The sequence below is a fragment of the Camarhynchus parvulus genome, chromosome 17 (genome assembly GCF_901933205.1).
Source record: "Camarhynchus parvulus chromosome 17, STF_HiC, whole genome shotgun sequence".
Taxonomy (NCBI): Eukaryota; Metazoa; Chordata; class Aves; order Passeriformes; family Thraupidae; genus Camarhynchus; species Camarhynchus parvulus.
The window spans coordinates 3,314,736-3,541,306 of record NC_044587.1 but is presented as its reverse complement, the minus strand read 5'-3'; the positions used below and the strand labels follow the sequence as shown (position 1 = coordinate 3,541,306).

Below are 226,571 nucleotides of genomic sequence, written 5' to 3'. Positions count from 1 at the left end.
GGCAGCACCTCCCACCCCTGTAGAGCTCTGAGCAGCCATGGGATGGGTTTCTGGGAGGAGTTTTAAGCATCCAGATCGAGTGGAAATGCCTCTTTTCTGCTCCTCAGTGCCCAATCCCTCTGCTCTTGCCTGCTGGACACCCTGTGGTACCCAAACTGCCCCAGTTTGGGAAGGGTTTGAGCAGGAGCCGAGGGGTTCCCTTATTCCAGCTTTATCCCCTGTCTCCAGCAGCATTTCCCCTCCTTTTCCCAGAGACAAAACCAGCTTCTCAGTTCTACAGAGAGAGCCCCAGAAGTTCCTGCAGGCTTCTGCGCGGACTAAATTGCTCAGAACAACCACAGAGCTGCAAACAAGTCTAAACTCCTGTTTGCAGTGGGGTGTTTCTGTTTGGCAGGCCAGAACCATTTCATCAGCCTGTCCCAATTACCAATATGACCTTTGGGTTAGAGCACACCTAGAACAATACAAGCCCAAGCCTGAGCCCTTCACCAAGCTCAGGATGGGCAGTGGGGACAGTGGCAGCTCCCACAGCCCCTGTGAGCCCTGATGGGACTCCAGAGCAGGAATGAGGGGGTTAATTTTTGGGGTGATCAGTGCAGTGTACAGGGAGCCCGCACAGTTCAACCTCCCCCTGCAATTTTTAGGTTAATTCTAAAATAAAGCAGCGCAGCGGCTCAGGCGCCAGCTGGAGCTTTCTAGGTCACAGCAAACGTGGTTAGTGCAGGGCTGAGCCAGCCAGGCGTGCTGCAGACTGTCAGCATCGCCTCTGCCACCCCAATCCTCACGCCATCCTCATCCTCATCGCAGCTGTGGGCTCAGCCCTGCCCCACAACCCCACCTTGGGCTTGGGAAGCACCAGCAGCACCTGCCCCTGAACCAAAAGCACCCCAATCCCACCGAGTCGTCCTGGGCAGAGCTGTGCTGAGTTTCTCCTGCCTCAGTTTCCCCACGCTGGTGGCACAGCAGTTTGGCCCCTGGTTTTGGGGTGCTCTGGGCTGGGCTGGGTGAGCTCAGCCCCAGAGGGGCAGAGGGAGGTGGCCACGCTCTGGCTGGGGGCCAGGGCAGGTGGCTGTCACACAGTGACAGGGGCAGCCAGCAAACACAGCCACCCCCACGCTGTGTTTGCTCAGAGCCCTGCTCATGGGGGGGGGGGATTTTCATCAGCAGCTGCTTTTGTTGGGGGAGAAAAATCAGGATAATAAATAAAACCCCATGCCCAGTGTGTCCCCCTCCTCCTGGGACAGGCCAGGGGCTGTGCAGGAAAAAAATCAGGATAATAAATAAAACCCTGTGCCCGGTGTGTCCCCCTCCTCCTGGGACAGGCCAGGGGCTGTGCACGATGGAACCAGCTGGGCTGGCTGGAGTTTATTCTGCTGTTAATGGCCCTGGAACGCTGCTCCTGCTCTGGTTACTGCACCTGGCCCTGGCTGGGCACGCTGGATCAATGCCCCATTCATTGCTGAGCTGTCAGACCCTGCACTGCAGCAACCCCCAGGAGCAGATTTTGGCACAAAGCTGAGCAAAGCCACCGTGGGGGCACCCACCTGCCAGCTCCAGCCACTCCCCAAGGGCTCAGTGGCCCCAGCCCCGGGCTGGCAGGGATGTCCCCAGAGGCAGGACAGAATGGGAACAGATTTTTGCACTGCCCAGCTCTTGGTTGCAGGCTCCAGGGCTGCATTTGGCAGCCTGACTGTGCCATCCCACCCACCCAGGGGCTAAACCTGGTATTTCATCCATGGTGAATGCTGGAGAGATGCCCTGAGACCAAACAGACACAAGGAAAGGGCTCATCCCAGGCAGGGTCAGCACCTGAACCAAGGCTTAACACCTGGCTGGGCAGCTCCTTCCCAAACCAGCATCCAAAATTCAGTGCCCAGCTCTCTGAGTAAAACCCCTCTGCTCACTGTACATCCCCTTCCAGCTGAACCTGGGAAAAGTGAAGCACTGGGGCCTCCAAGGGTGGGAAAAATTAATGTTGTTAATTAAACGACATGGCAGCTCACAGGGACATCACATCCCTGCTCAAGGTGAGGCCTCCCGAACACCTCAGGTTTTTATAAGCAACTGTGCAGCTCATTTATTGCTCTGGAACACGCTGCTGCCTGCAGGGCCAGGTGGGATTGTGGAATATGATATCCAGGAGTGACTAAAGCCATGGAAAATCAGCCTCTTTCCTTCACCCTGCAGGGGCTCAGCTCAGCAAAGGAGGAGCCACAGGAAAGCTCCTGGATGGGACAACTGCACGAGCGGCAGCTGCTGCAGGAATGAGAAGGAGCCTGACAGGAACAGGAGGGATCTACTCCAAATTTTAGAGGGGTAAAAACACTTACTGTTCATGCCAGGAATGAGGGAGGATCCATCCCTGGGAGCGCCCATCTTCCCTGGATGGGCCAAGCCACCCCTGAGCCCCAGTGCAGCCAAAGGGGTTTTAGTGACCATGACCCTGACACCCCTGGCACATTAAAAACCATGGCTGGAAAAAAAAAAACCTATCAGCAAAATTACACTTTATTTTTGTTTTTTTTTTTTTTCCGTTGGGGAATTTACTTTGATGAATTGTAACTTAAAAAGGCCTGGAAAAACCACATGCAAAAGGGTTTCTAAGTAGCAGCTAAAGTTTCTATTCCAGCATTACAAGCTATTCCAAATGATTTCCAAATTCCCAGCTATAAACTATTCCATTAAACAAACAGTTTTATCTTTAAGCCCCCCTCCACCCTACCCCAGTTAGTGCAGTGCAAAGGAAAAACCCAAGGAATTTACATATTATTTTCCAACTTATCCCATTGCAATCCCGAATGATCTTGCGACGACCTAAAATAATACATCCAATTTTCTCGCCATCATAAAAAAAAAAAAAATTTCCCTTTCTTATTCACAGATATATTTGTGGCAAATGGCTGAATAATTACTTACAAACAGAACAATCTCTTTTTTTAACAAGTTTCTTACACCAGTAAACACAAAGAGGGAGAGCTCTCTGGGGGAGGGGGTTTGGCAGGGCGGGCAGAGGGTGGGGGTCCCTTTGGGGTCCCTGGGACAGGGCTGTGCTCTCCCAGGGTGATGCCCTTGCCACCTTACAAAATTGGCCACGTTAAAAAGGAAGGGCTCTAAGGCTTTGGGATGTGAGGAAGAACAGGAGCCATCAGGACTTTGTGTGTCCCACCCACCCAAAACGCCCCCTCAGCTCCAGCACAGCCTCTGCAATGGCAACGGGACCCTCTGCCCCACACAGGGGCAGGGAATTGTCAGCTCCCTGCTGGCTGCTGCCCTCAAACTGAGCATGGAGGGGCTGGCTGGGAGGGGTTAGCACCAAACAGTACCTTGGGAATGCCCTGAGCCCCCCATGTCCCTGTCACCTCCTCCCTGCCCTGGCCAGAGCCTGCTGCACCCACCTCACACCCCACGAGTGGGGGCACTCCCAGAGCTCCAGAACGAACAGGGAGCAAAGCAGGGTGGCTCTGGGCTTGTCACTGAGCAGCAGCATGTAATTCCCAAGTTAGCATCATTTCCTCATCCTTGAGAAATCCAAACTCTTCCATTTCTTATCCCAAGCACAATTCTGCTGCTCTGTTTGCAAACCCCCCCATGCCAGGGGCTGAGGGCAGCAGCACTGCTCACCCAGCCAGCACTGGCATCTCCCAGACTGGCAGCAGGATCCCACAGCAGGAACCATCCCAAATGCCAGGGGAACAGCAGCAGGGCATGGAAGCACCAGCTCAAAACTCCAGGTATTCAGAGAGGCAGCTCCTGGGGCTCAGATACAGGGAAGCTGTTCCCTGCCACGCTCCCATACATGTGTTTTGTTTCTATTTGCACTTTGGGAAGGACACAGGGTGCTCAGGACACAGTGGGGATGTCACAACACACGGACCTTTACTTGACAGCAGCAGCAGGAACAGCCTGGGGGAGGAAGAGGAAGAGTGGGGGGCAACGCTGCTAGCCCCCAAAAGTGCACACAGCTGGGAAGAGGAGATGCTTTCACAGCTCAGAGACAGGATTCAGGACTTGATACCGTAGCCCTTGTTCAGGTGAGTTCACCCTGAGCTCATGAGGTGGGAATTGTCACAGCTGCAAGGAAAATCAGCCTGGCTTGGGGAGGACAGACCCACGGACACATCCTCTGCATGTACCTGGCGCCTTGGTGGCCTCTGAAACCCTTGTGTGGAGCACATCTCCAGTCCTGCAATGCATTGGGACCTCCTGCTCACCAGTGGGACCAGTCTGCTCCCTGGGCACCCCCCTGCCTGCAGCAAGGCTGCTGGGACTGAGGTGACTGTGAACAAAATGGGCTCGGGGGTGCCAAAACGGCTCTTTCCCCTCCTGGCTGACCTGGAGGTCCACTTCCAATGGTCACAGCCCTCTCCTCCTCCCAGGCCAGGCGTCCCCACCCTGGGCACAGCACAGTGCTGCCCATGGCTGCCAGGGCCACTGCCAAAATCCCGACCTGGGCAACGCCCCGAGCACTGTGGCAGGGGGTCTGCGTTGCCTCCTTGGGGCTCCCTGCCCTGGAACTCCCCAAACTCTCACCCAGGCACAAAACCTCCAGCCTCAGCCTCCCTCCAGCATCCCCAGGGTGGCTTTTAGAGCCCCCTGCCACAGGAGGGGTGCAGTGCCCACACCCTGCTGGGCACCCAGAGTCTCTGAGCTCTGTCCATGCGGAGAGCGCGGCTCTCCCGGGGCTCTCCAGCGGCGCCGTCCCACAGCCCAGCAATCTTCTGTACACGGAACAGGGGGCCAGGCTGGGGCAGCCTGCACGCAGGGGGGGTCCTGAGGGGCTGCAGGGACAGTCCTGGGAGGTGTCCAGCATGGGGACAGTGTGCTCAGGCTGCAGCTGCTGGCTCCGGGCGCTCGACGACTTCCAGCGGCCACAGCCGCGGTCACTGCACGCCCTCCTCCTCCACGTAGGTCGAGGGAAACCAGCCCACCTGTGGGGAGACAGGACAGGTGAGATGGCTGGGAAGCTCCAGGGGAGCAGCACAAAGCTTGCTGGAGCTCAAGGATTTGGAGAATTCAGGGTGGGGTTGTTGGGGTGTACTGTGCAGGGCGAGCTTTTCTCTTCACAGAGAAAAGCGAGGCACAATTCTTCCCAAGAATATTTCTGAGATTCACATTCTCTGAACCTCAGAGAAAGGAAAAACAATTCTTATCTCATTTGCTGTTGTGCCAAAGTAGAATGCAACATGGAGACTGTTTACCCAGAGTGATGGTGTTTTGTTTCCTTGGCCCATCAGGGCCAAGTGTGTGCGTGGGGACTGTTGGGTGACAGTCACGAGATTCTGTGCAGTTGTGAGCAGTTGAGTGCTTGGCAGATGCAGTTCAGATGTAATGTAATATAGATGTAATATCATATAGAATAATATAGTATAATAAAGTAATTAATTAGCTATCTGAAAAGATGGGAGTCCTCCTTGTCATTCCTCTCCTTCATCGGGGCTATAGTTGGACACCATGATCCTTATGAGGCCCTTCCAACTCTGTTTTTTTATAAGGGAGCTCCTGTCCTGCCACTGGGATTACTGCCCTGCCATTAAATGCTGTTGCCAGTCCTGGATGTGCCAGATCCTCATGGTGTGAGCCCTAATTAGCCTAATTTGGGATGGACTAATCACCTTGGACACACTGCCTGCAAGGCACCAGGCAGGAAGGATCTGTCTCCAGTGCTACAGAATATGTGAGATTCCAGGCCAAGCCAGCAAGCTGCTGGTTTTCCCAGGCTGCTGAGCCTTCCTCCTCCAGGGCCTGCAGACATCCTCCATAGGTTTAGGGAAGATCAGACCATTCCACCACATGCTCCCACCCACCTGTGTGCCCTGGATATCACAAAGCACCAAATGGCCACACAGAGGTGGCTCTCAGGAGGTGACAACCCACCCAGAACCCAGCAAAGAGTGAGAGGATGTGGGACACACCCGCTCCTGTCACCATCACATTTTCTGGAGAAATCCCCTTGCCCAGGATTCTTCTCCTGGGAAGCTGAGAAGCCTCAGAGAAAAAGGCAAACAATATTATCTCATTTGCTTCTCCTGTGTTTTGCTCCTTTGGAATGTGTTTGGACATGGTTTACCCACAGGCGGTTGTTTCATTGGTTTCTGGTGTGAATTGTTTTTAATTATTGTCCAATCAGTGCCAAGCTGTGTCGAGATTCTGGAAGGAGTCAGGAGTTTTCATTATTATCTTTTTAGCTTCCTGTAAGTATCCTTTCTGTATAGTTTAGTAGAGTATTCTTTTATATAATATAGTATCTTAAAATAAGATATAATAATATCTTAGAAGGCTAAATTAGCCTTCTAAGAGTCTGAGTTAGAAGGCTAAATTAACTTCTAACAACGTGGAGTCAGATTCATCATTCTTCCCTCGTCTGGGGAACCCCACGAATACAAGACCCTTCCCTTTGCCATCCTGGCAGCAGGAAGGACATCCCACTGCAGGAACAGGGCAGGAATTCCCCTGGAGGCACTCACTCACCCTTCCGTTGGTCTCCCCCTTCCACCATCCCTGGTCCCCTCCAATCCTGCTGTAGATCTTCACCACGTCCCCCTCGCGCAGCGACAGCTCCCGCATGTCCCGCGCCGCGAAGTTGTACCGTGCCACGGCCGTGCCTATGACCCGGGGGGTGAACACTGCCAGGGGACAAAGCACGGCCTCAGCAGCAGCCCCCACGCTGGCTGAAGCCTGGGGAAAGCTTGCAGAGGTTCAACCTGGGTTTTCCACCATGGCACTGAGAGCTGGAGCTGCTCAGAGGGAGGGGCGGCGTCACCCGAGCTGCTTGGGTTGGCGTGGTCAGGGTTAAACGGGGTTCCTGATGGGTTTGAAGGGTTCTGTGGGCTTGGGAAGCTCCTCTCTGGTGGTCAGGGGTTTGGTGGGGGTCACTGGGGTGAAGGGCATTTTTGGGAGGTGGTAAAAGGCAGGATTTCATAGGAATACAGAACCATTTACAAAGAAAGCATGGGGAAATCCTGTTCAGCTCAGTGTGGAGCCTTGTGGAGCTGCCACCCAGCTCCCAGCACCTGATGGAACCACTTTGTGAATCAACTTGGATTTAAGCTATCTCAAAACCAGAGTTACTGGGAATGGGTTCTCCTAGAGGTGTTGAGTGAATCCTGTGTGCTTTGCCATGAGGAGGAACCAGCTCCTAACCTGGAACCTCCCTGCTCCTGTCCCTGCCAGGGAGAAACCAGAGGGAAACCTTGGCAACTTGGTCCCATTCGAGACCAAATGGTGCCAAACACTGAGCAGCACCCTGGGATGAGGAGATGACCCCAGGAGCCATCCCAGGAGCTGAGCTGCACCAGCAGCCCCAGGGATCTCCAACACTTCAGGCAGGGGATGCTCAGGGGAAGCACAAGGAGGGGGAAGGCAGGGGCAGCACTCAGCATTCCTGCCCCAAGGTCTGGGCACAGGGAAAAAAAGGCTGGAGAAGCACAGTGGAGGGATGGGATGGGCAGAAGAGGAAAAAAATGCACGTCCTCTGAAGTTCACAAAAAAGAAATAAACACCCTGAGGGGATGCTGTGCTTCACTCCCCTCTTTCTCCCAGGATTTCCAAGGGTTAATTTCAAGTGTAAAAGTGTGCAAACCAAGGTTGAACAAAGTTTGAGGGAAAGCTTTGCCCAGGTTTTCAGCTCTTGGCGTGGAAGGAGATGAGGATGATGATGGTGTTGGACACACAATGTGCAACCACTGGAGGGTTTGTCCATCCTGGCCAGGCAGCCAGGCTGGAGGATGGTCAGAAATCACGGCAGCTTTGAGCTCTGTCATCAGGAGCTTGCTCAGAGCCCCTTGCTACACAGAAAACTTTCAATGCAGTTAGAGAATCTCAAGATCCCAGATTTGTGCTTGAAAAGTTCTGTGCTCTTCCCAACCACAGCCCCAAGGGAGGCACATGTGGCTTTGCTGGTGATTATTGAAATTGAAAGATAAAAACTTCAATGGGAAGAAACTCTGGCAGGATTTTGCTCTGATCCCATCAGGAGGAAGGATTGACAGCCTGGAAAGGATGACACTGCACTCCCTGTGGGGACACTGAGCCCCAAAACACAACTGAGAGCACAGCTGTGTCCCTGTCCCCTCAGCAAGGGGCTCCTGGGCAGCCCCAGACAGCAGAGCTCAAACCCTGGGATGTTCTCCTGGAGGACAAGGAGGGGCAGGCTGGCACAGGGTGAGATGCTGATGCTCAGGGTGAGACACATGGGATAAGCAGGTGGAGCTTGAAGTACATCATGAGATCCCAAAGTGCTACATCCACTTTTTTTTTTTTTGTTAATTTTAGCCCCTTTTCTCAAACAGCAACAAGTCCATCTCCTCCCTGCCTTGATTTTGGGGAGTGCATTTTGCTGCCAACCAAGCCACGGTTAATTAAGCTAATTAACTGATTTGCCAGGGCAGCACTGGGGACCCCCTGAACTGCCTGTGGGGATGGAGGGACAGGGGGGGACCCCACAGGTCCCACTGGTGATGGCTTTCAAGCTGGGGATGGTGGCAGGTCTCTCCAGCAGGGAGAGGCACTGGTACCTGACCAGAAGGGACTGGAGGAGCTCTGAGAAGAAAAGTTGAGGCCCTGAGGACTGAGAAAAGAAAAGTTGTAGGAAGCGCAGGAGGCTGCAAAGAGGTCAGAGAGAAACAGAAAGAGGCAGAACACACATTAAAAAGGAAAATAAAATAAAATATTACAAGGTGCAATGCTTTAAAAGCTGATGGAGGGATACAGGGCAAAGCATGCAGAGGGTCTTGTGCAGGGGCTCCAAGCTGGGACAGCTGAGGAAAGGTCTGGCCACAGCCCCAGAGCCATTGGGGGCTCAAAATTCATCCTAGGGTTGTATTTAATGCAAAAAGGTATTTAACCAACTTCTAAAACCTGTCTTCCTTTGATATTCTTTTCTAAATATACCATGGAGAAAAATATTTAGAAGTTATTTTTCCCCACAAAGCAGGCAGTTCTGCACTCGGGCCTTTGGACAAAACAACATCCTGCATTATTGCACTTTTTTCTTCCCATTTATTTTGATTTTTCCTTTCTTTTAGACACAGACTTACCCTTTCACCTATCATCTCCATTAAAGGAGTCCCACTGGGATTCAAACCACCACAAGTGACACTGGAACCAGATCCATTAAAACACAAAAATCTCACGTGGGTGGGAGAGCCAGGATAAATCCCACAAAGTGAACATCACATCCCTGCTCCCAACCAGAGGGTGGGCAAACCACAGGGTGGAAAACCACAGGAGGGGAACCAGCCTGTCCCAGCAAAAACTGTCCCTTCAGAGAGCCCCAGCTTGGCCAGACCCCCCTGACCACCTCTGGTGAGACCCATCCTGAAAACGCCACCAGCCCTGAAGGACTTATCTGCAAACTGAGCAGCTCAAACCCTAGAGAGAAGCTGTCAATTCCTTCATCCACTGCTCCTAGAGCTGGCAGGAAGGGGCAGGCTTTCCACGAGAGCCAAGCTGGGTGTTACCTGGGGAGCGGGTGAAGGTCCTGGAGGTAGAGCGCTCCCGGGATTTGTAGGGGTATTTCAGAGTCGTGTCCAGCTGCTTGAAGCTCTCCTTCAGAGAGTGGCTCTGGTAGTACTCAACCAGCTCCTGGGAAGGAAGGAGAGGCACCTGGCTGTCTCTGCCACCCCCTGCATGACTTGCAGAGCCAGTGCTACAAGGGGGAACAAAAACCCACCAGCAAGCTCTCGAACTTCTTGGCCTCCGTGATGTGGATCCAGTTGTCCTTCTCCACCACCTTGATGTGCTTCACCTCCTCGTTGAACCTGCCAACGACAGCAAAGGCACTCAAAAACAACACAGCCACGTGCTCCAGCCCTGGCCCGTCCTCTGTGGGTGAGAAATGTTGAATTATTGAGTTCCTAAAGGGGGAACTACTCACTTAATACTGATGGCAAAGCGCTCGGCCTCGGCCGGCCGCTCCCGGATCAGGTAGGTGCCACTGACGTGGGACTTGAGCAGGTTGTCTGTCTGGTGCCTCTCCATGTTCCCTGCAAACCTGAGCCCAGAGGTTAATTAGTCCATTTCATTCATTAAAATGAACTTGTATCTTTGAACGGGCATGTTCTGGATAAAAAGAGACATCTTTTTTAAAGGCATGAAGGACGGAAGGCAAGTGGAGCAACATCTGAAATATCCTGAGCAGGAAGGGAAGTGCCCTGAGATACACAAGAAGCTGCTGAGCCACTGAAGCATGCACAGAGAGTGGCCTCTTCCCTTTGAAGTACCTGACACCTGGAAAAACCCACTAATTGGGAATCAGCCTCCAGGTTAATGAGGCCTCAGCAAGAGCTGGAGAGCAGGGCTAATTTATATCCATGAATTCATAAACCTGGCTGCAGCTGGAGAGAAGGAGCAGCAGGCAAGCCAAGCACAGCCTCTCCTGCCAAGGCAGGCGCTGCCACCTCCCTCCCACAATCACTTTCTGGGCACAGAAGATGGGAAGAGAAACCAACATCTCTCTTTTTGCCTCTGACCCTCTCCAGCAGTGAAGAAATCCCCACAGCTGCTGCCAGGGCTTTCAACACCTCCCAGCCACCACGGGGGCAGCTCCATGGCCACAGAGAAAGCTGGATGCAGAGCTCTGCATGAGGAATCCCTTGCTGGGGTGGATTCCTGAGCCAGCAGCACCCAAAAGGCCAGGCTGGTGTGTGTCTGTGCCCACTCACCAGGGGTAGGCTGTGTAGTCGATCTCCCGCGAGGCCGGCCGGCTGTTGGGGGGCTGCAAATGGAGAATTGCTCATTAGTCCAGAGCCAGCAGCTCCTCAGGCTGTGCTGTGTGGGATGCTCCTCTCCACGGGAGGCTTCCCTCTGCCAAGCCATCCCCAGATTCTGGGCTTGGGCAGAGGAGGGCAGTGTTGTAGCTGAGCATTTCCCTCCCCGCTCCCGGCTGTGTTTGTTCATTTACCTGAGTGGTTTTTAATTGGGAAGCAGCTGACAACATTACAGCAAGCAGCGAAAAGCAATTAAAAGAAACCAAATGCAGTTTTCCTGCACTGGGTCTGCTCTGCAGCACTCTGCTCCTGGGTCAGAGAAGGAACAGAGCTGGAAGTGATGATGCCAAGCCCAGCCTTGGGAACAGGGCTGGGACCACCTGCACCATGGCAGGAGGGATCCACCTCCCCTGTGAGGCACAGGCCTCGCTGAAGGTCCAGGGAAGGACTGAGGTCTCGAGGAGAAGGCTGAGAACAGTGACAGGGACAGTCCCACCCAGCTGGCAGTGCCAGCTCCATCCCTGTGTGGCACTTACCCTGGCATCCACGGGGCAGGGTTTCACTGAGGAGCTGGGGAAATAACCCGACTTCTTCGTCTGCAGCAGCCTCCCCTGCAAGGCCAAGCTGGGCATCACACTGGGGCGGGCACTGGTGGCACTGGGCAGGGGTGGGGACAGGCCCCGAGCTGCCTCCCAACCCCCAGCACCAGGAAAGCCCCAAAATCAAAGGGATAATGCAGAAGTCCCTGGTTTAGGAGCTTCCCAAGAGGAATCACCCTCACCTCCCACCACGGCGAGTCGGGGTCCCCCCTCAGCAGCTCCATCACGTCCCCAATCTGAAAGGTCAGCACTGGCTTCCCAGGAGGGGCTGGGTTCCCGTGGTAATTCTGAACAGCCACCATTTTAGGACCTGGCAGAGAAGAAAAACAGTTTCACAACCTTGTCCCAGCTGAAGAAAACCCAAAGAGAACCACCCCTCCTGGACTGCTCTCCCCATCCCCTGACAGGGCACAGCAGGCAGGATTCAGGGGCAGCAAACATGAAAGCAGAAAGGAATGGTGTCCGCAGTGAATGTTCTTGGCTCCTGCAGTTACATGCATGATTGAGTTCCCTGAGCAAAAACAAACCCAGGCGGGACCCAGCCAAGCTGCAGCTCCAGCTCCCAGCCCTGCACCTGGATTTGAGCCTCACCAAGGAGCTCAAATGCAGGAGAGGAGAGGGAAATCAAGGAGAGGAGCCTGGTCAGCAGCAAGCCCTGCCAGGCCCAGCAGTGACCCCACAATTGCAAAAGGGAGCAGTGAACACTCAGCCACCACTGAAAATCAGCCGGACCTGGGACTCAAAACGCCCCTGAAGCTCCCAGGCAAAGTCCACTTGTCTCGCCAACAACTGCACATTAAATAAACTTCCCCCAGTGCACCAAACCCACAGTGTTTATCCTCAAAATGCCTCCCCACCTCTGCCTCTCCCCTCCCAGCAAGAGCACTCTGTGCCTGTTTTGTTGGTTTTTGTTGTTTTTTTTATCCTAACCACAAATTTGATTCAGGTTTCTTTTTGCCAGGCTTGGCTTTCCTTCCATCAGAAACAGCACAAAAACAAATTGTTCTTCTCCTTTGAGCCACAGCAGGGGCAGGGCAGGCCCAGAGCTCTGTCCAGGCAAGTTTTAAACACAGGAAGACAAAAAGTTCTTGCAGTAACCTTTGTGACTGGTGGCCCATCAGAGCCCTGAGCACACTGGACATGCCAGCAGGAAGATGCTGCCCATCAGCAACAAATCTCCCTGCCAGGACATGCCCGCTCTGCCCTGGAGCTTGGTTTGGCACCAGGGTGTTGTGCCAGGCTCTCCTGGGTGTGATGGGCAGCAGCTTTGCTGGCCCAGGGGCACCAGGGGCAGGAGAGTCCCCAGTGCCCCATGGCTGGCCATGAAGGAGCACAGGACCCTTCTGCAGGCACTAAAGCTCTTTCCTGGCTTTGGAAGGAGCCTCCCCCTCCCACACACACCCAGGGCTGGGGATTCCTGCAGCCACAACCTGTCCCTGCCCTCTGTCCCACAGCAATGCCCTTACCAGGTCCTGCACCCAGTGAATCCTGCAAAGAAAGAGGAAAAAAACTCAGTGAGGACACATCAGCCTCAGCTCTCCCCATGAGCACCCACCTGATGCCTTTGGGATGAGAAAAACCCTCCCCAGATCTCCCTTGGTACCCCCCAGCCCATGGTGCTCACCCCAGCTGGGTGCTGGCACCTCCTGAGGGTTCTGGGGCTGCTTAAACTGGGCCAGTTCTAGGCTGGAGAGGAGGCCACTGGTCCCAGTCCTGTCCCAGCTGTCCCCAGTCCTGTCCCAGCCATCCCCAGCCCTGTCCCACTGGTCCCAGTCCTGTCCCAGCTGTCCCCAGTCCTGTCCCAGCCATCCCCAGCCCTGTCCCAGCTGTCCCCAGCCCTGTCCCAGCTGTCCCCAGTCCTGTCCCAGCTGTCCCCAGCCCTGTCCCACTGTCCCCAGTCCTGTCCCACTGGTCCCAGTCCTGTCCCACTGGTCTCAGTCCTGTCCCAGTATTCCCCAGCCCTGTCCCAGCCGTCCCCAGTCCTGTCCCACTGTCCCCAGTCCTGTCCCACTGGTCCCAGTCCTGTCCCACTGGTCTCAGTCCTGTCCCAGTATTCCCAGTCCTGTCCCAGTCGTCCCCAGTCCTGTCCCAGTTGTCCCCAGCCCTGTCCCACAGGTGAGACCCCTCTGAGGCCAGGGTTGGCTCTTCCCATGAGCTGGACAGGACACAGGGGGTGAGGGAAAGGCCAAAGCACGCACCTGGTCTGCTGAAGAACCTGCAAGAGAAACGGTGGGGTAAGGGGTTAATTTACCAGGCACCAAACCCCATTTTCTGGTTCTCTGATGCCCTGAGTGCCAGCAGAGCAGCACCAGGCTGTGCAGCTGGAGCAGGAAGGCCAAAGCAGAGGTGGGGACACTTTGGTCACTGCTCTGCTCTGGGAGGGACTGAGCCACACAGGGCCATTCCCTCGCTGCCACCAAGTTCTGCAATTCTGTTCCTCCCTCCCTCCATTGCTCACCCAACATCTTTCCAAAGCCCCCCTGTGACCCCTCCTGGAGCATCACCAGGGTTCTGCCCTGGGTGGGCACAGGGGAGTCCCAGCTTGGCCCGCTTTAGACCAAGGACACAAATTTTGGCTGTACTTTGGGACATTTGGGGTCCAGAGAGGAGCTCTCTGCTGATCAGAAATGTTCTGCCTGCTGCAGACCCTCCTGCTTTCACTGGTAAATGATGAAGAACTGATCAAGATGAGCTTCATCAGTTCATCTTCATCAGCTGGTGAAGAATTTCTCTCTTCAATTCTCCCCCACAAGAGCTGGAGATCCCAACCCTGCACAGAGCTGCTGTGATTCCCTGCCATCCATGGGATTAACTCTTTGTTTTGGAGAATTTTGGCTGCTTTGTTTGTATTTTAAACCATCAACCAATGTGAATTACAGCCCTGGCAGGTGGGGTGGGAGCATACTTGTATTTTTTGATGCATTAACAAACACCAGTGCTTGATAAAGTGAATTTCTCAGATCATTCAATGAGCTGCTCATCAAATTACTCACCCATCTTGCAGGGAGGAATAATCTCCAAGCACTCCTTGTGAGCACCTGCTCCACATTTGGGACAAAGATAGCCCTGGTAGAAGGTTCCTCTGTGCCACCAAAAAAAAAAGAGGTCAGAAAATCCTAATCCAGCCTCAGCTTTGAGATTTTTCTTTCCGTGTTTTACTGCAGAAGGTTGTTGCTCACCTCAGGAACATCCTGCAGGCTTTGCAGTTGGTTGTCTTTTCAAACGTGTACATCTGGAAGCTGTGGTGATTTGCATTGGCTTTCTCTGGCTTGATGTTGGACCTGAGGGAAAGGAGCTGGGGGTTATCAGCCTGTGGCACTTCAGTGACAGCCTGGACACCACAGACACCAAATCCAGTGTGGGAGGAGATCAGGGATCTCCTTGTGGAGAGAGGATTTTGCCCATTACCTTCCCCTGGGACAGGAGTCATGGGTTTGGCCTGAGACAACCATCAGCCCAAGCGCTGCTGTGCCCAGGAGCAGGTGCTGCAGCACCACCCTCCCTCCTCACCCTGCTCCTGCTGCAGGGTGAGCTGTCCTTCCAGAGAACCACAGAAACCTCTGGGTTGGACATTTAAAATCGTCCCATCCCATTGCACACCTCCCACTGTCCCAGGCTGCTCAAACCCCATCCAGCCTGGCCTTGGGCACTGCCAGGGATCCAGGGGCACCCACAGCTGCTCTGGGCACCCTGTGCCAGGGCCTGCCCACCCTTTGGGGAAGGGAAGGAAGGAATTGGGAAGGATTCCTGCCCAATATCCCATCTCAGTGCCAGAGATGCTTTGCTGGGGATGCTCAGAGAACAGTTCCAAGCTCCATCCAGCCCCCACGAGCTTCCCCAGCCAGAGCTGCTCTGCAGTGCCCTGATGGCCCAAAACACTTTCCCCCCCTCTCCTGGCTACTGCACCCGGGGCTAGAGCAGCCACCCATGCTCACATGGCCATTTCAAACTGCTCCATCCACTTCCTCTTCATCTCCTCAGTCTTGCAGAAGAACTGGAAGCCCTGTTTTCCCTGCAGGTGGATCAGGTAGAAGCCGTAGGACCACTGCAAGGGGAAAGAGAGCTGAACTCCCAGCAGAACACACCACAGCTCCACTCACACAGCTCAGGCCCTGCCCTGAGTGCCTGTCCCTGCCCCCTGAGCTGAGCCATGGCCAGGGACAGCAGGAGGAGGAAGCAGAGCTCCCTGTTTCTCCAGCACATCCCAGTTAATGATGCCTGCAGCGCCTGGGCGCTGTGCACTTGGAGCAGGCAGGGTTTCATGGTGGCAGATGAGAGAACCCAGATTCTTCTGCTCCACTGGATCCTGCCCAGCCATTCTGTCCGGGGCTGACAGCAAGTGACAGCCCAGGAGGAGCATCTGAGCTGCCCAGCGCACATATGCCCAGCCTGTCTCACACAAACACACCACAGCCACAGGGGTGCTCTGCTTACCATTTTTCCATGGGACTAGGAAGCATAGGAGAGCAAAGTGGAGAGAGATTTCATTAAAACACAAAGCCAGCAGCATTCCCTCAGCAGCCCTTGGCTGTTCTCACCCTCAGTGTCCCTTATCCCACCTGCTCTCCCCATGGCATGGGAGTGGATTCAGCTAAAGGGGCTCCCTCAAAGCAAGAGCTGGGAGGGTTTTCCTCCATGGCTGCAGAGGGAGCATCAAAGCACAGGGAAATGATGTTCCTTCAGTGCTTTGAGTGCCAATTCTGGCAGCCTGGTGTGCAAAGCTGCCTTTCCAGGCTCCTCCACCCTGCAGCTTGTGGGAGAAAGAACATCCTGGACCTTCCCTCCCTCCTCCCTGCCCTCCCCTCCTGCCCAGCTGATGTTTGCTCCCTGACACTGGGCCAGAAAGCAGAGAGCAGCTTCCTCCCTCCTAACTCCAACCACCCCAGCCTCCTCTGGGCTGTTCTGCCAGGACACAGGTCAAGGATCCAGCCCAGCCCCACATTAGAAAACATTTCCCAACGCTATTTAAGGCTGCCTTGAAAGTTGAGCATTTATTTTCCAGCTTTTTTTCCTATTTTAAAAGGCTAATGGGAACATACTACCCTGAAACAGCTCCAAAACGGTCTCCAGAGCTAATCCTTAGTCCACCTACCTTCTTAATGTCCTTGTTATTCATGGGGTCATCAGTCATCTTGTGGAAGAGCAGCTCAATAATCTCCTTCAGCTCATAATTGTATCCTTTCCTCTTGCAGACGATCACCACTTTATCAAATAAAAATAAATACCTGCCCAAAGCAAGCAAATAAACCAGCAAGCCAGTCAAACACATCATTAAAAAATCCAAGGGGAAAGATTTGTAAAGTTCTGAGGAGCTCCCCAGCTCAGCGCTCAGCGCTTGTGTCCTGCTGTGATTTCACACTGATGCTGGGTTATGGCAGTGAAATTCCAGGCAGTAATTAAAGAAATGAGCTCAAGGGGAGTCATTAGATGAGGGCATGTTTGGGGACACTGGGACAGGGGTCACTCACTCACCTGTCCTGCTTGGTGTGGTTCACTATGGAGCGCACCTTGAGCTCCCCGTCGATCTTCGGCCTCCCAAACTCCTCCAGCTTCACTTGCTGCAGGAGCAAAGCAGGGCTCAGAGCCACAGCCCGGCCTGGAACGCTGCCCTGGGCAGGTGGGAGCCCAGAGCTGGCTGGATTCAGCCCCCAGCCCTCCCCAAGCTCCTGGGAGCAGCAGCACCCCCAGCCAGGGGAGGGAGGATGCTCCAAGGGGAGCCCGACCGTGAGCACAGCACCCGGGAACCCCAGAGCTCCAGCACTGGCACCCAGGCTCAGCAGCCAAAACATTTTTCTAAACCCCTCCCCACCTGCAATAAGGTGTTTTTCAGAGTTTTCCATAATAATTAAGGATTTTGTCTCTGTTAAACAGCCATCAATTAAAAATTTCTAATGAAGTCAAGGCTTAAAGCCCCCAAACCCAGCACCCCTCCAGGTCTGCTGAGGCACCACAACACGGCTGAGTGTTTGACACCTCTGCAGTTTGGAGGATGAGTTCTCCTTAAAATACCTGGTTGAAATTTTTGGGGATTAAGTGCCTCTTTACATGAGCCCTTCTCCTCCCCTTTCAGTTAACCTCTGTCCTCTTAAAATCAAAAGAAAACCTCTTTTTAAATAAAGCCAGATAGGCATCTTGAGGAACTTCTGTGTCCTCCCTACACTAATAATGTGAGAAAAAGCTGAAGAAACATTCTTAGTGTAACACCAGCAGGAGAAGCCACCCTCCATCCCAGCCAAAGCAGTTTTGTGATGGAGCATCCACTTCCGGACCATCAGCAAATTGTGAGAGAGTCTGAATGCAAGGGGATCTTTCAGCACATCAGAATAAGTATTAATTGGCCAGAAAACCCAAATTATTATTATTATAATAATAATAAATAAATAATAATAATAAATTATCAAACTAAACTGGGTTCAAGAGGATTTTCCACCTTACCAGGTTTTCTATAGAGCTCTGAAATTCACTTATTTTCTTCAAAGTCTCTTTGTCCCTCTTGACTTCATTGATGTACATGGCCAAGTCCTTTAAAAAAACCAGGGTGAATAGTGATTTTTACTTTACCTAGGAGATCAAACATGAGCCTGGCTCCCTGAATCCCTCAAGAATCTGAGCAGGACCCCACTGCAGCCTGGGACAGAGCCGGGCAAGTGCTGCAATGTTTTCCATTTCCCAGAAGATGGCAATGCATGAATCCATGGCAATGCAGGAATCCACGGCAGCACAGCGACCCCAAACCCCAAATTTTCATCCATCAAAGAGAAGGAACCACCCCTTCCACTGGAACAACTTCTTGCACCTTTCAGAGTGTATTTGCTGTGCCTGTTTGCTTCTTATCTGCTCCCTCCTTGACCTCAACAACAGCTCTTGTCAACTTGGATTAAATCTGAGCAGGGGATTTTTTAAGACATCCCCCCGGGTCAGACCTGGCTCAGCTCCCCAACACAAGGAGGGTTAATCACATCCCATAATCACAGATCTACGTGACAATACTTGTAACATCACCAGGCCAGGGCTGGCAGGGATGGTGATGAGAAATGACACAACCAAAAGGATTCTGAAGCAGGGAAACACAAGCCCAGCATCGACCAGGACTTGAAACAAGAGCCTGCAAATGTTGGTTGTGGAATTGCACTGGGAGCTGCCTCTCCCCCACCACCACTGGGCACTCAGTCCTGCATTTTCAAGGCAGAGGATTGGTACCTGCACCAAAAAATCCCACTACAATTTTTTTTTTTTGGTGCAAATCCTGCCCTTGCCTTGCAGAACCAACTATTCCAGCAAAATAAAAGGGAGCTGAATCCCTTTGGGAATGTCACTGCATCCACCCCAGGCAGCAGCAATGTCTGCTGCCTGCCAGCACAGCAGACAGAAAGGCTGGACTTGTGATGAAAGCCATCATTTGGAAGTTAAGCCTTGGTTTGCAGATCAATTAAAACCAAACTGAATGGCTCCCAAACCCCCCGAGCCCAGCGCGGTCGGAACTGCTCCCACACTCTCCTGGTGATGGGGAGGAGGAGAGAGAAACCTCCCTGATGCTTATCACCATCTTCCTGCAGCAGATGCTGAGTGTGCAGCAGAGCCAGAGCAAACACACATTTATTTTTCAGCAGTGGTGCTGGGTGAGGAGGCCAGCAGCGGGGTTTAGCTGCTGTCACCAGGCCCAGCGTTCATCTGAGGCCACAGCAGCAGGCTGGGAATGCAGCGTCCTTGAAAGCACCTCAGCTCCACTGAGAGCCCCACAGCAGCCCTGCACCCCTGGGCTGGCAGCAGAACGGCTGCAAAGGTCACCCAGCTTATGTAAGGGCCGGGAAATGCTGCCCTGTTACTAAAGCTGCAGGCCAGAGGTGGAAAACAAAGCGACCACGAGCACAGGGATGGACCCTGAGGTGCCCCCCAGAGCATCTCCAGCCAGCTCCTGCTGACAATGCATCTGTGTGGGGAGATATAACCCAGCCACAAAACATTTGCATGATTCTACAATTTGATTTTTTTTTTGGTTGCTGATGGTTTTTTCTGAGATTTTGGAGGCTTCAGCTAAAAGCTGAAAAAAAAACCAACTCGAAGCAAAGCAAACTGCTGGTGCCAAAAGTCATCAAATGTTGAAAACACAACAAGGGTTTAAAATAAAATAAAATAAAATAAAATATAAAATAAAATAAAATAAAATAAAATAAAATAAAATAAAATAAAATAAAATAAAATAAACAAAATAAAAACAAAATAAACAAAAATAAAACCAAAATAAAATAAAATATAAAAAAATTTAAAACAAAATAAAAGCAAAATAAACAAAAATAAAACCGAAATAAAATAAAATAAAATAAAATATAAAATAAAAAAATTTAAACAAAATAAAAACAAAATAAAAATAAAACCAAAATAAAATAAAATATAAAAAATTTTAAAACAAACTAAAAACAAAATAAACAAAAATAAAACCAAAATAAAATAAAATAAAATATAAAATAAAAAATATTAAAACAAAATAAAAACAAAATAGACAAAAATAAAACCAAAATAAAATAAAATATAAAATATTTTAAAACAAAATAAAAGCAAAGTAAACAAAAATAAAACCAAAATAAAATAAAATAAAATAAAACAAAACAAAACAAAATAAAATAAAATAAAATAAAATAAAATAAAATAAAATAAAATAAAATAAAATAAAATAAAATAAAATAAATAAAATAAATGTCCCTCTAACAAAATAAAATTTACAAAAGGTGGATTAAAGGATTCCCACCCAGCCCCTGGCTAACAGCACCCAGGGAAGGCTCCCATGGCTGCCACACTCCCTGCCTTGCTGATTCCTCTGGAGCTCCTCCAAATCCCTCCCAGCAGAAACAAAAGCCGGATCTGGCACAGCCTCTGCACACACAACAGCGACCAGGGAAAAGTCCTGACTTGTCAACAAACCCCAGCTCCCCCTCTGCCCCAGGGGGGCCAAGGGATCTGCTGTGAGGCCACCCCACCAAGTGACAACCAACACACACAGGTGTGGCCAGAAGGAGCAGACCCTGCCTTCCCTTCAGCTGCTCCTGGATGGAATTTCCACCCAAATTTTTGTTCCCCAGAGCAGAGGGATGCTGAGCTCTGCTGCAGCCCACAGCCAGCACAGCCCCCTCCTCACTCTCACCCTCCTGTACCTGCATTGCCTCCAGAGCCTCCTTCAGCTGCTGCTTCTCTGGCCTGTCTGAGGAATGGCTGAGCAGCTCCTGAAATAAAAATAAAATAATAAAAATAAATAACAAAAAAGAATAAAAATAATAAAAACCAAAAATAATAAGAATAATAAAATAAATAAAAACCAACAATAATAAAAAATAATAAAAGAAAAATATAACTAAAAATCATATAAAACATATAAAAATATAAAATAATATATAAAATGTATAATGTAAAAATAATAAAAATATTAAAAATAAATAAAATAATATAAAATATAAAAATATAATAATATATAAACATTATATAAAATAATAAAAATATTAAAAATAAATAAAATAATATAAAATATATAAAATATAATAGTATATAAAACATTATATAAAAATAATAAAAATAAAATAAAACTAAAAATAATAAGAAATAAATAATAAGATAATAAATAATAAAAAGTGAATATAAATTAATAAAAATGAAATAATAAAAGTAAATGTAAATTAATAAAAAGAAAGAGTTTGGATGTGCAAGGAAAGGTGCCCAGACCCTGCTAGCACCAGACAGGGTTTGCTTGAGTGTTGGCAGGGTGGTGACAGGGATGCCTGGGTGGCTGCAGGCATTCCAAGGGTGACAGCAGGGATGCCAGGGAGGTGGCAGGGATGCCAGGGATGCCTGGGTGACAGCAGGGATGCCAGGGAGGTGGCAGGGATGCAGGGATGCCTGGGTGACAGCAGGGATGCCAGGGAGGTGGCAGGGATGCCTGGGTGACAGCAGGGATGCCAGGGAGGTGGCAGGGATGCAGGGATGCCCGGGCAGGCAGCTGTGGCTGCAGGACAGGGAACACACCAAGGGCTGGTGCTTGAGAGATCTGTTACATGGAGCTGAGTGGAGGAATTTCACACATAATCAGATTATATGCAAGCTTATTTTATATTCATTAAGTGCCTCTCGCGGGTAGCAAGTGCAGAATTACCCTGGGTCACTGTACTTTAGGAGACAGCACAAATATTATGTCGTGTTAAGTAGCTCTAGTAATTATTTTATTTGAAGGGGCATAAAGATCCCAACCCTTGCTGTGCTTTTGGCAGTGATTCACCCTCCACTGACAGAGGTGAAAGATGCTACAGCAGAGAGAGAAGTGCCAGTGCTGAAAAACTTACTTTTAACAGGAGGTGATACTTCAAAACTCTCTGCATTGGAACCACCAGCAGATCTTGCAATTTGAATTTCCCATCCTGGACCTTCAGTGTGCATTCCTAGGAAGGGGATCAAGAAATCAACAGTGAGAAAACAACAGCTTCACACCTAAAATAATGTTTTCAGAGACTAAAGGAAGTCTGTGAAGTCTTGAGAATGTTTGTTTGGCCCCTGTAAACTCAGTTCTGATGCCCACAGACCTGTGGTCCTTGCAGCCACCCAGCCAGGGCTGGGCTCCCACCACAGAGGACATCAAGGGATTAACCCAGGGGCTGGACCTTCAATTCCAGCCACTGCCATGCAAATGAGCCACTCCAGCCTAATGAGATGCTGCTCATTAGGGCACTGATGAATGCTCCCAGACCTGGGGAAATGTCACATGAAACCCATGTGCCTCAGCCACCTCCTCACTACTGCAGCTGATCTGTGAGGGGCTGGCACTGAGCATGCAGCCTGTGCCTCTGGAGTCACTGATGAGCATTAAGTCATTAAGATGAACTAATTGTGGTTGCAGGAAGTTTTGTCACCATTACCTTTGCCCAGACTCATTTTCAGCCCCACTGTGTGACCAGACAGAGCTGCCACGAGGGAGGGAGGCACAGCAAAATCAGGGAGCAGCTGGATGCTCCAGCCTTGGTGTGAGACACAGAGAGCACATTTTACACAATTCCTAACTGCAGTTTTACCCCTGGATTGGGTTCACACAGGGAATCAAAGCACATTTGCAGAAGGTGAGGTAACGTGGACAGACAGCCTGGCAAATTCTGATTAGCATCAGGAGCAAAGCAGGAATCAGAGCTGGGTAAAAACAGCAGCTCAAACAATGCAGCCCTTCTGGGGCTCCTTTGATTCCCTTAATGTCTGGATCAGCCCCTATTCACACTGAGGGGGCCAGGCCAGGAATTCTGGTGTTTGCTTGGGGATTTGAGTTTGCCTCTGAGTGTCCCCAGTGCTGCTGGTGGCTTTGGAAAACCACGTGGCTCCTGCTTTGGGGATGCTCAGCTGTTCTTTGCACAACTCCGAGAATTTGTCCCAGCCAGTCCCACTCAAATAAAATCACTGGTTTGTTTTGGCTTGGATAAACCTGGGGGGGAAGGACAGAGTGAGGGTGTGGTGAGGAGAAAAGGAAAAACCCCAGCTTTGCTCCCTCTGTGGCAGCACAAACACACTCTGACACCCTTCTTCTCTCTTGTCAATCAGACATTCCCCAGGCACCATGCTCAGCTCCAGCAGGTCCTCCCCAAAGCTGTGACAGGGCTGGGGACAGCCCTCAGCCCCCTGCTCACCTCCACCTTCTGCCTCACGTCCTCCCGGTTGGCAAGGAGGTGGTTCAGGGTGTTCTGGGCATATTCCATGTGGCTGCAGTACTTGCCATAAATCAGCAGCCTGGAGGGAAGGAAAATCACAGGTTTAACTGGAAATGCTGGCAGTTATAAGCTGTTGTAAAAGATGTATCAATGTGTGTACAGCAAAAGGTGAGGCAAACAGCCATCCCCCCTTTTCACTGCTTTTATTGTGTGGCTTTTTGACATTTAGATTTTCAATGTTTGAACATTTAGAAGCTTCCAGAGCCTGTGGAGGTGATGCAGCTCATGATGAACAGAAGGGGCTGGGTGGCCAGAGCAGAGGAGCCTGGTTTTGGAGGGGTAGATGAGACAGTGGGATGAAATTCTTCCTTGTGAAAGTGGTGAGGAACTGTCAGAAGCTGCCCAGAGAGTTTCTGGAATTATCCAAGGCCACGCTGGATGGGGCTTGGAGCAACCTGGGATGGTGGAAGGTGTCCTTGCCCATGGCAGGGGGTGAGGTGGGATGAATTTAAAGGTCCCTTCCAACCCAAACCTTTCAGTGATTCTACGATGGTTCCGTGTCACATTTTAGAATCACATCTTCTTGAAAGAGCCACAGGGACCTAGAGATCAAGAGCCTGGGTAATTGGGAAAAGAATGTTGTCACAGCCTTTGGAAACACAGTGAAGCTCTGCATGGACAGCCTGGGCTATAAATTTAAACACTGACAAAAAAAGAGCAGTTTTGTCATGGATTCCCCCTTTTCCCTCATTAATCCTGCCTGACAGGGTTGGGTTTTCTCCCCCTTTCTGGCTGTTAACTGTGCTGCTGCTGCTAAGACACATCTTCCATCACAAACTGCACCTCATCCATTATCTGGGGGCCTCATCTCTCGATGGAGATGACCTGGGAACCACTGACCCAGTGCTCCATAAACATGGGACATTCACACCCTGCAGGGAAGAGAATAAAGAGATTTATGGAGCCACAGCCACTAAAGATTATTCTTCCACCATTTCCCCCTGACAATTTCTGCACAGGCACAAAAATATCCACCTTGCCAGCACGGGGAGAGCTTCAAAAAGGCTTCAGGAGCATAAATTCAAACCTCTGGCTTCCAGAGGAAGAGATTTACAAACTATTTCCTTAAAAAAGGCCCCTGCAAAGCCAAGGAGCAATGCATCATCTTGCCAGAATGTCTCCAAGGATGTGCAGGAGTTATTGGTCATGGACAGATCTGATGGAGGAAGGTCTCATATTCAGGGACCAAGTGGGGACTCTGGAGGTCCATGTTCCCTTCTTGGTGAGGCAAAACTGTCTCCCCAGTGAGTTCACCTCCTCCTCCTCCTGCACTGAAATTCCCCTGCTGTGAAATGTGGCATTCCTGACTTTCCTGATGGAGGAAAGGACTCTGCCTGCTTACATCAGCTTGCTCCAAACTCTTCATCCCCAACAATCTGATTTTAGGGACTTCTCCAAGGCAAAACCCTCCTTGAGCAGCAGTTTCCCACAGCACCGATGTCCCCAAAATCCCCATGGGCTGAGGAGAGCTTCAGATTCACCATCACCGCCTCACAGCTGCTTTTTCTCCTTCCCTCACACCTCTCCAAGGCTTTCAGGTCCTTCAGGAAATTGTTTGCAAGCTCCCTTAGGAAGGGGGTCAGCTGCTTCACCCATCTGCATGAACTCACCAGCTCCAAGCATCCTCCCAGCTCCCACCAGCATGTTAACAGAAAAAAACCATCGATTTAATGGCTCAAAACCCAGCCTTGTGCTCCTGCCTGGGCAGCAGTGTCACCTCCAGAACCCCTCCTGTGTCCCCTCCCTGCTCCCTGTGCCCACAGCCCTGCCCCAGGGCTGGCACTGGCATGCGTGGGGCTGAGCCAGGAATCAGGAGATCAAAACCACCTGAGTGTTTTGAAATTATTTGCATTCCTCTTTGGAATATTTTTGCAATTTAGGCCAGAAAAAAAAAATGTCCTTTATAACGAGAGGCCCCCAGAATGATGGAAGATGTGACCTCACGGTGCGTTATTAATGCAGATGGTATTTCTGGAGTTATTGACTTCTGAATGGCATTTCTGTGTCTAGACACTGGTTTAATCACAGTGAAAAAACAGCCTGGCACCATTCCACAATGAATCACCCTTTGATTAGTATTAAGGATATTAAAGGCTTTTATCAACCTTATCTCTGCGTGCTGGGGTGCTCCTGCGTGCAGCCGCCAAAAGCCAGGATTGATTCTGTTTGTGAAAGAAACTTTTACATTTATTCATCGTGCAGAAGGTGCAGGATGAGCTCTGTGCCAAATATGAGATTCCTTGAGGGTGAGGAATCCCTTTGATCAGAGCAGGGCTGAGTCTCCCCTGCACAGGAGTCACCCCACCACATCACAGCCCTTGCAGAGACCACACAAAACCCCTGGAGGTTTTGCTCCATTCCAGCTCATCTTTGTCCCCACAATCACATTGGGTGTTCAGTCTCCTGCAGGATGCTGAGCTCAAGGAAAATCCAGGGGTTTGCAGGAGCAGGGATCCAAGGCAGCCTGGTGGTCACAGGGGGAGCTGTCCCAGCCTCTGCCCTGGGTCACCTGAAGTTGTGGCCGGGTTTTGCTGCTTAATGTCAGCTCTCAGTGATGTTTCAGCTGCCTCAAACCATTTTGCTGTGGAGGGTGCAAAGCTGGGCTGCTGTGAAAGGCATTTCTGGAATCACAGAATTATTAAGGTGGAAAAATACCTCTGAGTCCAACCATTAAGCCAGCACTGCCACTAAACCACGGCCCTAAGCACCACAGCCACACAATTTTTGGACACTTCCAGGGATGGTGACCCCACCACCACCCTGGGCAGCCTGTTCCAGTGCTTGACAACCCTCTCAGTGAAGAAATTTTCACTAATATCCGTTCAAAACCTCCCCTGGTGGAACTTGAGGCTATTTCTTCTTGTCCTGTTGTTCCTTTAGAAAAAAGACAGATCCCCACCTGGCTCCAACCTCTTTTCAGGCTGTAGTAGACAGTGAGAAGGCAGAGAGCAACAAGAACTCTGTTTAAATCTCCAAAAATAACCCAAATCTGTTAGAACTGGAGCTGCCTGAAGCCTGGGATTCCTTTACCTCTCTTTGAACTCCAGGAACACTTTTGCCAGGCTGCTTCCTCCAGACATCATCGAGACATCGATGGCTCTCAGGAAACTGAAGTGCACTTTAATGAGGTCCTAAAACCAAGCAACAGCCAACACTTTACACACGTTCAAAGCAGGTGGGCAAGCAGAGCCCAGAGAAATGCACATTCCCTCCTCCACCAGGCAGGGGCTTCCCTCTTTTAGGTGGTTGTAAAGAAAGCTGTTCTGGTGGGAGGCAGCCCTGGCTGGCCTGGAGGACAGGGGTGTAATTCCAGCAGGGAGAAATGCCCCAGGGTGGGGAGGGAGGAGGATTTGGGATGGAAGGAGTGGAGGAGATGCCAGGTTTTGACCTAGACCCTGTGCACACCACAGCAGAAATAAATCCCTTCATCACTTTGTGCCTAAATCAGCTAAAACCCAGAGCCCCAGCCCTGAAACATCCACTAGATAGAATTGTTCTCCTTCCTAGAGCCCATACATTCCCCACCTCTAAAACTCAGTGTTAAAGAATGTCTCCTAAAGCACTTTAAGCTCCACAGCACACGAAATGCCGGGGCTCTCCAAGTGAATGCACAAATCTAACGGGAAATCAGAAAACCTCCTCCTAAGCAGGGAGAGGGCTGAGCTGCTGTGGAAAGAACAAAGATTTGAGGCACAATGCCCACGGTGTTACCTCCAAATTGATAAAAATAGCTTCCATGTCTTGGGGAGTCAGCACCAGCCTCAGGGGGTTCATGTAGTTCTGCAAGAGGGAAACGGAAAAGGGACTGAGGTACTGCAGAGCAGGGAACGAGGTTGTGCAAGGGATATTTTATTTTATTTTATTTTATTTTATTTTATTTTATTTTAAACTTTCTGCTTCACCAGCTGAGTTCACCTGGGCAGGTTTTGATGAGTTTAAGCACTTGCAAAGGCAGAGGATGAGGAGGGATGGAAGTGGGAGCATGAATTCCATGAGTGCATCATCCCTGAGCTCCCACAGCATTTCCAGGAGTGGAAAGGTGCCAGACCCCCACCCATGGGTGCCCACAGCCCCTTCCCCTGCTAAAGCTGCAGCAAGGGGGGTGAAATGCACTCTGCTGCACTGAAGCATCTCCCCAGCCCTTTATCTCCCTGGAATTCTGCCCTTGAGAAGGCAGCAGTGATGTGATTACATGGGCAATGCCTTTCTGAACAAATACATATTCATAGGAACATCTACTGTTCTGTTGTGACTTGGGACTGCAAAAAAAACCCCAAATACAACAACCCAGGAGGGGAAATTCCACCCATGACACCACCAGGACCTGCAAAGCTTTAATTGATAAGAAAGCAATGATTTAACTCTTCCTTTCTCCCGCACCAAAGGGCTGTGGCTGTTTCCAAGGATCAAGGGTTCCTTGGAAACATAAATGACAAATATACTGGGACATTTTCCTGGAAAATGGGAAATGTTCTTCATTTTTTCCCCCAGTTTTGCTCACAGCTTCTTCGGGTGAACTTTCAGCAGAACAGACAGAGGGAAAGAATGGCAAAAGGGGAGGAAACAAAAGCATCGGGGTGATTAGAAATGGCAGCTTGATTTTCATTATTGTTCTTCCTTCCTGCAGCTTTCCTGGGAGCAGGAATCACCTCCAGGCTCCATCCATTGCTGAGGTGTTCCCTTTCATTTGTTTTTTAAAAGAAAGGAGCCACAATAATTCATCAAAACCAATTAAACCCCCGCGAATTTAGGCAGCAGAACGTTCCTTTTAATCCAATTAGCTTCAATGGCAAGTCAGCACAGCTTCAGCACTCGGAATGAAGGAATTATTCCGTGGCAATCAGAGTGATAAGAGATATCTGCAAACAGCTCTTATCAGCAAACCCGGCCTGGCTGAGCCAGGAGTGGGAGATTCTCACCCCAGGATGGGGGGACACAGCAGGAGCGTTTTCAGCCTGGCTCTAATCTGCAGCAATCACAATAAAAGGTGCTGGTTTTGCCTCCTGCACATTGCTGCTTCTCAGGGTTTTGTGGATTCCCCCTCCTCTCCCATTTTCCTCCATCCTGCCCCTCACATCTCCCAGTTTTGGGAGCAAGGACCAACCCAGCACAATTCATGTGGGACGCAGGGCTGCTGGGGGAAGCAGGGCTCAGCTCTCACCTTTTCTATGTCTTCAAGGGTTTTGTAGTATTTGGCCTCAGTTTCTTGGATTTCTAGCAAACAGCAATTCCTTTTGTCATCTTCTGTCATTCCCATTTTCTAGGGAAAGGCAAAATAATTCATGGTCAGATGGTCCTAAGGGTGGCCCAGCAACCAAGCACAACTTTGGAAAATCAGGAGAGAACCCCTACTGGTTTATGCTAAAGGGAACTATTTTTATCCAAAAAATATATGGAGGAACCTTGGCTGTGTTGTTAAATGTGTTTCAACATGGAAAAACTGCATTTTTTGCATTTATTACAGCCACACCACCAAAGGCTATCAGCTAAAGAAGAATAATAAGAGATAAAGGCTGATTTTTTTCTCTTTTTAATTTTTTTTTTAATTGCTTAAGATGAAACTCACAACAGATACTAAGTGGGTCACAAATAATACATCAGACTCACACAAATCCCTGGCCAGGGTTGCCAATTCTCCTGATTTTAGGTCAAATCTGATAAAACGTGCTTTTCCCAAAGCCCCAGCTCCTGGAGTCACTTGTGCTCTGCAAAGCTGGGCCCACGTGTCGGGAGCTGCTGCACTTGGCAGGGCAGAATGTGAATTTGGGAGGGAGTTCAGCGCTGGGGTTTCATGGATCATGCACAGGAACAGAGCCCCTCTGTCCACCCCCTCAGAACTCACAGCTGGGACCCAGCAGCTGCACGAAACCCCAGATTTTAATCAGTTCCTCTTACCTGCATGTATCTAATCTGAAGCATGCAGAAATACAAGAAGCCATTAGCATCACACGCTTGCTGTTGCAACAAATGTTACCCAAAAACGTTCAGTTTTGGGGGAGATATATTAAAAATAGATTCTTTTGCTCAGGGAAGTGAAAGGGAGTCACAGCTCTCAACTGCTCAGCAGAAAGCATAAAATAATGTGGAGGGGACAGTGAAAAATTGCCAATTCCATGGACCTTAATCCCATATTACCTGGCTGTTGGAGCTTTCCCCCATTTTTTCCCATTTATGCAAAATATTCCTACCAAAACCTTCCCCTGGGGCAGTTCTTGGGCCAAGTGGCTTTTGCAATTGGTGGCAAAAACCACTGGAGCTGTGCTGCCTTCAGCTCCAAGCACTTTGGCAGGATCAGGGGGAATATTCTGGGCCCAACCCCACGATGCAGAGGGGGTTTTGGTGTGCAGGGAGCTCCCCCAGCTGCAGCCAAGGCGCGAAGGGATGGAATGAGGGGTTTATGATCTTTGAGGAACCAGAGCTACGGCACCCATGGATGGAGCCTTGCATTCCCAGGCTCCAGCCCCTCCAGGGATTGATCACTGAAGTTGTCCATTGATCCTGCTTTGTTCCAGGGAGGTGGGAACCAGGGGACAGTGGCTGAACAAAGCCTGGGGGAGGCAGATATTGGAGGGGGGGCAGAAAATTTGGAAGGTCACACTCTGGGACACAGGTAGGGAGGTGGCTGTGGGCACCCTGGGGAGGTGCAAGGGCCACCAACAGCTCCTTGGCTCACCCATGGAGTGTGATATTTGCTCCAGAGCCCTTGGAGACATCCATGATGCTGTCCTTGCCTCACACTCAGGCTTGTTAGAGGTGACAAATGGGGCATCCCCAATGCCACACTGGTCCCTGCTGCCCCAGAAAGCTCCACTGTAAACATCCTCGTGCTCCAGGGAGGAGCAGCAGGCCCAGACAGCTGCTGGCTCCCTGACACACAGATCTGTCACCCTGCACTAAAAATACCAGTGGCACCTCTGGCTGACGGAGCAGGAGGAGCCTCCCTGGAAAGGCTGGAGTGACACAGCCTCAGCAGCAGCAGCAAAATCCTATTTTTAGCTTCTCTTTCAGGGCTTATTAGGCCTCCCTTTCCCCTCCCTCCTCCCCAACCCCTGCAGATGACAGGCTGGGCTGGGAAACTCCTTGTAGAACCCCTGTGGGCTGGTGCCATCCCAGTCTGGAGGAGCGACTCCGAGCAATTCCCGTCCCTGCAGCATCACCTGCCAGTGGCAGGGAGTTCTGTCCTCCCTGGAACCCCCTCCCTCCCCCTCCCGGCGAGGTGTGGCTGTGAGAACACAGCTGGGCCGTTACCATGGGCTGCTGCACCTCCACTCTGATGATATCCTCGTAGATATCATCGCCCTCATCCTCGCAGGGCACGCAGTCGTAGATGTCCTCCCCCAGGTCGTGCTCGCTGCAAGGAGAAGGAGAAGGAGTCAGGGATAACACGCAGGGGATGTTCACTGGCACTTCATCAGCACCAAGGAGGGAGGAGAACCCCAGTAAGAGAATCCTGTGGGAATTCAGCCCCTGCTCTCTGTTTTTCCCGGATCAGTGCCCGCTGCACATTTCTTTCCGCTGGCTGGAGGCTGGAAAAGGCAGAACGCTGCTGGACACGAGCAGGGATCACAGCCAAGAATGGCTCTGTGCCCTGTGCCAGGCTCTGTGCCCTGTGCCAGGCTCTGTGCCCACGATGCCCACAGCACCACGGGCTGCCAGCTCTGCCCCTGCAGATCCTTTTGCTCAGCACTAATGGGCCCAGCTGAGATGGATCTGCCAGCCAAGCACCCAGAGGGGCCACCTGAGCCACCAGCTCCAGCTCCACCTGCCCCAAAAGTGGCCACAACCTCCCCTTCAGCTCCTCTGCAGGACCAGGACAGATCTCGCCTCAGTGACTTTGTATCGTGCTCAGAGAATTCACTCTAAGGTTGGATTCTGGTCTGCTTAAGGCTCTGCGTTTGTTCTTGATCTGATTTTTCTTTTCCTCACTGAAAACATCTATTTGTGCCAAAAAACCATCCCCTTCCCCCAGCCAGGGGTGCAAACTGCTGTAGGAGCCCAGATGCACTCCAAGCAGGAGCAGATATTATATTAAACACTCAACCAATGTCTCTGAGCAGTAGGAGAAGCATCCCAGCCCTGATGAACCAACCCTGGGCTGTGCAGGACCCACAGCAATGCCAGGACCCAGCCCTGGGCATTCCATCCAGGTTTAAACGCTCTGCATCCCATTATCTGAGTGATGCACCAACTCCCACAAAACCCTGCCCTGATGGGGAACAGGGTGATTTTTAATCCAGCATTTCCCAGAGGAGCTGGAGGCTCTCCTGACCGCCATAAAACAATCTGCTTGGTGGACAGAGGCCAATAACACCATTTACAGCAGGGAGAAATTAAGCAGCAAAGCGTCACATTTTGAGGACCAGCCCCACCACTTTGGAGCTGTCCCTGCATTCCCAGGCTTCAAAGGCATCCCAGAGCTGTAGAGCCCAGTTTGTGCTAAAGGTGATGCTGTTCAGTAATTAATTATCATCTGAGCCTCCACACCCCTCCCAGGGGCTCCTCAGCCTCGGAATACTTTTGAAAATTCGGCCCATATTAAATACCAATTAACAATAATAATTCCAGTGCTTAGATCTACAGGTGCTGGCTGCTAACAGCTCCCACTGAAGTCAATCCCACAGGATCAGGACAGTGTGAAATGCTGGAATATCAAACAGTGCTCGCATATTTTACGAGCTGTGCCTTTCAACAGGGGCATTAATTACACACAAATAAATTTAGGTGTAAAGCTGTGCTCCAAGAGTGACACTCAACATCTCTCTATTACGTATCAGGGAGCAGCAGAGCACATCTGCCTGCAAAACCAGGCTGCTTAACTACGGCCCTTTCTATTTATACAAGCAGATTTATTCAAGAAAAGTTTGGGGATTTTAAATAAATACACTGGCATGATGTATCCATCCCATTCTTCCCGGGTGATGCATTGCAGCTGCTGCAATAATGCCCACTAATAGCTGGTGATCCATCTTCCCCCTCCCAGGCATCACCGTTATTATCTGCACCAATATTTATATTCTCAGCTCTGCTCCTCTTCCAGAGCCAGTCACTCCCAGCTCCTGATGAATCTCCCTGCCCACACCTCTCTCGGGTTGCTGGCTGCCTCTCCATACATCATTTCCATGGCTGGAGGGGTTTTGGGAATGTGTGGTTGGGTTAATGGCACGGGCAGGAGCCCAGCTGGGTGTGGAAATGATGCCTTGGGAAGGCTGAGCTAGAACAGAGGCTGGGCAGAGTTAAAGGATAAAGCAGGGATTTATTAAAAGGATCTCCTCAAGGGATCCACCTTGGGCAGCACAAGAGCCCAGCCAGGGCTACACCCAAAATGAACCAAAATGGTCCCAAAATGCACCCAAAATGAACCAAAATGGGCACAAAATGCACCCAAGATGAACCAAAATGGTCCCAAAATGCACGATGGCTCCCGGGGTCTCTCCCTGGGATCAGTTCTGCTGCATTTGCATCTTGCAGTTCATTGTCCCATTCCAGCTTTAGCCCCTGCAGTCCCACCCTGCTTGTTTTCCTCTCTTCAGCCCACGTTCTTTCTGCTCTTGTGGCTGAGATTTGGATCATTTGTCCTTGGTGCCCAGCTGGAGCAGGAATTGTTTTGTCTCCCTGCTCTGTGCAGTTCACCATCCCCTCATATGAAGCTCAGAACTGCACACCAAAGCAGCCCAGAATAATATAACAATATAATATATCTGAAAAATATAAAAGCTAAAACCTCAGGCATCATTTCCTCCTAAGGCATCAACACAAGCAGGGGTGTGTTGCTGAAGGGGCTTTCACAGGATCATCAGGGTTGGGAGAACCCTCCAAGAATATCTGGGTCAACCTGAACCCAGCACCACCATCCCTCAGCCATGTCCCCAAGTGCCAGATGGGTTTTGCTCAACCATGGGCTGAGACTGGAGAAGGGTGGATGCCCCATGATGGCCTTTCCCACCAGGAAAGAAACACCTCCCAAGGGACAATCCAGCAGATTTGCCCTCAGAAGTGCCAGCAGCCCTTGGACACAAATGCTGCCCCCACCCCTCTCAGCTCCACTCCCCTAATGAAGGGGCTGAGCCTCGCTGCTCCAGCCCTTCCTGGTGCTCCACACCAGAACAAGCCCTTCTCTACTCCAATTTCTGGTTTGGGGGAAAAAATAGGAACTATTCCCACATCCTGGGGACACCCAGAGAGGCACCTCCACTCCAGAGCTCTGGGGAGATGCAGCAGAGTTCCTCAAACCCAACAACCGTGGCAATATTACAACATCACCACGGTCCAGCAGTCTGTTATTTATTAAAACACATTCTCAGTGCATCTCTGAGAAACACCAGAGGCTGGCAGCTTTTATGGAGAGCAGTAAAGCACGAGGATCAGCCTCTCCTGGAGCAGCCCAGCTCCTGCAGGGCCGTATGGATGTTGACATCTCTGCTTTGCACATACTGATCCTCACCTGTCCCCACCTTGTGAAAATACACACCCTCCCTGTCCTTAAAACAGGGATTGGGATGATTTTAGCCAGTGGAAACCTCAGGACACGCTGAATTCAGGCAATAAATTCAGCATCCCAGGCATGTCAGGGGCAGATGGAACAACTTGAGCAAGGAAAGCCAGATCACCTCATTCCTCACAAAGAAAAGCAATTTACTCCTTCAATAAAAGCGGCAGAGTCTGTGAGTAACCCGTGGGTATCAGAGCCTGTGATCTACTGCCTGGATTAGGAGATTCATTGACAGCTCTGGGGTTAGGAAAGGGATTTCAGGCGCCCTTCAGAGGGAACACCAGCACTTGCAATTACTGTTATTAGGATGGATGCAACCAGCTTTGGGCTGGCAGCCTCTTGCCGAGCCAGAAAAGCTGATAATGAATAAAGCTTTTCATATCTAAGGCAATTTCAGGCTAAAACAATGCTTTTGGCTGAGCACTGCCTCGCTGGCAGTGCCTGCTGGGCACTAACACCCACCCAGGCAGGCAGCAGCCATGCCAAGGAGCAGCTCCCAGAGCACAGGGAATGGTGCCAGGATGCTGCCTTGGAGTGGGGGAAAGGGAAGGACAAATCCATAAAATCACAGCATTTTTGGGGCTGGAAAGGACCATGGGCACAAACAGCTTGTGATGCCCCAATAAATGACACGCAGCAGGTCCTCCACGCTGAAGGAACCCTGCACTCATCTCTGCAGTGACACTGGGGAAGCCCTGAGGGATTTCAGGGCCACTGAAGAGCCTCTCCAGCCATAAAAGCTGCTGTGGGAAGTTGATGAGTTTGTACCAGCCTCAAGAATTCAAGGACAAACCCTCATGACAAACCCACCACAGCAAAACTCCGTCCAAACCACGCTGAGGAAAGAGCCAGAACCACCAGGAACAGCAAAAGAAAGAGCAGCAGGGGACAGAAGGAGCTAAAATAAGACAACCAAGAGACAACCCCAAATTTCCAGTCCCGTGACCAGGGTTAAGAGCCAGAAGATCTCAGAGCCACCAGGCTGGGAGGTTTGCAGGGTCTCTGAGGCTCCAGCCCATCCCAATCCCCACTTTCTCATCCTCACTCTGCACTCACAGCTATAAATGCACAGTTCCTCCAGCCAACCCCCTCATTCTGTCAGAGAGGACAAGCAGAACCCTAAATTTGCAGCACATCTGGCAGGTTTAGGTTTCAGGGTGAGGGAGTGCAAGATGTGCAGCTGGGGGACTCGAGATCTTGCAGGGTTTTAATTACTCAGATTTGACTTGGATGGAGACACTTGTCTGGAAATAGAAGCCTTTCCCCATCTATTCTTCTTGGGTGTTACATTCCCCATTCCAAGCGGAATTTCTTAGGCTCTGATCCTAAGAAAAGTGACCAATATGATCTCAGAAATGGCACGAGCAGGACATGTAAAAATCAATAGGAGTGACACACAAGGGACAGACACATTTACAGGCACTCTGGCTCAAGTGCCCTGCGCCACGGAGCCATTTATTTGAGGGGCTGTCGTGCCTGCTTTGTCCAACATAAAAATAATGGGAAAAGTGGCAGCTCACTTATCATCTCACCTTGGCTCCTGTGCTCGTTACTTTTGTTAATGCCTTTGAGAAATTCTGCTGATCACAGCGCTATTTTGGAAGATGTGAGGGGGGGCAAGAAGTGAAAGAAGCAGGAGAAACTTCAGCAAGAAGCTGAGCCCAGAAGAGGCCTCACTTGAGAAACTGTGGCCTAGCACATTTCCTTCCCCTCTTCTCCAGCATGGAAAGGTTTGGAATACACAATTATCCCAATGAATTTATTGGGGATAAATTCCCAGCGAGCTGCAGCTCAATACAAGAGCAGGGGACATCAACATCAACCTGTGGGACAAAGCTCTCCAAGGGTAGGGTTTGGAGGGGACCTGCTTTGCCTAAAACACTTTTTTGGTCCTTTATGCAACACCTACAACTCCTCTCCTCACAACAAATTATCTTCAGAAGAGAAAGCAAAGGTAAAAGTAATGCAAATTAAATGTTTCACATCAAACCATCCACAGAACTTCTGCCTCACTCTTGAATTCTTCAAGCAGCCAACAAAGAACCCAAAATCTGCCCTGTGTCATCTACCTAATTGTGCCACTGCAGAGGAGAAGGTTCATCATAAAGAAGGCTCTGGGGCTGTAAAGAGAGCCAGGATTAATCACTGCCATAAATTTAACGAGACAAAATAACTGGAGAGAGCTCAAGTGGCAGCGGAGAAAATTTAGGTGAAATGTTAAATATAACTCTGAGGTACCAGGATGGTTTGGAGCAGCTGAAAGAGCCATAAAGGGGGATGGAAAAGCAGTTGGCAGGGCAGTAAGGTGGATAATTGCCTCCTGACATCAGCTCCCAGCAGCCACAGCCATGTGGGAAGCAGCAGCTCCCCTCCCCAGGGATCTGCAGGAGCATCCTCAGGACAAGGGTCACTGGCAATCCCTGACCTGGGGGCACAGAGGATGAACCCACACGCTGCTGCTGCTGCTGCTGCTGCTGCTGCTGCTGCTGCTGCTGCTGCTGCTGCTGCTGCTGCTGCTGCTGCTGCAAAACCCAGCTCATTTCATGGACAAACTCCCCCCAGATGGCTGCAGGAGCATCCTCAGGACAAGGGTCACAGACAATCCCTGATCTGGGGACACAGAGGATGAACCCACACACTGCTGCTGCTGCTGCAAAACCCAGCTCATTTCATGGACAACCACCCCCCAAACGGCTGCTCCAGGGTCTGGCATGGGGCTGGCTGGAATAAATCAGGCAGCAGAGGCCAATTGTCCCTTTCCAGCTCCCCACAGCATCCACCAGGCAGCACTTGCAATGCAAGCAGCCCCTGCCATCTGCCCAGGCTGGCTGCAAGCTGCCATCTGGCCCAGGGCACAGCAAAATGAGGGGCCAGAGGGCTGGAAACAGGGAATTTGAGAACTTCCCAGCTCCCCTGATAGCCTTTTAGCTTCCCTTCCCCTTTCCATCACCAATTGTTCGGGGTTTTTTTTTAACTAAATAGCTGTTTCCAGGCAATTATGTGCCTTGATCTGCAGGCTGGGGATGTGTCTGGAGCTGGGATTAATCCCTGCACCACCCCAAAGGTGAAAGCACAATGGGGTCACCAAGGCTTAAACACCATTTAAACACACAGGACCCCGTGGCTGCCCCATGACTGCACACACAGCAGCCCCTGTCCAGGCCTGGTTTTTGTCCCGCAGCTCCTCCCTGCTGGGAGAGCTCTCAGGATAAAGGTTCTCACTCTTTAGAGCATCATGGGGACAACAGGGACAAAGCCTGGTTCCTTCTGCTCCCCAAATCAGCACCTCCATCACAAATATGTTCATATTTTAAAGGCTCTGCAGCACAGGAATTCAAAACCGTGACTTGGGGACACCAAACTAGTCCACTCAAGTTGAAATGAAGCATTCTGACATTCTCCAAAGAAAACCTCATTTACCAGCCCTCAAAATGCCTTGTTAGAACCAACTCAGGGTTTATCCTGAGCTTTTTCTCCAAAGAGAAAAGGCTGAGGGGTTCTCCAGGGAGTTTTTGGGGTTTTCCCAGCTATGAGGGGATTCTGACGCTGTTTTGTAGGCCGTGTTTCCATGCACTGGGAGGGCAGGCCTGGGTGAGGGAATCTGTGCAATCCCTGCTCATTTCAACATGCCTTTCCCCAGCAAGTCCTAAATAAGATGTAAAAGAAGAGGATTTTACAGAGAATGGGGAAAAAAGGGAAAGTTAAATTTGGAGATCTGGGACAGAACAGGGAAATCAGTTTAAATAAACCTCCAAGTTATCTGCTGGGCATCACAGCCCCTCTGCCCAAGGGACAATTTGGGAAGTTTCCACCTGGACACCTTATCCCCAGCAGACTGGGACAAGGGAACCAGTTTGGGAACCCACTTCCAGCACCAAATAACCAATAAAGCTGGGAACCCACTTCCAGCACCAAATAACCAAGGGCAGCACCCCAAACCCAGCCTTTCTAGGCCAGCACTGCCATCCCCACCAGCACTCTTGTGGGAGTCCCCACACAAATCTCTCTCCAATTAAAAGCACATCTCTGTGTGAGAAACAGGAATTTTAAACCCCAATATTAAAGGGATTTTGAGAACTTTTGGAGAGGGGGCACAAATAAATGCTATTCTTGAAAAGATCCCTTTCTGAGTTAAAATTTTATTAAACTGCAGCTGCTGGGAGCCAACAGCAAGCAGGGAATTCCAGGGCACTCCATTCCCTCTGCTGGTAATTTATGATTTACTTTTGTAATAACTGAAGCCATAAGGAACTCATTGGATTAAGGAGTCTTATTATTTATGTTGTGGAACAATAATATTTAACTGCATAAAGCCACACATCCACCCATGCACTCCATCCCTCCATATGAGGCAGACAGAGCCCTGGCTCGATGGGAATGCTGCCATTGAATTCCAATAGTGCCTGCACTTCACCGTGTGTGCTGCAGTTCAAGGTTGATTTTAAAAGCCTGTTACATCACCACCACAGGCACAAAAAGCAGATAAACACAGACAGAGACAGCAGCAGCATCACCCCACGTCCCACCAAGGACAAGCAGGACGGGTGCCACGGCAGGACGTGGCTACAACAACCCTGGAAGTGTCCAAGGCCAGCTTGGATGGGGCTTGGAGCCACGTGGGATAGTGAGAAGTGTCCCTGCTCATTGCAAAGAGGTGGGATGAAAAGGTCTTTAAGTCCTTTTCAACCCAAATATTCTCTGATTGCCCCAGGGCCAAAATCACACATGGGGGTGCAGCTCCAGAAAACACCATGGGGGAAAATTAGTACCTCACTCCCAGAGCTGGCTTGGATCACCTTAGAGGATGAAGGGTTTTGGGATTTAGGAGGAGTTTGGGAGGTTTGGCCCCTTTCACCCCCCACCAAGCCACTCATCAGCTCAACCTGATTAAAAGCGACATCTCCCAGGGCTTCCCACCAGAAAAAGATGGACTTTTGTCAGAGCACAAAAATCTCCTGGCCAAAGGATCAAAGCAGCCGTGCTGGCTCTCCCAGCCCTGCTGTCAAACTTTATCTGCCTCTGCTGGAAAAGCCACAGGAACTTTTCCCTCAGCCCTCCCAGGAGAAGGTGAGGCCACTCACTCCGCCAGCTCCTCCAAGCTCCGGTACACGTCATCGTCATTCTCCGTGGTCTCCTCCGAAGGGAAGGGCCTGGCAAGGGAAGGAATGACAGGGTTAGATTTTTATATTGGTGCCTCACCCCTCACAGCAGAGCCCCTGAGCTCAGCCCAGCCCTGAGCATCCTGCTGAGCAGCACAAAATGTTCACTGCAAAGCTGGTTTTGTCCCAGCTTCGCTGCTTCCCCAGGGCGCAGCAGGAATGCAGGTGGCGAGGCTGGCTGGGCACACGGGGCAGCACCTGGGCACCAAAATGAGCAGCTGCGTGGTCTGACAGCACAGCACCTCAGAGCCCCCGTGGGGCTGAGCCTTTCCTGCTGAGCTGGTGCTGCACAAACAATTTAGGAATCTTAATTCCAGCCTGGTGTTGGATTTGCTGGGATGGAGAAACACCTTCTCCTCCAGCTTTTCCACCTGTGAGCTCCTTCCCTGCTCAGCCAGGCTCTGCACTGCCTCCCTGGAAGCATCTCCCAGCAATCCCAGTGGAATGACTGAGTCCCTATGAACCCCAATCTTCCTCATTTTAACAACTTTGTGACAGCTGAAAAAAGTTAAAACCCCTGGAGATGAGGGAAAGGACACCAAAAGGGCAGAAAGAAAGGAGGGGAGAAAGCAGATTAAAGGAGTGAGGGAGGGAGTGGGGGGAATACAAGAATTCCTCGGCTCATTCTGAAGCAATAACCAAATAATGTATGAGGGAGATGAGAAATACTGTTTTAATTAAACCCCACGTATTATTGCTGGCACAGGGCCAGGCTGGGCTGCGGCTGCTGGGGCTGGAGCATCCCCATGGGCACAGCACAGGGACACAGAGGGGTGGCAGCAGCTCTGCCCATCCCTCCTGGCCATCCTGGAGAGGGCAGGTGGGGTCCCCAGCTGTGAACCACGGGGATGGGACACTGGAGGAGCAAAGCTGGCCACATCTGAACCTCTAACCGCCCTCAGGAGCAATTCCCTCCTCTCCCCTCCCTGCCCATGATAGATTGCCTCTCCTGAAAGATTTAATACACGGCCTGGTTAGCCCCTGAGTTTGCTATTTCTGGATGCTTTCACTGGCATCAATTTGCTTTCTCTCCCCTGCTACAGCTCAGCCTTCCTTAGGTGAGCAGCTCCACAGCAAGCAGTTTGAAATAGAGCTGAGACCTGCAGCCAGCTCAATTCAAACCCTGACTAGGAGGGGAAAGGGCTGTGCTGAGCCCAGCCACGGAGCAATTCCAGCCATCCCAGGGTGTGTCCATGGCCAAAGTGGCAACACAGGAGGGAGGAAGGCAAGGGATGCAAGGCTCTGGCAAGAAGGCAGAACTCAGAGGTGACTTCTGGTTAAACATCGCTTGTCACAACAGCAATAAAAAATCCACCACAAGGCACGACCTCCTTTCTCCCACGTGCATTTTCTGCTCTTATTCTCTGAGTGTTTCCTTCCCCAGTGCTTGCCACGCCAGAGAGAAAGGAGTAAAAGAGCCATAAAAAATATTAAAATCACAGGGACACATGTCCAGCCATAAATCTGGGCTTGAGGTGTAATTGGCTCCTGTGATACAACCCCCCATGTAAGACAAGGAACAGAAAAGGGAAAAAAATGTTTTCTAATCAGAGTTTCATGGGGATGCAGCTGCCCTGGCCCTCCCAGCTTCACCTTGAGTGCTGGTGAGGGCCCAGAGTGAAAGTCAGGGCAGGGGAGGAATTAATAACCTGTGTCGCTGCAGTGGCAGCTAATGGCTAAATAAGGACTCAGAGAATGCAGTTAGAGGGAGGAGTCACACCAGGGTGAGGATTACTAAATGGACCATCCAAAATCCAGAGCTGAAGGGCAGCTTTTGGGACAAAGCCTTGGGTTTTTCCTTTGCTCATCCCTTGCTCTTCTCCAGGAGCTCTAAGTGCAACAACACAATTTAATTTAGCTCTACCAACAGCCACTATTTGAAATATCTCCCTACTTTTGACTTAAGCTCCCTTACACATCCATTTAGGTTCTTTTTTTTGTCACTGAACACACCTGAGCTGGCTGCAAAATCAGATTTGATGTGGTAGGGACAGAGTGGGGGAGAGGAACTCTGCTCTCACTCCCACCCCACCAGATCTCCATCAAGACAACACCAAGAAAAGCCAGCTGGGAGATCTTTTAAGGCAGTATTTCTCACCAGCACAGGGTTTTCACTGAGAAGCATCCCACAGATCCTGCCCTTGGCCCCAGCCATGCAGGGAGCAGCATCCCCATCCAGGTGATGGTGCTGCACCGTCCCCAGCCATGAGCTCCCTGAGCTCCCCAACAGCAAACACCTGCTTTGGGACAAATCTCTGTGTCCTTTTGGGTTTTTTTTGGTAAAATGAGTAAAAGTGTTGTCAGTCAGAAGATCTAAAAGCTCTGGATTCCCTGGGAAATTGTCCAAGACCTCCAGGCACACTGCAACTCCTTACGTAGGAGCACAGCAGAGCTGGGAATGCCCAGCAGTAATGGGTACTTTGAGTCCACTGAAACCCAACAGGCCTGCAGAGACCCCAGTTTATTAAAATTCATTTGAAAACGTCTCTTATTTCATATCTTTAGCTAAGCAGCAGCTTTTTTCCCTCCACCACCATGCAACTCCACCTGCTGAGCCATCCATCCTCCCAGCCCGTGCCAGGGCTGCTGCCAGCCCCACCCTGCTCAGATGAAAAGCAAAAGCCCCCAGTGCATCAAACAGAGCTGGAACAGGCTCTTAGGAGATAATCAAGCTCCCAAAGCCGACTCCAGCACAGACAGACCCCACAGCAGCGCACAGCATCACTTCAGAGATCAAAGGAGGGAAGGGAAGTGGGATCGATCTGATGGGTTTGTTCAGGGCTGAAAAGGGAAGACAAGACCAAGCAATTTGTTCTGGAGTTTGGAGTGAGCTGCTTCTCTGGAGGGCAGGACTTAGAGCACACACTGATGCCAAGCACCCCCTTGATCTTACAAAGCATTTTTTGGTCATTTCTGGATCTCCCAGAGCTCCCTGCAAATGGGACAGAGGCAGAGCCAGCCACAGCCACAGCACATCACCCACAGGGACAATCAATTAATATTTCATGAGGCACCTCATGCAAAAAAAACCTTCCCTTGCTCTCAGGTTGCCCCGTGATCCCTCCCACACCACATCCTCACCATCCACCCTGCCCAGGGAACCTCTCAGCGCTGCCTGGCTGCTCTTTGCTCTGAATTATTTAAGGGGAAGAGCCAGGTAGGCTGCAATTCTAACAGCAATAAACAGGGGGGTTTATTTATTTATGAGCATATTTCAGCATCTGGGCTGCCTTGTCCTAGCAATAAAGCCAGCTCTTCACCTCTGCAGGGAGCAGAGGGGCAGGGATGAGGCAGCTTCAGCCTGATCACTTTGCACAGCAGCACCTTGGCCTCATAAAATAAATCCATGTGGGACAGAGTAAGGAGGACCCAGCGTGGTTTATTTACCATTTTTCCACTCTCCACTCTGATTTCTTGGGGTCAAACACCAGCCCTGGGAACAGCAAGCCCGGTGAGAAGCAGAGAGGGAGGAAATGTCCCACTCAGGGCACTCCATCCCAAAAAGCTTGAGGCTGCTCCCAGTGGAGATGGTTTGTCAGGCAGATCTGCAAGGAAGTTTTCCTGACTTGTGCAAACCCCCAGAGGAGTGTAAAGGAGCTGATTTATCCCTTCCTGGAGGGGGATTCCCCCCTGCCAGCACCAGCAGGATAACCTGCCCCTGTTTTCCTGAGCCCAGGGATAACACTTGGGTGTTTTAAAGAGCAGGTGGAGTGTGTGACACCCGGGAAACCTGAGCTGCTCCCATCTGCTGTCCCTTCTGCGAGGCATTTCTCCACGAATGGCAAGGACCAGAGCCTCAAGCTGGTGCAAAGGAGCTCCTGCAGCTCTGCTGGGATGGACAGGGCTGTGCTGAATCCTCCTGGCGGGAAAAATATTCCCGTGGTGTGGAGCCTAGAGTCTGAAATTGCACCCTGCAGGAGTTCCAGCTGCCCTGGCTGGGTGTGCAGACCCCCTGACATGCCTGCTCTGAAGGGAGCATCATGGCAAGGCACAGAAATCCCACAGGACACTGATTTAATCAACGTTTTAAGCTTCAGGCTGTGTTCCCATGGGAGTTTGGGAGTGGGGTTCTCAGCCCCACAGCTCCCATGCTTCCAGAAAAGTCTTTCTGTCCCACTGCTGAGGTTTAGTGCTGCTTCAATCCCAAAATGTCAGACTTTGGTTGTTCCCAGCACATCATTTTGGTAGCTCCAACCTTCCCCTTTTTCTTTTTTCCTCCTCTTTTCCTCCAGGAGGACGAGGCACTGGGGATCACCCCATTCCTGTGCATCCCCCTGTCAGTTCTGGAACGCTGGGCCTGCCACCCTGAGCACTCCTGGAGCTGCCCAAAGAAAATCAGATATCGTTCCAAGGCTTTGACACACCACTGAAAATGCTCTCCTCACTGGCTTCGTGGAACACAGGCAGATTAATTTATATAACAAGCAGCATTAATTTACCAAGAGGTGGCTGGGAGCTGACCAGGCACCAGCAAAGAGCTGATCTGGAGCTGCCCCTCCAAGATTTGGTTGCCACCTGTGCAACAGGAGCAGCACCAGGCAATGATCCTGGTCAAGTGCTGTGAGGTAAAACCACCCTAGTAATGCCCCCAAAATCCATTTCTATAAAGCAGAATAGAAGCAATTCTCCCCGTGCAGAACAAGACCCATCAGAGCATACCAAAAGCTGCTGAATTTAATTAAAATCACACTTTTCTGTTGCATTACTCATCTCTGGAAAGAAGCACCTCACGGGGAGCCAGATTTTAGACACGTCCTCTGAAAAATTACAGTTTGCTTTTATTTGTGGTCTGGAACTCGCAGAAATTCTTGCAAGATGAATTCTGATGGAAATTCAGCAGGGAAAGAGCGAGTTACATCACCAGCTAACACGAAGTGAGGATGATGATGATGATGATGATGATGATTTTGTAGGAGAAGACTCGGTGCAGTATCAGCACCCAAGGGTGAGCTGCAGGCCCTGCTTTATCCTCAGCTCCAATGTGAACTGAGCATTTCTGGAGATGAGAAGACAAGAAAATAACAGCTCGTAGAATTTTATGTTTCGACACATTATCGCGTTTTTAAAAACCCCTCGTGTACCAATGCCTCACTCCAGCAAGAGAGATGATTTTCTCCTCACTTCAGCTCCACACTGAAGAGAACAGATGGATAAAATCAAAAAGGGAATCCAGAAATGTCTTTCTTGAAAAGAAAGGAATAAAAAAAGATCCAAACCCTGTGGGGAAACAGCACAACCGACCACTAGGGAATGCCTGGCCCAGTAAAGACCTGGGATGCATCTCAACCAACAACACCCACTGCCTCACACTGGAAAACACCTGGTGAAAACACAAATCCTGCATCCAACCGCAGCAAAGCAACACCAGTACTGTGAACCTTACCACCTAAAGTGTCATACCCAAGATCAGAGCCGGGAACCTTCCATCACTTCCAAACACCATCTGGGCAGAGCTGCACGCTGTCCCAAAATGGCTGAAAGGTCCCCAGTGGGCCCCACAGAGCTGGAACCCTACAGGACCGGGGCAAGAGCTGCATTTCGGGAAGGCGCTGGAAAGGTCCCGCAGGGAGGGCAGTGACACAGGAGGCGCCTGAGGGAAGCACCAGTGACACAGGAGGTGACCCCAAAGCCCAGCAAGCCCCACCTGAGCCCAGCTCATCAGAGCTGAGCTCATCAGAGCTGGGCTCATTAAACAAAGCTGCTGCTGGGGAGGGGACACAGAAGCTGCCTTTGCTTTGTGAGCAGATGCTTGTGGGGTGACCTCAGCATCCCCCCAGCCTACAAAGCAGGCATGCAGGAAAACATGTCAAGGATATTTTTTTTTTCAGGCTCTCTGTGAGGATATAAACTTGCCAAAAAAAATCTGTTAATGTTTTTTGTTTTTTTTTTAAAGTGGGAAAGGAGCTGCTTTTCAGCCAAGGATTCTGCTTATCAACAAAGGGAGGAGCTTTACGGTGATTCCTAAAGGTTTGGTGGTGTCACAAGAAGCAATCTCCACCTGACCTCCTGCTTGTGGGGTTTGTGCTGAGCCTCTCTGAGTTTGTGCCAAAACTGGTCCCAGTTGCAGGAGAGCTCTGAAAAACCAGCAACTGCACCCATTTCCAGACACAGATCCTCCCACAGCCTTCTCCATCCATTTTATAGCAACGCTTAAAGTGTGTACAAGGAAAACACAACGGCAGTAAAAGAATAATGGGCAGAGTGCAATTCCAGAGAGCCCCTGGCAGGGAATAAAACAGGCCTTGTAAAACCAACCTGCAGGAGAAGAGGAGCCCTAACAACCTCCTCATCAGGAGACACTTGAGGACTTAATTGTTAGTGCCTTTAATTGCTTGCCATTTTCACACCCAGCTGGATCTGCCTCCTGTCCCCAGGGGAAGGGGGAGCAGAGACCAAATCTGATCTGCAGGAAGCCTGAGCACGCTGGAGAATCCTTACAAAGGCCATAAAAGATCTTCCCCATCTCCCTTCTCTCCTTCAGGACAGCGAGGGGAACATCCTGATCAGCTCCAGCTTGTGCCACCACATCTTGTGCAACATGTGGGGTTTGATGGTGGGATTGATGCCTCAGGTTTAGCTTTTGTATTTTTCACATTCTGTGCTGCTTTGGTGTGTAGTTCTGAGCTTCATATCAGGGGATGGTGAGCTGCACAGAGCAGGGAGACAAAACAATTCCTGCTCCAGCTGGGGACCAAGGACAAATGATCCAAATCTCAGCCCCAAGAGCACAAACACCGTGGGCTGGAGAGAGAAAAACAAGCAGGATGGGACTGCAGGGGCTAAAGCTGGAATGGGACAATGAACTGCAAGATGCAAATGGAGCAGAACTGATCCCAGGGAGAGACCCTGCATTTTGTGACCATTTTGGTTTATCTTGGTTGCATTTTGGGACCATTTTGGTTCATCTTGGGTGCATTTTGTGACCATTTTTGTTCATCGCAGCCCTGGCTGGGCTCTTGTGCTGCCCAAGGTGCATCCATTGAGGCCTTTTAATAAATCCCTGCTTTATTCTTTAACTCTGCCCAGCCTCTGCTCTAGGGCAGCCAGCACAAGGATCAGGATTTACTCAGGATCAGGATCACAAAGCCTTTTTTACAGGGTCACCCTCACTGCAAGCAGAGGGGTCACCCCACACCACAGTGGGGCTCAGTCAGATGGGGAAATGGATTCAAGTCATGAAACCTGGACAAAACTCCAGGTTTCATTCCAAACTGGTGGCTGAATCACTGAGGAAGCTCCTGATCACCCAGGGCACACCCTGGGATCTCAGACACCCAAACTGGGCAGAGCAGGGGCTGCGGGTCCAGCTCCCTGTGCCCCCTGCTCCTCCTCCCCTGCCTGGGCACCTCCTGCCAGCAATGCTGCTCTGCCTCTCCCTTCCCATCCCTCCTCCCTTTCCCCCCACACACATCCTGATATTATTGGCAAGCTGTTCATACAGAAACTCCAGGGCTGACAGTGCTGAATCCTCATTTTGGGCCTGTTTGATGCTCTACCTGGGCAAAGGGGAGAGGGATGAGGCCGGCAGGGGCTGCAGGGAACCCTCCTTGGGTCAATGCTCACTGCAGGCAGGATGCTGGTACTCATCTGGCTGTCTGAGCTAATCCCAGTGTTGAGCTTTTCTCCTCTCCCCTCTCTGTCTGCACTGTGGAGATGGGGAAAGTCACACAATCCTAGAGTGGTCTGGAAAGGATCATAAGGATCTTCTCATTCCAATCTCCCTAATCCAAATTCAACTCAACCAGGCTGCTCAGAGCCCCATCCAGGGATGGAGCATCCACAGCTTCTTTGGGCAACCTGTTCCAAAAAGCCAGAGACAGGATGGCCAAGATGGGCATTCCACAGGGTGCCCATGGGCAACCCAGCCCTGACAGCCTCTCCCTCTGCACCTGGACTGGTCACTTTGTCATCCAGCTGACACAAAGGGGTCCTGCCTTGGCCCCAAGAGGGGGAAAACTCATCCCTGTGTCCTTCCCTCCATGGCCCAGCCAAAGCACTGCCACTGCTCCTGTGAGAGAAAAATCCTCTGACCACCAGGATTCACCCTCCTGCCCATCTGCACATGTTTTTAACTTTGTGGTGCCTTCTGAGGAGTCACTGAGGGGTTCAGTTCATAGAGAAAGGATTTGCTCAGATTTAGGGCCTCCACAAAGGCCTCTGAACACGCAAACCCCTTCCCGTCCTCAGCTGGGCTCTGCTGTGCACACATGAAAAATGCACGCAGGCAGCACGAGCCAATATTCCTGAACCTCCTGCTTGGCTTGCAGAACTCTGCTTCCAGGAAAAACACAGATCTCGGGGAGATGAATAAACACGTGCCCCCTGCTCTGCTCAGAGCTCCCTTTCAGCCCCCAGAGCACGAGGAGGATGATGGAGCCCAGAGGACGCCAGGATGTGCCACGGGCAGCAGGGAACAGCAGTGGCTGTGGCAGGAAAATCTTAAGGGAAAACAGGAAAAAAAAAGCTTTAAGAAAATAATTATAATCCTGGTTTATTGGGACCTGCAACAAGAAGGCTTCTTGTCCTCCAGAGAGCTGAGTTTGCTCAAGAAAACTTGGAATGAAAACGCAACGAAAACTCGGGAAGGGGATGAAAATTCTGGCTCCAAAGCCCAGGAGAAGCTTTGCATGACATCCCTGTGCAAAGAGCAAGCTGCTGCAGAATCCTGCAGGCTGGCTGGGATGTGCCAGCCAGCGTGGGAATGGGGTAATGGAATTAGGGCTGCAGTGGAAAATCCTAGCTGGATAATAAAGGCTCCTTGTTCAGGGATGGAGCACAGTGGAACGTCTCCCTGGAAGTGCTGACAGTCCTCCAAAGAGATGGAGAGAAGGATGAGAACCAGTAACAAATAAATCTCCTCTCCTGAGCAATGATTTTTCAGATTCTGTGCTGCTTTAGTGTGTAATTCTGAGCTTCATTTCAGGGGATGGTGAGCTCTGTGCACAGAGCAGGGAGACAAAACAATTCCTGCTCCAGCTGGGCACCAAGGACAAATGATCCAAATCTCAGCCCCAAGAGCACAAACACCGTGGGCTGGAGAGAGAAAAACAAGAAGGATGGGATGTGCTCTTCATCCCTGTGTACAACCCTTTGGGACAACAGAGGGACCAAAATCCCAGCAGAAAGTTCCCATCCCATCAGCACAGAGCCTGAAGGATTCTGCTTCCTGCAGGATTTGTGCAAGCAGCCCTGGGATGGGGACAGGGCAGGCAGAGGATGGTCACAGCAGCTGCTGCACATGAGGCACATTGCAAATAAAACACTGCATTCAGGACGGAGTTTTTGCCCTGGTTTTGCTGCTTGTTTCTTGGAAGAAACACTCTGTCACCTCCACAGAGATACCCTGATAGCTATCTGCAGGACTCTGGGAAACTGAGCTCCTCTGCCAAGGCTCCTGCAGCCAGAAATTATTAAGACAGAAAGAGTGGATTTCTTTTTTTTTACACTGAACAGCACACAAGATTGATTTTTATTTTTCTCCACGCCATGAAACTTGTTCAAGGACAAGGAGCAGGCTTTGGGATTTATTTCACTGTTAATTTGCGTGATCCTGATTCTCAGGCCCTAAAATAGGGATTGGAGCAAAGCCACATTCATGCTGTGGGGCTGAAGACCATACAATCCACCCAGCATCCAAATTTCACTGTATTTACCATGGTTTTAAGTCCTGTGCCTAAGCCAACAAGATTTTTCCCACTTCCAGGGGAAGCATCTTCACTGGGAGAGGGAAGAGGATGGAGCCAATGGGCAGTGGTGGCTGATGTGAGCAGTCCCTTCAGGGAGCCAGAGCTGCTGCTGGTTCCCACAAGATTAGATTCATTCAGATTCATTCATTTGAGATTAGTTTCTGCCATTGAGAGGTTTGTGATGGTGCAGCAAGAAATCACCTAATTTAAAGGAAAGAAGATGCAGCAGTGGACAAAGCCAGGGCTCTGTGGCTGCAGGGGACAGTGAGATGGGAGGGAACACTCCCAGGAGGGCATTTTCCTGGAATTACAGAATTCATTTCCAGTCTGTTCTATTTTCCAGCCAAAGGAGTGACAGCATTTTCTGTTCCTGCAGAGCTGGAGGAGAAACAGGGTTAATATGCAGGAAAACAGGGTTAGAAGCAAAGGCTCGTAAGCTCTGTGCTATTCTTGTGTAATTATGGTGCCAAAGGCTTCCAAGATAAAGGATTTTAGTGGGAACTGTAAATGCCAGTTGTAAAATGAACGAGAGAAAGCCACATCCCCACAAGAACAGCAAAGCCTCCCTTGTCTCTGCACCCCAGCTCTGCCCAGCCCTCACACAACCAACAGGGGCTCAGCCAAGCCTTCCCAGGGGATGGCAGCTCCTTCATCCTCTGAGCTGGACCCAGGACCCCCCTCCCTGCCTTGGGAAGGGCTTTGCCAGGGGTGACACCTGGGACCCTCCCAGTGATGCCCCAAGATTAAACCCAGCTACAGCAATGCTGTGATGGCCCTGCCAAGGGGAGAGAATGATGCATCTGACTCCATGGATATCAGAAGGCTAATTAATTACTTAATTATACTATATTATTGTTTCTATTATAATATTATACTATACTATCTACTATCTACTATCTACTATATTATATATCTTATATCTTATATCTTATATATTATTATATTATATTATTCTATCTAAAACTGAACCTGCCAAGCACTCAACCCTGCACACAACTGCACAGAATCTCGTGACTGTCACCCACAGTCCTGACACACACACACCTGGCCCTGACAGGCCAAGGAAACAAAACCCCATCACTATCAGAAGACTAATTAATTACTTTATTATACTATATTAGTCTATCTATTATAATATTATACTATATTATAATACTATAATATTATAATACTGTATATTATTATTATTATTATTATTATTATTATTATTATTATTATTATTATTATTATTATTATTATTATTATTATTATTATTATTATTATTATTATTATTATTATTCTATCTAAAACTGAACCTGCCAAGCACTCAACTGCACAGAATCTCGTGATTGTCACCCAGCAGTCCTGGCACACACACACACACCTGGCCCTGACAGGCCAAGGAAACAAAACACCATCACTCTTGGGTAAACAATCTCCATGTTGCATTCTACTTTGGCACAAACACAGGCACAGCAGATGATAAGAATTGTGTTTTCTTTCTCTGATGCTCAGAGAATGTGAATCCCAGAAATGTTCTTGGGAAGAACTGTGCCTTGCTTTTCCCTGTGAAGGGAAATGTGAGGCTGCACCCAGCCCTTGCCAAGGCACTGCAGTTTGTGAATCCCCCAGCCCCCAAACCCCTTGGATGCTCCTTTCCCTTAAAACAAAAACCACTGCAGGTTCCTGCAGGACTCAGGGCTATCACCACAACAAACAGCCCTTAACTTACAGCACATCCTTCCCCCCCCAAACCCTCGGCCCTGCCTCTCCCCCAGCCCTGCTGGGATCTGTGTTTAACAGATGGGAAGGCTCTGAGCTGCTTTTACACGCGAAAAGCTGTTCCCCTCCAGCAATCTCAGCACAGACAAGGCAGGGAAAATATGTTCCAACAGTGGGAATGGTGGCAGGGGTGGGTGGCAGGGCTGGGAGTGGGGCAGGGATCCCATCCTTCCCTTCATCCTGGCTGGGCCTGGCCTTGGGATGCACCACAGATCCCCACCAAAGCAGCAGCAGGACACATGTGGAGAAAATCCAATGTGTTCTGTAGCTGGGGGTGAAAACACACACACACCCGCCCCAGAAAAACGAGCAGAGGTAATTTAGGCTGCAAACTCATCCCTGTTATAGCCGTGGCCCTAATGAGGTGTTCCCAGATTAATAATACAAATGCACTCTAACAAGGAAAAGCAATTGCAAAGCAATTTTGCAGGGAGCTGAACAAAGAGCAGGATAACAGCTCTGCTTAATAGGGGCTGTCTGCTGCTTTTAATTCCTCCTGCACTGCTCCCTCAGAGGAGGAGCAGGCAGCACACCAAGGATGTGCCTGTGACACAGCCACGGGGGCATTTCCCAGTTGTTAGGGGCAGAAAGGTCTCTGGGCTCTCCTGCACAGGGGTGGGGGACACTGGGGACACTGGGGTGATGCCACAGCTCCTGGGCACTGCTGGCTTTCCTGGGATCCCTCGTGGAGTTGAGCAAAACCTCCAGCTAGAGACAGCAAAACTCACCCTGCTGCCCTCCCCAGCACAAACAGTGTACACAGTTCCTCATATTTTCACTTATTTCACCTGAAACTATTCCTGCCTGCATCCCAAAGGTGTCTGTTTAACCCCATTATGTGCAGCTTCTGAGGAGTCTGATGTGATTAAATACAAGGAATATGGAGAGATGTTATTTTAAGGCATCATATTGAAAGGATCTTACCTAATTCCTTTGGTTTGAGCAATACTGTGGAAGGAGAGCCTGGATACTGCAGAGATCACCTGGAAATGAGAGAAAAAGAGGCTGGAGTGCTTACTGAGGACACAGGAAGGTTTGGTGGGAGCCCAAGGACCCCCAGCCTGGTGCTTGGAGCTGGAATGGAAGCGCTCCAGTCCCCCCCGAGTGCCACAGTGTCACCATCAGGGCTGGCAGCACACTGCAAACCCTGCTTTGGCTTCCACCACCGAGCACAAAAGACACTGAACCCTCAGGATATTACTGAACAGCTTCATCTGAGGAAATTCCATCCCCACACTCATTTAATGAGCCCAGACCTGCCCGGACAGGTTTCATGCAACACTAAGAAGCATTGAGCAAACCCTCTTAGTTTGTGTTTTATTACAAAAGGATTACAGCTCCTTTCGTGGCTCTCCTCACACAAAATGATCTTATTGAGGCAAAACTTGCCAAGGCTGAACAGCTCTGGCTTCTTGCAATTCAATAAAGATGCATCATCAGTTTGTCAGAGGTGGGTGCAGACCATCGCCCTTTTGTGGCAGAGAGCAGCCAGGAGTGATTCAACACCAAAATATTCTCATCAGCACTGCAATCAGAAGCAATAAAACCACCAGGATTTTCAGAAAAACTCCTATTTTTTGATGGAAGTTTTAATTGCTATGGGGAATTTTCAATGAAGAGGAACAAAGAATGGGTCTGAGGTAGATTTAAAGTGTGTTTTACCCTTGTTCACATTCACCATTTCAAAGCTGGGGTGATCCAAACAAACCTGTTGTTTTTGGACTGGTGTCCAATCTCCTGGGATGGGACATGGATAAAGGGCTTCTGGAGTGAGCTCCAGGTGTACAAACCCAGCCCCTGGGGGCTGCTGCTGCCTGGGGCTGCCCTGCATCCAACCCTTCATTCAGGAATTTTACTTTGGGATGCTCCCCTGGTTTGCTGAGCCACCTCCACACCACCCAGCAGGGACCACATCCCGGGATTTTCTCCTGGGATGAACCCAGAGCCACATTTTTATCCCAGGACATCAATGAGAGCCTCATCTCACACCATCCTTTTCCTCCCCACTTTTTTGCAACCTTCATCCCTCCCATTTTTCACGCGCCATGAATGCCAGCCTGGCTGGTGCGGAGCCAAAGCCAGGGCAGCAACCAAAAAACTGGGAAATCACCCCAAAAAGTGGGTGATTTCCATATGGAAAACAGGGAACAGAACATCCCTGAGAGGCTCCAGGGCTCACCAGGGCACAGAACACCTCGAGTGGTACCTGGAACACCCAGCCCAGACAGGGCACAGAGCCTGGAAACTCCCCTGGCACCCCCAGCCCTGCTCCAGAGGGCTGAAAATAGCACCAGGGAAGTCCCAGACTGACTGAATGAGTCTCCTCCATGCTCTATTTTTAGCCTTGTGAAGTGAAAATCCAGTTTGTGAATCAGACAGTGCCACCGCGGGGTTTGACTTCCAGGGAAATGGAAAAGTTCCCTGTTCTGCTCCCCAGCAAGGCTCCCAAGCTCTGCTCAGCCTGGCACATCAAAGCTGGCACTGCTTCCAGGGAGGGGCCAGCACAGCCCAGTCAGATCCCAAATCCAATGATCCCAAACCCGCAGATCCCAAACCCATGGATCCCAAATCCACAGATCTCAAACCTACAGATCCCAAATTCACAGATCCCAAAGCCACTGATCCCAAACCCACTGATCCCAAATCCACAGATCCCAAACCTACAGATCCCAAATCCACAGATCCCAAATTCACAGATCCCAAATCCACTGATCCCAAACCCATGGATCCCAAATCCACAGATCCCAAATCCACGCTCAGGTGAGTAAGTAAAGAGCCAGCACAGCCCAGTGAGGATCCCAAATCCACAGATCCCAAATCCACTGATCCCAAACCCATGGATCCCAAATCCACAGATCCCAAATCCACATTCAGGTGAGGAAGTGAGGAGCCAGCATAGCCCAGTGAGGATCCCAAATCCATGGATCCCAAATCCACAGTTCCCAATCCACAGATTCCAAATCCATTGATCCCAAACCCACAGATCCCAAACCCACAGATCCCAAATCCACAGATCCCAAACCCACGTTCAGGTGAGGAAGTGAGGAGCTCAAATCCACGGATCCCAAATCCACGTTCAGGTGAGGAAGTGAGGAGCCAGCACAGCCCAGTGAGGATCCCAAATCCATGGATCCCAAATCCACAGTTCCCAATCCACAGATCCCAAATCCATTGATCCCAAACCCACAGATCCCAAATCCACAGATCCCAAACCCACATTCAAGTGAGGAAGTGAGGAGCTCAAATCCACGGATCCCAAATCCACGTTCAGGTGAGGAAGTGAGGAGCCAGCACAGCCCAGTGAGGATCCCAAATCCACTTATCCCAAATTCACACTCAGGTGAGGAAGTGAGGAGCCAGCACAGGTGAGTGAGAATCCCAAATCCTGGATCCCAAACCCACAGATCCCAAATCCCCTCTCAGCTGACAAAGCCAAGCCACCCCGTGTGAGGGATCAGGCACAAAAAGCCCCCTTGAAGCATCTCCAGAAGGGCTGTCCCAATATCAGGAATATTTTTCCCAACAACATCCCCTAAGAGCAAGCCAAGCCCAGTGCCAGGCCAGCTCCTCACAGACCCCAGCCCCCAGCCAGGGAAGTGTTCAGGATAAGTAATCCTCTCAATTTCTACAGGATTAAACAACATTATTAAAACGAACTCAGCCCTTAAGCGTGTGCTAAACTGTGTCTCATTTCCCCCTGGAAAAAAAGTTCTTATTTGCAGGCAAACCCAGGCCTGATTCTGGCTCTGGGGTTAGGTCAGGATCTGTCCCACACGCACAGGGCAGCAGGAGGGTCCCTGATCCCAGCTGAGGCTTTTCCCTGCTCCTGGAACAGCAGGACACACCAAAACAACTAAAACAGATATTCCAACCTGCCCCTGAACACTTTGAACACTTTGGGCAACTTTGCCAGGGCCTTCCCAGCCTCACAACCAGGAATTCCTTCCCAATATCAACCTAACCCAAATCTCTGTCAGTTTAAAGCCTTTTCCCCTTGTCCTGCCACTCCATCTCTTGCCAAAAGTCACCCTCCAAGTCACTTGAAGATGTTGTTTGGAAAACTGTTCTCTTATCTGTGCATTTTTCTTCAGGAGATGTAGGGCCGTGGGTTTTAACAACAGGGGCTTATGCAGATTATTGCTATTATTATTACTTCTTCACCCATTTCTCAAGGCAATTTCCTCCCTGGAAACTGCATTCAGCACACAAAATTACCATAAAAGCTATATATAACATCCCACTGACAAGAAGGTGGCAGGAATATAAATAGGAATCTAAAGGTGCCACATGCAGGTGATGCACAGACACTTTACCAGTGACCTGCAAAGGCTTCGTGGGGACATTTCTGGTGGTTTTGCCATGAAAAGTGAGGGATGCCCTTCACATTCCTGAAATTCCAGTGAGCTTTGTATTTATGGTTCAATCCAAACACCCAGCTGATCATTTACTGGCCAGAGAAATCATTGCTGCAAAACAACAGCACCACAAAGTGAGGCACGAGCCCTGCAGGTGACTTCAGGTTGAAAAAGGCCCCTGAGTTCTGCACTTTGTGGGAAAAGGAAAGAAAATAAAAATTAATAAAAATAAAAATAAAAATAAAAATAAAAATAAAAAAAAAAAAAAAAAAATAAAAATAAATAGAAATAAAACTAAAAAGAAATAAAACAATCAAAAATAAAAAATAAAATAAATAAAATAGAAATAAAATAATAAAAATATATAAAATAAAATAAATAAAAATAAAAACAATTAAAGAAAAAAAAAAATAAAATAAAATAAAATAAAATAAAAAAATAAAATAAAATAAAATAAAATAAAATAAAATAAAATAAAGTAAAATAATAATCAAGACTCAAAGTGGGTTCCTCACACTCACTGGTCCTTTTGGAAAACAACAAAGTGAGTAAAGATTTTTGGAAAGAATTTTTAAAAAACCACAATAGCCACACTACTTCAATAAAAAAATCACCACTTTTCTTCCTTACTTCCAACACTTTCTTTTAGGAATTACAGATTTTAAAATAAACCAAAGGCAAATAGAAAATAAATTATTGTGTTCACTGCTCATCTACTTCCTCAGGCATTGTTTATGGCTGATGGTATCTCTAAGCATCCAGAAAACTCTAAATAATTTTTTTTTATTTGAAAAAACAAACTGACCCAGCTGGGCTGGAGAACACTTTGCATAGGAGGAACTTTCCAGCTCTGGGCACTCCAGGAGTGACCCTGGGAGCAGGGATGAGCTGAGGGCTCACAGCCAGCACTGAGCATTTCCAGAACAGATTTCCTTCTAAGCAAATCAGGAGCTCTGCCCAACACTGATAATTCTGGGCAGAGATTTCTCTGGGCCACCTCTGCCCATGCCCTGCCAGGGAGAGGGGTTTGCACAGCCTGCAGTTACAGGGAGTCATTTTCTGCTTTGGCCCTGAACTCAGAAAGGGCAAAACAAATCCTCAGGCCAAACATCCCCAGCCTCAGGCAGAAACTTGACCCCAAAATCAGAGACAAACTGATGGTATCTCTGAGCAACCAGAAAAATATCTCAAATAAACTCTGTCAGGTCTGAAAGAACAAAGCAGCTGGGCTGGGGAGCACTTGGCATGGGAGGAAGGCAGAGATACCATTCCTGAGCTGGATAATGGCAGCCCTCAATCAAAACACTGATGGGAACAGTCCCAGGGACAGGAATGCCCAAAGGAAAGCATCCTCAGAGCAAGGAGGATTTCATCCAGCTGCCTCCAGCCTGAGGTGCTGCAGAATGCTGGATTTTGTCCCCCTGGAGCTCCTGTTTGCTCTTCTCCCTGCACACCTGGGCACCCCCTGGGCTGGGCACCCCCTGGGATTTGCACACCAGGGTCTCACCAGCCCCCCATCTCCCTGTTTGCACATCCCTGTGCCATGGTTTGGACCTTGGCTGGACCAGCCTGGAAACGCAGAACGGCCCAGAGAGTGAGGGGAGCACAAAGCACAACCTGCCTGCTCTGGATCAGTCAGTGGTGGCCTTGCCTGGGGCATAAACCTGCAAGGGCTGATGTCTTGTGAAGGCTGAGCTAGAACAGAGGCTGGATGGAGTTAAAGAATAAAGCAGGGATTTATTAAAAGGCTTCAAGGGATGCACCTTGGGCAGCACAAGAGCCCAGCCAGGGCTGCACCCAAGATGAACCAAAATGGGCCCAAAATGCAACCAAGATGAACCAAAATGGTCCCAAAATGAACCCAAGATGAACCAAAATGGTCCTAAAATGCACAAGCGCTCCCGGGGTCTCTCCCTTGGATCAGTTCTGCTCCATTTGCATCTTGCAGTTCATTGTCCCATTCCAGCTTTAGCCCCTGCAGTCCCATCTTGCTTGTTTTCCTCTCTCCAGCCCACGTGGTTTGTGCTCTTGGGGCTGAGATTTGGATCATTTGTCCTTGGTGCCCAGCTAGAGAAGGAATTGTCTCCTACTCTGTGCACAGAGCTCACCATCCCCTCATATGCTCAGACCCACACACTAAAGCAGCACAGAATCTGAAAACAGAAAAGCCAAAACCTGAGGCATCAACCCCAAGGCAGCCCTTTTCCCTGGACACAGAGCAGCCAGGACTGCTGCTGCTGCTGCTTCAGCATCCTGGGGAATTCACTGGGGAATTCCTTCAATCACCTTCTCCTGATGCCAGCTGAGCAGAGCATCAGCCCTGGCTGGGCAGGAGCAATCAGCCAGGGTGTGATGTTTTCCTGGCCTGCCAAGGGTGGGCACAGCCCCATGAAAGGATCCAATCAGACGGATTTTCCTACAGCCACCCTCTCAAACCAGCCCACATCCACCCAGCTGCCTGCTGAGGATGAGGATGTTCAGTAATAACTGGTTTGGACAACTGGTTTGAGCCTTTCCAGTGCCCGCCTGGGTGATTTCCCCAGTGGCTCCACTTCACCTGCCCAGGTGTGCCACAGCTTCTCCTCCCACTCCCTCCCATGCCAGGTGTGGTGTTTGCTGGCATCCAGCTTCTGGAGAGGTGCCAGCCGAGCGGATTTGTGCTGATACATATTTGATAAGGATTTCAAATCAAAGCCAGGGAGCTTTTCCTGGGATGGCACATCCAGGCTTCTGTCCCTGTATTCACTGCAACAGATGGGGAAGTCTGGGCATGGCAAAGCCTCTTCCCTCCTCCAACAAACACCAGGGATCCTTCCCTGCCACTTCCATTTGCTTTATTGCTGGTCCCAGAGCTCTGGCAGCTCCTCCTCTTCCCCAGCCCCATTAGCTGTAAAGTGCTTGAATGGGCTTTTAAAAACAGCATTATTAAACCATCACTATTTTGCATTAAACCCATGATTTGGCCGCACTACGTGCTGGGGATGCAAATATTAAATCACTGGGCAAAGCCACTGCTGATTTCCAGTGGGAACAGGACTCGTGTAGGATTTTAACAGGTTTATTTTGGGCTCTTTGGGGCTGGCATCATGTCTAAAATCATGAAGCCTTTCAAGAGTGAGCAGTCACTGCAAAACCAGCACCGTTCCCTTACAAGGAGGAGAAAAGAACAATTCAGGTGGATTTATGGCTACTGCTAGAAAATCTCTGCACTCTGTCACACCATCATAAGTCATCCAGATCCACACACCCCACCTCCCGTATTTAAGACACCGATTTGTCTTTTGCCATCACAGACCAGCTGGGGAAGGAAGGGAACACTGCCACACGTTTTTGGTGTCCCTAAACCCCAATGTCTGTGTGTCAGAGGTGTCCGTGTGTCAGAGGTGTCCGTGTGTCAGAGGTGTCTGTGTGTCAGAGGTGTCCATGTGTCAGAGGTGTCCGTGCTCCTCTGTCCCACCTGGCCAGAGGCAGGGCAGGTCCCTCACCTTCCCAGGACACAGAGATGATCCAAAGGCAACAAGAGAAGAAGGCAAAGCAGCCCAACACAGAGAAACAGCCACAAACCAGCCCTGCTCAGCTCCAAACACAGGAATTAATGCCCTGAAACCCCAGTGCCTGCTTTGTGCTGCTGAGTTCCTCCAATACACCAGCAATAAAGAGTTATTCTGCTCCTTAATGGGCTCTCTCCTCCACTGAGCCACTGCCTCGTTCAGGACTTTTATTATCTCTATGTGATAGCAGCGAGGAGCTGCCTTTTGATGGGACTTTAAAAGCCTCAGGGGGGGAAACCCAGCAGTTTCTCAAGTGAGCCAACACCAAAATCGACACAGATGAGCTGGGAAAGAGCCTCCAGCTGAGCAGGGCACAGAGATTGATTTGATGGCCCTGGAATAGTGGGAGCAGTGAGCTCAGCAGCACCCATGGGCGCTGGACGTGCTCCCTCCTGATTAAAGATGTTACAAAATCGTCTCTTAATGAAAATAAGATATCCAGGGTGTGACTGGAGAGGGTTTGTGATGGTTACAAAAAGAGCTTGTCCTTTGGGAAAGGAGGGTAATGAGGCAGGGGAACTGGGCTTTTTACTGCAAATTACAGAGGGGAAAGCCCCGAACTGGCTTGGCTCGGAGCTTGGCTCAGGTGAGCACCAGGCAGAACTTCTCACTCCCCAGCCCAACACAGCCCCTCTGCCCTGTCCAGCTCCTTCCCCTGCCCCTAACGAGCTGCTCCCTAATGAAGCTGGCAGGATGCCCAGCTCTGAGCAGCACAGGAGCGTGGGAAGGTGTGGAACACGTGGCAGGACGTGGGCGCTGACAGCCCCTGCTGAAAGCCACCAAGCTGTGCTGGGCACTTGGCCCGGAAAGAGGGGCAGGGAGGGGGGGGAAAAAGGCAAAAAAAAAAAAAAAAATCTTTAAAAGCACTTTACCAGCTTCAAATGTTGGTAAATGGGTTTATACAGGCAGCCTGCAAACCCTGAGCTGCCACAAGGACACCTCGTGCCCAGGTGTGGGAGCATGGGGAAGGGAGCAGCAGCAGGACAGGTGGTCCAAACCTTGGCCAGGATGCTCTGGATGGATCTCTGCAGGCTGTGGAGAGCCTAGAAAAGGCTCAGAGCCCACCCCATGCTAAGCAGGGGGGTTATAAGTGTCATATCTGTGCTTTCCATGGATGTAACAACCAGGAATATTCAGGGGAAAGGGTCCTGCAGACAACTCCTGACCCCACAGCACTGATGCAAAAGGATAGGATGGACAGACAAGCCCAAAAACAGGCCCCAGTATTTGTCTTACGCCATAGGGAACACCAGGACAGGCTAAACTTTGTCAGGAAATCAGCTGCTCCTGCTAAACATTTGAATTCAGTCAGATTTAATTCAGTTTACTCCCCAAACTGTGGGCCAGCTGCTCCACAGCCTCGTGCTAAAGGGCTCCAGGTCCTTCTCTGACCCCAGCCTATAAATCAGGGTGTCCACAGTCAGGCATTCAACCAAAACCCTCATCTTGTGACCCAAAAGGAGCCACCCCAACAAACTTCTCCAGGGAAAAGCCCCTGTCAGAGGCACCCAAAGTAAAAAACTGCTCAGGCAGAGCGCGGAAAAGGAGCAGCTCACGTTAATTCCTGGTGGTAGAAGGTGAGGCAGGGGCCTGGCTCTGCTCACAGCTGTCACCTGGGCTGTCCTCAAGCCTGGAATTCTGCACTCAACTGGCACAGGACACCCAGAAAAGCTGTGGCTGCCCCATCCCTGGAATTGCTGAAGGAGGCTTGGGGCAACCTGGACTAGTGAAGGTGGGACAAGATGGGCTTTGATGTCCAAATTCTGGGTTTTTATCACTTCATGACCAGATTCTAAATTAAAAAGCTGCCAGCCCAGCCAGCACACCCCATCCCAGCTCCACCCTGAGATATTCCAAGTGAATTCCAGACTAGGGGACTTCCAAGGGCTCCTTGCACGCTGCAAGGAGAGGCTCTCCTGCAAAAGCATCCTCCCCCCTTTCCCCCAGGATTGATTGGATTTGTTGAAACAGATGGAGAAAACAGCTAGTCAGATGCAAAACACGGATATCCAAACCTGCTTCCAAGAAACTGGCTTTAATCTGTATTAAATTTAATCCCTTTCGATCGAGGCCTGGGATGGAAGCAGAAAATATTACAGATTTTCACAGACCTCTGGGTTCCCATTTCCTCTTGGCTCCAAAAGGGAGCTGGGAGGTCAGAGCAAAACATGTGGAGCACCAAAAAAGAAAAAAGAGGTTTAGGAAGGTTTTGCATGTGCAGGAGAAATTGGAAGCATCCATATGAAACCAATCCACTTGCACAAAGAGGAATTTACCTATTGGAGAGAGAACTCAAAATTCTCCTTGCCTGATTCCTTCATCATTATCCCAGGTGCTAAAGGAAAAAATGCAGCTGTGTGTAAAAACAACACAAAGGAAAGTGTTTAAAAGCCTTTTTTTTTTCCTTTTGCATTTTGCAGAGCCCCCAGTTTCTGGAAGGGCCAGAAATTCAGAAATTCAACTTTTCTGTAGAAGCCTCCAGGTTTCTGCAGAAAAGCTGAAATTCCTTCGAGCCCCAGAGCTGGTGGGAGATGCCCAGGCCACCTGCAGATGGACAGACCAAGGTTTGTCCCTCCCTGCCACACCCAGGGGTTTGATTTTGGAGTCCCCATCCCACTGGATGGAAATCTCCCACCCCAAGGGGATCACCTGCAGCTTAACCCTTCACAGGCTGCTGTGCTCCAAGCCCTGAAGCTTTTCCATGGATCCCTCAGGCTGGATCCATCCTGCAGCTCCATTGAACTCCCCCCATCCCATCCAACCTGCAAAGCATCAGCTGTGCCCCAGGGAGCCTCAGGGAAGCCAAGTCCCTCCTAAAACCCTCCTGCAGCAGCAGCTTAACCATCCCGAGGCTGTTTGAGACCAGCTGTGCTTTACAAATCAGGAGAAAAACTGGTTTAAGCTCAAAGGAATTCCTGTAATTCCAAGGTACACAAAAGAGGCAGGAAGCAAACAGGAGTGTTTTAAGTGCACTGTAAAAGGCAGCTTTCAGAATTTGCCCGGGATTTGCTGCTTTGATTTGCTCAGAACCTGGCACTGCTGTGTTTTCAGGGGTGGGAGACCTTTCCCACTGAAGTTTTTCCTTCCCTGCAGCTGCTCAGGGCTTGTAGCAGGAATCCCTCCTGGTTCTACAAATGGAGGGGCTGCTCCAGCTTCCTGCACAAGCACAGACCCACCTGGGTGAAACATCTTCCCTTTAGGTTTGAAAAAAGGAGGTAAAAGGTTTAGGTTTAAAAAAAAAAAGGAGGGAAAAAGGCCCAGAAGAGAAGGAAGGGGCAAAAGAACTCGATGTGCCCATGAGCTGTGGGAACACACAACCAGGAGAGGGCTGGAGCTCTCCTCTGCCTGCACCCCTTTCCCAAGGACCTCAAAACACAGAGTGACACTGAGCAGAAGCACTCAGGAAGGAGAACAGCGGGAGGAGAAGCACAGGAAAGCAGGATGAAGTTCATTTCCTTAGCCCTAATCCTCTCCCAGACCCCAGGGAGGAGCAGCACCTTGTAAACTTGCGGGGGTTTGTTATCATTGCAAACAGAATTCCCCCAAAGGCAGTGGAAGTCTGAGCTGCTCCTTGGCCCAGATCAGCACTAAATGCCTGTTAAATATCCATTTTTCAGGCACTGGGGACACCTGGACACAGCACCGAGGCTCATCACATCACCAGGGCTGCTCCAGGACCCTCAAACTGAGACATCTCCTGGTCCTACAGAGCTTCACCCTGGGCTGTTTGCAAGTGCCAGGTCCTGGTTTCATGAGTAACTAAAAACCTCTGATAAGATCACCTCCTACAGCAGTTCAAGTGTGGGGCACAAGGAAGCAAACTTCTCCTTTCTAAACCCACGAAAGCTGAGTTCAGATTATGAGTTCAGCTCTCAGCCCTTCCTCCCGAGCTTCCTCCCAAACCCCACAAAGCCACGTTCGGACATGAAATCTATCAGGGAATCATTTACCCATCTCCTGCACCGCTCTGAGAACGTCTGCAAGCATCCAGCAAGTCTGGAGAATAACTGACACAAACTTCAGCCCTCCAATATTGCCAATTTAGCCGCTCTTATTGTCCCTCCCAAAGTTCCTCTAAGGAAAGAAGGAGTGATGCAGGCTGCCACTCATGGAGGCAGGCAGAATATCCCCCCTAATCCCTCCCCCTGGCCAGAGGGAAGATTTCACATCAGAAAAATTGCCCAATTTATCCAGGTTATTGAGAGCCATCACAGGGATTCACTGCTCTTGACACAAGAAAAAAAAAAACTCAAAGCTGTGGAAAGCTCTGGTTGAACCTTTAGCTGCAGCAAGGAGAAATCCCTCATGTATTTTCACCAGGCTGTTCCTATCCACTCATTTTCACTGCTCTCGACACAGAAAAAAAAAAACCCCAAACATTCAAAGCTGCGAAAGCTCTGGTTGAATATTTAGCTGTAGTAAAGAGAAATTCCTCATGTATTTTCACCAGTCCTGAGCACCTAAACCAGAGGGATGAGCCAGGATCCTGCTGCTGGCCTGACCCTTCCCTCAGCATCACCCAGCTGGGTACCTCAGTGCCCTCCTGTCAGCCCCCAAAGTGTCACCTCTGGGTTTCCTGGAGAACAACTGCGTTCAATTCCCAATTCCTAGGAAAAATTGTGTTCAATTCTCAATTCCTAGACAAACAGGCAGCCAGCAGGAGCTGAAGCAGGATGTTCAGAAGTCTCAGGGTAGGGAGGAGCAGTTCAGAGCAGAGAGGAGAAATTCCCAGCTCCTGAGGTAAGGTCAGATCACCTTTTTCTGTGAGTTTGCATCATTTTTGGGGGAAAAAAACCCCAACCAAACCTACAAATGTTTAAATTCTTATTCTGTAAGAAGAGGCCAGTGTTGAATATCAGAGCTCCTGATTTGTGTGTTTTGCTCTTCCTCACTGCACAATTCCTGCCCAGGTTTCCAAGAACTGTTTCAAAAGGAAGAGAAAGGGAAAGGACAGCTCTCCCAGGCAAACAAACACTACCAGGAGCTTTTCTCTCTGCAATTATTCCATGTTTGACACAAATGAAGCCTCTCCAGACTGAGCAGAGCAGCAGCAGAGCCAAGACATCCGTGTGCTCTGGGTGCTGCTCCTCCTCTTCCCTGCCCTCCCTGAAGGAGATAAAAGGATTGGGTTTTAGTTTATTACAGATTCTGCTTTGCTGGTGAAATACCTTCCAGAAATAAACGTTATTTCAGAAATAAGGAAAGGGTTTTCCATCAATCATAGCCCGAGCACAGAAACAACCCTCACTTCCTCTGTGATTCAGTTCTCAAAATAGCAAACCCTGAATTTCCCAAATCCATGATTCACTGGAAGCATCAAGAGGTTTCCAGACAAAACTCTCTGTCTGGAGCAGCCTCCTACCCCTGAGCAGGCAAATTCCTGGCCTGGGCTTTCCAAAGAGAATGGCAGATGGCACAGAGACCTCTGACACTGCCACTTTTTTCCCTTTAATTAATCCTATGACATCAATTAATGCATTTCCACCTGCAGGAAGGAGCAGCAACCCACAAGGCATTTTCCAGAGATGCCCAGAAACCACCTCCCTCCCTCTCATCCTGTAACAGAGGATAAATACACCCACAAAGTGCTTTGATTTGACTGAGGATTTTAAATTTAGCCGCTGCTCTGCCTCTGCAGACAGCACATTTACTGCTCTGGGGGTGTCTGAAATGCACTGAAAGTGACTGAAACGCACTGAAATGTGCATCACTCCCAGCAAAAGGGCCCAGAAAAGAACTGCACTGAAAAAACATCCAAAATTGGCCTTCCTGACAGGGTGTCAGGGCTCACAAATGACAGGGTGGAAGGGGAAGCTGGATGGATTTCCACAGTCACTACTGCACAGGGGGTGAGACGAGATGATCTAAGGGTCCCTTCAGGCCTAACAAATCCATACAGCTGTAAAAAAAAAAAAAAAAAGGAAAAAAAATCATAGATTAGATCTTGTCTGTCTCCAGAAAAAAAAAAAGAAAAAGGAGTCAGGCATGATGTTTTCAGGCAGTGATTTAAGGAATGCAAATGGCTTTGTCAAGGATGCTCAGGCAGATCCTCCAGTGTGAGCTCAGCTCTGCTGAGGACCTGCAGGGAGCCAGGATGGTTGGAAACAGCAGGGAGAGCAAAGACAGAGCTGGGGAGCCCCATCCTCACAAGGAGCAGCACATGGGGGGTGTTGGCATCCCAAGGGAACACCGTCCCCATGCCCCCAGCATCCCCCAGCTCCGTGTGCAGCCTCACAGCAGCTCCCCCACGTGTCACCAGCTGTTTATCAGCTGCTAAAAACCCCTTTAAAAATTAATAGGAACAGATTGAGCAAGTGTGGAACACGCAGAGAGCTGAAGCTTTGAGGGATTTCGACACGAGACGTTCAAACCCAGTGGGCTGGGGAGAGCCAGACTTGGTACAGGAGAGAAAATTACAAAAAATACAGTCACACATCATCACACAGAGCAAGGGAAATGTGGCTTCAAGCACCTCCTCCCAGCCCTTTAATCAGAGTTTAGAGACAAAGAGCAGCTGGGCTGTGCACTGTGGTCAGCCTGGAGTTGTAGGGGAGGGGAAAAAAATGGGATTTTTCCATGTGTGAGTATGGGCTCCCATCACCACGGCCCCTGAACTGTGGTCAGCCTGGGATTGTAGGAGAGGGGAAAAAATGGGATTTATCCAAGTGTTAGTACAGGCTCCCATCACCACGGCCCCCTGACACTTCTCAGGGCTCAGGTTTGAACACACAATGCTGATAAAGGTCATCAAGATGGATGAGAGTCCTTGAGAACACCTCGTGCAGGAGGGAATGAGGGTCCCAGCAGCCACAAAGGGAAAAAAAACAGTAAAAAAGGAACAGGAATTGCTGGTGCCAGCAGGGCAGAGCTATCAATTAATGTCAAAACCCAAAAGTGCATCCCAAAGGCCGCTGATGCAAATGTGAGGGTGAGATCAGAGAAGTGACTGCCCTCACCTCAGGTCTGAGCAGGTCAGAGGGTCAGGGAAAACTCCTCCCTGAGCTCCTGTCCAGAACAAAGAGATTGCTGTAATCAAACAGGTAAAACTGGTTTCTGTCCCCTGGAGCTCCTGGAAATGCCTGACAAGTATTTACTTGTGGGAAGGGAACAGGAAACTGGGATTTGATTTTTTTTTTTTTTTCTTAGCATTGGCATTTTCTAACTGCCAGGAAGAGCACATTAAAATCTTACTGACTTCACAACCAGCACCACTGAGTTACCACTGCACAGGGCATTTCACAGAGCACAAAATCCCCAAAAATCCCAGGTCAGGGTGAGTCCCTGCTCAGGTGCCTCGTGTGGGGCATGAAAATCCATGCTGCAAATAGCTGTGTGTGCTTAAAATGGCAGCAATGTCTGGAATTCCCGGAGGAAAAGCTCAGCCTGGTGTAAAACTCAAAAATGAGGAGTGGGATAGAGAAAAGAGCTTTCTGTTCTGATCAATTCTGAGGAGCATTTTGGTTTTGTCCACTGAAAAAAGCAATGTTTCCTGTATGTCCACAAACAAACAAAATAATTTCCAATTTTGGATTTTAAAAAAGCCAAAAAAACCCCTGAAAATTGAGTTCTAACGACTTTTCCCCCCCATCTGCTATTAAGGCTGGTTTTTTTGTACAAAACATCTTTTTTTCATGCCATATTTTGGCCAGATGTAGACGATGTGCTTGGACTGCAGAAAAGAGCCTTTGACAGCATTACCAAGAGATAACCAGGCTTTGCAAAAGCAAAACCCTTTTATTTGACATCAGCCCCTCAGCTCCTCACCAGCATCATCGCAAACCAGTCCGCGGGGAGGGACCTGAAAGGTTTGAACAATTCCCCATCAAAATCAACCCCACTCGGCTGATGAGACTTCCACCAAAGCATCAAGACAAGTAGGAGACAGGCTGTGAAAGAGGGAAAATCCATTCCTGTCAAAATGACATCCCCCTGAGGAGTGCAAGCCCCGCAGAAGCGTTTGCGTCGGTTTCGGGTCCCGCGCTACGGCGGGGACCTGAATGATCATGTTTGACTTCTTGAACAATTTAACATCCACACGCTCGGCTTTGCAGCTGGAGAAAACAAAATCACGTGTTTGAGGGGCTAAAAGGGGAAAAAAAAGGGGAAAAAAAAGGGAAAAAAAAAGGTTTGACAATGTATGGATATTTGTGCGGATGAATTATAGACTAATTACATCCGTGAAAAGAATGTTCAGCTGAACAAATTTCCTCCCCCCTTGCTGGCTGGAAATGGGATTTGGAGTGGTGGGACTGGTCAGTGAGGAGCTGCAGTGGTGGGTTTGGGGGATTGGGGGCAAAAAGGAGGACCAGCTGCTCCAGTTTGGAATTCTGTGTTGCCACCACTCATCCAACCCCATCTGAAAGGAAAAACCGTGATGTGTGTGGACCTATAAAGGCATCTGGGGTCTCCATAGGGGAGAGGTGAAGGTGCCAAAGCACAAAGCCAGGAGCTCTCACATCACCCACACCCTGGCAAACGGTCACCTGAAGCAGCACAAGCTCTGCTGGGTTTCACCCTGAACACAAATGCACATGCCACAGCTGAGGAGAGAATTTTAAATGGAATATTAGGAGAGGAAGCCCAGCCAGGCCCATCCACAAATCCCACAAAACCAGCTGACATCCCATTGTGTCCTTCCAACAGCATTTCCCAAATGATCCTGGAGAGCCTGGTGCTGCTCCCAGCCCTGATGCAGGATTCAGACCTGTGGAAATGCCCGTTTCTCCTCCCTGGCTGCTGGCCCTAGCAGCACATCTGTGCTCCTGCCTTTGTTTGCCTGGGGCCACATCTGTCCCCAGAGTCGCTCCTGCACTGCACGGTGCCACCAGGCTGTAACTGATCCCTCACTGCAGGAAAAACTTCAAATAAATACAATTACAAAGCAAGAAACAGCGCAGTGCAACCTGTTAAGGGAGCAGCTGGGGTGCTGCGTGCCTGTTGTCACTGGGGTTTTAACTACAGAGCATCTCCCCCACCCTGGACACAGATGAGTCACTGGTGAATCTGCATTTGGGATGTCAAATATGGAGCTCTGCACTGCTCCATGTGCATGCCCCCTTCCCAAACCCCCTCTAAAGCTGCGTGACGCTCAGACAACAGAGTGGAAATGATAAAAGCTTTGATGGGGAAAAACTATGCAGAAAAAGGGCCAGCACTGTATTAAAGTATATTAAAAAGCCAGCACGGAGAGCAGTTCAAACAGCTCCCTGTAAAGCAGCTCAGCTCTCTGGGGCTCTGTTTAACAGACATCCTTTTATTAGAAAAAATCGCTGAAGAAGGTTGTTTAGCACTTCCAATAAAGGATAGGTGGATGGGGATGGAGTTTGGTGTTTTTGGTTTTTTTTCCATTAAGATTACAGAAGGGTTTGGGGCTGGAAGAAAGGAAAAACCTCCAGATGCAGGATTTTGTTTCTGCCCCATCCATGAATACACCAAAATCTGAACTGGGGGGTCTCTGACTTGGAGGGTCCACCAATTATCCAGGTGGTTTGAGCTGAGGACTAAGCACTTGGATGATGGAAATAAAGAAGGAAATGCCAAAAAAATAAAGGGTGAGGAAAAGAGAGGCTCTGCAGCCTGCCCAGCATCTCCCCTGCCCCACACACCCCTCTGGCACAGCTGGCTGGCACATGGGGTGAAGAACACAACATCTTTCATCCCAAAAAACCCTCAGACTGGAATGCAAGAGTTCGGCAGAAGCCTCCAGCTGCACCATTTTGCAGAAAAAATCTATTTTTATGAGCTCCACAGCCATTGCAGCAAACAAGGATCTTCCCTGGCAGAGCAGGCAGGGCAGGGGGGCTCCTGAGCTGTGTGATGCTCCTCATCACACAAGAGCTGCCAGTAAAAATCCAACCCTGCTCCTTCCTGCTAAACCTTGGGTCTGCTCCAATTTTCTCACCGTGGCACGTTATTAGCGCTCATTACCATCAAGATTTCAGAGTGCAAGAGCGAGCTTGGGTTTGTTTTCCACCCAATTGTGCTTCCCTCACATCTCAAATCCCAGCTCAGCAAAGAGAGGGGGCAAATGCCAGGAAAGCAGTGAGAAAAAAAATATCTAAAGGATTATGGAACAATCTTGGGAAGACCACGGGATTGTCCAGGCCCTGAGTGAGGCAACACCAACATCCACGCCAGTTTTTCATCAGAACATTAAAAAATGATGCAAAATTGCCTTGGAGATCAGAGAAGGATGACCAGGGACTTTAACCAGCTGATGTTTGCTCCACACAACCCTGTCTCCAGGGCACACCTCAGATCTAAGCTCAACACTGCATTATCTAAGCTCAGACATGGCAAAAACAGGCTTGAGGTTTTAACACCAACCCCACTGCCTGGCTTTTCCTGCTTTGAGCTTGAAGAGAACGGGAATTGAGACATGTCAAAAATAGCACTGTTAAAAATAACATTAAAAATGCTCCTATTTGGGCCCTCAGGCCTGCAGAGAAAGATGTTTCATCATCCAAGTCGAAGAAATTAATTATGCTTTAATCATTTTTTCACTAAAAAAGGCAAGTCTTTTTGGCTTGCTTTGCTCTTGAAGGGGAACCCTGAGCCAAGCTCCACTCCTCCTTGCTCATCTCATCCAGGATCCAGCCCAGGGCTCACTGGAGCATCTGGGATCATCCCCTGGACCAGCCCCCCAAGCTCTGCACCCCTTCATGTCCCAATTAATAAATAACACCGTTAATAAACATAGCATCAGGTCTGTGTGCAGACAGCAGCTCCAAGCATCTCCTCTCCCCCTCCAAAACAAGCGAGATCCTCGTTTCAGGCACAAAAATCAAATTATTATCAGTTTTAAAGGGATCAGACAAGTTTGGCATCACAGGAATGAGTTCAGCATCACAGCAAGAAGCTGCCCCCCCTTCCCTGGGCTCCTGCAGGTGTCTGTGGGACCCCCTGGCCCTTGGGGTGGCTTCCAGAGCCACGGCCAGCGCTGGATCCACTGCCTGGCACTGCAGCCTGGTTTCCATAGAAACAGGGGGATAGCACGCAGGAGCTAAATCTTATTTACTGAGTTAAAGAAAAGGGCTGCACGAGCTGTAATTTAGTCCTGGGGTAAATATGACATTATGAGAAATACAAAGATTTCCACCATGGCAAGGAATGTGGCTTTTCACTGCTGTTTTTCCCCTTTAACATCAATTGTTATAATAAGATTAAGATAAATCAGTGCACACCTCCTTTAAGAAGTTCCACTGCCCGAATTTCCTAATAGATACTCACATATAATTTTGTTTTTATTAAATGCTAAAATTATTTCCTCTTCCCCAACCAGAAATAATCCCACTAACAAATGAGGAAATCTACATTTAGTAACAGGTTCTACCTTGGCCATAGCCATCATTTAAAGCAAGCATCATGACCTCAAGTCCAACAGGATGCTCTCAAACTGCCAAGCTCTCACTTTTTTCTCCAACAGATGTATTTAGACCAGACCAGAATTTCTGTAACAAACCACTTATGGACACCTGAGGGGAATGCTGCTTGCAAACATTTAATTTTGGGTGCATCCCTTGCTCTCTGCTAAGGAGGAGGATTCCTTGTGTGCCCCCCAGAAAACACCCCCACGAAATCTGTCAATGCTTTGAATATTAAGATTTATAGGTTGGAGATATCCCTCAAATCACTCTGCCTTGCCCTGCACATTGACAGGCTTGGAATATGTATTATTTGGGATGAATAATACATGATGGCACTGAAAATCCAGTCCCAGCTGAGCTCCAGCAAGGAGCCAGGAAGGTTTCTGGGACCACACTGAGCTGGCTGCAGGGAGCATTTATCTCTTTGCTAATGAAGGGAGGTGCTGCTCCAGCCTGGAAAAGGGGCTGGAAAATCCTAATTAATGAATGGTATTCAAACCCCAGCACGTCACTGTCTGTGACAGCCCCAGTCTCATCCCATCAGAGAGCCTGGGGCTCACTCCAGCCCTGGCTGATGGGAACAGGCTCAGTTTAAAATAAATTAAGCAGTGGAAACATTTCCTTACTTGGGGTGACAGGAGGGTGAAGGAGAGGCCATTGAATTAAGGGCACCTGCAAAATTTGGGGAAGGATTGTGTTTAATGCCCTTTAACTGGGCTCAGCCACCCTAAAAAAGCCCCAGTTTTGGAGGGCAGTGGAGGCTGCTCCCAGCCCAGGGATGTGCCACATTTTCCACGCCACATCATCCATCTGATCACAACCAGAGCAGCCCCAGCCCAGCATTCCCCTGTGCTGCACCAGCCCCACAGCCCAGGCTGGCCATTCCAAATTGTCCTTTTTGAAATGACCATGGCAAGGGGCTCTTCAAGGCAGCCTGACAGCAGCAGCTGATGTTTTCTCATTAGCTGAGCTGGGATGACATTGCTCATGGCTCTGCCAGGGTAATAAAGGCACCAGCCAGCAAACAAAGCAAAAATCAATATGGATGAGTGTAATATTTGTCATAATGCCTTTATTGTGCACAGCCTTCCTCATGCAGCTATTCATAGACACACTTTCTCCTCTTTGGTTTTTTTTTTTCCCACAAGGAATGAAGTGATGGGAAATGTTCTTATTCCACACCAGAAAACCCAACACTGATTCATCACCCCTGAAGAGTTCATAAATTAAACCCAAACATGAGCAGATTAAACCCAACACCCAGCCTAACTGGCGGAGCTGATTTTTCAGACCCATCCTGAACGCCCAGGCGCTGCTGGTGGCACTGGGGACACCCAGGGCAGGGAGCAGGAAACCAGCTGAGCCCCTGGAAGCAGCAGAGGAAGAGAAGCCACACTCCAACAGGAAGCTCCTGCAAGCAAACACAGCAGAAGCACATCCTTTCCAAAGGCATCCTCTCCATGGCAGCCCTGGCCCCAAATGACCCAAAGGGAGGGGAAATTGGGAGCTCTGGGGGTGAAACACAAGGGGAGCAACAACTGCAGCACAAACTGGCACCTCCAGCAAGGATCAGCCTACCCCAAAGGAGGAAAAACTTCCAATTCCCACCAGATGCACCTCCCTGCAGCCTGGCTTTGCATTAATTTTTGGTCAAATTAATGATTCAAAATTAATCGTTTTTTGGTAAGAGCAAATCTTTCACCTAGTCCTTCAATCCAAACCCCACCATCAAAAGGCACCTGGACACTCCAGAGCACCTGGCTGGATGCAGAAAAAGCTCTTTTTATTTTAAAATCTCCATTTCTGCTGCTGCAAGGCTGAGCTCGCTTGCAAAATAACCCAAAACTGCAATCCCCAGGCTGTACCAGCAACCAGCACCCACTTTGCTGCTGTAATTTGATTTTAATTGGTCCCAATCATGGCACAGCTGATTGTCCCCAAAGCAGGAAAATCATGTTTTTTTTCCCAAGCAAGTGGTTGGGTTTTTGGTACCTCCACCAGGGGTTTTGAGTTTAATAAAGGAGAAAAGGAAAAGCAATGATTCCTCTGTGGCTTTGCTGGTGGTGAGTAAGCAAAAAGCATTGATTAAAAATGAGCAATGAGAAGAGGAAGCACCTCAGTGCTCCATAAACACTCGGGACACAATGGTTTATACTGTACAGAAATGGGACTCAGGGAAATAAATGAGCTCCTCCTCAGCCAAAGGATGGCAGGATGGAGCAGCACTGCAGGAAGGGACCCCTGAACTAAACAGGAACAAGATAACAACGAGGAGGATGGAAAAGAAGATTTTACCTGACTCAGAAGGAGTCAGGCTCTGCTGGACATTCCCAGCTGCTGCCTTTCTAACACAACACATCTAATACTCATTTTGATATTGGTGAAAAGCCAATCATACAATAGGCATTTTTCACAGATCCATGACCAAACCCCCGTGCAAGAAACAGAAATCACCAAATTCCCCGTGCATGGAGGGTGGGGGAGGTTTGGCAGAGCTCAGGCTCTGCTCCTGCACCAGCACCAAGCCCTGGCTGGGGCTCATCCCAGGGGAAGGAATAGCTGGAAAATGATGGGATTTTGGTCTGGAAACAGCATCTGATGGAGGCAGGCCTGGGGGGAGTGAGTGGGGCACAAAGGGAGGGCAAAGCAGAGAGACAGGGGTGGGAAAAGGCTGAGGGTCCCTGAGCCCAAGGTTCTCTCCAGGATTTACCCCAAAGCAGCTAATCTGCACTAACAGGAGTAAAACAAAGAGTGATGTCACCAGCTCCATCTGCTTCAAATTTGCTTGAAGCTTTCAATCTCCCTAATTAAAATACAAAAAAAAAAAAAAAAAAAAAAAAAAAACCCCACCAGCATTTGCTGAATGAACCCAAAGCCAAGCAAACATCCCCACACATCCACAAAATGCTCAAAATATTGGCACTGGGAGGCTGAAAGGAGTTATTAAAGGTTGTAAAATACAGCAGGGTGCCATGGCACAGGTAAACAGGTAAAGTAGTTATCATAAGCTGTAGAGCTTATAAAAATAGTAAAAAAAATTTAAAAAGGCAAGAACAGAATTCATAAGGCCACAGCAATTTCCATTATATTCTATTTAACCTATTAATGACTGTCTCAAGACAACCAAATAAAAATTCTATTCAAAAGAAGGAAGCCTGCCTGGCAGAAATAAATAATAAAGAGATGGAAAGGATTGCTCTATATCCCCTGCTGGTTTGGGAGGTGAGCACCAGGCCTGGGTGCCAGAGCAGGGATCAGGGATCTGCTCTGGAGGCCGATGCTCTCTGCTCCCTGTGGCCTTTCATGGCTGTGCAAATGGAAAATCCAATGAGGCTGACATCACATCACGTTGTCACCTCCTGAGAGGTCTGGTGCCAGGTCAGAGATATTTTTTTCCAGCGAGCAGAAAGGAGATTCACTGGCAGCCTTGTCCTTGCTTTTCTACATTTTACATCATTTTTCTGCTGAGTATCTCATGGTTACAGCTTAGCTCTAATCACAGTTCTGCTGTCTCTGAGGCCTGCCTTTTGCAGCTTTCCCAAAACCTTCTGAATTTGCAGATTCCCACAGCCAGAGATATTTTTTTCCAGTGAACTCTGGCAGCCAGGTCAGTGTCTGCCACAGCACTGGCAGCTCATTCAGGAAAAGCTTTGGGCAGCTTGGGATTCCCCAGGAAAACCCTTGCAATCAGGAGAATCAGCCCAACAGCACCTGGCAGGTGTTGCTTTGATTTTTTTTAAGATTTTCTGAGTTTTCTAATGTTTACATTCTTGTAACGAACTTTTTTTACACACTTGATGGAAATAACTTCTTGTTTTGCATTCTTTTATGGAGGAAGAGAAATTTAATGGATTGTTGGTTTGCCCAGTGTCATTGGAGAGGTGCCACTTTCCAATGCACTGTCACTTTTGGAAATCCATAAATGTTAGAGTGAGAAAAATAGAAACCTCTTTTTTTTTTACCTTGGAAAGAGCAGCAAACCCACGTTGTGCTGTTTTGTGTCCCATAGTAACACCCAGGGAGCACCTGCTGAGGAGCCACCACGGTGTCTGCCCACGGAATTTGCCCCAATTTCACAGCAATCCTGGCAAACCCCAGCTCCAAGGTGGATTTCCCAATTTCCACACCTCCCTCCAGCCCCTCAGCTGCACCCCAGGCGTGCTCCCTGTGAGCCCTCCCAGTGCTGAGGCTGCAAATCCAAACAAGCCCAAATTTGCCAAAGCATCAGAGCTCTCACAGCCTGAGGCAAACCCTCCTGGAGATTCTGCTGGCTCAGGGCTGCAGGAGCATCAATATTCTCCAAAAAACTCAGCGTGGGGCTTGTTTCCTTAAATCACAAACAATTCCAGGCCCTCGCCCCCTAAAAACTTAAACCTGTATAATTTCTCAATTGATTTATTATGGATACACCTGAATTTCAGCAGCTGGTTCTTCTCCCCAAGTGAAAGCCCCTTTCCCAAGTTTATCCCACAAAACCTCTGGGTATCAGCAATATTGGGATACAGGGCTGCTGCTTCACTGCTTTAATATCCCACAGCTCCTTGGGATCTGATTTATAACTTATATATATATCTCTCCCTAAAAATTTAGACCTATACAATTTAAAAATTGATTTATTATGGATACACCTGAATTTCAGCAGCTGGTTCTCCTCCCCAGGTGAAAGCCCCTTTCCCAAGTTTATCCCACAGAACCTCTGGGCATCAGCAATATTGGGATACAGGGCTGCTGCTTCACTGCTTTAATATCCCACAGCTCCTTGGGATCTGATTTACAACTATAGCAGAAAACCTTATTGGAATCAAAACTAATTTATAGACTCAGGAGGGGAAGAAAAAAAACAAAACCAAAAAAAACCTGACATCTTCTAGATCACACAGTGTCGCTGTAAATCAATTTCCACTCTGTGCCCCTGGTGCAAGCTGCTTCCAGCCTGGGTGAATGAATGCCAGGAGTAATGAGTTTGGAAACAACCAGGAACAAAGAAATGACAGCCACTGAAAAATCCTCCTCCTGCCAGGAAAGCCCAAGTGCAGATTAAAGCAATTACCTAAACCCAAGTGATGAGGCAGAGGAGATGGGGAATTTCAACAAGGAGCTGATTTTCTGTCTCTTTTTTTTTTTTGGTCTGTTTTACCTTCCCCTTCCAAACAAAGCCACAGCAGATGCTCACTCCTCTCCTCCACAGGAGCTCCTCATTGTTGGAGGGGCAATTTTGATGAAATTTGATGAAGAGCAGCAATTTTGGATGCGGGTAATGAGTGTCCCAGAGATTTGGGGCAGGGAAAGCTCCTGGAAATCAGGAGAGGGCTGGACATGGAAAAGAACAGCAAAGAGCCACCCCTAAGGCAGCCAGCACCCACAAACACATCCTGGGGCCAGGCAGCAAATTTCCTGCAGGAGATCCCTTCCCTCTGCTTTTCTGCCCTGTCCTGCTGCAGTTTGGAGATTCTCCTCACCAAAGGTGCCTCATCTCCCTGAAGGTTTGGGCTTTGGAGGTGGAAAATGTCATTTCACAGCCAAATGCAGCTGGAGAAACGGAGGGCAAACACCACAGCAGCGCACTAAATGCACCAAAAAAAAAACATCCATTTCTTTTCTCCTGCCACTGGACAAAAATCTTTTAATTTTCACACGAGACTGTCACCAAAAAAATCTCATTTTTCAATTTTTCACGCAGCAGCACTGGAAATGTCACCAAAAAAAAAAAAAATCTCATTTTTCAATTTTTTACATAGCACCAGAAATGTCACCAAAAAAAAAAAAAAAAAATCTCATTTTTCAATTTTTCACACTGCAGCACTGGAAATGTCAACCAAAAAAAATCTAATTTTTCAATTTTTCACACGCAGCAGCACTGGAAATGTCACCAAAAAAAAATCTCATTTTTCAATTTTTCACACTGCAGCCCTGGAAGTGTCACCCAAAAAAATTCTCATTTTTCAATCACTATTAAAAAAAAAATCTCTTTATTTTAAAAATGTCACAAAAAAAAAAAATTTTACATAGCAGCACTGGAAGTGTCACCCAAAAAAAATCTCATTTTTCAATTTTTCACACTGCAGCACTGGAAATCTCACCAAAAAAAAAAATCCGCTGTCACTTTTGGAAAACCATAAATGTTGGAGTCAGAGAATAAACTTCCTCTTTCTTCCTTCACCTTGAGAAGGTAGTGTGCTTGTGTTCTTTCGTGTCCTATAGTGACAGTTTGGGATGCTCAAGGATGAAGAGAGAAGGATGTAAAATCTTCCACTTTTACTATTTCCACAGATTAAATCCAAACACAAAGTCTGGCTGACAGCAATCAGCTCAGGGACAGCCAGAAAACACCGAGATAAAAATTGAATAAACTCCCAAGAAGGTGCAATCGTGGATGAAATCATAGCCCAGGTGAGACTTTGATGCCCAAAGCCCTCCATGGCAGAGGACACAGGCGCATCCAGAGGCACACAGCCCACCTGGGGATTGTTTGGGGCTGTTTCTGTCAAGTTCCCAAAGAATTTGGCAGCTGCAGCCAAGGATCCCAACAGCCCCTGATAAGGAGTGATGCTCTGACCACTGGAATCGCTTGATGTATGGGACTAATTTGAATTTCTGCATCAGAAATGCAAATTCGGCCCTGGGGCCATTCTCCTGGATGTGGCTGCTGGCACACACGTGCTCCAGAGGTGAGTTCTATAGAAAATAAGAGCAAAACTAATTACTGCTCCCAGAGCTCTGAAGCTTTTGTTGCAGCTCAGGAGGGAAAGAAACAAAAGGCTGGTGTGAAAAACCACCAGGGTGAGTGGTGTTTGTCTTCCATGCAGAAAAGCCTGGCTAAGACAGATCTGCGGCATTCAGGGCAGTGAGAGGCAGTGCCAGGTCCCATCTGTCCCTGTCTGGTGTGCAGGGATAGGGGGGGATGCTGGATGGGGGGAGGTGGGTGCCAGGGCAGGGCCCTCCAAAGCGCCCAGAGGTTCCTCAGAGCACCAAGGGGCTCCTCAAATCATCCAGGGATTCCTCAGATCATCCAGGGGTTCTTCAAATCATCCAGGGGTTCCTCAGAGCACCCAAGGGTTCCTCAAATCATCCAGGGGTTCCTCAAATCATCCAGGGATTCCTCAAAGCACCCAGGGGTTCCTCAAAGCACCCAGGGGCTCCTCAGACCTCCCAGGGATTCCTCAGATCATCCAGGGGTTCCTCAGAGCACCCAGGGGTTCCTCAAAGAACCCAGGGGCTCCTCAAACCATCCAGGGGTTCCTCAAATCATCCAGGGGTTCCTCAGAGCATCTAGGGATTCCTCAGAGCACCCAGGGGTTCCTCAAAGCACCCAGGGGCTCCTCAAATCATCCAGGGGTTCCTCAGAGCACCCAGGGGTTCCTCAAAGCACCCAGGGGCTCCTCAAATCATCCAGGGGTTCCTCAGATCATCCAGGGGTTCCTCAGAGCACCCAGGGGTTCCTCAGAGCACCCAGGGGTTCCTCAAACCATCCAGGGATTCCTCAAATCATCCAGGGATTCCTCAGAGCACCCAGGGAGTCCTCAAATCATCCAGGGGTTCCTCAAATCATCCAGGGGTTCCTCAGAGCACCCAGGGGTTCCTCTCACCTCAGCTCCCTCCAGGGCTGGGTGCTCTGGGGTTTAGAAAACAGAAATCTCCAAAACCCTGGGGTTTATAAAACAGGATTTTCCAAAACTCTGGGGTTTATAAAAAAGGATTTCCAAAGCACCCAATGATTCCTCACACTGCAGATTTCTCCAGGGCTGGGTGTCCTGGGGTTTTTATAAAAAGGACTCCCCAAAACTCTGGGGTTTTTAAACAGGACTCCCAAAACTCTGGGGTTTATAAAACAGGACTCTCCAAAGCACCCAGGGATTCCTCAAACCACCCAGTGATTCCTCACACCTCAGTTCCCTCCAGGGCTGGGTGCTCTGGGGTTTATAAAACACTGAGGTGTAAAGAATTTGGAGAATTTCTGGGAATGAGCCAGGTTTTTTTTTTTAAAGAAGGAACATTCCTGAGGCAGGAGGAGAGGCAGCAGGAAAATATATTTTATATATTTTTAATGTAATTTTTATCTATTTTAAATGTAATTTTTTATATATTTTAAATGTAATTTTTATCTATTTTAAATGTAATTTTATATATTTTAAATGTAATTTTTTATATATTTAAATGTAATTTTTATCTATTTTAAATGCAATTTTTATATATTTAAAATGCAATTTTTACATAATTTAAATGTAATTTTACATATTTTAAATGTATTTTTTATTTTAAATGTAATTTTTAATATATTTTTAAATGTAATTTTTATCTATTTTAAATGTAATTTTTATATATATTTTTAATGCAATTTTAATATATTTTTGATTAAAAGCTACTGTGCCCAACACTGACTGAAGGAGAAACCCACTCTGTGCAAAGCCTGGCAGAAGTGCAAGGGAAGCATTTTCCCAGTGATTGACAAGATAAAGCCTCCCCCTGATTGACAGGACAAAAGACTTTTGTTTTCAGCTGATAGGCAATGCAGTAATTTTCTTTAAACAGCATCTTTTCTCCCCAGGTCCTTCTGGAAAAAGCACAAACCACAGGCTGAAGCCCATATTGAGCTGTATTGATCCCCTGCCCTGGGGAGGAGGCTGAAAGCCAATGATCACCACATTTTCCACGGTCCAGAGCCTGAAGAACCCAAGAAAATCGATTATTTGAGAGCCAAGCCTGCTGCTGTAAGAGACACAATCCCTGTGCAAACAGGAACATCTCAGCCCATCACCCTCTGGGTGAGCAGAGCCTTCCCTGAGAGCAAACCCTGTCCTTCCCTGCCCGTTCTCCTCTTTTTCCTGCCCTCACCAGGAAAAAGCCAAAAATTTTGTCCAGCAAAAGTCCAAAAATCAATTCATGCCATGAGTGTTCTGGTGACACATTCGTGCTGCACATCCCAAACTCCACAAGTTCCAGAAGCCCTGACCCTGCCAACACTTCCATGGAGAAGAAATTCCATGCAGAAAACTCATCCCAAAGTTTAACTCTTCTCCTCAGGAACGACCTTTCCATCTGAAACTGCAAAGGATGCTGAAAATGGGGGTCACCCCCTCCATGTGACCTTCAGGGCTGACAAAAAGTGGGTCTCACCTCATTTGTGTGACCTTCTCAGACAGCCCAGTGGCTGAATTATTCATTTTGGGGGATGTCAGGAAGGAGAGTGGGACACCAGCAAGGTTTGCTGTATCTCTGTACAGTTCCCAGCTCTCAGAATAAAAATCTCACCAGATTAAATATAATTTTAAATGAAGACAAAGCACACTGTGTAAAATTTTTTTTTAAAAAATAATCTCAAGTAATTTGATTTTTAAACAAAACTATCAGCTGCATTTAAGCCAAAATTGGGAGGTTTTTTTTTAATGAAGAGTTTGTCTGGAGAATTAAATAAGATGAGAAATGCCCTTGCATTGCTGTGACAGTGAGGAAGATGTTTTGCTGTGTTGTGAGTGCTTGAGAAACAGATCCTGGCTATCCATGGGTTATGTCAGTATTTGTAATATAAATAACATACTAAGTTATAAGTTATAATATAAATAACATACTGAGTTATATTTATAATATAAACAACACACCAAGTCATTCACCCCAGGGAAAATGACTAAGAATATATAACAACACACAAAGTCATTTATCCCAGAGAAATCCCACCACGTTCACCTGGAGGGACAAATCTGAGTGAGAACACGGGACAAACAAACCCAACTCTCAGAAACCAAGTAGAACAAACAAAAATCTGCAGGTTTATCACCAAAATCACAGGATTAAAGCTCATTTTCCTGAGTCGCCACCCAGCCTGACCCTGCCAAGGAGCAGAAAGCAGCCAGAGGTAGGAACTGCACCAGCAGCTGTCTGTGAGCTCCTGAAAAATTAAAAATAAATAAAATAAAATAAAAAATAAAATAAAATATAGTAATAATTATAGTAATAAAATAATAATGATAATAATGATAATGAATAATAACAGTAAAAAATGAATAATGCATAAGCAAAGGAACAGAAACATTATGGTTTGCCTGTGAATAATGACTTGGGACAGGGGGAACAGAGACCAGGAGCTCTCTGTGAGCTCCTGAAAAATAAAATAAAAAAAAAAAAAATACAAATAAATAATTTTTTAAAAATATAGTAATAAAATAATAATAATTAATAATAATAAGTAGTAGTAGTAGTAGTAGTAGTAATCCATAGCCAAAGGAACAGAAACGTTATGGTTTGCCTGTGAATAATGACTTGGGACAGGGGGAAAAGAGACACCCAGGCCTGGGTAATGGCACAGCTCACATCTGTCTCCATCACTCTGCATCTCCCTGAGACGTTCATACATATTTAAAAAGGCCAAGAGCTCCATCACTCCTCACTTCTTACAATATCACAGGATTGGAGTCCATCAGGGAGAGAAAGGCAAAGCACAGGGGGGGAAATGTCACCCTGATTTAATCCTGGTTCTGTCTCTGAAGGGGCTTTGGGGATGGGATGGGGTGGGATGGGATGAGGAGGTTGGGATGAGACAGGATGGGATGGGGAGATTTGGGATGGGATGAGGAGGTTTGGATGGGATGGGATGAGATGGGGAGGTTTGGGATGAAATGAGGAGGTTTGGATGGAAATGGGATGGGATGGGATGGGATGGGATGGGATGGGATGGGATGGGATGGGATGGGATGGGATGGGATGGGATGGGATGGGATGGGATGGGATGGGATGGGATGGGATGGGATGGGGAAGTTTGGATGGGATGGGATGAGGAGATTTGGATGGGATGGGATGAGTTTATCTTGTGTATAAGCCTTTTTTTGGGGGGATTTATAGATGAGTGGATAAAAAGGCAAGGCTTGAGCACAGCTTGAGGCTTGTGGTGCTGAAAACCAGGAAAATTAATGGCACTGCCCTGCAGGCTGGGGAGAGCCTCCATGGAGCTCCATCCTTGCAGGTGGACACGAGGTGACAAAGTTCACCAAGGTGACAAAGTTCACCACACTCAAATCAAACCAAAAACCAGGAATTAAGGCAAAGCACAACCCCAGCTCCAGAGAGACAAACCCAGCCCTTGTGTTCCCATCCCACAGGGAGGCCCAGACATCGAATTTCTCCGTGTCAGCTCTTTTTTAACCAGGCAAAAGCCAGCTGGAGCAGGAGGGGACAAAAAAACCCCACTGGTTCTCCATTAATTTTAAAGCTGTTCAAGAACTTATTGCTCCACACTGGTGCATCCACACGTGAGCAGCATGTGCAGCTCTTTTCTCTCTGCCACGCTCCAGCAGCTCCCATGTCTTTAGGGGCTGGGGTCCCACCACTGCTAGCAGGGCTTTAATTCACCCTCACTAATATTTTATCCATGGTATTGGGTCATGTTTTCCCTTTCCACTTGAAAGGCATCCCCAGCTTTCTTGGCAGCAGTGAAATTAATAGAGAAATCATTAGAAAGCAGAAGGGCTGGGGCCGTGCGAATCGCGCGGCGCTCGAGATTATTTCCAAACAATCAAATTAATTGGTGTCATCAGCCACGAGCAGCAGCACCCAGAGAGCTGGCATTAAAAAACATGGAAGATTATTGACAACCCCGCGCCTCCTCATACATAAAACATGGGATGGAATTGTTTTATTTGATTATTTCCTATGCATGAAGGCTCTGCCCTGCACGGGGGGTCGGAGCAGACACAGCTGGGATGGTGATCCCACAGCCAGGGATTGCCTGGAATATCAGGAATTGCTCCTGAGGCTCTTGAGGCAGAATTAACCAGGCTGATTTTTAGTGAAAGTGGCTTCTTTTGACACATGGGATGCAGGGATTTACCTGTTGCAGGCACTCCTAGAGAGTAAATCCTACTCATGTTCAGCTGAAGCCTGAACCAAATATCTCCCAACCCTCCAAATTTCAGGTTTCCATCTCCCTGGGCTCTCCCATCCCACCTTGGTGACCCCATGGAAACAACACAAACAGGAGCAGAGGATTTTGAGCCTAAAAGTGGAAGATTTTGGCCCTGGCTACACTATCTTCCCCCCAATATTCAAAAATTGCTGCAATTTTTGTAAACCCCACCCACCTGAGAGAGGCAGATGAGGTGGGATCATCTGAGCAAAGCAGAGCGAACAGACAGTGGTTAAAAAAAAAATAAAATAATTAATCGAAAGTCTTGAGAAGGCATGTTTGAATGTGTTTTGTTTTGGAAGAAAAAGAATAAATAGTAGCCTCGAGTCAGGATAATATTTATCCACATGCTTCACTTTGAAGTTGAGCCCTTGTTGACTTCACGTGGTGTGTGCACACACTAAAGTCTCCTCCAGAAGAGGCTTTTCTGAAAGCCCAGCCTTGAGCAAAGGGAAGAAAAGAAACTCTTCAAAACCAGGTACTAATGGAGAAAAATAAACCTCATCACCAGGGGAATTACCACTGTCCCTCCCAAATCCAAAGGGGGATTTAAACAGCTTTATCTCTTCACCTTCTGTGGAGCTCACAGGACTGAATTCCGTGGCAGGAAAAGCAAACTGAGAGGAGCAGCTGAGTTAATCTCCACGATGAATCCCCGTTCTCCTGGTTGCTGCCATAAAGAGGAATTTCTCTGTGCTGCCTTTTCTCCCTGCCATCACCTGGGGAGCTCCAGGCAAGGGGGACAGGCAGCAAAGCCCTGGAAAGAACCACCACATCCACCAGCCCTGCAAAACCTCCTCAGTCCCACAGAGCAGGGAGTTTGTCTCTTGTCTCCAGCTTATTTCTGTTTTCTGAACAGCTCCATGCATTTCCCTCCAGAATTCCTCAAGCAGAAACCACCAGTGATGGGTGGCAGTCTTCAAATCCAAATTTCAAGCTCCAAACTGCACCTTTATGCACTTTTCACACAGCAAGGGGCAGGAAATCAAACAGCCCTGCCTTCCCCCAGACAGAAGCACCACAAGGCCCAGAGCCTTCCTTTCCTCCTCAAATGTTTTTTTTTTTTTCCCAAAATTCCAATATAATCACACATCACAGAAAATCATCACTATAAAAAAACCTTATTTCACTTCATCCTCTGCAAACAACGGGAAGGAAAATGTTTCCCTCTCCATTTCTTGCAGCTCTTATCTCTCTCCACGGGTCCTCCAACTGATTTCCTAAATCCTAAACAGGATTCTAAATTCCAGCCTGGCACCCTTAATGAGCACAACTGGGTAATGTCTCTTACCTGACCTTCCTTTCAGGTGGGTCACTGGTATTTATGGTCATGCTTCATTTTCCCTTAAGTGTGCCCTTGTTACCTCATTTACTCATTTATGTTTCAGTGGAGAACAGGGTAAAAAATGAATTTAATGGACCTAGAAATAGAAGGGAGGAAAACCACAAAAGAGACACGAGAATCTAAAGATCTGCTTGTTCTCCAGACAGCTCCCACCACCAGGAACTTCACTTTCATGGATTCTTCCCTCTTTACAAGACTTTCTGTGGCAAGACAGAGCTGGAAAAGCATCTGGGAAGAGCCTGAAGTCAAACAGATTTTGGGCCATTGTACACCCTTTTAGACCTGTTAGAAGTGTCTGCTGCAGCTCATGCTGAGACTCACAGAATGAACAGCTCCCAGCACAGAACTCTGCTTCCAAAAAGTTTTCCCTGGCATCACCTGGGCTGCATCTCATTTCAGCTGCTTCCCAGGTTTCCCATTTCAGCTGCTTCCCAGTTTCCCATTTCAGCTGCTTCCAGGTTTCCCAGCACTGCCCTTTCCCTGCATTTTGAAGGTCCCTGGCACTGTGAAAACACAAATCCCAAAGCTGAGCAGCCCTGCCCAGGTCTCTGAACCTTCCCTTGCTTTTTAAACTCTCAGCAAGGTGAGAAGGGATGAGCTGGGGAAGGTTCAGGCTCTGCTGCTCCTCTGAAGGGTAACTGCCCTTCTGTGAGCCATTGAGAGAGGAGAGGAGCATTAAAACCACACATCCATGCAATCCCTGAGCTGGGAAAAGACCCCCAAGATCACCCAGTCCAAGCATTCACCCAGCCCACCACTAAAATAACGAGGCAGGGGGTGTGCCCAGTGCTCCTGCAGGGGACACTGGAACCCCCTGATGTCCCCAGAGCAGCTGGGGAGGTGGGAGAGGGAAACTGAGGCTGGGGCATCCCTCTGCCAGGTCCCCAGAGAGGGGCACAGAGGATGTGGATGTTGTCACAAGTGTCCCCTGCCCTGTCCCACACTCAGTTTGGGTGTTTGGGCTCTGTCAGAGCAGAGTTTGGGCTCTGTCAGAGCAGCAGATCCAGCAAAATCCACTGGGATCCATCCAAATGCCTGTGCAGCCCCAAATCCAGGAGGATTCCTGTGGGGGTTCACCCTAAAGGAGGAGATTCCAGGGCAGCCAGTTTGGTTTCCCTTTGTCCCCTTCCCCTTTTTGTCCCCTTCCCCTCTTTGTCCCCTTCCCCTCTTTGTCCCCTTCCCCTCTCCATCCCAGCCCTGCTGCAGCTCCCAGGGCTGAGGGGAGCCCAGGCAGCAGCAATTTGTCCTTTTCCAGCACAATTCTGCTCACTGGATCCACCACAAGCGCTCTGGAATCAGGACCTGGTCTAAAGCTGCCCAGCCTCCAGCATTCTGAGCAAAACCTCCTCCCTGGCATTCTTCCTGAAGCCTCAGTCCTGCAAACCTTGCAGTTACTCATTAACTGAGTTTTCAGCGTCATTTTTTTCAGGTTTTTATGCCCTTGGAAATGCAGAAAAAGCCTGAAGCATTGCACAAGTGCTCCTTTCTCATTTGAAAAAAAAAATAAAACAAACCCAAACCTCCAGAAACAGCCTTACAGTAGTGCTGGTTTTAAAATAATTCACTTTGGAAGTACCTAAAGCACAGAATTCTCTGCAAGTCCATGCTCCAACCAGGCAGCAGAAGAGCCAGGAACCCCTTCCTTAAGGGACAGCCACGGTGAGAAGGGAAAGGACATAAAAAATCACCACAAAAACCTGCTCCCTGCAGGCTCCAGGGCTGGACACCCCCAAAACCCTCAGCCCCACAACTTTCCTGCCAAATCCTTCCCTGAGCTCCTCCTCAGAGCTCTGCACCCACAGCTGTCCCAGTCTGTCCCTGTTTAGCCCCCCCAAAAAAATCAAAATCACATCTGGCAGCTCCCCAGGAGAAACAGCCCAGTGAAAACACAGCCCAGCAGGATGGCAGCAAACAAGTGTTAACCATTTCCCTCCCCAAATCCCTCCTTTTCTTCTCCCTTTTCCATCTCCTGTTGGATTTTAGGATCCCCAGCCACAGGAACAAGCCCCACACGTCCCAGTTTGGGGCTGGGATGGGGAAAAGTTTGGTCCCAGGACAGGCTGGACATTTCATCAATGCACAAATGGAATTTGCCAAGAGGCATGTTAGGAGTCAATTCTTCACACTCCAGTAATCAGAACAATATTATGGGGGGGAAAAAAAAATTAAAAAAGGGTGAGGGGGAGGGCAGGCAGCAGAGCTCCCATGGGGAATTGGCTGGAGGAGGAAAAGGCTGAGCAAACACCCAGAGTCAAGTGAGGCCCCGAGGCAAGAGCCCTTCACAGCATCCCTGCAGGCTGGACTTCAACCAAAAATCTTCTCCACTCCCCACTTTTCCATTTTTCTATGCAGGAGTGTTTTTAAATTTCTGATTTCCAAATCAAACATGGGGCTGATGAGCCAGACCCAGCTCCTTCAGCCCCTCATCAAGGTCAGTGGGGTTTTCCTGTTTCCAGCTATGCACATTCAACTCAAGGTCCTGCTTCAGACACTCCCAGTGAGTAATAAATCTCTGTTCTTTTATGAATAAATCTCTATTCTTTTAATGAACAAACAGACATTGAAACCTAATCCCACTGAGCACTCAGTCCCCAAAAATCAGATTCTCACAGAGCAGCTGTCATCTACACCAACAAAAATCCCAAACTGTTGCATCATCTGAATACACAGAAAATCATCTCTATTTTAACAGGATGGAACATCCCAGCTGAAAAAGGAAACAAAACCAGACAAACCCAGGTGCTGGTGGATCCATCTCTAGCACCTCCCTGGTCCTGGAGAGGATGCTCCAGGGAATTTCAGCATCCCAAAGTGGAGTTCCCAGTGCAGAGCCCACACAACCAGCTTCCCTGGGGCATTTCCAAAGCCCAGAAAATTCATTTTTTCAAATAAAAACTCATTTTCTGTGCAAGTCTGGCTTGTGAGAGGCCAGCCTGGGAGCAGGGCTGGCGTGGGGGGCTCAGGACACTGCACAATGGTTACTCAGAGCTGCTGAAATTTCTCTATTATAATCTATTATAACTGCTGAAATATCTCTATTGTAACAGAAATATCTCTATTATAATCAATTATAATTAAATACCTCTATTATAACAGGATGGAACATCCCAGCTGAAAAAGGAAACAAAACCAGACAAACCCAGGTGCTGGTGGATCCATCTCTAGCACCTCCCTGGCCCTGGAGAGGATGCTCCAGGGAATTTCAGCATCCCAAAGTGGAGTTCCCAACGCAGAGCCCACACAGCCAGCTTCACTGGGGCATTTCCAAAGCCCAGAAAATTCATTTTTTCAAATAAAAACTCATTTTCTGTGCCTGTGAGAGGCCAGCCTGGGAGCAGGGCTGGCGTGGGGGACTCGGGACACTGCACAATGGTTACTCAGAGCTGCTGAAAGTGGCACTCAGTCAGCTCAGCTCACATCTGCAGCGAGCTGTGAGCTCAGCCCCGCTGCTGGAGCACAGAGGTCCTTTTGATAAATCTCTCTGTACAGGGACTGCAGCACTATTTCCGCATGAAAGAAAGAAATTCCATTTTTTTTTCTCCCCAATCATCTTTGCACAGCCCACTGGCTTGGAAGAGTGAGTTTCTCTCTGCTGCACTCCATCAGGCTCAGGTACAGGCAGGATCTGTCTCACACCTTGGCTCTCCAAGCTTTTATTTCTATCCTCCAGTTTTTTATCTTTATTTTATCCTCCAGTTGTTTTGTCTTTGAGCAGAATTTGTCACAGATCACCCCCAAAGCCTGCAAAAAAAAATCCTCCCACTTTTACTCTCAGTGCACTCAAAATCCTCCCATTTTTACTCTCAGTGCACTCTGAAATATCTCTGTAAATTCTCTATAAGGGGAACAATATTCCTCTTTTTTTTTCTTTTTTTTTTCCTTAAGAAAACTCCACAAAGCTCCACTCCTGCATCCCTCCTCTGCAGAGATGAGCACATTTTAAATCAGATGCACAAAACCAAGCGAGGCTGAAGAGGGGAACCTGTGTGGGGTGACATCCACCACAGCCCCAAGGTGTTCAGGTGTGATATTTCCATGTATTAACTTGCACCAACTCATCTCTGCCCCAAGAAAATTCAGTTTCCTACAGAAGCTTCTTCCACCTCTTTATTTTTTTTTTGCTTTTTTTATTGCTTTTTTTGTTTTGTTTTGTTTTGTTTTTTGTGTGTGTGGTTTTTGTTGTTGTTGTTGGGGTTTTTTGTTTGTTTGGTTTGGTTTTTTTTTTGGTTTTTGTGTGTTTCACAGGTAAGATGCTGTGCTCTGAGCACTGGGGATTGTGGAGTGCCAGAACTTTCAGCCTGCTAGTTTCACTTTTTACTAAACCCCATTTACACCCGCGTGTTAATCTGTTTCTAGAAATGTTAATTATTATTTGTATTATTTGGCCTTGGCACAGCCTCATCGTTAGATACTGAGGGTTTTAATGCAGAAACAGAAGAGCTCGTTACAGAATAAAAAATTCCTTTTATTCCAAGAGTCCCTGAAGTGATATCAGCCAGGATGGATTTCCTTCCTTTCCCAGAGCACATGATGCTCAACAGTTCAGCTCAAGTTTGGAGAGATAAATTCAGCAGCCAGGCACACAAAGCCTGGCTTTGCCTCTTGGCATCTTGCACCCACAGTGATGCTCACTGCACCAAACCTCAAACATCCCATGACAGCACCAGAGGAAGCTCAAATGAAACCACACAATAGTCAGAAATTGTTGGATCACCCAAAAAAAAAAAAAAAAGTCTGGTATCTCTAATTGTATTACTATTTTTATAACCATTTTATTACTATTAAACTTTTAAAATTTTAAAAACAAGTGATTGGTGTTTTTCACATTCCCAGAGCTGGGAATTCTCCCTCAGGCAAGAACTGAAGCCCCAAAGGCTCTGGGAAAAACCCACAGGGTGGCTCCTACAGCGGGGATAAAATCACCAACAACTGGGCAGGAAGGAGTTAAGTGGGTTTTTTCCAGGAAATTAAGTGTGCTTCTTCCATGCAATGACACAAAAATCTCATCTATAAATATAAATAATACTATATTTAATATAAATAATATAAAATATAAATAAAATATAAAAATAAAAATAAATATAAATATACATAAAATATTTATATAGAAATATAAATATATTAAGATATATTATTTATTATATTTATATGTACATTATATAGTATTAATATATATAATATAATATATAATATATTATATATTATATATTATATATAGCATTTATATAATATACAATATATATACATAATGTATAATATATAATATATAATATATAATATATAATATAATATAATATATATAATATATTTTATATATAATATATATTATATTATATAATAGTTTTATATAAATATAAATAATGCAAATTTAAATATAAATAAAAAATTATACACACCCTTCTTTTGGAGAATTCTCCTCACTTCCCTCCCCACCCACCCTGGTGACACAGCAGTCTGAGATGCTCCCAGCTGCCACAGGATCCCCCTTGGGCACACAGCCAATGCCACAGAGCCATCTGAGCAGCTGGCACAGCCACCACGACACGGGGAGCTCCATCCAGGCTGCCTTTTATTTATTTATTAGTTATTATTATTATTTTATCGTCATTTACATTATTATTTATTACTTACAGTTGTTGTTATTATTGTTATTGCTGCTATTATTATTATTATTATTATTATTATTATTATTATTATTATTATTATTATTATTATTATTATTGTAAAAATAAAGGGCAGGGCTGGGATGAGATGGGACACCCAGCTTGGCTGGCAAGCCCTGCTCTGCTCCCAGACACGATTGCTTCATGCACTCCGTGGTGCAGAGAGAAAACACACTGCTTTTAATATGTTCTTGGCTGCAGGAGGTCAGGAAAAAACCCCTGAAATTCAAAATGAGAGAAGAGGAGCAGCAGGTCACAGCTGGCACTGGGTTTACAGCAGCCGTATATCTGGAATTTCTGCACTTTCTGCCTTTTTATATTAATTCATATAAATCCCTCCCTTTTCTCTGCCCAAACTGTGTTAAAAAGGCACCTTTACAAACACTGCTGCAGGGCTGGAGGCTCCTAGATGGGGTTGGAGATGCTGGAGGGAGGGGAATTCTCAGCAGAGAAACAGAAACACCAAGCACCAGCTCTCGGTTATGAATCCCTTAAATAATTCTGATAGCACTCCCCACCCTCCTGTCCGAAAGCAAACAGAAATCGGAGTTTTCTGACTCTCTGGCAGCATTTGGGGTGTGACAGAAAGGGACTGTGGCAGCTGAGCCCCTCCAGAGCTGTCCCAACACATCCAATGGATGCCAAAGAGGGAATCCCTCACCTGGAAGGTGCTGGGGACAAAGAGCACCCAGTGAGGACAGCCTGGATCCCCCCAGGGCTTTCCAGGACCTCCATCGACAGGAGGAATGGAACACTAAAAAATATCCTGAATATCTGGAGCAATTTTGGAGCAAATACCCCAAATTTACAAAGGACACCTCTTGCTTTAGCTCTGATTTCACTCCCCCTCCAAGGCAGCCACTGGAGTGTGCCTGGCTCAGGGCACCTCCCCAGCAGCCACATCCTCTCCCTGGCACTTCAGCCACCCAAAATAAATCTTCTTTGAGCTCTGGCCCTGCCACACACCTGCCAAAATCTCCCTGGGTTCAGCTGAGAGGAAGAATTGATCCAGAGCCTGCTCCAGCTGTGAGGTGGGTGCAGATCTCCCTCCCCAGCCTCTGGAGCAGAACTAGAGAGGAAAACACGACTTTAATCTCAGTACCAGCATCTCCTCCTCCTTCAGCTGCCCTGTGAATCGCTTCCCTTTTTCATTTTTAGAACAGCAGTGTTTCCTATCTGAGGGGCAGGGCAGGGAAGACCCTCATCTTGCCAGAAAAAGCCTTTTTCAAAGAGAGCAAGAACTTCAAAAGGAATTCAGGGCGATTAAATCCACGTCAGGAGGGCAGAGAGGAGCGGGAGGCTAATAAATGGCACGCTCCACAGGTTTATGAATATTTGAACTATATTTCTTTTTAAAAAAATTGTACATTACTGCAAGTTATTTAAAATGAGTAACTCCTTTTAATGAACCTGGCTACCATCACGCTGACTAATAGAGTAATAAAGAGTTTAATCCATATTTATGTACATTTTATGTCATTACAGTTGCTGCCAATAAATTAGCAAGTCCAATAAGAGTTTGATTTTATACCATCACTGCTACTAAATGGGTAACAACACACACTACATGAGCACCAGCTTTTTATTTTATTTCTTTTTCAAGAGCCAGGCTGTACTAACAGCAAGCCTGCAGAATCAGACCCTAGTTAGGGATGAGGCAATATTAACTGAGGCTTTACTCCTGCATCCATGGAAAAAACACTTCTGCAGATGCCACTGGTGATTTATGGAGAGCTCTGAACCACTTTGAAGGGATCAAATATTCAGAAATAATTAATATTGAAGGGGCATGGGTAGAAATACAGGCACCAGGTCACTTCTGCAAACCTGTGCTATGAAACACAGGATGATTGCTTTAAAACTGGACATGGGGGAAAAGAGCTGCCTGTCAGCAATTCCAACTGGCCATGAGCAATTGGAAGTGGCCTTTGGGCTCCCCTGGGGAGCTGGGGGACGCTGCAGATCACAGGGAATGGGATGCACCCATCTGGCAGAGCCTGAGCATCCCATTCCCCAACATCCCACAGAGCCAACTTGGAGTTTCCAGCTCCACTGGGATTTTGGCTGGAGAAGCCCACACGGTTCATGATCCCACTTCACCAGCTGTCACCCTGCTGACAGCAAAAAGCACCTCCCCAGGCTCAAAACTCAAGGAAGAAGCAAAACAAGGAGCAAACCTGGATTTGGGGAGCCCTCAGGCAGAGCAGGAAGGGGCTCCACTGCTCCCATGGCAGCTCCTCCTTGCAGGAGCCAGAAGGAATGATGGAAACATGGAAACCTCTCTCAGAATAACAGCTGGGCAAGGCAGGACTGAGGGATCTGATTTTTCAGCCTCTTTTAAAGCACCAGTGGTTTTCTAACACTAAAAAACGCCGAAGAGTCAAAGCCCTTTAGGCAGAGGCTGGCACCAAGTCCCCTCCTTTCTCCTCAGTAATTACACTAGAGCAATCCCAAAGACTGCTGGTAATTGCTGTCCCAGTGGCCTTTTTGGTTTGGAGGAGAGGAATAATTCTCCCAGTGGCATCCAGAAAGGAAACACCCAACCCCACTCCACCAAAGTCCCTCTGCAATTAAACTCTGTGTAACCGTGACCCACCAGAAGCGCCTCCTACACGGCGTAAGTGTCTTGTAACCAAAAAAACACCATTGATCTGAGCAGTGAATAGCTCCAGGAAGGATTTTTTGTGTGTGAAGTCCGTGTTTGGCCAGTGGGGGTGTGGATTAGAGACTCCTTTTGCTGTGACTCAAAACGGAAAGGGAGCTCTGGTCACCAGCAGATTTTTCCCTGTTTATTTGTTTTGCCACTGTTGAACACAGATCTGAGGGTAATGTGGGAATGAAAGGTGCTGAAGACAATGGGAATGTTTTGACAGGCTTCCAGAGGGATTTAGGGTGGTGCAGAGCTGGACAGCTGATACCTCCACTAAACTGATAAAAAAGAAAAAATGGAGGTTTTTGTATAGAGAGTCTGTGCTTCCCACATTTTCTATGGTTGGTTGAGGATGAGAACAATGTGAAAACAAGCACAATGCAGGCAATAAAGCACATTTGGATCTCTTGGAAGTTTATGACACATTTCTTTCCCAAGTCTCCTAAAAAACCAGATTGCCCTGAGCAAAGAGGGAATGGCAAATCACCTTCAAAAGTCACAAAGGTGAATGTACCCCCAAAAAATGACCAGGGGGAGGGAAGAGCAGAACAAGGAAAAGCAAACTGTGCTCATCAGCTGATGTGTTCCAGCAGTGTTTAACACCAGGCATCAGAGGCAATTTGAAACTGCACAAAGCAAGAGACAATGTGACAATAAAGCAGCATTTTAATTAGCAGCAGTTCCTTCCCCAGCCCAAAAGGTTCCTTCTGTGCATTCACATTCCCAGAACAACAACTGCCTCCTTGTATTCCATAAATCAAAAAAAACCTCATAAAACAAGGCACTGCAATTGCACATTCCACATAATGGTCCAGAAATAAATTAGGCAATAAATATCAAATAATATATCCCCATCAGCAGTGAAAACCTACTCCTTGGATAATCAGAAGGGAAGATGCCTTCCAGCAGCTTATGTCTGGCAGCACGAAACAGGTAAAACAATACAGAGCTTTAATAAATCTTTTATCACCTTTTCTGCTGAAGAATATTGCAATTGTCCTGGGTAATGGCTTCCCTGAGCCCTGTATCCATCAGCCCTGATGCAGTTGGTGTCAAAGGCAGGGGATCAGAGCAAGAGCCACTCGTCAAAACCAGGCAGAGTTTTTCCTTCTTTGATATTTAGTGCCAACCACCACTTACAGCCAACACATTTCTGAGAAGCTCAGGGCACTCATTTCACCCTGCCATCAAACTCCCTGACCCCACAGACACTCAGTGGCCACGTGACAAAAAAATCAGTGGTGATTTCAGCAAAGTTTATTTTGTTCTGCACAGGTGGCAGCAGATGGGGAAGGACCCTAGGCAAGGTTTGGTTCTTCTCAAAAATACATGGGTCACTGCTATGGATATATTTTATGAAAAATCTTTTTGCTAAGATTTTTCTCCTAAGAAGCTGAGAAGCCTCAAAAATGAAATGTAAACAGTAATTATCTGCTGCTGTAGAATGCAACAGGTGCATCTTTGATTAGTCTCATGTGGTTGTTTTTAATTAATGGCCAATCACAGTCCGGCTGTCTCAGATTCTCTCAGACAAGATTTTATTATAATTCCTTTCTATTCCTTTCAAGCCTTCTAATGAAATCCTTCTTCTATTTTTTAGTGTAGACTTAATATATCATTTTCTTTTAATATAATATATATCATAAAATAATAAATCAACCTTCTGAAACATGAAGTCAAGATTCTCAGCTCTTCCCATGTCAGGGTTACCTGCAAATTCCACATTTGGTGACCCCGAGTGAAAAACATTATCACATGTCACATCCTTTAGAGACTGATCCCACAGAGTTTTTCATCTAAAGCAGAAAACTTGATGCCTTGGTTACCCTTCATTAACGACACAGCAGAATCAACCTGTTTTAGGTTTTTAACCCCTAAATTTAGGGTTTTAACCCTTAAATACACTGAGGACACAGCAGAATCCTAAATACACCACAAGCACAGGGGACTGGCGTGCAGTTCTCAGAAGCTGCTCAGAAAACCACAAAATCTTTGTATTTTCATCCCAAACCCAGGGAGCAGCCCCAGTGGCAGAGCTATCCCTCAGCAGTAGCTCTTACCTTCCCAAAATCCCGCACATCAAAGAGGTCAAAGGGATCAAAGAGGTCGCTGTTCCTTAACCCAAATTTGTCGTGGCACACCTTCAGGAAGGTCCGGATGTTCTTCAAACAGAGAAACTGGAGGAGAAAAAGGAAAAAAGGAGGGGGGAAAGTGAGTGAGACAGGCACAAATTACAACTGAGATTTCCTGAGTTAAATGCAAGACAAGCAAGCGGGTGTTGGGGAAGATGAAACAGGAAAGCCTTATAAATATGATTGCCTGGCAAAAGATTTTGAGAATATGGAAACTATAAGCAAGATTGAAATGAAAGCAAACTTTGAGATACCTTAGTTAATGAAAAACTGGAAAACAATGGTGTGGCCAGTTGAAGGTGATCCCCTTTTGATGGAACAACACCCTTTGCTTGCAGGCAGGTCTAAGGGTCAGAGCAGACCCTACAGCTTGGCAGAAGGGGCCCAAAGAGGAGTTTTTAGGGTTTCCAAAGAGTCGTTTTTAGCCTTAGCAGATGGAGCCCAAAGAGGAGTTTTTAGGGTTTAAAATGTAACACAGTTTGGTAATGTAATGATTCTTATAGGCTGTATGGAAATGCTATAGGATTTGTATCTTGTACTAGATTGGTTAGTGAGAATTAGAATATTCAGCACAGAAGAAGATTTATTGTATTGTAACGGGAACCTTGCTCTCTCTTTCCCTCTTCTGGTTTTTGAACAGTTTTTTTTAGCTTTTTGGGACTACTATTGACAGGAGTCAAACGTGCTCTTCTAGCCTCGCTGGTGACATTGAAATGTGTAAAGGGCTGCAGGTACCTTTAATTCTTCGCTCTCTCTCATCCTTTTTACCAGGCTCTTGCCTTCTCTCTCTTTACCACTCTCTTTACCTCTCTCTCTCTTTTTTGGGCCTGCTCTGAGCTGTGTTTGGCAGCTCCCAGCAGGGCCCTGCACCCAGCCAGGCCCTTAGCAATAAACCCCAATTTCCAAGCCCTGGCTTCAGAGATCTCTCATCTCTGTCTGTCCCAACCATCCTACCCCTTATTGCTCCTACAAGCAGGGAGCGAGAAGCTGGCCCTGCAAGGCCAGGCAGTTTATTTGGATTATCCCCAGTTGTTTCTGAGGATGTCAGACTCTGGTGCCCTGCGAGGGCTCCTGTGTTCTCAGCTGCACTCCAGGAACACAAGGCCCCTCTGAAAAACAACTTTCTGCCAAGGTAATGCTGCAGAACTCAAGAACCCAAGGCAGGACGTTTCCCTTTCAAGGTCGAAGGCAAATGTAAATTACAGCTGATGTTGCACAGAAGCCCAGGGTGGAACATTTAACCATTTCCAGCACGATCCCATTTGGCTCCCCACAGAAGGGACACGTGTTACAGCAACAGGACAAGGGGTATAGCTTTAAACTGGCAAAGGGCAGGATTAAATGGATATTGGGAAAGAATTCTTCCCTGTGAGGGTGGGGAGGCCCTGCACAGAAAAGTTGTAGCTGCTCCATCTCTGCAAGTGTCCCTGGAAGGCTGGACAGGGCTTGGAACAACCTGGGATAGAGGAAGGTGTCCCTACCCAGTCTGGATGATCTACAATATCCCTTCCAAAGCTTTGGTTATCCAGCAAGGTTGACTGGCAGAGCAACATCAAGTTTCTCTTTAAAAAAATCCCATCTTTACAGCAATAAAAGGTTGATTATCAAAAATTAATCAGGGTTTCCGAAACCTGAGGACTCCAAATGGTCCTGCTCCTGGCAACACAGGGGCTTAAGAAGAGAAAAATAAAAATCTGCTTCATTTTTCCAGCTGCATCACCTACATCCTTCATCTGCTGAGCCAGCCAATTAGCTTCCCTTCTTTTTACATCCTCACTGCAAAATACCTTCAATTTATGGCTGTATCTTCAGGCAACTCTTCACTTTTCCAGCAAATTCCTCACAGATGCCTAACAAACACGTTAGAATCCTGAGGAAATCAATCCATCAAGGGGGTGAATCACCCCCATGTGATCAACAGGCAGAGGAGCCAAGCTGCCTTTGGGTGGATTCCTCCTGCTTTTGTCACATGGCACAATCCCCGAGCTGCCATCAAACACACACCGCTTGCAAACTTCACCCAGGGTTCAAAGCAAAAGAAAATAGCTTAATTTTCTTTTAATTAAAAGAATCAAAGCACAGTCTTTGGGGCCATGGTATCTCCACAGACGTGGCTGTGGTGCAGCTCGTTAGCGCTGCTTTGGGGATTAGACACGAGGGTTTCCAGGCTGGATTAGCAAAACCACCTCATTAACAGCAGGCTGCTTCACCTACACAAAGCAAGAAATAACCTTTTACCCCTCTGCCCCCCCAGCAGAGCTCCCCCAGCACGGGGGGCACAGGACAGTCCCGTCACATCAGAGCCTTCTCATCAGACAAGCACGTGCCAGAGGCAGGAATTGAAAACAAATCTGGTTTTCTGGGGCATTCCTCTATCTCACATAAACACTGCAGTAAATATAAGTGTCTAGACTGGGAGGGTTTTGGTTGTTTTTTTTTTTTTTTTTTTTTTTGGAATTGCTTTACAGGCTCTCTTGCTGACACTGGTTATTTCACAACTTTATCTCTGCAAGAATTTGCACCCCAGGCTGCGTGTGCTAGCTGCACTGCAGTCCCATTGATCCCAAAGTTCCAGCCTGTGCTTATTTTAAATCCTTTTAAGCCTCCAATTTGGAAAGTTAATGGCACAGGGTGCAGCCACAATTACACACAGCAAGATGCAAACCTCCTCTGCAGAACCGCCCTGCCCTTCTGCAGCATTCCCTCCCTCCCCTGCTCGTCCCAGGCTGGGCAGCACCAAATCACAGTCACAGAATGGTTTGGGATGTTCGGGATTATCCATTTCCACCCCCCTGCCATGGACAGGGACCTTCCACCATCCCAGTTCGCTCCAAGCCTGGCCTTGGGCACTGCCAGGGATGGGGAAGCCACAGCTGCTCTGGGAAATCTGTGCCAGTGTAGGAAACAAAGGCCAAAAATGATGTTCCTCACCCAATTTAGACATGGAAACCCCCTCACCACAGCTGGTAAATAAAAAAAAAAAAGAGGAGGAGGCACCTGTCAGAGTGGCAGCTCCAGGTGACATCAGCAAAGAGCCACCACACCACCAGCCAGGCCCTGGACAAACATGGAGGAAAAAGCCCTTCATCTATTCAAAGAGCTGCTGGAAAAGGCCTGGTGTAAACCACAACAAACACAATTAACCAATTAATTAAGGAGCTGGCAGCAGAGCAAGGCCACCACAGGAACAGCCAGCACTGGGGATGACAGCTGCAGGTGGGTTTCACCCTCACTCTTGGAGCACCAGAAGTCCAGGTGGGGACACCCAGCATGGGTGTTGGTGGCAGAATTCCCTCCTGGCCCTTCTCCTGTGGCCAATCTGCAAAGTGGCATCTTGTGCTTTTGATTTTCTTGGCGTTTCGAGGTCGCTGCTGATGGAAGATGATGAATCCTTGGCTCAGGACTGTTACTCAACAGCCACAGGTTAAAATTAGCTCCCATTTAACATGGGCTGTGCTGAGGCCATTTTATTCACCAGTCAATCACACCTTTGGACAAGCAAACATTTCACAGGAGAGAAAAGAAATCAATGTTTTCCATGGGGCTCATTCAGCACCTGTCAGGCCCAAAATCAGTGGTGTCATTTATCTGCTTTGAGTGAGGCTGGAGCTGAGCAGGGTCCTGAGAACAAGGGAGCACCAACATCACAAATTCCCAATCCTACCACCCTCCTGTGCATCCAAAACAACCTTGGAACCACCAGCCACGGCTCCTGGGCACAGAGCTGAGAGCACACAGAATTCCATGGCCACCAACATTTCCATGGCCACCAACATTTCCAGGCTCTGGGACAGCCCCAGAACAAATCCTTGGCTGGGGAGAACATCCTGGGCACTGCAAAGCCCATCAGAGAGGGAAGAGGGACTGCAACAGGGATGGGATTGTGAAAAACAGAGCAAGAAACTCATCTGGTGAAACAAAACACCTTGAAGGCTGATAATGGATGAGAAAAGTGTGGTCAGCTCTGCCCCAGGCCTTGCAGGGTTGTAAGAACCAGCACTAGAGAGAGGCAGCAAAGGGCCCCACACCTGCACTCACCCAGTTTCAGAAGAGCTCTGCTTATTTTTAACCACTCTGCAGAGTCATAATGTGAATAAACTGCTCTGAACTCCCACTGGGACCCCTCCTGCACACAGGGTGGCCAACAGCACCAATGCCTGGGACACATGGGAGCTCCTCAGCAGCTTCTGGGATGCTCTGTTTAAAAGAAGGTTTTCATGATTTTTCTCTCTTGTAGTGGATTCAATGAGTTTAGAGACTCCTCAGACGATCACAGGGCATACAAGGATTGTGCTGCCAAGTTTTCGTGCCACTCAAACTCCGAAATGCAATGGAGGTGCCTTCAGGGGAGGTCAAAAAAGGGGTAACTTGGTATTTGAGCAACTCCACTTTGCACTGGGATCTCAGCAGGGACATGCCCAGCCACCCCAGGGCAGGTCAATGTTTCTGCAATTGGAAACTCCGGCCCTGGGGGTGGGAGAGGACTCTTGGGGAGGGTGTGGGTGACTCTTCCTCACAGCCCACACTTCAGGCCCCTCCCTGCAGTCCCCAAATGACTGGGCAGCCGCGGCACCTGCACTGACAAAGACAGGAACCATTTCCAATGCAAATTCACCAGAGAAGAGAAAACTACTCGGGGTGGGCTGGAAACACATCCCAGCCCTAAAGGCTTGAAGGCCACACAGGCACCCACCAAAACTGCTTTGTTAATGGAGAAACACAACCATTTTTGTTAGAAAAGACCTCGAAGATCGAGTCCAACCATCACTGCCAAGCCCTCCACTAAGGGGTGCCTTGTCCTAAATGCCGTGTCCCTAAATGGCACATCCATACCCCATTAAATCCCACCAGGGATGGGGACTCTGTCACTTTCTCAGCCTGGGGATGGCAGAGACAGCCAAGAAGCTGGAGAATGCAGCAGCAATCACTCAACAACCAAGGAGAAATCCCAGGTGGGGTCTGGAGGAGCATCAAAGCAGCCCCTGCTCCTCACACGCAGAGCTTGGGAATCTCTGAGAGACTCCTAAAAATGCCATAAAACACAAGGAAAGGAAAGAAACGAGGAGGATGGTTTTGCCTGGAAGGGCAGGAACACCCAGCAGCTCACAGCACTTTGGGAAGGGCCTTTAGGAGAGGGTTTGGGGCTGTGGAGGGAGCACACAATGGCACAAGGGGTGTCTGGGCAATGTGCCCAGCATGGCCAAAGCCCTGGGCTTGAAATGTGTCCTGCAGCATGCAGGGAATGCTGGAGCTCTGCTGGGGGAGATAACCCCTCTGAGGGGTGATGCAAGGGACTTTCTTTAGCACTTCCTGGCCCTGATGTCAGATTTCCTCTTGTCTCACTGCCGGGCAAGAAGTGAGTCCTCAACAGGGAGCTGGGAGCATCTGCTGATCACAGGCTCTGCAAATGGGCAAGGGAGGCTGGCTCCCTGAGAAAACACATCATTGACCAGGGGAAAACAGGTGTGCCACGGCCCAAACCTCCGCAGGGAGCCAAAGGATGCACCTCGGAGCCACAGTGACTTGTCCTGTGCTGCTCATCAAATCTCCCTTGGCTTCCTCCAACATCAGGAATGGACAGAAAGTCCAAGGGTATCCAGTGGGAACTGCAGGGCTGCAGCCATCACAGGGCAGGGGTTGGGACTGGCTGGTCTTTAAGGTCTCTTCAAACCCAAACCATTCTCTAAAAGTGAAAATCACGACCTGCATCTGCCCTCCCCAAACGGCTCTGCCCCGTCCCGCTCCCCTCCACACCAAGGCCTCCGCAGGACAGTTTTGGGACCAGCAATGAGTCAAAAGCACCAGTGGAGCTTGGATTCCCCCCACTAAATCTCCCATGGCTTTGTTCCTGCTGGCTTTGTTCCTCCCCAGCTTCGCCCCATTGTCTCTGGTGCAGAGGCAGCACAAAACCTCTCTGCAGAGAATTCCCCAACGCATTTGGATTCAAGTCAGAGCTCATCAATTACTTCAGATGGACAGATTAAATTTCAGGTTGTTGGACAGCAGATTTATCTATTGAGAAGTGGAGAATGAAATTATTTCTCAAACAGTTTAGCACTATTATTCCCCCCCCCTTTGCCTTTCAAAGCCATTCCCATTGCTGAGTGCTCCAGGGCTGGGCAAATTCCACTTAGGGAGGCTGATTAATGAGCCTGAAACACTGATGAGGGCTGACCTCTCCACAGCTTCTCCTTCTCACATCCCCTCACAAGCACCATTCATCCCTAGGAAAGCACCTGAGGGAAAGCAACCATGGATTTTAGCAACCACCCGTAGCAGGGCACTGGGAGGAACTGGGGGAAAGCAAGAAAAGGGAGGAAAATCAGCCAGAGCTCAGGGGGGATGAAAAATTCCTGCACAAACTCGCCAGGAGCTTCCACCTTGCCCAGGAGAAGCACAGCAAGGTCCAGCAGCAGGGCAGTAGAGGCTGCCAAGCCCTGCTCTGGTCCTGTTCATCCTCAAACCTTCACTCAAAGGGACAAAGATCCCTCCCCAGTCACCCCTCAGGAATTCCCCACCATGGGCTCTCAAAGGGAAGAGGTGTCTCAGTTAACAATATAAAACCCATTAAATGGAAACCAGGGTATACATGGAATTGTGAAAAATAATTAAAACCTGGAAAATAAAAGTAAAAAAATAACAAACAGAGAATATGGAGCAACCTGTTAAATACCCAGAGGCAGAGGACACTCAGAGGGGGCAGCTGTCACCCTGCCAAGCCCAGGCCTCCAAGAGCTCATCCTATTTTACCCAAGGAAGTTCTCCTGACTCCTGAACTCCCCATGAAGATTGCCAGGCTCATTTCCCCCATTACACATGGAAAAAAAAAAGGAAAAGCAAAAAGAACGCTGTAAGTGTGACTAAAACCCCCCCATCCATCAGGCAGCTGAGATGGGTAACTCGGGATAATAACTCAGAGCTGGAGGAGGGGACAAGGCTCTGGTGACATTGGGATGTCCCAGGCAAGCCCAGATGTTTGTGTGCTCAGAGGTGAAATCCCAGCAGCACTGATGGCCTCCCCAAAGCCCCAAAACCCCTCGCTGGTGACAGGGGAGGCTCTGAGAGCCCGTGCCAGGAGGCGGCAGATCCCACATTCCCTGGAGAACGCCGGGCTCCGTCCGTCTGTCCATCCACGGTCACCCCACGGCACTCAGGGGCTCTAATGAGAGGAAGGAAGATGCAACTTCCCGAACAGAAAACGCTGGAGCTGCCACTGCTGACAGTACTTCCCTCCTTTGTGGAGCCCCCCTGGGCCTGCAGGGGCTGGGAAAGGCAGAATAATTGAGGTTTTAGGGCTTTAATTGCAATGCCTGGCAGGGTTTCACCCACGGTGCTCACAAGGGCTGAAATTGCCCCAACCACCCCAAATCCAGCGGGTCCAACACGTCCAGCACTGGTGCAACCCCCCCAGGCACAGAAATGAGGTTTGTGTCACCCAAACCCTTCCCAATGGGGCTCTGGAAAACCCCAATCAAATCCCTGTGCCGCTGATTGTACTCTAGAAGTGATCTTTTAGGATTTCTCTGAGAGACCTGAAGAGCCAATCCCAGGATTAACAAAGAATTTCTGGCAAAAGCAGGTGAGCAAAGTGGATATTTTAGGATTTCGCTGAGAGACCTGAAGAGCCAATCCCAGGAATAACAAAGAGCTTCTGGCAAAAGCAGGTGGGCACAGCCCCACTCTGACGGCCCTGATGCCCAGCAGCTCCTGGGGGATGGATGGCAAGGCAGGGAGAGAGGCTTTGCACCCCTGAGTGTGGACAGGCCACCAAGGATCACCCAGAGGAGAAACCCAGAAACGTCCAGGGTTCATCATTTGTGCCAGCACATCCATCCAAGGTGGTTCTTTTGGGGCTTTCTCCCAGAATCCAGGAATTTCAGAGCGCTGCATGCCAGATCTGGGTGTCTCCACTGCACACTGACAAATCCAGGCTGGGCTTTTGCAGAAAGCAATGAAATCTGGGGCTGCAGAAAGCCTGGGAGCAGCAGGGCTCAGAGGCATTGCTCAACCTGCCCACATGTGGCATCCTGAATGAAGAGTTCCCTTCCACGCTGCTCAAACCCCTCCCTGCTGGAGGGAACACAGCTCTATCAGGGGAACTAATTTAAAAAAAAAAGGGGGGGGAAAAAAAAAAAACAGAATAAAAAAAGAGATTTCTTAGCTCATAGTATTGCTGTGATTCCCAACCTTGTGTTTGCCTCACCCAGGATCACACTTCACCCCGAAAACACGACCACAGATAAGAGATGGGACATGTGAAAAACAAACCCTGCTGGGAGCTGATGGAGAAATGAGATAACTCCATGCGTGGGAAGGCTCCTGCAGAGAAAACTCCAAACATCTGGGCCAACCCAAAGCTCTGAGAGAGGACTTGGCCTGAACCATGACAATCAAATTACAACAGAGCACTTGAGGAAAGGCAGGAATTGCGTAAGCCCAGCTGGAGTGACACTGCAGGGCTGCTCTTCCAGGGAGCTTTCCAGGCAGGCATTGCCCTCCTGCTCCTCAGGCTGGCCCAGGGAATGGGACCCTGATGGACTCTGCACAGGCCAGGGATGAGAAAAGCTCTGGTGCAGCTCTCAGATGAGTCAAGAGCAGCCAAGGCAGCAAATGGAGCCTTGTCACGTCAAGCACTGGGTGCAGCCTGCAAGCCTGGGCTCATGCAAGGCATTCCCACAACTCATTTTTGTCTCTTTAAAACCAAGCTGCCCTGAAAAAATGGTGAAGAGCCAAGCTCTGAAACTTCTGTGAGCCACAGAGTGGGATTGGAGGGTGTCTGCAGTGTCATTCATGCAAAACTGTCAAAACCGACAAATAAATAATAATCAAACATGCAAGCTGAATTAAAAATCTTTATCCATCAGTTATAGAGGAGTCCCATATGAGTAGATTTTAAATATTCATTGATATCTGGAAGGTCCCAGCCCATGGCTCCAATGAGCTTTACGGTCCTCTCCATAAAATCTGTGATTTTATGATCCCCAAACACCCCTGAGCTGACATTAGCCAGAGGAACAAAATCATTTCAGGGGCCTCGCTGCAGACTCTGCTTTCTTAAAGCACCTCAAGAAATCTGATTTTACAAATTCTGCCACCAGACCAACAGCATGCAATCTTCCAACGTCCAGAAGACTCTTCTGGGAAGAGCTTGTATGGCTGCCATGGCATTATTCATCCGTGGTGGGGAAAATTCAATTTTTCTGCACACAGTCACGCTGTGGGGTGACTCCTTTCCAATTAGCCTCACTTCACTCCCACAAAGCCTCCAAAATTCCAGCCAAATGTGGTGTTTTCCTCAGTGCAAGGAGTGCCAGGGTACCTGCCAGGAGGCAGAACAAACAAACTCCTGCCACATTCATCCCACAGAGCCCAAGCAGAGCATCACCCACAGGGAAATCACCGCTGCAAAGCAAACTCTGAGCCAAGGAAAACATTCATAACTCACAGCTTTTACCTTTGAAATGGGTGATGGAAGAAATAAAAGCCTGGAAAAGCTGCAAATGTCTGTTGTGGTCTGTCACTGTCATACTTTCTGAAAAATCCCTTTGCCAGGATTTCTCCTCCTGGGAAGCCTCACAATATTTATTTCCTTTGCTTCTGCTGTGTTTTGCTGCTCTGGAATGTGGTGGGAGATTGTTTATCCAACAGGTGGTTGGATCATTCAAGGTTTGATTGGTTCCGTGTGAATTGTTTTAACTTAATGACCAATCACCATCAGCGGTGTCAGGACTCTGGAAGGAGGCACGAGTTCTGATTATCATCCTTTGTAACTTTCTGTCTGTATCCTTTGTCTGTTCTTTAGTATAGTTTTAGGATAGCATAATATCATATCATATATAATTACTGTTGTGTCATTAATAATATAATATAATATAATATAATCTAATATAATATAATATAATATAATATAATCTAATATAATATAATATAATATAATATAATATAATATAATATAATATAATATAATATAATATAATATAATATAATATAATATAATATAATAAGTATAGAATAATTGATATAATATAATATAATATAATATAATATAATATAATATAATATAATATAATATAATATAATATAATATAATATAATATAGTTAATGTAATTAATACAATATAATATCATATATCAGTAACACATAAATATCATATAATAAATATAATTAATATAGGATCATATCATAATAAATTAGCCCTCTAAGAACATAGAGCCAGATTCATCAGTTCCTCCTCCATCCTGGGGACCTCAGCAGATACCACAGTGCTGAGATTTGCAGAGCTTTGTGCACCGGACAAGACCTGGAGGGGAGAGCTCAGCTCCCAGATCAGCAGTGGAGATGGAAATAGCCCACCCTTGGTGACACCAGGGCTGGGTGACACCTCCTGGGCTGCCAGGCACCCCCAGAGCCCTGCTGAAAACCAGGCCAGTGGGTTTGAGAGAAACAGCCCTCAAAATGTCACCCCAGGGGCCGGGATGGCATTTTTAGAAGCAGACAACAAATTCTCAGAACATTTCACTTAATGGCACCAGGTAATGATGCTGAAAGACACCCCCCCAGCTCCTGCCTAGAGAAGGAATTAAAACCACAGCACTCCTCACATTCTGGAGAACTGCTGCAGACCTGCACACGAAATCAAGCTGCATTTTCACAAGACTGAGCCCCAAAATGTGCTTTTGAACAGGTCCCTGGATGCTCGTGGCTGCACAGCAGGGCTCTGTGCTGCCAGCAGCTCCTCAGGGCAGAGCTGAGGCTGGCCCAGCAGCTCTGCACCTTCCTCACCCCAAAAAGGAAAAGGGGTGGAAATGGATAACCCTGAACATCCCAAACCATTCTGTGACTGTGATTTGGTGCTGCCCAGCCTGGGATGAGCAGGGGAGGGAGGGAATGCTGCAGAAGGGCAGGGCGGTTCTGCAGAGGAGGTTTGCATCTTGCTGTGTGTAATTGTGGCTGCACCCTGTGCCATTAACCTCCAAAAGCAGCAGGAATGGGGGTCGTGGGGTGCCCCTGGGCCAACCAACCTGTGCACTGCTCCTCCAACATGAGCAGCTCTCCTGGAGCACAGACCCTGCTGGGGAGGGAGCTCCTCTGGGCCTCCTGGGTGATGGGGAGAGCTGAGCACTGAGTTTCTGAATTTCCAGCTCTGGGCAGCAGCAGGAGCTGAGGCAGGGGCTGGCAGAGCTGGGCAGAGCAGCCTGGGGTGGCTGTGCCAGCACCTGGGACAGAGGATGGACAGACAGCCCTGGGGGTCACTCAGGGCTTCTTGCTCTCCTCAGCTTTAAATGATGAATGGTTTGGTGGCATTTCAGTATAGGAAGAGGCAGTGCTGGGAACAGGAGGGGATTTTGGTCATGCTCACATTTAAAGCAAGGCTGGGATGAACTCCCTGCACTGCACCTTCCCCCCAGGAACAGGAAAATAGCAGAGTTTGAAATGCTAAAGCACAGCTGGGTACTCAGAACTCCCCTGGCAGCAGGAGAAACCCCCCATGAGTCTCTACCAGCTCCAGAAAGCTTCAGAGCACATCCCAAAATCCCATTTGCCCAAATACATCAACCCCAAACCCATCCCTGTGTCCAGGAAAGGAAAACCCACCCACAAGCACAAACACCCATTTTTCTTTCCACCTAAAGCACTCGTGCTGCCCTGGGCAATTTGCATTCAGGGTATCAGTTCCTCTCCTCGTAGCACTGCAAGGAAATTAATTAACTGAAGAGTAACTGTGAGTATCACAGAGCTTGGGAGGCCGAGACAGGAAATCTGAAGGTTAACCATCATCTCTAATGCAGGCACCAGATAAAAATCAGAATGAACTTTGATCAAGGAGAGGATGAAGAGGCCACTGGCATTACTATGATGTTGGTTAGTTGTTTGTTTTTTTTTTTTTTTTAAGATTTTAAGATTAGAGGCTGTATTTTATCTGTAAGATTTCAATTAAGCATTTTCAGCCCTCGTGGAGGAAAGGGAGAGGTTTAATTCCTTACTAGAGAGTATCAAGCATCATTGCAATCACTGTGACATCAGTGAAAACCCGGTGAAAAGCACAAGAGCTGTCATTCCTCCATCCTGGCACCTATTTGGAAAGAAACCCTAATTTGGAAGGATGCTCAGAGCCCCAGCAGGGGCAGGGCTGTCCTAAACCAGCCCCAGCAGTGCCCAGCACTGCTCAGTTATCCCAACTCACACCACAGGGACAAAACAGGCAACAAAAAGGAAATCACTTCTCATCTCGAGTTATTTTTTTACAAGGGTGGAACTGAATGAGAGACTCCAGCCAGAGCTGAGTCTGGTTCTGGGAAGTTTCCTAAAAGCATCAAGAGATTTTTTACCACCATGAATTAAAGATTTCTGCAGTGAGCAGTGCTTAAATTTTGGCCACAGACTCCAAACCTCCCTGGGTTTGGACACAACTCTGTCCCTGACCTCTCCTGAATTAAAACAAGGGCAGCTTCATCTCTGCCCAATTTATTTCAATCTCTCCTTGAGGATGTGACTATTTTACCTTATCTGGAAGATTTTTTTTTCCCTCCCTTGCCAAGCTCCAGAGGTAAAATTTACTGCCCCAGCAATGCAGAACAGTTCCTGCTCCCCATGATGAAAACAGGCTACAGAAAATTAATCTGCTGGCTACTTAATTTGTAAAGCTGCTTAAAAAGGTCAGGTCCCCAGCTCATAAAAACCACCAGTGAGAACAGATCCCAGCGATTACGGGAAACAAGGCTCTGGATATTTCTATAAATTAATGCTTGGGGAGGATAACAAGATAACAGGACCCTCTAATTTAACACCCACATCCCATTCCTGGCAGCTCCACACACTCATTTATTACAGTAACACATCAGGGGTGCACCCAAAGCTGGCACCTGGGGCTAGAGGGGGTTGGAGATCCTCCCAAAATCCTCCCAAAATGCTTTGACTGAACAGTTTCCAGACCTGGATTAATATTTCTGTAAAGCAAGTTCTCCTTTCTGAGCCAGGCTAACAGGGGTTAAACTCACACAAGTAGAGAAATATATTTTTTTAATCTTTTTTTTCCCTGCTAAAAATAAGGAAGAACGTTATTTTGTGTTTTGTGAGGGGGGCTATATTTTTTCAAACTAGGCTTCAGTAAATTATTTCATGGGAAGTTGCATGTTGGGGATTCATCACAAATACTTGTGTAATTCTGCACTGATTTAGCCTGTTAAGCAGCAAAACTCCACTGGAAGATCTCCCTGTGAGACAATGGGAAAATCCAGGTTGGCTGTCTGAGAATTCCTGCATGGAATTGGGTCCTGTCAAACCCAGCCATTCCCCAGGACATCATTTCCTCTGGAACAACCTGCTCCAGTGCAAGGTGTCCCTGCCCTGGGGCACTGCATGAGCACCCAGGTCCCTTCCATCCCAAACCAGCCTGGGATTCCATGGATTTCATGAGGAATTTCCCAGCCAGACAGGAGCAGCTCCACCAGACAGTGCACAAGCAAAGCTGGCTGTTAATTGGAATATCTCAAATAAACTCTGGGAGCAGGGTAATTGCATTTGCAGAGCGTTAGGGAAGGTTGGGTTGCTTTTTGCTGTGCCAGGCTAATTAATTTGGTACAATTTGAGGATGCAGATAAGGCCCCAGGGACATGTTGGGCTGGACCATTAATGCTGTGCTTCAGCCAGAGGGGTGAAGAGGGGAACTGGCAGCAGCATCTGATTCCTTCTCAGCAGCTTCACTGCATCTCCTTCCAAAGCCACCCACTCTGCTGGACTGGGCTGACAACTGTCTGGACAGGAAAGGACAACATTTGGAGTTTATGGGAGAGGATCAATAAGTCTAAACAGGCAGCAGCCCTAAAAAAGCTCACTGACCCACAAATTAAAGTGACTTTACTGACACAGTTCAGACACTATCAACACCCAGTCAAAGGCACACTCTTCATTTCCCCTTTTTTTTCTTTTTTTTTTTTTTTTTTGTTTCTGGCAGCATCCCTGCTTTAATTTCCTAAGTACCACCCAACCGAAGTTAATTTTTAGTACAGCTGCATGTATGACTTCCTTCTGCTTTAAATTATCCCTTCTCTTAGCAACTGCCTCCACCAACACACACACACACACAGAGTGGAACTCAGGGAGGGATTTTTTAAGCCCAGAATCAAGGTGTGAGAACAAGCACCAAGGTTTTTGTCAGACTTCTGTACACTCAGCTCTGAGCAGGAGCTATTAAAAAGCCTGGTTTAGGAGCCAGCACAATGCATTTAAAAAGCCATCCAGCAAACATTAAGGCAGGTCTGGCTCCTGTGGAAATGGCTGTGGCACACATTAGGCTGAGCTGTTAGGAATAAATTGTTCCTCTGCATAATGCAATGGAGACCATGCAAAGAGGGGAAAATGAAGGCTCCACAGTATTTTACAGGGCTATAAACAGCCAGGGAAATAAAACATCTCTCCTAAGGTGTAGCTTCCAATGCAAAAAGCTCTTATTCAAAGCAGGGCTGCCTCCAGCTCCGTGGGGGGAAAGCTCTCCAGCTGCTGAGTGCCTCGGGGAGGGGAGCAAAAATAACATGTCATGTAAAGTCATCGTGACCTGTCACTTCTGCTCACACTCAGGGAGCAGATGGAGGCTTTTCCTGGAGCACACTCCACCAGGAACAGCATTCCCAGGCCAGGGCTGGGGCAGGGACCAACATCTGCCTGCTGGAGCTCTGGCAAGGGCTCCAGGGAGGGGAGAGGATGAGGAGCCAAGCACTGCTCACATCCCTGGGATGGGCACTGGAGCCTCCAGGGAACAAAGCTGTTCCACCTTTGGCTTTGGAACAGCACAGGTGGAGCTCCAAAGGGTGCTGGCAGCCCCTGGGTATTCCCAGATCCCAAATCTCTGAGTTCTGGGAGCCCAGAGACAGCTGAGCCCTCTGTGAGCCCAGCCCTGCACACCCAGGATGTGCTCACTCTTCTCATCCATCATTCCCCAGCTTGGCAGGAAGGACCAAAGGGATTTCATGGAATTTTTAATCCTCCTCCACTCCCAAATGCCTCCTTCCACCCCAGGAAACTTTCCTCACACTGCACTGAATAATGCAAGGAACATCCTGTAAAAGTGATGCAACCATCTGAAACACAACTGCAGTTTTGGTTTCCTGCCATGTCAGCTCTCCCCTGGTATGGAGCTGCTGGGCTCACTCAGACACTCAACTCTTGAACTTTTGTCCCTCCTCCAGCACATGGAACGAGCTCCCAGCTGCTCTGTGCCCAGCAACAAGGGGATCCCAAGCTACTCAACAAAAAAAACCCCAAATCTTATAAAACAAATTTCAAGAGATCAAGGGAGACACTGTGATTTGCTCCAAAAACTCAGGGAAATCAGCTACAAGGTGCCAGTGGGTTTTCAGCTGGGCACAATGTGGATGCAGCTATTTGGGGTTTTTTTGGAGGTGGCTTTGATGGGGGAAGTGTGCAAACAAAGTCATTTCAAGCCCAGATAAATCCAGCTGGGAAAGGTTCAGCATTCCCCACAGTTCTTTCTCCAGGGCAGCCCAGTGTCAAGCCCAGCTCTGAATGCTCAGGGAGGAACTCCAGGGTTGCACAACCACCAGGATGGAATCCTCCTTCCCCACCTCCAGGCACATCCCACAACCTGACAGCAGCACCACTCGCACAATGAGCCCAAATCCCCCGGAAAACAGCAGAGGTGCCCTGGGTCAGCAGCGATGGTCACACAGCACCTCCAAACTTCTGCCTGTGCCTTGGACACCTTCATCCCACCACCAGGAGCTCCAAGGTCTCACAGCAGGTCAGTGTGACCCCAAAAACTGCTCCTAAACCCTCTGGGAAATGCAGCTCAGCTCTCTTGCAGCCCCTCTCCAGGCTGGGAGGTTTGGGGGTGCCCCTGGGCAGCCTGGAGAAGGGACAGCACCCAGGGAATGCTGCGGAGGGCACAGACTGTCCCACAGCTCTCCAAACTTCCTGCAAAAGGATCCATGTCCTAAATCTGGGACTCAGCACCAGCCCAGGAGGAGGAGGAGGATGAGGGGAGGAAGAATTCACACTTCTGTCCCCTTCCCTTCACACAGCCACACACCAACATAATATAACCAGCTATAACCCCGCAATAACCCAGCAGCTGAGCCCTTCCTGACAAAAACAAGTTCTGGATTACAAAATCCAGCCCAGCTCCCTCTCCCCAAGCCCCAGCAGGGCAACGGGACAACAAATCAGCCTGGCCAGTGGTTCTGCTCAGGCACAATGAGATCCAGGGGCTCTGCATTCCCAGGTTATCTGGATAACCTCTGCCCAGCATCTGTTTGCAAAGGGCCTGGTACCAAGTGGAGCTTGGACCTGGGAATCCATGAGTAACACAAAAATAATCCAAAAAGCAATGCAAATAACCCAAAGTAATGCAAAGATTAACAGGTAAGTGGCTTTCCTGGCACTCACATCCAGTGCTGAGGAGATCCCTCAAGAAGCAGGGTGTGGGAGCAGCCCACAGCTTTTCCCAGCCGCCTTAAACCCACAGAACTGTGAAAATCCAACAGTTGTTTCAGTTTTGTTTTTTTTTCCAGCAAAGTTCTGCAGAATTTTTTCAGGAAGAACAATGCCAAAACACCCAGGGATGGGCTTGAGCCCGTCAGCCCTGGGATTATTGGATATCCTGGGATTCCAGGGAGCACAACACGAGGAGAGCAGGGTGGGAGGCTGAAAATCCATTTCAGATCCACACACACTGGAAATGTCAAACCCCAAAGACCTGAGCCAGCCCTGGGTGGGATGTGCAGCCAGTGCCAGGAGGATTTTTGTCCAATTTTTGAGTAAAACCCTCAGTGGGTGGAGGGAGGAGAAGGATTGATCCCTCAGCACTCCAAGCCTGGCTGCCGACGTGCCAGAGACAAACCCAAGCAGTTATTAAAGCACCTGGAGCACAGACAAGTTAAATGTCTCTTTTTGGGAGCAGCAGAGGCAGGTAATGACAGCCCTGCTCGGCTGAATAACGGGTTTCTATAGAGCCACAACACTCCTGACAGCCTGGCTGTGTCACACAGCATCCTCACAGCCTCGCACTGCTGTGAGAAGAGCTGTCTCTCAAAAACAAAAGCTCTAAATCAGAGGAGGGAAAAAAAAGGAAAACCAAAAACAAACAAAAAAAAACCCCAACAAACCCAAAAAAAAAAAAAACAAAAAAAACCCAAAACAAATAAAATAAAAACCAAAAAAAGCCCAAACAAACAAACAAACAAACAAAAAACTCTAAATCAGAGGGGGAAAAAAAGCAACAACAACAAAAAAAACCCAAACAAACACAAAACAAACAAACCAAAAAAAACCTAAAAAATCCCTCTAAATCAGAGGGAAAACAACAACAACAACAACAACAAAATAACCACAAAAAAAAACCACCAACAAAAAACCCCTCTCTAAATCAGAGGGAAAAAAACCAACAACTACAACAAAAAAAAAAAACTAAAAAACAAGCACAAAAAAAGAAAATCCCACCCCCCAAAAAAAACCCCAAACTAAACCAAAACAAAATAAAAAACCAACCAAACAAAATAAAAAACCAAACCAAACAAGATTTGAGCAGAGAAAAGGAGATTTTCCTGTGAAGGGACTCTGGAGAAGCTGGTGGCTACAGGGGTTTATTCCTTCCCTCTGCCCCAGCTCAGGGGGTTCAGCATCCCTGCACACACACAGCCACATCTTTGGCAATTCCTCTCTGCCCCTCTGGATTTATTGAAGGTTTTACTCCCACTCCTTTCACTCCCTTCCAGTTAAATCAGGTGTTTAAGATCATTTTTGTCCCCACATAAACCAGGTAATTCTGTTCACTCAGCTCTTGCTGCTGGAGCCCAAAGCTGAACGTGGGTTGGCTTCAGTTTAATTTTTGTATTATTCTACAAGGAGGGGAATCCCTCCAGAATCCAGAATCTCACCAATCATCACTCTGGGTTTATAAATTTTAAAACCTGAGCGTTTTAAATTCGCTTTCAAGTCCAAGAGGCTTTAGAGAACACTTCAATCACCTTCTCCTGCATTTCCCCAAAGCAACAAAAGCAATGTTTGTCTGCCTTTCCTCAAGGAAAAATTAAAGTGTCACATCACAGGATGCCAGGGAAACACCAGGGGAGGAAGAGCCACAGAAATCTTTAACCTCAGTGCTGGATCCTTGAGGCTGATGAAGGATGGAGAGGGACCAGCACAGGGAACACATTTGGGAAGTGCCAACACAAACCTGGTGAGCACAGCAAGGGCCAAAGTGCAAGAAAAAGAGACTTTGATGAGCACAAGGAGCAGGGATGGCACCCACTGGACCAGGTCACTGAGACACAGAGTTATTCCCAGATACATTAAATATTCCCCACACACACAGCCAGCCCAAGCCAGGGCTCATCTGGCAGATGGAGCCTTCCAAAGGAACCCAAAGCCAGCGAAAAGTACTCTTGGCTTGGGGTGAAATGACAAAACAAAGGAGACTGGAGCCTCAAATCACATCAGAGTCCCACAGCCCAGCCCCAGCCCTGCCCACTGCACAGGAACAGATTTTGCCCACGCTGGCAAAATTACCAGAACTATGAAAACTCAATGAGGCTTCATCTTCCATCAATAAATTCATTTATTTTTCTATAGAGGCTCTCCCCCAGCCCTGGCAGCTGTATGCTAATTCCCCCTCAGCACTGCATTATTATCACTTGGAACAGATGTTGCAGCCACTCCAAAACCTGGAGGTTACAAAAACTATTAACCTAAGCTGGGCTGAGGAGGAGGAACAGCTCAGCCCTGTCCTTCTGTCCTTCTGCCACTGCCCCCAGCCAGGCTTTGCTCTCCCTTCTCCAGCTCAGCATCCACAGCAACGAGGGGATCCCAAACTACTGCACAAAAACACCCCCAAATCTTATAATTTTAATTATATATGTTATAATATATAATATAATGCTATATAAGATATATTATAAGTTATATTCTATATTCTATTCTATTATATAGTTCATATTTTATATATAAATTTTATATTAGAATTATATATATAGAAATTATATTATATTATATATATTTATATATTCTATCTATAAATATATATTTATATATAAATATATAATTTATATATAAAATTATATTTTGTATTAAAATTATTTATTTTATATATATTATATTTTATATTAATTTTATTATGTTATATGTTATATATTATATTTTATATTATTTTTATTATATGTTATATATTATATGATATAAATTATATTCTGTATTCTATATTATGTTATATTACATTATGTAATTTTATATTATTATATTATTTTTATACTATTATATTATTTATAATTTCTTATAAATTTCAAGAGTTCAAGGGAGATGCTGTGATTTGCTCCAAAAACTCAGAGAAATCAGTTACAAGGTCCCAGGGGGTTTTCAGCTGGGCACAATGTGGATGCAGCTATTTGGGGATTTTTTGGAGGTGTATTTGATGGGGGCAGTGTGCAAACAAAGTCATTTCAAGCCCAGATAAATCCAACTGGGAAAAGTTCAGCATTCCCCATGGAGTTGCTTTCTCCACAGCAGCCCAATGTGGCTCCTGGAGTAATTAATGCCAGAATCTAGTTATGACCTTTGAATAAATTGTTCTTTTCTGAAGGGAAAGCTGTTAAACACGTTAGCAAATATAATTAAGAGGGGAAGGGGGGGGGGGAGGATGACAAAAATCTGGAATTAAATCTCTCCTAATTAAAAATGCTTCTTGCAACAACCTGGCTAAAACCCCACTCTCAGGCAGATACTGTAGCTTCATTAAAGCCTCCTCATTACCCTTCCCGAGATAACCCAGCTGTCAATACCAGGAAAATTCACTTCTAACCTTTGTCACCTCTAAGGAAAAAAAAAAATAAATATTTAGGTGTTCTCCATGTGGGGAGAGCTTGGGGACGTGCACCTGAACATGCAGAGGGTGGAAAATGCAGCAGGGGAGCAGCAAAGGGTTTGTCTGGGCTCTCACCTTCCCCCAAAGGAACAGGTTTGGCTGCTCAGGGTGTCTGACCATGATTTCTGCATCTCAGCTGAAGTTCTCAGCAGAGACACACTGATTGCATCAGCTCCAGGTGGCCAAAGCTGCAGGGAGTGGCAGCAGTTGAAGGTGGGAAATCCCTTGGAAGTGCCCTCCTGCATCAGTGGGAGCATCCCAACCCCTGGGGAGCCCAAAACTGATGGGTGAGGAAGAGCCTGAATGAGGGATGCAGGACTCCAGGCGGCTCTCCAAAATGCAGTTTGTGGTATCCATGAGCTACAGCAGCCCAGGGCTGTGGGTGACAGAGCTGTGCCTACAGCTGTCAGCTCCAGCTGCAGGCAGCCCTGGAGACCCTGAGTTTAGGTTACAATGCATTATAGACTTTTCTTTTGGTTACAATGCATTCTATACTTTTCTTTGCTGAGCATCTTAATACAGCAGAACCAATCTGTACCTTAACTTTTATCTATAGCCATCATAACTGCTGTAATTACCATATTCATGTTACTGCTCTCCAATCACTAAAAGTTAGTACATTACAGTTTAAGCTAGAAGTTGTTTTTCAGTTTTCTTGCAGTGGAAAATTCTGAGACCTTTTTTCTACTTGCCACATTTGCTGACCTGTTTGCCTGTGCTATCTTTCTGCTTGGTAAAAACATCTTCTTGTTTGGGGTGGGTTTATCCTTTGCTCTAAGCCATAAAAACCCCTTCTAAGTAACACACCTTTTTCCTTCTTGGTTATCCAGGGAGACTGGCTCAGCAATTCTTTTCTTCTATATCAAAACTTGCTCCCATCTCTACTCCTTCATCAGGCTCTACATTCAAAAATCTTTCTGCTAAGCATCTGTGAGACTCTTGTCAAACTTTCATGCTTCCCAACAGATGAGGAAGGGTTAAAATGAGGTGACAAATCTGTGATGCCAGCCAGGAGCCTGCCCTGTGACCTGGAATGGGATCATTCACATCTGGCAAGATCCCAGGTGACACTTTGAACTATTTCAGAAAGCCCTTCAAAATCTCCACTTTTCTGCAGAATTCTTTGCGCTCAGGCAATCCCCACTCCCAAAGCCTGTAATGCATTGTAACCAAAAGAAAAGTTTACAAGGAAATTTTCTGGTTTATTTTCTGCTTAAAGCCACAATTCTCCCACAGCTATGGGAGGAAAAGCCTTGTCTCTTTTTTCTTTTCCTTTTTTTTTTTTTTGTTTTGTTTTGTCTCCTTCTCTCTCCAAGGCTCACCAGTGACTTTCTTGGAAGATCACTCACATGAGAAAGTGCTTCCCATAAACACAAAATGTGCACACAAGCCTGTCCCAGTGCTGTGCACATTTCCTGCCCTGGGGCCATGCCACTCAGCCTGGGATTTCCAGGGTTTCACACACTCCAGGTCTTAAAGAAATACGCTTTTATTTACATATGAATACATTTTATAAAATATATAAATACATAAACTTTTATATATTTAGTTATATATAAATATATGACTATGTATTTTAGATATTTATTTTATATATTTAGTTATATATATATAAATATACAACTGTTATGTATTTATATAACAATGTATTTATATGTGTATCTATACATAAATAAAATATAAATATAAAATAATTTATAAACTATAACTATCATAAATAATAAATATAAATATTAAATATATAAATATGCAAATATATACTATATAACTATATATAAATATATAAATATATATAGGTATATATAAATATATAAATTATAAAATAAAATATAGATATAAATATTTATATATAAATATATAGATACATAGATATAAAATATATATAAATATATAAAGATATAAAGATAGATGTCTATATAAATATATAGATATATAAAATATAGATCTGTAGATTTAAATAAAAGATATATTTTTATATACAAATAAAATATTTATATAAAATATTTTTACACACCTATCTGTAGCCCATATTTTATACATAAAACATATTTACACCATCACAGATCTATCTCCCATTCTCACTGCTTCTGCCCCAAACCCAGCCTCTCCGGAGCAAGGCTCTGCTTTAGGAAAAAACCTGTATCCTGCACGAACCTGAGTGCCCTGAGAGCATTCCCAGCTCTGACAAACCCCCAGGAGCCAAACACCTCATCCTGGAAAGCCCAGAACCCCTCCCTGCAGGGCAATCCCGGTGCCAGAGCCTGCCCTGGGGTTCTCCTGCAGGGCCCAGGAGCTGCCACAGCTCTGGCAGGAGCACTGCCCTGCTCCCAGGCTGGCTGCACATTTGTTTTCCAGGCACTGGGTGCCCCCAATTTCCACGGATTTCACAGATAATTCAGTGTTTGTGGTGCTGAACACAAATCACTCCTCCCCTTCCCCAGCCACAAACCTCCTCTGTTCCCCCTTCAGACACCAGATGTTCCACGGAGCTGAAAACCACCATAAAACACACCAAAAGATGTCAGTGCTCCAAAAGGGCCAATTCACTCCCTCCCTGTCACTGTCACATTTTCTGAAAAATCCTCTTTGCCCAGGATTTCTTCTCCTGGGAAGCCGAGAAGCCTCAGAGAAAAAGGAAAACAAGATTATCTCATTTGCTTCTCCTGTGTTTTGCTGCTTTGGAATGTGGTTTGGAGATTGTTTATCCAACAGGTGAGTGTTTGGTTTCATGTGAATTGTTTTAACTCAATGAACAATTATGGTCAAGCTGTGTCAGGACTCTGGAAGGAGTCACAAGTTTTCATTATCATTCTTTGTAACCTTCTGTCTGTATCCTTTCTGTATTCTTTAGTGTAGTTTGGTATAGCATTCATAATAAAATGGAATATAAAATATATTTTATATTATATTTTATTTTATATATAATAAAGTATAATATTAATATATTAATATATTTTTATATTTATATAAAATATGATATATAATATAGAATATAGTATAAGATATAATATAAGTGTAATATAAAATCTAATATATAAAATATAATATCTAGAATATTATGTGTAGAATATAATATATTAAATATAATATAAAGTATAAAATAAAATATAATATATAAAATAAAGTGTAGTATGTAATATAATATGTAATATAATATAATATTTAATTAGCCTTCTAAGAGCATGGAGTCAGATTCATCATTTCCTCCTTCATCCAGCAAATCTCACACCCCTCCATCAGTGTTCAGGCAAATTGCTGCAAGACAAAGAGCAAATTTCCTCCCTGGGAACCTTTTAACCTTCCCCCCACTCCTCATTTACCACATCCTGGAGGTTTGGGGCCAAAGCAAGTCCCAGGGTCCTGGTCCCTGCTGGAGCACCAGGGACAGCCCAGAGAGGCACAAAGCCCTCCCAGGCTCCCATCCCAGCAGCATCTCCATCACCTGGAGCACAGCTGGGAGAGGGCACTGAGAGATGGGAGATGTTCAAACCCCAATGCTGAGAAGCCCGGAGGCATCACAGTGAATAAAATCTGATTTTCTGGTGGGTCTGTAGCACAGAGTGCATGCACTGCAGAGCCACGAGGAGCAGTCAGGATATGAGTCAGGCTGGGGGCTGTCCAAGGAGGCAGAGGAGGCTCCTGCAGCTGAATCCTGGCTGTCCAGCCAGGGTTACAAAACAGGAACAGATTCCACATTGCCTCCTCAGAGCAGAGGGTGCTGGCCACAGGAGGGACCAGGGGCAGGCACATCCTCTGCCCTGGGGCAGGAAGGGCTGGCAGCTCTCAAACATCTTCTTGGGGACTCCAGGGAAATGTCCAAAAAGTGTCCAAAGAGATCCAAAGAGGTGCCCAGAAATTTATTCTGCAGGACTGGTTAGACAAGGCAGGGGAATCTGATGGCCAAACATGATCTGCAGTGACCTTCCTGAGGAGAGCTGGGGTTTTTTCAGAGCCTCCACAGAGCAGCAAGCTGCATCTGCACCTGTTATTTTCACAATTCCTTCCACAGTGGAGCCCTTGTGGCTTTAGGCAGAGCACAAACACCCCCTGACCCAGGAGGGGGGACTCAGACACCCCAAACACTCATCACAGAAACCCAAAAAAAACCTGTCAGGTTAGGGCATCTGAGCTAAACCTTGGGTTAACCCAGACTAAACTCCAGGGCTGGGCTAGTCCAGGATGTCAAACACTCCCAGAAGCACAAAATGTGCAGGGAAAAAAGCAAATCCCAGGCACAGGGCTCAGCAGCTGTACAGTCACAAAGGCCAGGGATGGGGATGAGACACCTGGAGAGCAGCACCGATTCGTTAAATATCCGAATTTCTGTACTCTGCAGCCAGGAGGGAGAGCCCAGCCCTGCCTCTGTATCCCTGCCTGTCCATCCCAGCTGTCTGTCCATCCCAGTCCTGTCTGTCCATCCCAGTCCTGTCTGTCCATCCCATTCCTGCCTGTCCATCCTAGTCCTGCCTGTCCATCCCAGTCCTGTCTGTCCATCCCAGTCCTGTCTGTCCATCCCAGTCCTGTCTGTCCATCCTAGTCCTGCCTGTCCATCCCAGTCCTGTCTGTCCATCCCAGTCCTGTCTGTCCATCCCAGTCCTGTCTGTCCATCCCCTAGTCCTGCCTGTCCATCCCAGTCCTGCCTGTCCATCCCAGTCCTGTCTGTCCATCCCATTCCTGTCTGTCCATCCTCGTCCTGCCTGTCCATCCCAGCCCTGTGTGTCCATCCCAGTTCTGTCTGTCCATCCCAGTTCTGTCTGTCCATCCCAGTTCTGTCTGTCCATCTCAGTCCTGTCTGTCCATTCCTGTCTGTCCATCCCATTCCTGTCTGTCCATCCCAGTCCTATCCGTCCATCCTATCCCTGCCTGTCCATTCCTTTCTGTCCATCCCAGCCCTATCTGTCCATCCCATCTCTGCCTGTCCATCCCACCCAGGGTCAGTGTGAAGCAACATTTCTCTCCCTGCCAAAAGTCAGGTCCCTCCTGGCTCCAGATGAGCTGAAGGAAAAGGGTCTGGGGCTCCCACACCCACAGAATTCGGGGCGCTGGGTCCAATCCCAGCAGGCTGAGGTGGGGATGCTCAGCCCTCCCACAAAATCCACCCCAAATTCCCTCATTTCCCCAATCCCTCACCCAGCCCCAGCAGCTGGGCAGTGCCAAAAATGCTCCTGCTTCTCTCTGGAGGGACCCAGCCCCCAGGCACCCCCTGCTCCTGGCACAGCACCCCGAGCAGGATGGACCAGCCAAGCATTTTTTACAGTTCATCAACAGGGACAAGAGGCAGCTTGAAAAAAAACCCAACCAAATCACTTTTTTTGCTTTTTTTGGTGGCTTTGTGCTTCTAAAGGCATCTATTCATCCAAGAGCCTGTTGCTGGTAGGTGTTTAATGCAGGTATTTAGCTCTCATCCATCATTCAAGAGCGTGGAGGGGGGAAAAAAATAAAAGTTTTCACTGCTTTTTAGGCTGCTTGGCACAGCTCACAGCATCCATCCAACACCCTCCACCTTCTCCTGCCCCACCAGAACATTGAATATTTATGAGCCTTCAGCTGCAGGTTCAAGTTGGATCCTTCACGCTCAGAGGGTCACAAGGAGGCTCCCAGAAGGGTTTGGGGTTCTGAGTGGGGCTGGGCAGGAAGAGTGGCAGCAGCTCACACAGAGCACCTTTTTTTTCCCTTTTTTTTTTTTTCCCCTTTGTGAGGCTCAGCACATCCCAACGGGAAGTCAGTGAGACACAGTAAACAGGGATATGCAACCAGGCCATTTTTCACTTTTTTTTTTTTTTTTTTGGAACAGAGCTCAGTTTCAAAAAAGCAGAGAGTAAATAAAAAGCCAGAGGAGCTGAGCAGGGTAAATCATGAATAGCTACACAAACCTTGCTCAAAGAACCCACCCAGCCCTGATAATATTAAATTATATTTAACTGCTATCATGACATATGGAAGCAATTACAAGCACTGCAGCTATAAACCCTTCAAGTGGCACATTAAAAACCCCAAAGCCTTGTGAATAATCACCTGCCCCAAATCCTCCAGCATCCCCCTCACCTCCCCTGTACCTGGGGGAGCCTCAGAGCCACCTGCTCCCAAGCTGTCACAGCAAAGCAGCACCTCCATCACCAACAAACAGGATTTGGGGGGCAAATGGAGAAAAAACAGCAGGTAAATGTGACAGCTCAGGCAGAGCTGTGGGCAGCAGTGGGCAGCCCAGCCATCACTGCAATTCAATTTGCTGCCTCTCATCAGCCCCCAGGGCCCCAATGAAACCTCCAGGCGCTGCAGGGAGGGCTGCATTCCCTCTGGAGAGATGGCAATATGCTCCCAAATAAGAATCCTTAATGAGCTGGCCATTACTGCTAAATTCAACTCTGCGCACCCACCAACACATTCGCTCTGTGGCTGCTTCACTTCCAGAACCCAGGAGGTTCTGGAGCAGGAAAATGAAGATTTTTAGCAGAGACCGTGAAGATATTTAGCAGAGACCATGAAGATTTTTAGCAGAGATATTTTGCCCAGACCAGCCTTTGATGGGGGTGATATCTATGGGAGTTTTGATGTTAAATCCCACCACCACAGCTTTGTGTAGGCACCAATTTTCACCTTTCTTAACCCACAGAGACTGCAGCAGGTGCTCAGACAGCCAGGACAGGGCAGTGGGGCAGGATTTGGGGGGCTATTGCTTCGTCCTCAGTTGTTCTCCCTTGAATTAACCCATTTTCCTTCAGCTGCAGAGACTGGGAGCAGAAATGGCTTTCAAAGCATCCCCAGGAGGGATGAGACTGAACCAGAGGAGGGACAGAGATCTGGAACTCTGCAGGAAACTCCCAGATCCCCCCAGTTTTCCTGGATAATTCCTGATCAAATCCCACACCTGCAAAGGCGTCTGGCACAGCTGATGCAGAGCCCATGAGGTTTCTGCTCCAACCTCGGCTGCCCTACCAACCCCCAAACACATCCAAGGCCCTGTCAGGAAGGATTAATTTTATCTAAGACAAATGCCAAAAAAGTAAGGAAAAAAAAAAAGGGAAAACCTCACAATATTCACAGCACCAAATATTAACCTCACCCAAAGGTGCAAGTGTTTTATTGCACGTATTTTTTTATGCTGAAACAGCAGTGGAGAGTCATTTAATTTGTATTTGACCAGAGACATAACAAAATTAGGATCCAAAGCTAATTACTGATGAAAATGTAAAGTTTAAAGATCTCTGCCTCACCCACAAGAGCACACAGTGACAGAGGGCTGGGATTAGGAATGGGAATGGGGAGGGGAGTGGGATTTTGGGGTGGCTCTGGGGCAGGGAATGCAGAGCAGAGGGCTCCTACATCTGTAAATTCCAATGTCCTTTGCATCACACTCTGGCTGGAAAACCTCCCTGAATGCCACCCCCAGAAATCCAATCACAGCTACAGACATAATGATCAATAAGCACCAATCACCCCCGTGCCATTCCCAGCTCTCCAGAAACAGAGAAGCAAAGAGCAGAAATGAAGTTTTACTCCATCAAAGCTGCCCTCACGTCCAGTGACTCTCAGAAGAGAGCTGGGACTCAAGATTGCTTTTCCTGTTTATTTTGTTGGCCACTCTGCAAGTTCTTTGGGTCATCCCATCCTCCCAGGCACCACCACAGAGCAGATTTGGGCTCTCTGAACTGAACATGAAAATAAAGCAAACTCCAGACTGCAACCTAACGGGATGATTTGCCTCATTTATTTAATTACTCATCGTGTATTATGCTTAATAACCCCCTACTGCTGCATACCTGAGCTGAGCTGATTTTACTTCATTTTTTTTTTTTTTTTCTCTTTTTTTTCCCATTTGTTTAAGCCTCCTTCCACCAAACCAACCAGGAACTGGAAACACTTCCAAGCACAGGGAGGTTTTATGAGGTTGGGGACATTTTAGGAGGACAGGGACACCAGTCCCTGCAGCCTCCCTGTGCTGCCAACACTCCAACCTCACCTCTCAGCACACCTCCAACAGCTGCAAGGAAAAACAAATCAGCACGGAAAAGGATTACAAAAAAAGGAAAAAATAACACACAAGCGCCTGGATCTTAAAGTGTTTCTGTGCAGTGATGTGATTTCACCTCTGGCCTTTGAAACGCTCCTCACCTCGGGCAAAAATCTGTTTTTCATTGCACACCTGCACACCTCACTTAATTCAGAGGGAAAGGTGGATGACAGAGTATTTTACTGGCTGCTTCAAGTCTAGCACAAGTGTCTTGTCCCCTGGCACTTTACCTGATTAATAACAAAATGAGCTCTCTAGTGAGGCAGACAGCTGGTTAGCCAGTCCAGCCAGCCAGGCAAAATGTGCATTTATCATCAAAATCAGCCTCTGGAGCTCCTCAGTGCACATCCCTGCCCCGTGTCTGGGTGACAACGATGGATTCCTACACAACTCCTCTGCAATTTGGCCCAGACACACTGAACTGCTCCCCCAGAGCCACAGCAGGGCTGGGGCATCCCAGGGGGGCTCAGCCCCTTCCTCCCCATCACCTCAGGGCAGCAGAAGCGCCTTTAACCACCCTGGGGAAAAGCCAAATTCCCAGATTCCCAGGAATTCCCAAAAACATCAAATAGAAAGGCTGATTCCAGAGTGGTTTGGGTCCCATCCTGGTTGAGGATGAGACCTCAGCTGAGCCCCTCCCCAGAGCATGCACTCCCACAGCAGGTGATGCTCTGCACTCCTGTGGGCTCAGCTCTGCGCTGGTCCCCTCTAATGACCTCATTTTCAGAGACAGGGCCACCAAACCCACCCCAATCAGTCCCCTCACACGTCCCCTAAAGCTGTGAGAGCAGCCAGGTGGGATAAGCACAAAGCAGTTTTATTAAAGGGCTGGGAACTGTCCCCTCCACCCAGGCAGGGACAGCAGGAGCCTCCTCTCCAAACCTCATCCCAAACCAGCCCAGCATCACAGCCCCCACAGAACCAGAGCTCAGGCTGGAAAAGCCCTCCAAGATCCAGTCCAACCCAGATTTGGTGCCAAATCTGCCACCAAACCACATCCCCAAGTGCCACATCCTCAAACCCATCCTGACCTCCCCACGGGGCAACTACCACACCAAAATTAGCCTTGTAGGATTACAGTATTCCCTTAAAAAAACCCCAAAACACAGCGTGCCGTTCCCAGCACGTTGTAGGGAAGCTCCAGCCCTCCACATGCCCAGCTCCTGCACTGCAGTTTAAATTTGGAAACACCAGCCTGAGCGGAAAACAGTTTGATCAGTTGAGAGCCTGGAAAGCCAAGAGGAAATCTCCCAGCATTGTTCCACCCTGGGAAGAGGCATCAGGACGTGTTTTTATCTATTTATTTACTGGGGGATGGTTTCAGCACGGCGCTGGGGGATTCCCATCCCGGTGCTCTGCAGGATCAAGGACAATCCTCACAGCAAATTGCACTTTGCTCCCCAAAGAGGGGCTCCAAAAATCTCCAAATCTGGGAGCTCCTGGCTGTCCTGAGCCACAGCAGCCACACGTGGTTATATCCTGCTGGGTGAAGGGGACAAACTGGAAAAAAACATCAAAACAGCGCCCTGGAGGGAAACTCCAGCGGAAAAAAGGGAGAGGGATTCACTCTCACAGCACAGGAACTGAGCTCCTGTGGGCACTGGAGGTTTATTTATCCCGGAAGGTTTCAGCGAAGTTACAGACAGAAAGTTTCCCGTCGGATTTCACCGCTAGAACCTGTTGTTCAAAAATAAAAGCCAACGCTCTGAAACGAACTTGTCAACACAGGGGCTGCCGGCGGGCAGGGCACAAAGCCCCATTTCGTTTGTTCTGATCGATTTCACTTCCCGATTCCCATGCAAATACCCGCAGCTCAGCCTGCAAAAACACCAGCGGAGCTGCGACACAAAACAACCTGAGCTGAGCTGATTTTACTTCATTTTTCTATTTTTTTTCCCGTTTGTTTAAGCCTCCTTCCACCAAACCAAGCAGGAACTGGAAACACTTCCAAGGATGGAGCCCTTTTAAAGGAGCCAAATGGGAGAGCCACGATGAAAACAGGGCAAGGGTGGAACTGGGGTCCCTGCCCTGAGCCCCCCATCCCCTCCGGCTGCGGGGATGCAGCACCGGGGCTCGGACACTGCTCCGGCCTCGCTCCCTGCCCGGCCAGGCTCGGGGCAGCCTCGCAGAGCCCCGGAGCTTCGCGTGTTTTCATAAATTTATTCATTTATTTTGCTTTGAGTCTTCCCAGCCAAACTTTCGTCCCGGCGCCCGCTCCTCCCGCACATCCCAGACGAACCAGCGCCTCCATGAAAACCCCCAATAATCCCATCTCCTCCTAGCCCTGTTATTTGCTTTTGTTTCGCCGCGGCTGTAAACACGAGGGGGATGTTTCCCTCCTGCCCCGGAGCCTTTCCCGTGCGGCCGCGGCTCCCCGGAGAGAAACCGGGGGCATAAAGCCTGGGAGGGGCTGCCGGGTGCTGGGAAAATTAATCCACAAACATCAGAGCTTTATGTCCAAAAAGGAGACAGAGGAGTCCTTTCACTTCATTCGAATATAGAGAGAGGCTATGGGGCATTCTCTTAATTTTTAACAGAGGAGTCCTTTTACTTTATTCCAATAAAGGGAGAGGCTATGGGAGCATTCCCTTAAGGTCTCTTAAATTTTTATCCTAATTTCTCGGCCGCATTTCATCCGGGGGGGGTGAAACAGAGGGTCTCCCATCCCATCCCATCCCATCCCCATCCCATCCCATCCCATCCCATATCCCACCAAGTTGTGCAGAGCAGCAGCCGCATGCAGGGATCCAGGTGCTCCCGCCAGCCACCCCTCCCTCCATCCACCTCTCCCCTCCTACCTGGGACATCTGCGGCCTGAAGTTGATGTCCTTGAGGTCGATGGAGCCGGGGGACAGGTTGTGCAGCAGCTGGCACAGCAGCACCCCGTCCCGCAGCGCCTGCGCCAGGTCGAACACCACGGCCGAGGGCCAGACCACCCGGTGGTTCGGGGGCAAAACTTTGCAGTCGATGAGCCAGCGCCCGCACTGCCGCCACTCCTCCATGGCCGCGCTCTGCTGGCTCCCCCGGCCTTCCTCTTCCTCCTCCTCCTCCTCAGGGGCCGCGGGCAGCCGCCCGAGGGGCCGCGGCGCTGGGCGGCTCCGCGCTACCGCCCCGCTCCATCGCCGCCCGCCGGCCCCGCCAGCATCGCTGCGCGCCGGGGCTGCGAGCGGGAGCGGCGGGAGGAGGAGGAGGAGGAGGAGGAGGAAGAGGAGGAGGAGGAGGAAGGAGGGCGGCGCGGAGTTTTCCGGCGGAGGGCTGCCCCTGCCCCCGCTGCGGCCCCACCGCCTGGGCCGGGGTTAGGCGCGCCGCATCCTCCGGGAACAAAGCGGCGGATGGACGGACGGACAGACAGGCGGACAGGCGGACGCGGCGGGGCCGCCCCCCGCGCAACTCCGTGGCGGTGCCCGGTGGAAACTTGCGCTGCTGAGGGAGCCCAGCTGGCGGCCGAGCCGGGCACGGCCGGGGGGGGCGAGCGCTGCTCTCCCCGCCCCGGGCACCGAGCAGCCCCCGGCCCGCCCCCGGCACCGAGCAGCCCCCGGCACCGGGCACCGAGCAGCCCCCGGCTCCGCGCAGCAGCCCCCGGCCCGCCCCCGGCCCGCCCCGCCGCCCCTTTGTCTGCGGGAGCCCGGGGGCGGAGGGGCTTTGGCGACGCTTTGGCTCGCAGCCCGCTTTTTCCCCCCCAATGTTTTCCCCTTCCCCCCTTTTTTTATTTTTCCTGGGTTTTGTTTTGTTTTTCCTCTCCCTTGTATCCCTCCCTCCCTCCCGCTCCTCTCCCTGTTCCGGGAAATCCGCCCGGAGCCCCGGCGCTGCTTCGCTGTCCCCGCTGGCAGAGCCGCCACCGCGTTTTGTGGGGTCTCCCCTCCCCAGGGCTCCCCCGGTTCCCCCAACGCTGGGGCAGGGCAGGAGCGGTGCCGGGGCTCCCCCGGTTCTGTGGCAGGAGCGGTGCCAGGGTCCCCCCGCCTCCCCGGGGCCGCACACGCTCACACAGACCCCGCTTTGTCTGAGCGCTCGCTGCCCCTCGTCATCCCGTGTTTGGGTTGCAAATACTGCAGGGGAGATGTTTAACCCAAACAAGGCACCGTGTTCCTTGACTTCCAAACGGGAGGACAACTCCTATAATTAATTACCAGCGTATTTATTAAAAACCTCGACGCTCAGGCATTAACTCCTTGGCAGCAAACTCTTGAAAAATCCCTGATTTTCACCGGTGGCTTCCTTCCAAATCAGCGCGGCTTAGAACAGCCTCTTTTCAAATCTGTTCCGAGTTTTCTTCCGAGATCCTCTCCCCAGAGTTTGCCGATTAATTTCCAGCCCGGCTTTCCAGATAGGCAGAACCGGAAGCCGGGACTGGGACGAAGGGAAGCTATTAACCTGGATGTCAAACAAATGCAGCACTAATCTCTTCCAAATGGAGCCAAGCAGGAGATAAAGGAGAAACAGCAACTCCACAGCCATGATCCTTCCTTTCCCATCTAGGAAGGAGGATCTCTCCGACCAACAGAAAACAATTGTTTCCTGTTCCAAGGAAAGTTTGGGGGATTTTTGTAAGAAGGAATTCTTTCATGGCGAGGTGCTGGCTGTCCCTCAGTGCCATCCAAGAGGGAGCAGCATCCACACACTCCAGTCTCACCATCAGAGCTGCGCCCTGGCCTGGGAGTATCCAGATCCCAGGCCACACTCCCCATACCCCGAGGAGGTGCTTTCTCAGAGTGATTTTCTTGATCTTTTAGCTCTTCACCGAGCGTTTCTGCCCTCCAACAGCACCCATGGGCAGGGATCACGAGGCTACTGAAGGCAGTGGAGTCGTGCCAGGGATAATTTTGGTTGAGTCAGAACCAGCCTGCCGTGTGAGGTCAGGTCTGTAGGTAGATGACAACAGAGGAGTTGATTGTATGTGCATAATTAAAGCTGCGAGGCACAGCTTAGCTTTTTCACTGAGTAATAAAAAGCATTCTTGGCCCCTGGACACTTGGGAGCAATCCCTGCAGCTGCAGAGCCAGGCTCTGCGTGGGAGGTGTTGGAGCAAGCACGCTCCTCGCCTACCTCTGACAACCCAAAGGGCTGATGGCAGAGATTTCTGAGAGCAGCAAAAATAAAAACAACCAAAACCTGAGCAGCCAGGCTCGGGAGGAGCTGGAATCCAGCACACGCTGGTGAGCTCCAGGTTGTACAAAGCGTCCTGCAAGAGGATGGGGGGTGTGGAGAGGAACAAACCACTGACTGAGCAGCACCTGGATTTCACCTCATCCATTCCCCTGCTGCCGCCTCCGTGGTTTATTGGGAGGGTCCTGAGCTAAAAGGGAGCTTGAATAATTTAAAGAGGTTGGATTTTGTGCTGGAGCTGGTGTTCCCCTCTTCTGTGTCTTGGCACTGATGGGAATGACAGCCAGGGAACGACAGCCAGGGAACGACAGCCGGGCTGACATCACCCTCTGCTGGGGAACTCTCCGCTCAGACTTTGCTCCTTGGACTTTTGTTTCAGCTCCTCGCACGGGAGAAGCCCCAGAGGTGGCTGGATGAAGATGCTGCCGGAGGGAACATTTCTGTGCTTTTTCTGTGCTTTTTCTGTGCATTTTTACCCCCAAATGTCTCCGTGTGTACGGACAAGGAGCCTGGCAGGCAGCCCTCCCACCATAGCTCGGGTCCCAATGCACAGGGAATGGGAGGGGAACCTGGCTGGAGAGGTGGTGGCACTTTGGGAACGTCACAGAGCTCGTTGGGGACATCCCAGTCCTGCATGGAACAGGCAAAACTAGAGGAAGGAAGGAAGGAGGAGAAGGAAGGAAGGAAGGAAGGAAGGAAGGAAGGAAGGAAGGAAGGAAGGAAGGAAATTAAATGCACTAACACGTATAAGGACACCATACCTTACAAATCAGCCCCAAAATACCCGGGATGTGGCCACATTTCCAAGAAAGATGTGTTTTCTGCAATGTTTGGTGTCACTCCAGAGTTCTCTACAGCAGCCACAGCGCAGCCCCTCTGAAGAGATCCCTTAAACAGCAGATCCACACGGCAGGAAATCCTCTTTTCCCAGGCAGGCAGCGTGTGTGGATTGCCATTGCCACCTCCTGGATGAGCCCAGGCGTGCAGCAGCGTGTCCCGGAGCCCTGCTGGCTGCCAGGGACATGTCCCCAGCTGGAGCCAGGGTCCCCAGAGCCGGAGCCGGCCCGGCTGCCGGCAGGGCAGCTGTCGCACAGCCTACGTGCCATTCGCAGCATGCCCTCCCGTTTTGTCGTCTCCTTTGCCCGGCTATTTTAGGAAAGCTGTGCAAGCCCCAACTCGGCAAAGCCACTGCTGGGTTATCATCAGCCAGGGGGGAAACCACAGGGCCACCAAAGCGTTCAGCTGCTGGGCACAGACAATAATCCTCTGTCTGCCTCATCACACACCTGATCGACCTGCCCAGACAAGGCGCACCCTGCCCCAGTCCCTGCAATTTTCCTCCTGCAGGAGCCACTCCTGGAGCTGCCCCTGGAGGTGACCATGGAAAGGAGCAGGAAAATTCACCCGGCACAGCTCCATCCCAGGAGGGATGAACTGGATTCTCCTCTTGTACCTGAGCACTCCGCTCAGGCGCTCTTTGTTTAGCCCGAGTGCAGCTCCACTGGTAAAGGATTCTGACCCCAGGCAGGTGGAGCTGGCGCTTCCCTGGGCCTTTCTCTGTGGAAAAGGCTCATTTTGGGATGTCCCAGCTGGGCTGAATGCCAGCAAGCACCAGTGAACAGCTCCCAGCACTGCTGGGACACCCTCACTAATTAAGAATCCTGCACCCCAACAGGTTTCCCTTAAAAACCAGCCAGACCTGGAGTGTTCACAGCCCTGGGAGGTGAGCAAGGGGAGAAGAGCCCAGCCCAGCCCCTCACTGCAGCCACGGCACAGCAGAGGAATGGCCTGAAGCAGATCAGGGACAGCAAAGCAGAATTTCCTTGGAGGAAGGTGGAGAGGAACAAAACCACCTCGTCCATCCCCCTGCTGCTGCCTCCGTGGTTTATTGGGAAGGGTCCCGACTCCAGGGGCTCACAGCAACGGGTGCAGTGGAGGGCTCAGAGCAGTTGGTGGCAGGTTCCAATCCTCCTCCTTGCCCCTCTCACTGTGCACCCACCCCCCTTACCAACCCCTGTTAGTTTGGTGATAACAGAGCCAGGAATTTTACAGATAACACCAACAGAGCCTTAAAAAAAAACCAAACCTAAATCTTGTCCACTAAAGGATTTCCCACCTTTTTCTGCAGCTTCCACGAGGGCTGGCTTCCCAAATTGAGCAGCAGAGTCAGAGTCAGGATATTTCTGATAATAAACATTTAAATAGTGTGGTCTTTTTTTTTTCCTTTGCTTCCCTCCTCTTTGTGTTTGGCCTGGATCTCCTGGGAACAGGGAACTGCAGCATGCCTTCCCTGTGACGGCAGCAAACCACAGCCTCTTGTTTGTGTCCCTGGAGGCTGAGAGGAACAACCAGGAGTAGCTCTGGAGTAGCTCTGGAGTAGCTCTGGAGTAGCTCTGGAGTAGCTCTGCTCAGGTAAATGCAGGAGATTAGATGGCGCGGCCTTCACAGCAGATAAGAAGATTGAGAGCTTAAATTTAGCATCATCAGGAAAAGAATAAGCCCTGCAGCTCTCTTCAAAACATATTTGGTGCTGTGCTGGCCAGGGGCAGGCGGGATAAGGAGAGGAGCTCGAGGAGGGGCTGCTCCTTCCCACTCAGCCCTCGGTGACAGTTTCCAGCACTGCACATCCAGAGCTGGGTGACACCCCTGCGACTCTCACACCCGCTGGGGGGCCTCACTGCCATCCCTGGACCACAAATCCAACTTGGGGTACCCCTCTGCCATTCCCAGCCCCACACATCCAAAGTGGGGAGCCCAATATCATACCCCATCTTCCCGCAGCCACCTTGGGGTACCCCACTGCCATCCCTGGACCCACAAACTCACCTTGGGGAGCCCAATATCACATCCCAGATGCCCGCACCCACTCGGGTACCCCAAAGCCATCCCCGGATGGACACCCCCCACTCGGGTACCCCATTCCATCTCCGGAGCCACAAACCCACCTTGGGGTACCTCAGTGCTATCCCCAGACCCACACACCCCACTGGGGTACCCCACTGTTATCTCCAGACCTACACCCCCGCACTCGGGTACCCCATTCCATCCCCGGACCCACAAACCCACCTTGGGGTACCCCGCTGCCATCCCCGAACCCCCGTATCCAAAGTGGGGCTCCCAACATCACCCCCCCATATCCCCGCACTCCCCGGGGTACCCTCTGCCATCCCCCCGCCCTCCTCGGGCTGTGCCGCCCCCCGAGCCCTCCGCGGTGCCCCCGCCCCGGCCGTGGCTCCTCCCGAGCGCATCACGGCGGGCGGAGCCTGCGCCGGCCGAGCCGAGCCGAGCCGAGCCGAGCCGGGCCGGGCAGCGCAGCACGGTGGGGCCGGGGCAGGGCCGGGGGGCGCGGGGAACCCTCGGGGGGCGGCCTGGGAAGGGCGGTGCGGGACCCCCGGCTCGGGGCGGGCAGGGCCGGGGGCTGCGGGACACCGGCGGGGGCGCTGGAAGGGTCCGGGGGCGGGCGGGAGATGGGGGCACGGAAAGGGAGGGTGGCAGGGTGAGGAGCCCCGGTGCAGCCCCTTGGGTGACGCTCTGTGCCCCGCAGGTCCGGAGGTGCCGGGAACACCCCCGCCATCCCCAGCTGGGGTACCACAAGCGGGGCCGAGCATCTTCTCCTGCATCTTCTCCTGCATCTTCTCCTGCATCCCTGCGCGCGTGACGTGCGGGCTCCGTCCATCCGCGGGGAGAGGCCGAGCACGGGCCTGGGCACCGCTGCTCTGACCTCTGGCAGCTTCGGGAGCCGTTCTCCAGGGAATTCAGCTCATCCGGGCCTGCCCTGCCTGGCTGCTCACACCTATGGAGATGCTGCATGGGCTGACAACAAACAGCACGTGTGGGCCCTGCCCAGCATGGAGCACGCTGCAGTAGCACGGCTGGGTGAGCTCTCAGAAGCCCTGGAGTGGTTTTTAAGCAAGGCCAGGCTGCCTGCTGTGGTTTTAGGGCTCTGTTCTGTCTCCTGAGCGGTGCCAGCAGCTCGTGGATCCTGAGCCGTGTGCCCTGGGATGTTCTCCCTTGAGCTCCAAGCAGCAGCCATCATCACCCCGGACAGAGCCAGCGGGGATAATTTCGGAGCTGTTGGGAAGGAGCCCCTGCAGGTGGAGCTCTGCTGGGGCAGATGAGTGACCCGGTGATGAACGGGAGGGTTCCCCTGCCCGAGAAAGCCCTGAGCGAGGGCTACGCCCGCCTCAGGTACAGGGACACCTCCCTGCTCATCTGGCAGCAGCAGCAGCAGAAACTGGAGTCAGCTCCCCCCAACACCTACCTGAGCCGCAGCAGGAGCATGTGGTACTCGCAGTACGGCAACGAGGCCATCCTGGTGCGGGACAAAAACAAGCTGGATGTCTCCAGGGACACGGGCCAGTCCAAGTTCTGTGCTATTATGTAATTCCCCGCAGGAATCCACACGTGGAGAGGAAGCAGAGCTGGGGGAGGTGGCTGTGCACCACCCTCTCACGGCCCTGCGCAGGAAGCAGCGTTGCAGGAAGGCTGAAGTTTGATTGTTGCTGTTTGGTTTTGCTGTTTATGGACTGCCATTCTGTGTGTCACTGAGTGTGTACAGCAAACCCAGCCCTGCTGGGGAGCTCTCAAGGCTGCTGCTGCCCAGCATCTTGGCACGGGCTGTGCTGGACCATGTGTTGCTTCTAAGTGGCTCGTGTGCCCTGAGAAACACCCGCTGGCACTTGGGCACCGTCCCCAGCCACCCTTACTGGCCAGTCCTGGTGCATTTCCAGAGCTCTGGGAATGCTGGTGGGACACAGGAGCCCAGATCTGTTCCCATCAAGGCTGGGGTTTTAAGAAGTTGATCTCCAAAACCATCTGGCCATTAATTGTTCCGTTTGCCCTGTCTGTCTTTAATTGCTGCCCTGAAGTGGTCTCTTGCAGCCAGGGATGGAGTGGTTTACTGTGGGAACAGGGAGAGAATGTGTTGAGAATTTAATCCAAGCCTTCAGAACCCCTGGTAGGAAAGATGTGCTGGAGTTTCATGCAAAGCCAAGGGCCCTCTCTGATCCCACAGTGTGGGATCATGGAAATAACAGGAGCTCTGGAGTCAGGCGAGCTGACTCCTTCCAGACCCACCTGAAAGGGAGGGACAGCTCCAGGAAAGCAACAGCAGGAAACCCCTGTGAATACACACACGTCCTAAGGGACACGAGGAAACTCCTGCAGAGCCCAGAGCTGCTCCTGAGATGGGCTGCAGGAGGAAAGAGGCCACTGGAGTTTGCTTTGCATTCAAGTTTTAATGCATGCAGTAGCTTGGAAGGGTTTAACTTCTAGTTCAGGTTGGATTGTAGGTTTGGTGCATGTATTTTAAAAGTTGTGTCTGGGATTGTTAGGATTAACTGGAGGATTTTAGGGGGGGAGAAGCACTGCCCTGCTTGGGCACAGAGGCTGCTGCTTTCAGGTTTAAGTTTCTGCTGAATCCTGACTTGCTCAAGGCAAGATCACGCTGAGGAACTCAGCCCAGCAAGCACCTGAATCTTTGTTAAAAACAGAACTACCACTTCCAGGGGTGTGAATTATGTACCCAGGGTTCAGCATGGCAATTCTTCAGGGTTCTGCCCTTTCTGTCCTGCCTAGGCCATGTGTGCAACGCAGCAGTGCCTGGGCACAGGCTTAGCTCCAGGCAAATCAGCATTTGATGTCAGCTTCAGGATGGATTATTTACCTGCCTATTATTAGGCACAGTCATTACTTCTGTTCTATTTATCTAAAACCTCCTTTGTGTTTTTTTCAAGCACTTTATTTTATTTATTTTTTTTTTAATACAATGAAGAATCTCTTCCACCTCTCCCGTGTGGGTGAAATGCTACAACAAACACACAGACACTCAACCTTGCTGAACTCGATGTACTGAGCAGAACACACCTGTCCTAGAGTGAAACCATAGAGGTTTGGTGTACTCAGCCCTGCTCCATAGCACTGCAAACAATAGGCAGCTGGTTGTTTTTTTTTAAAAGCACTATTTCTGCATGTGTTGGTGTTTGATACCTTGTGTTGTGTGTGCTCATAGATTTAAACCTCGCTGCTTTGCAGACCTGTGCATTGCTCTGCACACAAATAACCCTCTTGCTTTTGTCAGGACTAGCTCTGGAGGAGAAACAACCCAGTGAATAAATGTTTTTTCAAGCGAGTGCAATGAGATTCACAAACCCAGCGAGGCTTGGCAGGGTGCTGGGGGAGCAGTGCCAGGGATGTGTGACCCACCTGGGCCTCCAGCTCCTGGCTGAGTGAACAGGAGATTATTTACTCCAACAGGCAGGGGGCTGGGCCCAGAGCTCCCCTGGGAACTGCAGGTGGATTCACCTGGAGAAGCAGGAGGGAGAGGTGGGTTCCAGGCCAGCCCTGGGGAGCACGTGAACTCTGGGAGTTTAAGGAACAGCACATCCCCCAAACCAGCTGTTCATTTTTCTTTTCTTATAGAAAAAGAAATCCAACGCTTTATTTTCTTTTTAATTTCAGTAAGGAAGATGCTTATTTTGGGTATAATCAGTCTCTTTTTGTTAACGTGGCTGGTAAACCAAAATTCAGTTATTTTACAGAACAAGACTAAACCCGTAAGAATGTGCATAAATTCTTCCAGGATGGAGGCTGGATGTGACAGTGCAGGAAGAAGAGGATGAGTTGTCCTTCTATCTCTGTGAATGTGACTGTAGTTTTCCATTTCTGTGTGTCACTGGTCACAGCAGGGTGGCTGCTGTGGCTGTTCTGTGAGCCAGCTGTGTGGTGGTGATGCACTTGTTTCAAACACTGTTGTAGCCTCTTTGATAAAGTGCATTAAAATGATTTGAATGCAGCTTTGGGAGTGGCTGTTTTTCCCCCTGGCACAGGTGACAGCTTTTGGCATTCCCCTTTTGGGAGGGAGGAATCCCCTCAGTTACTGGTGGGGCTCCAAGCCACACCACTGGACTGGGAGCTGCAGGGGAGGCTCCTCCAGCTCCCCAAGGCCAGCAGCACCTTCAGGATAAGGAGAGCTCTGGCTGTTGCACTGAATGAGGGAATTATTATTGAAAATACCTCAGAGATTGTCACATCCAGCCTGTGACCAATCCCCACCTTGTCCCCAGCCCAGAGTGCCACATCCAGGCCTTCCTTGGGCACCTCCAGCAATGGGCACTCCAAACCTCCCTGGGCAGTTCCAAGGCCTGAGCCCCCTTTCCTCGAAGGAATTGCTCCTCCTGTCCAACCTGAACCTCCCCTGATGCAGCTTGAGGCTGTTCCCTCTTGTCCTGGCAGTGACCAAGCCCCACCTCACAACCCTGGTTCAGGCAGCTGTGGAGAGCACGGAGGTTTCCCCTGAGCCTCCTTTTCCTCCAGGCTGAGCCCTCTCAGCTGCCCCACACAGGACAGACTTTCCAGAGCCTTCCCCAGCTCTGGGCTCATTCCAGCCCCTCAATGTCCCTCTGGCAGCCCCAGGATTCAAGGCATGAGCAGTGAGAGTTGAACTTTGTGTCCTGTGTGTCCTCAACCTCCTCCCAGCCTGAAGAAACAGCTCTGCTTGCAGCCTCCAGAAATAACTCACCTGCAAATGCCTCAGGAACATCCTCACCTGCCTCACAGGAGACTGTTTAGGGGACAGATGGACAAACAGCCCCTGGGAGTGTCACTGGTACAGGGGCAGAGTGGAACAGCTTTGCTGAAGCCTCGGAGGGGCAGTGAGCAGGAACAGGGTTAGAGAAAGATTAACCCTGGGGCAGCCTGGCTCTGCTAACCCCACCTCACACACAAAGCAAACAGCAAAACCAACCCCAACCCTCTCTGGTGACCAAAATAGCTCCTGGCCCTCACACAGCAATGCCAGGACTCTGCTGGCACTGGCACAGCTGCTCCAGGCCCCCCTTCCCAAGCTGTGCCTTCCAGGTCACCCTGAGCTCACACAGCAGGTGACAAAGGCCCTCTGCTTCCCGCAGCTCCTGGTGGCTTCCAAGAAGTGAAATTTGATCTCTTTTCAGCCCAACTTACCTCAATCAGGAGCAATTCTCACAGAATTTAATACCCTGCAGATTGCAGGATGCTGGGGAAGAGCTCAAGCCCTTCCTTGGCTGCCCTGGGACATGGGAGCAGCTGAGTTTCCCTCACCAAAACAAGGGGATTTAAAGCAGTTTTATTGCAGGTACTCAGCTGTGATTCAGACACCCCAGAGCTGCCCCACTCTGACATTCCCCAGAACAACTCCCAAATTACTCCAGGACTCGTGGCACCAGGATTCAATACCCTGGGGTTTGGCTCCTGGCACTGCCCAGTCCACGTTTGAGTGCCATACCTAGAAAAGATGAGGAAAGGGGAAAAATGGGATCAAACTGCACACACCAAACAATTTTTCTTTTTATTATGAAAACAAAACAAATGCCCCAGGACCAGGGTCCTTGATTACCAGTAACATCAAAGATTACTTTCTAACTCTTTTTTTTAATTCTGTTTTGTTTGAGGCCAGCAATTTGCAATAAACAAGCTAAACTACTTACATTGACTCATTTCTTTTCAATAACTGACATTTACAGGAATATACTAGAAATGGCACTAAAAAGTTTTAAGAAAAAGAGTTACGGTAAATTTGCATGCACATCATACAGAAAAGTAACAATTTCTTTTTTATTTTTAAATATTAAAAAAACCCCAAAATAACAAAACAAAAAATACAACAACAAATCTTTCTGGATTGGTTATGCCAGTATCAGGGCTGTGTTCTAAGTGGCCTGTGTCAAATCCTAGCTGGTGGCTTAATTTATTTTTTAAAAATGACATTTTAAAAAGATATGCAAATACCATTTTCTTTACAAAATGCAGCTCAAAGCAAGATAACGCTGCTGTGTAAGGAATCCTAAATTTCTCTTTACTGATGCAGAGCCTGCCCACAGTTAGCCCTAGTGGTAACTGCTCAGGGTTGAGAAGAGACTGAGAATTTAAAACCCAGTACTAAAAAGGTTGTGGTTTGTCTTTGTCATGCCCCGATCCCTTCCCCTCAGCTCCAACCCCAGCTTTAAAAAAGAAACATCATTCCTTTCAAAACAAGGAAAAAAAACCCAAAATTAAAAACTGCTCTAAAAGTCCCCAAAGCAGAGAAAGAACTAGATTAGGTAACTGCAGTCTGCTTCTACCACACAGAGAAGAGGGAAGAGAGCTCAGGGGGAACTCAGCTGTGGATTTCCACACACAGAAACGATGTTTGTGTGTGTTTGGGGGTCACCACCCTGCCAGCAGTGACACAGCCCTGAAACATCACTCCCACACTCACAAACCCTGGGGTAGGCAAGGTTCAAACCACACCAGTACAAAAACTGCACTGGTTTTGTTGTGTGGATGACACGTTGGGTGTGCAGAGAGCTGAGACTCCTTCGGTCGCTGGGATGGGGATCTCCCTCTGGTCCCACTGAGCCACGAGACAGGCTGAGTTTACAATCAGAGAAAAGGTTCACAAAGTTTTTTTTTTTAAAGGTGCAGTAATGCTGGTTGATTGAGAAAGGTCTGGTCAGATATTTTGTCAAAACAGGAATTAGTCCGAAAAAAGCAGTTTCAATAAAACTCTGTGTGTATGCATACATATGAAATCATACTGATTTCAGTGAAGTTTCCCCTGGAAAACAAAGTTAAACTTTGTTCATTCAAGAAAAATTCTACCATAAAAATTTTAATTTTTTTTCCTTTTTTTTTTTCTTTTTTATTCTTAAGTTTAAAAATGTCCTTCAAACGTTGTGTGTTTGATCGTTTCCAAGTTATTTTGTGACATCTGGACTGACGTGTCATGCAATAAAAGCCAGTTAAATAAATGCTCTGTTGCTTCAGTTCCCAACTCATTTAGGACTGCTGCTACTCACTCTGGACTGGAAACATCTTTTCTTTCCTGGAGAAACTCAGGATGTACAAGAGGCACCCCCATGGACATGGTGGGGATAAAGAGCACTACAAACAAGCTGGGAATGGAAAAGTGTAAGGACAGCATTTGGAAGGGAGGAGTCACCAAATTCTTCCCTCAGTCATGCCAAAATGGATTTCTCCTTGCTCCATTTGGTTGGGAACACCTCGCTTTCCGTGCAAAGTTTCCCAAGAAGTGGAAGCCCAAGTTGCAGCTGGTGGATCAGAGATGTGCAGCACATTGTTCCCATTCCGTGGTGGCCTTGGCAGATTTTCCTGAATCCCCCAGGCTGGGAGGGTTCTCCAGCTCCACAGGGATCCTCCTGCAGCGCTGAGCAGCCTCAGCCACGCCTTCTCCCATCACCTCACACCTGGTTCTCAACCCTCTGGCTCCAGCTTTCCCAAGGAATTCTGGTGGGGCAGCCCCCTGAGGGATGTCTGCGTGTCCCAGGGGCTGTTCCTGGTGCCAGAGCTGAAATTCCCAGGATTTTGTTGTGGTAGCGATGCTGTCGCCTCTGGTTTGTCCTCCCCACCACAGCTCAGGGTCAAGCACGCAGGAAAAGGTCCCAGGAAGAGAAAACTGGGAGTTTGTTTATCCAAAAAGCCATGGCAGTGAATTGGTTGCAATTTTTCCTTAAAATATTCCTTGGTTTTGATCATTCAAGTCGCAGGCAACAGGAGAAACACAGGTGAAACCCAACCCCGTTGAAAAGAAACCCAAGCTCTTAATTAGGTGAATATTACATTTCCTCATAGTAAATTCTGAAAATATATTACCAGGGATCTGTTCGGGGGAAGGTTTTGTAAGGGCAGAACTTAAAAACAAAATAAAATAAAATCAGAATTGAACTCCGTTGTTAATGCAAAAATCATGAATAAAAAGCGGAACTCCATTTTTAATGGAAAAGAAAAATGATGAATTTCTGTAAAAATCAGAACATTTTTCTTTCGATTGCTGTGAAAGGAAATCTGGGCTGCCCTTGAGGGGCCTCCAGGACCACTCACCTGCAGAGAAAATAAAATCTGGAGCAATCTCCACCACTGGGAGAGCACAGAAGGTGAATTTTAGGGCTACCCCACAGGGGAGGGAGAGTTTTAGGGGCTGGTGCTGGAGATGGAAAGGCAGAACTTTCTGTTAAATTCCGTGTATTTTTTTTTCTTTACAATAAAAAGAATTTACAATAAAACTTCTGCCCCTCAGATTGCAAATTGGATGTAATTATAGAATTGGTGTTTTCCTAAAATTGCATTAGAAAAGGACAAAACCCCTGTTGTTCTACCAGAACAAAAAAGGAGGGGAGGAAAAAAGACCACTGAGAAAATAAAATTGTATTGAAGTGTATGTCTCCAAAATCTGTACAAAACAGGAGAAAAGGGAGCTGGGGTGAAAAGAGGAGGAAAAAAATCTAAAAATTAACACACCAAACATGACAGAGCACCAGACACACAAGAGACTGGACTGTAGCACCTGTAGGTAGAAAGTCTAAGATATATAAATAAAGTTGTGGATTTTTATTTGCTTTGTTGTTGTTTGTTTTTTTAATCTGATTCAAACCTCATTAAAAGTCTTCCTATCTGCTGGCCTGCAAAACCTCAGCTTTGCTTTTGTTAGATTTTATTATATTTTAAATGACCAATAGTGTTTAATAAATAAAATCATGGTATATACATGAAATCAGGGACACTGAAACCAGGGTGTATTGCAGCAGTGCAGGTCAAAACGTTAGGCTGGACTGAAAAAAATAGCAAGCTTTAAAAAAATTAGCTTTTTTTTTTTCTCCTCCCTCCCCTCTTTCTTCTTTTCATTGAGGTAAAACATTTCAGTGCCTGGAATTGAACCCTGCCTGACACAGGAGGAGCACTCCCCTTCTAGGAGCTCACTACCACAATGATGAGGAGAAGGGAAAAAAACCAAAGCAAACTCAAAAGCAAAAAGCCCAAACACACACAAAATAATCCCTCTCCACTTCCCCTGCCAGCTCAGGCTCAGCTGGAGCTCAAGTGCTGCTTTATTTTAAGCCCAGTCTGAGGTGTTTGTCATGGAGAAAATGCCCAAGATGTGCCCAGTAATGGGCACATGACTTGTGCTGCTCACTGCAGGGATCACTCCAGGCTCCAGCTGACAACTTCCAGCCAAAAAAAACCTCCTGACAATTCCATGGAAACTTTCATAGAGAGCGTCCCATTTCCTGGAAATGATCTATTTAATGGTAAAAATAACATTCCCAAGAAACTCGAGTGTGTCCCTTGCTCCCTTCTTCCCAATGAATCCCCAGGAAAAGTGAAGCTTTTGAGTGGAAAACCAAGAAATGAAACCAACTTCTATTGCTTGTGTGCTTAAAAGTTAAATTCATGCTTCAAGACCTTCCTGAACAGGTGCCTATGCCTCTACCAAGATTTAAAAAAGCATGTTAGCAATCCACAGTACATGAGAATTTTTTTGGATTTTTTTTTGTTGTTTTTATGTAAAAAGATGATAGCATCTGACATTTTCATCACACTGTAGACTTGGAGATTAAGAACACTAGTGCTAATAACAAATACACCAACTAGTTCAAAAGCTAACATCTTTCAGATACAGTACCATTTTACAGAGATTTCTTTAAAAAAAGATGGTTTTTACCTTGTGTGAGCCAGGCAGGCTTATTAAAAGAGAGTATTCTGGGGAGAGGGAAGGGCTGGGAGGGAAATGTACTACAAACCTTGCAGAATTTTCTATTTATCTCCTGCTAAGAGCTCAAAGTTCTTCCATTTTCGACCAATTTTTTCCAGATAAATGTAAATTTTAGAGACTTTATGCAAAGGGAACTATTTGTCATAAAGTCTAGTCACACACACACACTCAAAGATCTTTGACCTATTAAAAGAGAGCCCCCTCCCTCCCTCCCTCCCCCCCCCCCAAAAAAAAAAAAAGGAAAATACCTTTTGTAACACTGAGTTAAAAAATAAAATAAAAAACAAGTCAGAGAAAAGCGAGAGGGGATAAAACCTGACCACCGTGGCCCGAGAGCAGGGGGTAAGGAGGGGAGGGGACACTGCAGAGCAGGGGCAGCAGGGGGTGTCCGTTTGGGGGGTGTGTCCGTGTGTCCCTGCTCATTCCGAGTCGCTGCTGTCCGAGCTGGAGCCGCTGGAGCTGCTGCTCCCGGACTCGGAGGAGGAGCTGCTGCTGAGCCGGGAGGGGCCTCCGGAGGGAGTGGAGCCGGATTTCTCTGCGGGGACAAGGCAGGGATGGGGTTACTCGCAGGGAACCGGAACACACAAGGGTTGCTCCCCTTCGTGCCCAGTTTGACCCACAGGGTGGCAGCGCTCCTGCCCTGTGTCACAGACACATTTTATGAAAAATCCTTTTGCTAGGATTTTTTCTCCTCAGAAGGTGAGAGGCCTCAGGAACAAAATGTAAGCAATGATTATCTGCTGCTGTGGAATGCAGCTCCTATTTACCACCCAGCAGTTCCCACCTGGCCGGGGACCAAAGCAGCCCCACACAGCAGCTCAGAGGGAACTCCCTGAGGGCTCCTGTCACAGGGACCAACCCAAGGCAGAGGTTCTGACCCTGTGACAAAGTCTGTTCACCTTTGGGGGGCTGTTTTCCCATAAAGCCAAAGCCATTACCTTTCTTTGCAGGCTTCTTGTTGTTGTTTAGCTGCCCACTGACGTCCTGTAACCGTTTTTCTAGTTCTTTCTTCTTTTCCTGAGCTAACTCTTCTTTTGACTTTGCTGCTTGCTTTTTGCCACTGGCAGCTGTGGGGGAGGAAGGCAGAGTTTCTGAAAGTGCAGGGATGCAAGGGGGAAAGAGTGGACATCACTATTTTACAGGGCATGTACATCTGTGTGCACACTCTGCAGTGGCACTGCCAACATCCAGTGCTCACACAGCAACTACACATCCCAGAGAGAAGACAACACCTGAAGTTGCCTTGCTCATCAAATCACCACCATCCTGTTAACATGCAATTTTTTTTTTAAGAGAGATCTTCTGGAAAGTATTTTAGAAGATAGAAATATCCATGTAATAACTTTGTCATTACAGGTTACTTACCAGCCAGTTATATGGTCAATAATTACAGATTTGTAATTACAGAATTGTTACATGGGTTTTCTGCCCTGTAAAATAAAGTGTCCCATTAAAGGTTGTCAGGAGTAAAGCATCTGCCATTAAAACTTCCGATCCCCTCACGCAAGAATCTACTGTGGTTTGTGTTGCTCTAAACAGAAAACAAAACAAACAAAGGCAAATTAAAAACCAACTGAGGCAAAAGCTGGCAGACAACAGGAATGTAACTGCATCAGGATGGAAAGGGTGAGAAGGACCAGCAACACTCACCCTGCCAAGGAAAGGGAAATATTCCTCCAAAGGAGGAGTAATTGAACACAGGTGTTGGCCAGGATTGGAAGCACAAGACAGGAGCCAGATAGTTTGCCTGATCCAGCAAGGAAATACCTACATTTCTGTGAGCTGTTTTAAAGCAGTGGTTTAAAAAAACAAGAAAAAAAGAAAACTGGAAAGCACAGTCCTAAGAGGGAACACTCAGCACAGGAGTCCAGCCAGGCTCAGGCATGCCAGGCTCAGAGTGGATATCTGAGGTTATCTGTGTTACTCTGTGCTCTGGTTCTGAAACTGAAGGATGCTTTCCCTGTTCTGGAAAATCCTTTCCTGAGCTAGGCCAACAGTGAAGGATTCAGGGGGAAAAAATAAAGCAAAATGAAAGGTCAAAGTCTGTGCTTTGCTTAGGCCTTCCTGAAAAATCCCGAGGAAGGAATGGAGATGCTCTGCAAGAGCAAGGAGTAGCTTTTGTGTCATAATCTTAAAAACAAAACTCTCTTAACCAAGAGGGCCAGGAGCACTTCAGGTAAGTGATGCTACTGCTGTCCAGCTGGAGCTAAACTCTCCAGGGGCTGCAGGAATTCCCTTTGTGGACAAGACACAAAGTCTGTCCCACACTGAACCACACACTCAGCAGCAGACTGACATTCACCCTCTGAACTGACAGAGGGTGAGGCCAATGCGGTGATCAGGACACACAGCAAGAGCAGTTTTGGGGTGAAGACACAACTCAGACACACCCAGAATCCACAGGTAACCAGGTAACCTTGTGCAAATCATTTATTGCCTTGGTGGTTTGGATCCCAGCCACGTTTTTTGTTTCCTTCCTAATTAGATGCTAAACTATTCAGGATAAGAAACTGATCCTTCCAGATGTATGCAGGTAACACCTGACACAATGAGACTGAAACCTTTACAGGGCCTTCCAGAGCCTGGGTAAGTAATAAAGGCATCCCACAGGTCTTGCAGAGGAACACATTGGCTCTCCAGGTCTCTGCAGCAGGACACCATGGGAAGAAAGAACAGAGAAAAACAGGAAGTTTCTGTATATTTCCTTGGGAGAAAAGAATCTCTAAAAATTCCTGCCACCACATACCCACCAGGTGGATAAGAGAATCTCAGTACACATGCCCTGACTCCACAGCTGAGCCCAAGAGCTGCTGGGGGGAACACGTGCCCTGGGAGGTGAACTTACAAAATGGTTTCCTTTGTTTTTTCTGTAAACAAGATTTCACGTATCTCTCCAGTTCTCGTAACGTTGTGGGCTTCAAGGTTTCAAAATCTATTTCAATCTCATCGGGATTGGAGTCTCTGAGGGAAGGTTCTCTGGACTGGATGATGTGAACCACCCTGCCCAGCTTCTCCCCGGGCAGGCGGTTGATGTCCAGGCTGAGCTGTCGCTTCTCGTCGTAGGTCATGGGCAGCCCTTCCTCCTCCTCATCCGAGTCGTAGGTTGCAGATGCCTGTTTGCCTCCTTTCTTGGGCTGCCTGGGGAGGTTGTCAAGCATGAAAACATTCATGGGGACACAGCAATGAATTCTTTTTTTTTTCCCCTGACTCCCTTGTAACAAACATCCCCATGCTCTTGGCTTTGAAGCTCTCGTCGGATGGCTGGAACAGCACCACAAGTGCTGAAAAAGTTCAGCAGCCTGAGATCAGCTGTTGTGTTCCTATTATATTTTAGCCCTGTGAAGTGTGACAATGAGCCCAAGTAGCAGCAGGGAGGCAGCCATGAAATGGCACGTTCTTGGTGGCTGCACAAAAGGCAACCCCCAAAACCTTATCTGAGAGCAATCAGGCAGGGATTCAAAGAGCTGGACAGTGAAAACACAGTGGTTCCACTGTCAGCTCCAAGTTAAAGACTCCCTGGAGTTGTCTGGGAATGGGAACAGTATTCAGCAGCAAATTAACAACTACTGAGCTTCCCCAGGAATTAGGGGCAGAGCTGGAAGCACTTTGGCTCTCCCATAAAGGCACCTTGGCTCTCACCTGTTAGCTGTGGTTGTGCTGTTCGCTTTCTTAGCTGGGGCCTTCTTCTGTTGGGCTTGTTTTGGTGGTTGAGCCACCTTGGGTTTCTTCTCTTCCTCAGCTTTGACTTTGTGCTTTTCTTTTTCCTTCTCTTTATCTTTCTTTTTCTTCTCTTTCTCCTTCTTCTCTTTTTTTTTCTTTGGTTTGTTCACTGGCGCTTGGGACAGTGCAGCCAGCTGCTCATGGACGGCTTTCAGCTGGGGGGAAACAAGGGAAAAACCATCAAGACAAGGTAACTGCTGCCTCCACAAACCCTTCCCTCTACATCCCAAGGTGTAAGTATAGCCTCAAGCCAGAAATCAAGCAGCTCATACTCTGGGATCCCAGAAGGAAGGAGAGAGCATCAGCACTGAGAAAAACCATCCTGAAGAAAATTACCGTTGCATCCAACATGCACTGACTGCACAGCTGAATGCTTTTCCCCTTAGGCTGGGAATGTTCCCCTGCATCCCAGCCTAGGTGGGATTTTCCAGGACACAATTCCTGGTGCTGTGCTCTGTCTAATGCACAGACACACAGCTGGGATGGTGCAGTACCTGCTCCTGGAGCTCGGCCAGCCGAGTCGCCCGCTCCTCCTCGGAGTCGGAGCTGTCGGAGTCTGAGGAGCTCTCCTCGCTGCTGTGGCTGCTCTCTGTGCTTTTGCTCACCACTGGGGCTGTTGGGGGAGGTGGAGGAGGGGCGTCTGCAGGCTCATCGGGCATTTTTGCAAACCTCATCTCAAAGACATCCTGCAAAAAGAAGGAAAAGAGGTGACCAAAGGAGCCTTGGCCACAAACAGCTCACTCTGGTCTCAGATACATCAGGGGCAGGTGTACTACAAGTAAATAATAATATACAGAATATGGCTGCCCACCTGGAAAGCCCAAGAAAATCCTCCAATTACTTTAAATGTAATATTTTAGGAGCTGAACATGGCATTGGGCCCATGCCATGTGAAGAGCACAACAGTCCTGCAGAGAGCACGAGGCTCTTTCCAAGGGCTGGAGGAATCTCCCTTGCTGGTGCCAAGAGCAGATCCACACCTGGATCTCCCCTTGTACCTGAACTAAAAACACTCTGGAAGATGCATTTGCCAACACCTTTACCTGGAGCTTCCTGGCCATGGCCACCACCTCGTGGTCTGGAGGATTGTACTTGTAACAATTAGAGAACATTAACCGAATATCTGCTGCAAAACCTTGTGCATCCTGGTATTCTCGACTGTCCATCTTTTTCTGCAAATAAACAAGCCAAAGGGGAAAGAAAAACGAAAAGCCATGAGCAAAAGGAATTTGTAGCAACTGCATGGAGAACACATGAACCTCAGAAGAGCCTCAAAAATCCCATCTAAGAGAATGGAAGTTTGATTTGGTTATTGGTTCCTAAATAACATTCAGAGTTTCTGTTTTATAAAACAAGCAAACACCAGGGAACCAAAGAAGTTGATATCTCATAGCAGTTTAAACACTAAGATTCTAAACTGGCCTTGTTTTCGAAGTAGTAGAATAAAAATCTGTCAGGGTCCACATTCTACCAGAAAACATTTAGAAATGTTTAGAAAAATAGTTTAGAAAAATGGATCAGGAACTAATAGAAACAAGGATCATGGATGGAAAGGGCAAGAGTCAGCAAGCAAGTTCCAATTACAGGAGTACCTGAAGTGTGTATTTCTACATATGCTTGGATATATTTGCCTTGTAAATCTGAAAGGGCAGAAAAGATCATGAAAAACTCTGATTTCCTGCTAGCAGAGGGCAGGAGGTTTGCTCTGAAGTTCCTACAGCAAAATAGGCATTTACAGCTAAACTACAACTCCCACGCTTAATTTAAAGTCCAACTGATAGAAATGGATACAGGCCTCACCCTTTATGAACCTACTCATAATGTTATTTCCTAGAGTAGTGAGGATAAATGTCAAATATTTGTGCCTTGTTCCTTTCTCTTATTTTTCAGCTCTCTCTTCCAGCCATTTCTCTTGCTGTTTGGGACTCAAGGACTTGGGTTTAGAGAGCAGTTTATAGCATTCCTAGCACTTAATTGATTTGATGCATATATTACTACTATGTATACAACCTTAGCTCCAATTACTCCTGCTGAAAGGAACCAGAAGCTAACACTAGGTTTCATTTGCATTTAAAAGACCTGGGTTTAAAGAAATTCTCTATTTGCCAAGTGCTTACAGGCTTCCCTTTTGTATGTCTTGGGCACCTGTGTGCCCAGAGAAGGGAAGGGTTGACTGACAGACAGGCTGGGGACCTGATGGGGACAGACATCCCCCATCCCAACAGCAAGCAGGGATGCTCAGGGTCTGTCACCTACTCTTAACTCAAGCAAAATTCCCATTTTTCACACAACTACAGAAATTTCACAGCTGTGATAGACCTTCTAACTGTCTTGAAACACTGCAATGACTCCTGGAGCTGCTTTTGTTGTGAAAAGGGCAGAATTTCACCTCCAGGAATTCAGCTTCTCAGGGACCTGGTGCAGGGTGGTGACATCCCTGCAGCCTTGCTCCCTGCTGTGCTGCAGCCAGACATCTGTCAAACTTTTGTCAGGAGACCCCATTTTCCTGGTGAATAAACTAGGAGACAGCCTGGAAGGCACAGCACAAAAAAGCAGAAAGGGAAATAGGTTTGTGGTGCTCCTGTCTGAAAAGCCTCTCAGACCAATTCCAAAGCAAAACATATGTTCAAACCAACGGGCCCATTTATTTTAAAATACATCTTACTGCATGAAAGGCCTTTTTATATTTGTTTGGCATACCCAGGGCCTGATTATTGCCTATGAAATACATTCCAGTGTCTGAGGCTTTGCTTTTCATCCAAACTCAACAGTTTTCTAGCCTTAGAGTTTTTAAGCTGTGGATTTTTGTTTTGTTTTCTTATAAAGAATAATTAGCTTAACAAAAGAAAGAAAAGCACTTTAAATCGATGGGCTGGAATATCTTGGTATAAATACACTTGGAGATATCCAGCTGCTTACAAATAAGAAAAGTGATTACATTTAGAACTGGAGATCAGGAGTCAGGCAGGGCAGCTCACCCATCCTCTGTCCCACAGACAGCATCTGCCACCACAACCTCATTTTCTCCCTCAATCAATTGTTCAATCATCTTTACTGTTCATAAATTTGTTTCTTCATGTCTGATGTGTCCCTTGCTCTAAGTCTTGTCCTGCCCACAGAGGACACAAAGAATGGCTCCTCACTTTTAAGACCTTGAACTCAGCTGCTCTGAAACTGCAGAAGTTCACTGCAGGAAAATTAAGGGGTGAGCAGAGTTACATCCCAGGAGGAAGTGCTTTATTCCAAAAGTGAACACACCTTGTGGAAATCCTCCTGCACAGCAAGGCTTGCTGCTTCTTCACCACTGAGTAAAGCAAAGGCAGAGACATCCATGGCACTGCTGGGACCTGGCAGCCAGAGGATGGAGCAGAAGAGGTGCTCCAGTGGCCCCAGCCCCACAGAGGGGGACAGGGATGTTCTGCAATGGTCCCTGCCTGCCTAGGGACAGGGCAGCAGCTCCAGCCTCAGTGCAGCCCCCTCCTCACAGGGAATTACAGCTGCTGCCTCTCTCTCCTCACACTTCCACCCTTACCTACTGCAGTTCTGCCCTTTCCTTCTCTGATAAAGAGAATTGAGGTGGAGAAGAGCTCAGAGATCCTGTCCCTGCAGCTGTTCCCATTCCCAGCACAAAATTCCAGCAGATCTCTCTGCTCCTGGCTGCAGCAAGCTCAGCTACAGCCCCTCCATCTCACCTGCCCCTGCCACAGCCACAACAGCCAAACCTGCCTCCTGCACCACACACAGAAAAAGCAACCTCCAAATCCTCCAGGAGACATCTCTGCCAGGGAAAAAAAATGCTCCTGGACATGAAGGATATTCTCTGGGGAAAATCAAACCCAACAGCCACAGAAATAAGAGACAAGATGTGTTACAGCTGCAGCAATACTTGTGTTTTACTTTCTCACATAATTCCTCCCAGGTTGGTTTGGAGGCCCCCAGATGTGCTGCTTTATCACAGACATTGTCACTTGGGCAGAATTAAATCTAAAAACCTTTCAGAGCCACAGTGGAAGTCCCTGACACTGGAAAATGACAGTGCCTGCAAATGGCAGGTTTCTGTTCCACACAGTGAACATATTATGAGCTGCATCTCTGAGAAGTCACACCATGATCTGCAGGCCAAGAGCAATGACAATAAAACACTCCATAAAAAACCAATACCAGACAGTACTTCAAACAACTTAATTAAGAAAAATACTACCATGTGGAATGAGAAACCCAGAGTCTTTAGTTGTAAAAGACTCCACTGGGTTTGCCATCAGCCTGTCTCCAATTTTCTACCCTACACTAGTCAGGTGCAGAGGGAGGACATCACCTGCACTTGCCAGAGAGGGGCAGAGGTGTACAATTTTAATAGAATGAAGTCAGGACCTTAAAGAGATTTAAGCATGAAGAAATCACCAACCCAAGAAATCACAACTTTGCACCTAGATTTTTCAGAACATAGCACAATAATCTCTTGCAATAAGAAATCACCTAAGCACACATGGAAATATTTGAGAGGGTCAGGATTTCACTCTGTCCATCTCTAATCTTCCTGCAATCACCTGGGGCTTTAATTAGCAGGCTGCAGGTGTGTCTGGAGACCCAGAGGACCCCTGGGATGGATGCATGGCACATCAGAGTGTGACATGCTGCTCCTGTCATGGGTACCATGACAGGAATCACAAGCACAGCTGCCCTTCTGTCACCTGGGCATTCAGACAATCCCAGGCTGGCTCAGCTGGCAGTAAAACCCTTCTGGTAATGCCAGTGAAAGCCAGCAACATCTTCACCTCCTGCCACCATGGAAGTCTCCCCTCCATCAACACAGAATGCAGTGCCTGGCTCACAAGAAGATGGGAGCTACAAAGACACAGCTTTGCTTCATGGAGGGATTCAGCAAACCTCCAAATCTACTGGGAAAAACAAGAATATTGGACCATACTCTTGAGGAGCCAAGCATGAACCACAAAACCAGCACGTATTTCCCTGAGTACCATCACATCCCAGCTGGAATTGCTCAGTGAAAGCCTATCTGCCACCACCAAGTAGGTAGGCAGCAGCTTCTGGAAATGGGATACCATCAATTGAATCCTATGAAATAAGGCACCTCCTCTTCTCAGAGTGCAACACAATCCTAAGAACACCAGTTAAATACCTGGACTGTCCACAAAGAGGAGAGGATGCCATTGTACTTTGCTTTGTGTACATCATCTGCTTTGCAGGGCACAAAAAAAAAGCTGTCCCAGGTTATGGCAAAAAAGGGAGAGGGGAAGGAAACAAAACATAAAAATATCCAGCTGGTATCCAAACAGGTTCAGTTTCCACCCTTTCCCTTTCCCCCTCCCACAAAGGAGCCAGTCCTCTGCAAGCAGAGGGACCCCCTGCAAAAAGAGGTGGTAAAAGAGGACGTACTTTCACAGTACTGAGATCCATGGGGTGTTTGATTATATCGTGATAGTCATGTAATTCCAAAGCCTCTGCATCCACGGGCTTGTAAAAGGGCCATGCATAGGCTGCATGCTTCTTGGAGAGCATCTCCTTGAGGATGCTGTCACAGTACTTGAGGTGCTCAGAGAGTTTGCCCTTCTTCCCTGCGTGCTGAGGGACCTCTCCATCCTCCAGGTCCTTCTTTGGTGGTTTGATGGGGCGGCCGCCGCTCTCCCTGCGCGCGATGATTTTGGCCTGTTTGGGGTCCGACAGCGGCGTGGGGGACTCGCTCCTGCTGGCAGTGATGGCAGACGTGGTGGGCGTGGTGGTGTCTGCTTTCCTCTTCACTCCCTTTTTCTGAAACAGGACAGGGACAGGCTCCATGAGGACATGTCCTGCAGAAACCCTAGCACAGCTCATCTATAGCAATGTGGCACTCTGGTGATGGAGTGACAAAACTATCCTTTGTCCCCTTAAAAAGGAAATAAGCCCAGAAGTTTCTCTCCTCAATTTGGTGAAAAGACATCTCATAGGACTTAAGGGACTTCACCTCAAAATTAAGGATAGCTAATAGGCAGGACTTTTTGCCTTCTGTCCAAAGCAATTTACTAGAAAAAGAAGAGACCAAAGAAACTAATCGCTTTTGTGGGGTGTTTACCAGGGGCAAGGATCTCTTGCACCTGGCTCGGTTTTTCTCTGTAAAGAGTTTTGTTATTTTGCCTTTTATTAAAACTTTTTGTTTCCAACACTACCACAGAAGCCATCCTGCTGATTTTATGCCTTCTACGGTAGCTGAGCTATCTTGGGTGTGAAATAGATCTCCAAGAGCTTTTGAGACCTGGCTCAAGGAGACCCATATTTCACTCATCCTTAGTTCTGCCTGTCCTCTGACAGAAAATAAAAAACCCCAGTTATTTCACTGGGATAAATGGGATTTGTGACTAGAGGCTCCAACACTGCATATCACCTGAGCCACAGTAACCAACCATTTGCATGGCTCCAACCCAAGCCCAACCATGCTGTAAAATGTGTTACTTCCCTGAGAGGGAACCAGGCCTCTTACCTGGTGTTTGCCAAGGGAAAGGAGGGCACCCAGTCAATTACTGCAGCTCAGCTGATGCATAGGGACTGAGCAATTGTCAGTAACTTAACCACATGTCTGAGTCCCCAGTGGCAGGATCAGGCTATAAGTTCTGAACCAAAGCATATTAATCACCAAAGACCCATGAGTCCTCACTCCCCTGTATTTAGTGGGTGTGCTAAGGCAGATTTTGCCTTAAGCAAATAAACCCTCTCACATAAATTCAAGCTGGGACTGTCCAGTCAGCTCTCTCATGCTCCTATCAAGGATTTATTTCTCTGGAGAGGAAGATAGGGAGGAAGAAGTTCCTTAGAGAAATCTAAGGGAAATCTTAAGTAAATCCCAAGCAGAATTAATTTTGCAGTGTGTATTTGGCAAACTCACTTCTGGGTTCATCCTTGAGTTTTAAAATGAAATTGATTCTCAGAAGCAAGTTATTTGGACAGAAACTGAAATGTGAGACAGGAGGAGAGCTTAGCTGCAAGATCTGACAATTTCTCTAGTAATTCCCAAACTATTGGGTTAAAAACCAAAAGAATTCTGTGCCTCTGCTGGTCCAAGTAACCTCACAACCAAAACTGTTGCAGTTAATTCCACAGTTTAGATAAAAAGATCCCCAGCTTTCTCTGAGCTATGCTTTCATCATTTTTAAAGCAATTCACAGCTTGCTAAGAAAATTTCAATTATTTAGGTAATGTCTTCATTTACCCATAAATTAACATAATAAATAGCAAAACACCAGTGACAACTCCCAAAAGATTACTCAGTAAGGAAGACAGAACTAATGCACCCAAAACCTGCAGGCAACATCAGTCTCCTCCAACTGGAGTGACAGGCTTGTCTTGAACTGGCTGAAAGCAGAGAGGAACATTCCTAATGCTGGAGCCTGCAAACCTTAAAGGAACAGCCCCAGTAAAATCAGGAGCTCAGTGAGAGAGGGAAGAGATGCTTTGGGCTACAAACCTTAAAGGAACAGCCCCAGTAAAATCAGGAGCTCAGTCAGAGTGGGAAGAGATGCTTTGGACTGTAAACCTGAAAGGAACAGCCCCAGTAAAATCAGGAGCTCAGCCAGAGAGAGAGAGATGCTTTGAGATACAAACCTTAAAGGAACAGCCCCAGTAAAATCAGGAGCTCAGTCGCAGAGGGAAGAGATGCTCTGAACTATCTGGCGTAAAATGGGGAGAATTCCAAGAGCCCTGGAGCAGCAGCACAGGGGAAGGCTGTGAAAGGAGAGGCTGGAACTGGACTGGAGCAAGCACAGGTGACACCACCTCGGCTGGACCGTGTGAAAAGTGGCAGAACTGTTCTCAACCGTCTCCAACCCAACACCCAGCAATGAAAGCAGGGCAGCAGGGAGCCAGCAGCGAGGGCTGGCAGTGCAGCCCCTCTCCACTGCCCGCATTTACCTTGACGACCGGGGGCGTGGGAGGCACCACGGGCATGATCGGAGCGGCGGGCGGGGGCGGGGCGGCGGCGGCAGGGGCGGCGACAGGCGGGACATTGGCGGTGATGGTTGGCACGGGGGTGGCAGCGATGACGGGCGTCTGAGACACGGCTGGAGGGACGTTCTGGAACGGGGCCGGCGGGGACACGGAAGACACGGCCACGGCTTGCTGCGCTCCTGGCAAGGGAAAGGCGCCCGTGGTTACAGCTGGGAGAGTACTGGGAGCAAACTGGACTCGGCAGAGAGATCCCAGAGAGAGCACAGAGGACACGGTGGGATTTGCTCGGTGCTGTTACACCGGTCAGCCACACACGAAATAACTGCAGCTTTTCATATGGAGTGCGTGTTGCTCTGGGACAGCTTTCACCCCTTGGATGTTCCCAGAGCTGCACTGAGCTCAGGAAAAGAGCAGGAGATGGAACAGTGGGAGGTGTTCACACCATGCAAATGGCAACAACCACTGCCCTGAGCCACCTGAGCAGCCAGGAGTGCAAAGCACTTCAGATTTGCCACAGTGCACAGGGTGGGATTCTTGGGGCTGTGCAGGACAGGAGTTAGGCTCAGTGATTCCTCTGGGTGCCTTCCAACTCCGTATTTTATGATTCTCAGTAGAGCTTTAGCATCCAGATGGCCCTGATGCTACAGCTGCACAGCTAAAAACCTGCCTAGTGGTGTAACATAAAGGGGGACAAGCCTACTACCTAATAACCAAAGTAGCAATCCTCCTTCTATGTTTCAACATCCTTTGATAAAAAGATACATCATCATTAATTTCTCTGAGCTTGGGCAGATTTATAGCTCCATTTAGCACCTGAAATGTGGGAAAACAGAGGAACAATTGACTTTCCCAGAGCAACAATTAGACCTTGTTTAGAGGGGAAAAAAATTACTCTGATCATTTAACTCAGCCCACACAAGGTCCTTTATGAACTGTTTTACCACGCTTGGACATTTTAGTCCTAAATCCATTTAAAATCAATTCTAGGTAAGCTGAACTAAACTTAATTTCCACTGATATGCAATGGTGTATGTAGCCTTTTGCAATGACTTAATAAATCCTTTAATTTTATGATGTTGCAACCATGTGTGCAATAGGAAAACATACAGGGTTTAGGGAATTAGCAGAATTTGACTCCAAGTCTCTGCTGTTCCAGATTTCTGCCAGGACCCAGGGTGAGCTGTGTAAACCCAAATCTGTAAAGACTTCCCTTGCCATGCTCTGGCACTGGCAGCAGACTGGCATTTCTGACCATCTTGGTGTTTTCTTTGCATAGAGAAGCAACAGCACTGCCCTCTCTCCGTGAAGTGCTGCCTGGATGGGTAAATCACAGATGGCAAGACTGGTGTGACAAATGCAGCATGGCCTTGAGACACACGAGCCCTGAAACCCTGAGTGAGCATCTCCCAGACATCTCCCACCTTCCTCCCCGCTGCTTTAACTGTGAGACCACGCTCTCCCTTCCCAGCCTCTCCACCATCTGCAGAGTCCAGCAGCTCAGGAGGTGGCCCAGGCCTCGGGAACAGCTCCCAACATCCCCTGTCCCTGCACGGATCCCTACCTGTGCTCTGTGTGCCCGCTGAGGGCTTGCGACCTTTGCCTTTAGGAACTGGGGGTAGCAATTCCACCTCCTCCTGAGGCATCTGGGCAACCTTCTGCAGAAATATCTTCTCCAGGGCTTGGGCCATGAGGACAATGTCATCTGTGGGCTGCACAAAGAAGAATATGAACCTTTGTTGTATCATTCACATATCTGAAGCAGTGAGCTTAGAAAACACTGAGGCCCTTCAAATAAATTATGGTATTCAAACGCTGACAATAAACAGATTAGCTCTTCTCCCTCCTTGCTTGCCACTCTCCTGCTCTTCTATTCTGCTCTAGCATACAATAATTACAGCTCCTAAGTGTGCTGCATCCAGAGAATGATCAGGAGTTCAGAAGGAGCCTGATAAACCAGTATCCAGTGCAGCAGTGTGGAAGCAGCAAACTGGAACGGATGAGCTGTCCTTCCCTGCTTGCCAGCAGGTCCAAGGGAAGAGGCTAAACACACATTCTGTGGCTCAAACTAATTAATTTGTTTGTTTCAGCTGTTCTCCAGTCTGGGTCTATGATGACAAATGACTGGAGAAAACAGAACACAAAGAATTTTAACAACCTAACAAAACAGCAAACGAGCCAAACCCAAAATAATATTAATAAAGCAATTTAAATGTGTGTAAGTATGAACATATTTATGGAGACAAGAGTCAAAGAACAGAATTATGATTCTTGAACTCCTTTCTGCTGCTAACAGATACTATTCAGTGCCAGACAGTCTAACACACAGCATTAAAGCACCTCAATACACCTGCAGAGCACTGCATTAAGTGCAGCTCATCCCAGAAAACTCCTAACTGACAATAAAAGGAATAAAAACTTGCTGCATAACCCCAAAACAGAAATCTACCTATAATTAAAAGGCATATTTGCCATTGTAACTAGTCTGGGGGAAGAAAGAGGCAGCACAAAGACAGCTTTGTGCATTTCAAGTAACGTGGTTGCAATTAGTGGCATTTCAAATCCTTACAAGGAGGGCCCAGAACTGGCCTTGCACAAAACCTGCATAGTAACAGGGGTAGGTGGGTGTTTTCTAAAGGCTTTTCTGGGTTTTTTTACCTTGTTATAAATGTAACAGTTTGTAAACATGGTGTTGAAATCCTGCATACATTCACTGGCACTCCAGTAATAGTTGTGTTCCAGGCGCTTCTTGATCGTCCCCATGTCCATGGGGTTTTTAATTATTTTGTGATAATCCTGTTGGAAAACCAGGGAAGATGTTACATCTTCTGATTCAGTTTTGTTCACATCTCCCTCTAACCCCTGCTTTCTCCTCATCCCCCTTCTAAAAAACATCCCCACCAAATTTTGTGGAAATTGTAAATGTAAATATATATTAATTTATTTTCTAATTTGTATCTTTTTAGTCTTAGCATTATTATGAACCTGTCTCCAAAACACACAACCTCCAGTCTGGGAATCAGCATTTGTGCCTCCCTTTTCAAAAGGCTGCCTCTGGCACTCACAGAAGTTTATCAGGGATGGCTAAAACTATGCTCAAAGTTCCAGTCTCTAATTTTAAGAGCATTTTGGCCTTTAAAAGATTTCCACCTGTTAACCCAGTTTCTCCATGGGCTGGTCTGGAGCACCTGCAGAGGCTGTGATTAGGGGATGCTGCAGGGCTGTGCAGCGTAATTTTCTTGTTCTGGATTAGAGCACCAAAGCCTTTTGTGCTGCACATGAAGCCACTGGCTGAGCCCAACACCATCCCAGGCACTGATATTTCCCCTCTAAGCAATCCCAGGCACTGATAGTTCCCCTCTAAGGAATCCCAGGCACTGAGAGTTCCCCTCTAAGCAATCCCAAAACTGACCTGACCACCACAAAGCTTTCTATGCTGAGAAGATGACAGAAACGTACCGGCAAATTCAGTTTAATTGCATCAACAGGCTGGTAGAAAGGCCAAGCAAACTGATGCTTCCACAAGGTCTTCACCACAACATTTTGCATATATTGCAGCTGGTTGGTTTTCCGGCCAGGTTTGTTGGGATTTGTCACCTCTGGAGGCGGCGGATTCACGGGGCCCTGAGGAGCCTGGATGGCTGAGGCGACTGCCGACATCTTCCTGCTCGGGCTCTCACTCGCTGTCACTGCGGCAGCAACGGGGAGATTTTCTTTCTTCCTTTATGCTCCCTGAATGGGACTGACATCCCATTTCCAGGGTGCAACCATACAACCTAGAGCAAACTAGACAGAGAAAGAGGGAAGGGTGTAAATAGAGATTTTTGAAGCAGGCAGGTTGAGATATTTCTTCTGTGGACAATACTTAATCTCAGGCTCTTTACCCCACTGGCTTTGTTCCTGTGGCACAATTTATCGTGGAGATGGGAACAGTGCAAGACCCAAGAGACAATGGAACAGCAACTCCCAAATTCAAAGCCTGCAGAGACACAGCAAGCTCCATGGGACTAGTTCTTGCTTTAGTTGGCTCAGAGAGCATCTTCATGTCAAGAAAACACTCGGGGCAACCTAAGAATCTGCTCAGGGAGCACAGTTAGGATGCAATGCAGACTCCATGAATGCACTGATACAAGCTGCTAAACCCATAGCTTCCAGCTCCATGCCAACTGAACTGCATTGTCTCCAGACCCATGCTGCCTGGCCCCCAGTCAGCCCACAGGGCTCTGCTCTGGTGCAAGGGGCAGTCTGAAATCCCACAATGAAGAGCAGCCAGCAGCTGCCAGAGGACCTCAGTCCAGGGAAATGAAAGAAGGGGCAGAGGGAGACGCTGTGAACTGCTGAGAGTGAAAGGTGTCACCAGAAACATCCCAACTTGAAGTGATCTGCACTTTGAATCTCATAAATGTCTTATTATGCCTCTTACTACATGCACCTGACTGGTTTTGACCCCAGTTTTATATTGAAGTTTAGAGATCCAGGCTCAGATAATAACTGGTGTTACACTGATATCCCGTGACCTGGCTCAGACAGTGCTGTCACGTTCTCTCTCAAAGACACATTTGAAATAGAGGAGAATACATAAATTGCATTGTTGTATTCTGGTTTTCCCTCTGCAAACTGCAGAGGTAAAAATAGCCCAGTATCACTGAGCCTTGTGTAGCATATGGTAAACAGCTTTGCTATGTCATCTTCCATAAACATTGGATATTTCAGCTCACATCAGGACTGCAGCTACTCTTCTCATGGCAAACAGACCACAATCACTTTCCAGAGGCAAATTATTTCAAATATGTTTAGAAAGCCATACAAATATTCTGACATACACTTCTTGGTTGAACAGAGAAACATGAGCAGGGACAGAAGGAATGAAAAAGCAGGGAGACATCCTAGCAAAAACCCAAAAACCTCTGCATTAATACAGCACTAATCATCTCTACTGAATATCTGGGCTAAATATAGAACAACAACTTACCCTGTGAGCTGCTGATTAGATGAAGGCAAAAAGTAAACACATACCTAACTTAGGGAAATTTTACCAAAATAGCTGTGTACAAACAAACAGATCTGCAGCAGAGAGGGAGGGAACTGCTAAAAACCTAAACCAAACCCCTGTGTGAATACATGTGATTATCTGTGCAGGCAACAGCCAAGTTCAGCTCTGATGCTGCCACCATTTGTTCAACACCCACTACATTCCAAGGATGGAGAAAAATGCCAGTAGGACTCTTGTATAGCTCCAGAATCAGGCTTCTGGTCCCTGTTTTTTGATAACTCAGGAGCCCAGCTTAGTTCCAAAAGGACTGGTTTCTCATGTGCTCATGCTGCTGGTGACAGGCAGGATGATCACCAAGCAGCCAAAAGGGGTGCTGGCATCCCCTGGACGAGGAATTTCATAACTAGAATGTTATTTGGGATTTCAGATCTGGGGAAGGATTTTCTCCCAGTGTTCCATCAAGTCAAAGCAGCAGCAGAAATATTGCAAAATTCAGTCTTCAGATCAAGGGGGGTAAATAGACCAAGATTTAAAAACAATAAAAAAAGGATAATTAGGAAGTTTCATTCAGTCTCCTTCTGGGGAGCTCCCTGCATGGATTCAGGTTTCTGAGCAACATCCATCATCGCAGAGAATGCAAGGCTGGCTGCAGGTCCCTGGTGACCACCACTGAAACATTTTGTTTGCTGTCTTCTTGATTAACAAACTGAATCCAGTGCAAGGATTGAGGGGAAATAAAAGACCCACAGAGAGCAATTCCTACTGCTAGACAGCATTTGGGTCGTAAATTTGAAACTATGAAGTGTAACTTAAGTCTTCCCTTTAAATAACCTGAGGCTAAATATGAGTCTCTTTTCATTTCAATTTCCTCATGTCCTACCTCTCAAACTCCAATTTGATAAGGACTTTTAATTAATTGATATTAAATCCCAGAACTGTAATTCAACAAACCACAGATCCATAGCTCCTACCTCTCTCAGACTTTTTCTCCCTGATCTTAGCCAAGGCTTTCAGTATCTTCACCCCACAGCTCCTCATCTGTGCCATGGAGATAGTGGCAGCTCCTTTCTGTCCCACCCAGCCGAGAAAACTCTCTGGCATGGGCACTGCCTCCCCACGGGGCCATTTTGATCCTCAAGTTTAAACAAGGCTTGTACAGTCCACATAAAAGCATGGAACAGTCATCAGTGACATAACTCAGAAAGGATTTTAATTAAGAACATTACCAAAACAAGGAGGGGCAGAACCACGACAGCCAACTTGGTCAGTTCCCCGCTCCTCTTTAACTTCCATGCTCCAACACACTGGGTTTTACACCCAAAAGTGGCTCCAAACCTCCCAGCAGCATTGGCATTGACCTGCTGGATCCTGCAGAAGACAGAAATAGCTACCTGGACTATCTGGCAGCACTGGAAGTACTGTCCTGCCATAAATAAAGCTTTAATGTGCCTCACTGTACCTTTAACCCTTGGTCCAGCAGCTTCCTCACCATTTGCTGGGGAGGCTGCTTCGATATTGGTTCACTTTGTAATTTTTAAAACTAAGAATTTGCTTCTACAGCCATTCCTTTACCTTCAAAAACTCAAAATGGCATCATCTTTAAGAATGTAAAAAGCAGGACTATGAGAAATCTGGAAGATGAGGGTAAAAATGCTTTGAAAATGTCCAAAAGGCAATGACTTTGAATTAAAGATAAATTAATGGCTAAGAAATCTAGTCCATGTGAAACATCATTTATTAAGTCAGGGAAGTGAGAGCCCTGACCATCTGACATCCCAAATTACCACACAAATCACCCAAGAGGACACTTTAGTAGACCCACAGACAAAAATTAGGCAAGCTTTTACAAATTCTGCCATAACTACAGGTAGAATTGAACTACACAGCTCTTGTCTAAGCACTCCAGCACCCTCTGAAACTGCACTGGTATCAATAAATATTGAAATTATGAGGGACAGGGACTCAGGACATCACTGTACAAGGTACTGTACAAGCCTGGAGTGCAGACTGCCAAAACCAGACACCATGTGCACCTTCCAGTGAGGGGCTAAGGTGAGACTTCTTTTAACCCTGCAATAATATCTTCTTAAATTTTAATTTTTAAATCACTACTTATCCTGCTCCTCAGGCCTATTCAAATAGCAGGAGCTATTCTTGATTTCTCTGTCTGCACAGGTGGTTTTGATATTGCAAGTTTAAAATACACTCTAAAGTGCTGTCATACACAAGGAGTGAACACTGCTTCTTCCTTCTTATTCAGTTTGAGATAGTAATTAAAAACAAACCCCAAAACTTCAAAGAAATGAGGTTTTAAGTCCTGGAGTTTAAGTCTTTTTCTGCTCAGTGTGACAAACCAGGCATCAAAAAACCCAGCTAGGTTGGATGGATTTTTTCTTTTAAAAAAACCTTTCTTCCATTGAATCCCTCACACAGGGTCAGTCAGCGGAGAGACAGCTGGCATGGAGAAAACATGTCAATAATTCCCTGCACTAGCAGGAGAACATTTTCCTGTCTTCAGTGGTGGGGACTATTTTAAAAGCAGCTCTGAAGCCCATGAAGTGTGCAGTGTGCCAGCTCTCCTGCTGCTCCAGCCAACGGCTCTGCCACTTCCTTTGGCAGTGCCCAGCGTTTAACGGATCTTTGCTCCCGTGCAGGCCCCGATGGGGTTTGTTTTGATTGCAAACTTACAGTGAGCTTTATGGTAGCCTGGCAGTCCAACAACTCCTTGGTTTTCCTCCCTCCTTGGTATAGTATTTCTGCGTGGTTACTTGGACATTGATCAAAATCTGGCAGAATTCCAGCTCGGCAAAGAAACAGCCACATAAATCTTCCCATCAGGGAAAATTATCGAGTTTGAGAGATGTTCCTTGACCTCGTTGTTATCTGCACATTTTTATTTACATCACAGTAGCACACAGAGGCTGGGCAGAGACCAAGGTCCCTTAGCAGTTCACACTCTGCACACACAAAGACCCTGCTCATTCCTCAAAGGGCTGCTGCTCACAACTCACACTTTACACCACGGTGAGGTGACTTGCCCAGAGACCCCCAGTCAGCAGCCAGACCCAAAATTTGCCAGCAGGGCAATCAGAGCAGTGCCCTCCAAGCTGTTGCTCCAAGCATTGCTCCCCTACATTGGCTCCTTGCAGCCTCCAAAGCAGATTCTCAGTCTCTTTTTTCCCAACAGTTGGAAGTTTGGTCAGATTTGCCACCATGTGAGAGAAGCAGCCCAGCCTTGGTCATCTTGCCCTGACTTTGTCTGTAGGAAAGGTTTAGCACTACTGAACCTCAATACAAAGTCAAGTAAGGTTATTAATGAGGGTTGTACCCATTTCATTCTGTGGCTTTAGAAATTAAGGGCTACATCAGTCTTCTCAGAAGGAAACAAAACTTGTGGATGCCTCCTTTTCCTCCTCCTTTGCCTTCCCTTCCCAGCCCCACACAGGAACTGAACTTCAGGCAGCTTTCAGTACCTACTAACATGTCAGCAGGGATGGTGTCTTCAAGCACAAGGGATGTGCAATTTGAGAGCAAGACTTGAGGAGAGACGAGCTGCTTTATCAGCCAACCCTGCCCTGGCAGACAGACACAGTACACACAACATGCCACCCCCTCAAGACACTGGGATTTACACTTTGCTTCACTGCAGGAGCTGGGAATTTGGCTTGCAGTGCCCCTGTGGCACATGCAGCACTCTGAAAGTCCATTCAGCCATCCTTGCTGTCTCCCAAATCATTAATTCCACACTTCACAGATTTGCTTTTCATGCATATTATTTTGAGCACCGCCCTAGTAACATCCTGAGACTGGGAGATGCAACTGTGTCCTGAGCTCACCTCTGCACGAGGGAGGGGAAAAGATCACAGCAGATTAAGTCAGTTCCTTGGCTTTTGACTTGGTTGGTTTAATGCTCATTAGATTATGCAGATGGCTTTCCTACCCTTGGTCTCTCCTTGGCTATTATAAGAGCAGGTGTTTCCTCAGTAAGGAGCCTAACCAGTAGGTAGGAATCAGCCAGGAGTAACTGGTAATTTCAGGGGTCTTCAGTTTTGATGCCTACTCAGTGCTCCCTGCAAATCATGCGGCTGTAAGATCTCTGATGAGATGCCTTCAAATCCAGGGATAGCCAGAAGTTACTTTAATAAAAGCACTGGAGACTTATAAACACTGTTAGGCACCTCAAATAAAGTGATGGACTTTCTGATAATTTGAGTATTTCTCTCCCCCAAGTCACTAATGCTACAGGAAGCACCTTCTGATCAAGTCTGAGCAGGAATTTAGCTGCATGTCACGCAGAAACCAAATGGGGCTCAACTGATTTCTAAAGGCTGCAGTTTCAAGGGCAGGGAGTGATGTTTAACACTAAACCAAGTTGATTTTCATAGCTTTGAATTTGGCTTGGAGAACAGTTTTAAGTGACCAATGTCAGTAATGAATTAGGCATGGTTGACCTTCCTTTGCACTGGGGAGGACAGAATGACCCCTGGACATCTCTTCCTGCCCTGCTTTTTGTGGAAAACACAGAGGCAAATTTCAACTCGGACTATGTTGGTTTTGTGCAAGCTCCTGAGTTACAGGGTTTTGTTAAAAAGGCTACGAGAGGAAGGAAAAGTGAGCGGTTACACAGCTCACTCTGTGTTGGATTCCTGACTGCAGGAGCTCAGCTGGCTTTGAGACCTGACTGCAGTAAGGTCTGGACTCAGATATGCTGAACTGAACTTGCAAAAAATCAGCCAGGAGGTATTTCAGCAAATTAACTGGGTGGCCTATCATGGAAAAGTTAACTTAATGCTTAGCTGTAATAAATAAAATCTATGAACAGGTTCCAGAGTACTTGGAGTAGCTGGTGGCTTGCACATCCAAATCAGCAGGATGGGAATGGGTAGGTGCTTATCAGGAAAATGCTGGTGCTTGTGCCTCTCACAAGATACACAAATTACACCTTTATGGCAATGGAAAAAAAAACTGTTGGGCTTTTACATAAGAGATTTGGCATAGCAAGTGAAGTGTTTGGGATAACCACATGTCTGGGCAGACTCTGCTCGTGCCATTTTTCCCCCAAAGGGAAAGGTGGAGATGCAATGGAATTACCTTGTGTGACCCACAGGGCTGAACCCACAGCACCTAACGGGGGCAGAGCCAGGGAGAAGCCAGACAGCCAAAATTTACAGGGAAAACATCCTGCTTAGAGCAGATTTTCCCTCCTATCCAGTGCACTGCACACTTATTTGGCAGGCAACTCCTATCACCTGTAGGCGTGACTGCAGCCCCCCAAAAGCCCTGCAGCCCAGGACATCAGGCAAAAAGGAAGCACTAGGAAGGTGCTGGCACATGGCCACACACCATCCATGCTCTCAACGTGTCAGGAGCAGGACAAGGGGCAGGAGAGCTCAGGGAGGCAGGAATGTGGCTGAGGGCACGCTGGGAGTGCAGTGCAAACCACAGCACAGCCAGCAGCACAGTCCTCTGGGATTCAGGAACCACTTCAAGCCTGATCCTGCAAATTGCTCAGCAGCTTTCCCCTCTCACTCAGCTGCAAGGTCTCTGTGGCTCAGCACCTCACCACAGAGGGCTTTGCAGACTTATCACCTGCAAGATACAACTAATTGGTCAATCAAGATAAACCTCTTTCTAAGGAAGATTTAAGCACAGGCAGGAACAAACTTAAGCTCTGCACACTTTGTGGTTTCTCTACCTGAGTCAATCACTATTCTAGCTGTTAGAAAGAGGTAAAATGACAAGGGAGGTTCAGTGCTGCACATCTGGGGCTGGAGACTCCTGTGAGGCTGATCACAAGTGTGGGTGCTGCCACTGCCTCAGTCACAATAGCTGGGAGAGCTGAGGGAGTCAGTGCCCCCCAGCCCTGCAGCAGAACAGAATCCCAGCAAGAGAAATCCCAGTGCACAAGGGCAAGGGGTGCAGGAGCATGGAGATCCTGTTCTCTGCCATCACGTTTCCTAAAAGAGCACAAAAAGAAATTGCAACCTAATCAAGAAAAACCTCCATGTTTACATGAAGGTTGGCCAAGGAGAGGAAAACTTCTGGTGACCCCCAAATTCAAGGCTTGCTGAAGGGCACAGCAAACAACTCCACAGACTCAGTCACAGCTTCTGCAGGCTGGCCAATTCTAAAAACTCAGAACTGGCACAAATATTGTCCTGCTGGCTGCCTTCTTTGTTATTCCACCTCTCTCTGTTTCTGGAATTACTATCACTTTAAGCTTCACAGAGGGACAGAATCCACTCTTCCACTTCTACTCACCTCTGGTTTTGCATTCAAATCCACACTTCAAGGACAACCAGAACTACAAATCCATTTCCTCACCTGGGTTTGAACCACAGTCACCCTTTCTGAGCATCCTTCACATCAGCATCACCAACTGTTCTCAAAGTGGGAGACAAACTGTGTGACAAACTGACGTTCCTTCAGCTTGAACTTGCTTCTAACAGATCTCAGCGGCAAGGAATCTCTGAATTCCTGCTTGCCCAGCCACCAGAAAATGCACATGGAGCAAAAGAAAAATCTTACTTGCTGAGAGCTGTTAAGAAGAAATCACCCAGCTAAAAGTGCAGGAGCAACAGGTCCATCCTGGACACACCACCCCGGTGACAAGCAGCAGGCTGAGGCTGTTCATCATTTCAGAACTGGATGATAATGCTGAAGAGTCTTAACCTGATACTCAGTGGCTCCAGCAGAAGTCAGCCTGGGGCTGCCTCTGCTTGTATTCCTTCAGGAAACAAAATTGGTGGATGGAAACAGATATAAATACTACCGAGCAGATAAACTGCAGGAGGAAACAGGCAGCTAACCTACACCCTCTGGGAGAAAAGCAAAACACAGAGAAAGTCAGTAAGAGAAAGGAGGGATGAATAGAATGAGGAGACAGAAGTTCCCTGTTTCATGCAGTTTAAAAATGTGATTGACCACAGGCTGCTGTTAAATGCTGGATCACACCCAGACTACTTTTCTGAACTACAGGCCAAAGCATCATAACCCATCTCCTTCAAGGCTCTGCCTCCATATCTGATTCCCCACATTTCCCCTATTCCTTCACAGCCTCTCTTCTCCAACAGTGACACTCCTGACCATTCATCCTGTGACTCCAGCAAACTATTTTGCCAATTTCAGGTCAACACACTGTATTTCAGATAAATTATTAAAAACAAACCAAACTAACTGAAATGAGAACAAAAAAACCCACACACTCTGGCCCTGTCCCAAGTTTCAGACAAGGCATGCACAGCAGCAGCATTTAGGTACAGCCAGTAAAGCAGAACGTGGCAACACCCATACAGGGTCCAGAACTCCTAATGGGATTATTTTACGTCTACACCCTCGTTTTCTGCTTTTTAAAGGATGTGATGTGCACAGTTAAACATTTGAGTCCTGAAAAAGTCAGCCCTTCCTCTTTTTAATCAGCCTATAGTGCTCTGTGTACTTTTAGAGCACAAGGAAAAGCCTCAAACTCACTGTTTGATTCAGCATACAGTGAATAAAGGACACAGAGCCTTTCCACAACAGCTTTTGTCATGATTGTTTCCTTCTCTGCACTTTGATTTCCAAAAAGAGAGATTATTGGACAGAAAGCTTTTTGAAGCAAAGTCTAAAAAAAGGAAAAGAAAAAGCCACAAGAGCTCAGCTACTTCCCTGCTGGGCAGAGCATCTCTGAGCATCTGCTGTACCTGCACAGAATTACAAAAACTCCTGCTACAAGCCAGCCTGCTGACAGGTCTGACACCCCAGGCTGCAGGCTGGTTATCCTCCACTTGGAAAATGGGGATATCAATATTTCCACTGCCATCTGCAATTAAAGTCATTAGCCTTTTCCCACGCTTTTATAGATTAACCCCTTCTCAGTGTTATGGTTGCACCAATTTTAAAGAAAGGGGAGAAAAATAATCAAGAGCACAAAGGAACTTGTATTTACAGGTTGTTCAAATACCATTACTGGGATTTCTGGAAACAAATTCTTGACTAAGTACAACACTCCTTGTCACTGGAAGAAAGTGCAAAGCTAAAACTGCCATCTGCTTTATCCCTTTGCCCACACTGCAGCACTCTTTAGAAACATTTCTAAAAGATAAACCACAACACCCAAAAGGTCTTTAGTGGCACCTGTTAGGGAGGGGAGGTTAGATACAGTCAAATTCCACTTCCAGCTGAGTTTTAAAGAGGCTACAGAAACAGGAAGATCACCTCCTCTTTACAAAATTAAGTACAAAAAGTACTCTGAGCAAAGTATAAAATACAGAACCCTTGCAAATAGCACTTAATTCCTCTGTATTACCTATTTAAAGGGTTGTTTCCTGCTCTGTGGAGCCAAGAACTTACACTGCAGTTCTCCCTTACACCACCAGTTCTGCAAGGCCATATATCAGCATTATTAATATGATTTACAAGTGCTACAGATGTTCTCCTTAGGGGCAGCTCCATGCAAACATCGACAGACTTCTAATAAACAGACCCAGACCCATCTGTTAACTTGTTTGAAGCATTCCACTGTACAGAGCAGAACTAAAGTGATTCATTAGAGAAAATATCTTCATCAACAACCTCCCCTCTTGTGCTCCAACACTTTCTCCTACTTAACTTTTAAATTTGTTGTTACGTATTTGAAGTTACTATTTTCAAAAAGAACAGTTAATTTCAGGACAAAAAGCATTACAAGTGTAGTAAAAATGGATGAGCTGCCACTGGTTTAAATCATGCTCTGGGTTTACAACTACAACACTGCACCTTTCCCATGCAAAGTCCACCTAAAATCAATACACAACAATCAAGTCAGTTTAAGGGGATGAAGGATGAAATGAAAGGGATTGAATTACCATGACATAAATATACTGCTTGTTAGCTGAGCCACAGTAACGTTAGAGCTGCTAATGGGGCAGGGTAAGAGCCCCCACACACCAAGGGAATTACTGCAGCTCTGCAGGCAGAGCAGCCATTTGTTCCAGCAGTCACCCTCCCATTTAAGACCACCACTCATCCCCTGTGCACACTGCCACCAGCTTGGCTTTATCTGTTTCCAAAGCAATTGAAGTGCCCTGTGTTTGAACAAGCACATTGTCCCGGAATAACTCCGTGTGTTAACTTAAAGCAAACACAGCCACACAAGCACAAAAGGCTCTATGGGCTCTACTACTTCCGATGAAAAGTGATTTTGCTAAGGTTGGGTAGATCCATAAACTTGCTCAGCTATGCAAGGAAGTTCCAGGTCAGCTGAGGTGTGAACAAACTGTGGTAGTTAAGCTGCTGTCGCTCCCTTAGAGAGCATCAAAGCAGTTTCTGAGCTTGAATTAAATCCCCAAACGGTCTGTAAAAAATAAAAGGAAAAATTTGGACCTTAAAGTTACCCCTCCCTATGCAGGGATCAGAGGCTGCTGATTCAGGAAAAGGGGGGAAGGTGCTCCCTACTGCCTCAGACCCCCAGGGAACAGTGCCGAGGGCAGATGGACAGAAGGACACAGCCTCCCCAGCACAGCTCCTGCTGAGAGCATCCACGGCTTAGACAAGTCCTAAGCTGCTCAGAGCTCCTGCATATGGATGAAGCTCAAGTCCAAGGAAATATGACCATGGCAGTGTGGACACAAGTATCCCAATGGATTCCCATGTGGCTTTCCCTGCCCAGGACAGGAATACACTTTCAGCACACTGGCTGATCCATAACACTCCCACTCACTCAGGCAAGCAATTACTCCAGGGGAAACTCAGAGGAACATTCCCTCTCTCTTCACTGAAGTGCTGCACTTCAACATTATTTCATAGACCCTGAGCACAACTGTAGCAGCAACAGAAAAGCTGTAAAAAGCAGTGCTTTCCAGGAAGGAACAGCAAAAAGCAATGCTTTCCAGGAAGGAACAGCATTCTCCACTAAACTCAGACAATTCTTACACATGTGCTCCATTTACCACTTTCACTACAGCTCACAGCAAAACACAGTTCCTAAACCAGCCTTGGTAAGCAAAAAGGCAGCTACATCCTACAGCCCCTCCCAGCAAACAGCTCTGGACTGCAAACTCTGCACTTGCTTATAGCCAAACCAATGGATCAGGGCAGTTTTAGAAGACAGATTTATCTCAGCATGGCCATATCGATGGGTTTTGAGAAAGGGAGATCCCCAACCAGGCACCCTCTGTGATGTTACACAAGGATGAGCCGAGCAGTTGAAAAGACAAAGTACCAGAAGGAGAAATGTGCATTCTCTTCAATTCAAGCAGGGTTTGGTTACTGCAGGAGAGTCAGTCACAATGAAGAACATCTCAGCTCTGTGCCAGTGCATGGTCTGCATGGATGGCAGTGCAGCTGTGTCAGGAAAGCTCTCCAAGTGTAAACCACAACAGTGGAATAGCAATCCTTTCCTGCCCCTGCTTCTCTCTCTTTAAAGAAAAGGCAGCAGCAAACAGGATTATTCCCAAAGCAGACCAGTGTCAATCACATCCGAGTCTAAATCTCAAGGTTTGACAGTAAATGGGATCAGTGCACACAGGGAAATTTCTTCCAGATCTGTCCCTCAAGCACAGAAATTTCACCTCAGATTGTTTTTGCTACACCTGTTGCAATACTGCTGGAGAGGAGAAAACCCTGCTCCCAGGAAAGAAGAAAAACAAACTCCTCTGACCAGGTCATCCACGCAGCTGAAACCCTTCCAAATATGACAACATCTGCTGAAAAGAGACCAAGGCCTGGAAAGGTGCATAAGGAACCCAAAATAGAGGTGAGTGGTTTCTTCAGACAGTATCTAATCAAGAAGAAAGGAAAAGGACTACTAGAACACACAGCACATTACAGAGAATTTCTGCACTGCTCTCCAGAAGAATTTACATCCTTCCAACAGTGGCTTTAGCAACAAGTGGGTTAAAGAGTTAAGTGTGCCACAGAAAGTTTTTCACCTCCAACAAGCACTAATGATTGACAAAACAACCCCGATGTCGCAGTAAGATCCTGTGGAATGAAAAGCTGGAGATGCACAGACCCTTCCAAAATGTCCTGACAGCTCACTGAGCAGCACAGCACACAATGGCTCCCTCCCAACTCCCACAACTCCACTGCTTGCAACAGGGTTCTGGGCTACTACTAAAGAATAACATGGCAAATTGAAATAAAGCAAAGCCAAATCCAAAAAAAACCAACACCATGTACAAAACAAAACATATGTCTCATCGTAATGATTGGGAAACCCACTGAGGATTAATGAATTTTGCAAATTAGCAAAGAAGGAGCAACCAGGATTAAAGAGAAACAATCAACAACACTGAGATGCAAAACACTCTCTGTTCATTTATTTAGCAAAGTGTAGCTCTGCCTGTGCTGAAAGCACCTGATAGCTTACCAAAGAAGACAGAGTAATATATTTTGTAAAAGTAATTAAGCCTTTGAAATATGAGACCTCAGTACATCACTCAGCTGCTGCCGAGGAGAGGGATTTGACTCCCAAGTTGTTTGTGCTGTCAACAAGAGAGATCAGGCTCCCAGATTACTCCCGGGAGGAGGAGTGAGATTCTAGGAGTGCAACAGGGCTTGGCTGGAAACCCACACCCCACTGCACAAGTGCCTCCCCTCCAAGGGAAATGGTAAATATTAAACAGCATCATTCAGAACATGCAGCAGGCAAAAGATGTGCCTGGGAAAACTCTGGGAAGCCCCAGCCCAGAGTGTGCACTGCCTTCAGCCTCACAGGGAGAGACCCTCAGCTCAGGCAGGCACCCCTGGCCTGCAAGTGAGGTTTGAGGATACCAAAAACCCCCATTAGACTCACTCCATCCTAAGAGATGAGTTTTAAACACACAGTTCTTAACTCAGCAAAGAGGCCTCTTGCAAGATTATTAAGAACTGTGATTTGTGTCACTGTACCCAGCAGTGCAAAGACACAAGCAGCTAGGAAGCCCCCAGAAACATTTGCATTTGCAGACACTGACTAATAACAAAATCAGCCTTCCTTAAAGACAGACACTGCAAGGGCAAGCTCCCCAGCACGCTTACTGAGCTGGAACTCAGCCTTCAACATGCTTCTCCTCTAAATACTTACTAAATGACAAGAACTAAAGTTTTTGTAAGCACTTTGGTGCTTATGTGACACCAGTTTTATTTCCAGAAGCCTAGTTTTTATTTGAAGATAACAGAACAAACACTCCAGAGTCAGCTTTGAAAGCACCCCTCAGACACTTCACATTGCACGTGCATTCTTTCTTAATTTCAACTCTGCATGCATAGGTCACTACAACTAAAAAGCCTTTCAGTGCAATAGCTACTGTCTCAGCACTGGAGAGACAATATTGCAATCAAGCTAATGCTGAAGATTGTATAAGACTGTTACCCCCTGCCCAACCCTTTTATTAAACATTGTCTCAAAACACTAAATAAGCATAAGTATTTTTATCCAGTGCAGACTAAAGAGAAAGAAATACACAATCTTAGCATTTCTTCTTTCCAAAAAGGAAGGCTTTGAGGTCTGGAGTTACTCTGTTTCAGCAGGAGCCTCCCAGGGTATTATTAAAAACTCCCCAAACTTCTGTGCTAAAAAAATGAGACAGGCAGCAGTCTGCCAGTGCTGTGATCTGCAGATCAGGAGGCAGGACCTGCATTCACAGAACACTCAAGCAGTGAGGGAGTTGTAAGCAATACAGATCATGGCTTTTTCTGCTTGTAAAGCAACCAAACTGCTTTGGGGACTTCTTGTTTGTTTTGATCGATGCATATTTATTCTGCACTTGTCACCCAGATCCTGCAGCACATATGGTAGTCACCAAGTCCCCTCTAATACCTTGGCTTAGCACTGTGTGAATTAAAGACAACAGTTTCAGCTTTAAAACTAAACTTCCAGTTTCATGTAGACACACCCCCCCAGCACACTCACACCGTACACATTCAAAAAATTAATAAGCATATTAAAAACATGCTTCTCTATTCCCAGCAAGGAACAGCAGGTGTGCTTTGCTAATTATGTCAGCTCCTAACCTGCTATTATTTACTAGTGTCAGGGAACTTAAGGTGCAGCCAAAAAAAAAAAAAAAAAAGCAAACAAAACAAAACAACCCCCAAACCTACATATAAAAGTTTGAAATATTAGTGAAGCCAGCACATTTGCTCATCCAAACAAGTTTATTTTAGTAACTTTTGGCTCCTGAAGAAATCAACAGAAAGGAACATCCACACTCTGGGACTGTCACAGAACCTGACAGAACACATTCTCCACGTTGTCAAAAGTCAATTGTGGAGGAAAACACGTTCTGAATTAACACCCTGCGAGACCCAACCGCGTAAAGACGCACACAGACCCGCGACCTGAACACTACAGCTTTGTTTGAAAGTGAAACCAAGCAGGCTACAAATAATGCTCTATCCCCAGCGCCCAGGGAGGTGCCAAACCCAAACAAGAAGTATAAACGGAGGAGAAGGACGGCTGAGTTTTGAAGTTTTACATTTTATTATCGGTAGCATTATTTATAGCGTGACACTTCTATATATAAATCTGCGATCTGCGTTTCTTTTTACACCTAGAAAGCATATCAAGTTTAGGCAGCGAACCCTTGGGTTTCCATTTATTTGCAGAAGTTTGGTAAACACCGGATATTTACACGAGCGGAGCAGCTGGGTACAAACACACACACACACATACACAAATAAATGCATGCGGACGCGGACAACACGCGAAAGGCGCACTTTCCAGCCCATCATCCGCTGCCTGCTCAGACCTTTTTCCAGCTCCTAAGCCAGCGGGGAAATGGCCGGAGCAGGCGGGCGCTGGCCCAGGGCTGGGGCCGCCCCGGGCTCCGCTCCGCGCCCGACACAAACGCGGAGCCCGGGACCCGCGCACCGCCGGCACCGGGGGCTGAAGCCTGCCTAGTCCCCCCCTTCCTCCGCGCTATTTTTTAAATATTCTTTTTTTTTCCTCCTCCTTTTCCCTCCCTCTTTTTTTTTTTCCCTCTTTCTTTTTTCCTTGTTTTCAAGAGCGCCTGCAGCCCTCCTTTTCTTCGCCCCTAATTTTCCCCTTCAAAAGATGGCGGGCAGAGAGAGCGAGCGAGGGAAAGCGAGCGAGAGAGGGGGAAGAAGAAGAAAAACCAAAAAAAAAAAAAAAAAAAAGAGAGAAGAGAAAGAAAGAAAGCAAGCCCGTCCTGCGTTGGGGCGCGGGGCTCGGCGGGGCCGCGGCTGCGGCCGGGGCGTCTTCGGGCGCTCGGCGAGAAGGGGAGGGGGAGCAGAAGATGGAGAAGAAGCGGCAGAAGAAGAAGAAGAAAAGGGTGGGCAGGAGCGGCGGGGCCGGGAGGAAATCAATGGCCAGGCTGCAGCCAGCCCCGCCGCGCTTTGTTACAATTGTGGCGGCGCACAAAGGCTGCGGGGCCGCGGGGAGCGACGCGGGGCTCTCGCAACAAGAAGGAGCAGAAGAGAGGAGGGGAAAAAAAATAAAAAAAAAAATTTCAGCATTGGCCTTTCCCAAGTGGGTTTTGCTTTCCTCCCCCTTCTTACCCGGCCCCCCTCCCTCCAGAAACCATGGCCCAGTGCTAGCAATGCACACCCAAGCATCTAACAAATAAAGGGAAAGATTAAATAGATTACTTTGCCCCGGCAGCTCCAGCAACGTTTGCCTTACAGTCCCTCCAGTTGCTCTTCTTTTTATCCTCGGCAAGGCAGTATAATAGATGCGCTACAGCGCCCGAGCGCTCATGCGCCGGGGCGCAAGGCCATGTGGGCACCGTAGTCCCGGGCCGGGCCGGGCCAGAAGCGGCGGCCGCAGCTCGCACTACAAATCCCAGAAGCCGGCGGGTCCCCCCCGGCCCCCCTCGCCCTCCCCGGAGCGGCGGGCAGGGGACGGGAACGGCAGGGGTGATGCCCCGGTCAGCGGGCGGCGGGGCCGCCCAACGCCATGGCCCCGGCGGGGGAAGCGCCCGGCGGGGCTCGGCCAGGGGAAGGCGCGGCGCGGAGCCGCGCGGAGGTGGCGGCGGGCGGCTGTCCCCCGGGCAGACATGGCCGGGGAAAATCCCGGCTTCCCCCGGCCGCCCGCGTCGCGCCTCCCGAGCTACGAGCAGAGCCTGAAAAGTGCGCCTGGAAACGCGCGTGGGACCCACGCGTGCTGCGGGAGGCCGAGCTGGAATCACAACTGCTCTCGCCCCCCCTTTTTGTTGTGTTGTTTTGTTTGTATTTTTTTTTTTAATCGCGGTTTGCATTGGGTAATGCGCTCTCGCAGGTATTACGCAACAACTAATACGAGCTGCAATAAAAATAGCCCGCCGCCGATGCACGCTGGAGTAGAGAGCGGCCAAAAAAAATCCATCAAGGAAACCCACAGCCCGATGTAGTTTGCACTGGTTGGTGCATTTCATAACATTGTCAACTGCTGAAAACAACAGAAATTAATCTAACGTATACAATAAAAACAATGTGAATTTCACCAGCACACCACCATGAAAGCATCAACAAACATCAGCGCTGTTAAAAACATTTCCAAGTAACAGACACACACAGCCCATGTCCTAAAGCAAATCCACAACTGCAAACAGAAGTTCAAACAAAAAAAATTGTTATAAGCCAAAATATGATTGAATTGCTGCAGAAAAAAAATATAATAGAGCTATTGGAAAATAAATGAGGGGAACATTTGAGTGCCAAGATGGAATAAGGCAGAGTGAGGGGATTTCTCTGTGGACACGTGTGCCAGCAGAGGCTGCCACGCTGCTGGTTCAGACAGCCACATGCTGATGCCAATTAATAAGTCAGTTTATTGTAACCATAAGGTGAAGGCAGTTTTACTAAAAGACCTTATTTCCAGAAGATTAGCTTTAAAAAAACACAACCAATGGGACTGAAATTTCTCCAGAGGTATGATATAATCAGAAAGATTGTACAGGCTTAAGAGAATTCCATTTAGCCAAGCTTGCAGCTGCCTCAGGATGGAACCAATATTGTGCACATGCCTTAGCCAAACTTCCCCAAAAAAGGCTTTTTGGCACTCAACTAAAAGGCTTGTGCAAATTCAGGAACCAGAAACTTGCTCACAACTCTACCATTCTTGGATACACTTACTAAGGCAGCATTTGGTGTCTTTGCATCAACACCCAAACCCCACTCTGGCTCAGTGTGTGAGACTTGGGCGTCCTTCCTGCCAGCTGACCCTTTTGACTTGACCACCAGGTACCCCAAAGTCACCTCCCCACCCAGAGCACGTGGTCTCTGCAGGAGCACAAAGCATGCAAGCAGAAAGAAAAAATTACATTCTGGTTCTATTTAAGGAGAGCCACAACAATTCACCAGCTAGTGTTCACAAGCCTGATTGCCAAAAAGAGAGGAAATCCCTTTGAAACATCACCTGAACTCTGCCCTGCCCACAAATGTCCTGAAGTCCAGATACCTGGGAGTAGGGGGAAGGACTTTGAGCACTTTTTACCATTGTTCTGCTCTAAGCCCATTTTCAAGGCAATCTAAAAGACCACAAGTGTATCAAAGCATTGGAGAGCTGAAGGGAGTCAAGGCAGTTCTTTTGACTGCACTGTCCTGCTCCAGGATGTCCGTGATCCCAGATGGATAACCAGAGTAGGAATTCCTGAATGCCATAACATACACAGACACCAAATCATGAGCATGACCAAAGAGCCCCTAAATGAAAACTGCTGCAGCTCTAGGCATGGGGGCTGGGAAAAATTGGCAGCTGAAGCTTTCCAAGGGAGGGGGCAGGGAGAAATGGGCTGAGTATTCATTATGAACACTTGGAAAAATGGACTCCATGTACTCTAAAGACTCCTTTTCAGCTAAATCATAATCTGAAAGCTTGGGTTTTAAAAGTATTTACATTTTAGTTTAAGACAAACTCCTGCAACAAAAGAAGTGTTGGCTGCAATGTGAGACTTGGCAGAGCCACAAGGAGCTGAACAGGGGTCTCCTAATGCAAAGTGTTCAGCAACCCCAGCAACAGACACAGAGCACAACAGCAGAGCAGAGAGAAATTGGGGAGTGCAGGCAGAAAGGCAGAGGCAAGACTAGCCAGAGAGCAGAAACTCTGTGAGAGCACTAAACTCTCCAAGTTAGCAGGGCACTCACCTCACAGTGAATGTGCACAAGATCAGTATTGAGGTTTGATCCTCACTGCAAATCCACTGTCAGAAGCATGATGATGAAGGGTGCACCAAAACTGCAACCCAAAAGGAATCTCCAATTACACCTTATCTGCCTTATCTCACCCAGGGTGGGTGTAAGAGAGTTTCATCCCAAATTGTCATGTTCATTATGCAGCAGGTGGAGCAGGCAAAACAATTCACATGGGAAAGTGTCCCCAGAGATTTCACCACTATCAGCTTTCAACCTGGAGCACAGCAGTCACTCACACACCTACCTGTAGGTCTGCAGACTTGTGCTTGAAGAACCCTGCTGCATCCTCCAAGGGATTAGGAAAGCAAACATATTTTGGGATCCCTAAAGCCTTCTTTATGCAAGGCAGTGAGTTTAGATAATGGTTTAGCCAAACAGGCACAGGCTGACTCAGTTTGAATAAGCCCCTTAGGAGGTACAGTGAAATCAAATCAGAACAATTTAAACTCAAGTTACCAAAGCCAAAGTAAAAGCACTTCAACCGAGGAAGAGTTGTAATCTTTAAATTAAATTCTGAACTGATTTTGTCACACAGTTTCATGCACCAGATGTAGCAGGCTGCCTCTTCGGAGACACCTTAACACCAGCTTTTCCATAAAATAGACACCTACATCAGTAGCTCTTTATTTCCTCCTGCTCCCCAAGCTCAGAGGAGCATCTTAGATTCACCCAAAGCTTCTCAATTGGCCTCTGTGGTCTTTTATGCTGCACCTCCAGTTACCCAATTAGTGTCTTGTTAATGAACACCTACCGTGTATTTATTCCTGGCTGTTACAGTACATTCTAACTTGTAATGCCCAGTGGTACCTACATCCTTCTCAGAAGCTTTGTGCACAGGCTTCAACAAGAAAAATGTTATTTGTGCAAAACCAGAGTGGTTTTCAGGGCTGTTAAACACTGGCACATTTTGCCTCTCTGCTCATGGAGTGTTGAGTGTTTTGAAGCCAAGAGGGGATGGAAGCAGAAAAGGAGATACTTTGTGGGACAGATGAGTTTTGGGAGGATGGGCCACACTCAGTGCCTTGTGTGACTGCACCCAACAGTATTGAGCAGGAATCAGGGACTGCTGGGAACACCAATTTTTCTGATTTTTGCCACAGGTACTTCCTGCAAGCTTCTGATTTTTACCTGTGCCTGTTCCACTATCACAACCACAAATTCCCACTGCAAGGGGAGATTACATGACTCAGATCACTCCAGTGTCAGGCAGAAGGGTGTTGAACACAAGGGGATAAATGATCTTATTACAACAGAGAGTCATCTTTTCCAATGATCATCTTCAGTGTAGTGGCAGGATTTCCTCGATTGAGTAAGTGTTATTCAGTAAGTAAAGGATGACAGGATTAGGTCAGAGGTTTGAAACAATAATTGCAGTTTGTTCTTCTGTAGTACCTTTCATCTGTGGAATTCACAACAATGCAATAATCCTCCTAACAGCTTTTGTAAGTAAGGAAATATTATGACTCCTGTTTTTCAGCTGAGGAAGCTGAGAGGGAATATGATGATGCAGAGAATCATGGGCAGAGGCAGAATTGGGACTCAGCTCTTCTGACTCATTCTTTGTAGTTCTGAGAGCCTGGACACACCAGTTGGTGAGGCCACTCTGGCTCCTCACTCCCAGGAATGTCAGTGCCTGCAGGGCTTTGGGTCTTCAGTGTTCCCTCTTCATCTGGAGCGGGGTGAGCAGAGCCCCCAGACTGGGAAGCCAGGATGTCTACAAGCCCCAAAAGGCACAGGAATGTGCTGTTTGAAGGGAAGACAGGAAAGAATTGAGCAACCCAAGACCTAAAGGATCTTGTATATGTTCATCTGCAAAGAGGAGTTTTGATTGTGATCTGAATGGTGCTCTGGAGTCAGCCAATATCCAGTGGAGGGTCCAGAGGAGATTTAAATAAAGTTCTTCCAGATTGGAAGTTCTCAATCCAGTGAAGCAGAGGTGAAGTGATTCCACTGTAATGGACAGGAAGGGCATGAAGAGTCCACAAAATCTTCTGTCTGACTATGATGTGTCTTACCAAGAGGGAGCAAAAAACTTTATTTGCAGTAGCTGGAGACTGGGATACACTGGGCTAAGATTTATATGTAAGGAAAGAGGCAGAGCAAAGGCCAAAACTGTTGTGAGAGAGAAGGACATGAGCACAGAACTTGGGAATGGAAAAGAAATTGCCCAGCCAACATGGCTACATATCTTTTGGCCATAGTTAAAAATTTCCTTTGGAAATTACCTGCATCTGAATGGTTTTGTTGGACATTCAGTGTGATGTGGAGATCCAGCACCTGCTGTGAACACAGTGTTTGCCCAGGTAAGCAAGGCTGTGAATGTTGTGTGTTACTGAGCTGGTGGTTTAAACCAACAGACACTGGAACATGCCAGAGCCCTAAAGGATTCCTCTGTGTTTCCTTACTTTTCCTCCTGCCCCCTCACAAAGACTGGAGAGAATGGCAGAGAGATCCTCTAACAGTAACACCTTCAAACATCTTGATCTGTAAATGACAACGAGTAATAAATAGATTTCACTAAAACTATTTCAGGGGTGTGAGTGGATTGCATTGAACTGTCCCCTCACTGTGGCTGCAGCCAAAGAACAAAGCTCCTGATTCACACAAGTGCTGAGAACCTGCTGCTCCAGTTGAAGTGGCTGGGAGAGGCAGGCTGTCATCACGTCTGGCAGTCGGAGCGTGTGTGACTCAGCCTGGGCTCTCAAATCAGCAGCCTCTGTGCATGAACTTGGCTGGGGCTGGCACTGGGGGGGATTTGTGCTGAATGAATAGCACATTGCAGGACTCCCAACCTGCTCTTCAAAATCGTGTTTCTTACCAGGTCTTTACTAACAAGGGTTTGATACATGCAGTGTTCAATGATCTTACACTGAAATGAGTTCTTCAACTTCTTCCAGGCCCCTCATGCCTGGATTAAGTGTTTGTACACATCCCTCCCAGGGCAGGAAGATTCCAATCCTACCTGCTCTCCACTGGGCTAAGATTTCCTAGCTTTAAATGAACAAATGTTGGCAATGATGCAAGCAAGGCTTAGAGTGTAGTGGGGGAGGTAGAAATATCATCCTGGAAAAGGTTCAGTGTTTGTTTTTAAATCCCAGAAGAAACATATGAATGTGATGTATCTGGGATTTAGGGAAAAAAAACCAGCAGAGCAGAATGTTAGGAACCACCCAGAAACAGCTCTGTGTCAGGGATCAGCTGCTCTTTAGAAGCCTAAAAGATGCAGCAGGTCTCTCCTGAGTTCTTCCTCCCTGTTTCTGGAGCAGAGCACAATGCACAGCAAGCCTGTTCTGCACTTCCTCTGTCTGCTGAGGGGCCCAAGCAAATAAAAATGCGAGCTGAGATTGCTAATTGTGCCAAAACATAAACATGGGCTCACACAGCTTGTGTGATTACTCACCACTACAAACCTAAGCACGAGCTGGTTTGCAGCAGGCAGGTCTAATGAACAGGTCCAGGCTGTAGTGAAGTTCCTGGGAGCTTTTCCACAAACAATAACGTCCTTTGGATCAGCTCTGGGTTAGCTCTGGCCTCGGTGCAACCTGGGACAAAATCACACACATTGGTCACAGCAGGAGCCATGGCCTCAGCTCCTGACAGCCTGGAAACCACCCAAAGGGAGCCCAGTAACACTGGGAGCAGCCCCTTCCTTCCAATCTGAGCCATTTCCCTCTCCCTTTCACCACCATGGGAAGCTGCTCTCCCACAAACACCTCGGACAGGTGTCTTTTTCCAGTGCACTTGGCACATCCCCAGATTCAGGCTGTTTGGAAGCAAAGGGAATGAAAGATTTGGTGAGGGAGAAGCCTGCCAAGCCCCACGCTTTTCCAGAGTTTGGACAGATGTCACATCCTGCTGATCCCAGCTGTGGAAGCCTGGCCAGGGGAGCAAGAAAGACCCACATAGATTATTCATAACCATCAAGTGAAATTTTATCCAAATTTTTGTCTGTGCAGAGCCCTGGGGATGTTCTGCAGTCCCAAAGAAATAGCCCCTGCTCGTGCTGTTTCTGAAAGCTCCATGCTATCAAAAACCCTGCCTGGCATGGAATCGGGTACTTAGCCAAAGGGAGTTTATCATACTTTAAACTAGTTTAAAAAAAACATCCAGGACACTTAGAGGCTAAGGGGTTGTTTAGAATTACACTTAATTTGTAGTCAAGGCTACATTTTTCAGGTTCCAGAGAGGTATTATTCACAGCAGATAAGGATTTTTATATATGCACATGTATGTGTTTTCTACACATATATAAACATATTTATATGTATTTTCTACATATATAGAAAAATATCAGGCAAAAATTCCCAAAGCAGATACAGAGAGGCAAAATACAAACTTATCTCCAACATGAAAGAAACAAAAAACACCCTGCCGCAAGGAAGTTCTATAAATAGCATTATATTGCTGATTTGCATTCTCCCATTTTATTTCATATTGTTTAAAAGACTGAAAACATTAAGCCAAAACCATCTGGAAGAATCAGCACCAGGGATTTAACTGGATTTGTTCCCTAATATTGTTCAGGGGACTGTGCAGCTCTTCTGTGTTTTACCTCCCTGAGTTTAGAGGGCAGGGCTAATTCTCCACATTTCTGCTGCAGGATTCCAGGCTGAAGGAGAAGGGCCTTGGCTTCACTACACCACGGTTTGTTTTTTCATCTTTTCCTTTCTCAACTGCCACTAGAATTTTTGGAAGCCAAAACTCTTCCTGTGTTAAAGGGCCAGTGAATGACACACGTCTCCTTTGCTTCCCCTCTTAAGTGAAAGCAGACTGCAACGTGTGGGTTCAGAAATAACCCGCTGCTCTCCAGAGAAGTGCTTAAACACATGTTTTAACTGCAACTGGGCTGTTTGGCCTTAATGAATGAAACACTTTTCTGAGTCAGGGCTTTTTGTGTGACGATACGCTGAGGAAACCACCTTGCCTCAGATACCCTCTCGGTGTTAAAATGGCTCAAACATCAGCATTTAGAGTCACAGAATCACTTGGGTTGGGAACGACTTCTGGGATGGTTGAGTCCAACCTTTGATTCATCATCACTGTGTCAATTAAATCACTTTTGTCAATTAATAAATTTAACATCAGCATTTAGAGTCACAAAATCACTTGTGTTGGGAAAGACCTCCAGGGTGATCGAGTCCAACCTTTGACTGATCATCACTTTGTCAATTAAATCATGGCAATGAGTGCCACGTCCAGTCACTCCTTGGACACCCCTGGGGATGGGGACTCTGCCACCACCCTGGGCAGCTCCAATGTTTAATGTTTCCCTCTGATCCAATGTTTAACACCACTTTCCATAAAGAAATTCCCACTGATGTCCAGCCTGACCCTCCAGTGGCGTAGTGAGGATGACTTCCCACTCCCTGCCGGGGGACAAGACCCCCACTTTACAGACATAATTATGGATGTTACAGCCATTATAGAGCCATTATTATAGCCATTACTGCCGTGTGAATGGGCCTGCCCTTCTCACAGCCCCTTTTATCGCTGTACATCCAACGGGGCCGGCTGCGGTCGCACCCCAACGACACCTAACCCCCTCCAGCCGAGCTCAACGGCCCCGGGGCGGCGGGAGCAGCGCCGTGGCCGCCGATCCCGGTGTGTACGGGACATCCCCACACGGGAATGCCACACCGGCAAGGATGCGGCCCGCACGGGCAGGGCGCTCCCCTCAGCGAGCGGGGAACGGCAGCGGGCGCCGGGAGGGAAGGCGAGAAAGCAACGAGAGGAGGGAAAAGAGAGAAAAGAGCAAAGGGAGGGAAAAGAAGGAGGGGAGGGAAGGGGCGGGCACGACGCCACGGGGATGGGCTCCGCCCGTGCGCGCACTCGCGCCGCTCTTTTGGCTCTCGGGCCGCGCCGTAGCGCTCCCGGGAGAGAGCGGCATTGTGCGGCCTCCGGCCCGCTCCGCGCAGGCGCCGGGCCCCATTCCCCGCCTGGCGGACCCGGACCCGCCGCCGCCGCTGCCGCGTCCCCCCCTCCCCTCCCGCGGCCGCGCTCCTCCCTCGCCGCGGAGGAGGCGGCGGCCGCCCCCCTTTTCCCCATCCCCATCCCCCGGTAAGTCACCGAAAGAACCAGAGGGGCGAGGCGGCGGCGGCTCCTCTCCTTTCCTCTCCCGTCTGCTCCTCCTCGTCTCCCGCACCGCCCGGGGCTCTCCTCCCGCTCCGCCGTTGCCCGCGCGCGCCGCCGCCGCCGCCTCCCCTCAGGCAGCGCGCGCGGAGCCCGCCCGCTTCCCCCCGCCCCCACCCCGGCCCCCTCCGCGCGCCCTGCCCGGCCCCCCCCACCCCCCCACCCTCACCTTCCCCTCACCCCCTCCCCACATTTTCGGGGAGCTCCCCCACATTCCCGAGCATTCCAGAGCGAGGGAAGGGCCGCTCGGGGCTGGGGGGGCTCGGGGAGGTGTTATCGGTACCGCGGGAGGGGATGCGCCCCCCGGGCATGGAGCCCAGGCGGGCCCGGCAGCGATGCTGCGGTGGTTTGGGTTTGGCAGCTGCTGAGTTGCGAGATGAGTTCCAGATGAAAAGGAATGGGGATCTGCGTTGGGAAAGTTGAATTTGTTCTCGTGGCCCTCAGATTGGCCGGGGAGTGTCCCTGAGCGGAGCTGGTCAGGATGCAGAGCTGTGCCATGTGCTCTGGGATGAGCCTGCTGTGCTCCCTTCCAGCCCGGCTCATTCTGGGATTCTGGGATCTCCCCACACCCAGCACAGCCGGCAGGCAACTGGTTATCTCGGGAAGGAGATGCTTGGAATGCCAGTGGATCCTGGGAGCAAACGCTCTCGTTCCCCAATGTGCTGCCAGCAGCAAAAGGAGCTGCGAGGTGGCAAATGCACTTAGCAGGCAAATCCTGACAGTGTGAGCCGGGGGTGATTCTGTTCCCGAGCTGAAATGTGGCTGAGCTGCAGTGGAGGTTTGTTCCCTCTGCAGCATCAGCCCCGATTACGGAATCCTGGCACTGCACTCCATCAGGTCTTGTTACAGAAAGCGAGTGTGGAGAGGCTGATCCAAGGCTGCTGCCAGTCAGGGGGGAGTCTCGGGTGGAGAACGGGGTGGTTTGGTGCTCGGACCTTTCAGCGGGGAAATATGACACCAAAATATTCACATTCTGAGGTGAAAGGAATCTAGTCAGGTCTTGCAAATGGCAGTTATTTTTTGTGTTCATTATCATCTCATATTCTCTACTTTAATAAATTAAAATAGCAAGGCCTTGGACTGTCCCTTCCATCTTCCATACAAACTACTGTATTTACCCTGTGCTGAGTACTTGGTACAAGTGCTTTGGGGTCTGTGATGTGAAAACCCTGCCACACCTCAAAGCTATTGTGCTGTACTTGTGTTTAGAAAAAGCTTTCCAAAGGAGTGATCAAAGGCTGTGGCTTGAGTTCTTGGTCTTGCACATAAGTAGGTCTGAAGGCCTAAAATACTGCTGTGTTGCTCAACAGATAATAAATAGGGGTTTTCATACTGGTTTCTGGCAACCTGCACTTTGACCAATCTCACTCTTGTGCATGCTGAGAATCTTTTTGACAGCTAATGAGAATATTTTGTTTTTCTTCCAGGTTTTCCTTTCAGCGTGGTTCTCCTCTCAGTGGCAAGAGCTGCCTTTTGAAGCAGCACATTCATTCTCCCCTTCAAGCACCCATAAGTCTCATTTGCCAGCTCCAGAACCATGGCAACAGAAGAAAAGAAGCCAGATGCAGAATCCACCAAAACACAATCTACTCCTTCCTCCTCGACCAATCAGAGCAAGGTGTGTGTGGGGCCCCAAAAAATATCCCTGTACAAAACACCTGGAATTACCTGAACACTCAGCAGCCTGACCAGAATCAGGGATTTGAATTCTCCTGTAAATTAAGATCTTTTCCCTGTGGCTGCTTCTGCTGTTGCCTCATGCTGAGGATTTTATGGGAAAAGTGGATGGAGTGCAGATCTGCTGTAGTGCTAAGTGTTCTTTTATTAGTTTTGGGGAAGTTCTTACTAGTGAAATACTTCTTGTCATTTTGATCATGACAAAGGCTGTTTGTTTGTACCCTTGGGATGCCTGGAGGTGCCTGGAGAATTGGTGAATCTCTAGTTGTGCAGTGGGGAAACAGTTACTCAGGTTCATTGAAGCCTGGAGGTGCTCAAAGGAGATGTTATTGTCTAACCATGAAGCCTTTTCAAAAGGTAAAAGTGGGATTTTAGGGGCATGGAGGAATCAGCCTGTGGTTTAATTCATGATCAGAGTGAAGATGCAAACATTTGGAAGCACTGCACAGATCAATATCAAGAGTGTCACTTGGAAGTGCCAGGCACTTTGTGGTTGGGCTGTTGGATTATCCTCACTCGTTTGTTGCTGGCTTGGATGGAATTTACTTCAGGGGTGACTTGGTGTTGTGCTTGGAACAGTGAGGCCCCAGACTGAAAGGGTGTTTGATTTTTTCTGAATTTGGAGGGGAATGGGAATGTAAATGTGATTTAATGCTGGAATCTGTTGTGGTGAGCATCCACATGGTCCATTCCCCTGTGCTGATCAGAGCTGGCCACTGAGATACTCAATTTGGAACTTAACTCATTCGTGCATATTTCTCTTACAGCCTGCCCCAGTAAAGCCAAACTATGCTCTCAAGTTCACGTTAGCAGGACACACAAAGGCAGTGTCATCAGTCAAGTTTAGTCCTAATGGAGAGTGGCTTGCCAGCTCCTGTAAGTATTGCTTGCTTTTGTCTCATTTCAAACACAAAAGTGGGCCTTGAAGAAGGGCTTGTCTGAGCCTCCATCAGGCATGCCATGTCATGACATGGTTTTTCTTAAAAGAGTAATACCAAAGTTAGTATTCTGTGAGATAATTTGCTTGTAGTTCTGTTACTTTGAGCACTGGGTCCTTGCATTGCCAGGAGAGCCCTCACCTGCTCAGCTTTCCTGACTGAGCAAATGGGCAAAAACCAGCACAGGATTCTCTCCTGTGCAGAGGAAACCCTTGTGCTTTTCTGTATCACTAGAAGTAAACATTTAAATTAAACTTTGTGCACAATATCTGCAGGCAAAACTTCCCTGTGGGAAATAAGGAAGGTGCAGAGTTGGATGCACATGCTCTGTCCTGTGTGCCTGTGGTGCTTGGCAGTCAGAGCTCTGATTGCCCCAGTGAAGTGCAGAAGGTTGTTATAAATAGTGTTTCAGTGCTTGCTCTCTTAAGTGATAGAACAAGTCTCCTTTCTGTCAGCTTTGGTATTTCCTGAGGGTTTCTTTGGTGTTCAGCACTGCTTGACAGCTTTGCCCTGAAAATCTGCTTCTGTGACTGTCAGTGATCCAGAGAGAATCCATGTGTAAGGAAAGGGCAGTTGGAAATGTTGAATATGACAGTGAGGGTCACTGCAACATCTTCCAGACATGGGAATGGCTTGGGGCTTTGACTTAACTGCAAACAACCTCAATAAAACCAGTGCACTGTGCCATATAAATCATTCTTACAGTGTCCCCATCAGAGTCCCCCTCCCCTTTCCCCTGAAAATGTTTTCCAAACTCTATATCTGGCAAATAGCAACTTTTTTCTCTGGCTTGCTTTGCAAGTTACCATGGATAATATGTTTGGGTTTCTGCAGGCATCCATTCAGTCCAGCTTGTGGTGTAATTATTGTTCTTTTTGGGGCAAAAGCCTTTCAAGCATTCCCGTGAACCAGCACTACTTTTACCACTGGCAATCTAAAACAAAAGTAGAAACCCAAGTTGTCAGGAGAGAAACTAAAGCTGCTGGAGTGTTTCTGCATTCCAGGCAGCTTATGTAACCTCAGCTGCTGCAGAGTGCAGTGTAGGAAGCTGTTCTTCACCAACTCAAAATCACCTTCTTCCCTGAGGTCTGCCTGGGGAGGGAGAACTGCCCAGAGACAGAATTAACTTATTTCCTTTCACCTGGGAGGGACAGCTCTGCTAGTGCTGTTAATTAACCTCTGAACTGGCACATTCTTTTCCAGCTGCTGACAAACTCATTAAAATTTGGGGAGCATATGATGGCAAGTTTGAAAAAACAATATCTGGTCATAAGCTGGTAAGTATCAGGTGATTACTGTGGGAATTTACCTGGGAAGAATTTTGCTTACTTTTCCTCATTCACAAATTTCCATTCTTGGTTAGTTCTACCTGTGAAGAAGGTTTATTCTTCAGTCTTACTTTGTAGTTTTTTGTTTATATAGTCCTGGAATTGCTGGATTAATATTGGGGCAGGCTGGGAATATGGATGGAGTGCAGGCTGCACTCCCAGTGCCCACCCTGCTTCTTGTGTCCCCTGAATTGCAGGAGAAGCCACCTCAGACACGGGGCAGAGCATTCCTGGGTGAAAATCCCTGTGAATTCTGACACTGTGTCCTGTTCCATCTTTCCTTTGTATAAGGAACAAAACACTTGCCTTTTAAGGAAATTGAATTTTTCTTGTGGGTTTGCTACATAAACGCAACACTTACTCACTCTGCATAGTTCTTAAGAAAACACAAAACTTCCAAGCTCTTTGGTTTTCCTTTTTTTTTTTTTTAAGTTTTTACATGCTGAAGTTTCATGAGCAAAAATGAAGATTTATTAAAAGAAAAACTACTGGAATCTTCTCCAGCCTCTGGGGACTTGGACTGTAAACAGCAGCCATTTGTCATGAAGAAAAGCCATTTACTCAGATTAATTTATGAGCATTCTATTTAGGAATTCCAACAAAGGGTTTTGGTGGCCACAGTAAGAACTGTGTGAACAAGCTGCTGATGTTCTCAGAGTATGTGGCTCAGCTTAAAATTCTGCCAGAGGAGCTCTTAGCCCAGCAAAATCACTGAATTCCTGACTCTCAGGGCTGAATTTTCATTCAAGCTTCAGTTGGGAATGTAATCTGCAGTCTTGTGTTTTTCACTTTTCTGTGTGGCTGAACAAACAGAGCTGAGAAGAGAATTGTTTTCCTTTGTTTTAGGGGATCTCTGATGTTGCTTGGTCATCAGATTCCAACCTCCTTGTCTCTGCCTCTGATGACAAAACTCTCAAAATATGGGATGTAAGCTCGGTAAGGGCAGGAATTATTATTTATTTACCTTCATTTTTCTCCACCATTGGCTTCTTCACTTGTGTTCCTGCTTGTAACAAGCTGGTGGATGGGCTGTGAGGATGAATGAATTGTGCTGTCTGCTCTTGGAAAGAGTGGGATGCTTGTGGATACCACGAGGAGCCTGTTATGTTCTGAGAGAGCACTAAAACCCGATGATGGAGACAGAACCACAGTAAAAAGCCTCTCAGATGAAACCTTTTTGTAACTTCTTATTTCTGCTTTTTCCCCCCATTCTCTCGTGACACAGAGAACTGGATAGTTTGGTTGGGTTTTGATTAGGAATATTAAATGGTTTGGATCCTCCTGCGCTGCATAAAGAGTTTGCACCTCATCTGCAGTCATTATGATTGTTTTATATTTTTTTCTTTCCTGTTTTGTTGCAGCTGGCCCTCTGCCCATCTAAATCTGGGGTTAGAGATGTTTCTTTCTGTGCTGCACGGTGATTAACCTTAATGTGCTCTCTCTGGGGGCTTTTATGGTGCTGGGTGATGCTGTGTATTTAACTCTGCTGAATTTTATTTCAGGGTAAGTGCTTAAAGACATTGAAAGGGCACAGTAACTACGTTTTCTGCTGCAATTTCAACCCTCAGTCAAACCTCATCGTTTCTGGCTCAGTGAGTGGTTTTTAATTTTTTTTCCTTTGTGGGAAGCAAGTACTGCACACTCTGTCACTTGTCACTAAAGGGACAGACAGGTTCTTTAGGGATCCTTGGCAGAATGATTATGGTATTAAATCATAGTTACAATTACAGCTTTATTTTCTTAACAGATTATTATGATTAGTGTAGCACACTAATTTATGATTAGAATGGCACAGGATTTCTGCAGGCAGGATTGATGTAGTACAATTTATAATTAGTGAATACAGAATTTATAGTACAACTTATGGTTTCTAATCACCTGGATTCTGACTTACCTAAAGGATGACTTCTAATCACCTCTCCCTCTGCAGATTGGGTCAGATCATGGTTTGAAAACAATATTAAATAAAAGAATATGAATCACACAGCCTATTTTAATTGTGTTTTCCTTTACAAACACAGCTTGTGGTCAGGTGAGCTGTGCATTGCCCCTGCTGTGTTTGCTTGGGGAAAAGCCCTTAATCCATCCTCAGTGTCCTGCATGGATAGGAGTGGAATGGGAATGTAAATGTGATTTAATGCTGGAATCTGTAATGGTGAACATCCACGTGGTCCATTCCCCTGCGGGGACATGGACACAAGGAATTCAGGAGGTGTTCCCAGACTCTTGGTTGTGTCCTGGGCTTTCTGACACAGCTGGGTTGAGATTGATGCTGTACCTGAGTGCCTCAGTCAGGTGCTTGACTAAACCCCCTGGTGCCTCTCTTGCCTCTCCAGTTTGATGAAAGCGTGAGGATATGGGATGTGAAAACAGGGAAGTGCCTCAAGACGTTGCCTGCTCACTCTGACCCAGTTTCAGCTGTAAGTCCCTCCTGATCAGTGAAAATCACAAAAATGCTTGTTTTGTTAGCAGAGCTCCTCTCCTACCCTGTGGAGGGATGAGTTTGTGCTGTCACCAAGCCCTCATACAGCATCCAGGCTGGGCTGTGGTTGTTGCCAGAGGCCATTGCTCATGGGAATGAAATGAGTGGTGTTTTCTCTAAGATCAGTGTGGATTTTGGTCCTGGCTGTAGATGTGGATAGTGCAGGGTGTGCCAGGCATGCTTGAGTGTCATTCTGGAACACTGATTTGTGGCACTTGATGCACAGAGAACAATCTGTATTGCTCTTGCTTTTATGTTGTTCCAAGTCATTACTGAAGGTGTTCCTCAGAACACTCCTGTTTTAAATCTCAGTCATCTCATAGGAGAAATGAGCTTGGAATACAGCAATATCCATTGGAATTAAGGAAAACCAGAAGATGTTCAACTCTTAATGTTTTTGAAATGAAAAATACTGAAAAAATCTGAGCCTCAGATATGTTGAACTGTGGCTGTTCTAACATGGTTTTTCTGCCATATGTAAAAGATACTTCACACTTACAAATGTCTTTTAACAGTAATAATTCTAAAGAATTGTTCTTTATATATAAATAGCAGAAAATTCACCTTAAAACATATGAGTGGCTACATAAGAGGTTCTACTCCATACCCTTGAAATAATCAGGTTCTATCTGCATATTTTACTCTGCTGATGTATTCCATGTCAGAAATGCAAAATAAAGAGCTTAAACATTTGATCTTTATGAACATAAAGTTGTTAGTTTTTAAAAGTTATTAGTTATTAATAAAAGTTATTAGTTCTTAGTTATTAGTTTTAATAATTAGTAATTATAATATTACAGGTGCATTTTAATCGTGATGGATCCCTGATAGTGTCAAGTAGCTATGATGGACTCTGGTAAGTTGTCTGCATCACTCTTTGAACCTTTTGCATTTTAAAAATACTTCAAAAACCAAAACCTTGTATTTGTAATGTTAAAATTGTAATAAAAGACTTCAAGCCCAATAATAATTTTTTTGTGTGTGTGTTTTTAACAGTCGTATCTGGGATACAGCATCAGGCCAGTGCTTGAAAACACTGATTGGTGAGTAGAAATATTTCTTGTCTGGGCTTTATTTTTCACACAGATTTTCTGTGTTTTAGTAAAACTATTAAAAACAAATGAATGTCAAAAGAAACCCTCTGTCAGTGAGACAACACAGCTGTGCACTTTGTAACACTGCTTTTCATTTTGCTGTAGATGATGATAACCCTCCTGTGTCTTTTGTGAAATTCTCACCAAATGGCAAATACATATTAGCTGCAACTTTGGACAAGTAAGTATTAAAAAAAAAGGAGAACAACACACAGATTTGAAATTTGGAGTATCAAATCATGCTTTAATTTGCTTTTTGGCTGCTGTAGTAATGACAATACATGATTCATATATAGTGTTTTCTGTGGAGGAGAATATGAATGGCATGGCAGTAAAAATGATATTTTGGGGTTAACTTAACCTGCATTCCAAAGCCAGGCTAAAATGATCCATGTAGACTTTTGGAGCTCTGGTATGGAGAAACATTGTTCAGCTGCTAGGAACTTTTCAGATTAAAAAAAAAAAAAACAAAACAAAACAAACAAAACACAAGAACTAAAATATTTGTTTTTGTTTTCCAGCACTCTTAAACTTTGGGACTACAGCAAAGGAAAGGTAATTCTTTCTATTTATGTAGACTTAACTAAACTTTTAGGAAAATTGGATTTTACATGTGATTTTTAAACAGTACCTCTTTAGTGGAGAGGATGAACTTTTAGCAGAGCCTGTTGCAACAGGACAAGGGGTAATGGTTTTAAACTAAAAGAGGATTCAGGTTAGAAAGTTTCCTGTGAGGGTGGGGAGGCCCTGGAAGCTGAGGCTGCCCCTGGATCCCTGGAAATGTTCAAGGCCAGGTTGGAGGGGCTTGGAGCACCCTGGGATAGTGGAAGGTGTCCCTGCTCATGTCAGACCTTTAAAGGTCCCTTCAAACTCAAACTGTTCTGTGATTCTGACTAAAAATGTCTTTGAAGAGAAAAAAAAATAAAATACTTGCCTTCTGCATAGCCCTGAGACATTAAGTACAGCAATATTTCTGCATGTTTCTCTTCATGAACAATAAATTGCCTTTGATCTCTTTCACTGTTGTAATGGGACAAATTTAGGGCTTTGTTTTGGGTTTTAGAGCAGAGCTGCACTCTGCATCCTCTAGATCACCCTTTTTGGCAGGGTGAGGATCACAGGCTGATGTGTTTAGTCTTTTTTTCCTAGAGAGTTTATCCATGACTGAGAAAACTCTCCCAGCTGCATTAATGTCCTGTGGCTCTTCCCTTCCAGTGCCTGAAGACCTACACAGGACACAAAAATGAGAAGTACTGCATATTTGCCAATTTCTCTGTCACTGGTGGAAAGGTTGGTGTTCTGATTATTTTTTTGTTACCTATGTGCAGTTCTTACTGCTCTTCTTTGTAGAGAAAAGAGGATTTTGGGGCTGAAAACCTCCTTTGGTGGGTGCTGCTTTCTGTGTCTCTAGGTGGGCTCACTGTCAGGTTTTCCTCCTTCTCCCTTTCACATGACAACAATGAAATGTTTACTGAGAAATAACACTTGGATATGGATCAGAAAAATTCAGGTAACTTTGTTTTCTCTCTGTCCCTCCAGTGGATTGTGTCTGGTTCAGAAGACAACCTGGTTTATATCTGGAACCTTCAGACAAAAGAGATTGTACAGAAACTACAAGGACACACAGGTGAGGGAGAGGATTCTGGTTTTATTGATAAAATATCCCTCATATCATCAATGCTTAGCCTGAGCATTTTCTATCTTATATCAATTTTTACTCTCAGACCCGTAAATTCTTGACTGGCTGAAGCTTAATTGAACCCTGGGATTTTGCTCCTTTTTATGAAGGATTTTTGTGGGCATTGAAAATGTTTTATTCTTCACCTGTGAAGAACTTTGACATCGTCTTGCAAAGGAGATTTGCTTGAGCACAGAACTGGTCAAGATATTTAAATGTCTCATAAATTAATGACTGTGAATGGTCACCTCCCAGAGCTGCAGCTCCCAAGGATGAGGATTGATGTGGGCTGGAAATGTCTGTGCATGTGCCTGGTCTTGAACCACGAGCTGTCACCTGCTGGCTACCTCAGTCTGAGTCCTGTAAAAGAGCAGAGTTTATGTGAAATCTCAGCATGCTCAGTCCTTTTGGGGCTGGATCCCAGTGATTTTTTGGGGCTGGATCCCAGTGGATTTTGGAGCTGGATCCCAGTGGATTTTGAAGCTGGATCCCAGTGATGTGGGCTGGATCTAGGGGAGCTGGAGTTGGGTTGATCCGTGTTTTGGGGCTGGATCCCAGTGATTTTTTGGGGGGCTGGATCCCAGTGATATTTTGGGGGGCTGGATCCCAGTGATATTTTGGGCTGGATCCCAGTGGATTTTGGGCTGGATCCCAGTGATTTGGAGTGTAAGGAAGGCAGTGGCAGCAGATTTTCATTTTCAGGCTCTGGAGATGAAATGTTACCTAAGAACTGCCCGGGATGTTGGAAATACCCTCCTGAAAAAAACTGGGCTGGGTTTTTATTTACCTGTGTCTGACATGATCTGATAGAAGTAAGAACTGGAATCTAGAGAGTTCTCACCTTTTGAAACCTGTCACTCACTTTCCTACTGCCCTCAATTCTTTTCTGCTTGTATTTCCTTTCACAGAGGAGCAACAGTAATTTACAATATTTACAAATTACACATTTAATTCTGCTACAAGGAAATAATAACTTGGCTTCATAAAACACAGTTGTTAATTTTCAGAAATGCCTGCTCTGAATCAGATTGAAATAATTGCATTTTTCTGTCTTTTCTTTTTGCTCAGATGTTGTCATCTCCACAGCTTGTCACCCAACAGAAAACATCATCGCATCAGCGGCGCTAGAAAACGACAAAACAATTAAACTGTGGAAGAGTGACTGTTAAATGTTCCAGGATTGCTTTAGAGACTGTCAGGAAAAAAAAAATCAAACATGTTTTTAAAAAAATTATTAAAAAATAAAAACACCCATAAATCCAGTTTGGCAGGAAACCTGAAGAATATTTGATAAAAGTGGTTTCTGTTAGTCTTGGCCCAAAGAAAACATCTTAGCTCTGCTAGAGCTGGGCAACGTGGTGGAAAAAAAAAAAAAAGGAAAAAAAAGATGCAGTGTCTCCTTTTCTTGCCTGATGTTTTGGCAGACAAATGGATGATTCTGATGTCGGGTCAGAAGTCTTGGACACCCCAAAGATACTGTATTTTCTGATGGCATTGCTTCTGGGCACTGTTGCTGCTTAAAGAAGAGCTGCCAGTCTACTTTGTACCAGTAAGTTAAGTCACAGGCCTAGAGATGTGTGGAATTTTTTTTAATATGTCTACTTTTTTTTTTTTTTTTTAATTTTTTAAATTTTTTTTTTCCAGAATGTAGTTTCTAGTCTCTTGGGAAATTTCTGTATTGTTTTAAATAGGAGTACTGCATTTTTAAGGGTGCTTCATTTTAAAACACTCAGCTCAAACTTTGTGACCAAATAAAACCATGCAGTTCCAGATTTCCCTCTTCCTGCCCCTGACTTGACTCCTGTGGTGGAATCTCTTACCTTCTGTATAGTTGCTTACCTCTTGTTATGTGTGTTTAATAGATGCTGTTCTAGAGCAAAGTTACAGTTCTTCTGTTAACCATTAAAATGAATCCTGCTTGTAGTTGTTCTCAGCATATTTTAATTATTTTTTTTATTTTATTTTTCCTCTTCTGGTTCTAAAGCCAACTCACAGAACACTGTAAAGTTATTTCAATGTAAAAAGAAACAAACCCAGACTTTTTGTATCTTGGCAATCCATGGTATGAAGCTGTATTGCAAATGGCATGACTCTGTATCTATCTCAGCATTGGTATTTCTTTCCCTTTTTGTCATATCCATGTGGTATTTACACATCCAGAAAAAATACCATGTGCCATAATAAAAAGGTGGGATTTTATGTGTATGTTTGTGGTTAAGAGTGTGCTCATGTGAAGTGTCTGTGCCCAAAGGAGCTTCTCTTAAAATACATTTTTAAGGGGAGATGTTTTCTGTATAGAAACTCCAGTGAGGGAGGATGAGGAGCAGCAGTGTGGAGAGAAAAAGAGGAACAAACCCAAGTCGAAATTGATTTAATGAAGGGAAAAGGATTGAGCTGAAGGTGTCCTCAGCGGAGAGAACATTGCTACAACCCCTCCCAGAAAGCTTGAGCCAAAGGAAAGGATTCCTGCTGCCCTCTCCTTGCTGGGATCCAGGATTTACCTTGTGCTGGATAAGAAATGCAGGGATCCACAAGTTTTACTGCACCCAAAGGGTTCTGCTGCAAAGGGATGTTTTGCTCCTGGTGAAGCAAAATCTCATTTTTTTGGGATTTACCTTATGTGCTTGGTAATAACAGAAAATCAATTTACAGCCCAAACCTCTGGAGTGCTGCTCTGAGGCTGCCTTTGAAACCCTTGGAGAAAAAGAGCTGCAAGACATGAGGCATAGGTTTTCTTTTTAAAATATAAAAATAGAGTTCATGTTGAGCTGCTGAAATGGCTATTAATAATATCCCTGCCTTTGGAGGTTTTTCATTACCCCCAGGAAGGGACACTGTGTCTAGACTTGGTGTCACTGCTAAAATGATCAACTCATGATTTTTTTCAGCCTTATTCTTGAATGCCAGTGCAACTCTTCAATGCAAGATGTGGCTGTGCTGCTTTACAGCATGGAGGAGGTGGAATTTAACTCCAGCAAAGCATTTTAGTGTTGATTCAGAAATATTTCCTGGCATGATGCTTCTCATGTCCCTGTGTGTGAGCGGCTTTGCTTGCCCAGCTGTGCTGCCACACAGAGCTGGGGAGGAGGGAGATGAATTTTCTGCTGAAATCTCATGAACAGGGCTAGAAAAGCCCCTAATGTAAAGGATCTGCTGTAAAGCTGCTCTTCATAAAGGTTGTGTTTAAATCTTTAATATCCCACCTGGGATTAACGCTGGGGCCCGTTGGCATGAGCTCTACTTACCTCTAATTCTGTGCAGCCTGGCATGGCTGTGGTGGTTGGAGGGCCAGGATTAGCTCGAGCACAGCTCTGGAAATGAGGATTGTGTGCTGGCTGGAGCAGGGGAGGTGTAACTTTATTTTATGAGAATGGCTGGGGTGTGTTACACCATGCTGAGGGAGGGTGAGTTACTGCTCTGAGCTCATCTCTGCTGCACCGGCGACTTTTGAGGGAAAAGGCGAGCTGGGGGACTAAAAAAGAGCCTGCCGAGCTTTCTTTTGGGTCTCCCGGGAAGAAAACAAGAGGGGAAAAATCGAAAAAAACATGGTTAGATGCCACGAAGTAGGTGGCAGTGCCTTAACCGTATGTGTGTTGTACAGGCCACTAGGGCCTCTTCCATCCTTATCAAGGGGAGTGCTAACCTTCTCTCCTTTCATACAACACGGTTTTGCCCCTCCATGAAATGCTATATAAACCTCCAGCACAATTCATCTCTACAGTATAGAGTGAGCCAATTTTCTATGCTTTTTCCCCTCAATTTGACACGTCTTTCTAATCCCCATAATAAATATTTTGCTCTTCGTCCCAAATTTGCCCTAAAACTCATAAAAATATCGGTAAAATCGCTAAAACGCACGTTTTCCGCTACCTTTTAATATATTCATCACATCCAGCCAATCAGCGCGCAGAAGGCGGAGCTTCTTCCCCTGCCCCGTGACGCGCGGGGTTCGGCCTCGCTGATGGAGGCGGGCGCGCCCGGGAGTCGCCGGTTCGAGTCCCGTCCCCGGCGGGGAGTCGCCGCGGGGATACGCTCACCGCGGGATTGCGTTTTGCCGCGTAACCTGCGCGGGGTTTGGGCTTTCCCGCCGGATATCCCTCGGGTTTGAGCCTTCTCTCCGAGGATCCCGCGGGTTTGAGCCTTCCCGCCAGGTATCCCTCGAGTTTCAGCATTCTCTCCGGGTATCCCTCGGGTTTGAGCATCTCCCGCAGCCGGAGCAGCGGTGCAGGAGGGAGCCCATTCCCGAAGCGTTCCCGCTGCCCCGGAGCTCGTAAATCGCTCCGAGTTGCGCCAGCGCTAATGACGAGTTACAAGTTACACATATGAGAGCAGTGGAAAAGGTTGTGTGGGGTTTTCCCCCCTTTTTAAGGCCTTTCTCTTGGGTATCCCAAGGGAATCACACCAGACAAACATTTCTCTAAATGATCACCAGCCCGGGGAGCTGCGGTTCCCAGCGGGATGACTCTCCCAGCATCCCTGCAGGTGCCACCGATGCCGCCTCCATCCCCCGACCCCCGCGACTCTCCCGGACCTTCCCGCGGGGTTCCCGGTGGGAAGGACCAGCGGAGGAGCCGCTTTTCTGGATGAGGCTGCGGATCCAGGTGCAGCGCCCAGGGGTGTGCACAGCCCCGCCAGCTGTGCACAGCTGCTGCATCACAGACTCACAGAACGGCTCGGGGTGGAAGGGACCTTACAGCTCACCCCATTCCCACCCCCTGACAAGGGCAGGGACACCTTCCACCCTCCCAGGTTGCTCCAAGCCCTGTCCAGCCTGGCCTTGGACACTTCAGGGATGCTGCATCTCTGCCACAGAGCCCAGGCTGCTCCTGGCTGCCCCTTCCAGATAACTGATGAGTTTATTAGGGGATTAAAAGTTAGTTTCCCCTCCTTATTGAATGCTCTGATTTATGCACGCGTTTAAATCAATCCCATTTCCTGCCTTTTATCCCTTCTCCCCAGGCTCTCAGGCTTTACAGTGTCAGACATTTGTTACAATCGCATTGTTTTGAGGCAAGCGAGACACCCTGGGTGGTTTAAGGGATTTAAATCCATGAGCTGCGTTTCTTGGGCACTTCTCCCAGGTGCCAACTGCCCCTCCTGAGCTGTAGTTGCCCCTCCTCGGGCCAGTTTGTGCTGCCTCCTGGTGAAATACAAATCAGCATCCCTGCTAAAGATGCTGCTGGAGATCAGGTCTGAGCCTGCCTGGCTGGCACAGGAGGTGCCTGGTGGGCTGGGGGTGCCCAGGGTGGGGGATTTCAGGTGCTGCTAGCAGGCACTTGCTGGATGAGCTACATAAGCAGCTTATTTTGTCATTTTAATTTTTTAATCCCGTGCATTCGGTCGCGCTCTCTTATTAGTAAGCATTATCTCCCCAAGTCCCATTAGCTCCGCTGAGAGCCGGGGCTTTGCTCGTGGGGACAGCTCTGGAGGGGCCAGCAGGGGGCTGGGGGCCTGCTCCTGCTGCTGGCGACATCCGAGGTGTCCCATGTGGGTGTGACCCTGGCCCTGCAGAGCCATCGCTGCTCAGTCCCTCCCTCTGCTGTCCCCATGTCCCCTCCCCAGGCTCCTGGCAGCCCCAGCTCCCTCCAGAGCTGATCCAAGCCCCAAGATCAGCTCTAACCCCCCCCTGCTTTAGGCATCTATTTTCTTGTGTGTTAACACACATATTCCATTCAAACCCTCTTCCCTCTCTGTCAGGTTTTCCCCTTAACCCCAGGGCCATCCCCAGAGCTGTGCTTTGTTAGAGGATCTCAAGTCTCGGATTTAAAATTAGTTCAGACTGCTTTCTCTTTAATAAAATTATTCCTTTCCTCTTTAAATAGCACAATATGTCACAGAAAGCCGGTGGGTCCGTTCATGAAGATGAGACAGCCCAGAGAGGAAGGAGACAGGCAAAAAAAAAAAAAAAGAAAAAAAAAAAAGTAAAACCATACATCTCCCCAAACCCCTTCCGCCTAATCCAACTGAATTAGAGGATTTCGAAGTGGATTTAAAACTAAATCTTGATTAGGGAGAATTTCTCTCCAAGAGCTGCTGCACGGTGGTATTAATGGGAAGTGATCGTGGACAGAGGAAATAGGACAGAAATAACCGAGGGTAGCACATACGCACTCAGGTCTGTGCACGGACTGAAAGAATCAGGGAATTTCTCCAGAGGAACAGGGAGAAATTAACCATCGACAGAAGGAGCCTGGGTGCCAGGGGCTGGCTGGGCAGCCGGGGCAGATCCCTGCTGCACCCACAGCACCTCGGGCTCGCAGGTGAGGAGGCGGCACCGAGGACCGGGAGGGCTGAGGTGAGGAGCCGGGAGGAGAGGAGGTGTCAGCCCGCTCCCCCAGAGCCCTGTGCACGCTGTGAGCTCGGGGGGACCCCCGGAGATGCCCCCCATGCTCTGCAGACACATGGCTGGAGGTGCCCACGGGATCCTGTCTCTGCTGACCGTGGTGTTCGTCCTGCCGGAGGGTGAGTGCTGCTCTCCTGGAGTCACGGTTTGTATCCTCCCTAAACCCGACCTGCCCAGGTGGGATTTACCCTTTTCCACCCTCCCTAAACCCGACCTGCCCAGGTGGGATTTACCCTTTTCCACCCTCCCTAAACCCAACCTGCCCAGGTGGGATTTACCCTTTTCCATCCTCCCTAAACCCGACCTGCCCAGGTGGGATTTACCCTTTTCCATCCTCCCTAAACCCAACCTGCCCAGGTGGGATTTACCCTTTTCCATCCTCCCTAAACCCGACCTGCCCAGGTGGGATTTATCCTTGGGGTGAATTTAGGGGCACTCCCAAGCTGTGCAGCTGCGTGCTGGTGGTTTTAGGATGGAGGTGGTGTCACTGTGTTGTGTACAAAAGGGCAGTGTGCCAGGATTTGGGATCCCCTGGGCTCCTCTTCCCTGGTTTGGCCCGGCCAGGGACTCCCCTTGCTGTGCCTGGCTGTGTGAGGATGATCTAAACCTGTGGGAGCAGATTTTGAGCCCACAAAAACCCCGTGGGAACAGATTTTGAGCCCCAAAACCCAAAAACCCCGTGGGAGCACAGGAGGGCTCTGGGTCAGTATTCAGAGGTAAGAAAATGTAATAGCAGCAACCTGATTAATCAACAGAGGTTGCCTTCACCTCCACAACAGAGGTGGATGGTGTAAATTAATAACCTTTAAAGGCTTTTTAGTTTGTGGTGGTTTTTGTGTTTTTTTTAGGAACCTGAGAAATGTCTTAATTCCCATTGTGGCAGTTTTCAGACACAGTGGCTGCAGGAAAGGGCTGAGCTGCCGCCAGTGCGAGTGTGCAAAGCCCTGGGGACACACTGAGGCCATTGGCCCGGGGTCACAGGCACCGCGGTGGCTCTGGGGCTCTGGAGGAGGATTTCCCTTCTGTTTCCGAGCAGGTTTGCCTTCCTGATGGACCCTGTGATAACATCAGGGCTGTGTGCAAGGGGAAAACCAAACCACGCTGATAAACCCATCCCTCTGGAGCAAACACCTCCAAAGCAGGCACAGCTAAACTGGAGAAATTTGGTGAAAAAAAGGGAAAAGCTGTTTCTAGCAGGCACAGCTAAACTGGAGAAATTTGGGGAAAAAGGAAAAGCTGTTTCTAGCAGGCACAGCTAAACTGGAGAAATTTGGTGAAAAAAACCAAACTAGCGCCACAGCTAAACTGGAGAAATTTGGTGGAAAAAAGAAAAGCTGTTTCTAGCACACAGCCTGAGAAATGTGAAAAAAAACTTTTACAGCACAGCTAAACTGGAGAAACTGGTGAAAAACAAAAGTGTTTCTAGCAGCACAGCTAAACTGAGGACTAGCAGGCACAGCTAAACTGGAGAAATTTGGTGGAAAAAAGAAAAGCTGTGTCTGAGCCTGACAGAGCCCTGACTCGGCGGTGTCTGTGGTTGGGAGGTTTCACCTACTCTTTCCACCCCCCGTTTCAGAGCTCCCACAGTTTGATCCCAGCTCAAATCTCCGGCTAATCTCTGATTTCGCACTGACCTCTAGTGGGAGATGAATCTGTATTTTCGGGCCCACAGGGTAAACAAGTGACGGGCAGCTCCTGGCTCGGGTTTAATGCGACTTGGCAAGGCAGGGAGCGCTGCGAAGCCGTCGGTAGCGAGCAGCTCGGAATGAGCTGAAGCATTTTCCCCCCTGGAAAAAAAAAAAAAATAAAATCCAGCCGTGTTCCTTCTGGTTCTTGTTTAGTGTCTGGACTCCAGTGTTATGGCTGCAACATCGTGGTTGGCACCAAAAACGTGGACATGGGGTGCTCCAACCCTGAGGTGATCACCTGCTCCCAGTCCCACCAGGGCTTCAAGCACCGGTTCTGCATTAAAACAGAGAGCGGTGAGTCTGCCCCGGGGGCTGCTCCAGCCGCTGATCACCCCCAAACCCACCCTCGCAGGGCATGTCCCCTGTGCCAGGCTGGCTGGCACAGCATCCCCTCCCCTGCCACCCGGATTTTTTAAAAATTAGAAATTTTAAATTTTCGAAGCCTTCTTGTCACAGACATCTTTTATGAAAAATCCTTTTGCTAGGATTTTTCTCCTAAGAAGCTGAGAGGCCTCAGGAACAAAAGGCAAACAATGATTATCTGCGGCTGCTGTGGAATGCAACAGGTGCATCTTTGATTGGTCTCATGTGGTTGTTTTTAATTAATGGCCAATCACAGTCCAGCTGTCTCGGACTCTCTGGTCAGTCGCAAGATTTTATTATAATTCCATTGCTTTCCCTTCAAGCCTTCTGATGAAATCCTTTCTTCTATTATTTTAGTATCGTTTTAGTATATAATTTTCTTTTAGTATAATATATATCATAAAATAATAAATCAGCCTTCTGAAACATGGAGTCAAGATTCTCATCTCTTCCCTCGTGCTGGGACCCCTGCGAACACCACCACAGCTTCTGATGTCCACATTCTTGTAACAAACTTTCTCACACGCTTCATGTAAATAATTTATTGTTTTGAATTCTTTTATGGAAGAAGAGAAATCTGATGGACTGTTGGTTTGTCCAGTGTCATTGGAGAGGTGGCACTTTCACCCTCCAATCCACTGTCACTTTGGGAAATCTATAAATGTTGGAGTCAGGAAATAAAGGTCCCTTTTTGTGGTGGTGTTCACAGGACGAGAGAAGAGATGAGAATCTTGACTCCATGTTTCAGAAGGTTGATTAATTATTTCATTATATATATTATATTAAAAGAAAATGATATATTAATACTATACTAGAAGAATAGAAGAAGAAAGGATTTCATCAGAAGGCTTAAAAGGAAAGGAAGGAATGATAATAAAATCTTGCAACTGACCAGAGAGTCCAAGACAGCTGGACTGTGATTGGCCATTAATTAAAAACAACCACATGAGACCAATCAAAGATGCACCTGTTGCATTCCACAGCAGCAGATAACCACTGTTTACATTTCGTTTCTGAGGCCTCTCAGCTTCTCAGGAGAAAAAATCCGAAGGAAAGGATTTTTCATAAAAGATGTCTGTGACATGTTTTTTTTACCTTGGAAGGAGCAGCGAATTCCCGTGGCGTGTTTTCATGCCCTGCAGTGACATTGCCCCTGATGTCCCTCCCTGTGCTTGCTTTGCAGTGGTCCTGGGCATCCTCCTGACCAGCGGCTGTGCCACCTCCCGCCACTGCCAGCAGCAGGAGCTGCCGGGGGTGCGCATCCACTGCTGCGACAGCGACCTGTGCAACGCCTCCCCCGGAGCCCCCCGGCCGCCGCCCGGGCCCCTCCTGCTGCCCTGCATCCTGGCTGCCCTGCTCCTCTCCTGAGCCTTGGCGTGATCCTGGGGTGGGTGCTGGCAGCTGGGGGCCCCCCTCGCTGCTCCTGCACGCCCACCCTCCTGTCCCCTCTCTGTCACGGACATGTTTTACGAAAAATCCTTTCGTTAGGATCTTTTCTGCTGAGAGGCCTCAGGAACGAAATGTAAACATTGATTATCTGCTGCTGTGGAATGCAACAGGTGCATCTGTGATTGGTCTCATGCGGTTGTTTCTAATTAATGCCCAATCACAGTCCGGATGTCTCGGACTCTCTGGTCAGTCACAAGATTTTATTATCATTCCATTCCCTTCCTTTTCCAGCCTTCTGATTAAATCCTTTCTTCTATTCTTTAGTATAGTTTTAATATATCATTTTCTTTTAATATAATATATATAATAAAATAATAAATCAGCCTTCTGAAACATGGAGTCAAGATTCTCATCTCTTCTCTCGTCCTGGGATTCCTGTGAACACCACTGTGAAAAACGCCAATCACTTGTTTTTAAAATTTTAAAAGTTTAATAGTAATAAAATGGTTATAAAAATAGTAATACAATTAGAGTAATAATAATTTGGACAATTTGAATTAGGACAATATGAGACAATAGAAACAAAGAGTTATGGATATCTGGGTACCTTTTTCTGGGCAAAATAAGCCCGAAAAAGGACCCATGTTAACAGAGGATTAACCCTTAAGAACAATAACCTGTTGCATGTTCATACATCTCATACATGATGCATAAATTCCATTCAAACACAGGATTCTGTCTGGTCAGAGTCAACTTCTTCCTCTGAATCCTAACAGCACCTTCGAGGCGAGAAGAAGCTCGTTTCTTCTGATAAGAGGGCAATAAATTCTCTTTCTCTGAAAGATTCAGGTGTCCTGTGGCTGCTATCTCAGTGCGAGTCCTTTCTTTAAAAAAAGTATCCTACATAGCACAGTTTCTATTTCAACATTTTTTATAATCTAAAATTATATTTAACACACTACTTAAGAGAAATTAATACAGCATTACTTTCTAACACAACACATATAATATTCATTGGAATATTTGCAAAAAGCCAATAATAAAATACGAATTTTTGACATCTAAAACTATTTTTAGCACACTACTTAAGAGAAATTAATAGAGCATTACTTTCTAACACAACACATATAGTATTCATTTTAATATTTAATATTTAATCATAAAATACATGCATGTTTCACAACCACCACACCTCTCTCAATAAAAGGTGTTGAATGCTGTGCCCTAGGAAGGTGTCGCTGATGCCCCCGCGGGGAGGACGGGGATGCTCCCCGAGCTTTGGGGGTACCCGCAGCATCCTGGGGAAGGGGGAGCGCAGGGTCGGGGGTCTCCCCCACGCCCCCGCGGGGATCGGGATGCGGCCGAACCCCGCTCTTCCCACGAGAGGGCATCCGCCACCCTCGCTCCGCATCCCGGCTCCGCATCCCGGCGCGGGGATGGATGGAGCAGCATCCCGGCTCGGGGATGGATGGATGGATGGATGGAGCAGCAGCATCCCCAGCACCAGGGGTGGGCGCTGGGACGGGGAACGGGGTGAAAAGAACGGGGCAGAATTTTCAGAACGTTTTCCCCCAGCCGAAGAGGCCAAACGGGAGCTTTAAGAGCAAACTCCCACCCCGTGCATCTCCAAGGTCATCGCGGGGGTTTGTGGCAGAGCTGGGAATTATTAAACGCATCTGTCTCGAGAGCCAGCCCCCTGTCTTTATCACCAGGGAAACAGCATAAACCTCCCGATGAGAAAGGGAAGAAATAGTTTTATTCTATTTTTTTCTTCAGATGAAAAAAAAGAAAAAATAATGCAAAAGACCTTTTCCATGCAAAACATCAGCTTTTGATGACATTTCTCAGATGTGTGTCAGAAAACAAGCCAAAACTCTACTAAAAATATTATCTGAGGCGCCTTACCAAGAGAAACACCTTGGGACTGATACAAAACACGCTCAGATTCTGAAGATTCAAAATAAAAAGAAGTCAGAAAACAAATCCTAGAAGAAAAGCTACAGGAGCAGCAACAGTACCCAATTCCTCCTCTTTTTCCCTTAAAACGTTCCTTATAATTTTCAGGGGAGCAGGAAACATTTCTTTGGCAGCTGGAGTTATTCTGGCTACTGGTTATTTGTCTGCCTGTGCTGAGCTCTTTGCAAAAACCCTCTCCAGTATAAATTCCCATTGATCTGGGATGGTGCAGAGCTGGTGGCTGGAGGATCGGGATGGGGCAGAGTTTGTGGCCCAAGAATGGGAGTGGGGCAGAGTTTAGGGGCCCAGGATTGGGATGGGGCAGAGTTTAGGGCCTCAGGACCAGGATGGGGCAGAGTTCATGGCCCAAGGATATGGATGGGGCAGAGGATCGGGATGGGGCAGAGTTTGTGGCCCAAGAATGGGAATGGGGAAGAGTTTGTGGCCTGAGGATGGGGATGGGGCAGAGTTCATGGCCCGAGGATGGGCATGGGGTAGAGGATGGGGATGGGGCAGAGCTGATGGCCCAAGGATGGGCATGGGGCAGAGTTTATGGCCCAAGGATCAGGATGGGGCAGAGTTTATGGCCTGAGAATGGGATGGGGCAGAGTTTAGGGCCCCAGGATCGGGATGGGGCAGTTTATAGCCCGAGGATCAGGATGGGGCAGAGGATGGGGATGGGGCAGAGCTAATGGCCCCAAAATTGGGATGGGGCAGAGCTGATGGCCCGAGGATGGGGAGAGGGCAGAGTCCATGGCCCAAGGATCAGGATGGGGCAGAGTTTAGGGCCCGAGGATGGGGATGGGGCGGAGCTGATGGCCGGAGGGTTTGCTGTCACAGCTCTGCCACCCAGCAGGATTTTGGGGAGATGCAAGGAGCAGCAGCCGCGGTGCCTCCATGGCTCCATCCCGCTCCTCTCCCCGCGCCGGCCGCTCCCGGGGCGGGCGATGCTGCTGGCCCCGCTCTGCCCCCCTCGCCCGGCTCGAGCCATCCATCTTACACCGTGTAAGAGGCCTGTTGCAATTAAGTAGGCTGAAGTGCTCCTGAACTCTTTAACCTTTGCCCTGGGATTGCTCCTTTTGCCCCGGGGCTGTGGATCAGCTCCATTGCACTCTCCAAACAGCGCCTGCTACTTAGCTGACATTTCTTTCTCCTGCTGGATCCTATTAGCACCCTGAGGTTGAAAATGCTACTTTGGAGTGTTGTAAGGAATGTGATTTATACTGGAAAGCAGCGACAATCTATCTTTCCCTATACACACAGTGCACATGAGGCTGGAGAGCTAAATCCACACGGGCTGAACAAACAGCAGCCGGGATAATTGGGGAGGAGGCTTCAGGCAGGGAGAGGAGCCTGGGAGGGATGGCACTGGGGCCAGGGGATGGAGAGCTTGGGGCTGGACAGGACACCTGCTGCCCAGTGGGATCCCATCCCCACACCAGGGCAAACTGGTGCTGGATGCTGCTGGTTTCCAAGCAAGGACTGGGAGCTGCTTGAGCTGTTTTCAGGGGTTCAGGTTTTGGGAGCTGCTTTCAAGGGTTCTGGTTTGGAGCTGCCTAGGCTGTTTTCAAAGGTTCTGGTTTGGAAAATGCCTGGGCTGTTTTCAAGGGTTCTGGTTTTGGAGCTGCCTGGGCTGTTTTCAGGGATTCTGGGTTGGGAAGTGCCTGGGCTGTTTTTAAGAGTTCTGTTTTAGGAACTGTTTTCAAGGGTTCTGTTTTAGGAGCTGTTTTCAGGGGTTCTGGGTTGGGAGCTGCTTTCAAAGGTTCTGTTTTGGAGCTGCCTGGGCTGTTTTCAGGGGTTCTGGCTGGAGGATCCATCGTGTCCTTCTCCACTGTTGATGCTCTGATTCCTGAGCAGGACCCGCAGTGGTTTCCCTGCATGTGAGTCTGTATCATGGATAACACAATCTGCATGGGAAGCAGATGGAAATAAGAATGGAATGGTGCCTGAAGGAGGGCTGATTAGCCTTTATCAGATATGACACGCTAACCACCGAGGCTCCTCGCTGCAACACCGGGTTAAAATCTCTGCAGTGTCAAATTTCATCCTCCCTGAGCAAAGAGACACTTTCCATAGTGTTTGTGTGAATCTTCTGGATAAGCCCTGGAGACTGAAACCATCTCAGCTTCATCTGGGCATTAAAAGCCCCACCCACACGTTTAAAAAAAGCCCCAAACCCAGAAACGCAAAAGCTGACATTTACTCTAAAATGTCTTTTTCTTCCTGCATCGCTGCCTGGATCCCGTGGGAGCTGCTGCCTCCTCCTCACTGGAGCAGGGCTGGAGGCATCTCCTGGGCATTCCCACCTTTGGCCCCCCTGGAAGCACAGGGATTATTTTGCACACTCAACAGCGTGTGCATGAGCACACACAGGACACTAGCACAGTGTTTTCTGTGAGAAAAACCAACTAAAAAAAAAAAAGAAAAAAAAAAAAAACCTCCCAACCCTAAGCAGCCTCTGTGTCAAAAGCCCTTTTATAAAAGCCTCAGTAGCTGAAGAATTGCCATTGTTTCAGTCTCCAGTGAGTGCTAGTCTTAAAATATTTCCAGCTCAGAGCAGGCTTTGACATTCTGCCCAGACCCAGGAGAGGGAGCAAACATGAGTTCAGAAATGTTTCTACAAGGCACAGAGCCTTCTTTTGGGAGACTCACATTCAGCATCTCCCATCCTGTGGCTACGTCCCCCCAAAGTGGGGGAAACACCACAAAACACCCCTGGAAGCAGGGAGGGGGGAGAAGGCAGAGGGAGCTGGGCTGGTTTTCACACCTCTTTCACTCAGCTTTTCCCTCCTGAGCACAAAAAAGCATTTTTTTTCTCCCAGAAATGCTGCACTCCAGGCTGCTCTTGCTGCTTGGATGCTGGTGGCTGTGCAGCCCTGAGTCCCCATCCCTCTGGATGCCAGCAGATGGTCCAAGAGCACAAGGCTGTGCAGGCTCTGGAAGTGAAAGCAGACAGAAAGTCTGCAGTGAAATTCACCCCCCTTTTGCCTTTGTGTGTGTGTGTGCTCACCAGTGATGCTGGGAGGGACAGAGGGAGGGCTGGCATGGAGGAAGCTCTCAAAGCTTCACTATTTCCACTCTGTGGAAGGGCAGGAGGAGGATGGACAGTGGCAAATGGAACCATGGAATGGTTTAGGCTGGAAGGGACCTTAAAAATCACCTCATTCCAACCTGCTCCATGTGGGACAGGGACTTGTTGGGGAGTCACAGCTCCTGGGACAGTTTATCACCAATTTTTCATGGTTTGTCCCCTTTTCTCTTTCCAAAATAAGGAGAGGAGCTGAGATAAAAGTTGCTCCACTTCTCTCAAAAAACTTTTTGGCATAAAAACGCTGAAAGCTGCCAGAGGTTTGGAGGCTGTTGGGAATTATGTGGATGCCCTGGGGTCTGTGGGAAGCTGGTTCCAAGAGGCTGAAAGCTTCAGAGAGCAGAGCCAACCTGAGCTTATCTCAGCTCTGAGCACTCCTTTGGATAAAGGGCATTGTTTACCCAAGAACAATGTGGGGTTAAAATTTAGTAAATCCTTGTGCAACTCTTCATGGAGAGGCAGCAAGGACAAATAAACATCTCTCAAACACAGCCAGTACTCAGGCTCAGTGTTTAATTCATCCTCTGGAAATGCATCTTGTTTATAGCCATCCATTGCAGGGGCTTGGAACAGCAGGGGTCTGATCCACTCCAAATTTCAGGCAAAATAATATGATCCTCGTTCTGCTCTTGTTTGTTCCTAGGAGAGAACACAAGGTCAAATCTTCAACTAGGACAAAGTTTGCTCTGAACTACTGAGTGGGGTTTTTTTGTTTGTTTGTTTGTGTTTTAGGGGGTTTTTTGCCTTTTTTTTGTTATTGGTTTTTTGTTAGTTTTTTTTCTGTTTCTTTGTTTGACAACGTTTTTTCTCTGCTCTCTCTCCATTTCCATGCCTCCCTCTCCTTCCAGCCCAGGAGGAGACCATGGTACCAGAGGATTTGGGTGATAAAGGCTTCTAGAAGGATTTAAGGTTGAGTGGCCAAAACCAGCAGCTCCAAGGCTGAAGTTTGGGATTTCTCCTCTCTATTCCACCCCATGGAAACTGAGTGGGGGAGGGGGGTTTGTTTGTTTGTGCTTTGGGGGTTTTTTGCCTTTTTTTTTTTTTTTTTTTTTTTTTTTTTTTTTTTTTGTTATTGGTTTTTTGTTTGTTTGGGGTTTTTTTGTTTGTTTCTTTGTTTGACAAAGTTTTTCCTCTGCTCTCTCTCCGTTTCCATGCCTCCCTCTCCTTCCAGCCCAGGGTACCAGAGGATTTGGTTTTCCTCCTTGGGTGATAAAGGCTTCTAGAAGGATTTAAGGCTGCTGGACAAAACCAGCAGCTCCAAGGCTGAAGTTTGGGATTTCTCCTCTCTATTCCACCCCGTGGAGGCGAGCAGGGGAGCAACCACACGAGGGAGATCCATCTCCCTCCTCCCAGGGGATGCTGCACTGAGAAATTCCCTTCTCTGGGAGCTGCTCCAGGCCCATCCATTTCACAAAGCTGAGAGGGAGCAGTGCCAGCTTTATTGACAGAAACTCACAAACTGGGTCATGCTGCCCATTCCTCCTCCCAGCTGAGCTCTCCTCATGCTCTGGGGGATATTTGGGAGCTGGGCACACGCTGGCTGTGCTCACATTGCCCCAGGGCAATGCTCTTCTCCTCCAGGATGGGAGCCAAGGCTGGGCATGGAGAAGGGGGGGTCCTGTTCCACTGAACAGCTCCATGGCACTGTGGGAGCCAGCCATGGGTCTGACCCGCACGGAGCCCTCCTGCTGGAACCCAGGAAATTCCAAGACCCCTGGGACTGTAATGTAGCCCTTGGAAAAAACAATTACCAGCCTTGTATGAAGACTTACAAGCCACAAAAGTTTAAGTAGGATGATGGTGAATTTATCACAGGGTGAAAAAATAGATTTTTTGGGGTTTTTAGAATGGGGGTTCAGGAAGCAAGATGGAGGAATCCTCCACACCCAGCAGCCCTGGTGTCACCCTGACTTTTTAAGATTTTCTAAGCCTTCTGATGTTTACATTCTTGTAACGAACTTTCTCTAATAACTTATTGTTTTGCATTCTTTTATGGAAGAAGAGAAATTGGATGGACTGTTGGTTTGTCCGGTGTCGTTGGAGAGGTGGCACTGTCACCCTCCAATCCACTGTCACTTTTGGAAATCTATAAATGTTGGAGTCAGAAAATAAACTTCCCCTTTTTTACCTTGAGAGCAGCAGTGCGTGCTCGTGTTATTCCGTGTCCTATAGTGACACAGGCACTGAGTACCCTGCCCCTTGGACACCTATTTTGGGATGTTCTCCTCGTTTTGTGCATCTGGGAGGGAGAGGTGTTGTGTTGTGTGTGCTCCTGGGACACCTCTGAGTGAGGCACACAAGGGTTTGGCTGCTAAGGAGTCAAGAGGTGCCCTCCTTGTCCCAGCAGCTCCTGATGGAGCTGGCTAATGGAGCACCAGAGGATTTGGTGTCTGGGTTATCCAGCCTGGAATCACACCCCGGAGCCTTTTCCTGCTCGGTGCTTTGAGCATCTCACGCCCTGGGGCCAATCCTGCTGCCCTCCCTGGTTCTGCTGCACAGGATGGATGCTCCCGGCACAATTTACTCTTTGATGTGCTTCAGGGGAGCGGCTGGGAGGGGGGCAGGGAAATAATGGCAAAAAACACCAGGAAAGGGTAAGGGTTAGGGTTAGGGTTAGCACTGGGGTTAGGGTTTGTGTTAGGGTAAGGCACTGTGGTGCTGGATGATATTTTTCCCGCAAAAAACCCCAAATCCTCATTAAATAACACATAATAATAGTAGTAATAATAATAATAATAGTATTAGTAATAATAATAATAATAATAATGTAATAAACAATAATGTAATATAATATGATACAATATAATATGATATAATATGATATGATATAATATGATATGATATGATATGATATGATATGATATGATATGATATGATATGATATAATGTAATGTAATGTAATGTAATGTAATATAATATAATGTAATGTAATATAATATAATGTAATGTAATGTAATATAATATAATGTAATGTAATATAATATAATGTAATATAATATAATGTAATATAATATAATATAATATAATATAATAGAATAGAATAGAATATAATATAATATAATATAATAGAATAGAATATAATATAATATAATATAATATAATATAATATAATATAATATAATATAATATAATATAATATAATATAATATAATATAATATAATACAATATAATATAATATAATACAATATAATATAATATTCCTCATTAAATAAGCGAGGGGGGCATTAAAAATATCATTTTGGGACACAGCGTGCCTAACCCTGCAGTCTGCCCCTTCCCTTGGGCTGGGGGAGGATGGGTGAGCGCGCAGAGTGAGAGGCTGGCGTGGGCAGCAGCCTGGAGGAGGATGGAGAGAGCTGTGCGAGGGACCAGGCAGCGTGTCCTGGCCGTGGGGAGCCCTTTGGGGACAATATCCAGGTGTTCTGGTGTCGGTGCCATGTCCCTCCCCTCTGGCTGTGTTTTTATCAGCGCTGCCCCGCTCGGCGACAGCAATTACCGCGCTGGTTCCGCTCAGCAAAGCGCGGAGCGAGGGGAAATAAAGCGAATTAAGAGATGGGCAGAGCCTGGCACTGCCTGTGCCGGGGCCGAGCGGAGCCCCGGGGAAAGCCCCGAGCCAAGATTCGCTTTTACACGGCGGGGATGAATCACGGCAGCTGCTGCAAACAGGGGAGCGCTCCCCGCCGGGGCACCCGCCTGCTAATTAGGAAATAATCCAATCAATGAAGGGCTCAGCCTGCAGAGGAGGGCGCTGGAATAGGGGCAGGGTGGGGTTGGGGGTGGCTTTGGCTGTCGGGGTCTCTGGCACAGGATGCTCCTGGAAAAAAACCCAATTCTTTTAGGGAATGGTCCTCCCTCTCTGGTTAATTGGGGAATTAGGAGTGGGTGGGTGCCCAGCATGTCCCGTGTCCCCAGGATGTTTGGGATGCAGGGATCAGGAGTGGGGTGGATGCTCAGCATGTCCCGTGTCCCCAGGATGTTTGGGATGCAGGGATCAGGTGTGGGGTGGATGCTCAGCATGCCCTGTGTCCCCAGGATGTTTGGGATGCAGGGATCAGGTGTGGGGTGGATGCTCAGCATGTCCCATGTCCCCAAGGTGTGCTGGGCTCTCTGGGGGGATGCTGGAGGTGATTCTCTAGTGCAGAGAGGTTTCTGTGCCCTGAGGGCATGGGCAGGCTCTGTCCCTTCTCCAGACCCTGTCCCCATGGAGGCCACCCTCCAAGGCACCCCAGTGCCACCCAGTGCCACCCAGTGCCACCACAGCACCCTGGGGACAGTCACTGAGCCAGGCAGAGCAAACTGCAGGAATCACCGACCCCTCCCAGCCTGCAAACTCGGGAGGGCAGCAGAAGGGAATGAAAAGCTGCCTCGATGATGGCAAGCAGGGCTCTCCCAGGGCTTATCAGAGTGCAGGGACCTGGCTGAGGGTCCTAAACCTGTCCCCAGAGCTCCCAACAGGCCCCTCACACGAGGCTTTTCCTGAACATTCCTTACTGCTCCCCCTCCGCTGATTCCAGCACCATTAAAATGTTTTCCGCCACCACCACCTCTCTCAATTACATGTTTTTAAAAAGTCATTCAAGAGAATTCCCCGTGAAATTATTTTGATTTCCCACCTCTCCATCTACTTCCAAACTAATGAGATTAATTGAAAGCTACAAACGTTTTCCAAGGGCCCAAGGCAAAAACACTGGCAAGCACATGTAACTCTTGCCAAGGATTGCATCCATCCTCCCTCCCAGCTCAGATCATCCCTCCCGACATGGGGCTGCATTCTGCAGTCTCAGAAGGTGCTCAGGTTTGGAAACCTTTGATATTTTTCCCCCCTCCTCCTTTGAGAAAGGGAAAAGAAAGTGCCTGAGGAATGAGAGCTGTCAGAGGCCATAATGTGAGATCTCACTTGTGGCTGGCAGGCAGAGGGGGGATTTTGAGGGGGGTTTTTCTCTCCGGCGTGTGGTGTTAACTGGGGAGCTTCAAACAGAGAAACGAGGAGGAATTTAGGAAAGTTTTACCTCTTTCTCTCAGCCTCCAGGTAGGGAAAGAAAAATGAAATCTTCCAAAGCCAATAAGCTGCAAAGCAAAGCTGACAATTGCCCTGTTCCCCTCCCGGGCGTTTGTCTGCTCCTGGTGTTGGATTCCTCCCATCCCGGGGCAATCAATAGGACAAATCTCAGGTGTCACTGCTCTCCTGGCCCCCACGGGCTCCTCCAGGATTGATGACAGCAAACAGCCCTTCAGAGGGGGCTGGGAGTCTCTGAGTAAGGATAAATAAAGGGAGAGATTTGTTACTCTGTGGTGGAGCAACCTCTCAGCATCACCTTCCCTCAGGTGCTGCTTAAAAACAGGGTGAAAGAAAACCTTACAAAAAAACACCAGCAAAGCCCCAAACCCTGCAGAATTCCATGTATAAACACACACAGCAGTGAGGAAGATGGTTTTGGAACTGCAGAAAACATTTATTAGCATGGAACTCCCTTACTCCCAAAGCCCAGTTTTTGCAAACACAGGAACTGATGAGGGCAGGAAGAATGGATTTGCTCCTGTGCCGTGAGGATTTTAGCCTCACTCACCATGGAATCACAGAATTTGGGAAAGACTTTCCTCCCCCCCTCCGTTGGAAAGGACACTTCTGCCAGACCAGGTTGCTTCAACCCCATCCAGCTGAGCTATATCCATGAGTTTTTCACCATGGAATGGAATTGGCGGAAAGGACCTTAAAGTCTTCTCCCACCCCTCTGTCATGGATAGGGACACTTCTGCTGGATCAGGTTGCTCCAAGCCCCATCCAGCCTGGCCTTGGACACTTCCAGAGGTGCTTCCAAGCCCTCTCCTCACAGGACAAGGATGGATTTCCATGGGAGCAGAGGGAAGATGCCCATGGAGGTGAATCACCCACTTGGAAGGGTGCTCAGGAGAGGAGGATCCTCCCAGCACCTGGGGGACCAGGGTGGCTGAGGGACAGCCAGCACAACAGCCTGGCCAAAAATGACCCATCCTGTGGTGGATCCTGTCCCCAACAGCCTCTGACAAGTTAAAAACCTCCAGTTTATTAAAGATCCATTCCTACCCTCATAAAAGCTGCCTTGTCTGGCGGCTGGAGGCTGCAGGATGTTATGGTTGGAATGTTCCTCAGCCCTTGTGTCATTTAGAGCCCCACCAGCTGTGCATCTGCAAGGAGCTGGCTTTTCCCCACCCCAGACCGGCAGAGGTGATGTTTTCTGTGATCTCCATGATGTCACCAGCTCCCCTTTGATGTGTGCAAGGCAGGGACCTCCAAGGCTCAACGGCTCTGGGGGCAAATTTGTCTGAGCACGGCTTGGGACATGGCCCAGGAGGATGGAGGAGAAGAGGCTGATCTCTGTGTCCATATTCATTAGGGCTGTGGTGAGGCAATGGCACAAAATAAAATAAAATAAAATAAAATAAAATAAAATAAAATAAAATAAAATAAAAAAAATAAAATAAAATAAAAAAAAAAAAAAAACAAAAAAAAAAAAAAAAAATAAAATAAAAGGAAGAAGAAGAAGAAGAAGAAGAAAGAAGAAGAAAGAAGAAAGAAGAAAGAAAAGAAGAAAGAAGAAATAAGAAAGAAGAAAGAAGAAGAAGAAGAAGAAAGAAGAAAAAGAAGAAGAAGAAAAAGAAAAATAAGTAGGAAAAGTAGGAGAAGAAGAACAAGGAGAAGAAGAACAAGGAGAAGAAGAAGAAGAAGAAGAAGAAGAAGAAGAAGGAGAAGAAGGAGAAGAAGGAGAAGAAGGAGAAGAAGGAGAAGAAGGAGAAGAAGGAGAAGTAGTCACTTCCATGAAGTTTTCAATAACGGGGCAAAAGGATGGATTTTTTTCCTCCTGTTTCACGTGGGGAGAATGGAGACACAGAGCAATGAAAGGTTTGACTTGACAGAGTAACACAGGATGGTCCCACCAGGGGTGTGTGGGAGCTGGACAGGAGCAGATCCCTCCTGATCCCTCCTCTGTGCTTCCCCACAGCCAAACCCCAGATCTGCAGGGGTTTCCTCATGCAAATCCTTCTCTTGGGCTGGCTGGGGACAGGTGACGCTGCAGGGGTGGCCAGGGGCAGTGGTGGAACAGCCCTTGGGGTCTGTGGGACACAAATGTCTGGGATCTGCTGAGTCTTCTGCCTCCACAGCACAAACCAACCTCCTAAACCACTGGAGAACAATTTGATCCTGTTTTCTTTTTTTTTTTTTTTTGTGACATCCTCACTCCCAGCACCCCATTCCATGCTGGACACTAAAGGTTCTCCCATGGCACAGCTCAGACTCCTGGTCCCTCTCCAAGGATCTGGATTTTCCAGGGACAGAAGGAGCTGGAGGCCAAATCCTGATTCAACGTCCATTATAATGAAATAAATGGATATATTTTATGCAATCCCTCAGCTGTGTCACCTTGGGGTCCATCAGGGACAGCTGGAGCCCATCCTTCCACCCAGGCTTGGAAGATCCTGAGGGGTTATCCTGGGTTAGATAAAACCCAGCCCTGTGACATCAGAGAGGGCCCAGCACAGGCTGCAGGAACAGTGTGTCCCCACCACTCCCACCCTGGCCACTTGCTGGGACAGATACCTGTCCCAGACCTCCACAGGAACAGGAATTTCTGCAGGTATTTATCCTGCAAGCAGCCCAGAACTGGATTAAGATAAGGTGACGATGTGGAAATGCCTGTCAGGCCCACAAACCTGCAGGGCAAATTAAGCAATCACGTTCCCAGGACATACATAAAAATAAGTAAAAAACACTATTAATCCATAGCAACAAAAGGAGATGGCATGGCAACAGCAGCAACTGCAAAACAAAACAGCAACGAGAGGGGGGGAGAGGAGGGCACAGGGGGGGAGAGGGAAAATCAAGCCCTGCTTTGGCTTTTTGGGGATTTTTAAGGACCCCAAAGGGTTTTTTGGGAGATGTTACATCCCAGGTCGGGGAGGTAGAGCATGATCTGGGTCCCAGATCCTGAGGGCTGGCAGCAGAGCAGGGCAGGGAGCTGAAGATACCAAATCCAATTTGTTTTGGTGTTTTTATTTTTCTAAATTAGACCGAAACATCAACAGCAGCTCTTAATTATCTGATCAAGATGAGCTGCTCATGGCACTGCAGAGGGAAAAAGAACCTGTTACTCCTTAGGGCTGAAGTTCTATGGACTTGCTGGATGGAACAACCCAGCCCAGGAGTGAGCAGCTCCTCAGGGGCAGCTGCTTTGCTCCCATCCCAAAAAATTGATGCTTTCAGCTCTCAGGAGGGCAACATCCCCCTAGGAAACAAAACTGGGCTAAACTCAGCCTGCAAACACAGCTCCATGGCTGTTTTGAACCCAGGCAGAGCTGCGGCTGCGTGGGAGGAGCGTGATGGAAATAAGCCCTAATGGGTGTTAATTTGGAGTGGGAAGTCTGTGAGTCAGGCAGGGGTGCAGGGGAGGAGTGGGCAGCAGCCACGATGCCAAGCAGCGCTGAGCTCCTGCTGCCTGCTGAGAGGGTTTTATTTCGTGCTCCTGGCAGGGCTGGGAGCACCCCAGTGGGGCTGGGAGGGTTTGGAAGGAGAAGGGGAACTGCTGGGAGAAGGGATTGCAGATCCAGGCAGTTTGGCTTGATCAGAAGCCACGCTCAAGGGATGGCTGTTAAAAGGAGATTTTCCATGCTGTGAGAGCCAAAGCAAACACGGTGAAACTTAATTAAATGCCTGCCTGCTAAAATAATAATTTTCTTATGAATTGAGGAAGGTGAAATACAACGAGAGATGGACCTGATAAAGGAGCTATAATTCTCCAGGGTGAAGAGAACAGTAAAGGGGGTTTGCTGGTGGGGAAGGTCCTCTTCTTTTCCCTGCTGCAGATCCAGGGCTGTGCCAGCTGCTGAAGCCCTCACAGACTGCTTGTCTCCATCCCAAAGCATGGACACCAACCCCGTGCTGCTCCAGGAATGGAGCTGTCTGAATTCCCGACAGCAAGTGGAAATATTAATGCTTGTCTAGAGGAAAGGGTGAAAAAAAACCCCCCTCTGAGTGGCTGGGATTTTCATTCTGCTCTTGCTGGTGATGGGGAGAGGGGAGGCACCTCCTCTGAGGGGGGAACAAGGAACTTCTGCATGCTGAGAACTTGCTCGGTGTGGCTTTGGACAGGGAAAAAAATCAGCTGGAAGAAAGCCCTGCCAAGAAAGTGGTGACTGGTAAAACCATCATCATCCAGACAAGCCGGGAGAATCATTTCAGGAGGTAAAGCTGGGTTAAAAAAAAAAAAAAAAAAAAGAAATAAAAGAAGTCTTGAACCATGCACCTGCAGGATGGGGTGCCCCAGAACAGGAGTGAGTGCAATGTGTGCTCCCAGGTCTGCAAACTGCAGACACAAAAGCCAGACAGAGATTCCTGCCCAAAGTGTCTCTCTGAATGTTATTTCCATTTAGAAAGAGAAAAAAAAGCTCTTAGGATGGAGGGATGGATTTAATCTTTAAAGGGCTGGGAGTCTGCTGCCACTGCTGCTCTGAGCCCAGGGTGTACAGCATCTCCAGGATCTCAGAAAGAAAAGGTTTCCATCCCTCCCTGGTCCGGGATAGGACTAATAAAATGTAGCAAAATTGAGAGAATAAGAAGAAATTTTGAGTTTTTCCTCTATTTTGGGGGTTGGCTTCATCCCAGCACTGCTGGCTCCAGCCGGTGCATTTGGCTGCTTGCGTTTGACCCAGGGTTTGTGGGATCAGTACTTTTATATACCTCAAACCCACAGGGGAAGGGTTAGGCCAAACCCCTGTTTTTTCATTAGTTTAATAAATGTGATCATCTCCAAAAAGTTCAGTTTTCTAACCTACTCCAAATTCAGATATTCCTTCCCTCTCAATAAAAAAGCCAAGCCCAGGGACTGAAGGACTGGATTTGGACCCTACTTTATTTGGCATTGACTCTTGTAGATACACTGAACATTACTTCATGGCTGAAATTAGAGAAATAAACCCACTAATAAAATAAACTAATAACTTTTACCCTTCTTTGTCTTTCTCTGGGAATCAGGAATGGCTTAGCCTGCACAATAATTATACTGTAAGCACAGCAAAAAAAAAAAGTTCTTGACTCCTGCCATTCCCAGCCCTTCCCACCAAAGGGGGAGAAAAAAACCCTTGGCAATAAATTAAAAACAGTTTTATTTACCTTGAACTACTCAGCCAAGAATGCACATTATTTAGGGACTGGAATAAAAAGCCATTCACTCCAGTTCAATTGGCCATTTAGTTCAATTTGTGTGTGTTACTGCAGGTAATTACTATGGTAATAATGTACTGTAATCTGTGCTGATTTGGAACTTGTCCTGTTTCTGTATTAATAATAAGTGCCATATATGTACTAATTACCAGTTTGTTACCATGGTTATTTGCGTAGATGCCATGTTAATGATACCCTGGAAACATAAAGCAATCACATTTTTGAATTAAATCTTTGTGGCCTCTTTAGTGCTAAAAGCCCAATTCACATAAAATAATGATGAAGAAAATGAGCTCATCGGGGCTGCCTCGCCAGCCAGCTGATTAGCCGAGCTGCATAAATATATGGCTTTGCCATACTGAAAAATTAGAGCCTCCAAAACATTTTCCATGGTTGCTAAGTAACTCCCCAAAGATGACATCACTTACAGGAACACGCGCTGCCAGATCTGTCATGCACACATATTTATAGAGCCCGGCCCCGCCAGAGGTGTCAGGGGCTGGCTGCCAGCCAGGGACAGGGGGCAAAAAATGGGCACATCCCTCCTTTCCCTCCTCAGACTCACCCACAGGCAGCCCTGGCTCCGTGGAGGCAATGCAGAGCTTTTATTTTTTGGGATTATTTAAAGCCAGGAGGGACACGTGCGATCCCTGCCCGGCAATAATTTCACACTGCGAGGCCTGAGCTGGTTTGTGTCTTTGCTTCTCTTCCAATTGAGCTGAGCAGCACATTTTGGGGATGATTTGTTGGGGATGTGGACTGGAAGGGATAGGCTACTGCTGCTTCCCAGGCTGAGGGAACACTCCTGTGTGTCGCTGGTTGCTGGGCAGACACCTCGAGGTTTTCCATGGGGTGATGACCAGCTCTTATCCCTACAGCCTCCATCCCCTTTCCTGCTATTCCCACACTGCAGCCACCTCTCTGGCCACGCTGGATGCACATCACAATTAAAAATAGTTCCTTGGCAACAAAACCATTCCCTTTTCCCCGAGCTTGGAGTAAACAATGGGTCCTTCCTACCCTGAAATTAATGGCAATTCCTTAAGCAGATGACACTGGGAAAAGGGCTGGGGAGAGCTGCAGCAGGGAGACTCTGTGACCCTGCGGACAGCCTGTAGGTCCCAGCCTGATCCCTGCTGCTGTGGGCGAAGCCTGGTGGCTCTGGAGCTGTTGCAGATCCATTGGGAGCAGCAAGACCCAGAGCTGCAGTAGGGAGAGGGGTTTGGGCACCCCGGATCAGCTGAAGGTTGGAGCTGGGGGTCTCCTCTCTCACTGGCAGGGTCTGTCCAGGAGAGAACAAGGAGGTGGGAAGGAACATCCTAATGAGTGTGCCTGGGGGAAGCCCCTGTCCTGGGAGGACAGACGGCCCCTGGAATCCTGGCCAAAAGCCCTGGGGAAATCACAATATCCATTGGTGAAATGTCCTGCCCCTCAGCAGGTCAGGGATGAGCATCCACTGGAGGGTGTCCAGAACTTTCACCCATTAGGGAGGCCCTGGGCCCGGGGTTGTGGTTTTCCTCCTGTTATCCTCTGTTTTCCTCCCTCTGCTTTGGCCCGAGGCCATCCCAGCATTTCCCTCCCTGCTCCTGCAGAGCCCAGTCCCACGGCAGATGCCATGTCACTTGAAAAGCTACTTAGTGCTCTTTATTATCTGGTCATTATTTTTCCACTGAAGCCTGAGATAAGCAAAGCATAAATCAAACCAGAACAGGAGCCACTTGGAGCAGGTAAAGCATGGAAAAGATTTTAATCAGTGATTCTGGGCAAGAAAAGCAAAAAGAGGGAGAGGAAGGGAGGAAAGGGGGAGGGAAGAGGGGGGAGAGAAACAAAGAAAGGGAAAGAAACACCACTTGTTGTTTGTGGGATGAAGACAAATGTTTCCAAAGCCACATTTTCCACATGACGCCCAGTAAAAGCTCTTGGTTTGATTATTAATCACAGGGCAGCCTCCATCCATCACTCCATCCCTCCCGAGCTGTTTGATGTGCCACCCTCTGCCCTCCCCTCCCACAGCCCCCGCACTGGGCAGCTGTGACAGGGGACAGCAAAGCCTGGGAACTTCTTCCAGTAAAGAAAATGCCATCAAATGTGCAATTTTCCAAATAAATAGAAGAGGAAATAAATAAGAGAGCATCAGGGAAGCTGCTGCCGTGCCGGTTGGATCCCTCTGCCTCTCGAGACTTCTGGAGAGCTGCTGACACTGGGAGCGTCTTCTGAAATGGATGGACTTTGCCTCTTGCCTCATACATCTGTTTAATGACCTCTCCTCGCAGGCACTTGACATGTGATTTATGGGATATAAATTTTACCTCTCTGCTGCTCGGGGTGTCGCAATCCCCGCGTTCCGCAAGGTGAGAGCACCTCGCCCCGCCGGGATGGCTCCCTCAGCTTCCTGCTCCATCAACTTTCTTCCTCAGGCCCTTCCTTTAAAAACCAAAAATAATAATAATTAAAAAAAAAAAACAAACAACCAACCAACCCCCAAAAAACCCAACCCCGAACAGACCTTAAAAAAAACCAAAGTGTTTTTTCCTCTCTGAAAGAAAACTGCTGCTGACACAGCGTTCAAGGCTGGCGGTGCTTTTCAGAAAAAGCAAACAGCAGCATCCCAGCCGATTTCCTGCAAATAATAACAATAATAAATACGTATATAAATAAATAAGTCCTTAATTCTTTTACTGGCATCTGTAGCCTCTAATTCATAAATTCATCAGGACTTTCCCAGGATGTCAGTTTTGGCAAATGAGCCCTGAGCTGCTTCATGCTAATGGAGCGGTGGGCCGCCTGACCTCAGGAAATAGAGAGGCCAAACATGAAAAAACAGAGCCGGGTTCAAGGCTGGGGCTGTGAACCCCAGATTTGAGGGTGAGGTCGGCGAAGGGTCAGGGAAGCATTGTGTGCAGCGCGAGGGAGAAACGCTGGTTTCTATTTAAAGCCTTTCATGCGGCTGCCAGAGCGCTCTGGGCATTGTGTGCGGGAGCAGCGCGGCGATTGAGAAATGCGCCTTGGAGATGCTGACTGCAGGAATGGGGAAAAGATTGGAAACAGCCACGCTCACGTGTTGCCAAAGCCTCCCCTACCTTGGGAAGAAAGGGAGGGCGAGATCCGCCTGGCTCTTTTCAGCGGCTAACGCAGATGGATTTGCTTTGGTGTTTAAGGGTGATGGATGTGCCAGGTACTATTCATTAGGAATGATTTGTTGGGGCCAGCGTAGCTCGCCTGCCCATTAGGACGCATTTACTTCGCAGGTTAGTAATGATGGGTGCGCTTAATAGTTCCTAAGTATGGGAGGGCATTAAAAAGCCCTGCGAGAGGAGTCTATCGATATTTACAGCTTCAATTTGTTGGGGGAGGAAACCAGTGCGTGTGCCTGGAAGGGGTGTCTGCCCCAGTTCCTGCTCCTAGAGGTGGGTATTGGTATGGAGAAGGCTGGAGCAAGGGGGAATAGCTCTGGATCTGGTTGTTGTTTGCCCCCAATGTGTTTGAATGACGTGGCAGTGGCTGATTTTTGGCTCCTTCTGAGGGAAACTGAGGCCCAAACCCAAATTTGAGCACACAGACCCAACAATAGCCCCAGGTGGGTCAGAACCCTCTTGGGTTTGCCTCTCCAGCAGCACCATGGGCCACGAGGGATGATTATGGCTATTACATCCCAATTCCCTTCCCTTTCCCTCCCCCCAGCTCAGAGCAGGCTCAGCTCGGAGTGAGACGCTGCTAACAGCCCTCAGCCATTTAGTTAAGCCCCGATTTTTCATTAAAATAGCACATATGGCTATCAAGCATCACAAGGTCACGGGGCTGCATTGTCTCAGCTTAATATGATGCCATTAAGGCTGGACCATCACGTCTCCCATACAGCAGGTTCAGCAGCACAAGATCAAGCATTGGGCAAGACTGCAATTTCCTCCTGTCCTCCTGCTATGATCTTATCAAAGCCTGACTGATCTCCATGTACCAAATCGTGCTGGAGAGCATTAAATATCGAGAGAGGCTCCGTTTGCAGCAGCCCGTGGGAAGGGTGGGTCGCACCCGGCTCCCTTTGTGTCACACCATCCCTCTCCTGGCTCAAGCAGCCAGGCTGAGAAATCTCTGTGGGTTCATATTTTATCTTTACCATTGGCGGTGGGTTTTATTTTGAAGCCTGACCTCTAATCAAGCCCACATGGGCCTAATTTTGCTGCCCTCATAGCCACAGTGCTGGCCTGAGACCCTTGGCATGGTGGCCACTCCTGCTCTCTGCAACCTTCAGCAGCCCTTTTATTTGTCTCTCAAATAACCAGACAAGAATAATTCATTTCTTCCAGCTTTTATCTTCCTGTCTGAGCTACAAGTGCCTGCATGATTTCACCATGGCCCAGCAGGGCCCTGCTCTCTGTACTCCACGAGATGCAGGAAGGCTGGAGAACAATGCTGGAGCAGAAGCAGAGGTAGGAAAAGGCAAGATTGGGAACTGCCTGGTGGCTTTATTGAGCCATGCAAAGAGGTGGCACTCACCGAGTCCCTGGCACTGGCACAGGTGTGTACGTGTGCCCAGCTGGGAGGTTTCGTGCGGAGATGAAAGCGTGTAAATAAAGGCAGGGTTGTGTGAGCAGCAGCCCTGCCAAGGAGGAAACATCTCACAAGATCTCCACCAGAAGGGTTTGCAGAGCAAACACAAGGGTTGTTTCATCTCAGAGGATGCCAAGCCCCCCTGAGAGAGGGGAAGGACCCCATGAGAGGGACGTGGTGGCTTTTTTGGTGAGCACACATGGCCATGCTGGGTCAGTGAGAGGGTGGCAGTGGGAAGAGGTTTCCTTGCAAAACAGACTCACCAACTCCCCAAAAATGGATAAAAAATGCAAACCCCAAGCTCTTCTGCCACCATTTGAGCCAGAAGAGCTTGAAAGATAATGAGCTAATTGAGCAATGGAGGCCATCTCCCCATAGCTATGTGTCAGCTCCCATTAAATCTGCTCCAGAACGTTCACTGACAGTCCACAGACACTCTCTGGAGGTATTGATCATTTGTTTTCCAGGCCCTGTGCTGCCCCTTCCCTTGGGCAGGCAGGGATGGAGGCTGAGGGTGGCTTCCCCCACAGCCAGCCCGTCAGCTGCAATTGTTTTCTAGTGAAAATAGATGTTCAGTATTGATCCCTCTCTCTCCGTGGAGTCCGGGGGCCTTCTCCTTAGTTACTCTAATAAAACACAACTAATTAAATTTGTGCCTTGCTTTTTCAATATTGCATTATCCTAATTACTAATTAAGGGGGACCACGTGTAAGGGGGAGGCATTATTCCCTGCAAAAGATCCCCCTAATGGCCTAAATGACATCTCGGGGAAGGAGGAAATCTTTCAGCAAAGGCCAAGACTGAGGCTTGGGAAAGGATCCCTGGGGGCAACTTAACGAGGAGAGGCTCTTTAACCCTTCAGCTGCTGCCCTGGAATTTGCTGAATCACGGGAAAACAGCGGTGCAAAGCTGCCCTGCACGTGGCAGGCAGGGAAAAGGGAAAATTGGGGTGGGATTGGAAGGAATGGGGGGATCTCTGCGTGGAAAACACGGCAGGGGAGAGTTGAGGGAGAGGTTTTTCAGGAGGAGTGTGTTGCCCACTCTCACATTGTGACCGTGTTCGCAGGGGTCTAGGATGAGGGAAGAGACAAGGATCTGACTCCATGTTTCAGAAGGTTTGATTCATTATTTTATCATATATATTACATTAAAACTATACTAAAAGAATAGAAGAAAGGATTTCATCAGAAAATGATAACAAAAGCTTGTGGGTCGGACAGAGAGTCTGAGCCAGCTGACTGTGATTGGCCATTAATTAGAAACAACCACACGAGACCAATCACAGATGCACCTGTTGCATTCCACAGCAGCAGATAATCAATGTTTACATTTTGTTCCTGAGGCCTCTCGGCTTCTCATGAGGAAAATCCTAAGGAAAGGATTTTCCATAGAAGATGTCTGTGACACCACATGTCCTCCCACACGTCTTGGACTCTGGCCAGTCTGGGGACATACCAGAGCTGGGCCTTGGCAGGGAGGAACGAGGCCCTTCAAGCCTGTACTCGACATCCAGCCCTCGTCAGGGCTGTGCCAGAAGGGCTTTGTTCTGTTCCAAGTGGCAATTAAACACACAGAATCACAGGGGGCATTCTCTGGGGCACTGCTGGCAGCCGGGAAATCTCACTGCTCTGCACCTCAGGAGATCCCAGGGGCTCCAGGTAATGCAGCACTGGGACTTGTGCTGAGCAAGGGACATTGTCGCAGAGATCTTTTATGAAAAATCCTTTCCTTAGGATTATTTCCTCCTGAGAAGCTGACAGGCCTCAGGAACAAAATGTAAACAATGGTTATCTGCTGCTGTGGAATGCAACAGGTGGGTCTGTGATTGGCCCATGTTGGATGTTTTTAATTAATGGCCAATCACAGCCCAGCTGGCTCAGACAGAGAGCTGAGCCACAAGCCTTGGTTATCATTCTTTCATTTTCTATTCTTAGCCTTCTGATGAGAACCTTTTCTTCTATTCTTTTACTATAGTTTTAATGTAACATACATCATAAAATAATAAATCAAGCCTTCTGAAACATGGAGTCAGATCCTCGTCTCTTCCCTCATCCAAGAACCCCTGTGAACACCGTCACAGGACACCAGATTAAAGCCAGGCTTAAACCAGACTGCTGGCAGAGCAGACTAAGCTGGTCTATGCACAAAGCTCTTTGAATAAATCCCAAACCTCCTTTAACACTCCCGAGGGACTGAAGCCTGTGCTGGGCTCACTGACCCCCTCCCAGCTGGGGTTCACCAATATTTTAATTTCATTTTCCACGTGGGTCGTGGCTGTTCTGGCTCTGTAAGTCCCCGGTTCATTTCTCACTTGGCTCTTTTTAGAAACAGACTTTTCCTCCCTTAAATACATGGCTTGGAAGTGTGAGCTGAGATTTATGCTGAAAGGAATTGGGGAAGAATAGCAAATAGGTACTTGTGGGAAGAAAAAATAATATTTTGGGCATTGTAGAGAATTCCACAATGCTGGGACTCAGGAAAAGCAGCACAGCCACAGATTTGGGCATTTACTGGAGCTTCCCAGGGCAGTAATGACCCTTCACCTTCGGGATGAAGTTTTCAGATCTCCACTGAGGAGGAGCCACTACCATTTGACATCTGGGGAAACTGAAGCATCAAAACCGGGACTGTTACAGGATGAGCACCTTCCAAATCCTCCCCATTTCCCTTTCCATGGTGGTTTGTGTGTTGCTTTATGGAGCACTGCACTACAGACAGAAATTGGCCAAGGAATCATTAATGGAGATTTCAGAAGACTCCAAACAATATCAATGTCTACGATTTGGCATCCTGTTGGTTTCCATTCTGCCCACAAATGAAACTGATCACGGCTCTATTTTGGCTTATTTTATCTCTCCCTTCCTCGGAGTGATTGAAATCTTAATAATCAAGGATAATATCCACGCCAAAGTTTTAAGCAATAAACATATAAACAGAATGAAGAGAAGCAGAATGCTCACGTCTCTCAACAGTGCAAATGGTTCAGTTTTATTTTGCTGTAGCAGATGTTAAGTTTCCAATAATAAAATAAAATAAAAAATCTAAGGGAGACATTTAGCAAAGTATAGCTTTACACTCCAGAGTTATCACTCCAATTTCAACTGGGACCATAAAGTTTTATGAGCTATTAAATTGCCCTAAACCTCCTTTAACACGCCAGCTCTAACGCTGGAGATTAACCATTTAGAAAAAGGAGGTTACCTTGGCTGGGACTGGGCCGTTTTCCTGCACTCTGATTCAGTCAATAACACTTTGCTGTGGCAGAGCCATTTGCTGCCTGTGTGGTTGGTAATGAGCCCTCATGCCCTGCAGGTAATGCAGCTGCAGGAGCTGCCATCCCTGCCACAGCACCAGGAGCACCCACAGGAGCGGGATGGATGCTCAGAGAGCAGAGGGAGCAGCTCAGCTCCTTGGCTGGCTGATGTTTTGCTTCTCCCCATCCCTTCACCCATTCAGTAGGGATGCTCAGGGTTTCTTCTCCCTCCGTTTCACAGAATTCCAGGCTGGATTGGGTGGGAGAGCTCATCCAATTCCACCCCCTGCCATGGGCAGGGACACCTTCCACTGTCCCAGGGTGATCTGAGCCCCATGCAAGCTGGCCTGGGACACTTCCAGGGATCCAGGGGCAGCCCCAGCTTCTCTGGGCACCCTGTCAGGGCCTCAGCACCCTCACAGGGAAGAATTCCTCCCCAATATCCCATCTAACCCTGCCCTCCTTGCCAAAATCTCTCTCCAGGCTTCCTGTAAGCCTCCTCTAGGTACTGGAAGGTGCTTCACGAAACCTTCTCCTCTCCAGGCTGAACAATCTCCAGCTTCCTTTTTGTTTGGGTGACAAATCCATCTGCACGTGGCCTTTGACTGTGTTCTATCACCTTGCAGAAAAGATCTTTGATTCTGGCTTGAATGCTGGAGCTCCCTGAAGTGAAGCTCCCTGACCCAGGAAAAGGTGAAGTGTCCTCTCCAGTGGCACTTGCAGAGCTCTCTCCAGAGAGGGGATTTAAAAACACTCCAGCCACATCCACAGAGTGTCACAGCACCTTCCAGAAGCCCAGGGTTGCTTGATTGATTTTTAAATAGGCACAAACCCAGGAGAAGAGGTGGCCTGGATCCATGGGATGATCCTCAGCCTGCCCAAGGGGACCTGTGGGGCTTTACCACCTGCAATCTGCCAAATCACCCCCCTCTTCATCCCCTCTGGGCACCAAACCTCTGGCCAGGTCATCATTTTGCCTGTAAGGTAGTGCAGCTGCCTGGCCACATCTGGGAACATCTGTCCTGAGAGCCCTGGGGCTGTCTCACGCTGACGGCTTGCAGGGATCTGGCGTTTCTCCGAAAATTTCTGCTCTAGCTCCTCTTCTGCCATGAGCTCTGGAGAGCCTCTCCTGCCTGGCTGGCCTGGAGCCCTGCTGAGGGCTGGGGTGCGGGAGAGGGCCCTGACATTAAAATCAGAGAATCCCAGAAATCAGAGAATGCTTCGGGTTGGAAGGAACCTTAAAGACCATCGTGTTCCAACACATTTCCACCTTCCCCTGGTGTTCCCTTGGACTTTTTGGGACCTTGTGGGAAGCCACCAGCAGGAGAGGTGGGAGCTGCTCCCCAGGAATGACCAGGGACCACAGAGGCCAGGGAAGAGAGAGGCTGGACCAACATGGCTTGGGGTTAACGTGCACAGAGCCAGGGGACGGAGAGGCGCTGGGAGAGGGCGGCTGCTTCCCGGGAGGAGTTTGGAAAGAAAGGGTAACCCCTGCTCTATTTTTGAAAGAAATGCCTCAGAGGCCTTCTCCTGCATCCTGCAAAGGCCACTGCCAGGGATCTGCAGCAGCACGGGGGGGCCTGGCAGCCCTCAGGGGTGGGAAATGCCTCCTCCCAAAAGCCTGATTCCCATTTCCCCTGAGATAAGATCTGCCAGGACTGGTCTTTTTCCCCTAAATTTTTTGAAGGCATTTCCTATTTGGAGCCTTTGTGGGTGGCTTCCCCTGGCTGAGGCAGGGTGGCTTCCCCACACCCACAGTGTCCTTAAGAACCTTGGGGAGATGCTTCAAAGCCTCTGGTACCTGTGAGAGGAACAAGCCAGGCCCCATCATCAGTCTCCTACATCACAGCACAGCCCACATTCCAGGTGGGGCTCCTCTGGAGAGCCTTTGCTTTCTTCCCAACCATCTGCTGTGGTTAAAATCCTGCCTGGGACTTAAACTCATGTACAAGTTGGTGCAACAGCCCAGCCTGTTCTGGGGAGCAGGAGGAGGTCTTCCCACTTTGATCCTTCCTGGCACTTTGAGGACATGGATCACCAGGTCTGTGCACACTGCAGCCTTTTTCTTCTTGATTAAAAAGATGCATTTTGCTGTCTGAGGCACCTCAGACACCAGCAGAAACTGCATTAAGAACAGCAGAGTTTTCCCTTTGAGCTCTCTTTAACTGCATTATAGTGCCATGAAGTTAAACATTACATAGGTACATAAATAGGGTTGGACTCGATAATCTTAAAGGTTTGTTCCAACCTGAATGATTCTGTGATTCAATCCAGCAAGCCCCAGGCTTCAGAGAGGCTCTGACTAAGGCAATCTTCAGTGGTGCAGATGTGTCCCATGTCCTGTGTGACAGAAAAACAAGGTTTAACTGATGTAAGCTTGGAGAATAACAGGGCAGTCCATCTAAAATTAGCTGGGGGTTGAAACTTCCCAAGCCATTCCTTCTCCTGCAACTGGGGAAGAAATCCCTCAGCTGTAGCACCCTGCTTTGGTGTGGATATTTCAGTTGAGCAACTTCTGAGGCTGACTCAGAGAGATTTCCTAACACCTCTTCCCTGCCTGCACTCCCCAGACAGCAAACACCAGCTCTGGGAGACACAAAATCCCTGTTCTCACTCATCCCAGCTGGGGCTGGCCAGCCTGGAGCCACATGGAGATCCACTGGTTCCCCTCCCGAGGGCTGAGAGTTTCTCTCTGCCATTTTAATCACCCTCAATGGGATATGGGCACCCCATGGGATGAGGGGCACCCTAAAAATTCTGCATATCCTAATAGTGCTTGAGCTCTCTGTTTCCTTCTTCCCAAGCCCCCTCTGTTGGGTTGAAGCAACCCTGGTAGAGCAGCCCCATTCTTTAGTGGTTCCTACAAGAGGAATTTCCTGGGAAGCAAATCCCAGCTGGAGCAGGGAATGGTCTCATGTGGCAGCCACGATGTCCCAGCTTGCTCTGGGACATCAAATGTGTTGTCCTCACTGTTGATCAGAGGGAGTAGCAGACCCAACACCCCACCAGGTGCTTTGTTATGAAACCTTCACGGTTCAATTAATGACAGGAAATGCAAGGTCCTGTCCAAACCAGAGGCTGGGCAGCATTTCCAGCCCCTTCATCCGCCTCCTGCAGCTCCTCTGCTCTGCTACTGCTGTACGTGGATGGAGAATGCAAATAGCATGGTGAGAGATGTGACCTTTTGGCTGAATGTCACCAAGTCCTGCAGCACTGGGAGTGTTTGCGCTCAGCAGTTAGCTTTAGCCTCTCCAGTTATTTATACAGATCCCTAAAACTCCATGGGATGACTCAAGGATGGCTTTGACCTTGGTTGTGCTGGTGGTTTGATGGGCTGCAGGCCTTAAATGTTGTGTTTCTACCAGCAGTGTTGGCTTTTCAATTTAACAACCCCTAACATGGACCTGGGTCTGCCACTGCCCTGAAAATGTCACTGTGGATGGGTTGGGAGAAGCAGCCACAGGCTGGAATGGAGCCCTCCAAACCCCTGGTGTGATGTTTGGTGTTGGAAACCTAAAATAAGGGATTGAGATTGAAATTCTTGAGGGATGTTTTAATTAATTGTGGAATTATCGAGTCACAGAATGGTTTAGGTTGGGAGGGACCTTAAAGTTTATCCAGTTTCATCTTCCACTATCCCAGGGTGCTCCAAGCTGACCTTGGACACTCCCAGGGATGGGGCAGCCACAGCTTCTCTGGGCACCCTGTGCCAGGGCCTCACCACCCTCACAGGGAACAATCCCTTCCCAATATCCCATCTAACCCTACTTCCTTTCAATTCAAAGTCATTATTTTCCAGTTTAAAGCCATGAATTGAGGAATCAACTTCCAAGGCACCTCACAGCACCCCTCTGATTGTGCGAGGAGCTGGGAATGACCACACCACGTGCTGCCAGTGCTCCTCCAGAGTGACAAACATTAGAAACCGAGCCCAAAACGGAGCTTTGAGGGTGCTGCAGAAAACCTTGTCCACACTGCAGGAACCTCAGTGCTCCCTGGGAGGGGGTTCCCAGGCTGAGCTGGTCACAAACTTTTTTCCTGTATGGGTTTCATGCTCTTTGAGGAAAAAGCTGCTGTCTGAGGAGGAGCTCCCTCCTGCCTGGCTGCTGTGCTGCCTCTCTCCAGTACCAACGTGTGGCTTTTCTGCTCCCCTGCTCTGGCTGGAGCTCTGCTGAGTCTCATCCCAGCAGACAGGCTGACATTGCTGCCTCCAGACCATGTCCAAATCCATCTCTGCTGTTCTGCAAGCTGCTGAGCCACGAGCACAGAGACTCCCAGCCCTGGGAGGGGGTCTGAGCTTTGGAAGGGCAGGGATGGAGCAGGGAGGGATCTGAGAGGGGTTCCAGCAGCTCAGCCATCCCGGCTGTCTCTGTCCATGCTGTCAGGCTCCATCCTGCCACTGTCACTTTGGCATCCAAACCCTTTCCTCCTCCTTTTCATCCCTTATTTTACATGCCACAGCCATCCTGCCGCCTGCCTCTCAGCGATGTTGCTCAGAAAAATTAGGGCAACTGCTGCACTGGGTTTTTATTAGTGTTGCCAAACTCTTTCAGCATTTTTAGAAAGGGCTTGAAAAGGAGCCAAGTCGTTTCTCCTTCTCCTGTTTCTTTTCCTCCACCTCCTCCCTCACCACCACCCCCCTCCCCTCCTCCGTCTGCGGATGCTTTGGGATGAATTAATTCAGACGTGCGGTTTTGAATGTTTTTGGCTCCTGGTTATCGAGCCATTCAGCAGTTCTGGGAGCCTCCCCCATGGGCTGTTATTGAAGCAGACAGAGAGGGGCGGAGGAGATGGCAGCGCCCTGATTTGCTGGCTCGTTCCTTCTGCTCCTGCGAGCCGTCCATGGGCTCAGGTTTCCCCATCCCGGCTGACACGGACAGAACGCTCCTCCAGGAGCCAAACCCCGCTCGGCATCGCTGCCAGTGACACCTCGGAGGAAGGTGTCCCATGCTGGGAAGGTTGGGATGAGATGGGTCTTTAAGGTCCCATCCAGCCCAAAGCATTCTGTGAGCTCAGTGGAAATAAAAATGGAAAAGTGGAAACAAAAATGGAAAAGTGGAAACAAAAATGGAAAGGTGGAAACAAAAACGAGATGTTTGTCCAGCCATCCATGGGCTCAGGTTTCCCCATCCCGGCTGACACATCCAGAACGCAAAACCCTCCCCCCCCCTCCCCATAAACACCTCAGAAAAGCGCGTGTAGAAAGGGGGTTTTTTTGGGAAGGTTTGGGGGTGGGTGGTGTTTTTGACCCTTTTTGTGGGGGGCGGGGGTTCCCCTCCCAGCAGGAGCCAGCCAAACCCGCTCAGCATCACTGCCAGTGACACCTCAGAGCAGCCTGGTCTAGAGGAAGGTGTCCCATGCTAGGAAGGTTGGGATGAGGTGGTCTTTAAGGTCCAATCCAGCCCAAAACTTTCTGTGGGCTCAGAAAGAAAAAAATGGAAAAGTGGAAACAAAAATGGAAAAGCGGAAACAAAAATGAGGTGTTTGTCCCTGTTTTGCCTTTGCCTGCCCCACTCCCCTGCCCCCAAGCCAGGCTCTGGCACCACTGTCAAGTGTCCCCAAAGGTATTTTTAGCCCCAAGGGGAGGCAGAGCTAACTCAGCAATGAGCACCTTCTGTCTGATCCTTGGGCTGGATTTGATTTCTCCTCCTTGCAGAGGGGGATGTGCCCCAAAACCCTGGTCCAAGGGCAGCCCTGCTGCTCCCCCAGCCCCGCAGTGACCCCTGTGCCAGGGCAGGGTTGGTGGGCACTGAGCCATGGGCACAGCCCAGCTCACCTCTGCTAAAGGATGGATGAGCTCTGGATCTCCTGGAGCCTCCCAGAATACAGAAAGAAGCAGAAATAACCACAAAATCCTCCTGAAAGCACTTCCTACCCATGCCACTCTGGGAGGGAAACACTGAGACTCTTTAATCATAGGGAGGATGGTTAGAATTCATTCTTTTCTCAGCTTTCTAGTAAAATTTTAAAAACCCACCTGAAAATCTCATTATTCCCTGTCAAGGCTTTCTTTGAGTATTCTTCTGCTCTGATTTCATACTGGGCTAATACTTAAGAAAAATATTATCTCTCTGCTTGGCTTCCTGCCACCCCAGCCGTGTTTGTGTTTCA

General features: G+C 48.1%; 4 protein-coding genes and 1 non-coding gene across 11 annotated transcripts; 2 read left to right on the top strand and 3 right to left on the bottom strand.

Annotated features, from left to right (window-relative positions):
- Positions 1 to 2,488: 2,488 nt before the first annotated feature.
- VAV2 (vav guanine nucleotide exchange factor 2) lies at positions 2,489 to 124,509 on the bottom strand. Of its 5 annotated transcripts, XM_030961587.1 has the most exons (30): positions 123,765 to 124,509; positions 93,013 to 93,129; positions 51,054 to 51,112; positions 38,605 to 38,673; positions 30,283 to 30,385; positions 28,930 to 28,944; positions 28,196 to 28,294; positions 26,746 to 26,814; positions 26,065 to 26,165; positions 22,954 to 23,053; positions 21,631 to 21,726; positions 20,455 to 20,523; positions 17,741 to 17,827; positions 16,778 to 16,863; positions 16,398 to 16,530; positions 15,740 to 15,754; positions 15,241 to 15,350; positions 14,485 to 14,586; positions 14,299 to 14,387; positions 13,504 to 13,520; positions 12,772 to 12,793; positions 11,488 to 11,615; positions 11,243 to 11,317; positions 10,662 to 10,714; positions 9,875 to 9,991; positions 9,671 to 9,758; positions 9,459 to 9,582; positions 8,514 to 8,600; positions 6,469 to 6,623; positions 2,489 to 4,928 (listed from the first exon to the last, which is right to left on the bottom strand). In XM_030961587.1, the coding sequence occupies exons 1-30, from the start codon at positions 123,966 to 123,968 to the stop codon at positions 4,881 to 4,883; spliced, it is 2,637 nt and encodes an 878-aa protein (XP_030817447.1). In that variant the 5' UTR covers positions 123,969 to 124,509; the 3' UTR covers positions 2,489 to 4,880. The 5 variants fall into 5 exon arrangements, with proteins under 5 accessions (XP_030817447.1, XP_030817443.1, XP_030817445.1 ...); XM_030961583.1 differs by lacking the exon at positions 8,514 to 8,600 and having other exon boundaries at positions 123,765 to 124,507; XM_030961585.1 differs by lacking the exons at positions 8,514 to 8,600; positions 28,930 to 28,944 and having other exon boundaries at positions 123,765 to 124,506.
- A 5,106-nt stretch (positions 124,510 to 129,615) lies between these two features.
- BRD3OS (BRD3 opposite strand) lies at positions 129,616 to 132,862 on the top strand. Its single transcript, XM_030961610.1, has one exon. It carries the CDS (start codon positions 130,184 to 130,186, stop codon positions 130,451 to 130,453), a length of 270 nt encoding a protein of 89 aa, XP_030817470.1. The 5' UTR covers positions 129,616 to 130,183; the 3' UTR covers positions 130,454 to 132,862.
- Positions 132,863 to 134,469: 1,607 nt separating this feature from the next.
- Positions 134,470 to 178,455, bottom strand: BRD3 (bromodomain containing 3). 3 transcript variants are annotated; one of them, XM_030961591.1, is made up of 13 exons: positions 178,377 to 178,455; positions 175,711 to 175,852; positions 153,704 to 154,030; positions 152,903 to 153,040; positions 151,809 to 151,956; positions 150,212 to 150,426; positions 147,710 to 148,081; positions 143,356 to 143,484; positions 142,807 to 142,998; positions 142,232 to 142,467; positions 141,438 to 141,730; positions 139,531 to 139,659; positions 134,470 to 139,127 (listed from the first exon to the last, which is right to left on the bottom strand). In XM_030961591.1, the coding sequence occupies exons 3-13, from the start codon at positions 153,902 to 153,904 to the stop codon at positions 139,012 to 139,014; spliced, it is 2,169 nt and encodes a 722-aa protein (XP_030817451.1). In that variant the 5' UTR covers positions 153,905 to 154,030; positions 175,711 to 175,852; positions 178,377 to 178,455; the 3' UTR covers positions 134,470 to 139,011. The 3 variants fall into 3 exon arrangements, with proteins under 3 accessions (XP_030817451.1, XP_030817449.1, XP_030817448.1); XM_030961589.1 differs by lacking the exons at positions 175,711 to 175,852; positions 178,377 to 178,455 and adding exons at positions 156,464 to 156,605; positions 169,788 to 169,852; XM_030961588.1 differs by lacking the exons at positions 175,711 to 175,852; positions 178,377 to 178,455 and adding an exon at positions 169,788 to 169,928.
- WDR5 (WD repeat domain 5) lies at positions 178,235 to 189,835 on the top strand. The gene is made up of 14 exons (XM_030961597.1): positions 178,235 to 178,367; positions 179,867 to 180,057; positions 180,884 to 180,992; positions 182,258 to 182,331; positions 183,229 to 183,318; positions 183,885 to 183,974; positions 184,719 to 184,802; positions 185,665 to 185,720; positions 185,861 to 185,907; positions 186,064 to 186,139; positions 186,480 to 186,513; positions 187,174 to 187,248; positions 187,498 to 187,585; positions 188,705 to 189,835. The coding sequence occupies exons 2-14, from the start codon at positions 179,977 to 179,979 to the stop codon at positions 188,803 to 188,805; spliced, it is 1,005 nt and encodes a 334-aa protein (XP_030817457.1). The 5' UTR covers positions 178,235 to 178,367; positions 179,867 to 179,976; the 3' UTR covers positions 188,806 to 189,835.
- A 1,338-nt stretch (positions 189,836 to 191,173) lies between these two features.
- LOC115911091 lies at positions 191,174 to 191,301 on the bottom strand. Its single transcript, XR_004061238.1, has one exon. It is a non-coding gene; the product is annotated as a U6atac minor spliceosomal RNA (small nuclear RNA).
- Between the last annotated feature and the right edge of the window lie 35,270 nt (positions 191,302 to 226,571).

Excerpts from the sequence above, each read along its gene's own strand:
- BRD3OS (XM_030961610.1), top strand. The coding sequence starts at position 130,184 with ATGAGTGACCCGGTGATGAACGGGAGGGTTCCCCTGCCCGAGAAAGCC.
- BRD3 (XM_030961591.1), bottom strand. The coding sequence starts at position 153,904 with ATGTCGGCAGTCGCCTCAGCCATCCAGGCTCCTCAGGGCCCCGTGAAT. Across the intron at positions 153,041-153,703 it reads CAATTAAACTGAATTTGCCG|GATTATCACAAAATAATTAA; the intron begins GTACGTTTCTGT and ends GTTTTCCAACAG. Across the intron at positions 142,468-142,806 it reads TGGCCGAGCTCCAGGAGCAG|CTGAAAGCCGTCCATGAGCA; the intron begins GTACTGCACCAT and ends GTTTCCCCCCAG.
- WDR5 (XM_030961597.1), top strand. The coding sequence starts at position 179,977 with ATGGCAACAGAAGAAAAGAAGCCAGATGCAGAATCCACCAAAACACAA. Across the intron at positions 180,993-182,257 it reads AGAGTGGCTTGCCAGCTCCT|CTGCTGACAAACTCATTAAA; the intron begins GTAAGTATTGCT and ends ATTCTTTTCCAG. Across the intron at positions 186,514-187,173 it reads GGGACTACAGCAAAGGAAAG|TGCCTGAAGACCTACACAGG; the intron begins GTAATTCTTTCT and ends CTTCCCTTCCAG.
- VAV2 (XM_030961587.1), bottom strand. The coding sequence starts at position 123,968 with ATGGAGGAGTGGCGGCAGTGCGGGCGCTGGCTCATCGACTGCAAAGTT. Across the intron at positions 26,815-28,195 it reads CCCTTGAAGACATAGAAAAG|AACTACATGAACCCCCTGAG; the intron begins GTGAGAGCTGAG and ends TCCCTCTTGCAG. Across the intron at positions 20,524-21,630 it reads AGTATCACCTCCTGTTAAAA|GAGCTGCTCAGCCATTCCTC; the intron begins GTAAGTTTTTCA and ends TTTTTATTTCAG.